The 277,650-nt window shown below is 39.7% G+C and overlaps 15 protein-coding genes, 3 long non-coding RNA genes, 4 other non-coding genes and 1 pseudogene across 46 annotated transcripts in view; 14 read left to right on the plus strand and 9 right to left on the minus strand.

Moving 5' to 3' along the window:
• apoltp (apolipoprotein lipid transfer particle homolog) overlaps positions 1–3,957 on the plus strand; it is a 58,032-nt gene extending 54,075 nt beyond the window's left edge. The window contains exons 69-74 of the mRNA XM_081598222.1: positions 213–412; positions 1,163–1,331; positions 2,448–2,557; positions 2,688–2,801; positions 3,544–3,670; positions 3,761–3,957. Of these exons, the coding sequence (XP_081454348.1) occupies positions 213–412; positions 1,163–1,331; positions 2,448–2,557; positions 2,688–2,801; positions 3,544–3,670; positions 3,761–3,771 (731 nt within the window). The 3' untranslated portion in view covers positions 3,772–3,957. The remainder of the gene's footprint in view (positions 1–212; positions 413–1,162; positions 1,332–2,447; positions 2,558–2,687; positions 2,802–3,543; positions 3,671–3,760) is intronic.
• Positions 3,958–12,384: 8,427 nt separating this feature from the next.
• Positions 12,385–22,503, minus strand: asip2b (agouti signaling protein, nonagouti homolog (mouse) 2b). 6 transcript variants are annotated; one of them, XM_081598146.1, is made up of 8 exons: positions 22,395–22,496; positions 21,712–21,797; positions 21,595–21,631; positions 19,129–19,322; positions 18,903–19,022; positions 14,754–14,824; positions 13,786–13,966; positions 12,605–12,732 (listed from the first exon to the last, which is right to left on the minus strand). In XM_081598146.1, exons 5-7 carry the CDS (start codon positions 19,009–19,011, stop codon positions 13,799–13,801), a joined length of 348 nt encoding a protein of 115 aa, XP_081454272.1. In that variant the 5' UTR covers positions 19,012–19,022; positions 19,129–19,322; positions 21,595–21,631; positions 21,712–21,797; positions 22,395–22,496; the 3' UTR covers positions 12,605–12,732; positions 13,786–13,798. The 6 variants fall into 6 exon arrangements, with proteins under 6 accessions (XP_081454270.1, XP_081454268.1, XP_081454269.1 ...); XM_081598145.1 differs by having other exon boundaries at positions 12,699–12,801; XM_081598144.1 differs by lacking the exon at positions 14,754–14,824 and having other exon boundaries at positions 12,385–12,732; positions 22,395–22,503.
• A 12,121-nt stretch (positions 22,504–34,624) lies between these two features.
• Positions 34,625–37,931, minus strand: LOC103479197 (sorting nexin-16-like; annotated as a pseudogene).
• A 1,519-nt stretch (positions 37,932–39,450) lies between these two features.
• Positions 39,451–56,351, plus strand: ripk2 (receptor-interacting serine-threonine kinase 2). 2 transcript variants are annotated; one of them, XM_008433304.3, is made up of 11 exons: positions 39,451–40,222; positions 41,666–41,819; positions 43,106–43,261; positions 43,361–43,518; positions 44,761–44,810; positions 44,903–45,064; positions 46,420–46,505; positions 47,911–48,018; positions 49,319–49,418; positions 49,898–50,083; positions 51,650–56,351. In XM_008433304.3, exons 1-11 carry the CDS (start codon positions 40,026–40,028, stop codon positions 52,036–52,038), a joined length of 1,746 nt encoding a protein of 581 aa, XP_008431526.2. In that variant the 5' UTR covers positions 39,451–40,025; the 3' UTR covers positions 52,039–56,351. The 2 variants fall into 2 exon arrangements, with proteins under 2 accessions (XP_008431526.2, XP_008431525.2); XM_008433303.3 differs by having other exon boundaries at positions 39,453–40,222; positions 51,647–56,351.
• Positions 56,352–57,590: 1,239 nt separating this feature from the next.
• On the plus strand, positions 57,591–68,284 carry LOC103479077 (Y+L amino acid transporter 2). Of its 2 annotated transcripts, none has more exons than XM_008433302.3 (10): positions 57,591–57,743; positions 57,890–58,477; positions 61,992–62,117; positions 62,198–62,342; positions 63,830–63,953; positions 64,611–64,714; positions 64,811–64,907; positions 65,005–65,154; positions 65,813–65,996; positions 67,143–68,284. In XM_008433302.3, the coding sequence occupies exons 2-10, from the start codon at positions 57,958–57,960 to the stop codon at positions 67,235–67,237; spliced, it is 1,545 nt and encodes a 514-aa protein (XP_008431524.2). In that variant the 5' UTR covers positions 57,591–57,743; positions 57,890–57,957; the 3' UTR covers positions 67,238–68,284. The 2 variants fall into 2 exon arrangements, with proteins under 2 accessions (XP_008431524.2, XP_008431523.2); XM_008433301.3 differs by having other exon boundaries at positions 57,945–58,477.
• A 220-nt stretch (positions 68,285–68,504) lies between these two features.
• LOC145547872 (uncharacterized) lies at positions 68,505–73,570 on the minus strand. 2 transcript variants are annotated; one of them, XM_081597740.1, is made up of 6 exons: positions 73,272–73,570; positions 71,793–71,960; positions 71,502–71,610; positions 70,869–70,979; positions 69,509–69,596; positions 68,505–69,418 (listed from the first exon to the last, which is right to left on the minus strand). In XM_081597740.1, the coding sequence occupies exons 1-6, from the start codon at positions 73,274–73,276 to the stop codon at positions 69,327–69,329; spliced, it is 573 nt and encodes a 190-aa protein (XP_081453866.1). In that variant the 5' UTR covers positions 73,277–73,570; the 3' UTR covers positions 68,505–69,326. The 2 variants fall into 2 exon arrangements, with proteins under 2 accessions (XP_081453866.1, XP_081453867.1); XM_081597741.1 differs by having other exon boundaries at positions 69,518–69,596; positions 73,272–73,566.
• Positions 73,571–76,197: 2,627 nt separating this feature from the next.
• On the minus strand, positions 76,198–88,479 carry ccdc39 (coiled-coil domain 39 molecular ruler complex subunit). The gene is made up of 20 exons (XM_008433298.3): positions 88,261–88,479; positions 87,008–87,127; positions 85,594–85,740; positions 85,354–85,512; positions 85,184–85,276; positions 84,223–84,351; positions 83,938–84,129; positions 83,749–83,852; positions 83,538–83,670; positions 83,077–83,271; positions 82,804–82,968; positions 82,576–82,713; positions 81,248–81,456; positions 80,297–80,414; positions 80,061–80,220; positions 79,852–79,958; positions 78,595–78,735; positions 77,359–77,538; positions 77,186–77,274; positions 76,198–76,558 (listed from the first exon to the last, which is right to left on the minus strand). The coding sequence occupies exons 1-20, from the start codon at positions 88,384–88,386 to the stop codon at positions 76,378–76,380; spliced, it is 2,886 nt and encodes a 961-aa protein (XP_008431520.2). The 5' UTR covers positions 88,387–88,479; the 3' UTR covers positions 76,198–76,377.
• Positions 88,480–89,570: 1,091 nt separating this feature from the next.
• Positions 89,571–96,222, minus strand: dcun1d1 (DCN1, defective in cullin neddylation 1, domain containing 1 (S. cerevisiae)). Of its 2 annotated transcripts, none has more exons than XM_017309807.2 (8): positions 96,085–96,222; positions 95,487–95,583; positions 94,128–94,341; positions 93,154–93,322; positions 92,291–92,421; positions 92,131–92,213; positions 90,225–90,321; positions 89,571–90,118 (listed from the first exon to the last, which is right to left on the minus strand). In XM_017309807.2, exons 2-8 carry the CDS (start codon positions 95,487–95,489, stop codon positions 90,042–90,044), a joined length of 774 nt encoding a protein of 257 aa, XP_017165296.1. In that variant the 5' UTR covers positions 95,490–95,583; positions 96,085–96,222; the 3' UTR covers positions 89,571–90,041. The 2 variants fall into 2 exon arrangements, with proteins under 2 accessions (XP_017165296.1, XP_008431519.1); XM_008433297.2 differs by lacking the exon at positions 96,085–96,222 and adding an exon at positions 95,673–95,770.
• On the plus strand, positions 96,191–97,083 carry setd9 (SET domain containing 9). The gene has a single exon (XM_008433295.3). It carries the CDS (start codon positions 96,191–96,193, stop codon positions 97,025–97,027), a length of 837 nt encoding a protein of 278 aa, XP_008431517.1. The 3' UTR covers positions 97,028–97,083.
• A 3,879-nt stretch (positions 97,084–100,962) lies between these two features.
• Positions 100,963–110,218, plus strand: eif4a2 (eukaryotic translation initiation factor 4A2). The gene is made up of 11 exons (XM_008433294.2): positions 100,963–101,083; positions 105,064–105,121; positions 105,226–105,358; positions 105,574–105,713; positions 106,107–106,275; positions 106,355–106,464; positions 107,397–107,540; positions 108,400–108,537; positions 108,610–108,699; positions 108,995–109,074; positions 109,398–110,218. Exons 1-11 carry the CDS (start codon positions 101,055–101,057, stop codon positions 109,540–109,542), a joined length of 1,236 nt encoding a protein of 411 aa, XP_008431516.1. The 5' UTR covers positions 100,963–101,054; the 3' UTR covers positions 109,543–110,218.
• LOC145548175 (small nucleolar RNA SNORD2) lies at positions 105,401–105,477 on the plus strand. Its single transcript, XR_014084467.1, has one exon. It is a non-coding gene; the product is annotated as a small nucleolar RNA SNORD2 (small nucleolar RNA).
• On the plus strand, positions 105,952–106,027 carry LOC145548174 (small nucleolar RNA SNORD2). The gene has a single exon (XR_014084466.1). It is a non-coding gene; the product is annotated as a small nucleolar RNA SNORD2 (small nucleolar RNA).
• Positions 107,172–107,351, plus strand: LOC145548173 (small nucleolar RNA SNORA81). The gene has a single exon (XR_014084465.1). It is a non-coding gene; the product is annotated as a small nucleolar RNA SNORA81 (small nucleolar RNA).
• Positions 107,580–107,764, plus strand: LOC145548172 (small nucleolar RNA SNORA81). Its single transcript, XR_014084464.1, has one exon. It is a non-coding gene; the product is annotated as a small nucleolar RNA SNORA81 (small nucleolar RNA).
• Positions 110,219–121,953: 11,735 nt separating the features above from the next.
• On the minus strand, positions 121,954–132,495 carry b3gnt5b (UDP-GlcNAc:betaGal beta-1,3-N-acetylglucosaminyltransferase 5b). 9 transcript variants are annotated; one of them, XM_081598024.1, is made up of 6 exons: positions 132,365–132,495; positions 132,231–132,284; positions 132,087–132,124; positions 130,052–130,200; positions 123,486–123,657; positions 121,954–123,412 (listed from the first exon to the last, which is right to left on the minus strand). In XM_081598024.1, the coding sequence occupies exons 5-6, from the start codon at positions 123,594–123,596 to the stop codon at positions 122,216–122,218; spliced, it is 1,308 nt and encodes a 435-aa protein (XP_081454150.1). In that variant the 5' UTR covers positions 123,597–123,657; positions 130,052–130,200; positions 132,087–132,124; positions 132,231–132,284; positions 132,365–132,495; the 3' UTR covers positions 121,954–122,215. The 9 variants fall into 9 exon arrangements, with proteins under 9 accessions (XP_081454150.1, XP_008431502.1, XP_008431504.1 ...); XM_008433280.3 differs by having other exon boundaries at positions 132,082–132,124; XM_008433282.2 differs by having other exon boundaries at positions 132,231–132,367.
• Positions 132,496–134,839: 2,344 nt separating this feature from the next.
• tbl1xr1b (TBL1X/Y related 1b) lies at positions 134,840–156,295 on the minus strand. 2 transcript variants are annotated; one of them, XM_008433288.3, is made up of 16 exons: positions 156,102–156,295; positions 153,817–153,873; positions 151,486–151,589; positions 151,201–151,346; positions 150,855–151,077; positions 149,484–149,616; positions 147,832–147,973; positions 145,849–145,912; positions 145,666–145,763; positions 143,677–143,737; positions 143,300–143,421; positions 142,263–142,337; positions 142,042–142,169; positions 139,357–139,522; positions 139,162–139,263; positions 134,840–137,290 (listed from the first exon to the last, which is right to left on the minus strand). In XM_008433288.3, the coding sequence occupies exons 3-16, from the start codon at positions 151,541–151,543 to the stop codon at positions 137,264–137,266; spliced, it is 1,545 nt and encodes a 514-aa protein (XP_008431510.1). In that variant the 5' UTR covers positions 151,544–151,589; positions 153,817–153,873; positions 156,102–156,295; the 3' UTR covers positions 134,840–137,263. The 2 variants fall into 2 exon arrangements, with proteins under 2 accessions (XP_008431510.1, XP_008431511.1); XM_008433289.3 differs by having other exon boundaries at positions 156,098–156,295.
• kcnmb2a (potassium large conductance calcium-activated channel, subfamily M, beta member 2a) lies at positions 137,068–177,205 on the plus strand. 5 transcript variants are annotated; one of them, XM_081598025.1, is made up of 7 exons: positions 139,456–139,565; positions 144,926–145,025; positions 145,403–145,450; positions 169,262–169,387; positions 170,104–170,274; positions 172,142–172,337; positions 176,088–177,205. In XM_081598025.1, exons 3-7 carry the CDS (start codon positions 145,428–145,430, stop codon positions 176,370–176,372), a joined length of 801 nt encoding a protein of 266 aa, XP_081454151.1. In that variant the 5' UTR covers positions 139,456–139,565; positions 144,926–145,025; positions 145,403–145,427; the 3' UTR covers positions 176,373–177,205. The 5 variants fall into 5 exon arrangements, 3 of the variants coding, with proteins under 3 accessions (XP_081454151.1, XP_081454153.1, XP_081454152.1); XR_014084193.1 differs by lacking the exons at positions 169,262–169,387; positions 170,104–170,274; positions 172,142–172,337; positions 176,088–177,205 and adding exons at positions 137,068–137,197; positions 145,563–145,823 and having other exon boundaries at positions 139,355–139,565; XM_081598027.1 differs by lacking the exons at positions 139,456–139,565; positions 144,926–145,025; positions 145,403–145,450 and adding an exon at positions 163,427–164,068.
• Positions 151,965–153,940, plus strand: LOC103479068 (uncharacterized). The gene is made up of 2 exons (XR_535890.2): positions 151,965–152,054; positions 153,794–153,940. It is a non-coding gene; the product is annotated as an uncharacterized LOC103479068 (long non-coding RNA).
• Positions 177,206–182,388: 5,183 nt separating the features above from the next.
• Positions 182,389–201,707, plus strand: LOC103479066 (phosphatidylinositol 4,5-bisphosphate 3-kinase catalytic subunit alpha isoform). The gene is made up of 21 exons (XM_008433278.3): positions 182,389–182,710; positions 185,175–185,579; positions 185,661–185,870; positions 186,855–187,105; positions 187,194–187,439; positions 187,639–187,724; positions 188,044–188,149; positions 189,430–189,582; positions 190,425–190,559; positions 190,670–190,794; positions 191,750–191,831; positions 191,928–192,092; positions 192,193–192,296; positions 193,307–193,478; positions 195,733–195,839; positions 196,648–196,769; positions 197,054–197,132; positions 197,296–197,466; positions 198,349–198,466; positions 198,556–198,707; positions 198,969–201,707. Exons 2-21 carry the CDS (start codon positions 185,228–185,230, stop codon positions 199,237–199,239), a joined length of 3,207 nt encoding a protein of 1,068 aa, XP_008431500.1. The 5' UTR covers positions 182,389–182,710; positions 185,175–185,227; the 3' UTR covers positions 199,240–201,707.
• Positions 201,708–203,914: 2,207 nt separating this feature from the next.
• Positions 203,915–208,684, minus strand: kcnmb3 (potassium calcium-activated channel subfamily M regulatory beta subunit 3). Its single transcript, XM_008433275.3, has 4 exons — positions 208,377–208,684; positions 207,075–207,269; positions 206,026–206,197; positions 203,915–205,807 (listed from the first exon to the last, which is right to left on the minus strand). The coding sequence occupies exons 1-4, from the start codon at positions 208,460–208,462 to the stop codon at positions 205,439–205,441; spliced, it is 822 nt and encodes a 273-aa protein (XP_008431497.2). The 5' UTR covers positions 208,463–208,684; the 3' UTR covers positions 203,915–205,438.
• Positions 207,894–225,346, plus strand: mfsd8l2 (major facilitator superfamily domain containing 8-like 2). Of its 2 annotated transcripts, XM_008433277.3 has the most exons (14): positions 207,894–208,499; positions 208,608–208,685; positions 212,157–212,220; positions 212,299–212,395; positions 213,641–213,826; positions 214,048–214,110; positions 214,998–215,117; positions 215,330–215,409; positions 215,772–216,033; positions 218,638–218,711; positions 221,339–221,552; positions 223,276–223,398; positions 223,584–223,714; positions 225,135–225,346. In XM_008433277.3, exons 4-14 carry the CDS (start codon positions 212,320–212,322, stop codon positions 225,213–225,215), a joined length of 1,410 nt encoding a protein of 469 aa, XP_008431499.2. In that variant the 5' UTR covers positions 207,894–208,499; positions 208,608–208,685; positions 212,157–212,220; positions 212,299–212,319; the 3' UTR covers positions 225,216–225,346. The 2 variants fall into 2 exon arrangements, with proteins under 2 accessions (XP_008431499.2, XP_081454224.1); XM_081598098.1 differs by lacking the exons at positions 207,894–208,499; positions 208,608–208,685 and having other exon boundaries at positions 211,923–212,220.
• Positions 223,710–238,327, minus strand: LOC103479063 (uncharacterized). 2 transcript variants are annotated; one of them, XR_535889.3, is made up of 4 exons: positions 235,909–238,327; positions 229,619–229,694; positions 227,311–227,410; positions 226,927–227,217 (listed from the first exon to the last, which is right to left on the minus strand). It is a non-coding gene; the product is annotated as an uncharacterized LOC103479063 (long non-coding RNA). The 2 variants fall into 2 exon arrangements; XR_001777464.2 differs by lacking the exons at positions 226,927–227,217; positions 227,311–227,410 and adding an exon at positions 223,710–223,794.
• A 19,585-nt stretch (positions 238,328–257,912) lies between these two features.
• On the plus strand, positions 257,913–258,756 carry LOC145548010 (uncharacterized). The gene is made up of 2 exons (XR_014084294.1): positions 257,913–258,249; positions 258,355–258,756. It is a non-coding gene; the product is annotated as an uncharacterized LOC145548010 (long non-coding RNA).
• The last annotated feature ends 18,894 nt before the right edge of the window (positions 258,757–277,650 follow it).

A 277,650-nucleotide genomic window follows, 5' to 3' on the forward strand; every position in this document is an offset into this window, starting at 1 on the left:
ACAAAGCCCTAAGACATGTCATTCTGAAAGGAGATGAAAATAGACAGAACTGAACAGACTAAAATCTCATTATCTAAGAATGAATTTGAGCAAAAAATAAAATAAAAAAATGTAATGAGCACGTTTTGTTATAGAGCTATCTTAACCTGCTGAATGAAACATCATAGGTCGCCTGTAATGTGTTTGCTTCTCCCCTCCCTGTGTTCCTAAAGACCAAGCGCTGCTGGTGGCTGATCAGTTTGTGGTGACGTTTGACGGGCTTCTGTATGAACTTCCTGTTTCCTGTCCGCTGCTCCTCGCCCAGGACGGCCGCACCGAGCCGTCCTTCACGCTGCTGCTGGGTGCTGACGCTCAGAGCTCCCTGCTGATACACATGGACAACAGCAGCGTCCACATTCAGCGCACCGGCCAGGTTGGTGCACTGCCTGAGAAAAGTATTCATCCTCTCGAATGTCTTGCCAGTCGTCAGTCGTCATCAACAAATTTTTGTTTTATTTTCACAAAACATCACAAAAAAATTTTTTTGTCGAGTGTCGATTTCTGCAAAAATAACAACAGTTATTTAAAAATGATTCAACATGAAATAAGCGATTGTATAAATATTCGCCCCCTTTCAGTCAGTATTTAGTAAAACACACCTTTGCATGCAATCATAGATTTGACTAGGCCACTCCATGGTTGTTGACTTGCTGGAAAATAAAAGCTGTAGTTCATTTTGCTTCCCCAAAGCATGATGCTGCCACCACCATGCTCCATAGTAGGGATGGTGCGTTTGTGTTCCAAACATAATCTTGTCTGACGGCCTTACAGCTCCATTTTGGTCTCATCAGATCCACTTCACGGAGTCTCAGTCATTATGAGACTATTAGCACCGATTGACCAGACCTCTGTTAAATTAGGTCAGTCATTTTAAAATGAGATGAATATTTATGCAGTCACTTATTTTATGCTAAATATTTTTTAAAATATTTTACATAAACTATTTTTCATTTCGACATTAAAGATTGTTTTTCTGTTTTGTCAAAAAAAAAAGCCAAATTTTGTTGATGGTGATTGATTTGCAAAAGCAAAAACAGCATAGAACACCCAAAGGGGTGAATCCTTTTTATAGGCATTGTAAGTGAATGATGATGCAGACGGTTACAGAGACTCTGTGTCTCAGGTGAAAACTGACTGTAAGAACGCCGTCCCACATGGACCCCTCAGCGGCCGTGGGCTGAGTGTGAAAAAAGGCTCAAACAAAGTACAGGTGTCCAATCAGGAGGGACAGTCGGTGTCATGTGACCTGCAGCTGGAGCTGTGCAGCTTCTCCCTGGATGGATGGTTACATGGTAGGAGCCGAAACCTGATTTTTACATTTATTGTTTTAAAAAAAAGTCGAGTTTTTACTCACAGTTTGACATTAAAACAAATTAAATTTTCTCTTTACATCAGTTATTATTACTGACATTATTTAACACCAGGACAAGGAGAAAATCTCATGACCAAAGACACAGAACCGGTCTTCTTTCTGGACAGTGTGACCTCATGCTCATGAGCATCAGGAAATTAAAACCCAACCCAGATATGAAGGAGACTAAAAGAGGTTATCGTTTTTCTTCATGACCTCTTGGCTGATTTCTTTAGATTTTCTTCCCATGATGGTTCACATGAATGTGTTTGAGGTGTTAAAATCCACCTGAGCCTCCGCTTAGGTGGATTTATCAATTAACCTATCAGAAGCCTATAAATCCATGACATCATTATCCTGGTTTTCATAAATTGTATTAAGAAAGTTAAAAAAAATGTATTAGTGTATGAAAACTTCTACATAAAGAAACAGAAAAACATGTCCTCTATTCTGACATTTAGCAAATAGATATAATATAAATAATCCTAAAAGACTGCGTCTGGTTTAATGTCAGACAGTAACAGTCAGACTGTTTTTTTACAGGGTATCATTGTGCTCATAAGTTTACATACACTGGTGGAATTTCTGATTTTTTCTTCTTTTCGTTCAATTTTTTATCAAATATGCCTGAGAACACAAAAAATATTTTCACTCATGCTCTGTGGTTAGCTGAAGCCATTTATTGGCAAACAAAAATCATAATAACCTTGATTAAAAGCAAAAATCACCAGGGTATGTAAACTTTTGAGAAGGGTGATTTTGAGAGTTTTTGTCTAAATGTTTTTTTTAGCTTATTCATTTTTATGATTTATCTTATTTTATTTTATTTATTTGTGATTTACAAAGAGTAAACCTATTTGTTTGACAAAAATGTCTCAATTAAACCGCTGAGCATGAGTGGAAATAGTTTTTGCGTTATCAGTCATATTCTCTGAAAAACGTCCAAAACCTCAGAAATTCCACCGGCGTACATAAACTTATGAGCCGTACGTAAACATGTGATTTCCACGGTAAACGTAAAGGAAAGTTTTCTGCTTCGACTCGTTTCCCTGCTCAGGCGCATCCACCGGTCTGCTGGGGACCAACGATAACGACGCAGGCAATGATTTCTCTTTGCGTGACGGATCTCAGGCGAAGACTCTGGAGGAGTTTTTCCACAGTTGGGAGGTCGGATCAGAGCCATTTACATTTTTTTCTCCTCCATAAATGTTTAAATGTCATAAATGTTTGCTTTAGTGGAGTGGAGCTTATCTGAGCGTGTTTGTCTTTCACTGGCCCCATCTGTCTGCGTCTGCAGCTGGACCCAAAGTGCAGTAAATCCACAGAAGTTTCCACGGCAGCGGCGAGCCCAGCGAGCTGCACTTCCTTCTTCTCTTCCGCAGATTCGCCTCTCAGTTCCTGTTTCAGGGTGGTAAGTGAAGAGGAAAATACTTCTGGTATTCCTCAGCCGCTTTTTAGCTTGTTGGAGATAAAGAAATTCAAGCTGATTAAAAAAAACAAAACAAAACAAAAAAACACTGTGTGAGGAGATTTGTCTGGCAGAACATCTCAAGAAGATTTTTCCAAAATTGGATTGAATTCCATGGCAAGAAACAGCAGATAAATTATCCAAAAAAATTTGTTTTTCTCTTTTTCAGGTGAGATTTTGTTGAGGTATTCTTTGCGCGACCATAAGATCCGAACAGGAGCAGAATTTTTATAATGTAACTATAAACCCAATGGCAAAACATTAGCATAAAAAAAGCCTTTGCATGACTGCATGAGAAGCTCTGTTAAAGTAAATGTAAATCCCTGGAAAAATTTTCATTTTTAGTTGGATTGTTTACAAATAAAAATGTGAAACCTTTAGCTTGAATTTGTATATAGCATTTTGAATAATATTCATTCAGATGTGCAAAACTGGTTGAGAAGACTTGCAGCCGTGATTGCAGTAAAAAGTGTCAAGATCTAAAAAGTGCGGTGTGCATTTATATTTAAAGAACTTTTTTTTTTTAAATTGTCATTTATCAATTCACACTTTATGTGAGTATATTGCAAAAAACAAACTGAAGTTTTGTGATCAAATGTAAAAAACAAAAAGAAGTGCTGCTAACCTGATGCCGGTTAAATTGCGAGTGTTTAGGAACCAGAATAACAGCTAGCTGTGTGTTCAGGTGGATCCAGCCCAGTTCCTGTCTGTGTGTGGGCGGAGCTCCTCCAAAGCGCCCTGCAGGTTGGCGGCGGCGTTTGTTCACCTCTGCCAGCAGAATTACATTCCAGTGGAGATTCCCGGCCAGTGTAGTAAGAACAGCAGCATGAAAGTAACCCAGAAGTCCATTTCAGCTTAGATTTAAAATGAATTAAGCTCTTCTTTTTTCTCTTTTGTTTCAGTGAAGGTCTGAAGGACGATCAGCAGTTAACCTCTGCTAACTTCTGTTCAGAATGAATATATTTACATACCACTGTCTTCACTCTGTATTCATTTAAATAACATATTTTAATGTGTTGTTATATTTGCTAATGTACTTTAAGAAAGATTCTAGAATATTTTCAACAACTTGAAATAAAATCCTTCTGTCTTTTGTGAATCAGTATGGTTTGGTTCATCGTGATGCAGTAAATAATTTGCTTAAAGAAAACTGGAGGCTAATGTGTGGAATATTTTTTTTCTTGTTTTTTTTAATTTTTTTTTTACTTCTTCCATTTGCATTTCTGCCTGGAGCCGCTGGGATTGTTCTGCTTTGGGTAAATTAACAAAAAAGTGGCTTTAGCATTTAACTTGTGGGATGACTGGCCAGGTTCTTCTTGTCATGTTGAAGTTTCTACTGAAATGCATAAAACCACTGAGCCAACAGGTGTGATTAGGGAATTAATAATTTACTGCGATGTCTGAATTATTGTGAAGTCTGAGGAAAGTCAATCTTCTGATTTAGAAGAGTTTCATAATCCTCATCTGTGTTTCATAAATGCGGCTGCATGACTGGCTGAATTTGATGTTAAAGTTTGTCCTAAATCATCCCAGAAAACCAGTTGCTAAGAGTTTTGTAAAATAAATTGTTGTGAGAATCTTTTCTTTCCATAAGTGACATTTTGACCCTTTCACCATATCATACTTTTGGACATTTCATTAAATATTCAGATTCAAAACTGAGGTTGAATCTGTTTATATGTAAATTCATACCAGCAAAGGTGAAGATTCATACCTGCTCTGAGAAAAGATTCTACACTTCATATAGAGAAATGTTCCCCGATTTCAAAACTTTAGCAGAAGTGTTGCAGCAGAGTACAGATTTAGCCTCATGAGAAGTCAGCTGTCCAACACAAAAGAAAAGGCACAATTCAGGTCCAAGTGGAAGTTCTGAGAGGTATATTGTGTTTAATTTAATTTTATTAAGTTATAGATAATTCCAGAGAAAACCCCACACTCTCCTTTCCTTCAACACAGTCTCCTGTGGATCACGTCCTTTTTCTCCTGGTCCTCACACACAGACACTGCTCAGAGGAAGACCAACCGGGCTACTTCCTGAAGTTCTACTTCCTGAGGTTCAGCCTCCTGTGTTGGTCCATCACTGTGTGGTTTTGCTCCTCCACAAAACACAACAGGTAGTTCTACAGAAAAGGTCATCCGGACTGACCTTCCCTCCATCCAGGACCTGTACAGGTCTGTGGTCTGGAACAGGGCAGCTAATGGGCACAAGCTGTTTGCCTTCATGTCGTTACTACGGAGTTATTTTCAGTACCTGTTGGTCCATATGGGGTGCTGAGGGGCTGCTCTCAGATGTGGAGGGGGAAAAAAAATCTAAAGATAATATATATAAAAAAAATATATCAATGTAATTTTCCCTAATAGTGTGCAGCAAAAGGTCATTTTAATTATTTATGCAACATTTCCAGCAACTGACTGTCATTCAACTGAATTTTCCCCAACAGACTCAGTTTCTCATAAGGGGAGCTTAATAAAAAATATTTGGCCAATCACCATTGTTGAATTTAATGGCTTTGGGGTGCTGGAAGTATCAGGCCTGCTTCTGAAAATGCCAGAAGTTTTGGGTTGCTGTAGTGACGGTTCATGATGGCGACGACGAGACCTGAAGGGAATCTTAGACAGAATTCTCCATCTTGAATGACACAAGATTTTCCCAAATGTCTGATGAGCTACAGCTTCTGTTGCTCAGCATGTTTATTAGCTTTAGCAAACGTATTGCTAATCAGTCATATAATCAGTTATGATTATCAGCTAGGGTTAGGGTTGCTGTGGTTTATGTCGCTCTGGTTAGCATAATGCTAATGCTGCTCTGGGTAAATGTTGCTAAGGTTTTTTGTTTTTATTTTTTAGTGATGAAGCTCCTGTTGCCTTTTTGCTTCTGTTAAAGTGTTAATGTTTGAAGAATGTTATATTATTGTGAAATTGTCGTCATTTTCCGAACATTCATTTGAATGTTTCCAAGAATTTTTCTCACTAGGCAGCCGCCGCTATTTGAAAGGAACACAGAGACGGTTTGTTCCCCCAGGCGGTCTCTCTGAACACAATGAACATCTTAAAGCCAGAGCAGTCAGCTACTCTGCTGTGAAACAAAATAAGCATATTTGCACTATTTTAACTAGAAACATTGAGTGTACATATAAATATATTGCTTTCATTTTTCAAAATATTTTTGGGTTTTTTTTTTTCTTACCCTGGCAACCTCATGCCGCGTAAGAGGAAGACAATGGCTGACTGGATGGGTAACATTATGCTGGTAAAGCCATGCACAGAACGATGAGGGTGTGTTGATGCTGCTAAAGAGAGATTTGAGTCTAAGTCGTTCATGATCTGTATCTTGTGACTTACAGTGAGCCAGTGATGGAAACTTTTTAAATGCATAACTCAAATGAGATATGTGGGAGTAGAAAACCGATCAGATAACAGCCTGAATGGAGTTCATCCGAGGCTGAGCGGCGCCCACAGCTGCCTTTTCAGAAAGCAGATGGTTATATTTATTATTATTTCGTTTTCTCTCTTAGCAAAGTGTGAATAAATTAAAGGGGGAACATGTTCACAACACACCGTCACAAAGCAGAGGGCCGTGCTATGAAAGAGTTCTTTTCACTTCAGTTCAAAAATACTTTACTTATAGAAACATGAAATTTAAGTCATATCATTCAAGGTTCTTCCAAGTGCTGTTGTAGATGCTGATGCTGTGATCAGGTAGGCTCTCTAGTGGTCTATATTGCAGCGCATCTGAAGTAGCCTCTGACTGAAGATACTCTTATGAGACAGGTTTGCTACATTTTAGCAAGGGAGTAAATCCCATCTCATTACTGGGAGGGACAATAGACAGAAAAATTTGTAAGAGCAATTTTTTTTGGGGAGGGGGGCTGCAGGAGGGGTTGGCAAAGTTACATTGACATGTAACGTAAAATGTGGTTTAAAAAGTTTTTAAATCACCTTCAAGCTGCAGGACCAAAAATGACTAGTAATACACATCAAACATGTTTTTCTCAGTAAACAAAGTGTTGAGAAGTAAAACTAAAACTCTACGAGTTTTGTTCAGACTCACTGAGCTAATCTCTGCTTTCAAATAATTTAAGGTTCTAAATAAAAACAAGGTGTAATGAGTAACTCATAAACATTAATTTATTGTAATGGCTCCCAAGCTGTGCAGCTTCTCCCTGGATGGATGGTTACATGGTAGGAGCCGAAACCTGATTTTTACATTTATTGTTTTAAAAAAGTCGAGTTGATCGCAAATTATGTGTTTTTATTCCATCTCTGTGTCTTTAAATCCAAAGTGGCTCCATATAAACGAATGGACTCTTCTTTTTGCTTGCTAGGACCCTTCACAGTGCTGGACCTTTACAATTTTGGCCAGTTCATATTTGATTTTTTTTCCTCTAAATTTGTCTGATGCCAGACATAAAATATATTTTTTTAAATTACAAGAAAGTTTGGCCACTTGAAAAAGAAAAGATGGGTGGAAGTTTTCTGTATGGTCTAAAGCTAGGTAATTTCAGACACCTGATGCGTCTTTCAGATCATAGTTTGGCAATAAACACAACCACTTCTGATCATTATGGATTACTTTGTCATTTTACATCATAAAGGTAATCATAAAGTAGAGATCACAGGTTGTGTGTTTTCACACCATGCTTTTGGGAATGCAGAAACAACTCACAAATGTACGAGTTGTATTTGGCAGTTCCTAATTTTTTTTAACAGGTTTATTTAGAGGGGTGTAAGGTTCCTCTATTTCAAGCTGGAACTTTAGGCTTCATTACATATTAAAATAGATTTGATTGACAATCACTTAAAAAAAAAAATTGTCATTTTACATCATAATAATTAGGACATTGTTGGAGAACCTAAGCCTGCCAAGTCTCACTACTTTCTCCCTGGCATGTCTGCTGTGTTCCTCTCCATGAGGTTTCATGATGTTATGTAACTTCACAGAACAGCTGGACTTCCACTGAGAGTAAATTACACACAGGTGACGTTCACATCACACTTTTCATGTAATTATTTGTCAAAGAAAAACCTTTCAGAACCACGAATAGTTTTCCTTCATCATCACAATTCTACACCACACTGTGTCTTTCCAAAAATAGAAGTGAATGTACTCTTCTTGTTCGTGTTAAAGATAAAATTAACAAAACAAAACAAAAAAACACCCACAGGGTCACATTCAGAAGTTTTAATGTGGTCTTATTTTTTTAGCTGCTCTTGTTTTCTCAATTACAGAAGAAATTTCTGCGAAACACATTTCAGCTCTTCTCCTTGATAAATGAGTTCCAGGTGAAGAAACTGGATAAATAAAGTGATTCCTGTCAGCAGCCTTCTGCTGCTACTTCTGAAACGCAGACACGGGTTCTTACTCAAGAGCCTCAAAAAGCCAATAACAGCATATATAATACATTGTAAAAATAAAATGAAATAGAATTCTGATGCTGCAGCGCGTCATATTAAACCAGTGTAAATGAGTTGGCTGCGGTTGGAATACCAGCCTTTATCCTTCAAATCAGATCCTCCAGGAAGCTTCAGTCTGTGGTTCCACTCACACTGTAATGATGCCAACAGCTGTTTCAACATAGCTGACAGATTTTTAACTTTATTTTTGTTCCTTTTGCATTGCTTAATATTACAACCACAAAATTTTATGCATTTTTTGGGGTGGAATTTTATATGAAAGGGTAATATAGTAGTATGTGCACAGGGTTTTGAATATTTGCTTAAATATAAAACTTTAAAATTATTAACCATAGATTTCAAGTTGGATTAAATTCAGCCATTTGCAATAAAATTAAATGGAACTGAATGCCTGTACAAGTTAATACAGAAACAAAGAAAATTTTTTTAATTTAAGTCTATATTGGCACAATTAGCAGCGTTTGCAAATCAAAAACTATTTTTGTTACTAAATTATTAAATAAGAGCTCAACAACGAAGATATTTTTGTTCTTTTTAATCTGTTATTCAATCATCAGATTGGTGCAAAAGTGCTGTTACTCTGCTCTCAAGTGTTTCAGAAACCCCTGATCATTCATATTTAAAAAAAAAACTTAGAAATATGGGCTGGAACATTAGCAGCACAGACGCTAAGGATTAGCATTAGCGTCTGTGCTGCTAATGTTTTGCATTGAAATGCTATTTTAGGCTTGAATAGCTTTACTGATAGGCTAACTCCTTTTAGCACAACTTGACAACAACAGTAGTGTTTTCCAGCGTTCCATCGCATTGTTTTTAAAGCAAATATTAACCCTCAGTGGACCAAGAGAAACGTCTTCATTATCCATCGCTTGTGCGTCAAATTATCGGGTGTACCAGAAACGCCTGAATATAAAGGTTCCTGTTAAAATTTGTGTAATAATTTAACTAAATTAACGTGCTAATTTTTTTTATAAACAAAAATGCTAATTTATTTTACTATGAAGTCTTCTGTTTCACCTGCTCGGCAATAAATACAAATTTATTGCAGATGAACATAAGTAGAAAGAAACAAATTATTGTAGATCTAAAAAAAACAATTTACGGTTTTTGCCTTAATGTAAAAATGTGTGCAATTGACTAACATTTTAGGATGATTATTTTCTGTTTTGTTAGTCTGTTTCCACCAACAAAAATGAAAATGGTCTTAAAAAACAAACAAAAAAAGTTAATCCATGTTTTTGTCTTTGAGATGACCGTTCTGGTGGAGGAGTCGGCCCACGTTTTGTTTGAATCCCATAAGAGTATGGTGCTGGACCATGCTGGGTTTGTTATGCGTGTGGCTCTCTGTGTTTTGTTGGTCATGTGATGAGGAGAATCCTGGGAAAAATTTGTGAAGCAGTGATGTGACTGTTTGGTTTTGTGGAGATGTCGGCTCTCTTTGGTTGATGCCCTTTTGGTGTTGCTGGCTGTGAGCGGCAGTAACTTTGAGTATGGTGCTTGGACCATGCTAAGGGTCATCGTGTTGTGGGTGTCGCTCTCCATAATTTGTTAGTCACTTGCTTGGTTACCTGACTTGTGGAGCAACGCTTTGTGGTAGTGGACCACTTGTTGCTGTGACCTTTTGTGTTGGGTAACATCAGTTCAGATCTGGTTGGATTACTGGTTATTGCTTTAGCGAGTGGTAACTGGGTGAATCCATTTTGATTTGGCTGTGAACCTGTGGTGGGTCACTTGTCAGGTCTGTGTTCGTAAGTGGGGTCTCTCCTCGTAGGGTACGTTAAACGTGTTGACGCATTAAGGACATGTCCTGTTTTAGCTGCCTACCAGTCTCTTTAACCAGTGACCAGCCTTGATGGATATTGCAACTTATGGCTGTGGGACATGAAGGCTGGTGTGACGTTGGTCATCATGAACACCTCTTGGGTAATGTAGTACCAGCCGAAACATTTTTAAATTCATATTCGTTTCTTTTTTGAATTTTTAAAAGGTTCCCCTTTGGGGCCCTTTTCTTAAGGGTGGGGGTGTTACGGCCCTGGGCCTTAAGGGCTGGGCTGCAGGTGTTGCTTTTGTCTGTCCTTGTGCTCCTCCCCTTTACAGGTGCTGCTGATCAAGTCGATTGGGAGTGCAGAGTACTTAAACCTGGCTGTCTCCATCTTCTTGGTCGCTTTCAGCGTCCACTCTGCCGCTTATGGTGTTCTGTTGCCAGGCCTCGGCTCCCCTCCTTTTTGCACATTTGCGTTTGTCTTTGTTTTGGCACTTCAACACTTCCATATGCACTCATACAACAGATCCAAGCATTTGCATCACACCACTTATACTGATATCCACAATCCATTGTTGTTTTTGTTAATAAATATTAATTTTTCTACACTTTAACCCCTGCATGGTCTCCCGTTTTGTTATGACCTTGAGCCAGTCGTAACACTACACAATTTGAAAATGAAAGAACAAACATTTGTTCTTCCTAACATTTCATCATTGAAAATCCCATCTTTCTCAATAATTCTCCAAGAAGCCCCAAACGTGTCGTCGTAAAATCGTTCAGGTTAACCTCAGTGAGAGCTTTGGAGTTGCTCCGTCTTAAAAGAAATTCCTAAACTTTCCTGATACTTGTTCACACAGCGAGAGTTCAACTGAGTCCAGCAGCAGCACAAAGGAAATGTGTTTCTTGCTGGAGAAGACTGACGATACGTCTGTCATTTCACGGCTACCCTGCTGACAGATTTAAGTCAGACTTTATCGCCAATCTTTCTTTTCATGCTCTGCCCTGAAACTTGAACACGTCTTGTGTAGGGAGCTGGACTGCTTCTCTGTGACCTTCAAACCTTTTCATGTTTGTGAGTGAGAAAGGAACTTGGGAAACACACTAGATTGTGTTCCATTAAATGATCTCACTGGTGTTGTCAGCCATCCTTCCTTCACTTTGCTTTCAGTCAGATTCAGTCAGTATTTTCCTTCTTTAAAACATCCTGTATTCATTTTAGATAATCAAACAAAATATCAGACAAAGGTAACCTGACTAAATGCAAAAGGCTGTTTTCTCAGCAGTCTTAAATTCTTGCAGAATACGTTTGACTGAGCCACAATGGAGGGTTTTGGAGCATTAAAGGCATGCTTAAGCTAGCACTAACACAATTTCAGTTGGAAGTAATTTGAACTTTGACTAGCTCTCTCCAAACGCTTTAGTCTATTTTTAATAAGGATAAACTTGCTGATGAGCTTCCTGTTGTGGTCTCGTTGCGTAATCCACATGTGCTTCATCTCAAGGTCACAAACAGATCGTTGAATGTTCTCCTTCAGGATTTTCTGCTAAAGAGCAGCAGGTTGTGAAGCAGCAAAGCATTGAAAAACACAAAGTTAACATGTTTTAAGGCTGATGTAATACGTTTTACATACAGAGCCGGTTTTATGGGATGTACACATTTTGAAAGGTTTGGAGATCATGGTGATGATATTTGCCAAATGCAAGACAGGCGTCTGTTGGGTTTTGTTGTGGCCTCCAGAGCTTTACATGTTCTGGAGTTTTTTTTTGGTTTATGACTGTTTTAACAATTACTTGACTTATGATTAATTGTTGATGAATGGTTTCTTGAATTCAAATTAGATCCTCTCTAACAAATAGTATTAAATGTTCATTAGAATTAAAAGTTTATTGATCTTTGAGAATGTGCTCTTGCATTATTATGCCATTATCATTGTATTACTTGAAAATTGTCTCAATTTTATAGTTTATCGCAGTAACTTCTGGGACAAATTATTGTCAAACAAGATTTATTAGTGACAGGCTTACTCCTTACAATTCACATTACCAGCACTCATTCAGCAAAGCTGCATGGTAAAGCAGCACCAACTTCTGAACCAAAAACTACTGATGCGCTACGAAAGTAAGGAGGTGCTAAAACAACAATAAAGTTTTATGCTTTTCATCTTTTATTGTACTATTAAAGTTTCATGTTTTGTTATATTTTAATAATATGTCTAAGTTTAATGTGAGAAAACAATTTCCATGTTTTTTGTCAGTATTTAATACGGCTGACATTAAATGATGTTAAAATTGTTTAATTTCAGCATAAAATGAATTCAATCTGGAGAGACTCAAACGGAGAAAGAAAGCGATTAAAGGAGTTTAATGACAAAATGAACATGAAAATAAACAAAGTCTTTGGCGTTCAGGTCCCGGTCGGGGACGTCGAGCTGGACTTCGATAAGCTCGATGAACATTCCTGGTGCAGCATAGGAATGTAGACCCCCGGGGCCTGTACTGGTGGCGGCAGTCGGAGGAGGATGAGGCCTGAGAGCCGGGAGCAGAAGGTGGAGATGGGGCGGAGGTGGGTCAATCGCAGCTGGTGAGCAGAGGAGGCCAGGGGTGAAGGTCCTTTTGAACTGGAGCCCAAGCGAAGATTGGCTGGAGCGAGGATTGGACCGGCGCTGATAGGTCCAGGTTGCAGAGAGGGAGGCGCTGATTGATGAGGCAGGTGTGACTAGAGTCTTCCAGACTGAACTTTTGTCAAGACTCCATAACTTTAGCCTGTTATGGAAAAACTGTCAACCCTGCCTGCTAGAATACTACATGTGGTATTTTGTAATGTTATCTTTGACATAAAAATATATTGGATGATCTGAAACATTCGAGTGTGACAAAAAAAAGGAAATCTGAAACTTATTTTCCCAACAGTGTAAATTGTGGGGTTTTTTTTCTTTTAGGCGTTTTTTAGTTAAATTTTTTTTTTTACATTTCAGCTCAAAACAAACCCCATAACATCATCAGTTTACTGCATATTTATTAGATAGCAAAAATATAAAGTCATTTGAACTCATAAAACCACACACAAATATTTAAGTGCAAGCAATAAAGGAATAATAATGTACATAAAATTTGTTTTTCCACACCACGTCTGCTGTGAGTCTTAAAGAAAAGATACTTAAGTCGTACAGTAAATATCGGGATCTCCACATGAGTGACGGTAGAGAATATGCAAATATTCAAAAGCAGCAATGCCTAAAAATCAGTCACAGTTAACATGTTATTGTCTAGAAACATGAAAAATGACACAAGTCAAGCTTTCCATTGGCTACACCCTCTGATAGGAACACCATCCCTGCTTTTAAGGCGATCTTAGCGCAGCAGTGATGCATTAAAGTGTCTCGTCTCTGTAAGGCGACACACTGATGTAAGCTAACATACGGCTTTATTGTTGTGTAATGAGGCAGAATTGTTTCATAAACTTATTCTATTCTGACTTTTACAGAAAAATGGCAAGAATCAGTGTTTATACAGGCAACGTTGTACACTTTTAGCGAGATATAGCAGGCTCATGTGTTGCGTCTTTATCTGAATATTAATGCTGCGTGTGATGACAACTTAGCTTTACTTTTATGATATATCTCCTTAGAAGCATTCCGTTATTTTCACTATCTTATTCACAGCTATTGCGTTTTGACGTTGGATGATGTTTCAGGTCACATTGAAGCAGAATTAGAGAAAACTCCCCAAGTGTGTGCTGAGGCGTACCGGCGGGTCACCACTAGGTCCTCTTCAGGCAGAGCGGATTCATCCTCCAGCAGTGACAGATGGTGTTGAAGAGCCGGCAGCGGCAGGAGGCGCACGGGTCGCAGCAAGGCAAGTGTGAGGAGCAGTTCTCCATCAGGCGGCCGCAGCGCCGCGCCGGGGTCAAGATGTGGGACTTGTGTCTCTGAAACGACAGTGACAACATGGCACGTTGGAAAAGAGACAGGACCTCAGGTCTGTGCACAAATAATAAACCAGGGAGAAAGTCTGGTGTCGACTCAGCTGTATGTTGGGACAGGTGTGTGAAGGGTAAGCATGTCGCAATAAGAAATTAATCAATTAATCGTGATCAATTAAAATGAGCTCAACAATCTCCATTTTGATGATTAATATTTTTGAAGGGCAGTTTTGTTTACGGGGATAATCCTTGTAGTTATGCTTCCAGTTGTAATAGGTTTTTGTTTTTGGTTGTGTTTTATTTTGGTTGTGTTCAAGGGTGAAGTGTTCTTTGGAAAAATGCAAGTTTATTGATGTTCTAGAGGGCAAACTGGCATTATTACACCATTCTCAATATTATCACCTTCATAAAATTTATCACTTTTGGAAAAAATCTTTTTTTGGCAAAAGTGATTATTTTTGTAACGTTTTTGAAAAGAGAAAATATAACGTATGCCATTATTTTAGAAATGTGACGATATACTATAATATTATTGCCTATAATAATAATTAGTGGGACTATTTATCGTCCAACATAATTTTTTACCGGGACAGGATTAGTGGAAGGATTTATAGGGAAAAAGATAATTGATAGGAGTTGATCAATTTCTTGTTCAGTGAGAGAAAGCAAAACCATTGTTAGCTTACAAGAAGGCGTACAGTATTTACTGTACTGTGTTAACAATAAATACTGTCAGCATACTATGTATATGCCCCAAGAAAATTGCTTTAATAAAAAAAGATTAAAAACTTACAATGTGAGTCTGATCTGCTGGAGAAATCTTATGCCTCGCAAATATTCGTCTTGTTTTAGTTTGTCCCCAAACTAGGAAGAGAGATAACAGATGAAAAATGGTTCATTGGCAAGAAACATTTTTTCATTGCTTTTAAACATTATTTCAATGCTACAGTTAAAAAAATAACACTAGAATGGAGTTTCTGTGGATCTGTTGCAGGTGGTTGTCTTTAGAGATGCACTGATCTATATTAACATCTGTATCGGTCTCCATATAGGAAAATATATAAACCATATCTGGTGCACTTTCTGAACCATTTGAAAAAAGGTTTATTTTTACATGTTTGACCAAGGTAGTCAACCTATTATTTTTGTCAGTTTTCTTATTATTTATTGTACTTTGGCTGTTCTACTCCCAGTTTCACTGTTTTTATATGTTTGTGAAACTATTGGTGTTTTTAAGTGATACAGAGTTATCAAATAAATTTGTGATTCAGTAAGTGCAAGATCTTAAAAAAAAAAGAAGAAATGCTGTAAGTCAGTTTGGCACTGGTTTTCTGTATTGGATCCGTATTGGCCAATGCTAAACCTGAGATATGGGTATTGGTATTGGAAGTGAAAAAAGGGGATTGGTGTATTCCTAGTCGTCTTCCAGTCAAATGTGCCTATAAATCCGCCACAGGTAGAATAAGCAGTTAAAAGGCTTCCTGGCGTCTAACTGTGGGCGAGGTCATTCAGCTTTAAAATCAAAACACTTATAGTCAGGATATTTAGAAGGAGTATAACACTATAAATATTCAGTCCCCTAAACATCCAGTACCATCCTGTCACTTCCGTACGCACATGTACCGAACGAATAAATAATTATTTCATACCAGAACATGCAGAGTGTTTATGTGCAGGAAAAGGTGTGCAATGCAACTTTGTGTAGCTCATTAAAAAGTGACTCCAAAGCATAACAGAGGAATTATCACTTAGCTAAGCTAGCTGGAAATGTTAGTGTCTCATGGAGTTATGGTGGAGGAAAAAAGGTGGACCAAGACCTCCGATATGTGACCAAAACCAAAAAGTCGGTTGTTTTTTTTGTTGGTTTTTTAAAATCATCGATAAAACTACATACAATAGCTCACTCTACTCTGAACTTAATAATTCCCTAAAACAGCTAAAACTGCATGTAAAAATTCAGATACTTTAGCTGATCTCCAATCAGCCCAAACTCTCGTACATCCAGAGGAATCTACGTTGATGAAAAGAGATATTCCCAACAGCGATGCTGTATTCAATAATATGGTTATATTGTTTTATAGTCAATCCAGTTTTTACTGCTTTATTCACTGAAAAAAAATCCAACCAGATCTCAAGTCAGTTCTAAACTTTCCACATTTTTAAGTCTTAGAACATAAATAAAATCATTTTAATTTCAGAAACAAAAAAAATTATTTTCTCCTTTTTTTAATGTCTGGACAGCAGTAAACAAAGTACTCTAACATACATTGTTCTCAATTTAACCTAGCCAAAACTCAACTTTAAAACCAGGATACTGTCATGATCCCGGGTACTTTGGGCTTTGGTTTTCCAAAGTCTATCTGCCCATTATCTTGTAGTTTATTTATGTCCAGTAGGTTTTACCCTATTCTGAATATTTCCCAGTGTTCTTTGTTGTTAGGATAGTGTTATCCCTTTGTGCTCAGTTTCCTAGTTTATTCTTCTGTTCTGTTTGTCATTTCCACCTCAGCCTCAGTAGAAACTCTTTGGTTATCGCTGTCCTTTGCTGGAGAATAGTTTTCTTTTATGGTTTCATAATTATAGACCTCCACTTCACCTCTGGTTCTGCCTACATTTGTGTCCGACTTGAAACCAACCATGACAGATGCATACCAAACTGTAATTTTTTTTTTTTATTTACTGTTACGCCCGTGATATTAGCCTTTCATAACAGAAGGAGAATAATGACAGAGAACAAAAACAACCCCCCAGGCCAAGTTGTACCTAATCATTGGGAAGAACAGGGTTTCATTTAAACTGGCCAATCACCAACTAGCAGGGCGTCGAGGGGTCAGCGAATTGCCAGATAATTGGTGGTTGAAAGCAACAGAGAACTTGGCACGTTACATCTGTTTTGAGCGATGGAATTTATAGCTAAAGTAGATGAACATTTATCTCCGAGGCAGCCAAAAAACACTCGCCATAATGAGTTGAAGATGTGAAAATCGGTGCAAGTGGAGTCCTCTAGGGAGAACAACTACTCAGTCATTAGGCAGGACTTCTTTACCCCCTCTGTTTAAGAATATGCTCCTTTGATCTCCAGAGGAAAATACGTTAGCAGATGTTTTGGTTATTATCTCCTAAAGAGAGTTGTCAAGGTTTAATTTAATTATACTTTGAGCATGAGAGGTTGGACCGGTATCCACAGACTAATGGCGTAGTATTGTTTAAATATGAACAGACACACTGTGCTGCTTAGGCGCAAATCAATGTAGTCACCCTCACAATGTTTTGATCATAACTGAAGGGACCTTCAACATCGAAAGTATTCAAACTCCTTGAGCTTTCTCATACTGTCATGTTAGGACTGCAAAAATCTGAATCTCCAGTTGGGATAAACTGTGAAACGTGTTGTGCATTGACATTCAACTATCTTTACTCTGATACCCTTAACTTCCTTCCAGAGTCGCTGAATTAGTAAATAGGCTTCACCTGTGTGAAATTCAGTCTCAGTGAGTCTGCATGGTATTGGTCTAGATTGTAGTACATTAATAACACAGTCAGATCTGTGATCAGATAAAGTTATGGAAAAGTTTTGTTAATAGCATTGCGTGCGTGAGTGTCGTGGATGATTTAACACCCACACTTTTCATACTGAGTTAATATCTTTGTTCGCCTAGGCTAAATTTGGACAAAACAAAAGTTCAAAACAAAAGGAACATTTAAGAAACATTTCTGGGACGATGACTGAAGCAGATGCTTAGAGTGCTGTACTTGGTGCTAAATAAGTTATTATTCAAAATTTTATTTACCGGCAGTGTTAAGTTTAGCAGTTTGCTATGAAAAGTATTATTCTGTTTTACTCACTTTTATAGCAAAATATCAACAACAATAACTTCTTAAATATTCATAAATGTATTATTTTTATTAGAAAAAAATGAGACCATAAGTTATCTGCATTATGTACAGAGTGAATAAATAGAAAAAAATAAACAGAATTTTTTATCAAAGTGGTTGAAATTATCAACAGTTTTTGCTCCAAAACATTTGTAATTTATTATTTTTCACACACAAATATATATATATATATATATATATATATATATATATATATATATATATATAAAAGGAGATGTGAAAAAATATATATATTTAAACATTTTGGATTTCACAACATGCATTTGAGTCCAAAAATAAAAAGTTACATTATGTTGGTGTGATGTGTTTTTTAAGTAAATGAAAACAAACAAGAGGAGTCTTCAGAATAATGTCTTAAGTGTCAGAAACCATGGCTTTTATGACCAAAGTCATAGAGTTCAAAGGCAATGCAACCAAAGAATAATGTATGTAAACTTTTGATTTTAAAGACTTAAACCTGACATGTTTCTCTCATTACTGCAGCAAATAGAAATTGTTTTCAGTAATTCTGATTGACCTCAAACAAGACAAGTTTGGTCTGATTTAACTATAGACATTAAAGTGAACATGTCTTTTAATTTCCTGCGAACCTTTTGTTTCAATTTTCTTAAAATTAAAGTATTTTTGAACCAATAAAAATGTCTTAATATTTGATTTATAAACGAATATTGCTCTATCAGACACATTATTTAGCTAAAAGTAAAATAAAATTGTCAAAAAGTGTAAATGAAGTACATCTACAGTTTGATTGATAAAACCCAGAATACCTCATGCATAAACATGTGAGCTTTTAAATGTTTGTCATTAAGCAGGTGTAGTCAATTAAGTCTAAGCCACATACAGAGAGAAATGAGCTAATTTCTCAGACTTTTCTAAGTTTGCCAGATGTGAGATATATGATAAGACGGACTAAAGAAATACCTAGCTTTATGTAGGATCTATCCATAATTTCCGCAGACCATGTATCCCTCAGGCACACAATTATTACGGATAATAAACAGCAGAAAACAAAGCCAGCTGCAATTTGTTTGCTAAACGTTCATACCTGTAACATTCTCGGTCTTCCTCGCGTCTTTTTTCGTGTCCTCTGCCCACGAGAGCGGAAAGAAAAGCAGCAGCAAGCACAACAAGTGTCTGCCAGTGGTCCTTCTCATGGTGCTGGAACCTGTTGAAGATATTAAAATCACCCTCACACTCTGAAAATGTGTCTCTGTGTGTCAGCGGCTGTTGAAAAAAGTGAAGGGTGAAAATGAAAACGTCGTTTCGCTTACTTTGTTGCTCTCCCTTATCTTCGGTTTTGAAGGCTCGGCTCTGTGTGCGACTCTGACGAGGTCTTAAGCTTCTACCTAGGCCCAGCGCGAGCGACGAAAAGGCGGAGCGGAGCGCGCCGCCCCCGCGTCACGGTCTCGAGACGCGACGGGAGGTGATGCTGTGGGTGCTGCTCTCCATGTTTAACACGAACATCCTATTAACATTATATGACGGAGGCAGGTTGTAAAACGGAAGAAAAACAGAGGTGAGTTTTGGGTTTTATTTAACCAATTCGTTATTTAGGTACTACTACATCTAAAAAGTGAATGCAGCGTAAATATGCAGTATTTCTTTTCAGTTATCTCAAAAAGTGAAACTCGTATGTCGTAAAGAATCATAACGCATAAAGTGACATATTCCAAGCCTTTATTTCTTGTAATTTTTGACGATTGTGGGTTTTCAGACAACGGAAACCCAAATTTCAGCATCTCTGAAATTTTGAATACTATGAAAATGTCATTGTCAACTCCTAATCCTAATCAGCTACTTAACTCAAAACACCTGCAAAGGTTTCCTGAGACAATGGGAGAAAGAAAGAAAAGGACATTGGCTTTTTATCAAATCTAAAAGAAGACTGGAGAAATTGAGAAGTACAGGGAGATGAGGAGAGAAGATAATTATTTCTCTTATTAGATTTGGGCACACTGGGCTAAATAGTACCATTTTTATTTTAGAAAAACATTGCAGTGGTAAGTGTGAATACTGTGGAGTCGATGAAACAACAGCATTTTATGTTAGTCAGTGAAAATAACGAGGAAGAAAGACAATTAATTCAAAATTTAAATAGAATCAATTTCTGATCTAGTTAAAGTTAAACTAGATCTAGAAATAACTCAAAGTAAAATTTATCAGATAATTCTTTATTGTAAATCAACACTGTTACATCATGGAATTTAATTCTTGAGTGGATTAATTCTGGTTCACACTAAGTCGGTGGCAGTAATGCACCAATTTCATTGTTTGCCAACTGCCACAAGACATCACAGAAAAAGATTTCCTGAGCCTTGGGTCTTTCACTTGCTGGGTTTCCATTGACCAAACAATTACAAAATTTGACATTTCGAAAATACATTTGCTTAATGGAAACATGCCAATTTTGGATGAGCTGTTTTTTTTGACAGCATAAAAATTGGTTTATTTCACAAAACTGTAATGGAAACTCATTTCACATCACAAGGCACATCATCAACAACCAGATGTTACCACTAGCGCAAACCACAAAGAAGATGACAGGAAGTAGTTGGAGGATGAGGGTGCAGCATGTTTTAATGACTTAGCTTGTTAAACTTATTCATTTGTGGTTTTAGTTATGCTTCTTATTAATGGAAACACTGCAGTTGCAAAATTGTGTTTTTGACATTAGCAGAATATTGACAAAGTTTTGCGCACATTTGTAATTGAAATCTATCTACTCTGGGTCAATAGACTACAATGGTGAGGAAGACTGCTAACTGGATGTCCAGAAGAAAGTCATCAACACCCACAACAGGGGTAAGTCACAACAGGTCATTGCTGAAGAAGCTGGTTGATCACAGAGTTCTCTATCCAAGCATATTAACAGAAAACTGAGTTGAAACCAGCCTCAGGGAGAACCACAGCCTTGAAAGGATTGTCAAGCAAAATCCATTCCAGACTTTGGGAGATCTCCGCAAGGACTGGACTGAGGCTACAAATGTTGAATTTCCTGTATCTATTCATCGGTGGTTTAATTGCTAGCATTCCCAGTCACATCCCAAACAAACTACGAGCTAAATATTGCAAACTCAATGGACTGTGGAAGCAGTTTGCATGCTGAGGCACAGCATTTCATACACAGTTGGCCACTAAAGTGATTAGAACACATGAATCCAATGATACGGGGTGGTGAGCAAATAATTTCAGTGTGGCGTGTGCACTTCTAATGGGGCATGTAAATCTAACCGGATGTCAGTAGCAACCCAAGAAATCAGAGCAATTTAGTTCATGAAATGTGTGTAAAGAAAAGGAATGACACAGGGAGTAAGTGTTGAAAACAAGAGCTGTTTTCCAAAGGTAGCCAGAAAAGCTAAGATCTGTCAAAATTTTAAGACCAATTCTAACTGCTATCAGTGCATAAATAACATCAGCCAGTTTTAGTCCTGATTGATGTCCAAGGCATCACACAAGAGGCATGTCAGGATGGCTAAAAGCAATGACTATCTATCAAGAACTTTGCAACTTCATTGCTGCATAGCACTGATAATGGACATTTTTATTGTTTTTGGAATGTTACAGGGGCACCACCTAGGTGCTTCTTTACAGATTTATGACACAGAAGTCAAAACAGAATACACTGGTACTTCACAAAATCAGAAGGCTTGCAAGAGGGCCACGTACAGAGAGCTTCAGAAAGAACTGGAATTAGCAGGTAAATTTTTTCACTGAAAACAATTATCAGTTCACTCAACTGCAGTGTCTTCTATGCAGTCATTACACAGGGCTCCACTGTCGAAGAAAAGCATATTGAAATTTGTTTAAAGTTTGCTGCAGAACACGGGGTTAAATTTGAACTCAAACACACTGACCGAGTTTGGAGGAGGAACAGCAGTGCAACAACAGGGGCTTTGGAAGTGAGAACATCATGGTGTGGGGCTGTTATGGCAATGACAGACTTTATAATACAGGGAAAGATGAATGACATTGTTAATAATAATCTGAATGTAACAACTGAAAAATAAAATCTCAATTGGGTTTAGAGACCGAAAATAAAGCTGCTAGAATGAATCGGGCAAGTTCTAATTTTTTGTAAAATCCAAAAAACGTTGGGCTAAATTGTTTAAGAATACAATTTGTAGTTTCTGCAAGTATAACTCATGTTCAGTACTTGTCATTTCATTTTATTGCACACAACCTGTTTTATGGAGTAATTGCTTTTTTTTCCATTTGTAAGTGTTGATTACTTTAATTGTTAATGTCATCTGCTGAATGTGCGCTAGCATAACACAGATGGAAATCAGTGGACAAATATATAGCTTGACGATGATCCATTCTTCTATTCAGAATACTTTGGAAATGATTACATAGGAAACACAGATGTTTTAACATCTGTCATGTGTTACATGTAACCATGTGTTTCACATGAGCCCACCTATACCGTCAGCTGTAACATTTCACTGTGGCGTCTTTCAGAGATGTTGTACTAAAACAGTAAGACGATGAAACATACATTACATGTTCATTTGTAACAAAGATGTAAAGTGTTGCTTACCAAAAATCACTGCGATATCTAAAAAAACCAAAGTGTATTTGCTCTGGTCCAGTTTATTATGTGCAGTGTGGCATAGAGAACTGATAAAGTTTGTCACGACTTGCAGTTCATGTAGAATTCATCTCAGGTGCTTAAATCTGTTTCTATGGTTACCTGCTATGGTTACCTACAGTTTGCATCCCCCAATCAAAGGTTGTGGCCTTTCTCATAAATTCACTGTGGGCTTTTAAAGCCTGCACAAAAAAGAAGACTAAAATAAATTGACTGATTAAAATGTTTTGGTCTTTGCAGAAAAAGGAGACACTGGGGAGAACAAGCTGATTATCTCCAGACCTGTGGCCTATTTTCTCTCCATGTGTTAAAAATTACACAAATTGAAAAGCATGACGGGAAAAAGATTTATTAGTGGTAGACTTGCTTGGATAAAACTGAGTGATTGTTAGCAATTTTGCCAGCAGTTTTCTACTATAACAAATGAAGATGTTTTCTTCCATCTAGGCTTGGTGTCAGGCAAGAACTAAGGCAAATCTTTATAAATGTGTTGGAAAAGATGCTGTTCAAAAGGGTATGCTTAAAACTTGAAGTCTGACTATGCTCTTAAATTAAGACAAGTGTTTAAACTGTAGGGTTTATTCATGAGTGTTAAATGAACATATTCTATGAACACGCCCAGTGACCCATCTCAAGCAATCATTGGTCGCAGTAGAGTAAGACTTAGGCAAACTATGCAATTTTTTGTTTGCGATGCTAGAACAGGAAAGATCTTTTCTCAGAATCAACTAGTAGACTTACAGATTATATCTAATGGTTGTCATAGAGACTTTAATGACTGAAAAATATCCTTGAGCCAGAGGTTTTTGAGCCATATAGTGATGATGTGCTTTTGATCATTGTCGTGTTAAAAAGAACCAAATCTGCTTGGTGTTAAGGTCAGCCATATCCAGACATTCTCCTTCTGCACAAGGCAAAATGATGGTTCCATCAGTCATGACAAGTTATCCAGGTCCTGGAGAAGGAAAGCATTTCCAGACCATTACACCATCACCGCCATCCATGATTGTCTGTTGGATGATTCCTTTTCTAAAAACACTGAGTTAACTTTACGCCAGCTGTAACAAGAGTCATGGGAATCATAAAGACAGTCTATTCTGGACAGGTTAGTCATTGATCCATGCTTCATCTCTGGCCTCCCAAAGCTTTAGAAAGTTTTTTGTAACGTTTTCCAAACTGATAGACATCAGTCACTTTATTGGTTTCTAATTTGTTCGCTGATTTCACATGTTTGGTATCAATGTCTTATAAAGATAAAAAGATCTAGAAATCACAGACTAGACCAACTTCTCTGTCTGCTGTCTGGTGTTTTCTCACCAGCCTTTACCAAGAGAAAGGCCTCTGTTTGATATGCACTGCTCAGCGGTAAAGTTCAGCTCCTTCAAAGCAGCGGGAAGCCCTAGTGGCATCCAGAAAGTCTTGGTGGATAAGAATTTCCAGAGCATACAATCCAGAAATGCTGTCTGTTTTAGCTTAGCGTCAAATGCCAGGTGGAGTGTTGTTACTGAAACTTGTGAACTGGAACACAGACACAGCTTCACCCTGGGGCAAGAGCACTGTATTCTCAAAACAAAGTCAGGCTTAAAAAAAAAAAATGGCGATGTTGCAAAAGCTATGTTGTACAACCTTACAGACACACTTGCTTGTAATACCTGCCACTTGTCTTTTGCAAGTTGGCACCGAGAGACAGAGAAATCAGCCACAAGCATTCAACAGGAAAGAAGGGATTGCTTTCTTAAACCACACCGAGGTTGAATGAGTGATTGGGCTGCCCCGGGAGGCTCAGAGTTGGAAGTCTTTCTCTGACAGTTTGTGGTAAAGTGATGTATTGCACTTTTACTTGGAAATGTTTCTGAGGGCCCTGGGATCCACTGACAACCTGTCCAGAGTGCACCTTGCTTTTTCCCCAATCACTGCTGGAGATAGGCACCAGCCTGATGTGACCATGTAAGGATAAGAGGTGCAGGCAAAAGATGGATGCCTCAATGCTTCCATGAGCAGAAAAAGAAAGATAAGTCCAAAGGACTTTAGGAAGGTACTGGACTCCAAAGGGTGATAGGGGAATCTGTGTCAAAACTGAATTAGAATTCCATTTTTCACTATCGGGGAGTATTTGTCAAATTACACCAACCAATCCAAATCTGAAAAAGAAGTGTATTTCACTTCTGTTAAAACAAATGTCTCTGTAAATTGGCAAATGATGAAAAATACCTTACAAACAGTTTATGTGACGCACCACGGCAAAAGTGGGAACAAGTTCGTAGAGCACAAATGGAGCAAAAGTAGAAATCATCAATTTCTGAGAAAATAGAGAATTTTGTTTTATTTTAAAATATGCTAGTTAAAGATGTAAAGAAACCACTAAAATACTAAGCTTTGTGTTTAAATTCAGCTTGTTTTTTGAGTAATTTCAGCCCACAGCACGTTGCTGTGTCTGGGAGGATAAACACTGATTAGCATACGGTCTTTGATTGGCTGCTCACACATCTGTTGTTGTTGGTTTGCTTCATAAAACTTTGCTGTTTAAGCAGATACTTCCTGTTTGGATTTCAACACCAGAAACAATGGGTTATGGATGTTGCAGTATGTCGCTATGGCATTACTTCTTTTTCCCACGCTGACTCTGATCCAACTCCAGTTATTAAAAACTCCAGAACAGGATGAAGCGGAAAAGTACGACGATAGCGGCTACATTACTTTAGATAACATTCTAAGTTTCCAATTGAAGCTAGCTGAATATGAGGAAGACGAAAAATGTTTTGGACTGGTGGGCAGAGGAGCTGGGAAGCAACATATCATAATCTGTTGCCACAACAACATTCGAAGACGGAGATAGTGAAATGGAGAAAATCCATAATTTTGACTATAAATGCTGCAGGAGAAGAAAACCAAGTTCTCCACTTAGAACACTGCCATGTGGCTGCAAACTTTCTCCAGAGTGTGGATGGATTCTTTTGCAGCAGAAAGAAAGTGGCAAGACATGAGACTAATTGGACATATTGAAGCTAACAGGTAACCATGACGACATCTAAAAAAAAGACAGATGAAAAGAAAACTTAGCATGGATTAAACTGAAGACTGAAGAGGAGTTGTACAATCACATATAAGTGGTCTGCACAAGGCCTGCAGGATCCTGGGATGGAAATTATCTGGACCTGCAGTTCAAGCTCTTCACCTGACTTCCAGAGACACACAGGATGGAGATGCAGGTCAAAGAGAGCAGCATATCCTGGTTTAGTTGAAAAAAAAAATCACAAAATGATGCAAACTGTAAAGTGTAACGATCAGGATCCAAAATCCATCCATCCATTCTTCTCAGATGTTTTTTCCTTTTACGACGGGTGTTCAGATCTTCAACCTTCCCTCACCTCAGACGCTGTGAGCGCTCCCTTTCTTTTCTCTTTGTGTGCAGCTTAAATTCATTTCCAAATTAGTAATAAAGACTGCTAATACACAGAAAACCTTATGTTGTAGCTGTTCAGAATGAGCTTTATCTTCATCCCGCATCTAAAGCCCACACTGTCTGGCTCTCGTCGACTCCTTCGGATAGCTGATGCTCCATCTTGGTGATGGATTCTTCAGGACTGACAGTCCTGGTGCTGGAATCATGCAGAGTTCTCTTCAAAGTCTGCGTTCAGTCTTACAAGACTAAGCCCTTAGATTTATTAGGAAAGAGACTTGTTTCTTTGTCAGTTGCTTATAACTTTCTGCCGCTTTTAAGAATAATCAGCAGGAAGTATGTCCTACAGAGCTGAGAGAAAGTATTTGCTCCCTTGCAGATTTCTTTTTTTTTTTTTGTTTGCCGTCTTTATCACACATATGTTTTAGATCATCAATCTGATTTCAATATCAGGCAGCGATAATCTGAATAAATACAAAACAAACCAAAAAAACGGTATTGTTGGGGAACAAAACCTTTCCAAACCAAGTTTGCCTGTGTCTAAGTATAACTGGCCTCCTGGTTATACCCAAAAGTTTTTGGGTGGATGAGTTCAAATCACACACAGGCCCGTTTACATCTAAAACTGTAGAAGAAATAAATCACTTAAACAGAACCTGTGTGACAACATAAAGTAGGTGAAAAACATAACAAGGCACACATCATGCACTGATCTAAAGAAATTGAAAAACATGAGGAATAAAATGATCATCAATCTGGAAAGAACTAGAAAATCATTTTTGATGGCTTTGGGAGTCCAGAAAACCACAGTGAAAAGTATTATCCACAAATGGAGAAACCATGAGACAGCGGTGAACCTTCTCAGGAAAGGCCTCTCCACCAAAGTTATTGCAAAAGCACATCGATGTCTCATCCAGGAGGTCACAAAAGAACCTGGACGAACAGCTAAAACACTGCAGGCCTCACATACCTCTGTCAAGTTCATGACTTAAAGGGGCAGTATGTGTTTTCAGGCACAAAACACAATTTCATAGAACAATCAAGAAACTATGTTAACATCAGTTGTTATAAAAATGCTGTATATATCAAATATGACTTAAAAGAAATTCAACTTTTTAATTTAACACCTTGAAATTGATTCTCTGTCTCTTTAAAAGCTCCTGCTCCTTTTGAAACTCCGGCTTCAGGAAGTCATCACAACATGGCTTCTCTATTAACCCTTTAACAACAGTTTTACCAGGGTTTTATTAAGAAGGAGCTCAATGAAACACTGGTAAAGAGCCCAGCAGGTTTTTGCTAATTGCTGCTGACTAGTCTGAAGGAGCAGCAACAGGAAGTCGCTCTGTGAGGCAGAAGCTTGGAAACTGCAGCTCTGGGGAGGAGCTGCGCCTTGAAGGCGGTGCTAGGTCCAACCATGCAAACCATGCAATCACAGCTGAGTGATTGCATGGAGATTAAAAAATTTCTCAAACACTGGAACAGTCCATGAAAAAATCAAGGCCACACTCGAGGAATGGCATTATGACACGATGTAAAACTCAGAGAAGTCTATTTTACATAATACTGCCCCATTAATAAAACATAAAATGTCATCCATGGGAGATCGCCAAGGCCAAAACTACAGCTGATAGAAAAGAACATCAAGTTCTAGTCAAAATCCAGACTTAAATTGAGATGTTTTAATCAGGATTTGTTATGCTCAAAGTGTGGCTGAATTCAGTCAATTCTCCATAGAGAAGTGTGCACAGTGATGTAAGAGTGGGTAGATTTCTTGTGAAGAAAACTGTGAGGAGTTTGTATATGCATTATGCTTCTCTTTTCCTTTTTTTTTTGACAGAAAAAATGCGGTGAAGTTTTGGACGCCATCATCTTGTACTAATTTCATGGTCTCACCGCTCTGATTCACAGGAACCCATGAGCGAGATCGTCCACTTTTTCTGGGTCTGGTTTTAACCGAGTCCAGAACCTGCTCCGCGTTATTTCTGGATGTTGATTTAATAAAACAATACCGGAAACGATAAGCTGATAATCTTTACCTCTACTGTACCTTTCAAAACCTTGATATTGCTTACATTTAAAGCTAAAGCTACCCAGAATTGATTTGACATGCATGACATTTTTTCAAAGTTTGATGTAAACCACCTGGACTGTTCCAGTGTGTTCCTGAATATGAGACATGAAGCAGGCCCCACTTAGAAGGCCCTTAAAAGGCCGGCATGGGTGAAATGTGTACAGAGTTTCCTGATTTACACTGGGAATTCAGCAACAAGCTTGAAAGAAAAGAGGAGTCATCACGAAGCCAAGCATGAGCAGTTAATTCATTGTTTAAGGAAGGAAATCTTAGTCTTAGTGGTTTTGACTAGTGGTGCACCGACTGCAGTTTTCTGGCCGATCACAAATGTTTAAAATCCGACCTGTCAATTATGATTTTTTTCTGATATAATATTTTTTCTCTTTTGAAAGATTGCTAAATATAGCCACAAAGATGCTAAGTTGGCAGCATATCTATCTCAGACACAAGTTTCGACCGATCACTGGTTAAGGAAATCGGGGCTGATTTATCGGTTCAGCCCTAGATTTGACTTTATGATTGGGTTGGTAGTCAGAGCATAGTCTGACAGTCTAAAGTAAATGTTTGTGTAAGAGTCCCATAAAACACCCAGAATTATATTTTTACAAAGGCGAGTCGGAACATGAAAAATCCAGAAGATTTTCCATGTTAAAAATCTTAAAGACAACTCACTTCAGTTCAGTTTGAGTCCATGTTCGGTACAATCTACTCCAAATAACAGAAAGCAGCTCACATTTTACTGCCACATACATCCAGTCCTGCAATGCCTGGTTGCCAGATTTTAAAATAGTTCTCTGATTTTCAAAACTTGGCGATTAAAAAAAATCTTGTTTTTCACTGACATACATGAGTTCAGAGTAATCAAACATGGCCGACTGGGGAGAAACAATGGTGATAGCTGGGGACTATATTTAAGAAAGAAAAAACAATAAGTCTCCAACGTCCACCGGACTTTTTTAGGCACCATGACAGTTGTCAAATTTTATTACTTTTTTTTTACTTTACATCATATTATCATGTTATTCCCTCATCAAAAACATACCTGGAATGCTGTTTTGATTCTTTCATGCATGTTTGAAAAATATTTTAATCTCCATGGCAACCATTCAGCTGTGTAAAACACCTGGTTGCACCTAGAGCCGCATTTGAGGTTAAAGCTCCTCCTCAGAGCTGCAGTCCCAAGCTTCTGCAGCCTTCCCCCACTCAGCTCCTTCAGACTAGCCAGCAGCAATTAGCAAACACCTGGTAGAACTGCTCGTCAGCTGAGCTCATTACACGAGCTACCTCTCAGTGAAGTGCTGGTAAAAATGTCGTTAAAGTGTTAATAGAGGAGCCATGTTGTGATGACTTCCTGAAGGCGGAGTTTCAGAAAGAATTAAGGCGTTAAACTACAAAGTAAAATTTTTTTAAAGTCATGTTTTACAGCAGGATGTCCATGAAAAATACATAATACTGACCCTTTAACACAGCGCTCAACTGCAAAGGAGAGTTAACCGAGAGTCTGCTGACCACTCTGCTGACAAGTCTTGATACTTCCTGGTTCCTTGTTTGAAGTTAGCATTAGCTAAATGCTCTTTAATGACTCCCATTTTGTTCTAACACCGAATATCCATCCCTGCAGCCTGGATAAGGTATCTGTCTGTTTGTGGCTCCCACTTCTGATCCTCCACTGGAAGTCAGCCACTTATTGGTCTGCGAGAAGAGCCTCCACTTGCCTTCAGGGGGACCGACTAAAGCAAAAACACAAGTCGACCTTAATGCTCTGGCTCCAGTCTGAGAGTGAAAAATGTCCAGCTTCCACACAGCTGTGAAAGAGTAGCTTCTTTCCACATCAAACATCTCGCCCTGCAAACAGCAGGACTCGCTGAGAGGGAGGAGAAAGCATGCTTGCCATCACATTGACCATCGAAGTTTTACAGCCCATGAGGCCTGCTGTCGCCCAGCAGATTCTGAGCACATAAAAAAAAACCACAAACAAAACCAATACAAGATAACTAATGAAGTCAAAGTGCAGTCCTGACACTCTTCCTCTGGCTAGGGAACAAACATAGATCAAGAGAAATTACTTAATAGTAAACAAGCTAAACACAAACACATGTATTTTGTGTATGGAACCGAAACATGCTGGCTCAAAGCCATAACCCCGTTGAGTAACATCCACCCAGGCCTGGATCGGTCCAGTCCGAACCTGGACTTGGTTTGCAAACACAATAACCCAGATTGGTCTGTTTTCATCCCAGGAGTATTTAGGATGCCTGTAAACCTTTGAGTGTATCCTGCGTCGGTGTGTGTGGTGCCTCTGATTCAGTAAAGGAAACCCGCTCTCAGCTGGTACTTTACCAAACACCAACACCAGGTCTCTCCTTGCTTGACTGTTGGGTTAATTTGTTGATTGGTTTGTTTTTTGAGGAATTTTTCCTTTTGCTATCCCACTCATGGTTGGTTATGCTGGAATTCAGATTTATATGAACAACTGATTTATAGTTGGGCTACTTCCTAAAGCATAAAGCTGCTCTTTAATCGTCTTGTATGTATAATGTGTATAATGTTTTGTTTTTAATCCGCAAAGTTTTACTATGTTTTAATTATATGTTATGTTAATTATGTTTCTCTACAGACGAGGTCACAGTCTAATGGTTTAAACTTTTTTTCCTTAGCACAAGCTAAGGGAAAAGAAATAAAAAGCTTAGCCAACTTTCCAGAGCCACCTAGCAAGACAAAATCAACAGCAGCCGCAGCTATAATTTTCAGTTTGTAGCCTGGATGCTTCAATTGTGGGCAAAATGTTCTTGTTTTCACAAGACGAGATGAAGAGCAGATGCTCTCCGGCGGTCCTGACCCACAAGAGCGGTTATACCAGCAACACCAAAAAGGCTGCAGCTCAACACATTTCACACAACAAGATAGCATTAGCCACTGATCTGCAAACACTTGAATCCACAGAGTCACTGAACTCATTTGATGTAGGGTCTCCTTGGGTTAACCCATTAGTCTCAGTAGGCACACTAGTAAATACTAGTTGCTTTCTTTTTTTTTTTTTTTAAAGGGGGCGGTATTGTGGATTTTTTTTGTCACATAGTGGTGACTTTATACCACAGTCAAGTAACTGTGCTACCTTCAGTTGGTAAAGAAATGCTGTACATATCAAAAATAACTTAAAAGAAATTTGACGTTTTGAAATTGGGTCTCTGTCTCTTTAAGAAACATCTGCTCCTTCTGACACTCCGTCTTCAGCATGTCATCACAACAATGTTTGTCCATCATGCCTTTTGCAAAAAAAAAAAAGAAAACTTGTCAAAAAATGACTGAGGCTATTATTTTAGGAAGGTGATAATATATGATCATTTATGGGTCTTCAAATCTTCCACACACACAGTACTGTACAACCACTGTCAGACACAAACAATTAAAAGCTAAAAGTGGAAAATTTAAGATGCAACACAAAGTATCTATCCAGGTCTTTGCTTTTGATTTCACTTAACACATTTTTTTAATCATAAGGAGCCAAAACATCCACTGGCTTTTACTAAAATGCAGACTTGGGCATGCCCATTTAATGAACCTGACAAAATAAACAACAGTTATCAGAAACCTGCTGCTGTTGATGACAAAACACACACAAAAACAATCTAGAAAAAGAGATGGATATGTTTTGCAAGACACTTTTTGTTTCAAATCTACAATGATTCCTGTGTCACTGAAATCTGACTAAAGAAATCTGACTGCTTTGCTTATTTCATTAAAGTATTGTGTGTTAGCTTGTTATTCATTTAGCAGGAAAACAGAAAATAAACGTTTTTTTTTTTTCAATCATAATAATAAAACAAAATACTAAAAGTTTTGCTTGTTAAATGAATAAATAGTTAAGTTACCAATAAGTCTAGTTTCATAAAGCGATCATCCAACCCGATAGACACAACAAGGTTCAGTAACTAAATAAGCTGTTTTCTGCTGGCAGAGAGGGCAAAACCAAAATATTCAGCTCTGCTGCCCAACTCACAATTGCATTTTTCTGATACATGTGCATTATATTTATTATTATTTATTACAGCAGAGTTATCCAGGACATGTTCCTGGTTTACTGACATCTGCTTTGGTTTGTTCTGGTGGTCCTCGAAATTCTTCCCTACTGGATTTCAACTCTGTGAAGTTTCTGAAACTCCACATACTTGGAAAATTTTTAGGCTGTTTGTGCTCATTATTGAAAATCGCAAGTAGTGGATTTTGAACTTTCTCTGAATGCTGCCGTAAGCTAAAAAAAAATTAATAAAAACATTCCTCCAGCTATAAGCCACTTAGAAGACCTCCCCTTGCTTCGCCTTACATTTCTTAAGACACAAAGTAGTAGATTAGTTCAGAGTTGTGTTCTTTCTCCTCCAAATTGAAATATTTTTAAGAACTAATTGATTTTTATCAGTTCAGCAGCTGTTCAGAAGAATATGATTCATTGTGTTATCAGTATTGGAGGAAAACCTTGAAGAAGCTTTGGAAAAATAGTTGATCAAGCCATATTTACAATCCTCTTCTTGGAAATAAAGATATAATTTTTTGTCAAATGTGATATACTTCTGAAAATGGGATCACCGCAGTTAGATTATGGCAGACTCAGAAATCTAAATTAAAAATCACAAGTCCTCACTTGGCCGTCGCAGCAATAAATGTTAAGAATTCATAAATGCCAAAATTTTCTTTTGGAGTAAACGGCAAATGGGAACACAACAAAAACAGGAATGCGCAGCTGAAAAGGTGCACGAGAGGGTCCCAGATGAAGCAGATTTATTGAGTGAAACAAAAGCACATCTATCCATCTTTTATGTCTGGATCAGGATTCAGGATTGCAGGGGGCTGGAGCCAATCCCAGCTTGGTTTTTAGCAAAGAAAGAAAGAAAAAAAAACCCAGTTGAAAGTAGGCTAGTGGGACAAAACAATTCCCAGTGCTGGCACGTCTTTTTTATAGACACAACGTGTTTTCACGCTGAGCAAGTGGAGATGAAAGTTAAAGGGGAGATAAACAGAATGAGAAAAACGACAAACTTACTGATATTCGACAGGATCTGATCAAAAGAGTTTCTGTTTCTACAACTGGACATGAGAAATAGGGGGAAGTTAAAAAATTATATTAGACATTGATGGTTTTGGTAAGCACAAACCCCAGCCCCTAATATGTAGATTAATTTCACAAAATGATGTTTACAAATTTTTATTTTTATAAATTATGATGATTTTCTGTTTACAACTAATGAAAAGACAATATTTAAGATTTCAATATTACATCGAACTAATAAAATATGTATATATTACTATGCAAAAATGAGGGCTTAGTTAAAAGCAGCTTTAACATTTGCTTAAAAGTTATTTTCAAAAGATAATCCACATTGGTGAACATATTCTAATTTATTGATTTTAGGTTCGGCTCAAATCCTGAAGTCAATCTTTTCACCTGTTATTTTAGATTCCCATACATGAGTCCATTCTTAGCAGTTGTTTTTAATGTCATGAATGGCAGCTAAAAGTCTTCTCAGAGGTTTATTTTGTATTTTGATATTTTCCGAGTAAAGAGGCATAAAAAGGCCAGTCAGTCCTGCAACAGGACTAGAATGAATCAGCTCTCCTTTCAGATATAAATGTGCTAATTTTATATTGTTTCGAAAGTGCAAAAAAATTTCAAAAACTTCTGTTTGTTGTCCTCTTTAGGCTTTTAAGAATCACCAATATGCCTCTGGATTCAGTAGCTTCACTCTTTAATTTACAGCACCACCTTGTGGTCACTTCCTACTTTACTTCCTCTCCTACTGATGTGCATGCAACACAGTTACTCCTAGAGGCACAATCGAATTCCGAAACAAAAATGTATTAACAACAACCTACACAAAATTGATAAACTGTATAATTGCACCTCTCGTCGTGGCAACATACATGGAGTAGCTCTGTTACGATGATTCTGATTTGTTCCTTTTGAAGACCTTTAGTTCATCTTTATTTGATCGAGGTCCAGCACTTTCAGACGAATATTCCTGGACCTGGAGCTAACCCCCAGCTGTTAGCATGTCATGACAGTCATGACACTTTCTTCAGTCAGAGGCTTATTCAAATTCAATGCAAGACTGACTGCTACTGGAAATCCATCCTATCCTCAGCATTACTATTCATAACAACGCTTGAAAATACTTTATAACAGCATTTAGCTTCAATTTGGGATAAACAAAGCATTTTTTAACTGAATTAATTTAAATAAAATTTTAATTGATTAGAATAATTGGAAAAGCTTTTTTGAATTTTTTTTGTTTTACCCTAAGCACTGTTTTTTGTTATTTTCTTTCGGAACTGTGCATTTCTGTAGGGAAATCTACATAAAATCATTTTTTCATGTCATCCACTCTGAAATCTAAGTCTTTTAAAATCTATGAAGGTGATAAAAATTGTGAAGTTTTCATCTTTGAAGAGTTTACCTACTGCAAGTAATATATTTACTGTTCACAATCTTTGCACAGATCCCCACTTCTAAAAAAAATCTCTTAAAGATAAAGCAGTTAAATCACACATTACTGCTGCACTCTGACTTTATTATTCATCAGTGGTACAGAAAATGGAAAAACAAACATTTAAGCTTCACCATATCAAGAGCGCTCAAAAAAAGACTATCTAAATACATTTTCTTATATAAATAGTTCTTTTTTTTTCTTACAGCTGATTCAGGATAAAAAGCTTCTAGTTCCAGTTTGTGTCTTGATTTAATTCTTCCCTGGTTCGTTTGTCATTCTGAGAATTCCCAAATCCCAAATTCTGCGTCTGTTCATTCACGTGTGTCTTCCTTTTTGTGTGGATGAAATTCCAAAGCCCTAGAGAAAAATGGGAAAACAAAGACTTTTCCGTGCATATGTGAGATTTTTCTGATTTTCTCAAAGTTACAAAGTCGACTGTTTTTACCTGCCTTTCCTCCACAGCAGGGCGATGTAGTTCTCTTTATCCTCTAAAGATTTGGTTAACGAGTCGACTTCTCTCTGTTTTTCCAGGAGTTCTCTGAGGAGACGATGATTCTTTTGCTCCAGGGTTTCACATAATGCCTGCTCAGCAGACAAACAGTGTTTGAACTGAATCAGAAAGTCAGTATTCAGCCCGTCTGAAAAAGCTAAACTCACCCTGCTTTCCTCTGTACTGTAAAATGGACTCAAAGGGTCGTCCACAGACAGAAAATATCTCACAGGTTCGCTGAGAAACCAGAGATCTCTTTAGTAGCGGAACATAGACGACTCAGGGTGCCGTCTGCAGGAAGGGATTGTACCTTGTGCTGATATGTTTGTGCAACATCAGACTCTCCAGAAAAGTCTGCAGTCCCAAACGCCTCTTCTCCAGAAAACTTCCATCATAGTTGTCTTTGAATCGCCGTTTAGGAGGCAGCACTTGATAGAAACCGGGGAACAGCTCTCTAAGCTGCAACAATGACACAGATAAAATGAAAAAATATATATTTGGTTACCATGGCGCTAGATTACAGAGAGTCAACATAACTTTTTAACAATGATTTCATTCATAAAGCAGCCTAAATGAGCTAAATTTGTGAAAAGGTAGTTGTAGTTCTTCTTATATCATAAATTAACTGTCATTAAATTAAAAACAATTCTGAGTATAATTGTAGGCACAACTATGCATGATTACAGAACCAGTCCATCAACACAAAGTAGGCTCAAAGGTTTCAGAAGGCAGAACACGGCTGAAGAAATTCAAGATTTAAAGGGTCTGCACTATGTTTTTTTTTTTCCCCCAGTCACGTAGTAAAGTTTTATAGCGCAATCAAGTTACTTTGAGTTGTTGTAAAAATGTTGTATATATAGAATATATACAGTTGTAATTTGACTTCGGAACTTAACATCTTGAAATTGGGTCTCTGTCTCTTTAATAAAACTCCTGCTCTTTCTGAAACTCCGCCTTCAGGAAGTCATCACAACATGGCTCCTCTATTAGGCCTTTATCAACATTGCACTGAGAAGTTGCTCCTAAAGAGCCCAGCAGATGCGTAATTCCACCGGGTGTTTGCTAATTGATGCTGGCTAGTCTGAAGGAGCTGAGTGGGGGAGTCGCAGAGGAGGGCTGCTCTGTGAGGCCGGAGCTCTGAGGCTTGGAAACTGCAGCTCTGAAGAGGAGCTTTGTCCTCCATGGCGGAGCTGGGTCCACCCAGGCGTTTTACACAGCTGAATGGTTACCATGGAGATTAAAGGATTTCTCAAACATGTATAAAAGAAACAAAACAACACTCTAGTATGTTTTTGGTGAGGGAATAACATAATAACATGAGGTAAAGTTTTAAAAGTTTAACTTCTTATAAAGTTTCCTTATAAGAATCTTATAAACCTACAAAACAGATGCAGCTTTGTGAAGTTATTGTTGAGCGATCAATATAAAGATAAAGTATCCTGGACATACATCTTGTTCTTGATGCCCCTGAGTAGGTGAAAAAGAAACAAAGAAAATACATATGCATCCACTTATTCACAAATATATACAGTAACATAAGAACAAGACATTGTCTGAGTCAAGTTCTTGTTTTATGTAATAAAACCTTATTTAGAATGCAGTTAGCTTGAAAAGGAGTGGAAAGAAGACAGACTTAGTTACTCCCACTCCCTTTAAAAATAATCTAAAAATCTGCAATACATAATGAAATAATATTAAATTATTGTTAATTCTACACATGTAGTGTACACGGTTATTACTTTTTAGCATTCTTTGGAACTGCTGTGGCTATCAACTTCTGTTTTTTGGTTTTTATTTGTGTGTTTTGGGCTTTTCTGTGATGTTTCTCTTTTTAGTAATGTCTGTAGTTTTTATCCTAATGCTTGTGGTGTGAACACCAGAAATAATAGTTTCTACTATGGTACGGACAAATGGGGGATCCTTAAAAAAGCTGACCAAAACTAAACCATTAATTCATTTTTAAAAATCTGATCAGTTTTCTCTTAATCTAAATATGATGTCACTCCCAATCTACCATCACAAATACTAAAATAAAAAAAAGACAAAGCTGGCATCTGAATCATTTTCTAAACTTTTGGCTGGGAATGTTCCTGTAAAACTGTTGGTCATGCGACTAAACTTTGCAATAAACCCTCAAAAGAATTACCATAAAAACAAAAATCCGAAAATGAAAAGAGCAAGCAAGTGTCATTACAGATTTCTTGATTTTCATTCAGGATACGGTAGGGCTGGACGATATGGCTGACAAACGTATCACCATATCAGCATTTCATATATCGATAATTATTGATTAGTTGTTTTTTTAATATCTGAAATACTGGCACCACATTTTCTGTTTTATCCACAGTTTTCACTCCATGTCATTGTTGTTGTTTTTTTTGTTTGTTTTTTTTAGCTGTTATGAGTCACAGTGATAAAACCTGAAACTGTTGCTGTGACTAATTTGGTTGTTGCTACGTAACCAAAGAAAGAGTGATTTTGGTTGATGTCACCAATCTTATAGCTGTCCGTAAGAAGTTGAGCAGCTAAAGCTTTTCCTCTGCCTACGTCCCCCAGAATGCCGTGGGAATCTGGATGGGAATTCAGTGAATATTCTATATTTTGAATTTCGTCTTCGAAATAATGGCCTAGATCATTTTTTGACAAAGTGATTCTTTTTCTGCCTTAATCATCTTTTGAGGAAAAAATGACTTAAGCCATTATTTTAGGATGAACACAATATTGAATATTGTATCAGACGTATTACCTATTGATATTCATCATATATCTGCTGTGATATTTACTGTTTTGATTTATTGTCTTTATCTGGGACCAGACTTCCTACCGTGAACTTTTCCCTCTCCTTCAGAATCTCATAGCCCAGCAGAGTTGCACTGATAGGTTTCTCTTCTTTCTCGGTGTTCCCTGGCCTGTCACTCTGCTCTCCTCTGGGTCTGCTGCAGGTCTCATCTACGGTGAACAGAGACGCTCCTCTGTTCAAACTGGAGCTGTTCACTATGAACCAGTTGACAGATAAATGGACTGGAACAAACGGGTCAGCCATCCGACGTTTTTTTTTTTTAAGTGAACACCTGCTGACCCACACGAAACAAGTTCATTCATAGCCACAATGAGAAATAAATACAAGAACATCATCCTGACGGATTCTGGTAAGTTTACTTACTTCAAGTTAGAGTCGCTTTAATCCCAGTTTCATTCCTCGTCCGAACTGTGGGATAGTCTCGCTGTCTCATCAAAAACAACAGGCCACTTTATGTGGCTGGATGTTGAGTAAGCAGTAGTTATAGTGCAGCAAGGAATTTATTGACCTTATGGGTTACACGCGTTTACGATTACAAAGGGTCAATGCACATACAGTCTAGCACCAGACAGGAGGGACTTCCTGTTTCTATTAAATGCCAATTCAAACCAATTAACTGGATGCTTCAGAGAAACTTCTCAGCCATGTCATATAAACGAAAGGTTACAACTAGCCTTGATATTTTAAATGGATTAAATCCTGGATTGTTAGGTTGTTAAATAATGGATATATTTTTTATCTTTAAATCATTTCTAGGACACAAAGGAGCATTAGCGAAGAAAAAATATTATGATAATAAAATCATAATATTCGGAGAAAACTGTAGTGTCACTAGAGTGCTAGAGTGTTACAAGTCATAATTGTACTAGAATAAAATTTAAATAAAACAAGAATAAAAGTTAGAATATTGCCAGAATAAATTTCCAATGTTAGGAGAATGAAGTTGTCATTTTATGAGAACATCATAAAAAATATTATTAAAAAAATGATAATGAAGAATGTTGAGCATGTTGTGAATTTGTATTCACAAAGATGCTCAATTTGTAGGTAATATTTTGTGTATTACCTTTACACAAAATGAAATACTTCAGCTTTTAACCACATCAGTATCAAATTATTATGAGTTGCTGGACCCTTTTCATCACCATCAAGCTTTGTCTGTTAGAATTAGGATTTTGTTTGAAAATTACATGATGGCCCCAATTTTTTATTATTATTATTTTTTATTATACCAAATCCAAATTGTCTTCCTCCATCTTCATCATACTTCAGCAAGCTTTTATGTTTTCCTCTGTTTACAATCTCCAAAATATCCAAAAGCAGACCATATCTCAAATCATAGACTTTGTTGATATGGCATTGCATTTCTTATCCTATTATGGCTGATGCCAAATGGCACTGCTGGAACACCTCTCCCGATCTTTTTTTTTTTTTAATGTTTGTTTATTTAATGTCATAACTTTTTATTTGTTGAAGAGAGATGTTTAAAAATAATTTATTTGTTTATTAATTTATTTCTGTTGTATCTCAAAATTAGTATAAGACCTGAAAAACCAAGAAAACGGTGACATTTTCTCTGAACTCACGGTAAACAAGCAGTCACATGGCTGAATGCAAGTTCAGTTTGACACCTTTGAGGAAAACCCCGATTTCGGGGAATTCCCGCACATCTGAAACCCCCCGATAATCATCAGCTTGTGCAAATGGAGGAACATCTTGCTTCAAGTGAAATTGAAACAATAAAATGAACTGAGCAACTAACATAAATATTGTAATATTGTCTTTATTAAAAGAACGCACACACGTCCTATTAGAAATTATGGGCTTACACAAACTCATAAATTTTGCTTCCATCCAATAACATGAACTACGTGTCCACATGTTTTATTTTAACTGTTGAGATATCTTTAATCCTACAGACTTGAACATATCACACAGACCCGGAAGTGAGTAGTCATTGGCAGCACAGAAAGTGGCTCTCTTAAATAATCGCGCAGCGGCGTCTTTCTTGCCGTCCTGCGTTAACTCCCCCCTCCGCTGAGTCGCCAGGGCGGCACTACATCAATAAATCGAGAATTGAACGTGTACGTGCTCAGTTATGATGTTCTCTTAATCGGTAAAAAAATAGAAAAAAGAAAAAAAAACATCGTTGAACAGCGTCGCTGGCTCCTCTCTTTCAGCCTCTAGTTAGCTTAGCTCGCTAACATTCGCGACGTTTCGGCAGACGAGTAAATGGGATAGCTGTTCCTCGTTGCGTTTTACCGCAAGAGGCAGTTCTGCTGTCTGTCCGAGGCTGAGCCTGTCCAGTCTGCATATACCTCCCTGTTAGAGAGCGTTATGGAGCCGCACGGGGCCGCGGGCTGCGTCAACATCGGGACCTTAACGAGCACTCTGCCGGTGATCCCCTACCAGAAGCTGACGGACCTGTACTACCTGAGCAGAGGGGGCTTCGGCACCGTCTTCAAGGCGCAGCACTCCGACTGGAGAACCACCGTGGCCATCAAGTGCCTGAAGCTCGACTCGGTCGGAGAAAGGTACCAGTGTCAATATTGCTTTCAGTGCAGTAAGTTTGTTTGGAGATAACGTCCTAACTGAAGTTAAATTGGAGGCCAAATTCGGTTTCCGCTGGACTTTCACATTGTAAAAATGATGTTAGCAAAGTTCTTAGTTAGCTGCAAATTATATCAGAACTTATTAAGGTGGCGGACAAAATAAGAACAACCAGAAAGTAAAGCGTCCCACTTCATGATCCTGCCACCACTATGCTGCATGTGGTTCTTTCAGGTTTGCATTGAATAGAGAATCACAAACTATTAAAAATCAGAATTCCTTCCATATTTTCACTTTTATGAGACTACTAAAGAAAATATGGTGAAATTATTTAATGATTTGCCACCATCCCGCCAGTGGTTGTTGCTTTCAGGGGTTTTCCACCAGACTGTCGCTTTAAAGTTGGGCAAGCCAAACATGCAGATGGCCACGCTTTAGCGTTTGAGATCATATGGGCATGTTTACTCATGTCAGCATGGTGCCAATTAGACTCGTGCACGTGGGAAACTTTGCTGGATAAGCTGCAGTTTCTATTTGACACGATCTGCCTAAATCAGCAACTTAAAGAACTGCTGTGCAACAACCTGGGGTATGTGCTTCCTTTTCAGCATCACTATGGTCCTAACACATTCAGAGGAAGCTGTGCCAAAACAAAGCAAACAAAATGCATAATCACAATATTGATGATTACATAAAAATTGAGTGCTCATCATTTAATAATTTTTTTTATTATTATTTGTTATTAGTATTATTATAAATGCTCCTAAATCAAGTGATATTAAATGTTTTAAGGCTGGGTTTTGATAACGTGTGTGAAAAATAATAAAGAACCAGCTAATAATTTAAAATATTGATATTGTAACAATGCAGGGTTAGCAGTTTTATTCATGGAATAATTGCTGTGAGTTTCTGCAACAGAATGACTCTAAAAGTACCAGCAACATGTTCTTAGGTTTGTTTTTCTTGTCATTAGGTTGAAAACTGTTTTTAATCTAGATTTCCACAAAACATATAATCTCATAAAAGAAAATGTATCCATCCTCTCTTTGCAAAAGTTTTCCACATTGTAAACTCCAAAAATAGTTTCTCTTTAAGATTGACAAGAAATTTAATGTAATAGATGTTAGTCGTATTTCTAAGTTACATTTTTTCAAAGTAATTTCACATTTGCGGCTCTAAACAAGTGGTATTTAGCTGGACTGAAGGCAAAGCTGGATATTTCTAAGGTAAGGTAAAGAAATACCTTTACTTTAATGGAGGGTAAAGGTATTTATATACCTAGATAGACAGAAGTTTAGCAAAAAAAATAAATAAAATGTCGATTGGCTGCATAAATTTCTTTATCTCACTGTTGGGTATGTGTCCTTAGCGTTTTGGCTGGAAGGGCAGAGGGGCAGAGGTCACCTGCGTCTTTCGCTGTGTTTCAGAGAGAGGAAGTGCTTGCTGAAGGAGGCCGAGGTGCTCCACAAAGCCAGGTTTAACCACATCATCCAGATTTTTGGCATCTGCAACGAGCCTGAGTTCTTCTGCATAGTGACGGAGTTCATGAGCAACGGCTCTCTGGACCAGCTGCTGCACGAGGTAACCGCCCGGCAACCTGCTGAGCTCTGACTCTGGTTCTGGTTTGGATGGTGAAGGAGGGAACCTGGTAGCAGAACCTGGTGGGTTAGAATCGGCTGTGTTGGAGCAGCGATGTGTTTAAGCCACGCAGGACATCGGTCCTTCACTGCTGTACCCTAAGACTTTTTGAACTGCTAGAGTCGTAATAACCTAAACAATACCCAAGTATTTGAAAATTATGAAATTATAGTATTTTTCTCGGGCAGTGAGGACAACATGGAGCTTCTGGTCAAGAGACGTATTAAAATTAGCATCATCAGTTGGTATCAGTTTATACCCAGCTATATATTGGACTACATATTAACAGGCTTGTCACAATAACAATTTTTTCTGGAGAATAAATTGTCCCAGAAGTTGTTGCGATTAACAATAGATAAACAATGTTTTTGTTGTGTTATTCAAATAATGTAATGGTAATGACATAGTAATGCAGTAACACATTCTCAAAAAGATCAATAAACTTTAAATCACTATGATCATTTAACCCTGGAACTCAGACGTTTTAAATATCCAAAATAAGCAACAAAAAACAACAGAAACAACAAATGAAATGAATTATGAGGTCTCTGTAAACAAAATAGTCCTTCAAAAAATGTCTATTTGAGACCAAAACACCAAACTGAAGAGTTTTATCATCCAGTTTTTTAGTAGAAAAAGAGATAATCAATAAATCAAGCAAATAGAAATTATTGAGCTTGTTTTGACTTATTATGTGATTAACTGATTTACTGTGACAGGCCTACCTGTTAATGTTCTGTAATTATCCCTATTCTTTAGTGAACATGGCACCAGAACGGTTTCCAGCCACGACGACTCTCATTTTCTGAACTGTTCTGCTTCTCCTATCACTATGGCAACCTGCCATATGAAAGTACCACATGTCCCGCACCGCAGAAGTTCAGCTTTTCTAGTTAGCTTAACAGTTCCTATTTTTTGTAACTGTGTTGTTCATACTCTTTGTTCTCCTGCTCCAACTAATAAACCTCTTTATCTGTCATCTGTCATTAACTCAGCCTTTTTTCTTCTTCTTTTTTGCCTTGGCTTGCCAGTAAGTGAAACTGAAAATAAAAGTGAAACACTGAAGCCTCCAGTCTTTGGTGAAACTCTGAAACGGTCCAGAGATCAGGAGCTGAACTGAGTCTGGGGAAATTCCCACATGAGCTAATCCACATTAAATTCTCTCTCACGTTGTGTTTGGGCTCTTGCATCACATTTCATCAGCTAAAGTGAATCCTTTCCACCCACAGAAGGAGCTGTTCCCGGTCCTGGCCTGGCCTCTGCGCCTGAGGACTCTGTACGAGATCGCCCTGGGGGTCAACTTCCTCCACAACATGACCCCTCCTCTGTTACATCACGACCTGAAGACGCAGAACATTCTGCTGGATGGAGAATTTCATGTGAAGGTTTGCTGCAGAGACGTGTCAGAGAGGGTCGCTGGTAGAAGTGTTGTGCAGCGGGTTAGCTCTGAAACGCTCGGCGCTCTTTGCTCTTCCTCTCTCCAGATCGCAGACTTTGGTCTGTCCAAGTGGCGGCAGCTGTCTGTGAGTAAAGGCTCCGGGTCCAAGCCCACCGAGATGGAGGGCACCGTGATCTACATGCCCCCTGAGGAGTACGATCCATCCAAGACCCGGCGGGCCGACGTGAAGCACGACATGTACAGGTGAGGCTTCAGAGCTGGAGCTACGGTCGCCTCGGTCGGGTTGATGATTCTGTCTTAGCCTGGATAGAAATTTATAGTGTTCACACACTTAGATCTTAGCATTTGTAGTTTTTACAGGCATGTTGTTATTTATACCCACCAGTGCCGAATGCCAAATCAAAGGAAAAAATAATGCCGAAAAACCGTTGAAGAACATCTCAAACACACTCGCAGTCTTCTTTTTTCTTGCTCTTCTCAATCAGGTCAGGTTTTTATACTAATCTGATTTAGAGAAATCTGATCTTTTGACTAAATTGATGATATTTTTGTGGCATTATCAGTTCATTTCCATTAATATTTCTCATCCAAAAAAGGCTTTAGGAGAAAAAAAAAGTTTTCTAACAGAGTGTATTAATTAAATGTTACAAACTTGGATTTCTGTAAATTGAATAGCAAACACTGATAAGGATAAGTACATGTGAATTGAACATCACGTCTTCATTGTGTAAAATTCTCCGTCTCTTTTCTGTCCTGATGGAATCTCTCCTCCTGCTCATCACTCATTGATCCCAGATTCTCCAGATGTGAGAACAAGTCCTGCATTTTGATGCTCATGTTGCTCCATAGTTCAGAAAGTTGATCTGATGGAGCAAAACCAATGTGATTTTTGGATTCAGCTCATCAAAATGACCCTAAAACAGTTGGAAAAAGCCCTGGCAATATTTTAACTGTTGACCAGTGTAATATTCTAATACTTTGTTTTGATCTGACACACAAGAACAACAGACAATACAAGGTGATTGTGACCCAAACAGCAACAGATAAAGATCTACCAACTCTTGCAGGGCGCGGTAGATATCAGAACGACAGCCTCTGCCTGCACATGAGGGCAGCTCAGATTTTTGCCATAGTTATGGAAGGTGGATCCCCCGCCTGTCAGAGTGAAACGCTGAGCGGAGCTGATCTGTCATGTGAGGTCAAGAACACAGAAGTGACGAGGGAGGATTTGGTAACACTATCAGCCACAGAGTTTATGAGGGAGGAAATAATTGCTGTGAAAACGAACAAAGTTCACTTTCCTCTGCGGGGGGTTTCCTGCTGCTTTTGAGCAAGAGAATTCGATTGCTGCAACAAAGCGGGCCAGTGAGTCGTCATGCTTCCCTAAACTTGCTCCAAAGTAGAGAACAGAAAAACAGCTGAGAGCAGAGATGTGACTCCTGGTTTCCCTAACCGGTTTCTCTCTGTGACCTTTCCCCCCCGCAGCTACGCTATCATCATGTGGGAGGTCCTGTCTAGGCAGATTCCATACGAAGGTAAGTCATTATTCCGCGTGCTGCCATGGCAACCGCATGTGTGACTCCCCCGGCGGTGAGCTGAACGTGTGGCTGCGTCTCTGTGCTGTCAGAGGTGACCAACCCCATGCAGATCATGTTCGGCGTGCTGCGCGGGAAGCGACCCGACACCAGCCAGGACAGCCTGGCCGCCGACATCCCCAGCAGAGACACGCTCATCAGCCTGATGACCAGCGGCTGGACCTCCAACCCCGACGAACGGCCCTCCTTCCTCAGTAAGCCGACGCGAAGAGAATCACATTTTCCACATCGCAGAGTCACATCCGCTCATCTCGCTGAGTAGCAGGAGTCATGTGACAGTTTGTCATGACTAAGCATAAATTAAGTCCTCGCCTCCTGTTGCATGCCGTCACACCTAGTCTGAATAAGAACTTTTGGTGACACTTTATTTGACAGAGTGTGCAAAAGACTGACATGACACTCATAAACATGACAGCATCTATCATGAACATGAAGGAGTCTTTATCAATGTCTGTGACTGATGTTATGAAGTGTCATTCGGTAAATAATGACACTTTTAATACAAAATTGCTTTAAAAGTCCATTAGAAGTGCCAACTTTGTATTATTTTGTTAATAATGACACTTTAATGCAAAGTTGGCACTTTTAATGAACTTTCAGTGTTATGCACACCCCGTCAAATAAAGTGTTACCAATTTTGTTGTTGTTGTTGTCTATGGATTTTGACATGTCAGGTTCCAAAGACACACAAATCAGCCCAGTTCAAGCCATCAGTCTGAAACATCAGCTTCTAACCAATCTCTATTCCAACAGAAATCAGACGAAACAAAACAGAAAACAACAAAAAAAATGCTGCACTTATATTTACGCTAACCTGATGTTAATTGCCTCCAAGGAATTGAAGTAGTTGAGAAAATGTTGCCACATTTTTAAAATACTTGTCAGCATTTCCTCTGAACATAAACTAGATATTTTTTCTAGACTTATAAAGCCCATCATTTTGTAAGCCTGGTGGGTTGCCAAGCTTTATTGTGCCCCTAATCGGGCTAGATGGAAAAAATAAAATAAAATCTTTGGACACTTTAATAAGGATGAAGCAACTGATATTTATTTTAACTGTATTTTTTTAATACTTTATGGTTGGTGTTTAGGTATTAATAATAATATCTTCCAATGATTTTTCAGTCATACTTTCAATTTTTTTTCCTTAACTTTAAACAATTTTTACTCAAAAACATGGAGGGCCGCCTGCTGGCCACTCTGGCACATCTACCTCCGGCTTTCTGGGTCAAACCCGGTTTGACGTCCTTCAGTCAGAGTGACGGGTCAATAATGAAGCGAAGGCAATGACACCTGACCAAGGTTTATAGTGGTAAATTTTGCTGGACGATAAATTGTCCCAGAAGTGATAAATGATAATATTGTTTTGAGAGCTTTTTCTAGTAATATGCTATCAGAATAATACTGCAAGTACATCCTCTCAAAGACCAATAAACCTTGATTTCTAACAAACGTTAACACTGGAACATGTAGATATTTCTAAATATCGGAACTAAATAAAGGAAAATGCACTCCTTGGCGCCGACTGATGCGTCCATTTCATTTTCAGCGTGTTTGATCGAGCTGGAGCCGATGGTGAGACGGTTTGACGAAATCGACTTCCTGGAGGCTGTGCTGCAGATCAAGAAGTCAAAGGTCAGTCTCTGTTCATGGGGCTTTTAAACGGCGCAGCTCATTAAAAAACCCCATGTCTGCAAATGAGTCTGAGCTCATTTGCAGCTCAGACTGTTTGAGTCTAAGCTTATCTGGTTTGTTTTGTTTAATGCGGCATAAAAATCTAGTCTCAGCATGTTGTTATTTATACCCACCAGTGCCGAATGCCAAATCAAAGGAAAAAATAATGCCGAAAAACCGTTGAAGAACAACTCAAACACACTCGCAGTCTTCTTTTTTCTTGCTCTTCTCAATCAGGTCAGGTTTTTATACTAATCTGATTTAGAGATTAGTATCTCTAAATCAGAGATACTAATCTCTGATTTAGAGATACTGACCAACCTAATGTCCAACCTAATGGTTTGGACAAACCATTAGGTTCAGTCCAAACCTAATGGTTTGGACTGAAGCTGCAGTGGAAGTTCATGAAGGAAGTACCTGTGATGTTTGTCATGTTACCAGTGATGGGACTTTGAAATGCTTTCATGTTATCACTTCATTTACATCTATTGGAAAGACAGAGTGCAAATGCAAAAATCATTTTTATTTTACATTTGATGAAATTTACAGAAATACAATTTAACAGAAGAAAGACTTTTATGTATTTTTTTTTCATAAAATGAGATGTTTAGAGAGTAGGTTTAATTATTCAGCAAAATACTTCAAATCAGAGACGGTGGCGTTTCAGTCTGTTGGTGTGTCACATAAAATCCATATAAAATATACTATCTATAAATTTGGTTGTAATGTGATGAACTGTTAAAGGGAACAAATACTTCAGACACTTTCAGTAACTTTCTGTAACGCTGTTCATAGTAAATGGCACGCACATTATTAGTCATTATTAGTCGGAGGGATGAAGCCATTTTTCCAGTTGAACTTCATCATCTCACCACCTGATGCTGATTCCTGACCCAGGTGAACAGAGAGACACTGAATATTGCAAACTGTGTAATCTGGGACAGTTTGAGCTGTTACGTGACGCCAGGCAGAGGCTGAGAGACGAGAAATCCCCTCTCAACACATCCTTCTCCTTTTCTAGTTTCTGTGTGTTTGTGTGCGTGTGTTTGTGTGTGTGTGTGTAAACACACCAGTGAGAGGGCCAGGTCTGGTTGGACAGCTGGAGGAGGAAGCAGAGGTCGCCACGCTCTTAAAAATAGAAATGGGTTGATGTGTGGCGGTTTGAAAGGTGTTGATCTAAAACCTTTTTTTATTTTTTTTAGGTCTGGGGTTAAAACAAATAGCTTTGTTTAAGTGACAGGAAACTCGTCTGCTTTCTAATTTCGGTTTCCTCCTTCGTCTACACTGTTCTCCCTTTGCTCTGGTGGATTCATTGACTGAGGTCTGCAGTGTGTGACATCACTGTGTGCTTCCTGTTCCCTCACAGCTGAGTCGGAGTTCAGCCTGCTGCTCAGCTCAGCCTCCGATGTGTAAGAAGAGCAACGAGGCCGGGTCTCTGAACGACCTGAAGGAGCCCGTCACCCCATGGCCTTTGGTTAGTATCCACCTGCCCTCCACCTGCCGTCCACCCGCATGGAACACAGGAAACCTGTCTGACAGAAAGGATGTGATGTAATATTAAAAAAAGAAACATTTATCTGTTGGACCATATTTTTCATTCCATATGACAACCTTCATTATTGTAAACTCTTCTCACCCTTTGACCTTAAGACCATAACTAACGTTAAAATGTTCACTAAGGATTGGCTAAAGAGAAACCAGAACTTTGCTCATTTTGAAATATTTTAAATTGTTTTAAGTTGTTTGGAAGGCTTTGTTTATGTCTATGTTTTTGATCATGTTGTTGTATTTACTATTATTCTTCACTTTTTATTTAACAGCTAAATGTCCTCCTAAGGACAAGTGTTTTCTCAAATATTCAGTGTTTATAGAAAAATCTTTTTTTTCTGTCCTTACATAATAAGCAGTAAACCAGATAGATGAATAATTCCTGTGAATAGCAGAAAGCCTGTATCCAGGTCCGTCTCACTCTAACAGACAGAAGCAGTGCTGCTGTAATCCAGTCAGACATTAGTTGCTTCATTTGCAGCTCAGACTGTTTGAGTCGGAAGCTTATCTGGTTTGTCTTGTTTAATGCTGCGTAAAAATCCGTGTTGTTGCCGTGAGCTGTGTGTGCAGGTCACACTGCGGTCAGGACAGTTTAGACAGCCGACTTCTTCTTCTTCTTCTTCTTATCAACTCAAAGCTGCTGGTCTCGTCTCTGGTGAATGTAGCTCAGACCAGAATCACTTCAGAAGAGAGTCCTGCTGAGGTTCACACCAACGAGTTAATGTGTTGTAATGTTTTAATCCATCTCTGCTTCTTCGGTGCAACTTGTTACATTATTGAATTTCATCTTGATGCCTCTTCCTTCACTCAAGAAATTAAAATTCCACTCAAACTTTAAAGCAGCAGTATATTTTCCATATTTGTTGAAACTGCCACCATGTTGTGACAGTTTGGTATGAAACAGATAATCTGTGAAAACTTCCAGTTCCTCTGCCTTGTCCCAGTGCTGATTAGAAAGAACCAAACAGAGCCAGGAGGCGGGTCTTAGTGCTGTCAATTACTCTCTGTCACGCTGTAGCTAGCACAGCCTGTCATACATGCTATGGCTAACTAGCATAGAGACTGATGATGGCGGATAAGCTGTTTTTCCTGTAACGTTGTTTCTCCACTACAGCACATTTAGCAGCGGGTACATGAGGTGATTGACAATGGTAAGACCCTCCTAAAGTGACCCTTGGTTTATGGTGGATTAAAACCCTTTTCTTTCTGCTGCTCTGTCTGAACAGGAAGCCTCCCAGGCCTGCTGCTCTGGCTTACACTCCCCCCAGGACGAAAACGTCTCTCTACCCGGCAATCTCATCAGCACCAGTCCGGCTTCCTCTAAACGTAACAGCCACACGTTAACAGAAAGCTTTGGCCCAGGTCTTTAAGTGATTAGACCCGACACAAAGTTATAACATTATGCATTTTCTGATAAGCAGAGCATGGATTTCACCATCTGAAAGGCTACAGATTGTTCATGTGTTAGGAGGATGGCGCAGTCAAAGTCCAGACATGAGTCTGAACCTGAACCGATGCTCACATATTCCCTCCGTGCAACATGACTACAAAAAATGGGCAGAAATAGCAGTCTGGTACTGGTAGAAACGCACCTGAATATAAACGCATGCCACACTTTTCAGATCTTTATCTTTACAAATGATAAACCGTGTATCATTTTCCATCCGTTTTACAATTACCCACTTCTTTGTGTCGGTCTATCACATGAACACGTTTCTGTCTGAGCTGAATGTGGACGTGCGGGTTCTGGTTCTGGGTGAGTTCTGACTCTTGTTCTGACTCTTGTTCTGCTTTCGCCGATGCAGCGAGCCTTCCCTCCTCCTTCATCGCTCCTAACCTGGACCATCCGCAGTCTCTGAAAGATCCTTGTGAGAGCAACATTCCCAATGGCTTCCAGAGCGCCAAACCCATGAACGACTTGAACATTCCCATCAGGCCCGCCATGCCCACCACGGAGGCTGACGCAGCCATGCAGAACCTCAGCATAAACGGTATCAGCAGTCTGTGTGTGTGTGCGTGTGTGTGCCCGAGAAAGCTCTGAGGCATGCTCAGACGGTCTTCCATTTATAGTTTATTTCACTCATTGCCAGGTTTTGCTTTCTGTTTACATGCTCAGAGTTAGAGATGCCCTGATTGACGTTTTCTGGACGATCTTTAAAAAGCCTGACCTGCCACTGCAGATTTTTTTTGTCTTTTTTTTTCTGAAAAGTTGTTAAATATATCAATCAATCAATCAAATTTTATTTGTATAGCACATTTCAGCAGCAAGGCATTTCAAAGTGCTTCACATAATTAAAATTAAAATAAAAACAGCATGTGACATAGAATAAACAATGAGGAAGAGAAATAGATTTTAAGAAAGCATTAAAAAGGAAACGGTGAGAAAGAGAAATTAAAAAGTAAGGATAAAAACATAAATAAAATATAGCGACAAAGTAGATTGATACAGGTTGTCTGCATGTTCTTAGAAAGTCTTAGTCTTTCATCCTTTTATCTAAAACATAGGCCTTAAAATGTCTTAAATTTCTAAAGAAAAATCAAATCAAAGTTGCCGTGAAATATGAAAATAACAGGTTGTACCTGTCACAATAACAAATTTCGCTGGGTGATAAATTGTCCCAGAAGTTATCGCAATAACTGATAATATTGTTGTCCTCATAATAAGGCGAGATCAAAGATCAGTAAACTTTAAATTCTAATGAACATTTAACACTGGAGCTGGAAGACATTTTAAATATCCAAAATAAATAAACAAAACAAACGACAAATAAAATGAATTATGAAGTTTCAGGAAACAAAATATTCCATACCAACTTTATTTATAAAGCACTTTAAAACCACTACAGCTGATGCAAAGTGCTGTACATTAAAACACAACATAACAATAAAAAAAGACAAGTCTTAACAGCTTAAAAACAAACAAACAAACATACAATTTAAAAACTAGATCCAGCTGGAGTTGAAAGCCAAGTAAAATAGATGAGTTTTAAGACGAGCTTTAAAAGTTTCAGCAGACTGAAGACTTTATCATCCAGTTTTTGGTAGAAAGAGAGAAACGAAAAATCATGCAAATGGAAATGACTGAGCTCATTTTAATTTGTCATTATCATTTATGTATTTAATCTTGCATATTTGTGTATTTTTTTTCTTGCTTAATGAGTGAAAATTTGATGACATAATCGATATTTTCATAAAACGATTAATCAAATTGATTCAGTTTACCCAACTTTTGTTTTTGAAGATTAAATTTGAGACAAAACATAAAATTCTCTTTTCTGTCGTATAGGTCAAATCTTGTTCATAATTGTCTTAAAAAGTCTTAAATTAGAGTTGGTGGCCAACCTGGTCAGGTGGTCAGATTTTCAGACCTTTGCGGGCGTAGATGAGATTCGTTTCCCCTGTAAGTATTGGCCGATGTCCCAGACGGGATCAAATCCTGGCCGGTTTATCGGTGCAGCCCTAGTCGGATTAGCAGCAGGGCAGAAATGGGTCAAATAACTGTTTAGTTCACCTGATTTCACCATAAAATCTCTCTCCTTCCTCCTTCTGTGTAGCAGCAGAGCACTCTCCCCCCCTGCACCAGTCCCCTCCCTCCCGGGGCCCCGTCGCCCACTGGATCGCCACGCGGCGAGAGGACATCGTCCTGCAGATGACGGAGGCCTGTCTGAACCAGAGCCTGGACGCGCTGCTCGCCCGCTCCATGCTGATGCGCGAGGATTACGAACTGGTGGTCAACCAGCCCACACGCACCGCCAAGGTCCGCCAGCTGCTCGACACCTGCCACAAGCACGACGAGGACTTCTGCCGGATCGTCGTGCGCAAGCTGGTGGAGAACAACCAGGGAGGGCTGAAGCCGTACCCGCCCGAGATCGGCTCGCCCGTCTCGGCCGCCGTGCCCGGCGTGCCGCCCTTCTCCACGTCCTACAGCAACTACAGGAACTTTTAGCAGTAGCAGCAGCAGGCAAGGGGGAAAGCAAACGGAAACTCTTCAGGTTGACGGCACGACACTACAGTTCACACTCCATGGCTCCGGTCTCAACATATTCACCTCACTTCCTGACCTGGGAATGTCTGAAGGGAAGAACTGGTTCAGCAGGATCAGTTACTGGTACCAACCCAACGAGATGTTTTCATGAAACCAAAAGGCTGTAAGACAGCATCAGTGATTTCATTCAAAATAGTTTTGATTAGAGATGATTCAGCTGGATTTAAAGGTAGAGACACACCGATCCACTTTTTTCACTTCTGGTACCGATATCTGGGGTTTAGCATTTGCCGATTTGATGCAGAAAAACAGCCGAATTGACTTAAAACGGAAAAATTACACTGAATTACAACTTAACTCAGTATGCAGATGCAGAGTTAATTTGATAACTCTGCATCAGTACAGCTCACTTAAATACACAAATCGCTTTACAAGGTTTGGTCAAACATGTGATAACAATTTTTATTTGTTTAGTCAGTGCAATTAGGAGTAAAACAGTCAATGTAAAATAAATAATAAAGAAACTGAAACTGACAAAAACAATAAGTTGATTGCCTTAGTCAAACAACAAATCTTCCTTTAAATGGTTCAGAAAGTGACATCAGGAAATCTAAAAATGATGTAAAAAATTAATAAAGCATGATGTCACTCAGAACACAAATAAATAGAGTTAGACTGAATAGATTTGTCTCTATAGATCGGACACATTGTCACAGATACACGATTTAGAAATTTCTTCAATATTGGGAGCAATATATTGGATCGGTGCGTCTGTAATTCCAGGGTTTAATTAACAGCAGTACCAAATGCCGTTTGGGTCTAACTGGTGTGTGTTCAGAGTGTGTACAGACCTCCTTGTTGGTTCTTATTTAATTAGATCGAAGTAGCAGTCGTATCTGAAGGTAGTATTTATTTCTCTGGATTGTTCTTTGAGGCTTCAGTCCAGTTAGTGTTCGTCCCTCAGTCTCTCTCTGTGTGGGTTCAGTCTGGAATACAGAGGCTAACCATGTAGACATGTTATAAGTTCAGATTCATCTTCAGTCATATTAAGAGGAGGTGCGTGTGTGTGTGTGTGTGTGCGTGTGTGAGATGGATGTTAAAAGTGGGCCAAGATGATCAGCCATTACCACAGATCTATATTACTGGATTGGACAATGCCTATTAGCAGCTATAGCTAGAAGCTAAAGCTATTTTACAGAAATTTAACCAACTTTGGTGAAGTTTTCGCTAAAGTGGGTTGCAGCGCACGATGGCAAAGGGAAAACGATGCCTAAAAACCACTGGTATCATGCTTTTTTCACACATACCTGTTGCCGTGGCAACCAGCCAACAACAGCTCCACTAGCTGACAGAGCAGAGATTACTTTCAAGTGAATGAGAATCTACACTCTAACAGAATGTGCAAATATTAAACCCACCCAACAAACAGTTACAGTTTTATGTTTTCAGGCTTTATGTTTAGTTTGCGATTAATAAGTGATCATGAGAAATGGCTCATTTAAACTCCTGCTCTGCTGATAATCAGTCAGACACTGGGTGTGTGGGTCGCCTTATTTTGACATTTACTGAACCAAAACACTGAATTCCACAGCACATCTACATGTTAATGTTTTCAAAGTCAAGCTGCTCCCACTTTATCAAAAAAATTTTTAATTTAAACTTGTTACCGACCTGCTAACTAGATCTTGTTATCTGGTTGTCATTGTATTGACAATTAATAGAAAAACATTGCGGCTTTTTTTCAGATTCTTTGATTGATTTAGTAATTTTCCCGACTCAGTGCTTAGCAACAGCGCTTGTGTGTCGCTTGACGTCCAGTCCACTAATATATATGATCAATGGTCTTTTTTTCCTGGGGTTTTTTTTTTTTTTGGCCTCGCCTCACTCAGTATTCCTATAATTTTGTAGCTTTGCACCTTCCTGAACTCCTCCAGAATTAATTTTCTAAAAACTCCTGTTTTGAGAGCATTAATTATTCCAAAAGGCTCATGTGAAGAATGTCTTCCTCTCTCTCCAAGTAGCAAAAGCTAACCAAACTTCACTGTACAGGAAGTCCGTCTAATGCTGAACGTTTGCTCTACTGCAGCAGCTCCAAACGGCTGCAGCCTTTGTTAATACAACAGATTTCCCTCTATTGGAAAGTGATTAGTAGCAATCAGCAGGAAGTTGATGCTGTTCAGTATCAACTTCCTCTTTACATGGAAAGCTGCAGCGCTTCTGCTAAAATATGGAATTCCTTTTCATAGACTCTTTATTTTTATATCAGGGTAAAATATCAATAAAATATAATTTTTTTAGACAAATTTTCGAATATGAGTAAAGCTTTTACACAGCAACAAAATATCTTATTATAGTAGAAAAGTCCAACCTTTAATTTGAACACATGATGGGAAATAAACATTACCATCCACAACTTTGAAGATACATGGATGAAATAAGTTACCGCATTTAATTTCCTCTTGGTATAAACAATGTTTTTTTTTTATTTATTTATTTGAATTGAATATTGAAACAAAAAAAAAAACTTGGATCACAATTTAGAAGATCTTAGAGGCCTAAAAGAGATGCATTGATTTTAAAGGGATTGTTATAGGAACCAGTAAAGTAACTTTGTTGTAAATTATTTTCTTAAAATTAAGAAATTAAAGGTTGGATTTTAAAAAGAAAATCAGTTAGAATTTATATTATGTAATTTATTTGAAAGTCTATTCTTAAACAAATGTTCCTGCTGCTGCAGCTTATTTTAAATGCATAAAGGGAGGAGCAAAACTGGATAATTCCCCATGATTTATTACGACTATGATGATGTCACCAAACTTTTTTTTTTCCTATTAATCTGTTGCTTAAAGTCTAGAACCGTCACTGACCACTTCATCATATCGTATCAGTTGCTCATCTATTAAACCATGAACAATATTCATATGTTCTGTTATTGAAACAATTGAACCTGCAAAAGTAATAATGACCTCAATCATGCCATCAGGTTTCTATCAGTTTCTCATTATCATATAATGACTCATTCAGTCACACTGTGTGTGTTGGAGAGAGAAATCGCTGTAAAACATGGCTACTTGGTTGACATTTAATGCTGATATTGTAACAATCTTATATAATTGGTGTGGTTAGTGTTTGCTACTGTAAGCAGCAGTCTGTGTGTATTCCCTGGAGAATTCACTGTAATCTGTTCACTTCGTGTTTTATCCTTGTCTGACAGTAGCAAATGACACACGAGCTTCAAACGATGTTTTATTTTTAATCAGCTCACTGAAGGAAAAAAAAAACAAAACGATAAATTTCGAGTCTTCCTATAGCTTCCCCACTGAAGTGTTGTCATCACGGCAACCTGGTAGCGCTCAAGTGGGGAACATGATCAGTTGTTTCCCAGCAGCTGGTCCGCGGTTCGCCCTGGTAGAGCTGAATTTGTTTTAACTAGACCAGATTTCCCACTGCAAAATATAATTTTTCAGTCCATTCAAAAAAAACAAAAAAAAAACTATAGCTTAATGCTATGAAGTTAAACAATAATTTGCACTTTTCAAATATGATGTGATGTTTGGCCATTTTTACATTAATCAAGGGCCTTACTGTCGTGATTGTGGCCTTCGTTTTCTCCAATAGGTGCTTCAATTCCAGTTACTGCTCGAAGAATTTTCAACTTTCTTCCACACATGCTGTCATGACGGAATAAATATCGTCTGGGGAAAAAATACACATAATGTCTTCTTACTTTGATGCCAAGACTTGGTTATTACCCAGACTTAATCTCAAAACATAAAAAAAAAAATTATAAGGTGTCCCGCACTTAAAAAGCAGTGTCACCCCCAAATCATTATTACAATGCCAAGATAAGGACCAGGAGAGGTCCATATGCTTCCATACGGTGGACATGTGTTGCCTTGTCTTTGAAAACTGTGCCTCATATTCTGCTTGTGGTCTCGACTCCAATAAAAGTGAACAACGTGGAAAAGCTCTTCACACACATATCAAGCAAAGTCGAGGAATAAAATGTGACAAAAATTTGATAACTCGTATATGTTGTTCTATATTTTATACTGTATGTGATAACTGCATTATTTTAAGTATTTGTGAAGTGTGTGTTTTTGTGAAAAGGGAGCAGGGTTGTCTTTTTTGCAGAGCTGACCTAAACTAGTTCATGTCCGTGGTCGTCGGTCAGAAAATGTTTAGGTTGACGTGTAGCTGCAATTACAACTGAGACATTTTTCAAATGCAATATCATTTACTGAATTCAAATAAATATTCTGTTTTTATCTCTGCCTGCTGTTATGCTTGATTTATTTATTTATTTCTAATTTTTTCATCTAAAAGTTGCAGGGCGTTAGCTGCTGAGTTTGGAGACTGCTGATGTAGATGTTAAATAAGGGGGATTGAATCTTGGGGAACCTCGCTGTTTATTTTGAAAATAAACTTTCTGAATGGAAACACTCCAATTTTGATCAGAAGTTTGGGCGTTCTTTTGGTCATATCAACATTGGTTTATTTTGCAAAACTGCAATGGAGACACTTTTTCCGCATCATAGACGTCACATCATCCAACAACCAGATGTTGAAGAAGACGACAGCTGGAGTTGGATGGTGTGGTGTGTTTTTTAATAACTCATTGTGTAGACAAACTTAATCATGTGATTTTAGTCGTGCTTCTTATTTAACAGAAACGGCAATTGCAAAATTATGTTTTTTTTTACATTAAAAAAAAAACAAATTATTGACAAAGTTTTGTGCACCTTTGTAATGGACACGCAGCTACAATCAACGGCGTCAAATCCTGCGCTGAGGTCCAACAGAACCAGCACCGCGGTTCTTTCACAATCTGCATTTACATGGATGTCACATAAATGAGTACTTTGTCAGGGCAGTCTCAGTACAGAGGTGACCACGGAAAAACTGGACTGAAAGCCTCCAGTGGTTAACTGTCCAAACTGTTTTTCCAATCATTTTGCTGCTGAATGGAAAGTTGGAGATCGGACTCCAGTTCTACACTAGTGACTTATCAAGAACATAAAGATCTCCTCACATTGCTCTTATTTTATCAGAAACTGTAGAGTACTCACTATTTAGAAATGGAATTAGATACTTAGCAACCCTGAACAGGAGCACTTAGTTTACATATTTTAGAACAACAGATTAGTTTTCTTTCCTCTTTTTTTTTCTTTCCTTTGGTTTGTTATTTTCTTTGTATTTCCTTTTAACTCATGTAAAGCACTTTGAATTGCCTTGTTGCTGAAAATGTGCTATAAAAATAAAATGACCTTTACCTTTACCTGGCCTTTAGCATGTCACCTTTGTGTTCAGGTCTGTGTTTAAAGCCATCCTTTATCATAGCACCTCTCTTACCAACAAGTTGGCCAACCTCTGGTCATTGTCTGGACTGTATTTGGGCTCGGAGGCGGCTCGGTTCGCCCTGAAAGGCTTCCTGAAGGCAGGAGCTGCTTGTCTCTGAAAATAGCACACTGGAGGCATGGGGGGGGGTGAACATGTGCTTTGGCCAGTGCTTGGAAAACACAGGTTGTGTTTGTGCAGGCTTGCAGACATTGCAACATCGTCCGACTGTCGCTGCCTCTCAGTTCTGATCTAATCAGTGTCCAACTGGAGACTTGGAGAGGTCACACTGACCCAGGACAGGAAAAGACTCATATCTCATAAACAAGGTGAGCTGACCTGCTAGTCTAAATGTTTGTAGTTGTTACATGTTCACTCTGTATTTCTACCTTAATGACGTGTTTTATAACTTGTCCGTAAGTTGCTGGCATTGGCCTCACGTTGTTATTCTGCAATTTTGTTGTTTGGGAAAAAGCTTCCACCAGTACATTGGGTTCTATCCAATTGTTGCTCCTTTACCTCAACATCAGGACTGAAGCTCAGATGGGGGATTTAAGGCAGACCATAGGGGTCATGTCGCAGACGATATGCCCGAGTTCCCCAGCTGCGTCCGAGGAAGACCTGAAGACTCCAAATGGCGGGCAGCGGGAGAAGATGCAGATGAAGAGGGAGATTTCCCTCATCAACGGGATCTGCCTCATAGTGGGCAACATGATAGGCTCCGGGATCTTTGTCTCGCCCAAGGGGGTTCTGATGTACAGCGGCTCCTTTGGGCTGTCCCTGCTGATCTGGGCCCTTGGCGGCATGTTCTCGGTGTTTGGAGCCCTTTGCTACGCCGAGCTTGGCACCACCATCCCCAAATCCGGAGCCAGCTACGCCTACATCCTGGAGTCGTTCGGCGGCTTCCTGGCTTTCATTCGTCTGTGGACGTCCATCCTGCTGATCGAGCCGGCCAGCCAGGCGGCGATATCGCTGACATTCGCTTTCTACCTGGTGGAGGCTCTCTACCCGACCTGCCAGCCGCCGTACGACGCAGTGCGCCTCCTCGCTGCAGTCTGCCTCTGTAAGGTTGTGTGTGACTTTGAAAGTACCGCTCATCTGTCAGCTGCTCCCTGAGCTAATTCTTCTATTGCTCTTCTGCATGGCATGATGGTCTGTTTTGAGTAGGTGCACAAAACTTTGTGATGCTCAAAAACATCACAAAGTTGAAGTTTAGTTCACTGCCTGGTTTTTATTTCCATAAATTAGATTTATTGTGTAATATTTGGGAGGGCAAGGGGCAAGTGGGGATTAGGTTTGGAGCAGAAGGGGGACTTGCCCAGTGCGCCATTTATGCATGGACCAAAGATAAAATTACAATGTATAAAGAGTAAAAAAAAACAACATAAAAATACATTTCAGCGAAGATGCCTGTTGAAAAATCAACCATACTATTCTTAAAAATGTATATAAAAGCTTCTACAGTTATTACAGCATTCAAAACTAACTTTTTGCATGTTTCCACTGGTGTTTTTTGACAGTTATTCTCTCATGACGAGCTACAACTCAGTCAGGCTGGAAGCAGTGTTGTAACAGTTTTGGCTTTTCTATATAGTTGAGTTTTATTTTGTTGTGACTTTTTGTTTGTCTAATTCTGTTAGATTTGATACGTTTTTATAGTGTTTGCTAGTTTTTATTAGTCATTATTTATTAAATACTATTTAGTTTCAGTTTATTTTTTATTAGTCATAGTGGCAGTCAGTTTTTTCATACTCTGGTTTAATTTTTAGGTGTAAAATTCAAAAGGTCAAAGTATTATACTGTGATCATGTATACATTTATTGGGTAATGAATACTATTAAAAAATATATTCATTTATTGTTGAACAACCAGCTGACTCCGGTCAGCCTAAAAGTATTAATTTTACTTTTAGTCAGAAGAAACATGTTGGTGTAACAGGGTTGACCGTCATGGTGTTCAGGTGGATTCTGTGTCCCAGAGACAAACGTGTTTTGATGGGAGATGTGAGGATCAATGGCAGAACAAACTGTCATAAGACACAATATGGAGTCATAGTGAGATGAGATGTAAAGCAGTTACACTTCAGAGAGGAAGAACTTTATGCTCACTAACATAAATGCTCAGCTTAAATATACGATTCTTGTTGCTTCATAATCCTGGGTCAAAGGGCGTCTTGAGTTGAGTTTCCTTCCAGTAATTGTTGCACTGGTTTCAATTTGCTGGATGTAAAACGATACACGCGAGCTTTCCAGTGTTCACCGTTTCTAATTTTGCTTTCAGCTTCGTTGAAGTCAAAGTTGCTGCTTCATCAAGCAGACTCAGTAGTACATGTTGCAGAATGCCACACTGTGTCTAACTGCCTGGTTTTGTGCTTTGAAGACCCCAGAAAGCAGAAGCAGTATTTAGGCTACAGGGCAACAGCGTCATGAGCCGCTCTACCAGGAAAAAGGTTTCTGTTTTTGTAACCCCATACTCGCTGCGACCCGCTGCAGACTCACATTCTCAGGCTTCTGACAGCCGGGCCTGAGTGGGGATACCATCACCTTAGATGGCCTCCCACCCCATGTTATTTAGTAACTACTGGAGGATTTACTTTACGTTGCCCTCCTCTTCTCTTCTACCAACTTCTATCTGTTCTGTTCTCCTCATTTTTTTTTTCTTTTGCTTTCCTGCTTAGATCAGGTTCTAGATAATGTTGCAATAGAGATACCAGTGACACAAATCCACAGCTAATGTACGGCTCTGGAAAAAATAAAGAGACCGTTGCACTGAACCTCACTGAAAACCTCCTGGTTATTCCACCAAATAATGATTTCTGATCCCTTCCTGAGTTAAAACATTAGCATTGTTGTTTCTAAATGAATATTAACTTGTTTTCTTTGAGGTCTGAAAGCAAGTGCATCTTTGTCGTTATTTTAACCATTTCTCCATCCATCTTCTTTACACCCTTGTCCCTGAGTGGGGTCGGGAGGGTTGCTGGTGCCCATCTCCAGCTAACGTTCCGGGCGAGAGGCAGGGTCACCCTGGACAGGTCACCAGTCTGCCGCAGGGCAACACAGAGACACACAGGACAAACAACCATGCACACACACACTCACCTAGGGAGAATTTGGAGAGGCCAATTAACCTGACAGTCATGTTTTTGGACTGTGGGAGGAAACCGGAGTACCGGGAGAAAACCCACGCATGCACAGGGAGAACATGCAAACTCCATGCAGAAAGACCGGGGCCAGAAATTTAACCCAGAACCTTCTTGCTGCAAGGCAACAGCTCTACCAACCGCACCACTGTGCAGCCTTAACCATTCCTCATTTTCTGCAAATAAATAATACATTTTTGCTTGGAATTTTGGAGACATGTTGTCAGTAGGTCATAGAATGAAAGAATAATGTTCGTCTTACTCAAACATATTGTCTGCCACCCTAACATGAAAATAGCATGTCAGAGTATATTAGCTCTGACATGCTATTACTTTTTTGTCTTGTTTCAAAGGATTACTTAAATATGTTGCTTTAAATAAATAATGCATGCTTTCATCTGATAATCCTCTCTTTGCCAAGGGAGACAAGACCTAGATATCAGTTTGCTTAGCATAAGCTAGTAGCTAAGCTAAGCAAATGTTTGGCTGGCAACCATGGAAAATGACTCCGGTCAGCATGTTGAATTTTCAAACTGACCTCAACTGACTGCAGGCCAACCTATTTTTTTAACTGAATAAGCTAACATTAAAATGATTTGATCTCTAAGGGGCACTCATAGGCTATGCACACAGCAGGCAAATAAGACCCAAACTGTTTTTGTCCAGATGCGACCCATATCCGACTGTTCCACAGCAGTCTGAACGGCCCAATGTCAGATCTTTTCATACCCTAATAAATCCAAATCGCGCCACTTACATATGTACTAAATAGAATACATATCAGATGGTTTTAAAAGCGGTCATGTAGAATTAGAGCGTAGAGCGGTCATGTCAAATTGTCCGACTTTTACGTCATTGAAGTAACAGAGGAAGCCGGGCAAAGTAAGTCTGGACACAAACAATGGCTGAAGCAAATCGTGATCATTATGAAAATGAATTATGAAAGAAGTTTGTGTCACTGAAGTGCATCTCATCATTATCCTGGTTCTGACTGCGCACCCAAACTTCACCGCAGAAGTTGCAGTCAATGCTCCAAAAAAGCCCATTTCTGTTAGATGTGCTTTAATAGTATTAGCTCCCTTCATCTTGCTCTGATCTTGTGACTATACTGTCGGCTCCCATTGCTGAATAAACTTTAAAATCGTCCATTATTACTTCCATTAGCAGTGCGCCACTGTGTGCGGGTCGCTTCGGGGTCTTGAACCGTTCACACAGAGATCTAGTGGCGGTTGCATTTAGTTCGTGGCATGAATGAGCACGCAAAAAATCGGAATAGATCAAGACCTGCTGTGTGAACGTAGCCTTAGACCATAGGCTGGTTACAGAACAGTTCATTTTCATCCCCCCTACAGGCAATTATTTGGTATGGAAACCAAAGTGATGTAAGTTTAACATCTTGGCTATGAGCGTGACCTATTGTGTTCTTTTGTTTCTCCAGGTATATTGATCTTCATAAACTGTGCTTATGTGAAGTGGGGGACTCTGGTCCAGGACATCTTCACATATGCAAAGCTCATGGCCCTCTTCCTCATAATTATTGTTGGACTCCTGAAAATAGCGACAGGTAAGTAAAAACCAAAAGTAGGAAAGCATCAGAGAAAGGGAAAAAAATCACCTACTTTAATCTTTGGCTTTTTTCTGTAGGAGACATAAATAGTTTTGAGAGTCCGTTCGAGGGGTCCTCAACCGATTCTGGAGCCATAGCTTTGGCTCTCTACTCAGCTCTGTTCTCCTACTCGGGTTGGGACACGCTCAACTTCGTCACAGAGGAAATTAAGAATCCCGAGAGGTAAACTGAGCATGCCCAGGATCGGTCGGGAACAGCTCATGTTTGTCGTCATTTTGCTTCAACTCAAACTGAAATCCCTGGGATACAATGCTGCATAAGGGAACAGTGACTTTTTACACTTTTACAAGAAACGGTTGCTAAGTTAGTTGGGCTTCTCAGAACATCAACATTAGTGTGAGACAAAGTCACACTGATAAAGGCTGTTGGCTGCGTCTATATGCGAAATCATCAGCAATTTCCTTCTAAGTTCAGAGAGATTGGTAGTAATCTCTTGGACTCAGAAAGAGGTATTCACAGTGTACAATAGCAGCAACGCTACAACTCTACAGTGGCCAACTGCTGTTCAGTGCTAATAATAGTCATCTTGCAACCTGAGGCCCCGTTTTCAAAGGTGTTCAAAGAAACTGTAACACTTGCATGTCTCCAGTGATCAGAGTCTCTCACTCCGGGACTTAATGAATCAAAGTCTCAGAGTGAAAGTTCTCATTAAAGCATACATGTGGAGAACACACGGCTGCAGGGTTTGTTTTACTCATGAACAGACAGAAAACTATGAAAAAGGCGTGTAGCGTTGTGCTGTGAGTGCTACTTAACCTGTACAGTTTAGCACAATGCTACATGAGCATTGGAGATATGTCACTGTTTTCTCAATGAGGTGCAAGCTTATGGTCAAAAGCACATACGCCTTTCAACGACGTACTAAAATCACACCGCCATCTACTGCCCTGGCATGACAGCTGCTGCAAGTGTTTTGGCGGTTTTGTCTAATTGTGGAACTTTTCTCCAATCAATATCCAAAAATTCCAGTAGTTCCATACAGCGGAATCAGTTTGATGCTTGATTCCAGTTCCTCCTGTCACATGTCGATGCGCCACAGGGCAAAGCACTTAACCCCAATCTTTTTATTGAAGAATGTGTGCCTTTTTGTGTGTCAGATCGGTTGAATGAGGCTCTAGAGTAAAGTGGTTGGTATGACTATAAAAGTGCTGTGTAAAATCTATTTACCATCCAATAAGCCTTTCGAGGTCTCCTAATTTGCCTGGAAGGCAACCCTGACGTTTAGCTGATGGAGGTAAGAGCGTCTTTTGTGTCACAACGCAGATCATTTGGTCGAGCAAACGGCGCAAAAACACAAGTGGTTTCTTGTGAAAGTGTAGATGGTTGATTTCCAGCGGTGTAACGTTGATATGAACGTTACCAGTTTGAGTCGCTTTGAATTGCAGGAGTCCACAAAATCTGGGGATGTCTTCACTTTTTAACAGCCACTGCAATTTCAAATCTTTCCACAACAGACGGCAAAATTATCACTCATCGTAGGTCAACAAAACCTAACCAGACTACACAAGCTATTCCTCTAATAAGTCATGCATCACTATTAAACATATATAGCTCCGTAGAAGCTGAGACCTAGAAAGCTGCGACTAAGTCCAAGTTGTGTCAGTGTTGCAATTCTTTTCTGTACGTCAGTTCTTGTGGCTCTGTTGCAGGAATCTCCCCCTGGCCATCGCCATCTCCATGCCCATCGTGACCATCATCTACCTGTTGACCAACGCCGCATACTATGTAGTTCTAGACATGCCGTCCCTGCTGGCCAGCGACGCTGTTGCTGTGGTAAGAAGCAAACAGTCACCCGAGAGACAAGTCTCACTGATACTAAATATAAAGCTGCTCTAGTGAGGGATGAATGCGGTGGGGCAACCAGGACATTTTTATAGAGGAGCCCAGGCTGTGAGTCTTACTGACATTTTGGCTGGACGGTTTACGTTTCATTGTTTTTCTGCATGACTCAGAACTCTAACATTATAGGGTTTATGTTAGAGTTCTCAGGGTCTCAGGATGCCGGTAATCACAGAGGGTGAATAAAATTTGCTCCTGTTAAGGTTGTGAACATTAACAAAGGCCATAAAGAAAACGGAGTCAGAGCTGATTATGAAAGTTTAGGTTAACTTTTAGAGTTGCACAGCCCTATTTTTCTCTGGAATATGATCCCAAATTGTGCAAGGAAAATGTCAGCCTGGTAGAAGGCTACTGTAAGTCTTTTTTACTGAAATTAGTTTAGCTAATGGGGGTAATACTAGCTAGTAAGTAGTAGGGTGTTCTAACTGTTTTCTTAATTGAAAAACACTAAATGGTATATCTGTTGTTTAATTAGTAAAAGTAGAATCTTTTTTTGAAAGAACTGAAATATTCTAGGCTTATCCTACTGGGAAAAATGGTACAATGTGTATTATTGGAGTATCAGTTTTCCCTCCTTCATTGCCCCCACAGACGTTTGGAAATGCAGTGCTCGGTCCGTTCAACTGGATCGTCCCAATATCGGTGGCCATGTCCTGCTACGGAGGACTCAACGCTTCCGTCATTGCTGCTTCACGGTACTCAGAAAGCATGGAGAAGGTGCTCACATTGAGTTCATGCGGTCAAAAGAACCAGTAGTATGCTCTGCTAATCTTTCCGTTTGTGGAACGCAGGCTGTTCTTTGTCGGGGCTAGAGAGGGCCACCTCCCGGACAGCTTGAGCCTTATCCACCTGAACCGCTATACGCCCGTACCGGCGCTGCTGTTCAATGTGAGGAGCACACCACCATGTTGCAACCAAACAAATGAACGCCTGATCAAAATGCTGAAAAAAAAGACATCTGAATCTTTTTTAACTGTGGCTTCAGGGGGTCATGGGTCTAATTTTCCTGTGTGTGGAGGATGTGTTCCTGCTCATCAACTACTTCAGCTTCAGTTACTGGCTTTATGTCGGTCTGTCTGTGGCCGGCCTCATCTACCTGCGCATCAAACAGCCAGACAGACACAGACCAGTCAAGGTACACCATACTTGATTGGATCTTACTGATCTTTACTTATGAAGTACATGAACATTAATCTTCTTACCTTGTACAAAGTGTTGCTGCAAATCCATAAATAATAGTTTGCAATCGATCGAATTGATGGTTGCAATCCATTGTTGTCTTCTGTTCTCAACAAAAGATTTACGATAAAATGAGTTTAGTTTGCATTCTTGTCTGTTTGTATAGCCGACACAAACATTTAATGATTTTACAGTGAAGCCAACTAAATAAAAGACATATTAGACTTTTGCCTGTTTTTTGACAAGCGTTACAGGAATTCACGCGCACATAGGTTGTTTTGTTGTTTTGACGTCCGTCATGTCAGAGTGGCTGCTTTCCTTAAGAGAGTGACGTCACATACAATGGGTCAGTACTAACTGTTGAGATGTGAGGCTATTTGATGCTATGCTGAAATCATGCTATCAACACGACAACGATCAAATACAGCTTCAGATATTCAACAGAATGAAAGAAAAGCTGCAGTGGTGTGGTCAATGTAAAAAGGATCAGAAATCCTCCACAGTGATGTGACAGATTGACAAAGTTCTACAGGATACAAATACTGGGAAGGTGTTGCAGGAGGTGATTCTACGAGCTGTTGGTCAGTTCATCTTCTGTGTTCCTGTCTCTGCAGCTCAGCTTGTTCTTCCCCATCGTTTACTGCATGTGCAGCCTGTTCCTGGTCATTGTCCCTCTGTACGGAGACACCATCAATTCTCTCATAGGGATCGGCATAGCTCTGTCAGGTGTGCCGGTTTACTATGTCACCATTTACCTGCCTGAGGAGAGAAAGCCCCGATTCATACGCAAACTCAACAGTAAGCTTTATATTTCCTTTTGCATGCAAGCTTAGAAAAAAGAACAGTAAGGATGTTTGTGCTTGCCTGAATATTTCTTTGTTTATCAATGTTTCTTGCCAGTTAGAAGTATTCTGTTGGAAAGTGTTCTGTCCTCCTTTGGATGGTGACACTTCTGCAAAGAAAATGCATTTCTGGACTGAGCAGCAAAGTTTAACTTGTGACCACTGACTTGATTGGTGGTAAGACACCAGACGACGTAGTGGCAATTTGCTCATTAAACAAACAGCGAACTCTGCAGTGTGCAGAAAGAACCCGAAACGGCGTAACTTCCTCATGCTGGTCACCAGCTGGGTCACACTTTTGTGGGACGGCAACCAGCGTTTGTTACAAGTCAGTTGATGGGGTTGTGTTCGACACTTTGGCATCAACAGTTTGTCCAAGTTAGCCTGGCCATTACATTTCTACACACTTCCATTCGATTTTCTGAGATTCCTTTTATTTCTCCAGTAGAATTTCAACCTGGCCAATAAGCAAACAGAAGGAAGAGTTGTGAAGGTTGACGGCGAGTTTCTGCACTATTTTTTGAATTGTAGTTTGCCTCTGATTATAGCTTGACAATGGCAGCATTGTGAACGAAGCCATTCAGTCCGTGTTAGCCACGCTTCCAAATGTCGTGCAATTAAAGATTAATCTTTAATTAAGACATTTTGTTGCTGTTAAAGATGCAGGTCAGCTCAACACTTCTCTCTTCGCAGTGGCTTGTGGTTGTTTACAGCGCCTGCGACTTCCAGTAAGCTTCATATTGCAGTAGTTGCATTATATATGCATTACTGCCGAATGTTAGTGATTGGGTAAAATTGGATCTAGTCGTTTCAAACAGAGTCACACCTCCAGGAAGGAATCGCTTCTCGGTGGCCGAGAGCCCAGACCTTCTGGACGAAGCAAAGTGTAGAACAGGGGGCTGATTTTTACCAATAGTGTGTTTATCACCATCAAACATTGTTGCAATAAAGAAATAACAGACTGCACTTTTCTTTTGCTAACAAAGAAATGACATTTTTTAACAGTTTGCATATTGGTTACACATTTACCAGACATTACGGCAGATTATTCATGCCGTAAATGCTTCTGACATTTCCTTCACTTTCTGTGTCTCTCTCCAAGCCTCTGTCACCAAATACACACAGATGTTGCTCTACTGCTGCCTGACTGAGTTCGACACAGAAACAGGAACGGCGGAAAATGGCAAAACACAGTGAGACGCACGCGGACGACTCCGTTCATCCGGCTGCTTCCTGGGCCCTGTGTGGACCGCGTGACGGTGTTTGTGGGAATTCAGGCCTGCATTTACAAAAAAAAAGGGCCTAAAATCTTAAAAGACTCGCTGAGAAGGAGCGACTCGAACGTGATATTTTTTTTTTCTTTTTCAACTTCTGTATGTTCCGAGGATATCTTCTGTGAGGATTACAAGGTAACATTTGAAACAAATGTGTAGCTAAAGCACACGTGTTGAAACGCTTCGTACAGAAAGGGACAGAATTCAGTCATCTCTGTCTGACAGAAACACATCAGATAGTTTAATTTTCAGGTACGATTTTACAACCTATTTACTCATTAAAGAATCGTTATTATTAATCAAAATCAGCTCTAAACAAATGGAATTTGCAGTTTTCTGGAGGTTTGTTCCAGATATATGGAGCATAGAAGCTGAATGCTGCTTCTCTGTGTTTGGTTCTGGGGATGCAGAGCAGAACAAAATTAAATCACGTTATATACGTTTAATTTGATCAGTACGTGTTATGATATGTATTGCCATATTTTTTTAAGGAAAAAATAACTTCCAAGAGAAATAAACACATATGTAATGGACACAACGGTTTGCCAGCTGGCATGAAATGGAAGAAGAAAAACGTGAAATAGCGAAGAACTGACCTGTTAAGCCATAGACATAATTTTATGTCTATGTGTTAAGCTACTCCAAATGAGCACCGGAAGCACCTGCGGCTACTTTCACATTTCCGCCCAGCAGAGGGCGCTGGTTACGCTGAAAAGCCCGGTCCTCACACAATTAAATCATTATGTTTTGTGTGTGTTGTACAGCTATTACTATAGGTCTAATTTATAGGTTCAAAATGTGTTTAAGATATTATCAACAGAATGAAATAAAGCACCTTACCATCTCAATATGTATCTATTTTCAGTTGCCAAATTTCTTCCAAAACAACAGTGTGTGACTTTAGCTGTATGCTACCTCCAAAAACCTGTAACATTTTGTCATTAAAAGGAAGAAGCATTTTCTATTTTCAGACGGGTGTATCTTGTCTTGAGTGGACTGTGTCTGCTTTGCGAGTCAAACTATATTCAGAATATTGTTGCACAGTATGTGTGGGTAGAAATTAATGGCTGACCTGACTTGCTTGTTCTGTGATGTATTGTCTGTATACGGATGGTAAAAATGGCCAAAAATAATAAGAAAAAGAATCAAAAGAAACAAATCTTTCAATACAATACTTTATTCACTAAAGATTTACTGTATGTTTTTAATTCCTTGATTTGCAAATGTAATCATTCTGCTTAGATGTGTTTTATTGGGATTTTATATAAGACAAACATAAACTAGAACATCATTGTGAAGTTTAAAGAAAGGATTCATAATTCTTTACATATAAAAATCTTATATATCTATATAAAGCATGCAGCCATCTCAATCAGGCAGAAATTCAGTTCTGTAAAACAGACATTTTTTTAATAAAAAGCCAAAAGAATATATAATATTTTACACAAGCCGTGAGAGACAAAACATATGGATGTATGTGTTCTGATCAGATCGAAACATGGTGGTGGCAGCATCATGCTGTTATTCAACATGTGTAAGGAAGCTGGTCTGAGTTAATGAGTGAAAGAAGATGCAGTAATTGAAGTTAAATACTGAAAAAAAAACCTGTCAGATGCTGCAAAAGACTTGAGACTGGATCAGAGACCGATGCTAAAAGGTGATTCTTTTAGCACCGGAAGCATCTGCAGCTACATTCAACCATAAACCTTCAGCCAGAGCGACAATGGCTATTTGTTAAAACGGACCAGTCAAAGTGCAGATATAAATTGCACTTAGACTTCCAAAATTGATGTCCATGAAATCTCTCCATCTAGCCTGACTTTGCTTGAACTGTTGTGAGAATAAGAACAGGCAGAGTATTAGTCTTGATGTGCGCAAAGAGAAGTACACCAAACATGTGGCAGTTGCAACTGCAGTGAAAGTTCTGCAAAATATAGACCTGAATAACCAAGACACTTCTAGAAAAAGAAAATTGTACAAAAAAAAAAAAATCTTAGCCATCTCTTCCTGTCTTAAGAGAAGCTGCAGACGGCTGAGTCAAAACCCGGACAGATCCACTTGTTGCTGAATTGTTTGTATCCTTCGGCGTCGGTCAGCTTGCTTCCTGAAACAGAGAAGAAACCCAGTATCTTACCACCGGATTCCTCAGCAGGAGTGAACACGAGCAAACAGATTTCTGTCTGAGGAGACGTGCTTCTGTCACCGTTGATGAGGTTCTGCAGACTGCAGAAGTTGGTGCCGTTGTCGGCTGGGTCTTTGGAGCCTTCGGCCGTCGCCTCGCCCTGTTGAGCAGAAAACATCGGGAGCAGCTGATTGAGGAATCTCAGGAAGACCGTTGAACTATTTCCTCTGATTTACTGCATCAGACACGGCTTCAGCCTGTGTCAAAGCTGACCCTGACCACACCAAATACTGTTTGGTGTGACTGGAACTGCAGCATCAGTTTTAACGTCCCATTTCAGTCGACTTTGGGAGCAAAGTTAGACGGGCCTGAATGCGGGTAGTTCTGCATTTTAGAAGCAGGGTTTTGTTTAAAAGGCTCCAAGAAGTTGATATCTTACCTGCAGCAGATAACATCCGCCCATTTTTATTCAGAATAAGGTCAGAGGAACCGAGACCAACAGACTCCTCTCATGTTAAAAGTGGAGCAAAGACTTTAACGCATTCATTTTGATTATTTAATTACAGTTTTTAATGTTTTTGTTTCCTTTTATGGCAATTAATCACATTTTCGCTCCAGTCAGAACCTCATTTCCAAAAATCTGACAAGCAACATCCACCAAGCCAAGGTCATTACAGCTAACTATGTCATGAAGCGGTGATTGTGAGGTGGTTAGGAGAAACGCTGAGACCCAGGTTATGGTGATGATGATGATGATGATGATGAGTTTAATGATGAAGGCTCAAAAACAGTCCAACACAGGCAGAGATATTAGCACACAGCTAAATACCGGTAGCAGCTGATACACAGGACTAGAAACGAGAGCTAACGCTATCCAGGACTTCGCAGTTCTACTGGAGAGCATAGACGTCAAACAACAACTAACGTAAGACGGACATGCAAACGACAAGGACCCGACAACAGACAAAGACAACAGGTGGGACTAAATACGCTGTGAGGCTAATCACAGAAACGAGACACAGCTGGGAACAATCAACTGGGAAGACAGAGACTCACAGGGGAACAGACTAACAGAAAAATCTCAAAGTAAATACACAGAAAACACAGATAACAACAAACTAAATAAAAACTGGAACAGCTGATGCTTTTAAATGAGCTTAACTTTAACCAGAAACACCTCAAATATATTTCTTCATAAGAAAAAAACTATAGTAAATCTTATACACTTCTGAGTTAACACAATGACATTGTTAGTTAATTGAATGCATACGACAAGGAAAATGTATTTTGTTGAGAAACGGGGACGTTTCTGCAAGATTGTTCCTGCTCCCTTTTCGCTCGAACGTGTTTGCCAATTAACGATGAAAATCGCTAAATCGAGCAAATAAACCGGTCGATTTATCAGCCTTGAAAGTTTCCCCGCCGCGCTTACCGTCACTCTGCAGATGGTGGACTGCTCCAGAAGAAACTGGAGGACGTTCAGCGTCTTGGTTCTGGGAGACGTGTGAGTGGCCTTGATCAGATACGGAGCTGAGGACACAAGCTGACAGCAGAGGCTGCAGTCAGTCAGCCAGATGTGAAAATGTTTACACATCTGGAGTCACAGCCAAAGAGGCCTTCACATGTTGTGGTGAGCCTGTCAGTGTGATTTTTTCCTTTTTTTTCCCTCCATGGCCTAAAATAATTTGCTCATTTCATTTCTTATCATATCATCTGAAATCAAGAACATGTCATTAGCACACTGACCGCTTCAAAAGTCAGGTCAAGTCATTGTATTTTACCCATAAATAAAATCCAGTGCGGCTTTCAAAGGTCGAATAATTTAGTAAATTATCCACCTATTTCTAGCTAAGAATTAATCCAGAGACGATGCTGGAATTGAACTCACAACCTTCAGATTGTGAGTTTTTTGTCTAATTAGTCTGACTAATCAGAAGCCGTTGATTTCAAGAGTCAGATCATTATTTTGATCGTAACAAACAACGTGGATCTCCTTACTTAAAGGAAAGAAAACTCTGCTTGGTGCGTTCTGATGGAACAATGTGCTAAATGAGAATGTTCTGACCTCGTAGGAACATTTCTCCCCTTCATCCAGACAGCTTCCCTTCACCTGCCAGGTCTGGATCTGGTTCACCAGCCTGCCGCTAACGTTCCCGCAGTCGATGCCAAACAACCTGCCGAGCAGAGAACAGTGATCAGAAAACGCAATAACGGCATTAAATCGATCAGATCTTCATTTCTGGAAGGAGACAGAAAGGAGAAGCAATGCTGCAAACAACTCTGAATGAATCCTTCACAGCGAGGACGGAGGCCATAAAACATTTCCACCCGAATCTAGAAAAAGAGTCAACCTCACCATTTGATTTTACATTGCGCGGTGCTGCCAGACAGAGAGGCAGTCACTGCCGCCGCAACCAGAGCCGAGGTGAAAAAGAAGAAGAGGAGTCTGGAGTCCATGGTGAGGTTCTGTCTCCGAGTCCTCAGGTCAGACGGACCTGGAGGCAGCTGGGTCACAGGAAACAAGCTGGAAACGAGAGGCAGAACCCGGACGAGTTAAAGGGATTTCTACAGGCGTGGAAAAAAAAACACGTGGGAAAGCTGAACGTCCCTGGTGACCTTGGCTGCAACCAATTCACAACCTAATGTGGAACTGAGCAGAAGAAAAAGGTCAAAAGGGGAGCTAATGCTGTTAGCCCAGAGGTCAGGTGCTGGTGGAACAACGGAAAGCACAAGGAAAAAACTTAGATTTTTCGGATATATTTATAAAAGAAAGTGGAATATGTCAAATGTTATGTTATTGCATCAAATATTAGGAGTGTATGCAGCAAAAATAAATGTTGGTGTCTTTGGTTGAAATGCGCCATGTTTGCCTAAACACAGCATGTCAGCACAAAACACCTCATACCAACTGTTTAAGCTGTAGTATGTAACTTTTATTTTAAAAAATATATGTTTTACGTATCTGTTAAAACTGTCACTATATTGTGACGTCGTTGCTCAGTCACAATCTTCAAATCTTTTCATCCTTCAACACTTTTTCGTCCAAGTTTGTCCTGGATTTAGCTTCACCCAGCTTAGCACCAACTCTGACCTACTGATTCCCCGGGGCATGATGCTGCCACTGCCGTGTTTCCACATTGGAGATGGTGTGAACTCCCTTTATCAATCAAGTGACTTCTGAAGGCAACTGGCTGCACTGGATTCTGTTTAAGGGCTGAATTCAAATGCCAAAGACCTTTTAAAGTTTGTTGTTGTTATGTGACCAAGTGGTAAAAATACTTGAAAAATCTCATATTTTAGAGTAAAACCATGGAGGAACATTACTTCAGAAGGAGAAACACGTCTTAAAGCTTCAAACTGAGTTTTTCTGACTCTTTTCTCAGTCATCATTCCTGTAGTGCAACTTTGATCTCGTGGAATTATGTATGGGCTATGTTTGTTTTTTTTTTCTTGTAGGAAACAAACTAGTCAGTGTACATGTTCACATATAGTCATCACGCTGCTGAAATGCGAAGATGTTGAGCTTTTCTTTTTTTTTTTTTTTTTTTGGAACGCAGTTGTCTAACTAATCTCATGAACTCGAATCCTGGTTGGAAATCAGTTATCACCCCCACAATAATCCTTGATTCACAGTTGCAGGAGTGAATTCTGTGCGACGCTGTGGGAACAAGTCAGCTGATGCCAAAGAGCCTGAACTTCTGGAGAGAGAAAAACGCTTTCTGGTCACTTGCTACTAGACTGAGAAAAATTTTCAAAGCCAAATACACACACACACACACACACACACACACACACACACACACACACAGAAAAAAAGGCGGCGGGTTGTAAACACCTCATGAACTTTGCTTCATTGTGTGACGTCCTCACTTCGTCTTCAACTCATACACCCACAAGGTGGGACATCTCCGTGTTTTCTAAGAAGTAACTCCACTTCATACGACACAGTTTTGAACTACTGAGAGACAAAAACAGAAGCAGACCTTGGTCAATGTCTAACGGTGAACCAGAACTAGAAGACAATCATTTCTAAATACTAACGCAGGAGTCATGCAGCCACACAGCCTGACTCCCAGTGAACTCTTCCTGGACCTTGAGGAGTTCCTGCCGCGGCAGTCAAACGATCCCCACTGGGAGACACAAAGGGAAACTGACACCGCATGAACACTGACAATCTGGGACATTCATTTTTTATTGTTGAGTGTCGGCTGCTCCTTCTGGACTCCCGAGAGCACCGCTTTTAAATCTATGAAATGTTTCACATTTTGTCACACAGTAACCACAAACTTCTGTGTATTTTACCAGAATTGTATTCCACCATTTTGGAAATTGGAAAGCAAAGTATGAACACTTTACTGCTTTTTTTTGGTGTTTTTTTTTCCCCACCAACAACAAAAAAGTGAGCATTTGTCATCCTTCCCATTTAATGTGAAATTCCTAAATAAAAAGTTCTCTGTCCAGCTTCATTTAAGTATACTATAAACGCAGCTGTTCTAAAAACAAAATCCTAACACGGATTTTTGCCTAATTTAGTGCAAATATCTCTGTACAACTGAAATAAGATAAAACTAACTTATAAGCAACATATAGGAGCTTGTTTTTGGTCAATAACTTCTTAATATTGATGAAAAAGTACCAGGTCCACTGGCAGATAATTTCACTTATAACATTGGGGAAAATGTCTTCTTATAAGTGAAAACATCTGTCAGTGGAACTAGCACTTCTTTAAATATTCAATGTGAAAGGAATTATTTTCTTAAAACAAGCTGTCAAAGTAAAAACCCAGTTGAGAATCCCCACCCCAAGAACACTTGCAGTATTGACTCTGAGAGGCTGACTTCAAAAAGCAACCCACACTTTTCAGATTTTAATTAGGAAAAAAAGAAACAACTTGAAAACCATGTGTCATTTTCCTTCTGCTCTACAGCCAGGCACTGCTTTGTGACATAGATCTGGGCTGAATGAGGAACTATGTGACACATTTTCCAGATCTCTATCAACAGTTCTTTGTTTTTGCAAGATTCAGTTGGTGGTATGACAAGAAAGTACAGAGTTAAACTTTTGTTTAATTTCCCATCATCAAGTTTACATCTAAAACATGACAGACTTACTTACTTAATTATGAGTGAATAAATCTTAATAGGTCCATTAGACAGAATGCTTCTTATTTAAATTTTTTTTTTTAATTCATGAAAACGAGCGATCCCAGCTAACGGTGCAGTTTCAGACTTTGGTGACGTTCTTCAGAGTCAGATTGAGATCAGCATGTGGTTGAAGTCCCTGCAGGAGTCCCTGAAGCTGGAACACACGGTGCATGAGAGTTCTTGGATTTAAACCACACCTGATTGTGTGTGTTTTTTTATTTGATTTTATTTTTATAAAGACGATTAATAGTTTACCGTCTTTACGACTTGTACGAGCATGGTTTTATTCAGCTCCTGGTGGGATTCGATGGTCGCCTGAAAGAATACCAGCACTGCAACAGAAACACAACAAGCAGGTTTTAAGAGAAGGCTTCCTGTTTGTGTTGGATTCATAATAAAATCACGCTCACCACTGTCTGCTGAGTTTGCAGAAGGAAGGACCGGTGCTGACCCAGTAGGAGCATCTGTCGCATCCAGGGTTGGAGAAACGGACAGTCAGAAGACATAGACATCCACTTCAGTTTGGTAAACTGCTATGTAATATCACATTTCCACTGATTGCAAACAGGTGTGCTCACCTGTCTGTGCGGCACCTGAGGCCAAACAGCCGATTAACAGGAGCAAAAGCAACATGCTGAGGTCTGAATCCAGCCAAAAGGAAACGGATCCTTCTGGTGCTGCTGAGCGTCTGGCTAGGATTTGGTCTATTCAAGGAAACTGCGCCTTTACAACAAGGTGTGTCTCATAAGTAACAAAGAAGAACTTCCATGAAGCTTCATCACAAGTGTGATGTGTTTTACAGAATTATGTAAAGGAAATGAGAGTTGTATTTAACACCAACTGTTAAAGGGGCAGTATTATGTAAAATCCACTTTTCTGAGCTTTACATGTTGTCATTCCTTCGTCAAAAAAAAAAAAACCTGGACTGTTGCTTTGATTCTTTCTTTCATGTTTGAGAAGTACTTTGATCTCCCGTGGCAACCATTCAGCTATGAAAAATGCCTAGGTGGACCTAGCTCTGCCTTCGAGATGAAGCTCCTCCTCAGAGATGCAGTTTCCAAGTATTTTAGCTGCTGCCTCACAGAGCGGCCATCCCCAACTCAGCTCCTTCAGACTAGCCAGAAGCAATTAGCTGGTGGAACTGCGTATCTGCTGAGCTCATTGTACAAGCTACTTCTCAGTGCAGCACTGAGACCAAACCAATAAGTGGGCGGGATTAGGGCTGCTTCGAGTCTTAATCATGGAAGAGTGAGAATAACTTTAATAAGTTCTTATAATTTGTTTCCTACAAACTTTTGTTCAGCTACTTCGGCATCTATATCTCTAGTTTGGTCTCAAATATCTCTTACTAAGTTCACAAGAGAGCTCACTGCAGTCCTGCGCGGCCACAAATTTCAGACAAGATCAACATTAGCCCCGTCCACCAGCTAACACCGGCTAATGCTCTCTTGTGAACCTATTAAAGATATGTCAGGTCAAACTATAGACAAAGAAGCTGGAGTTAATCAGAAAGAGTTTATACTAAACGAATTGCAGTGAATAAATGATGTCACTGAAGTTATTTATGCACTTTCTAGCCTTTAGCACCTTAAAATAAAAACATGAAGAAAAAAAAAATTCATCTTTTTACTTTTATTGGTGCATCTTCGTGTTCAATAGATAATCACAACTCAGAAAACCACAGCAACCTAAACTGGGCAAAACACATTACATATTTATGAACAATGCACAAAACTTCACATCCGTAAGGAATGAAAAATCAATGTAAAATCAACATTTTTGATTTTACAAAATCAGCTACGGCTTCTTCGTCTTTTTGCTGGAGTAGCTGTCACTGCTGCTTGAAGAGCTGGGACTTGTAGGAGAAGTGAGAGAAGGATAGACACCACTCAGATCCAGGTTCAGGTTCACCGTTTTTACCCAGGGAGAGACAGACAAAGATTTTGAATGGCTGCGGCTAGATGACGACTCAGAAGACCTGGAAAGCATCAGGAAGACACAGAGTTGTCAGAGCCACTCATCAAAGACATGAATATCAAAATGATTGAGAGCTTTAATCATTTACTTGAAGGGTGTTGGTTTTTTTTTTTTTTTTTGCCATGGTGGGCAGATAAAAGATTGAAAATACTTAAGTTTTAATTTCTTGTGGATTTAATATTTGGTTGTGCAGTGGTAAGCAGAATCAGGGCATATAAATGTTTCAGAAAATCAAATTTAAGACTGTTTGTAGCCACATTGAGTGGAAATTAAGACTGAAAAAAACTATAAAATTGGGAGTGGTTGTATTACCATCAAGAATAACAAAAATTGTGAAATTTTCTGGGTCTGTTTGTAGATTTCTGCAGTTTCTTTTTTGCCCAGGTCATATCTGGATTGGCAACAAAAGTGAGGTTTTCTCATATTGCGGATAAGAAATAATCTAAAATCTAACACCAACTTGTGTGCCTAATTCTTGTTCTTCAAATTCAAGTTGCTTGTTGCATGACGTACACTATTAAAGACGCCAATTTTCCTAAATAGGGCAACAGTTCTCCCATCCGAAAGCAAACTTAACGTCTATTTATGTCAGACATTTACAACACAAACCACAGATGTAAAGTTTGACCTGAAAGTCAGGGAGCTTTTAGCACCGCTCATCTTGAGGCTACCCTGGGTGCTGAGTTTGGTGGCTGGAGGTGGAAGCTGCAGATTGGCCTGAGAGGAACAGAAGAGAGGAGCAGTAAACTTTAACAGTCCTATCATACTAGATTCCTGAATCATGCTAAATAACGCCAAAACCTTCTGAAAGCTTTCCTCCAGAATAGGTCTGAGCTCAGGATCCTCCTGCATGGCCTTATTCAACATATTGTTGATAGATTTGTCGAACTGCTTTAACTCTTTCAGTTTGATGTCTTGCTCCTCAAGAGTTTCACTGCTGGTTCTTTGTGCTGAGCGAATCTCTCTGGTCAGTTTGATGAACTAAAAAAAACAAACAGTTGGACAAACACAAACAATAATATAAGATAAACCTCAGAAATGTGACTCATGAAAACATTTTAAAATCTAACCAAGACTTTAGAAGGATAAATTCAGGTCAAAGTTCAAATAAAATTTTAATATGGAGTTGTGCTGCGACAGACTGGTGACCTGTCCAGGGTGACCCCGCCCCTCGCCCGGAACGTTAGCTGGAGATAGATACCAGCAACCCTTGATTTTAGAGGACACCCTCTAAAATCATAGATAGATCTAAAATCATAGATAGATAGATAGATAGATAGATAGATAGATAGATAGATAGATAGATAGATAGATAGATAGATAGATAGATAGATAGATAAATAGATAGATAGATAGATAGATAGATAGATAGATAGATAGATAGATAGATAGATAGATAGATAGATAGATAGATAGATAGATAGATAGATAGATAGATAGATAGATAGATAGATAGATAGATAGATAGATAGATAGATAGATAGATAGATAGATAGATAGATAGATAGATAGATAGATAGATAGATAGATAGATAGATAGATAGATAGATAGATAGATAGATAGATAGATAGATAGATAGATAGATAGATAGATAGATAGATAGATAGATAGATAGATAGATAGATAGATAGATAGATAGATAGATAAATAGATAGATAGATAGATAGATAGATAGATAGATAGATAGATAGATAGATAGATAGATAGATAGATAGATAGATAGATAGATAGATAGATAGATAGATAGATAGATAGATAGATAGATAGATAGATAGATAGATAGATAGATAGATAGATAGATAGATAGATAGATAGATAGATAGATAGATAGATAGATAGATAGATAGATAGATAGATAGATAGATAGATAGATAGATAGATAGATAGATAGATAGATAGATAGATAGATAGATAGATATTTTCTTTAAAATGCCAAATTGTTTTGGAAACCTGTATCTTATTCTGTTCCAACTGTAACTGCCTGTACAGATAGATGTAAAAAGTGTTTATCAAAGTGTCACAACTTCTTCTCCGACCTGATTCTTGACTCTGCCAAGTCTCTCCTGCACAGAAGCTGCTTCTTTGTTCAGATTACCAATAAGACCATGCATGTGATGTATCTTTTCCTTCTCCACCTTCTCTTCTAGCACGAGGCTCTCCCAGGTGTTGTTCATGTCCTGCAAATGGAGGCCGGTACAAAGACACACACATAAACAGACGCGCGCGCACAAAAGGCACAAAGGTTTTCACCCAGACAGAGATTCACACCAGATGGGTGTGACATGAGTCCCAGAGCTGGGTTATTGTAGTCATGATAGTCTCAGCTGGATTTTGAATTACAGTAACAATTATTTCCACATGCAGGAAATGAGAACCACGAATAAGAATAACATGGATAACAGCACCTCTATTCCACAATTTAGAATATGACGCTGTTTGTCAGATTAAAAGTTTCTTTTGAAGACAACCTCTGAGCAGCTATCAAACACTTCTCCTTAAAGACACATTTCTATTTTTAAAAATAGGTTTGTTTTGGTCTCATGTAATATTCTAATTTTAATTGTTGTGTTTTTATTAGCTGTAAGCAGAAAATTATCATCAAAAAGAGAAATAGAGGTGCTAAAACATCAGTATTTGTCTAATTAGTTTATATGACTAGATAAATGTGATGCATAGGCAACATCCGCAAATAGCAACGATGGACAAGTGGGGGGGAAATTTTTGCTTCAAAAATAAATCTGGAAAACAACGACTGTTGTGTTCAAGTTGTGCTAAAACGAATTAGCCAATCAGCAAAGCTATTCAAGCCTAGAATAGCATCTCAATGCTAAACAATCAGCGTCCACAGTTCAAACTTCTAAAATATATATTTTTAAATAAGTCACATGAATGATCAGGGCTTCCTGAAACACTTGAAAGTTGAATGGATTCCATCCTTCAAAAAATGTTGTTATTGTTGAGCTCAAATGTCTGTTTATTCAATATTTTAGCAGCAAAAATGCATTTTGAATTGAAAATAAAATGGTTTTTGATGAAAATGTGATTAATTAATTACAGACCTGCAATTAACTCCATTAAAAATTTGATTAGTGGGTTATCACTGATCAGGCTAATATAGATTATTGTTTCTCCACCCCAACCCCCTTTTTTTTTGTTGATAAATCGCACATTGTAATAAGCAATATTTAGCTGTTGTTCAGTTTATGTTAACATTTCTGATCACCAGTTTCTGACATTCACTTGCTTTTCGCCTAAACCGTATAGAGAATCAGCCGACTTGTTTTTCACAGAACCTGAATTTTCTGGTGGAGCTCTTGAATTTGCTTCTTCTTAGACTTCAGCATTTTCTCGGCGGACTTCAGCTCTTCCTCCAGCTGCTCCTTTTCCTGGTACTCTTCACCTTTAACAAACATAATCAGTGTTGGTTTTGACCAAAACATAAGGCAACTTTCACAAGCACAAGAGCTGCGTTTCCGCTTCCAGAATTTCCCGCCAGACGTACTGAATTTCTTAATTTTCCTGAGGCTGCTGCTGTAATCAGAGCATCGACCAGAGAACAACTGGATGGTGTTCTTCAGAGCCTCGGTTTCAAGCTCCATCCTGTGCATGTGCGCCCTCATTTCTTCTGACTTCCGTCTGAGTTCCTCCTTGTCCAGCGAGGCCTGGTGGAGAAAACACACAGCAAATTCAAGACGTTTTTGGTGTGCAGGGAAGACAACAGTGTGAAAGGCGTCTCACCTTAGTGATGTAGTAAATCTGGGACTTCTCGCCCTCAGAGCCCGCCAGTGAACTTTCCATGATCTCAAAGCGGTTCTTCACCGTTTCGACTTTGGATAATTCTTCATTTAATTCCATGCTGGAATAAGAGGACAAATTAACCTAACATGTCATTTATGCAAACTTTTAATTTAATTTAAAAACATGATTAAAATAACACATTCGAGCATCATTTCTATATACAGCAGCGATGAGTGATATGGTCTTAAAATTTCACTGTTATATTTTGTGGCATTGTGGTGATAAGGAAAATGATGACAATAAAAAAGACTATTTATTATTTATTCTTTAGGTAACTGCCTGGCACTGCATTTATATAGCACTCAGCTTCTATGTGCCTCAAATCTGGAACAAACTTACAGAAAACTGCAAAACAGCCGAAACACTGAGTTCCTTTAAATCAAGAAACGTGTTTAGAGTTACTTTTGACCCATAATAAATGTTACATTAACCAACATATTTTATGTTTATTGATGATTGTTAACAATGGCAGTTGACAAAATGTAATTTTGATGAATGTTTTGATGATGTTTTTATATTTTCAAGATTATGAGCTGCCTTATTGCTGAAATGTGATACACAAATACACTCGATTGACTGATTTATCGAGTTATAGCGCTATTCCCATTTTTAAAGTGTGATTTATATCACTAAGCTGCTCACTGTGACTGCATTTAATCATATTTTCAAATTGAATGATATTTATTGATGCTCTCGTGAACAATGGAGAAATTGGAAAAAAAAAATTTCGATCATACTGTCAGTTTTGTTCTTTTTCAATAACTGAAATTTATCAGGACAACGTTAAATCAAATTCTTATCACGCTTAGACCTTTTTTCACGATAAATGATAAACAATAAATGATAAACGATACGATAAATGTAGAGTATATAGTGCACAGGTTTTCTTACCTCAGTTTCAGCCTGTCCTGCTCGGTAATCTTGAGCTGATGTCTGAGCATTTCGGAGTAAACGTGAATCTCTTCCTCCCGCTCTTTCATGGCTTTCTCCAGCTCTAACTTTCTCATCTCCCATGACATCATGCTGTCCGCATCTTTATAGATGATATCTCTGATGCGCTTCACCTCTGCCTTCAAAAGGTTGTTGTTCACTAAGCCATCCTGATGGAAAATACACAAATAACTTATGATTCATGATCATTTTCTTCCCCCAATAGTAGCCACACTATACACCTTTTTTTCACTAAGAAAAGAAGCCAGGTCGCTTTTCCAGACTGCAAACATTCCTGCAATCCTGTCTTTAGTTCAAAACAAAAACATAATAATTAAATTCCTTTTATGATCCTACATGAGCAGATGTAATGATCCTAGTAAAGTACAATTCATGTATGGATTAAATTCAATATGACTCAATATTATCATGCTTTAGACTCATCTAAGACATTTACTGTTCATTGTGCTCTCATAACTTCACCCATTTTTACGCAAAAATGAAGACACACACCACACAAAGGTATTTAGATTTCCTTCATGTTAAAATGACAAATTGTAACACATCTTTTGAGATTTGATGTGACAGATTAACACAAAGCAGAACATAATTGTAAAGTTGAAGAAATTGATTGTTTGACACATTTAAGTAATTTAAATTAATTAAACATCTTCCAGAGCAGATGTTTGGCATAAAGTAGTTTCTCTCAATAGTTGTGCTTTCTTTTCATTTTAATTTAATAGTAAGTAGGACTATATCCAGTACTTTTTTTTTTTTACCAAAGCATGATTAGAGCAAATTAATTCTTCTATTAAATTTTGTATTTGGTTAACATGTTTTTGTTGAAAAAATGTTCTCACTTTTGTTTCTTGGAATAAGCTTTCTAGATCCAATAAACTGAAAAGAAAAACTAACTTAAAAACTTAAGAATCTGCCCGCCTTTTATTAAGACAAAAGAAATTCCGTCTTTTGTTTCTTTAAAATATTGCTTGCTTAATTTATTGCTGAGCAGATTAAAAAAGGCACAACAAAATGATTTAGCATAAGTTAGAAAAACAATATGGCCAGTGAATACTTTCAACTTTGGGATTGTGGACCAAAATGTTTGGACGCTACTGGTGTAATTTAACTTCACACAGAAAGGTAAGGAAAATACTGTAAGAACTTCTGGTTCTTTCTGTATTTGTTTAAGCCAGCCAAAAACTATTCCTGAGTTAGTTTCCCCTGGCCCATTGTTCCCTCTTTAGATGCTTAACATTTAACGGTATCTGGAATGGCACGTCACTCACCTGCTTCTTCAGTTTGAGCTTCTTCAACTCCTTTTCTTTGTTGACACAAAGCACCAACAGGCAGTCAACCTGCTCAGTCAGGTCTTTCTTCTGAGTCTCTAACTTCTCCATCTCTTTCTTCGCACAGCGGATGTCGATCTGCCAGAGACACACTCGCCATATGTAAAATGTATTAACTCCACTGGAACTTTAAAGGCAAATCTTTGAAGAAGTGCTTTTCAGACAGACCTCACATTCACTGAGTGCAATCTTGAGTATTTTGGCCGTCTCCTTCTTGTCTTCCAGATTGGTGGTCAGCTCATTAACCTTCACCTCCAGTATCTCGCTTTCATCGGTGTGAATGGCGCCTGACAGCTGAGCTACTTTCCTCTGAAGCATCAGTATCTTTGCCTCCTACCCAGAACAGAGCAGAGAACGAAATCAAAACACAAAGTAGAAAAAGCCGAACAGTTTGAGTGCAGGGTGCTATATTTGTGTGTATGATTTTTTTTGTCAACATACCTGATTGTTGCTGATCATCTGCTGTCTGATGAGTGTGTTCTCCATCTTAGTGAGCTGGCTCAGCAAGTTAGTTATGGTGAACTTATTCTTGGACGTCAGGGCTAATAGATTCTTCTCTTTCGTTTTGGCACTTTGGAAATTTTGTTTCTGGCGGAACAGCTCCTCCATGAGGTCTTGCTGCTGAGCTTCCAGCATCTGTAGGAGGGAAGGAAGGAAGGAATTAGACTGACTGAGTGAATCTTTTTCATACAAAAAAAACAAATGTAGACTAAAAAAAGAAAAAAACATTTCAAATTAAAATATGTTTTGGATTAATGTGCTAATTTAGTTTCAGGTGAAAATAAAGTAAATGTCAATAAATATATCTGGACACACACAAGCTGAGAATAAAGATTTTTGTTTGTTTGTTTTAAGAAAGAAGCAGATAAGAGCAGCAAGTGGTCCGTGTCCCGGTGGCACACCTTCATGTCCTGTTCTGCCTCCAGCAGGATCTGCTCCATGTGAGCGGCTCTCTCCTCCTCACTCAGAGCGCTCTCTGTCATAAGCCTCAGCTTCTCCTGCAGAGCAGCATTGTAGCCCTCACTCTCTAGTAACCTACAACACAAACATGCAGTAACATGCAGTAACATGCGGGGTCTTAGATTCAGAGATGTTTCCTCATATCTCACTGACTTTTCGTTGTTGATGTTCTTGTCCATCTTCATCCTGGCGATTTGGGATGTAACAGACTTCATATCACCCCTGTGTTGATTCAGCGTGGTCTTGTAACTATCAAGCTGCAGGGTAAAGAAGTCTTTAAAAAAATTACAAGTCACGAATGACAAAAGCAAACATGAGCGGTGTGTGCTTTAAGAAACTGACCTCAACCTGCATCCTGGCCAGGTTTTCCTGGTGTTTCTTCAGTTCCTGCCGTAGGATGGACTTCTGCATCCTTGTCGTGGCGATGTTCCTCTGCAGCTCTCTGTTGTTGTTCCTCTCTGTGTCCAGCTTGTGCTTCATTTCTGCAACACAGGTGTTCTTTTCCCTGGTTGTCTGCCTGCCCTGAGCGATTTTCTGTAATGAAAAGAAAAAACAATAAGCTTTTGCTGCAAAAGTCCCGTTTGGTGTAGAAATACAGTTAAGTTAAGCCGGCTGTAGACGTCTTACAAGTGAGCATCGCTCCATGTCTGAGTCGAGTTGCTTTTTCTGCTTGATGGTGTTTTCACACAGGTGGAAGAGGTGCTGGATCTCAGCGCGAGCTTGCTGTATATTTTCTATGGTCTTATCCAACGCTAGCTGCATGGACAAAATGTTCAGAATAATAGAAAACTACAAAGAAGGCCTCCAAATTAGCAATGAAACTATTAATCGTTTAAATCGCGATGAATCGATTACTGAAATAATTGTCAAATAACTTAGTAATCAATTAATGGTTAACTGCAATATGCAGGCTCAAAAAAAAACGCCATTTGCTGAAAGAACACTACAAAAGCACAAAATCTTATCATGCATTTGTGGTCTGGTTCTTGGACAATTTTCTCAGTACACTTGAAATAAGACAAGAGTAACTTACAAGTAACTTTTCAGCAAGATATAGAATATTTGTTTAAGCAAATAATTCCTTAATATTGATGAAAAAGTACTAGCTCCAGTGGTATTATTTAGCTTATAACATGGGAAAATGTCATGTTATAATGAAACATAAGACATGTTATTTCTGGTATGCTTCACTTAATAAATTTATATATATATATATATTCCTGTTTAAAAAAGCAATTGAATTATTTGTTTATTTGCATCTTTTATTGCATGTTGCTATTAAAAGCTAAGGTGGTTAAATGAAAATATGCAGATTGACCTTTTTTTTTTAAATTGGCACGTTTCAAAAAATTTTACAATTTTTAAAACGATTAAGCAATAATCAATAGATTAATCAATTACAAAAACAATCATTAGTTGTACACCTACTCCGAATGCAGACTAATTTCCGCTATAGAAAAAAAGAAAAAAAACACAAGGACCACAAAGTAAATTGAATACTGAAACAAACGCCAGGTCAATATTTTCCATACCAAACTAATACATTCAGTAACATGCGCAGTGTGATTGCTGTGTGTTCTTACATTACCTGCGCAGACCTAGTCTCTGTTAGCTCTCTGTCAAGTGCTTTGCGGTTTTCTTTGACCTCCAGAGTCTTCTTCTCTATACTCAGAAAGAGTGACTAAATGAGACACACAGATGGCTGTTAGTTGAGGAGGCACACGGATGACGCCAAAGCTGCAAGTGTTGCTTAACAACCTTGATCTTATGCTCGTCCATTTGGGTGTATTTCATGATGACCATTAAGTCGTCATCCTTTTTAGCCGCCTCCACTAAGAGGTTCTCCATGGTCTGTTGGTCCAGGTCCATCTGAAGCCGCAGCTCCTCCAGAGTCTGTGTTGCCTTTAGCTGGCTTTTCTGAAGACACAGAAAGAAGAATCAGAGGTACATTTCGCTACTGTATTGGTTTCTCTTCTTCAAGTCATGCAGTGTTCAGACCTCTATCCTGTCCATCTTCTCGTATGAAGACTTTATCTCTTTGTTGGCCAGAGCTGTCAGCTGACCATAGCGCTCCTGCTCTCTCTCTGCCAGGGTTTTCAGATGCTTCGTCACCTCAAGCTCTTTTTCGTTTGCCTTCAACAGAGTCTGTACGCAGTCAAACAGACAATATGATAGCACAACTTGGCTTTCTAAAACACCATGCAATGGACAGACACTAACCCACAGTCAGACAGTGTCACTGTCTGACACTAATACTGAACTTTCTACCAAAGTTCAGTATTAGTGTCATGATAAATGATTTGTGTGGGTCACTTTTGACCCACACAAAGTGACACATATATCCTGTACAATTCAGCAGAAAAATACACCAAAGACTAGGACTTAACTGCTGTAAGATTTTAATGCATTAAAAATTGTAACATAATTATTTCCTTTCCTGCATTTCTGACGCATAAACATCAGCAATGGATGACAAAGCCGCTTCTTTTGACTCACGGGGGGTTAATTGTTGCTTCCAAAAGTGATTTGATGGGAGGCTGGAAAAAATAATGGTTGTGTTCAAATTGTGCTGAAAGAAGTTAGCCTATCAGCGAAACTATTCAAGCCGAACGTAGCATTTCAACTCTAAACATGTAGCAGCAGCGCAGACGTCCCCAATGCTAATGTCAGCGTCCACAGTCTACATTTCTACAGAAGATCCATCAATGATCAGCAGATCCTGAAACACTTGAAAGCTAAACGGGGAGGGCAGCACTTTACACCAATCTGATGGTTGAATAACCTGAATAACAGATTAAAGACAATAAATATCTTTGTTGTTGGAGCTCTTTTTAATTGAATTGATAATTGCCATGTATGCCCCTCCTAGGACACACCAACAGGTCCTTTGGTGTTGCTGGCAGCCTCTTTGACCAGTTGAGCCTCATCTTTTCATCAGTGTTGGAGAAAAGTTTGATTTTTGTTAAGTTTCTGTTTTCTTATATTTTCCACAACATTCGGCTCTGGTATTCAGTGTCATCCTGTATATCCAGGATAATTCTGACAGAAATGTTTCAGGATTTTCCTGATTGTAAATCGACTTGCAACTTCTGTGCAATCAGTGGTGTAAGCTATGGGAGGCTACGTCCTACTAGCATGGCTGGTCTCTACTTCAGTTTAATCAGAATAGAAATAACAACAGGTAGGAACTCAAGAAGACTAAAAGCTGAATCTGTAAGTTTACTTATGTGCAACTGGGTCAATGCATGAATTCATTCTAAAGTAAAATTGTACATAATGTAATAATAGAAACATTTCCATTATTTATGCTGTTTTAAATCACAATAACTTGATATTTCAACATTGGCATATACTTCTAAAAGCCAGTGTATGTGGTACATTTATAACATAAGGTTAGTTCCAACACACTCACCTCAGTGTTAACCAGCTGTAGTGTACTCCTCTGGAGGCTTTCATTAAGAAGATCCTGTCTATCTTTAATTTTCTTAATTTCATTCTCCTGTCGCAGAACCTCCATCTCAGCTTTATAAACCTGTTGTCGACAAAAAGGAATGTTAAAGGAATGGACATGGTCAACGACAATAAACAGGTAGACTGTAGACTTCAGTTGACGTTCAATTGGTATAGGGTCCAAACGGTGACAGAAAAACACATGCCATGCCATTACACCACCAGCAGCATACTGAACTGTTGATACAAGGATGATAGCACAACTTGGCTTTCTAAAACACCACCATCCATTGAGCTGTATCCATCCAGCTCAATGGATACAGTTTTCTAATGCTGAAACTCAAAATTAATATTTTTTGCTGAATTAAGTTCAGCCTGTTTTACTTTAGTATCTATTGGAACCAGAAAAGTATATTTTTCACCACCATCTCCTCACCTTACCTCCAGCACAAACCTGAGAGGAGTATTGAAGCTTTTATTTTGAAATGTTCAGTAGGCTTCATTTTAAAGGGCCTCGCTAATCCCGTGTGTAACATCGGTTGGGTTAAACCAGTCATACAAAAATAGCAATCACCTGCTGTGAAAAATGTGATGCTCTTATTTTGACAGTCCAATGTGGTTGTCAGTTAAGGGGTATCAAGTTTCATGAGTCATATAGTACTTACTTCCTTTGATCTTCTACCATCTTCTTGTCAAAAATCCACCCTAACTCACACTCTAACGGGGCGGCAGTTAGTGTCAGTTACACTCTGCGTTTCTGCAGTTGTAACCGATAAATATAACTGATAAATGTTTCAGACAGCTGTCCCTATGTATTGCTATGGCAGGCCCCAATTAGAGATCATGCTCCATTAAGTTAACAAAAGACAACAAGAAAATGCCTGAGTAACAACTTCCTAAAATAAGCAAAATATCCTTCAAATTAAACAATAAAGAAAACACATTCAATGTAAATTACATTGTTTGGCAATTTAAGAGTTTACTTCTACTTCTCAAATAACTGATAATCAGCTCTCAAACGTTTGGTGCTTTTAAACGCTATAACGTTTCACGCTGAAGACCTGTTTTGCTACAGTTCTACTTTTAATATTCATATTTAGCCACCGGACAGATATCTATACTTAGCTTAAACTTATAATACATTTGAGTAAAATATATGCTGCGCGTACAAAGGTAGCTCGAGGGAGTTTTGTTAACTGTCCGTGGCTGCCTTACCTCCTCCAGCAGAGCTCTGTTGGCATCGCTCAGTTCAGGAAGAGCAAAGGTATAATCCCAGCCAATTTCAGATAATATTTTGTCTAAATCAGGGTTATTAAACTGATTAAAATCAGAGTCAGCCATTTTTTCTGTCCTGCTTGACAGCAAAGACTTCCGAAACGTCCTGAAACAGGGAAGCAGTTTCTGTCCTTTACACTGTTAGTAGTCACCCGTGGCAACCGCACGCGCTTACATCACCACAAGAGGGCTGCGCGCGACCAGAAAGGAAGAGCTCAACGTCTTGCTGCGTTTCCTCTGTAGATCAAAAAGTGCCACAAAGTAATGTTTTAATACATAATAAAATTTGTACTTCAGTCTGTCACTAATTGTTTACAAATTAATACTTACATTAGGTCATATTGTTGAGGAAAAGTGACGTTAATTACAAATAATTAAATAATACAATTCTTAAGTCTGGTCTGTAAATATTAACCATAACTGAAAGTGATAGATTTTATAACAAGTCAAATTATATTAAAACAGACAATGGCTAAATAAGCGAGAGAAACTGCTTATTTCGTGTGACTTCAATAAGAAATATAACAGGCTATAATTCAAAAAAGGTGACACAATCACCTAAATGCATCCTTTACAAGTTAACAAAAATACACCTTTTTGGTAAATGCATAGATTAAACAGATTTTTTTTAAAAAGTGGCACAACTACCCCTCAGTTAAAAATGAAACTGGAAACTTAAATGAAGTATGTTCCAAAAATTGCAACAATGATCATAAATGACCATGTGTTCCATAATTAAAAATGAAAACAAGTAACATAAGTATTACACTGTTTGTAAATAGGAAACGTAATTTAACAAATACATATAAAATTGTATTATTACGGTACTGTAGTTTTATTGTGTGAAGCAGCACATGATGCACTGCAGCAGATATAAACTAAATCTGGCATTAATTCTATGCGATTTTCACATAACCTTGTCTTCATTAATGATTTTTTGAATAAGCCTTTAAATACCAGCAAATGAAAAATTATGAAATACATGCAACAATAAACATGATCATTTCAAATTCATTTGAGCTATTAAAAAAAAGTTCAACAATGTATCATGTTGGGCACTCCATAGTTTTCACATCAGAAGGGAATATTTTTTATTAAAGAATCGAAGATAATGTCTGTCCATAGGTATGCCACAAATGTGAGATTCAAAAATAAAATGTTTAAAAATTATGCATTTAAAACTGGAATATATATGATTTAAATTCATGCTGCTTCCACTAAGTTGACTTCTTAAAATGAGGATAAAAAAATGAGAGCAGATGGTCACTTTTATTTATCCCTTAACAATTATTTTTAAACAGTACCGTGTTTAAAAATTCCAGTGCTTTAAACTGGCTTGACATACAAATGCATCATAACACAAAAAAAACAAAAACAAATGTATATCAGTATTAAAAGACAATATCCCTTTATGAAGCCAAGAATTTACAATAGAATTTCTAAGTAAAGCCACATGTTCTTTAAAGACGACCGTAACCGGGAAACGGTGATGGTTCTCCAGCTGGCTTGAGCGCACATAAAACATCCTGAAGTCTTTAAACTCATCAACCACAAACAATAAAGGTGGGCCTTTATTTTTTCCTCTGCAGGTTACAAACACACTTATATAAAGTCTCTGATGTGAAAAAACATTTTAGTCCTGAGTGTTTGAAAGGCGTCATAATCCCTGCTTGGCGTGCTCAACAAGCCATCCAGCTGTGAACTCGTCCATCAGTTGAACCTCAAACTGCGGAGCTTTTAGTCCCGATGTGCGACCGTGCAAATTCTACAAAGTCATCTATGAGGACGGGCCAGGCTCCTGTTGGGGAAGAACAAGGCAGAACATGAAGGTGTGCCAAAAAAAAAAAAAAAAAAAAGGCTGAAGGATTTTCTATCCGGATCATTGAGTGAGCAGTTTCCCTGACCTTCTTCGTCATAATTCGACATGTCATCTGTGATCATTGTGCTGAAGTCTAATAAGAGATTCCAAGTGTCCTTAGGAATAGATTTCTTGTGGTGCTCCTGTAATCAAATGCACAATATTAGCAATTACAGAGAAAGCAAGTCCAAGCGATTTTTTTTTCCCATTTGGCTTTTCATTTTAACCCACTGCTTTAGAGAAACTTCACAGGTAGTTGCATGTATGCATATACTACTGAGAAACCAGAAACAGGCCTATCACAATAAATAAATCAATTAATTGCATGATGAATTAAAACCAACTCAATCATTTCAATTTGCACAAGTTATTTTTTCTTTTCTCTCTCTCTGTCTCTCAAGCTTGGATGACAAAAGTCTTCAGTTTGGTGCTTTGGTCTCAACTTCCCTTTTTTTGAAAGACAGTTGTGTTTACAGAGACTTATTTGTCATTTATGCCGTTTTATTTATTTTGGATATTTAAACTGTTTTCCAGTTCTACTGTTAAAAGTCCATTAAAATTTAAATTGTATTGATCTATGAGAATGTGTTTCTACATTTTTATGCCATCATCATTAAAATTCTTCTCAAAACAGCAGTATAAATGTTTATCACAATAACATCTGGGACAATTTATCGTCGAGCAAAATTTGTTATTGTGATAGAAGTAACAAGAAGTGGACAGCAAATAACAAAATATGATTTTTCTCCCCACTTTGTGAAAGATAACTTCAAGCTAATTAATGTTTAAACAAATACAGTTGATATTTAAATTTTTGATCAACATTAGATCAGACTAAACTTTCTGTTTAAGATGAGCAAGAACCAAGACATGTACTTCCTATTTGCTAAGCTACTTGAATACGTATTAAAATTTTCCTCAAATTCAGAAGTTTCTAAATATGTCCTCAGTATTTGCACTATTAAAAATAAAAATACTACATACATGTTACGTCGCTCACTCAAGAATTTTCAGCTCTGTCCACTGATTTTCTACGAGATTAAGATTACACTTTGATGGACACCCCAAAAATATTGGCGTTATGTTCTAGATCGGCCCCTGATACAGCAAAACATCCCTACAATGTGATGCTGCCACATCCATGTTTCAGTCTGACACAGTGTGCACAGGCTTGCAAAGTCAAGTAACTATTTTGTCTTCAGTTGTTTTTAAAATATATATATCAAATATAATTTAAAAGAATTTTGACTTTGATATTTAATACCTTGATATTGGGCCTCTGTCTCTTTGCTGAAACTCTGCCTTCAGGAACATGGCTCCTCTGTTAACCCTTCAGCAATGTTTTTAAAAGCAATTCACTGAAAAGCAGCTCCTATACTTAGCTCTGCAGTTCCACCAGGTGTTTGCTAATTGCTGCTGGCTAGTCTGAAGGAGCTGTGAGGCAGAAGCTGTAAACATGGAAACTGCAGCTCAGAGAAGGAGCTTTGTCTTGAGAGTGGGGCCATGTCCATCCAGACGTTTTTCACAGCTGAGTGGTTGCCATGGGAGATTAAAGGATTTCTCAAACAGGCATGAAAGAATTAAGGCAACATTCCAGTATGTTTTCAATGAGGGAATAACATTATAACATGATAAAAAGCTCAACAGAGTCAAATTAGCATTTACATTCTGTACAATGTCAGCACACATTAAGAACAAGCTAGGTAGATATGATTATTAAACCTTTGTTCCTAATGTATAGCCAGGCATGAACAATTGACATCAGAAATGTCTTAACTCTTTCCAGCTGACCTCATTTAGAGACAAGACTCTTCCTGTTTTGGCGAGTCCACTCCTGTCTGGGTTACTAGTGTGTGTGTGTGTGTGCGCGTGTGTGTGTGCGTGTGTGCGCGCATGTTTTTTTACTTTTTGAGAAAATTTCCACCTAGATGTATATCAGAATTTCAACTTACAAGTAAGAACTGGTTCCACAAATCCAAGAACTTGAATCTCCCAGTCAGGACTAAATTCCAGTATGCAATCGCCATATCTAGATCTGTGATGAAAACCAGCAGGAGGTCAGTAGAACCGTGGCGGAGAAAACAAACATGCTGGGACGCAGGTGATTCTTACCTAATCCCTTCTGACCAGGATTCTTGGCAAAATCAAATGTAAACTGGTAAAAGCCTTTAAATTTGCCCTGGTCCTTTAACTCCTGCTCCATCTTTGGCAGCTGAGATTTCAGCTTCTCTGTGCTGTCACACCTGTGAAAGAACAGAAAGGATTTGTTTCACCAACAGTTTCCATTACAAATGTGCGCAAACCTTTGTCAATATTCCACTAATGTCCGGGGTCAGGGGGAATACACAATTTCGCAATTGCGGTATTTAGATTAAATAAGAAATGCAGTTAAAATCACGTGAATAAGTTTGTTCATCCGATACGTTATTGAAAACCATGCCTCCCTGTCATCCTCCTGTCACTTCCTGTCGTCTTCTTCATCTATTTCGCCAGTAGCAACATCCAATTGTGTATCACGACACGTGTCATGTGATAAACATGATGCAAAAAAAATGTGTTTCTGTTGAAATACACTACTTTTAACTTAAGCCAGAAAACTCATTCCAACACAAAAATGTCAGTGTATTAAGCCTGGCGGGTCACCAGGCTTTACATGCGCTCCCAATAGGCTAGATGAAACATTTTTGGACACTTGTTTTCCTGCAACACATAATTGTCTAGTCAGATTTTCAAATTTCCTCTGAAAAATTTTTACTCAAAAACATGGAGGACCATTGGGGCCCCTACCACCACGCTTTCTGGTGAAACCCTGAAGTTTGTATCAAAAGACATGATTTTTTATTTTCTTTTTTTTTATTGGCATGCAAATGTATTGTCATAAATTTAAGATCAATGGAAACTCATGCTGTTGTTTGATGGACAAACACTTCACAAAAGGATTTTTCCCTCCCAATTAAATAACAAAATGTTCTCACCCCAGTTCGGTCATGCCATCCATGAACTCCTGTCTGGAAAATTCGCACTGTGTTGCTGCTCTGAACTTCCACGCTATGAGGAGGACACTGATACTGGCCGGATTCAGACCCAGGTCATCGCAGAACAGCTGGATCCCATCAACGCCTATTTTGTTGTGATCGTGAGGGTCTAAAAACAGGAGTGGAAAAATGTGGAATTACGTGATAGATGAGTAGAAGTACATGGTTCTTAATTTGACCATTGATGATAAAAGGATACAGCAGAGTTTAAGAGAAAAAAACTTGATCAACATCAGTGTTCACAGTTATTATAATACAGCATCTGAAAGGAATGCTCAATGCTTTCTGCCACTGCAAAAAAAATAAATAAATAAGACTAAGAATTGGTAAACTAGTTTTTAATAAATTCCATTCAGTTGAATTGCAAAAATTACTAGTTAGTACATTGTTGCACCTAAAATGAACTTGTTACACTGAAAAATGTTTTGAACACTGAACCAATTTCAATCAACAGGTATTATTTTATTTGCAATCGTTAAATAAAATATTTAATTTATTTGAAACTCTTCTTCAACCTAAACAGAGTCATTTCTGTTTAGATATTTTATATTTTTTCTTTGGAGATGGGGGGGTTGTTACCATGAGTTGTCCATCTTTAAGATTCCCCCCAGAAAACTTGCTAAGCCCGGTGGTTGGGTGCTAGGGCAGTCATTCATCCAGCAGCCCATTGTGTTTTTTTGAGTTAAAAAAATGTTTAAAGTTGACAGGAACTTTGAAAATATCACTTGCTAATTATCTATTATTGAAAGATGGGAATATTAATACCTGAACACCAACTATAAAGACTTAAAAAATGCAAACATTTTAGAAAGTCTTAAATAAATAAAAAATGCCTAGCCTGGTGGGGGCACAAGTAAAGCCTGGTGGCCCGCCAGACTTATAATACACTGGGGGAAACCCTGCATCTTGTTTACCTCTGTATCTGCTGAACAGCTGCTCCAGCCTCTTCTTGTCCAAGCTCCCCTTAGTATTTGAAACGTAGAGCTCTGGGTTCTGGAAAAACTTGTCCGTGGCAACGTCTAGCTTCCAGTCATTCTGAGTCAAGCAGGCCACCGCAGTCTTCTCATTGGATTGTGTAAAAATGATAAACTGACGAACTTTGTCCTTCTGGAAGGACTTCAGCTTGTTCTGCAGTGAAGAAAAACACAACACACAATAAAATAATGCAATTATTAATTATGTACAAATGTTTTTTTTAATGTAAGGTCTCCATATAGCACAAGAAACATGAAATTACTACATGTTATATTTTATGACCACACTTAAACGCGAAAAAGAAAAACAATAATTATCTACAATTTTAACATAAGTTTGCATTTTAAACAAATGAATATTACATTTAAATAACCAAAAATACATTTGACTTTTGACACATTCAAATGAATGAGACATGCACATGATTATTAAGTGTACTTACTTCCAATTTTAATTAAAACACACACTATAATTCTAAAAGTACCAGGTTACTTGCCTTCACACATACTTTAAGATTGTTCCATTCCTGATTCTAAGGATTAATTACTACAACACCTTCAATACGAATTAGGAGTTTGTTTACAGAAATATCTGACAGTTCTTTAATGGTAGCATGTGTAGGATTAGGTATTGAAATTCAACACAATGGCCTGGTTTGTAGTCTGCAATCTTATTCGTCTCACAGGTGCAATATAGTCTATAAAAAACTACTGTGGTACTTCTGGCATTTAGCTACATCAACAACAATAACTACACAAACAGCGAGCTAACTGGAAGGAGAACCACTAAGAAAATGCTATACTAAACTACTTATAATGTACTATATTATACCAGTCAACTTATCATTACTGTTAGTGAACAACAATCAGGACACGAGAATTCATGACTGGTATCGCAGTAGAATGAGGAGTTTCTAGAGCACAGGTGTCAAACTCCAGTCCTGGAGGGCCACTGCACTGCAACTTTTAGATGTGCCTCTGTTGCCCCACACCAGAATAGAATAATTAGGTCATTAGCAAGGCTTTGGATAACTTATCTACACAAGAAGGAGGTAATTAAGCCATTTCATTCCAGTGTTTTGTATCTGTGGCACATCTAAAAACTGCAGGACAGTGGCCCTTGAGGACTGGAGTTTGACACCCCTGCCCTACAGCAAGCTAACTAAACAGGGGGTTAGATACTTACGCTAACAAGACGAGCTACATTTGGTTTCGCTATTTTAAAGAGAGGTGCCTTATTGAACCCACTCAAACTACTACTATTCTAATTAGAAACCAAAAAAGACAGAACTTTCTTACCATGTTTGTCTCGAGCAGACTTTCTTCTCTCCCATCCAGCTAGCAACTGAGTTTTTACAAATTGAACTGTAAGCCTTTTTCCGGTTGCAAAGTTACGCTTCAAAATAAAAGTAAAACACACACAAACGGTCAGTCGTGTCAAATGTAAAACTATATTTATAAGTTGTATTAAACCGTTGGATATACCTGTTCAACCCAGACAATTAAACATCTTATATTAAACTTTGATTTTTAAAAAAAGCTAAACTGATACAAAACTTTTCGGAAGTGACGTAAGAGCGCAAGTGCGTTCAAGTTGTGCTCGGAATACCTAGTGTCGAGTTCCTAGTAAGGGAAGAGAGGTGTAGAGAGAGAAAGCGAAAGATAGAAATGTTTTTACAAAGTTCTTGCAAAATGGAATGCGTTCAAGCAGCCTTGTGTTCAACATGGCTGAACACAAGGCACAATGTTTATATACAATGTAGCGTATGTAAAATGTAGCAGCCCTTCTAATAATTCGCTTTTATTTCTACCAGTAGTTAGTATTACAAATTACCAACTACGTCGCAAACTATGGTTTCCGACCTGCTTTTATTGTTATTATTTTTAATTTTCCCACCTGTAGCTCGAATACGCCGTACCGGGTGTGACGTACTTCTCCGTTCCCTTTTGAGGCAACGTGAACACAGCACGCAAACTGCTTCCTTGTCCCGTTTTGTTCCTGGATGTTTACAGCGGCTTTCCGGCGGTTTCGGGAGAAATGGAGATCTTACAGACACCGCTTCGTGCCCTGGGTTGTGTTTAACCTGTCCAAGAATGAGAAGACCCTGCGGCGGGTGACGGAGCCCTCAGAAGACAAAGTGATCCCAGATGAGCAGGTCTCACAGAGCCTACTGGGGCTCTTCAGAGCCCTCCTCAGGAACAGCGGGGGGCTGCTCCTGGGAACCCACGCCAACTTCACGCCCCGGTTTCCACTTCACCAGGAGCAGAACGAAGGAGACGTTCTGTTTCAAACTCTGGGATTCTGCATCGAGAGGAGGCCCAGTTCTTTAGCCTTTGCAGGAACCGGGGTGTTTGTCACCAGAGGATTTGTACCCAAAGGAGCAACAGTTGCCATGTATCCTGGTACAATTTATCAGCCCTACGAGCCCATCCTCCTTCAGTCCATCAGAAACCCCTTCGTGTTCCGCTGTATTGACGGGCTCCTGGTGGATGGGAATGACAGAGGCATCTCCAGGATGGTGTTCAGGTCGTGCAGTGGCAGGGACAGATTGGGTCCATACCTGACAAGTGACGCCAGCTGGCTGACGGACAATCCGCTCAACCCACTGGCCGTGGGTCAGTACGTCAACAACTGCTCCGACGAAAGGCCCGCCAATGTCTGCTACCAGGAGTACGACGTCCCGGACAGCTTTCCGCTGGAGCTCCGCCAGTATCTGCCGAACGTCAACTACAGCCAGCACTGTACTCAGAGACCTCTGCGCTGTGTGGTCCTGGTGTCGCTCAGAGACATAAGACCAGGAGAGGAACTTTTCTCCAACTATTACACCATTGTGCGCTGAAAATATTCACATTTTTCTTACCAAAAATAAATAAAGAACAAAAATGAACACAATAAGCAGGCTTCTCGAGATTTTATTAATCCACTGCGATTTTTATTTGACCTAATACTCACGTGCATTGTGGTACACTGCAAAAAAACAAACAAAAAAACAACAAAAAACACACACTCACACAAAATATTACCAAGTAATTTTGGTTTAGTTTCTTGTGCAAATATAGTACACTTGAAATGAGACAAAACTAACATATAAGTAATGTTTAAGCATCAGGTGTTTGCTTAGAGACAATAATTCATTAATATTGATATAAATGTGCCAGGTTGTAAAAAGATTTCACTTATGACATGGGGAAAAATGTCTTGTTATAAGTTAAATAATAGCTAGTTAAGTTGGTTTTGCATTATTTCAAGTGCATTAAGATATTTGCACTAGAAACTAGACCGAAATTACTTGGTAAGATTTTGTTTGTAGTTAGCACAATGAACAATGAAAACAGGTGAGTTTATACTCTTATATTGAGGGAGGAATAGAGAGACATTGAATGCAGATGAGTTAATCGGGATTAGGAGAGCAAACAGGCAGACTATGGGAAGGTGAATTAGACAAAAAGAAATTACAAACCAAGGGGAAAAGACTAACAATGATCTGAGATAAATAAATCGAAATGCATATGGAACCAACCACAAGAAGAAGATTTGCATTAGTCCAGCATATCACCCCAAAAACAAATATAAGACATTGATAATATGGTTGTAATGGATCAAGAATAATACATACTGTTGAAAGGCTTTGTGTGTTTATAAATTAATTTTTTTCTGTGGTGCCTTTTAGTTCTCCCAAAATTACTTCCTGTCAAAGTATGCTGGATGGACGGTTCAGCTTGGGAGAAGACTTGGTCAGCTCATCCAGGGGAGGCTGTTGCTGTTCCTCTGGCCTTTGTGTGGGTTACTCAGTTTGGAGAAGTCTGTCACCACCAGGGCCTTTTATCACCTCCTCCGTTAAAGTCAGGCCCTGGCAGGGACAAACATTTGGCCTTGTTAGACAAGCATTGCTTGGAAAATAAAAAACATTTCCTGCGTTGGAGTTTTACTCTCAATAGAGTGACCCTGTATCCTCATCTGTCCTGATGGCCTTTATGTTGGTGCTTGTGTTGCATGTATTATTCTCCTGGTTTATGTCTACAGTAAAAATGTTAAGGACTGTAGACAGTGAAGAGAAAAAAAATTTCCTTATTTTTATACTGTTTTGTTTTTCTGTTTGAGAAAATGTAGATTGCTTTAGTGATTTGCAGTAAAACTAGATTCATATTAACCTGATATGAATTCAAGTTTTTCAAATGTTTAGACTCGGAGAAGCAACAATATACTGATATATTTATACCAGTAAATATATAGTGACAGGGATGATGTAGCCTAATTTGACACAGCTGTACCAGGTTGCCTCAGGGTCTGTTGAACATTTTCAAAAATTGTGGCAGATGAGCATCACAACTTAAAGACAACATTCATACAGATTTTCCCTCTATAAAATAATTTAGGCAATTGCTAGTACTGGAATATTGTAGAAATAATAATAATAATAATAATAATAATAATAATAATAATAATGTTCTTTAATCTCATGCTGCACTATGCAGATGTTCTATCTGCATTGATGAAGGTTTAGTCACTTCAGCATCCTAAATTCTGGATGTGGTTCCAAACAATAATAAGTCTGATTATTAATTAATCAGACTTATTTTCTGATTAATTAATAAACAATGCCGCGCATAGTGCAGCGTTTCTCAACGGGGGCGGTACCGGCCCCCGAGGCCAGAGGGCAGACCACCGGGACGCTCCGTCTTGCTTCCGGGTTTGCCTGGGTATTTTTCCGGCCAGCGAACCATTCCGCCACCCAGTGGTCGTTTTTCAGATCACTTTGTCTCCTGTACTGCTCAAAAATGCACAATATATATGAACAATTTTAGGATTTTATAAGGAAGTGCTGAGATATTCCGTTTTCCACTGAACTAACGTATTTGCCACTTCGGCACAAGCACAGTGAGAAACGATTAGAGGATAAAAGTACTCAGAGCAAAACTCAGATGACCCAGTTTTTACTAGCATGTAAACGCACCATCCACACACGATTCTGGGATCTTCCCCGAAGCGTGAAACGAGTCTCAAAAGTACTCGTGCACTCGTCACCTGATCTGTGTGTAAATGCAGTTTTGTGACTTTTGTGTACTTTTTCAACATTTATAGGCGTAGGGGAAGATTTATTTTATTTTTAAGGTTTACAAATCCAGTATTACACACGCACAGATATTTTTACGCACGAACAATTTTTAAATTAACCCTTTGAAAAACTGTTTTCTTTGACCTCCATGGGAACCGATTTGATTAAAAACGCAAGAAAGAAACACAAAAGGAGTGGCAGACACATTCTTCTCTTTTATTAAAACAGTTTCTTCACAGGTTCACAAGGAGAACATATACAAATACAAAGTTTTACCTAAATATTTAACTGAGACACAAAAGCATAGATAGATGATATTTGCATTGAAAATTGGTATTATGCTAAAATCTGATATTGGTCTGTTAATGTGAAGTCATGATTAAGTTACATTCACTGAAATGGCACAAGTTAAGTTACTCAATCACTTATGTTAATGAAAACTAAAAAATGTGCATATATTTTTTTTATGAAAAGAAAACTAGTTAGGTATTACAATGTTGATGTAAAAGCCTCACATTGACTCCATTGAACCCAATTTATTGTGGTTGTGGCTCGGCAGGTCAAACCTCGTCTAGAATAGAAGCCATTCTGACAACCTCATATGAAACAACATCAGTCATGATGTTTGGAAGCAATCCAGGAATCACCAGAGTGACTCTACTCTAAAATAAGTTTTATACTGACAGATACTGTCCAAGAAAGAAACGCCTGTTTTAAAATGTCACATCTTCAAAACTGAGTGCCAACAAGACAACGATCCCGAACACAAACCAGAAACTGGTTTAGCAAAGTTGTTGATGGCTACACAAACATCTGTGGTTTCTCTGCAACATGCTGCTGGACTTTGATTTAAATAGTGGAGAGGTGTGTATTTAAGTCTATATATAAAGTTTGTACCATGTTTTGATGAGAGAAAATCTAAAAGGTCAAAATGGTAATCACAACATTCTGGTTTTGTATGTTCTGTTTGCGTTCCAACATTTAAGATTAATCACTTAGTCACTAACGAGTGACTTCTAACTAGAAGTGCTTTTGTTAAGACTTTCTTCATTCTTCTGCATCAGAATACTGAAATTATAATTTAAGTTGTGCACAGACATCATTGTATGATGATGCTGGATGTGTTCCGACGGAGCAAGAAATATTAGAAAGTCTAAGTGCAAGATAGGATAGCGTGATTGTGGTTACATGATATTTAAACAGTGTGTAACTCTTCCTGAATAAAGGATCAGAGATTGCCAATACAGGTTTCTATGTACAAACAGGTTTTTTTTTGACAATGTCTGGTTTTAAAAATGTGATTTAAATTATTATAAGAACAAAAACCGTTGGGTAATTTAGGTATCGCAAAGTTGTGTTATTTCCGCACGTTGATTGTGTTTATTTAAATATCTATAAAATATGTAATGACAAAATGTTTATTTTGTTCTGAAAGTATTTCATTTCTCCAACTCTTTATCCCTAACAGAGAACTAGCTCTAAAATTATTGCACAACCTTGTCACGCCGAGTTTTGACCTGTTAGAGACGCTGTAGCAGTCGATGCACTACCTATTACTGCATTATCCTTCCGCTGAGAAATGTAGTCTGTACATTTTAAAATATATTATCACTTAATAAAATATTCATTTTGATATTATGTTATCATACAAAGTTAATGGTGGTAAATGCAATAATTCAGTTAACTGCCACTATTTTTCCAATAAAACTGGGCATAAGAAATGCCAGCGAAAATAGTCCAGCCGCATTAAAGGCAGTTGGCGTCGCCATCAGCGATCTTTTCAGTCGCATGCTGAAGTGGTGAACGGATCATGTCTAGCGATTCTGCTGATTACAACAGGTAAAGAGCTACATTTGGAGATTTTTCTGAGACATAGACTAATATTTAACTGTACCCGAACGGCCGGAAGTGTTCAGTAAGTTGCATGACAACGTATTAGTTTATATCGAGTCAGTTAGGCCCAACTGCTTTCGAAGTGATTTGTTTGCTAGCGTAGCAGTTAGCCGCAGTGAAATACCACTGCTATAAATTAACGTTATGATGCATTATTTGCATTAGTCGTTAAGGTTTTTAATTAACGTTAGCTTCTGTTAACACTCGTCTTTCCTTACATAGAAGTTTTTATTTCTTTATTAAAGTGGCGGGTGCTTGCCACAGGAACCGCTGGCCCAGGGTGCTTTTCGGCCTAGTTCTAGGTAGAAGCCACCATTGCCCGTACAGGCCCAATTATCCGACATATTGGCCATCAGCGATACAGGCGCACACACGGAACTCCATGTTGAAATACGCGGAACACACCCGAATTGGGGCTTGTGGCTCTTGTTCTCCCGGGGTTAAACGAACCCTTCTGAGGTTATATAACCAAAAACTTTTCGGGCAGGTAGTAGACGGCCGGCTCGTGGAATTTGACACGTGCGCCCACTGAGGCTCCGGGCTATGGTAATGAGATACTCTGGGCGTGACCCGGACCGCTCCGGGCACACTCACTACACGTGTAATATGGTTTTTTCACTTAACCCTCCTGTTATGTTCGTTTCTGAGGTACAGCAATAATGTTCGTGGGTCAATTTGACCCGGAGAGTGTTTAGTCATGCTATAGTGTCAGAAACCAAAAACATTCCTCCAAAACTTTTTTTGTATCAGATTATTAACTCCAATACTAACCATTTCCATCAATATTTGTGCAATGATGTTTTTTATTTCTCACAAATAAAGGATCAATAACGACAATTTACTCATTTGGACATAAAAAAAATGTGATTTACATTTTTTATGCCCACTGAAAAAACACAAAATTACACCAACTATCCTTGAAAGTGATTTTTTTGTAATTTTTTAAATATAACATTTAGATTTTTTTTTGAAGGGGTGATCTTTATAATTGAACTTGAGACACTATTCTGCTCTGGGTCAAATTGACCCGCTGATTAAAATCAAGACAAATGAGTCCTGAAGATGATCCTCCAGCTGGATTTCCAGTTTAAACCTGCATGTTCAAAACATAACTGGGTTTTTCATCACATGTTGTCCAGATTTTTATGTCATATTTAGCTGGTGTGGAAGGCATATATTCTGTAAATGAGCAGCGGCCTCTGAATGCCAGGGGTGATCTTTATGAATGCCACAAGACTTTCATCCACTGACATTAGGGCCTGTGTTATATAACAGGGGAAGTTACAACACACATGTTCTACACTGTTCAATTAGCTGCTAGTTTGTCTTGCCCATCGATTGTCAAATCATTAGTCTGGAGAAAAGTCTCCAGAAACATTATGGCCCGAAATATTACCCTACCTGTCTCTGCATCCCTTAGACTGGCTGTTGATTCATCCTTTGACTTATAAACTCTGGTCAGAATGAGGACCCTCCACACCCCCCAAATATGCATGTAAATGCATCTGGTCCAACTCATTCCTGTTCTCTCCAAAAACTCGCCTTCCTTTTAGAGTTGTCATTTCAAGAATGATTTTCTGTATTGCACGAGTAGCTCAAAGTCTGACTTGATGTCTGTGATGTGAGTTTCTGCCATCCTAGTCGGCCCTGGAATGATCAACAAGAAGTTCCAGAGCTTCCAGGGTTGTCGTCATCTTTTTATTGCCCTGCGGCTCATTTCCTGATCTCTGACGGTGACGACATTACATCTACCTTCATTGTGTAATGTGGTTAGGACTCCCTTGCAGAGAGTATTTATGTTCCCCCAATACTTCTACTGAGTGTCCACTCAGTATGGGTGGAGTTTGCCCAGGGGAACAGAAAAGGTTCCTGTCAAAAGTTGTATGAACACCTGCTTTCTGGCAGCTTCCTAGTGAAGTAAAGAGAATAGTGAAAGAGTGGGTTTGTGTGCATGTTTAGGTGTGTGTGCATTCATGTGTGGTGAAATATGTCTCATATGTGCAAGGAAATGGAATTGGACTTTTTTGTAACCTTTTTACCCTTGAACTTCTTTATATCAGTGTTTTTCAACCTTTTTTGAGCCAAGGTACATTGTTTTAATTGAAAAAATCACGAGGCACACCACCAACCAAAAATGTAAACAAAGATACTCTGTAGCCGCCTATATTACATATATAGTAATTTTTATCAAAGTGTCTTGAATAGGAATCAAATGACACAAAAATTATTTTTATCATATTTTACATTTATTTAAAATTGCACTTAACATGTCCACTTCAAAAATACACCTGAACAGTGCCACAACACTGTCGTGTGTGATGCATGAATGCAGTAACATTCATGCATCACTAATTCTCTTGCTTTAATGTAAAATGCTCTGTACCTACTGCCATCTAATGATAATAAAATTACATGATTACACCGCTAGTCACTACTACAGCAGAGACACTCAAAGATGGCATTATTTGCAGATAATTTCATTCGTTTTCAAAAAATCTTTTAAGACCAATTACTGTATTTTCCGGTCTATGAGCGCACCATACTATAAACCGCACCTTCAAATTTTTTTTTATTCCCCCTTCCCGTAAACTTGCATATATCAGCCGCACCGGGCTACAGGCCGCTGGTATCTCTGCCGCTCTGTTTCCCATAAGGACCCAGCAGAGGGCTGCTTCCTAATAACTGCTGGATATATAAAGGACGCAGTTCTCAGTCTCCAAATCCGGTTTTGTTCACGCCGAGTTTATGTGCAGCGGCTCTATTTCCCTCCTGTACTGCCAGATTGATACTCCTCAACTTAGAAGCTGCATCATATGAGTTTGAAAACATTTATCCGCAGCCATGCTAGCATGTGCTTGTTCTAAATGAAAATTTGCTCTTTCTTTGATTTCCAATTTTGACTTCCAATGATTCACTTCCTGCTAAAGAGCCCCCTGGTGGTTGAAGAAAAATACACAGAAAAACTGCATGTTCACAGTGTAGGAAAAAAGTAGCAGCTTATAGTCCGGAAAATATGGTAGGTGAAATTGGATCATTTCCACGGCACACCTGACGATCACTCATGGCACAGTGGTTGAAATACGCTGCTTTATACATTAATTGATGGGATTAATTTTCAGTTGGGTTCAAAGTACAACACATTTTTGTCACTTTTATTTTAGAACAAATATTAAATTAAAATTGATGGAATTGTAATCTTTATAGGCAAAAAACCCTGATCAGTTCATTTCCATTAAAAAAATAAGATATTTACTTTATACATATTTTTAAGTGCAGAATTTAAAGTGTACTTGTGGGGGGAAAATATTACTAATTCCCCTCTGCTTTTTCTATACTTAAGGTAACCTGATGCATCCTACCCCTTTAAACAAAAAGATCCAAAGTTGAGGGCCAAAGGGTGAGATGAGATGTTAATACAGATAAAAATGAGGGGTTCCTATAGGAATTTTTTTTTTGGGGGGGGGGGCGAGGGAGCCTTCAGAACATGTCTGAAACCTTACACATAATGGCCAACATATCAATCACGTTACTGTTGTTCAAAATAATGGCCTAAATCTTTCTTTATTATACCTAAATCATCTTTTGGCAAAAAAGACTTAGGCCATTATTTTAAGAATGTGACCATCTTAAAGTTAGGGTCGTTTTTACATACTTGGACTAAAAATGCCTTCATCTCAACTTTCCTTAGGTACGTTTCTGTTCCTCTACTTCGAACTGTCATCTAGTTATACTTCACTCTCGACAGTGGCGCACAGGAGCCGGCTGTGTTGGTTTTGCTTTATATTTTAGCATATTCTAAAACAAACTTAATCCTGAAGGTGCGCCATGATCAATCGCATGTAGGAGAAACTGAAAATTGGATAAGGCTGCTTACCTGAGCGACGTACAAGCAAGACATTTATCAGATTTGTTTTCTTCCCAAACAGCTCAAGAGACAGAGACCATGGGGGGCCAGAAGGAATGGAGCCTGATGGTGTCATCGAGGTGAATCCAAAACACAATTTTTTCACTCCACTGCTAATGTAGGGACACGTAATGATTTCAGACATTCTCAATTATAATTTTTTCTTTCTTTCTTGCCAATCCAGAGCAACTGGAATGAGATTACAGACAATTTTGATGATATGAACCTGAAGGAGTCTCTTCTCAGGGGAATATACGCTTATGGTTTTGAAAAGCCGTCTGCCATTCAACAGAGGGCCATCATCCCGTGCATCAAAGGTACAGGCATCGAGCTGAACTCGGGGGCAGCGCCTTGTGATTGAGTGAAGTGATGTTTAACCATCTTTCGGGACTTACCCAACAAATGGGGATACTTTTTATTACCTTACTGATCACTCAATATCGTCCGATTTAACGCTGACTTTCTGTAGTTGTGCCTCTGTTGTGTGAGGATGCTCTATGAAGGGATATTAAATGTGTTTCCTCACCGTTAGGCTACGATGTCATTGCCCAAGCCCAGTCAGGAACTGGCAAGACAGCCACGTTTGCCATCTCTATCTTGCAGCAGCTGGACATTGAGCAGAAGGAGACTCAGGCTCTGGTGTTGGCTCCCACCAGAGAGCTGGCTCAGCAGGTATGCTGTTCCTGAGGTCATGTGACCTCAACAGTGTCTCAGACCTAGGCAGCATACTGAGGACACTGTTCAGATGCGAAGGTACCATCTTTTATGGATTTGTCACAAATTTCTGAACCTTTTTTTGTTTTGTTTTGTTTTTTAAGAAAATCTTTGTGTGGCTTGGTGTAGTCTCTGTCCATGGCTGCATCGGCCTGAAAGATCATTTTGCTGAGTTTCTTTGTGTCTGTGGAGAGCTGAGTGATGTGATGGTATACCATCTTTCGGGACTGACTCTTGAGATGGAGAGTTCCTTTCTGACTTACTGATCACTGAGTCGATGTTTTGAACTCGTCTGGACTGCCGGTCTGCACTCGGCCGTCCTGAACCCGTGCTCGTCTCTCTCCTCCGCAGATCCAGAAGGTCATTCTGGCTCTGGGTGACTACATGGGGGCGACCTGCCACGCCTGCATCGGAGGCACCAACCTCCGCAGTGAAATTCAGAAACTCCAGGCCGAGGCCCCTCACATAGTGGTGGGTACGCCGGGCCGCGTGTACGACATGCTCAACAGGAGGCATCTGTGTAAGCAACGCAGCCTGTAGCATTGTGGATTTTTAACCTCTAATTGGCACATTTGAACAGTTTTTATTTTATCTTTCAGCTCCAAAATGGATCAAGATGTTTGTTCTGGATGAAGCTGATGAGATGTTGAGTCGAGGGTTTAAGGATCAGATCTATGAGATCTTCCAGAAGCTCAGCACAAACATTCAAGTATATAACTCCAGATTTTACTCTGTCTGTCCATAACCTGTCCATGTTTGTTTCTCCTTTATCCACCTGTCCTTTCATTCACTTCATATTCAGGTTTAACTAGAGCTGGGTGATGAGGCTTAAAAATGAAATTATTTTTTTGCTCTTTGTTTTCTAAAAAAATAAAATAAAATTACAAATTACCACATTTTCAAAAAGTGACCTTCATTTCAAACATCCCTTTGAGTTGTATGATGGAGTATTGGGGTCTGGTTTCAAAAATTTGTTTAATTATGAGAATATAGCCACAATATTAAGATAAAAATGTTCCATCTTTCTATGAGAAAAGTGTTTACTGAGGGGGGAAAAAGGCTTAGTTTGCACTTTTTGCCCCCACCAAAATGGATTCAGCTTGCACAATTGTTTCAAAGTCAACCACTGCTAAATTCATGATGATGATGATGATGATGTCCACATTTTCCTAAAACTAAAATCTTGGAACAAAGCAAAAATTTGATACATTGATAAAAATCAGTTTATCGCCCAGCTCTGGCTTTAACCCTCCTCATCTTTCTCAGTTTTTATTTATTTATTTAAGAGTTTATATTTAAAAATCATCTGTGTTGCAATTGCCATAAATTCAGTTTTACTGTTTACATTTGGTCAAATTTTACCAGAAAGTGTAAATTTGCAGTGAAATCAGGAAGCATTCCTGACTTCACTGACCATCCTTCTGCATCTACAGAAGTCTGCTGTAATTGTGTGACCCAGTTGATCTGTTTGACACAATAATGCCAGCAGAGTTTCACGCAGAAGGAGATCATCGTGCACCAAACCGCAAACGAGACACAGCCGAACCTCTTTCTTAATGTTCATTGGCTGCTGTCTCGAGGTGAAGTGCTACAGCCAATCGTCTGCGTCGCCTCCACTCTTAACACTTCCTCCCTCTCCAGGTGGTCCTGCTCTCCGCCACCATGCCCGCTGACGTGTTGGAGGTGACCAAGAAGTTTATGCGCGACCCCGTCCGCATCTTGGTGAAGAAGGAGGAGCTCACTCTGGAGGGCATCAAGCAGTTCTACATTAACGTGGAGAGAGAGGTTGGTTTGCACGTCTGCCCTCCGTTCCATCCAGTCCACCTCTTCTCTCTAAAGCACCCTGCTCAAACCGCGCGAGTCGACCCGGCCGGGTTCGACTCCTGTGGCCGTGTAAGCATGGGTACACCAGGGAAGGAAACTAAAGTTCACGGGGTCACACACGAGGCTGGGAGGGACCGCTTTCTTAATGTCCACTCTCCTCAGTCTCAAGATCCTGTGTTACACATCCTGTGTGTGTGTTTTAATTAGAACTGGACAGTAAATCAGTCACACATATGGTGATGCACTTGGGCTGGACAATAGGACTGAAAAACTCAAGTCGGTATCAATAATTATTGATTAGTTTTTGGTTTTTAAGTGTATGAAATGCTGCCCAACTTGTAACCTGCATTTTCCACAGTTTTTACTCCACACTGTTTATTGCTGAAAGCTGAAACTGCTGCTGCGCAAGTTGGCATACAGGTTGTTGCTAGGTAACCAAAGAGTGAGTTAGTTGATGCCACCTACCCAGCTTATCCGTCTGTGAGAGGTTGAGTGGCTAGAGCCTTTCTTCTGCCTACATTTTCCAAAATACTTCTCATTCTGAATCGGAGGCAACTAACTTCTTTTTTGTTACCTAGCAACAACCTGTTTTTCCCACCTTGCCTCATAACTGCTTAAATATAAACAGGAAATATCACGGCACCAGTTTGGCATTATTTCAGATATTTAGAACAAAAAACTAAAAAATAATTATCTACTGACTGATGTGAAACACTTGGTGTTTTGCCGCCATGTGGTCCAGGCCTAGTTTAAACCCAGTGTTGCTGCAGCGTCGGGCTGTGACCCGTCGGTAACGTTGGTCCATTCTGTCTGTCTGTAGGAGTGGAAGCTGGACACTCTGTGTGATCTGTATGAGACTCTGACCATCACCCAGGCGGTCATCTTCCTCAACACCAGGAGAAAAGTCGACTGGCTGACTGAGAAGATGCACGCTAGGGACTTCACAGTATCTGCTCTGGTATGGCGTCCAGTTAGCCCGTTAGCATGTTAGCTTGGTTTTTCCTCAGCTAAGCGACTGTTTAATTCACAGCATGGAGACATGGACCAGAAGGAGCGAGATGTAATTATGAGAGAGTTTCGTTCTGGGTCCAGCAGAGTGTTGATTACCACTGATCTTCTGGTTAGTATCAAATGATAAACTTTTTTTTTATTATTATATATATATATATATATATCTATGTATATATATATTTTTTTAAAACTATTATTCTGAAAGCAACCCAAATGCTTTAAAATGCTGCAGAAGTCTAAAAATGGCCAAGCAGGTGGAACGTTGGGGAGATTGAGGCTCGTTCTCCACAGTGGGTTCTGCTGACGTGGGAACCTGCTACTTAAACACGGGCGACATTCTGAAACGTGAACTTTGTTGATCTGTGGGATTTGGTGCTGGTTTCACATGAGTGTGTTCTTTCTAGGCTCGTGGGATCGACGTTCAGCAGGTTTCCCTGGTCATCAACTATGACCTTCCTACAAATCGTGAGAATTACATTCACAGGTGAGTTGAAGCAGTTCAAGTTCTCCTCTCAACATGATTTTATTTGTCAAGATTGCCTTTTCAACAAGGTCCATGAAAATGTTGTTTGCACTTTATATATTGACTATATATGCTAAAACCTTCTTTTTGCAGCAACTTCAACTTTTCTTGTAATTCCAAACAATAATGCTTAAAAATATGCAACTTTTCTGAAAAATAAGGGCCACAAAATCAGTAATTTTAGGCTGAAATAATCACAAAATACCCTCTCCACATCTTGGCGGGTCTGTTGTTGAACCGCGTAGCTGTGCTGTGGACTAACACGGCTCCTCGTCATTCCACAGAATCGGTCGCGGCGGCCGTTTCGGCAGAAAAGGAGTTGCCATCAACTTCGTCACCGAGGAGGACAAGAGGATTCTTCGAGACATCGAGACGTTTTACAACACCACTGTGGAGGAGATGCCCATGAATGTGGCCGACCTGATTTGAGCCCTGAGATCTATCTTCTTTTTTTTTTTCTTTTTTTACGCAGTGATAGCGATCGTCCACTTGCATTGTGCTTATATTATTCGAGGGAGAAAAAAAAGCAACTTCTCAATGCTAAACCTTGGATCAGATTTTTGGTGTGCGTTAAAAGCGAGGTGACTCATATGGTGTTCCCTCCTGGACAGTTGTAAGTTCTGACCTCGTCGGCCGGCTGGTTGGAGCTACAGAGCCATGGGGCGTGTAAACATTAGGGTCCTTATCAGGTATTTCTTTTCATGTTTAAATAAGATGCGTGTATTCGATGTTCTCCACCGTTTAGTAACCTACTTGTGGACTAAAAGGTATAAGTGCTGTATAAAGTCTGCAAATTATGTTATGCTAACATATGTGCGATGTCTTGTGGGCCTGATTAATAGAGGCACTTGTCATGTTATACTGTAGATTCACTTGCTTTTTTTAGTTTCTTTTGTGAATGTGTTTAATTTAAATGTACCATATATATTTTTTTTAATCCCACATGCTATATCAGAGTTCCTTACAGGTTGGCCATATTTTGCTGCCGTGGTTTTACCCTTAACAGAGTATATTGCCATTTCCACTCCCCACTGACTCCTTCTTTTCTCCCCTCCTCTCCTGAAGTGTATGAATGTCTTAATAAACAGAAATTGCTGTAAGTAAATATATTGTGCTGTCGTTGGCCTCTAGATCGGTGAATGTGTGAGGGTCATAGATCAGTTTTGTTTTTATAAGATTAATACTTTCTAGTTTAGAAACTTGACTGGATGGTGTAGAGCTCCCTCTACAGGCAACCAGGGGTAAATCAGCTGTATTGTCTGTAGAATCTAAATGTGGGTAATTTTTGCTGTAATTTGTTAAGGCAAAAATATCTTATGAAAGTAAACCCCAATTAAAAATTGCATTAATCTATATTTACTTTTGTCATAAGTTTGCAGAAAGTTTACATTCTTTAGTGGTAATTGTGGCATGGTTAATGGATTTAAAATCCTACAAACTGCAGTCATGAATGGGAGTAAATATGATTTAGTAAGTGTGTTGTGATTTCCATGCTAATATTTTGGATTGGAATTATACAAGTCAACTTTACCTACTTTTACCTGACTTCTGTAGTCAACTAAATTTTCTACATATGGGCAAAGGTTTCAAAAATGGTTTTGAAGATGAACAGATCTTTTGGGTTGTGTTTATAGAGTATTCACATTATACTCTATAAACACAAGAGTATAATATACTCTATTATAAAACTGGTGTTAAGTAGTAACGTCATCTGGGCCGAGAACAAAATTCCAATTTGCTTTAATGGCCAGGCAGTGGGAAATGGCGCCCTCCTGTGGTGCACACAGTAGATGCACTAAAATATTCCTGGAGAGTGAAGACGGTATCTCATTTGGACATACTGTACAAGTTACGACTCCATGCACAACTAAAGGGCTGATTCAGTATTTTTAAAATCCACTAAGCCTTTTTCTTTTACAACCTCTTGACTACATTACCCACAATTCCATTGAACCATCTATAGCACAGCATTCGATTTGGACGTTGTGCGCCCTCTGCAGTCTGACTCGGTCAGTGAAAAGGCTGCAGGTAGAAAGCTTGACGCTCTTTAGGGATCAAGGGAACAAAACCTTGAAGTTTTAAATGTTCATTCGAATAAATATCTGAACAATTAAATGTTATGCTTTGGTAGTTAGTATTTCATTATTGTTATTCAGAAGCTTCAGCGTCATCCAAAGCTCCTGAAAAAGAAAATGTTTTAGATGTCATTTGCTTAAAAGATGTTTGACACATAAATATAAATCCATCTATATTGACCAATTTGTTTCTGATCATTTATTTTAATAATTCAGTTAAAAAAGGTGAGTTATATAGATTCATTATTTTCAAGTCTTAATTTATGGCAACTGTGACGCAGTTATCCCTGCTGTATTCACACCTTTTTCTACCAAACATTTTTCTTCCACCCACCTTTCTAATGATATACTTGAATACTCTGTAAAAAAAAAAAAAATCCTGCTTTTTTAATGATCTTTTGCTTCTTACCCTCCTTTTCTAAGACAGTGTGTGACTAAGTTGGTAAGTTGGTTTCACTCAAATTTCCGAGTATTTCAATCAGTCTTGCTTTCAGAGAGCCAAACGACGGGAGAATGTTAAACAGCTGAGCTGTTCTAAATGAGTCCACTGATAATGTTGTTTTTGTGTTTCATCGTTTCCCATAGGAGAGCAACCATTTAGAAAGAAGAAAGATACAGGATGTGGTGAGAAAAGTCTTAATAGCCTGGCAGCAATTAGACCAGTTTTTTATGCATCAACACAGCATGCGTGACATTTAAAGGGGCAGGAGCCTATCATTTTTAAAGGGGCAAAGTATCAACAAGCACATTTTGATAATTGACCTTAAGGAGTCAATATGATGTAAAATCAACTTTTTTGCTTTAGCTTTGCATCATGTTACGTTATTCTCTCATCAAAAACATACCAGGAGTGTTCCTTTGATTCTTTCATGCATGTTTGAGAAATCCTTTAATCTCTCCATGGAAACCATTCAGCTGTGGAAAACATCCGGGTGGACCCAGCTTCGCCTCTGAGGACGAACAGAGCCCCCCTCTCCAGTGACTCCCCCACTCCGATCCGTCAGACTAGCCAGCAGCAATTAGTAAACACCTGGTGGAGCTGTTGAGCTCATTAAAGGAGCAACTTCTCAGTGCAACTCTGGTAAAAACATTGCTTAAGGGTTAATAGAGGAGCCATGTTGTGACGACTTCCTGAAGGCGGAGTCTCAAAAAGAGAAAAGAGTTTCTTAAAGAGACAGAGGCCCAATTTCAAGAAGCTTAATTAGGAAGTCAAATTTCTTTTAAGTTATATTTGAGCATTTTTTATAATAACTGAAGATAACTTACTTAATTGTGCTATAAAATGATTCTGTGTGGCTGGAAGGCACATAATATTGCCCCTTTCAGACCTTTTTCAATCAAAACTCATTGAAGTACGTGTTAAGAGGAATATTAAGGCCCTTCCTCTACAAAGGGAAACATAGGCTCTATCTCCTCAGTGCGTTTTTCAGTAGTCTGGAATCTGGTGGTTTATTTTCACTTTGTCTTTCACTTCTGCTCAGTCAGAGGACCGGCTCATGCAGTTCTGGTTCTGTGCAACAGCAGACCGGAATGTGTCTGCTTGAGGTTTTATGTGATGGGGTCTTTGTGTTGAAGCAACATATTTGAAGCAATGCAGATGGAAATCAATAAGGTGGATTTGATAGGCGTCGCTTGACACATTGTGATTGTAAAAGGGAAGGGAAAATGATTCCTTTCTTTCGTTCAATACTACTGACTGAAGGAAAGGCATCGTTGCAAATTTTTGCCCATTCTTTGCAGCTGAAACTCAAGCTTAGTCGGACAACTTTCACAAAAACACTTTAAAAAAAACAACAACAAAAAAACTGATGCTCATCTGGTGTTATTACCTTTAAAGAGATGCTTCTAATTTCCTATCAGAAACAAACTTCCTGAATGAGTCATGTTTAGCCGAAATGTGTCAGAGGAAGGACTCATTTTGACACCGTCATTATCCACACTGAGAAGAGTTCTGTATAAAGGGGGGAATGTAGACATGTTTACAAGATGTAAATATTACAGTGAATATGAAAATGCACTCAACGACAAAATCCTCCAACTATGACACACTGTGAGCTAATGTTGGAAGTTCAGGTTGATTCTTATATTTCTGCAACAAACAGACTGACCAGAGCAGGTTATTGCATGCAGTTTGCGAAGAGGAAGTTCCACATCATGCAAAAGGTTTATGAAAAAGTGAAGATATTTCATAACCAGTTAATAAATACAACGAGGAAGGGGAAAAAAATGGGGAAGTTCTGAAAAAATATGAAAGAGCAAAAACAGCTTCTGACAGATCCACAAATTCAGGACAGAAAGACTCAGTTTTACCAAATTAAAAGAGGTTTATGCCAATAAGAAGTTGTCTGTCCAAAACCTGGAGAAATAACAAATAAATAAATACTAACCAGAGCAGTAAAAGCAGAAAATTAACTTCCTTTCCAAAATGGTTTATGGTCATAAAACAAAAGCCTCCTGGCAATACATTTATGTATCGGCAGAAAATATAGAGGTGTGGGGCGGGGGAGGGAGGTCCTCAGGGAACAAGTTTATGTAATTTGACTTTCTCCACCGTTCCAGTCAAAAGTTTACATACACTGTCAGTTGTTTCTGGCTTTTCTACTGTTCCATTCAAACCATCATTTTAACATCAAAAACTTCACTGATGACACAATAAAAAAAGCATTAAATAAGATTAAATTCAAAATTCATATCAACCAATAATCTTCAAAGATTCGTCATGGATGGTGATGCTGTGGGCAAGAAGGATCTCCACTAGCAGTCAGTCTTCCAACAAATCTGAAGAAACTTTTGACTCAATTTTATAGAATGCTGCCCCTTTGCTCCCGGACGAGCCCCCATGTTACGGCCCTGGGGCTCACGCGCTGGGTTGCAGGTGGTTGTGGTATCTGCACTTGTGCTCCTCTTCACAGGTGTGGTTGATCTGTTCATTCGGAGCACACCTTCGGGACCCTGCACCAATCATAACAAAAATAATGCAACCTTCCACAGCTCTTTATTTTTAAAAAACAAACTGACTTTTTAATTTTTTTTATTTTTAGGCAATGTAAAAATATCTATTGTCTCCACACTTGATGTTTAGTTTTCATGATAAAATAAAAAAAAGAAAAATGGCAGTTTGTGTTCTTTTCTTCTCCTTCGTTTCAGAAGCATTAAACTGGAGAGCATTTGAATTATTGATTTTGACCAACACAGTACATTTCACACACCGCAGGCAGTGAGCTCTGATTCATTATTAACCATTATGTCTTCATTTTGCTATTAAGATAATTGTGTTGAAAGGAACTGGTGTAGCAATCATTGCTATGTGAAAGCTGCATTAAAGGCACATTACCGCATCGACTTGGTGGAAAAAAACAACTTTTTAGGCGATGTACTTTACCCAAGTGGTTTGATATAATAAAATATGAAGCTATGATTTCATCCCTAACTTGGCTTCCTCACCTCATTCACTGAAGACAGAAAGCCTGCAGAAATGAAGGAGGTATGAATAACAGGTGCATGGAAGGATGGCGAAGCAGGGGCAACTTATTTCAATGTTGAATATATATATATATATAAATAGTTAAAAAATGTCCATCCTCGTTTTTAAGCCACTTCACTTATAAAGCAACAGTCAGGGGACTCAGTAAAACCCAGGCAGATGGTCAAGTCCCGACTCCTGGACTCTTCTCTTTGTGCGAGCGCTGCTTGGAAACCGGATCAGCCGACTGCTGTACAGCTAATCCAGCCGGTGTCTGATTACATGATGAAGACCAAAGGAGAGAGCAGGCAACAAAATGGCATTTTTTTAAAGGGACTGTATTAGGTAAAAAAAGAAAAAGACTTATTTTTTTCTCACATTGTCATTCCCACCTCAAAAACTTAATTCATACATGTTTGCAAAATCCTTTAATCTGAGCGCCAACCAGGCACTCAGTCCAAACTTCCACCTCACAGAGCAGCCCTCCACTACAAATATCCCACTTGGCTCCTTCAGACTAGCCAACAGCAATTAGCAAACATCTGGTCAAACCGAGCATCTGCTCAGCTCATTATAGGAGCTACTTCTCAGTCCAATGCTCCAACAAATATTTGTAAACTCCTAATAGAGGAATGTTGATGTGATGACATCCTGAGGGTGGTGTGTCGGAAAGAGCAGGCGATTTTTAAAGAGACAGAGGCCCAATTTCAAGGCGTTAAATTACGAACCATTTTGATCATTGAAGATGACACAATTACTTTATTATGCCATAAAATGATACATGGTGGCTAGAAGGCACACTATAATGTTTCTTCAAAAACGGAAGGTGAACACACACAGAAGTGTTAATGATACACACAATACTGATAAACCAAAGTGTTGTGTTTTAGACACACATAAGACCTGTAAGCCTAATATAAAATAGATTCTGGTGCACAAAGACCAGATGTCAGCAAAAAAAAAACTGATTAACTGGCATATTTTAAAATAGACCAAGTGAAGTTTTCATGACTAAGTAAGTTTTAACATTTCTTAAGTGTCTCAATCTTACACAATCTGCATTTGCATAAACTGTAAATCGTAAAAACAATCCAATTCATTTAATTCGTAAAGCATGTTAAAAAAAACTAAAGTGATATAAAGTAGGGACAAATAAAACAGACACAACAATAATAATAATAATAATAATAATAATAATAATAATAATAATAATAATAATAATAATAATAATAATATAGCAGAATAATGTGTACTAAAAGGACCATAGTAGCATAAAATAGAAAACAACAAACCAACTCAAAAGCCACTGAAAACATAATATTTTGTCTTATTTCTGACACATCTTGTAGATAAATCAAGAACAATAATGAATAAAAGTTACAATCCTGAAAATCTGGACTAGATTATTTATACAATTACCTTCAGGTCCATTTTAAACCCAGAAGCAAACCAGAGACCAAAACAAGACGTGAAATGACCTTTGATTTTTGACTGAGTGTGAATTTGATCCTGGCTGTAACCTTAACAAAAGCAGTTCATAACTTATAAGTAAATAATTCATTTATATTATGAAATTATTATAAAATAGTAGATGGGGCAGGGGGAGAGTATTTGCAGAGTGGGGAGAGTATTTTTTACTGTTTTCAGGATTTAATTAAAAAAAAAAAAACTCCATTTGGACAATAGTGCAGGGTAACACAATGACAACAAAAGCAGTCAGACCGCAGAGCGTGATATATTGAAAAGAGAGACTGGAAATGACAAACGAACCAGAGGATGTGAATGGATGCAGCTGGAGAAGGAAGCAAGCAGAGGCAAATTAGGAAGTGGTTAGTAGCTGAGACGGTTAGCAGGATGGCTGCTGTGTAGAAGTAAAAAAACAAACAGAAACCAAGAAACTGAAAGGGGGAAAAGAAAACGGAACAACAAACAGAAAGAAATACTAATCTGGCGACGCAAATCCAAAACACAAACCATGAAGATAACTGAATCGACATAATCAATAAACTTAAATGGAAAAATATGACAAACAATCAAAGGAGAAAATAACAGAAACTAACAGCCAAAAAAAACCCAAAGCAGAGCTGGTTCTCAAATGATCAATCAGTCAGAACCAACGGTGTCCCACAGGGCTCAACAGTTGGTCCAGCCCTTTTCGTACAGCAAGTTCCGTTGTAGATTTATGTATTCATCTTTATGCCGACGACACAATCTTCTGCTCTGTTGAACCCTCTATTAAAAGTTTCTCAAAAACATCTGCTTAGTTTTAGTGGAATCCAACAGGCCTTTTCCAGATTGCATCTTCAGTTCAATATATACATGATGCTGTTTGTGAAGTTACACAGTAAATAATTTAAAAAATTGGTTTATTTAGCCTGTCAAGAGAAAAAAAAGCCAGATTTTCAACAGGTTTTTTCTACATTTAGAAATCTAAAGTTCCAAACTAAGTATTTAATATACAAACTAACAGCGTAACACTTTTTATTTTTCTAAAACCAGATTTTATAAAAATCCAGGAAGAAAATATAACTAATCAGGTAACCTGAGTAATCAAGTAGGTCTAAAACTGATCAGATAAAGATGATAAAGATGTGTCTATTTCTCATAAGCCTGACTGTCTCATCAAATGTGTCTACGATTGTTGGAGATCGTGGCACTAATATTAAGTTTGTAAATAATAACTAATTACAGTTATTGTAATTAGTTAGTACAATAACTAATTAGTGGCGTGGGGGTAGATTTGCAAAAAAAAAAAAAAAAAAGGAAGGAAAAAGGGCAAGGTACAAAACAGAGAGGAAAATTATTCAAACCCAAATAGGTTGTTTATCCTCTGAGTAATTAAGATATGTGAAATAAATCTCTTCTTCTAATAATTTGACTTTCACACTGTCCTGACTCCCAGATAGCAAAGGCAAGAGGCTTCTCATCACTGCAGAGGTAAGACAGTCATTTAAAACCACTTATCCTGGGAGTCATGGGACAGAAGTCAAGTGATACTCCCAGAATAATTTCACCTGTACTGATTTGGAGGATTTAAAAGGCCATCTTTAAAGACACAGGCTGATCGTCGACCCAGATTGCGGCCGTCACTGATGCCTAAGAACCAAAAAAATCTTTAAAGACCATTTCTCATCCTATTCCACAGATTGGCTCATTAGGACTTCCCAAGGAAAACCCAAGACACTGAAAGTTTTAAAGACACAGTATGTAGCTTTTATATATAAAAATCTGTTGTTGTTTTTTTTGTTTTGTTTTTTTACCTATTTGTTAGTACTGTCAACATGTCATGACAGTATAGTACAGTGATTCTTAACCTGGGTTCGATCAAACCCCAGGGGTTCGGCGGAGTCTCTGCCGCGGAGGTAAAGACACACTTGTGTAAAGTCGTGATGACGCCCCGCTTTGCCGTCACTTGCTGCAGAGGATCACGTTACATTGCTTAGCCAATCAGAGCTGCGGAGGAGCACTCAGTCGCATCTTTTCGGGGTTGCTACTGCCTCTAGTGGCGTGGGGGTGGTAACACAACTAATATAATTACATTACTAAATCAGAATACCGCAGTCTTTTTTATTTATTATACATTTTTTATTCTCTTAAGAATATAGAGCTAATTAAATGATCTAAACAAGACCTTAAAGTGATTCCAGTTTCTCTCGATGGCCAACCTGTTGAAACTGTGGCAAATTTTAAATACCTTGGGTCGTTTCTGGACAGTCAGCTCAACTTTGCTGAAAACACTGACTATATTTTGAAGGACTGTTCTCAGAAACTCTACCTTTTAAGAAGTCTTAGTGATCATGACCCAACTAGACTCTAGTTGGGTCACCCCTATGTCTTGAATTTGGGGGGGAAAAAAATCATATTTTATTTATCACTGCAGAAGGGTTCAGTGAATGCGCATATGAAACTGGTGGGTTCGGTACCTCAAAAAAGGTTACGAACCACTGGTATAGTATGAGATAATTTGTGAATCCACTACCTTCTCCCTGCGAATATGCACCGCTCCCAGTCAAAAACAGCCAATCAGAGCCAGGAGGAGGGTCTTAGTGCTGTCAGTAACGCTTGTGTACACGCTGCTCAATGTGTTAATGACAGAGAAATAACTTAATGTTCCAGGAAAACCGTTTATCCGCCAGCACTGGTGGCTATGCTAACTAGGCTTAGCATGCATGGCAGGCTGCGTTGTGGATGTCCTGTTTCCTTTTCTTCTTTTCTCATTTCTAGGGTTAATTTGAAACCCGGAGACAGAGCAGTAGCTTCAAATCCAAATACTTGTAACTTCTTTTGGGGGTATTACGTAAAGTCTGCTTTTTTTTTAGCTTTACATCAAGTTATAATGTTATTCACGCATCAAAGTGTCGGAAAGAGCAGGAGATTATTAAAGAGACAGAGTTTCAATTTCAAGGCGTTAAATTATGAAGTCACATTTCTTTTAAGTTATATCTGATATATGTAAAAAAAAATAAATAAAAAATAACAACTGGGGTAACATAGTTATTTGACTGTGCTGTAAAATGACACTGCCCTGGAAAACACATAATACAGAGTTTGATCCGTTTTATATGCATCAGTATTGTAAATCATGCAATGAAACTTCAGCCTAAATTCATGATAAGGATCTATGAGGAAAAGAAATAAAAAATAAATTGGGGGAAAACCAGTTAGGAACTCTGAACTGACGAGCTGGACGTGGTGACTCAGTGTCTCTCATAGCTGAGGCCGAACCTGGAGGTTAGCATGTTTATGAGACATGACTGTCCACGCGGTACCAGCCTCAGCTTCTGCTGCGAGCTGTGTGAGAGGTCACCACAGATCACACATGCTGGCAGCCGACTAAAAATACACCAACTGTATGCAACATTCATCACCTGTAAAGAGATGCGGTTTAGTTTTAAATGTAAAACTCCCTTTTTAAGCACAAGGTCAATTCTTTCCCAGCTAACCCCTGCGTGGAAAAATGGCGGGGTGAAGACCTACTTTTTTTTTTTTTAAACCGCATACCAGAGGGCTACAGAGGTAAGCAGCAAAGGTTGCAGCAAAGTGTGAACTGTTTGTGTTTTTGCACACTGCAGACACTGTAGGTGAACACAGTTGGAAAAAGGAAACCTTCACGTTCAAAGACTGGCTGTCTGCGGTTTAGAGCCTGGTGAAGCCAGCTCATATTTAGATATATGATTGGCTTTAATGCTCACATTTACATAATTCATACCATTATGTAAACTAATATAGAAAAATGTACATCATATATATCTGTTGCTTTCCGAAGCAACAGATCGGTTGCTTTGAAAACGCTTATCTGGGCTACCTCTGGTTCTCCAGTGGTAAGAACTGAGGAGAGAAAGAGAAAACTAGGAAATGACGCATATCTGTTTCTACATCTGCAAAAAGAGATAAAACAATAAAAGATAAACAAAGAACTAATGGTCTGAGCACATTTTTACCTATGATATGCAATAACAAGAATAATTCTCGTGTAATAATTAACACGAGAAGTATTTACTGGCCCAAAGAAAAGCAGAAAATTTGACATCACATTGTTTCTATGTCTTCTAAATATGCCTGCAGTCCACCAAACGGGAGCATCATGTTTCATGAGCATAAAAGTGGGACTTTATGACAAGCCGTCTAGTAATCTTACCAAGTGGAAGCAAATAGTAAAGAGAATTGGCCCAAGCACTGAGCCTTGAGATACTCCATGGGAAACCCTTAGTTCACCTGACGATGCAGCAATGCACGTTTTGTCTACCAGGCCACTACATGAGTGGCCTGGTAGACAAAACCAGGCCACTCATGTCGAACCATCGGTTCTCGGTTGTGATTAGACATAACTGAAACTGTAGTTTAGAACTACAGCGTCTTCTAAACCATCGATACCGCCAGCAAGTTACTTGTGAAAGGATTGACTGCTGGCTATCTTTATTGCAGATTTGGTAAAAAATAAATAAATTAAAAAAAAGAAATCTTATTTTACAGCAGGAGCACAATTTTAAACTGAAAAAAAATATGAAGAATCCAACTTTTGAGTCCCTCCAAAGTCCTGGAAAAAAAAATCCTAAAATCTAAATTATTGTCACCACTGAGAAACACTTTAGAATAAATGCAACTTTAGTTAATTCAAAAATACATTATTTATTCAAAAGATTAATTTAAACGCAACACATCCATCCCAATCGCTGTGGATGGTGATGCTGCAGGCATGAAGGATTTCTGACTGACTTTTTTTTCTGTCCTCCCATCATAAGAGTAAGCAATGAGTTTTGCTAACTAGACACCAAGCTGGAAGTGATGAGACCAAGACTGAGCTTTTGAGAAACAAAAGAGGAAGATGTCTGATGTTAACTGCGGTGGCGGATCTGAATACTATTTGCATGGCATCACTAACCCTTTCACATAACAGGACATTTTGTATTAGGGGGGAAAAAATGGGCCGTCCCTGGCTCTCACAGCGGAATAAAGATTTCAAACATGGAAAAATCAACACAAAGTTTTCACTACTTGAATACTGAAGTATTTAAACTACAGAATAGATTTTTCACTACAGAATTAAACCAGTGCAAAAGATAGTTTAGAATTGATGCTTTTTACACATCTTCTCAGTGCAGTACGATTCAGCCGGCTTTTGACAAGTAATTCATTTTGATTCTCTCACTCCTCTGACAGAATAATAATAAACCTGACTGAATCGAAAATAAAACGTCGGTTATGCGCTTCTTTCTTTTTGGACAGATTTGAATTGTGGTATAAATAATTTTACTGGTCACCTGTTCCCATGAACTCACTGATGCCTTTCACAGCCAACAAAGAAGCCCTGTTTCAAAGCATGCAACGCGTCTGCAGTCGTCCAGGAACAAACGTATACAAATTCTTAGAACTCGTAAAAGGAAGCCCTTTTTTAACAACCTCAACCAAATGAGTAAACAGAGAAGCAACATTGATAAGTTTTAAGTTTCACCATTGATGTAATAATGATAAGGCAAATCGAAAAGACTTCCAGTTTCTGCGTTGCCAAAATAGAAATGGTTGGATGTCAACGACTTTCCAGTAGCAACGGGTTGAATTATTGCCGTCAGAAAATCACATCTTTGTTGCACCAACAGTTTACCTCTTAACCAGCACCTTTATGAATTTTCCCCTCTACTATGCAATGAAAATGTGTTTCTTGCTTCATACCTTTAAATACTAATCATGTATTTTTGCAAAATTGTTATTTGTGGAAAGCTCCAAAACACAAAATTGAAAAACTGCCGAAATAAAAACCTCATTCGCACGAGGCTTAGGTTTAAAATTAGCACAACACAGACACATATTTGCAGAACTTTAATTTCACATTCTGTGGTCGGCCCACAACACCTACACTTTAAAAACAACCACGACAAAAAAAATCATAGACAAGTTGGAGGTCTCACTCTAGCAGTAATAAAACAACCCGTTCTTTCTGGCTTTGTCTGCAGCAGTAAACCACGGTGAGGGTAGAGGTCCTAGGGAAAGGACTGAGGTACTTCTAGAAATGAACCCATCGGTCATCACTGTCGGTGTTATAGTGGACTCTCGCTTCCTCTTTGCACTATAAAAATGCTGCTTTGCAAGGATAGGTGTCAATAAACTGGGGTTTACAGAGGAGATACATTCTCACTACAGTACAGTACAGCTTCCCAAGCAGTCCTGAGGTGCTCTGCTGGACCTTTGGGTGCGTCGCCACCCGCCATAGCTCATAAATATCCTTCACATGGCCGTGAGAGGTCATCATCTGGCTGTAGATACACGGGTGGTACGGTGTCTTTCCCTCTCCCGCGAAATAAACGTGCTGCTGTGGCGACACGTTGACGGCGTTGGCGCAGATGCCCATGAACACATCGTCGATGTAGAGGGAGGCGTTCAGGGTCAGCGTGGCCTGGTAGATTTTATGGGCCACATCGCCAGAGACGACGTAGCCGGCCCCAGCCGTGTAGTCGGGGTAAGCTGACCACTGGTACATCGCATAGGGAACGTAGTACTTGCTGTTTTTGCTGCGGACGGGCGGCGCTCCGATGTGCACTCTCCCCGTCCAGAAGTCGGTGACGTTCCTGCTGCTCAGCTCCTGCAGGTACCTCACCAAGTTGGGCATGTGGACAAAGACGTCGTCGTCTGTGGTCATGAAGAAGCGGGCGTGGGCGCAGCGGCTGTGCATCCAGTGGAACTGCATGATGAGTTTGAGGGTCAGGTTGTGGAAGGAGTCCTTGAAGTTCTTCTGGATCAAGTCGCCGTAGAGAGTGTCCTCGTGGACAAGCTTCCTCCGGAAGCCGCTGTCGCTCTTTTTGCTCCAAAAAGGCTCGGTCGTTTTCCTCTTAACGGTTCCCAAGGCGAACAGAACCTTGACCGTCATGCCCAGGGTATTTTGGATGTACCTCGCGTTGCCCCAGGTGGATCTGATGGCGTTTCGACGCTCAAAATTCTCTGGGAAGGATTTTACAAAGACAAGGAGGAGGACGTCCTCGTCTGCGCACTTTTTGGGGTGGTCCAACAGGTAGGGGAAATCACTGAAGCTTCTGGCCTGCTCGCGAGGAATGGTGAGGCTCCTATTAACGTAGTAGAAGCTGTTGAGGTAGCGGAAGGAGTAGGACTTGACGTGGCTGACGACGACTGAGTCCAGCTGCTCCCAGCAGATCATTACCACCGATAGCAGCAGGCAGCTTGTCATCAGCTGCACCAAATGGCATTTTCGAATGCGCTTCAATTTCACGAACATCCTGGAAGTTAGCCAGCAGTTGAAGGTAGGCCCCATCTGGTGGGAGAGGGTGTGTGTTTAGAGGCGGCGAGGTAAAGAAGTCTGAGAGTGTTGCTACAGTTTCTTAGACCAGCAGTTGACGGGTCTTCCATCCTAATCTTCGCTCATTCAGCCGAAGGTAGGGGTAGTGTTGGAAGTCAAAGGTTCTGCGTGGAAACGTCCTCCATCTTGGTACAATCATTTTCACACACACACCTGTCAATCACCTGGTGTATCATCTTCCTTCCATGAAGCACGTAGTTCTGTAAAAAGAGAACACAGGTATTGTTGTGATTAACTCTCATTTCCAATGGCCTTTTGTTAAAAATGAAGAAGTGGAATGGGCATTGAAAACGCAAAATGGAAATTAGAGCCTGACGGTATACAAATGTGGGTCACTTAGGCCAGGACTAGCTCTAAAAGGTTTAGTGTTTCAAATAAACAGTTGTTCTTGTGTTGTAGTTTAGCACCAAGTTCTCTTATGATAAATCCCCTATTGAAAGTATTTATAACTCTCCAGATTTCTTATGTTACAACCAGAAACAATCTATTTTATGTAGCCCAAGACAGACTAATGCTGCATGGCTTTAGATAAGCGGTCATTACATCTAGAACTCTTGTACTGGCCTAACACAGATTAGTGTATCCTGTAGTAGGGCTGGGCAATAGCTCAATAACTATAGCTATGGCAACAGACAGGTGATCAGTTGCTGCAACAGTAAGCTGCTGCAGCAACTTACTGTCTATATTCTGATCGAATATTCTGATAGAATATATGTCTATCAGAATATATGTCTGATAGAATGGTCAATAATTTCACTGAACTCCAATCCACAAGTGTATTTTAGAGGGTGTAGGCAGACAAAAGCTACCCTTACCTTGGGCTCAACCTCTCAAAGGCCGCTAAGCAAGGTTACCTAGCAACAACTTAACATGCGCAGCAGTAGTTTCAAGTTTAGCCACTGTGCTTCATAGCTTCTTAGAAATAAACAATGGTGAGGAGTGAAAACGGGATAAAACAGGAATGATCACCAGTTTGGCAGTATTTCAGGCAATATAAACAAAAACCTAATCAATATTTATCAATATCAACCGACATGTCAATATTTATCAATATCAACCGACATGAAACGCTTATATCACGACACATTTTTCAGCCATGTAGTCCGATCCTACCCTGTACAGTATGCTAATTCTATGGACACGTTTCATTCCACATCTGGAAATTTCACGCAAGCATACAATGCTGGAAGGCAAAAAATAATCTAATTCTTTTATTTGTCATCTGTAGCGGTGTTGCCGGAGTAATAATCGAAAAGAAACTTGGATATGTAGGTATTATTAATTTAGTGCACCAGAAAAAAAAAACAAAACATAGAACAAGTCAAAACCACTTGTATTCTTCTTTTTTTCTGGCTTTCTGTGTCGGCTACGCTACACACAGACCCGCTGCCGCAGCAACATACTGACAACAACTTCACTAATGTATCAGGGTTCAACACCAAAAAACAAGGAAACATTTCAAACACAAAGAACAGAACGGTCAGTCCATTACAGTTTTACGTTTTCAGGCTTTATGCTTATTCTTGCGACCCTAGAAATGAATACCATCATTAGCGCAGCAGTGTTGATTAGCTGATTTAAACATCTAATCTACTGCTCACCTATCAGAGTTTATATGTGGGTTGCCTTTTTTTTAACTGAACTGAACCAAAACACGCTGCATTCTACAGCACAGCTATATGCTAAGGCTGCCAAAGTCAAGCTAGCATGACTGACCCATTTCTTCCTCCCTCAACAAGGTTCATGGATCTTGTTATCTAGCAGAAGAAGAAGAAGAAGAAGCAGAAGAAGAAGAAGAAGAAGAAGATGAAGAAGAAGCAGCAGCAGCAGAAGAAGAAAGCGCCCATTTTCATTTAGCACATGCCAGTTTCAGACAGTAAGGAGATTTTTCTCTTTAAACTCATACGCCCTCATAATCAGTTCTGTTAAATCTAAACTTGGCAGCTTTTTCTTTTTCAACCATAATAAATGTGATATTCAATTGACCTGTTATGACTCAAATTTTGAGTGTCCGCCCCCCTCTGCTGCGTGCTGCTGCATCGTTGTGGAAAACCTAGAGCGGCAGAGATAGGCTTATACGTGTATGTTTACTGTTTTTTTTTTTTTCAATTTGGGGGGAGCGGCTTATAGTCTGGAAAATACGGTATTAATTATTTTATATATCAAGCACACATTTACATTAGAAGTTGTGAAAAATCCAAGAATTAGTGAAACTCCTTTTTGATTTTTTTCATACATGACGGATATCAAAGATATTGATGGTTTTAATAATGGTAAAAAAAAAACAACAACAAAAAAACATAACATTTGAGATTTTTGTTTAGCAGAATAGATGAGGGGGAAAAAGACAGAAATGAAACATTATTTGTACTCAGTTTTCTCTTTTTTTATTCTCCATATCCAGCTCTGTAAAATTGCCAAAATGACAAGACGATATTGAAACCATAAATTTTATTTCACTTTCTTGACACACTATGCTGTGTTTGGTCTTTCATATAAAATTCCAATAAAATACCTTGAAGATTGTGGTTGCAACGTGATAAAATTTGAACAAAACCAAAGGTTAGGATTGCTGTTTCCCTGCAGTGTGTGTTCACTTTCTTAGGACGTTATAGTCAGTCTCATATGAAATATAAATGAATGAATCATCGCATGATGATTCATGACTTTTAAGAGACAAAAACACTACTCATCTAAGCGAGGCTACTCCAGTGAAAGCAGTGGTGTAAAGTGAACCTGCAAACAAGCAGGGTTTCCAAGTCTGACTTATATATATATATATATATATATATATATATTAGAGGTGTGCCGATTGATCGGCCACCGATCATAATCGGCCGATTTCCGTGAAAAAGTGTATGATCGGTGATCGCCGATCACGGTCTCTTGTTGCCGATCACACAAACCGATCACCTGCATCTCATTTCCCAGCCTGCCTGTGCAGCTGGTCTCCTCTTTCCTTCACACTGCGCAAACGCGCAGCAACAAATCCTAAGCGATGTGAAACTATAACGCACTGAGTGAATCGGGAAGTTTGCTTGTTGCGGCAGAAAATTGAAGCACGTCAAAATGCATCAACACGACGAATCTAATACGACATAAAAACAATGCCATACTTGACGGAGTTTGGCTACATCGAGGCTCACTGCAGTAAAAAAGACATATGGAGGATCAGATAGCAGGTAAAGCAGCGCACAGCTACAAACACTCACCCGGATTAACATGACGGTCAGAAAGCTAAACAAATAACCCGCAAATTTATTTAACTCTTCGAGCTGCGATGTAAGACGCTGGTCCTGCTCTCACTGTTGAACCGCTGCTCCGCGCTACAGGTAGTAATATTTGACAGGCGGAGCGCCGCTTCTGCTCCACCTGGTAGTGACTCTCACACCGAACCTCTGCTTAAAGCTGCAGCATCTAACTTAAAAAATAAATCTTATAAAATCGTATTAAAACTTTCACTGTCCTAACATGAGACAGATAATCTCAGAAAAAATAATCGATCTCCTCTGCCTCCTCCCTGTTCTGCATAATTACTCCGCTCAGTCAGAAACAGCCAATCAGAACTAGCAGTAATCAGCTAGCCGCCATGCTATCAGGAAATTTTGATTCAGTAACTCAGGATTGTTTATTGTAATGGATCCTGTATTTGCCTTTGAATGTTAAGTTTTATTCTTGAATTTTTTGGCAATGTTAAGAGGTTTTATTTGAACTCTTTGCATTATTTAGCCTCTTCAGAGCCTTCTTATGTTTTTAGTCTGTTAAAGATAGTATTACCGATAGTACAATTTGCACAATGCCTATTTTGTTTTTTTCTTGAAAAAAAGTTATTAAAAACAAGTTTTTTTCTAAATTAAGGTGAGTTCATGGTTACTTTTTCCACATAATGTAACTGGTAGTGTTTATGATTAAAAAAAAAAGGATTATGTGATTGTATCGGTGATCAGCCCTCATGGGTTGAGGGTTGATGGGTGATCGGAATCGGAATCGCTGATGGGTGATTCCGATCATGGGTGATCGGAATCGGAAGGAAAAAACCTGATTGGCACATCTCTAATATGCAGATCAGGTATATTAGAGATACCTGATCGGTTCATGAAAAAAGGAACCATGAACTCACCTTTATATATATATTATATATATTATATATAAAATAATCTTGTGTCCCATGCATCGACTACATTCATAGATGTGTGACAATTCACAACATTTTTGGTTGTCCTTTATTAAATTCTGACCAGAACCAGATTCCAGTGGGACAGCAAAGGACTTGACTTTTCAAACACAATGTGACTTGAGTTTTTCGTGGCGATATGTCCTTTTAAATCATGACGTTTCAGTTTTACAATACATAGTGACACTTGATGATGGCATGTTAAGATTCTAGAGATTTAAAAACAAATGAACCAAGATAAGTGAAATAACACTGTATTTTATTAAAAGCTTTGTGGTTTTCTGCCATGCACTGACGTCTATTTCAAAATAATTTTCCTCCGTAACCTTTCTAAAATCCCGCCAACTGTTGTGAAAGCAGCCGAAATATTAACGACCCGCCTACAGTTGTTTCGCCCTGGTTCAAACTTGTTCAAAAAGCAGCTCCAATTTTATCTGGCAACACTGAACTCTGCGGTAGAAAAAACACCTGCGTGAGTGTTTACCCGCGGAAACTGAGCTGCGACGTGCGCTGAAAAGTCTAAACGTAGTCGGGGAAGGGACACGGGGAGGGGGGTTGAAGAGATGTAGCGCTGAAAGATGAAAGATAAAAGCTAACGCAGCAGATGTGGCGATGTGAGCCTGGTCATAATGGGGGGGCTTACGGCGCGAGCCAGGCGAAAAGCGCTGAGGGTCACGGAAAACTTTCGGACACAATGGGAGCGCGTGAAAGCAGCACAATGCCGGATGAAGAGAGCCTGCTTCCGCCTCGAGAGCGGGGATCACACCCAGGGCATAGGACTCCCACTGCGACCCGACAGCTTTTGAAACATCACTGCCTGCTCTGGACCTAATGAGGTCACCGACTATGAACGGCTCCGTGTGCTGGGAGGGTGATGAAGAGATTCTTTTCACACACTCACGACACTCACTACGCACTATTTTCATCCGTGGGCTAAACGAAGACTCACTGTCATTAACCCTTGTGTTTAGAAATGGGATCCAACCGACTCCACACACGTAAAACTTGTATCATTTGCCTCAATCCTCGCACGCAAAAGGGTTAACTGCTTGCAAAAATCTTAGCATTGTTCATACTGTGTCATATGTTTATTTTAATACATCTGCTCATATGCCTGTGGTCCTTTTACGCAAGCAGAGAAATACAGGAAACAACTCGGGCTGCAAATAGCGATTATTACAGTAATTGATTTTTCTGACAATCCTATGAAAAATAGGTGAATTTCACAGATTTTTTATGTAACCATTTAAAGTTATGTATACAATATTAGAAATACATAATACATAACTTACTTTTTTTAAGATAACTAAAAATAAGTTTAAAATAAATATAGATTATTTCATAGATTAGTCTGACAACTAAGAGAAAAATTGGCACAGTCTGCAGTTTTCCTTTAAGCAATTAACGTTATTTTATACAAGATTAAAAGTACATAAAATATACTAATAAATAAATAATAATAAAAAAAATAAAAATGTTATTACCTGCAGGACTGCAACTAATGATTATTTCAGCAATGCATTAATCTGGTGATTAATCGATTAATCATATAGAAAAACTGACATCAAGCAGATTTTTCATTTAACAAAATCTGTTATTAATATTATTTTACACAACATTAAAATGCAAATAATTCAATTCATTCTTTAAATGACTGAATAACTATTTTATTGTTTAAAATGCAACAACATGTCACTGATCGCTGTATGCTCAGTGTATGCTTGAACATTTGAAGCAAAGAAAGGAAATGCAGCTAAGAAGTTACAAACAAGTGAAAAGTCCAGCCCTTTCTGCTTAACTTAACCATAACACAGTGTACAGGTCATCTGTTCCTTTTTTATTAATCTGTTAATAACTAGATTGCAAAAAGTGGTTAGTAGCATTTTTATTTTTTACAGAAGTTGAGGAGTTCTGGGTAGAACATTTTTACCGATCTTTTTGTTGTTGTTTTTTTTCATCTTAAATGCAAAATGTATATATTTTTCTAGAGTTGTGGCTCAACTACTGACAAATATGTTGTTCCTTCAGCCACTTTTCTTTTGAGTCCGTATGCTCCAGCTAACAATTAATCGATTGGTAAGTTAGCTGATTAATTCAGTTATCAATTCATCCAAATAACTGCTTTAGCCATGCAAGCAAAAAAACACCTTAAAAGAAAAACTACAGCAGTGACACATAAATACAACCGGAGCTCAGTGAGAGCAGGTGAAGAAAACTGGGCCTTTAAGACATATTTAGACGTAATTAGTCAGTCAGGCTCAGGGTGGTGAGCAGACAGTGCAGTCATTGATCCATCCAAACTGAAGTTTCCTGTTTTTAAAAATATTTCCTCCCCAATGACTTTCTCCGTGAGGACAGATGTAAGCAGGACGCGGGTGGGAAACAACCCACCCGCAGTAAGGACCACAGCCAGCACTCACCGGGTCGACGGAGTAAGTCCACGTTCCCCCTGCTCCGCTTTGAAAGACTTTCTCTTCTGCTTCAAGTGTAAGCGTTAGTCCCGAGGTGAGGAGGTGGGGCAGGCTTCAGCTCTCAGTCCACCCAATGTGGGAAGGATCACACTGCTTCTCTGCCAGAGAGAGAGTGTGAAAGTTCAGTCAGATGCCTGGTCTGAGACCGATAGCGTTGATTGTAAAGTTGCTGGTAATAAAAAAGAAAGAAGAAAGGAATAAAAAAAACAAAAACAGGGCCAGGTTCCCTGACTGTGCCGTTTCCACTCCCTCCCTTCCTTCACAGCAGCCCAGAGAGGTGGCTCTGAAGCAGGCAGAGGAACGGAGGATCCAGACCCAAAGAGAGTTTCAAACGGCCGTCGAACGAAGCCAATTGGAAAATTTGCAGCTACATCCCTGCGTGTCCTCCTGTCTTTGTCCCAATTTAATAATACAATACACCACATGCACACACAGTCATACAGGTTGTTCAGGTTGTTCTACAGGTTGTTCAGTTTCACACTTCCTTTTTTTTTTCTTTCCTTTTCACAACACCAACGGCTTCTTAACTCCTAAGCAGCATCTTTTCATCTCCGAAAAGAAACCCATAGATATTCAGCAGCGCAAAAGTATTCATATCCTTTGAATGTTTCCACGTTTTTGTACTATTTCAACCACAGAACGTCCCGTGAGATAGACCAACTCTACTCTTGTGAAGAGGAAGGAAAAGGATAATTTTCATTAAGAAAAACAAAAAACAACTAAATATATATCTTTTTAATCTTAAAAGTGTGCCTTGCATTTATATACAGCTCCCTTCACTTTGCTACCCCTAAATAAAATCGAGTGCATTTTAGTAGTGCACTAATTGCAGTTTTCTGGCCAACTGTCGATTCTAATTTTAGTTGATTTATTTATTAATTTCTTTGTCCGAAATGTTGCAAAATATAGTAAGAAAGTCGCTGAGTTGGCAACAGTGAGGTAACTATTATTACAGACAGGACCTAGTGGGTGGGGCCAACAGTCAAACCTCTCACAGCAGAGCAGAAGGGGACAGCGGCTGATTTTTAGACCTTTAGAGGTGGATAAGATCAGCTTCACATAAGTATTGGCCTATCGTCGATCTTCCAGAATAAAGAAAATCGGTGCACCTCTATTCAGATATAACTTAACTGTCCATCAGTGTTTTTCTTTAATCTCAATATAACTGCAGATCTTCTGTTTCTGACCTCAGAGGTTTGACAGAGGACATTAGAGAGCTAAACAGCATCATGGTGGACCAAGGAACATGTGAGGCAGGGCAGTGAGAATTTTAAAGCAGGGTTGTTTTAGAAAACACCCAAAGGCAATCTATTGATGGTGTAATTATTAGTTCTGCAATATGGGTTTTGAAAAAAGAATAAAAGGAAAGAGACAGCTGGAAGAAAGCAGATATTATTGGCTGACAAATATGATGTGTGGCAGAAAGCTAACACTGCACATCGCTTTAAAAACATCATCTCCTTTGCTAAAATAGTGGCTACAACGTCATGTGGGACACTTTTCGTCAGCAGGGACAAAGAAGTAGGTCAGAGCTGATAAGATGAAGCTAAATGCAGAACAACCCGGGGAAGAAAAAAATCCGTTAGCCGTAATTGCAGCCAAAGGTGGCTGGCCCAGGCTCAGCTTCCAACGGCCCTACACACACAGCCAGAGCTACATTGGAGCATATGTTTAAAGTGGCCCAGCCAAAGTCCAGAGATAAGTATAAGGTATGTGAAACAACTTGCTGTTTTAGAGAAGTTCTCCGCCCAGTCTGAGCTTGTATAGTGTAAGGTAAGATAAGGTAATTTTATTTATATAGCACATTTTCAGCAACAAGGCAATTCAAAGTGCTTGTACACCGTCTGTATAGTGGTGTGTGTTTAAATAAAATTGGTTTCGCCAGTCTTTCTCTAACCACCCTAGTTAACCAGTTCCTCTTTTGTTTGCGATGCTAACGTTACCGTTAGCCTAGAACTTAGCGAAACAGAGATACTTACATTACCTCGCCTGGAGCTGAGCCATGGCGTGTAATGGGTCTGCCTTAAAAAAAAGAAAGAAGGAAAGAAAAAAAATAATTCTCTTCACGAGTCAACAAAGGACACACCGCCCAAGTTTTTTTTAACGTGCTAAATTAATTTACGGTTACCTGTTTACCGTGGTTGTCTTTAATAACTTGTGGTTTTACTGTGTTTGAAAAACACTGTAAAAATGCAAAAACTTGTGTTTTTGAAGTGAGTAATTTTTGTAAATAAACAATAATTTAAAAACATTAGAATTGACCTTTTGCGCGTGACGTTACTCTCTTCGAAACGCGACCCGCTCCGTCAAAGCAGCCTGTGAGCTCCTGTAAGTTATATGTCAAGAAACGCGCATCTGGTAGCCCAATATCGCCTTTATTTGGTTGATTTCACAGTAAAAATGGCCACAGAGTGCTGCGCGGTCGACTGCACAAACAGACAGGGGTGGAAACCTAACTTGTATAACTTTTGGGATGGACAGCAGCCGTCAATCATGACTGGCAGCCCTCGGTGTAACCGCTGATTTGCAGCGAAACACTTTCTACAAGGTAAGAAGATTAACGTTCATATACTTTATAAATGTGATTAGAAAGATATCAAATATTGCATTATGGCGAACTACGTGTGTTACGTTCACAGACTAATTGGAACACGTAAAAGCCATGAATAAACTGGCGAAAACAACTTCAGTCGCTCAGTTGAATACTCTCGTCCATCATGGCGCCTCGAATGATTAAGTGACGTAATTGCAAAGTGTCAACAAAGAAAGCAGTCAAAAACAAACATGTCAGAGCAATGTTAGAGCAGCTTTGTTTTATAGATTTTAATGGAATCTCTAAAATTTCCAACAGTCACTTACTTAACGAGTGTTGGGTCTCACTATTAAGAGTTGGGTCTCTTAATAGTGAGATTAATATTAGACCAGAAAACATTAACATCGGCATAATATTGGAATAGATCAACTGTTTCTATTTTTAGATGACCAAAATAGACGTGAATCACAAACATGTTTGACTCGTTTGGACGGTTTTCCCCTTTGTTTTTGAATGTTTTGCAGCTGGGGAGATTTTTCTTCTTGCTTTATTTTTTATTTTTACTTTCATGCAATTTTGTATAATGCATAATCATGCCAACAAGATATTGTGTGGGCACAGCTAATCAGCATTTCAAAAACTCAACCTGAACTATAATCCCAAACCCTAAAGCAAGCACTGCTGATAGCTATGCTGATAACAATACTTTTTATTATTCAAGTTTGATATCAGATTTCTCTTACTTGTGTCACCATTTTTATGACGCATGTCCTGTCTTCTGATAAAACTAAAAATGACCTGATTGGCCCGAATAACCATTGTTGCATAAGGAACTTCCTTCTTTAAGCAACTGTGGGTGTGTGTGTGTGTGTGTGTGCGCGCGCGCGCGCGCCCGCCCGTGTGTGTGTAATGAGCAGAACTGTTTTTCTAAAGGGTGTATATGTGAAGGTATGGCCAAGAGTTAGGAAGGAGTTAAAGGCAAAGTCATAACCATGGCAGAAACCTCAACGTGGCCAAACCGTTGCAGGAATCCAGACTGCACCAGATGAGATGGCAGAAACAATGCGCCTGGCATTTTTGAGAAATGTGTGATCTTTTTTTCACAATAGCAATGACTGACTGTTGCATGCAGTGGTGACTGAATGCACATTTCCCTCCCATTTCAGATCGCTGCTGAACTCCTGCAGCTTGAGCAGGCTCGGCTCCTTCCGCTCTGCCTCTTGGTGGGCAGAGCGTAAAGCCGCATGTGGAACTGATCTCTAGGCCAATTGGGCAGCATGTGTGCTGCAGCGGTTTGATGGTAGATAGCGTTAGCAGGAAAATGGGTGCTTAGTGTGCAATGTTGTCCCTTTTTGCAGGGTTTGCTCACCCCAATTTGGTTGAGGGGTGAAGCGCAAGTGTTGTTGAGAGTTCCTCCTTCCTGTCGGTACCGACTGTTGTGGTGAAGAGTCAAGTCAAAAAGCGAAGCACTCAATTTACTGATCGATTTACGTTCCTACCCTCATCTGTGGTCATGAGCTTTGGGTCGTGACCGAAAAGACGAGATCAAGTATACAAGCGGCTGAAATGAGTTTTCTCCAAAGGGTGTCTGGGCTCTCACTTAGAGATAGAAGCTCAGTCATCCAGGAAGGACTCAGAGTAGAGCCTCTGCTCCTTCACGCCGAGAGAAGCCAGTTGAGGTGGTTGGGGCATCTGGTTAGGATGCCTCCCTGGTGAGGTGTTCCGGGCACGTCCCACCAGGAGGCCCAGGTTAAGACCCAGGAGGGACGTTGTTTCTTGGCTGGCCTGGAGAGAGGGAAGTCTGGGGCTCCCTAATTAGGCTGCCACCCCCTAGACCTGACTAAGCAGCAGATGATGATGGGGGGATGGTTTCTCCTTTGTGTTGGCCCCAGTGTCAGGTTAGTTGGTGCTGGGAGATATTTTATTAGAAACTTGGATGTTTAGTTATTCTCATACTTCAGGTTTCCCCCCTTTTCAATCAAAGATTCTTCTGCTTATTTTTTTAAATTAAAAAATTAATTGTACACACATAAAAAATAAATTAATAATAATAGTACAATGCAAGGGGGTTGTTTTGACACATCATGGGAGCGGGAAAGACACCCACCATGACAGGTTGATGGAGCTGATGTAAGTGAACCAAAGCAGCAGCTGTGTGTGAAGTCTGTTGTTCTGGTGTGGAGCAAAGTCACAAAACACACAGATATTATCAAAATAGATTTTATTCTAGACCTTAAGATCTGAGTGATATACCAACAGTCTGATCAGGAGGCTGCAGGCTGCAACCGTGACAAAGTACAACATAGGTCTGTGGAAAGACACCCCCAAAAAAAAAAATTCAGAAAATTGGTATTTACATGTTCTGTGTTATATTACACCAACAATTACATCTGTTTTTGTTTTTTTTTGTTTGTTTGTTTTTCTTTTTGTCGTTTTGAGTACGTGGCTACAAACAAATCAAAATTACAAAAGTACAAAACCTTCGAGGGCTTCCCGACATAGCAAACATGGGATCGGTGTTAGTACTGTTCCTGCCCACCCAAAACCAAACGGGGATAAAATACCATTTCATTGTCAGAGGGATCCAGTTCAGACACTGCTGGCTTCATCAAAGCAAATAAAGGTACGAGCATTTTTTGTGGCGGATATGTAACAGGTCGGCTGACGGGTCCTTTTTGATTGATGTGAGTTGAAGATGACCGATAAACCTGCTTCTAAAGATAAGTTTGTGATGGATTGAATCTTCCCTCATTTTAGGCTAAAGTGCAAAACAACTTCAAATGCCTACTGCTTTGGTCGCAGCTATGACGGTGCAATGGTATCTTATAAGATTCAACGAAGCAGCCTACGTCTGCATGTTCGCTTCATCGACAGCCGACTTGTCTTCAAAAGCAAAACCTAAACACCGCAAGCAAATCGGCGTCTGTCACCTGTGTGTTTGTGATAATACAGGGAAACGATTGTTGACTGCAGTGTGGTGCGTAGGTCGGGACGACCGGGTACGGAGGTTTTAGAAGAAAGTGAGGGAAAGAATGACTGTTACAACACCGTCTGGGTTTCACCAAGAGAGAAATGAAGCACAGCTACAGCTACCAGACGGTTGTGTCAGCGAAATTCATGTGTCTCACGGGTTTATCACTTTATCTCACATCTGACACAGATGCATGGCTCAGATGAACTCTTAGATGTTTTGAATAGTCAGTTTACGAGCCCGACTTCCTTAAATTTGCGTTGGCTAATGAGACTGATTTCATCTACCTCCAACTTAGCAGCTTTGTCGCTATATTTACCGATTTTTTTTTGGGAACAAATACAAATCGATCGGTATCGGCCAAAATCGGAATCAGCAGGTCAAACTTGTTAAATATCGGTGATCGGCCAGAAAACAACAATCGGTTCCCCCCTTAAACAGCTAGGATGGTTACCAAATACTGTAACTTGCAAAAGCAGTCATAACTCTTGAAGCTGTTTAACATTCTGTCATGGTAAAATCATGTAAGTGATTGGGTTTTATGTGATGGGCCAACATAAAGTGCAGTTTAATTGCGCAGTGGAAGAAAAATGGGGGGGGAAAATTTGCTGTGTGTATTTGTATTCAGCCTCATTTACTCTGATAAAAACTGCCTTTAAAATAACCAGTATTGGCAGGATAACAACCAACTGATTGACCTATGTGGAACAGATCAGGCTCACTTTCCTATCCCCATAGTTAAAATTTGTAGTGGCAGCATCATGGGATGGCAATGCATTTATAATTTTTTTTCTGTAGAAGCAGAGAAGGTGGTCAGAGGACGAATGGAGCTACACACCTTGGTGAAAAAGACTTGATATTGGGGTGGAGGTTCAACTCCACCAGTCAAATCCCAGACCAAAATCCATTTTGGAATCTGAGAAAAGACTTGATCATTGGTATTATTTATTCAACTTGGCTAAGCTAACACTGGTTTGCAATGATAACTAGTCCAGTTTTCCATATTTTTCACTATTTGTTTATTTGTGTAGGACTATCACACAAAGTCCCAATAAAATAGAAAGAGAGTTTGTGGTTCCGACTTAAAAATTGAAGAGATGTGAATACTTTTGCAAGGCTCTGCTCACTTTTAAAACCAGCGACAACTTAAAAACATCCCTTGGATTAAAAGAAGGAGTTGGCATATGTCACCAACAGGAAATGAGTGGATCTGTGAATGAAAAAAAAATAAGCTTCTCACGTCACAAGATAAACCCAGTGAGGTCCAAATTTAGCTCTGCGTGGGCTGCCAGATTCTGATGGGTATGTGTTATATTACACCAACAATTACATCTGTTTTGTTGATCATTTTTTATCTCTTTCAAAAGAGATAATTTTTGATCTCTTTTGAAAATCAAAAATGTGTACACTTCTGATTTAGCAAATACGGACATGAGAAGATGGAAGGATGCCGGAGTTTTGTTTCACCCACTGGGGGTCCTAGTGACGTTGGGGAGGCTCTTCCTACGTCTGTACGGCGCAGGCGTGATGAACTGTGGGACGTCCACGAAGAAGCCGACCCTGATGGGACAGACAGCAGTGTGGCGGACAGGCAGGGACAGTCTTTTTGGCTATGTACACATTCGTAGTCGGTCCACAGCTACAACACACACAAGTGTCATTTCCTCAGCTCTAGTACACAAACCTGTGAAACAGAAACCACAAAAGGTTAGACCGGGGTGTTTTTTTTCCTATACCCTTTTACACAATATTCAGCATCTGCAGGGTGGCAACTTTTCATCAGCTCACACTAGAAAATGCTTTGCTCTCCGTCTGCAGGCTTGCGCTGACACAAAAACATCTCCACCGCAGAGACTTTGGGACTCAGACCGTTGTCTTTGGGTGAAACTACGTGAACTAGTTTTTGAAACCACTGGCAGGCTTATCTTGGCCTGAATCAACTCAGCAGGTCTCCAACATCTGCAAGATTGTTTTTGTAGTTTGCTACTGAAAGAGAGGAAATGTCGATCGAGATGGGTTCTGATGCACAATGCGAGGATACTGAGTATTCAGATTAGGGCTGCAACTATTGATTATTTTAGTAATTGATTGCTGTGACGATTAATCAAATAGAAAAAAACTTCAGGGAGTGGCTCCATCTAGTTGAACTGAAAGATACTACAATATATATATATATGCATATATAGGCCTGTCACAATAACAAATTTTGCTGGACGATTAATTTCTAAAAAATTATTGCGATAAACGATATTGTTTCAATACCTTTTGACACTGATTTAATGGAAATGACTAATAATGCACATGATTTCCTGCCATAGATAGATACACTTTATTTTCAAAAGAACACATAACACTGGAACTGATAAACTAAAACAAAACAACCAAAAACAAAAATAAAATGGATTCTCAGTCTCCATTAACAGAAAACGTACTTGAATAAAAACTAAACAACATAAAACCAAAGTGGAAATAAATACTGCATTCAACCAAAAGAGTGCAGATTATGAAGTCCGTATACTATATTCCCCTTCGGTAATCACTAGATTTAAATAAAGAAGATGGGCACATCCCACTACCTAATGCAATAGTTCAGACTGCATCATTTTTTGCCCCTATTTCCACCTTGCGACAATCTTAAATCGTTGGCCGATCTAAGATTCTCGCTGGTGATTTTGTATCCGATCATCCTGCAGTGTGTGGTGTGTTACGGCCGCTCCGATCTAAATCAGGGGTTTTCCCCGACTGGGAGCTTAACCCCGAATGTGACAGGTAGCCAATCAGAAAGCTCCGGATTCACCTCCGTGCTTTCTGAGGGGAAATTACGGAGGGGAATCCCAACCAGCTGACACAGCGCAACCCGAAGTCCAGACATTGGAGATGATATGTGGAAACAACATTAATATTTATTCAACATTTCGTGCAAAGAATATAGAAATGACAAGAGGAGTTGGAGCCAAATTGCTACCGCAGTTGATAAACCTGGTAACTTTTCTACTGTTCTTCGTTAACGTGTCATAAATGGGTTATAATGATTTTCATTCAGTCAGGATTTTACGCTGACTCTAGCCACATGCATCACAGGTAGATTCTAGTAAAGCATTGATTAATGCCTGATTTTAAAATTAGTTAACTGGACTTGTATCCATTATTTTGCGCCCATGTGGCTGGACACCACACGGCACGACGAACCCAATCGAACCGTTATACCTAGGATTTCTGTCGGCTAATGTGGCTCTCAGGGTTTGAAAATGGGCCCAACAACTCGTGTAGTGTGCGCTGGACATTAGACTAAGGAAATGAGGAAGGGAGGGTCAGTGGAGAGTACCGGAGCTGAGCCTTTTTTCATTCAGTGTCATCAACAGAAAGAAAAAAGGCAGGAAGAGACGAAAATTAAAATGAGGTCGATAATTTATCGTGTGATTAATTGATTTATCGTTTATCGAGACAGGCCTATGCATATATATATATATTATATATTTCCATTTAACCCAGGTTTAGGGCTGTTTCATTTTGAGAATGCCCAGAATCCTAATCGTAGTAATAAAGAAAACTCACCGATCCGTCTGACGCGCTCGCTCCTACTCTGTCCCCTGTGGCGTTCCAGCACACCTCAAAGATCCCACCGGTCCCCCGGTAGCTGTGAACTAAAGCACCCGTCTGCAGACGCATAGAAAGTTTTCTTAGACCAGTGTGTATTTTTGACATGTTTCAGCTTCTATCTGAGTAAAGCACAGTTTTTTTTTTCCAGACCTGAGTATTCCAGATGTGGACACACTTGTCGAAGGAGCCGCTGGCCAGGTGCTTGCCGTCAGGACTGAAGGCTACGCTGTAGACGGGCTCCTGGTGGCGGGTCAGTGTGTGAATACACACCCCACGCTCCACGTCCCACAGGCGCACAGTTGAGTCGAACGACGCGCTTCAAGGGAAGGAAAACCGGACGCAGAGTCACAAATATGAAGGTATGTGCTGCAAAAAATATAAATAACTAATGACCAGAAACCGTAGCAACACCAAACGGTTATGGGTGCACCGATGGATCATGGTGTTGAATAGCATTTTTCAATAAAATAAGATTGGAAGATTGAAAGTAAATTTTGACCTTTCAAATTTGTAGAGGTTTAACACCTGACAGTGTCAGTTATAATAATTTTTAAAAATTGGCAGGTCAAGTTTTTGAAAGTTTAATGATTGGTCAGAAAACTAACTGGTGCACCTCTAGAAATCGTAAAATAAAACACTCATTAATTAATACTTGAGATGCACTGATTAAAAATTTTGCATCAATGTCATATTATACAGTGGCGTGCGGTCAGGGTAGGCAGGTGAGGCAGAGCCTCACCTGTCATCATGGAAAAATAGTAATAAAATCATTTATATTGCTATTTTCACCCTGTGGTTTGTACTATAAAGTACCTATTTTTTACTTAGCTTAACCAATTCTGATTATTTTTTCTTCAAAATCGCTGGATTTTCGCATTTTCAGATTCAAATGCTCAGAAGCGAAGCCGGTGAGGAAGCAGGGAGCTGAGCCTCAACTGGGATTGCGCAACCTCTCGCTAACTGCACTGGTTGCCATTCTATGGGAGCATGTTCGTCCTGTCTGTACGGCGGCAATAAAATGGCTAAAAAACATTTAATATATGGACTGATTTTCCATAATTTAGCTTATGTATATAATGTGCAGTGTTTTTTGTCACCAACTATGTGTGTATCATATTTTGTGTGTGGAGGAGCGAACAGAAACGGCAGAGAACAGACTCGAGGTGAGGCAGGCAGTTCTCTTGCCTCACCGCTGGGGGCGCTCATGATCTCAGATATTGTGACTCCACAACTGCAGAGTAAGACACTGAGCTAGCCATGGAGCTAGCCACACAGTAAATAAGTAAAGTACAGCGATATATTTGTTTTCTTCTCTCTTCCGACGTCAACATGAAAGACTACATTTCTACACTTAAACAGTTTTCTAAAGTGGATTTTCAGTTGAAGCAGGAGATGATAACTAAAGGAAGACCAACACGGGAGCTGAAAGTTTTACTTGGAGACAGTTTGACGATTCTTAAACGGAGTAGAAAAGACATGCCGAGGATAGACTTGGCTTTGGATGAACTGATATTTTTGTGCAGAATTAGCGGCGCATGGATTTAATTGATAAGTAAAGGAAAAACAACAATAAGATGTTTTTGTTTAGTTCTTTTAATGAAATGTGCCTTTTGTGGGCTACACTTTGTATGTTTAAATAATTCAGTAAAGTAGAAGCAGTAGCTAATCTACCACAGCAATTATTTATTAATAAAACATTAAGCGTAAAACGTACTACAACAACATACTCAATGTTCTGTTCTGTGCGCAAAATTCTTGAATGTTTTTTTGGTGTTAAATCCTAAAACATGAAGTGGCATTGTTGTCAGTTGCTATGGCAACGAGGCTGCGTGTAGCGTGGCGAATACCTCTTTCCCTTTGCTGCAGATCATAGCACGAAATTAATACCCACATTTCTAAGTTTCGCTGAGTTAACGCGGCTATGGATGACATGTAAAAGATTAGTCTTTTTGCCCCCCAGCGTTGTATGCATGCGCGAAATTTCCGTACGTCCAATAACATGCATAGTGTATAAGTCGTAAGCCAGTGCCTCACCAGCAATGAACCTCACCGCACGTCACTGATATTATATAAATATATATACATTTTTCTAGCCTTTCCACACAGTGATAGACCAACCACACTGCTAACGATCCTTCTGCTTCAGTTAAACATTCTGCAGTTTTGTGCTGCATCCCCATCAGAAGCCCAAACAGGGCTCCCCAAGGTTTAACACTTGGACCACTGTTGTTTCTTTTGTACATTAATGATATCAGGGAAGTTTCTAAGCTGCTACAATTTATTCTGTTGGCAGAAGATATTAATGCATTTTCGTTGGGAAAGACTTAAACCATCAATTACACACAATAGAAGAGTTAAAGAAGATTTTAAAAAGTGCTCGTTTGATATTTTAATTGACAATAAATCAAAGTAAATCAAAATATATGCACCTTTTTGTCATTTCTTTTATCCAATTTAACAACTGAACTTTTGATAAATGGTGATCAAACATGCATAGTGTAAATTCCTTGCAGTATTTATAGACAGACTTTTAAATCATGTTCCATTTTTCCAAAAATGAAGAAAATTTTAGTATTGAGTGATGTATTATCCTTATATTTTGAACTGTTGCAGAGATACACAAAATTTAGTTTATTCTTTAAAAAAGAAAAAAGTAGAAAATGTGATTAAAGTTATTAATAGAGAACCAACAAATACAGTTTTTATTCATTTAAATACATCAACGTTTTAGCTCTTGGCCAATTTTCTAACAGTAAAAATGATATTTGGCGTAACGAGAGCCTTATGGGGGCAGAAAAAAAAACAAGGAAAAAGTAATCGTCTCTGAACTCGTACCTGGCCAGCATGAGGTTTGCACTGGGATTGTTGGTCCCAGGGCCCGTGGGGCTCCATTTGATGGTGTAGATTTCTTTACTATGGGCCTGGAGGTCATGGACACACGAATCCTGCTTCATGCTCCAGATCTACAGCAGAAGGATCGGCGCCAGTGACTTGAATAAATCTCTGAATTCGACATGCGGTACATTAACAAACACGCTGGAATACAAACTGCTGACCTTGAGCGTCATGTCGTCTGAGCAGGAGGCCAGCAAGCTGCCCGTGGGATCCCACTTTATGGCATTCACTTCATTCTACATGAGCACGATTTAAATTAAAATAAAGAAAATGTGATAATTAGAGATGCTGGAGAAAAAAAGACACCAGCTATTTTAGAGCAAAAGCTTTCTTTGTCCACTGCAATGCTGCTTTTATTGTAGCTTAGCCAAACTTGTTCTTGATTTTTTTATATCTGGTAGGAATCAAGCCTGTGACACTAAGCTCAGCCTTCGTGTTTAATCACAGTTATATCATGACTTAAAGCTGCAGGATTTGACTTTTATAAAAAAAATTTTTAGATGGTTTTCCAGAGTTATTGAAACTGTCACTATATGTGGTGACAGTTTGGTATGAGATGAATAATCTGGAGAGAAAAAAAAGGGAGCTCCTCTGCCTTCTTCCAGTGCTAACTAGAAACAACCAATCAGAGCCAAGAGGAGGGGCTTAGTGCTGTCAATCACAATCTTGTGTGCCTCTTGCTCTCTGCTAAGCTGCAGCTGGCACAGCCTGTCATAAATGCTAAAGCTAGTTAGCATGGCAACCGATGACAGCGGATAAACAATTTTCCTGTAAGTAAGTTGTTTCTCCACCATCAGCTCATTTTAGCAGCGAGCACATGAGGGTGATTGACTGAACTAAGGCCTTCCTCCTGGCTCTGATTGGCTGTTTTTGACCAGGACTGGTGCATTTCTTCAAACAGCAACAGTAGCTGAAAGAGAAGGTGGAAGGAGAACGATATTTTCACAGATCATCTGCCTCATATTATACTGTCACAACATGGCAACAGTTTTAACAAATATGTAATAAACATATTTTGTATAAAAGTGACACTGAACCTTTAACAATGTGAGCGATTGTATTTTCACATACTGTTATCTCTATCTGACGTTAAGAGTTAGTTTGACATTCTGAAAGCTTTTGGTTTGAAATCTGAGGGTGAACATTCTTGAGCAGACATGGCGATTCCACCGTGTGTCTGAGGACTGTGACGTCATACCGAGTGTCCCTGGAAAGTCTTGACAGGTCTGTCCTGACCCAGCTTACACACGTGGATGCACATGTCTGTGCTGCAGGAGGCGAACGTGTTGTTGTTCTGCCAGTCCACGTCCAGAGCTGGTGCTATTGGCACATAAACACACAAACACATAGAAGTCATGATCTGGATATAAAACGTTGTTATTCTAACCTGCAGCGGTCAGATCTCAGTGACCTGTGAGATTATCTTAGCAACGACATCAAACACATCCGTCTGGCTGTAAAAACACCTGATGACGGAGAAACTCAAATTCTAACATGTAGGGTAACATCTGACTAAAAATGAGAGTATTACATGCAAAGTGGAGTGAAAATAAGTGGCTGGCTGGTGTCACTCACCTGAGTGGAAAGGAAACTGCTGCTTTGCTTCCCCTGTGTGTGCGTCCCAGATAATTGTTGTCTGTGGAGAGAGAGACGGAGACAGAGAGAGAGAGAGTTCCATTACCTTACTTCCCTATTTGAAAAGTGAAACAAAGACTTTATGAAAATTAAATGTATGTTTTCTGAATGAGACAACAGAAAAACTGCAGAGTGATATGAAAGATTTTCCTGATTTTCCAACAAGATCCAAAAATCTTGTTGGATACGTTAAAAGAGGTGCTAAGGGGGGGGTCGTCATTTTTTTGGGCATCGTACATGAAAAAGTGCAGAGGGACAAAACTGACAGACAAAAAAAAATGCACATAAGATTAGAAATTAAGAAAATACAAGGTGAAATAAGAGGATATATGCACATTGGAAATAGGGCTGGGTTTAAAAGAAATTCTTTGAGTGGCTTGATGTTGATTCATAAAACCCTTAAATTGACCTTTTAATACGTCTTCAGACTGGTGTTGCATTTTGTAAACAACAACATGAAACGTGTCTACAATCTGTGCAAGCAACAAATGGAAAATGTGATGTACAAGATTAGGAATCCTAACATCTAATAATATAGGAGAAGAATTAAAGAATCACCCCCCCCCCCCGAAAATTTCTTTTCGGGGGCGGGGGGGGGTTCAGAAAATTTTAAGGTACGGTTTAGTATGGTGCGCTCATAACCCGGAAAATACGGTAATTAAAAGATTTTTTGAAAACAAAATAATTATTTGCAAATAATGCCATCTTGGAGTGTCTCTGCTGTAGTAGTGACTAGCGGCGTAATCATATAATCTTATTATCACTAGATGGCAGTAGGTACAGAGCATTTTACATTAAAGCAAGAGAATTAGTGATGCATGAATGTTACTGCATTCATGCATCACACACGACAGTGTTGTGGCACTGTTCAGGTGTATTTTTGAAGTGGACATGTTAAGTGCAATTTTAAATAAATGTAAAATATGATAAAAATAATTTTTGTGTCATTTGATTCCTATTCAAGACACTTTGATAAAAATGAGTATCTTTGTTTACATTTTTGGTTGGTGGTGTGCCTCGTGATTTTTTCAATTAAAACAATGTACCTTGGCTCAAAAAAGGTTGAAAAACACTGGCCTAGAGTTACCAAAACTAAAACCATTCTACAAAATGAAACGCTGGTGAGACCAAAAAGCTAATAACTGGCTATTAACTCCACATTTTGAATCAATATTTTCTTTTTTGGTAGTATGAGCTGGCATTTCTGCAACCTGCATTTCCCTCTGGTGATACACTGGAAGACTGCTGGAGGACGGAGGTCCTTAAGAAACGACTAGGATCAGGAAACGGTAAGTTTTCTTTTTTTGTAAGTAACAGATTATTTGTTAGTTATTATAACATAATCCTGCACAACAGGAGTGTATTCTTTAAAATTAATTCTATACTTAACAATTAATACATATAATAAATAACATTACAACTAACTATCTGCTACATGGATTTAACAGTAAAATAAAAAAATTGCTTTTATGTTTCTAAGAACAGATCATGAGATCATGTTATGCATTTTTGTTTTAATTTGCATGAAATTACAATGAAACTGTTTTATTTCTGTTCATAAGAGTCTCTTACCAGCACTGCCTAATATAGAGTTAACATGCTGTTATGCTTTAGTACACTAGATGGCAGTGTTTACTCATCGATTGATGCATTTTTGACTCTTCAGAAACACTTGGAGCAACAAGAAGCTGATGTGTGATCCCATCCTCGATTCGTAAGAAATCTGGACAGAATGCTTTCCCTGTCTTTATATTTGTTATTCTTAATCGCACGTTTGTAAATGGAAGTGCAGCTATCTTCACTTTAAAACGGCTTTTCTGCTTCAGATTTAGAAAACAGAGCCAAGAACCCAAGAACAATCAATTTTAAGCTTGAAACCCAAAAATATGGCAAGCGGCCAAACCCCAGCTGAAAATCAATAAGCCTTACCTTATCTACTCCGGCGCTGAGGATGAAGTTGCCTTTTTTGTTCCACTTGAGTGCAAATATGGGCCCTTTGTGCTGACCCAAAGTACTGGCCAGGTTTCCTGAAGAGCACAACAATCAGACGACTCCGGGAAGGAGATAAACGAGGTGTGCTTTGTGCAGCTGTGGTGTGTGTGTGTTAGTTACCATCTTTCGTCCATATCCGGGCGAAGCCGTCGTATGAGCCGGTGGCCAGTAATGTGCCCTCACTCTGGAAGAGAGGTGCGATTCTTGTTAGCTTCAGGCAGCCATTTAAATGGGTTTCATCTTCATAATTAATGACTTTATTGTTTTCTCATGTGAGACTTTAAGAGGAAAACATCAGCTTTTATTTTATGCTGTGCGTGACCGTAGCAGTGGAATAATAAGTATTTGTTTTGTTGGAGGGGCTGCACAGTGGCGCAGTTGGTAGAGCTGTTGCCTTGCAGCAAGAAGGTTCTGGGTTCGATTCCCGGCCTGGGGTCTTTCTGCATGGAGTTTGCATGTTCTCCCTGTGCATGCGTGGGTTTTCTCCGGGTACTCCGGTTTCCTCCCACAGTCCAAAAACATGACTGTCAGGTTAATTGGCCTCTCCAAATTGCCCCTAGGTGTGAGTGTGTGTGTGCATGGTTGTTTGTCCTGTGTGTCTCTGTGTTGCCCTGCAACAGACTGGCGACCTGTCCAGGGTGACCCCGCCTCTCGCCCGAAACGATAGCTGGAGATAGGCACCAGCAACCCTCCCGACCCCACTGAGGGACAAGGGTGTTAAGAAAATGGATGGATGGATGGATGGATGTTTTGTTGGAAGAATGACATTATGTCAACAGGGATGCACCGATTGCAGTTTTGTGGCTGATCCCTGACCTGCTGATAACTGTAGGGAATTTCCACAACCTTTACAGATTAGATTGACACAACACTTTGTAAAAGTATTCACACCCCTCGACCAAAGAACTTTATTTTTCTGTTTTTATTGGGGGGGTTTTAATGATGGACTCAAACCAGTCCATAAAGATCAAGTCTTGTAGTAAAAACTGCCTTTAGTGTGACCTGAATTTTCTGTCTATCTTTTGCTGCAAATAGTGACATTTCTGCAATTTGTTCATCGCAAAGCGGCTCGAGCTTTTTTCATAATACCAACTTAGATCTGGACTTTGACTAGGCCATTCTTACACCCGACTATGCTCTGATCTGAACCATTCAGTTTTGCTGAAGGTTGTTGTTCTGCTGGAATGAGAGCCTCCACATTTCCTCCCAGGGTTGCTCTGTATTTAGCTCCGCCCATTTTCCCATCAGGTATGAGCAGCTTCTCCGTGCCCACAGTATGATGACCACCATATTTACAGTTTGGGATGGCGTGCTTGAACTGACATGCAGGGCTACTTTTCCATCACTCAAACTGTTGTTTTGGTCATTATCGTCTTCCACATGTTTGCTGTCTTCCCTACATGAATGGTGGTAAAAATCCAAACGGGAATAAATGAATAAATTCAACTTACAACTGCGCTCTAGTTTCTGTTGGTCTAGCAAATAAAGTTGAACCCAAATTTCAAAACTGAAATAAAGCTCTCATTGTAATATTCATACAAATATTCACCTCCTGCTCTTTTCCTCGGGGCTCCAGGGTTACATTAGTTTTCATTTTATCTCACTATTAGTCTTCAAGTGAGGCTCACTTTAAGACCAAATCAATAAGTACAAAAATACATTTGAGCATTACAAATGAATAAAAAATATATTTAAAAAAATAAAACAATTAAAAAGTATGAAAAAGAAAAAATATTTGCTTTTTTATGACTAAAAAATAATTAATAAATTAATTTAAAAAATACAAAATACGTGCATTTTAAAAATAAAGAATAAATACAGAAATTAAAAATAAATTAAAATGATGAAAAATAGATTAAAGAATAAGACAAAAATATTTATTTATTTGTTTAAAAATAAAAGCTAAAGTAATTAAAATAATAAATGAATAAAAACAAATAATAATAAAAAACCAAAAATATTTGTTATGCTACTTAAAAATTGAGAAGAAGAAAACGTTACTTTTCTCGTGGGAAAATAAAAAATGTTGTGACTAGATGGAAGGCCTTCGGCGATGACTGTCCAGATCTAGAAACATTTCTAGGTTAGACTCCACACACTCACATTCCAGTCCAGGGAGGTGACGTCCTTGTTGCTGGGGACGTCCTGGCCGCCCTCCCGTATGCAGTGCCTCAGAACCAGCTGGGTGGACCCCCCCGTGCTGTTCTCACTCAGGTTCCAGATCCGCGCCGTCGAGTCTCCTGACCTGGATCAGCAAAAAGGAAGGATGTTTTACAAAGCAAAAAAAAAAAAAAAAACTTAGTTTTTTTGGTTAATCAAGGCGGTTTTTCCCCCTGCGTATTTAGCCTTCTATGTGAATTGTCATCGTTTTTTCACCATATGTATACTTTTACAGGCCGTGCTTATTTAACAGTGTCTGTTTTTAATTCTGTTTTAATCTCTGTGGAGCCGTGATAACGAGCCCAGGGACATAAACGCAGAGTGGCAGAGAAAAGCACAGCTGATTCAAAACGGTGGGCGTTATGACTCAGAACAACACAACGGGTGACTCTGACTTCTTCATTAAACGGGAGTAAAGAGAAACAGCGTTTTCCTCCAGCGACGGGGTGTGTGATGAAAAGAAAACACGCAGAAAAACATGTAGACGGATCAGAGCCGCTGTAAACTGCAGCGTCGAAGACGAGGTGTGATTTCTGCTGCCAGATCTTTCACTGGGATCTCAACCTTGTGCATTAAAGTGTTGCTATGGTAGCAAAATAAAGCCCCATCAGATCAGGATAATTTCCATTAGCAGCAATATGCAGATATGTAGAAAAAGGATTAATTGTAAAGATCCTTATGTGTGTTTCAATGTAGAAAAAAGAAGATTAGTGGTCGACCGATATTTTGGACAGATTTGCAAATTCTTTTTTTTCTTGCATCGACAAGCGTACGCTTTCAACTACTTTTAATGTATTTTTAGCTGTCTAATTTAGCTCTACATGCCCTTTGATAGTCTCTTTGTCTCAGCATAAGTGGGAAGAAACGACAGTAAATGTTCTAGCCACTGTTGAAATGTTTTGTTTGCTTTGTTAATGTCTCTTTTTTGCTTAAATTGAGACTTGTGTAACATTTGTTACCATTGTTTCATTTTTATCATGTAAATGGAGGAAGAAAAGGCTAGAGATGCACTAATCTGACATTAATATGTGTATCAGTTTTGATATTGAAAAAGATTCAAGATTGGGATTCTGTGACATAAGGGCAGATCTATTCAGTCTAATTCTATGCTTTGTGCTATGAGCAATGTCGTGCTTTATTTATTCTATATTACACTTCGTTAATTGAACTGACTGAACAAATGAAAGTTATTTACACATGTCTGACCAAACTTGTGTCTTTACTGGTGCAAAGTTATCTAATTAATTTGTAATTCAGTATATTTACGTCTGTGTTTTTTAAAAAAATAAACATTTTAAGTCCATCCAGCTGTTTTTCTGTATCGGATCGGTATCGGGAGATACAGGAAGTGAAAAAAGCGGATCGATGCTTCCCTAGAAAAAGCAACATCGGTTTCAAGAGTCAGCTCAAAAAAATTGGCAGCACATAGTGGGGATTGGTTAGACTGACGCAAAAATAATTGCCATTGGTTGAAAAAAAAAACACCTGTATCAGTCAATTTCTACAGAACATGGATTAAGTTTTTCTGAGAAAATTGATTAAAAATGCCACGACCGCTCTGAAACACGTTCCACACACAAAAAGGCGGTGCTGACCCGGAAGCAAGCAGGTCGTTCACCGGGTTCCAGGCACAGATAAAAACCTCCGACTCGTGGCCTCGCAGGACCATGGCTTTGCTCTGGGGGATCTCCACATCCCGGTCCACCTCCATCATCTCTGAGTGGTTATCTACAGCAGAGGGAAGGGAACACAGCCAAACTAAGGATTCACTGGCTAAGGCACAAATAAACAGTCAGACCTGCACACATTCCAGGTTTTGAAGCTAAACTCTGGTGTTTCAGCTTTGAGCTACCGATACTAATTTTAGATTATTTCAATTTTACTTGAATAAAAAAATGACACACTTGTGTTCACGCATCTGGAAGAAAAAAAAACAAAACAAAGACAAAATATCAAAACTAAGGATGCAGTGGTGAGAAGCGGTGCTCTTCCTGTTGTTCACCACAATAACTTGTTTCCATGAAGTGACATGCAGGATGCCCATTCTGAGAGTGAGTATCACAAAGGGCTTTAATATGACTCCAGGATCTGCCAGAGTTGTCATGGTAACAACTTTTGTTTAGCACTTGTGAAATTGTCTTGGATCTATGACTTGATATTTTGTCTCAGGGGGGGAAAAAACCCATATGCAAGTATACAATTTTATTTATGAATTTAAAGGAGTGGTCTGTATTTTTGAGAGACAGCACCATCATATAACACAATCAAGTAACTATGTCACCTTGAGTTGATTTGAAAATGCTGTATATATCAAACATAATGTAAAAGAAATTAGATTTTACAATTTAATGCCTTGAAATTCTGCCTCTGTCTCTTTAAGAAGCTCTTGTTCATTCTGAAACTCTGCCTTCAGGAAGTCATCAAGACATTTTTATCAGTCTAAGAAGTAAATCCTATAATAACTCAGCAGAAAGGGGGAAAAAAACAATACGTGGTGCAGTTCCACCAGCATCTAATTGCTGCTGGCTAGTCTGAAGGAGCCAAGTAGGGGAGCTGCGGGGGAGGGAGCCTCTGACGCAGAAGCTTGGAAATTGCAGCTAAGAGGAGGAGCTACACCTCGAAAGCAGGGCTAAGGCCAGTCAGGCGTTTTGCACAGCTGAATGGTTGCCATGGAGATTAAAAGATGTAAGCATGCATGAAAGAATCAAAGCAACACTCCAGATGTGTTTTAATGAACGAATAACATTATAACATTATATAAAACTCAAAAAAGTTACTTAATACTGTTCCTTTAAGACAAGGTCTTAATTTTAGATACACAAATTTAAGACTTTATAAGGACACACAGACACCCTGAGTAGGAAAAAGCTTCCTCACTGATTTCTTAGTGCACTTTGATCTTGACTTATCCTAAATTCCCTACAAATCACACAAGGAGCTGCATGGTGTGCGTGGAGTTAGCTTACTGGCTAAGGCGTGTGATCCGTTTTCCTCTCCATTAGCAGGTCCTCCGTCCCCGTTCTTGGAACCTCCCTGTAGCCCCGTGCTGCTGCTGCTGCTGCCCGCCGCCGCCGCCTGCTGAGCCAGTTTGTCTCTGTAGGCCTGCTGCCGGGTCTGGACCACATCTGGCATGACGGCGTCAATCAGAGACAGTGACTCGATAGGCCGTCCATCAAACAGGGTCCCGTCCTGGACAGAGACAACAAGCTTCACACTCACACCGCAGTGCGTCGTCATCCGTAGAAGGACGGACGTTGGGAAAAGAAGCGAAACTACGATGGAGGTTTTTCTCCTAATTAATAGGAAGCGGACCTCATTGATGCTGACTTCGGCCTCCACATACTGCAGGCCCTTCTGGATGATGGAGATGAGGGCAGCAGGGGGCACCAGGGCTCCATTGATGTTCGACTGGCTGATGTGGCTCTCTATGCCAAAGGTGAATGCTGAGTGGGAGAAGCCTGGAGGATGGTGGGAAAAATCGGAAAGTAGAACGGAAGCTCATTAGCGTAGTGTCCGAAGGTTAGTTGTAGCAGCGGCTGTCAAATCATTTAAAATCAACTCCACAAGGTTTTCCGATGGCACAGAAAGCAGCTGTACCTGACTCTTGTAGGTATCTGTAAACCAGGAAGTTGACCTCATCGCTGCTGATGCTCATTTTTAGTCCTGCTGATTAAACCATCGGGTCAGCACAGGTCAGTAGCCTGTAAAACACGAACGGAAGCGAATGAAACAAACTGCAAAACTTTAGAAAAATCCCAACCCGGAATGATATTTTCTGTTTCCACCCTACTTTCACTAAAGGCACATGCCTCGTCGCTGAAGCCAGGCCCACCGGTTTCCACTCATTAACCTACATCTGGAAGTGATTCCTGCACGGCTTGTGTTTGTGCTCTATTCCTGTTCTGGCAGAACCTACGCTGTTTAAATGGAAATGTCGGAATAAACAAGGAGAGTGGAAAAAGGACAGAATGTCCACTGTTTGCATTCTGCCAGTCCGCTGAATGAGTCAACACGTCTTCTGCTGCGTCCCTAAAGGCTGACGTCCAACGCCAGCTAAACCTGGAGGCCTGGAATGGAGGAAAAGGCCTCCAGGAAGCGAGAAGCAGGCGGTCAGCGAGTCCAGCTGGCTACTGAGCCTCAACACACTACGACTCAGCAAATTTCAGGTTATTCGACACAACACAAGCTCTGGCAGAGATGGAACTCAGTGTTTGATCCTATACATTCACACCAGTCCAGTGCAGTCCGCTTTAATCCAACTCCAGTCCGTTTGCCTATAAAGTCCGGTTCATTTGGGGAGGTGTGAATTCGTAATTCGTAAAAAAGCAAACTCTGGTCCGGCTAAAAACCTCGACCTTGGTGCGGTTGTAGGGAACTCTGGTGTGGTTTATATTCATATGTGAACACCAAGCAGACCGGAGACCGCTTCAAAAGCAGGAAGTGGACTGTAACGCAAGGCATTCTGGGTAAATACAATCAAAGCAAACATGAGAGTCTAGCGTTGGAGGGAGAAATAGCTTGTGTTCTGTTGTTTTTTTTTTTTAACCAAAGGTAAAAGAGAAATCCTCCAACCACTAAAATCTGAAACTTCTCCATATTTGCTTGCATTTCGTGAAGAAGGAAGTTGTGTTCTGTGTCTTCTTCAAAGGTTTTCATGTCGTTTCCTTCAGTGGTTCTTGATACAGCGCCACCACAGGTGTGGAGGGGAACAGTTATTCAATTAGTTTGTGGTGTGGAAGAGAACCGCAGCACCTGAAAATTTTACAAATGCTGCAATTTTGTCCCCAATGGAACAGAGTTTCCTGAACTATCAGGTTTGAAAATAAAAATAAGATCTTGGCTTCTTAGTGCATTTTCACACCTGACAGTTCGGTAGACTCGGTTCCATTGGGGACCAAAATGGCAACATCTGGGGTTTTTTTCTGCTACTGTAATTCATTTTCACACCTCACTCTGTCAAATGAATAAAACGCTTTGAAAAAATAGTTCACCCCATCACCTGTGGGGGCGCCGCACCAATAACCACTGAAGAAGAATTGAACAAAACTTCCTTCTTCACAACATGAAAACAAACATGCAGTAGCGTCAGATTTTAGTGGTTGTAGAATTTTTCTTTTGTTTTTGGTAACAAACCACGAGCAATTGCTCCCGCTGGCACTAGACTCTCATTGTATTTACCCAGAATGCCTTGCCTTAAAGTCCGCTTCCTGCTTTTGGAGAGGTCTAAAGTCCGCTTGGGATTCACATATGAATTTGAGCCGCACTGAAGTTCACTTGAACCAAACCAAGACCTGTGTTTTTATGCAAACCGGAGTTTATGTTTTTGGTCCACACTCACATTCACACCTCTAGAGTTCGACTAAAGCAGACCAAACAGGGCTGGTGTGAATGCACCCTTAATGACCTGTAAAAGTATTCACATCCCTCTAACTTTTTCACATCTTGTCCAGCTGCAGCTAGAAACTTAAGTATTTTATATATGATTTAATGTGAAAAGACCAACACAAACTAGGAAATGACTGGCAGTAAATGATCCACAGTTTTCTACAGTCAGACATGTTTGCATTTAATCCACCTGACAGAATGGATGGATTCCGGAATCACAGTCTTCTGCAGTCAGAGCTGCAGGTTTTCGGCCAATTTTGCTACCAGTGGTACAGGTACATTGCACAAAGTGAATGAAATTATGAAACCTCCAATCAACAGACAGAAAACCAACCAATTTAAATTCAGAGTGGTCAAATATGGAGCCAGAATTATGCTGACTGATGGCTAAAGCATGCCGTCAATTACCTCAGTTGAGTTTCAAAGCCTTGAATTTTTGGATTCGGAAAACAAATGACACAAAATATCCCGACTGCATGTACAGAATCAATTCAGCGTTTCTTTTCTCAACTCCTAACAGGAATGTGGTCATCAATACAGTACCCATGTGATCAACAAGACGTCTTCAGTTGCACATGTTGGCCGCCTCGTCTCTGGACCCTGAAATAGAGAACAAAAACAGACCCTGAGTGTTCACCGTCAACTTCATAAACCTTCAAATACTCCATATTTGCACTCTGCAGTGTCACTTTGCTTCTTTTAAACTGGTGTTTTTCAGAAAATTGACGCAGCAAGACAACTTCTCAGGTTAGTAGGGCGACAGTACATTAGTAGAGCATAGCTATTTAAAAAATTATATTTGCGAAATATTCCCCTAAAACGTGGTTTGTCTGTTTTACGGTGACCTCGTCTCTAGAGGGCAGAAAGCTGAGATCCTGGGAAAAGATCATTTAGAAAACAAACCAAATCAGAAAAGAAGACAAAAGTTTCTTCTTACTTTTAACTGAGTTCTATAGTAACGAGGATTATCTGCACAGATTTTATTAGTTTTACTCAGACATTAGGCTGCTGTCCTTCATTGTGAGGAAAAGTGTAAAAACTGTTTTTGAATACTCGATAACTGTATTGATATTTGAAATATTACACCATTCCCTTCAAATGTTCTTCTTAATGTCCTGTTTTATCAGAGACGTTCTACAAAAATAACATTCAGCTCTTAGATCTTTGAGAAATAACCATTACCTTGTATACGCGCAGTGACATCCTGTACGATTGAAAAGTTCATTTATTTCAATAACTCCGTAACTAAGTAAAGTTTATACTGTATACATTAAATCGATGTTTTCAACCCTTCATTTCTGCTAACTATGAAGAGTTTCCGGTCATAATCATGAAAATGTGACATTTTAGACCAGAAAATTACGTCAGAAAAATTAAAAACATTTTTAACAGAAATTTGGGTTCACTTTAATACCAGCTTAAAGGTTATCTGAGCGTCACTGGAACACAGTTTCTAATCAATTGAATATGTTCTGCACCTGGAAATTAACCAAAGGATGAAAAAGCAAAGATGTCTTCTGCGACTAATAAAAACTAAAAACTATTCAACTAATAAAAACCACCAAACCCACTCTAATTAAAACGAATTAAAACAAACATAATTAGATTTAAAGTCACCACAAAAAAATAAAACTAAACTATGATGAAAAATCCTGCAGCTGAAGGTGTTCAGGAAGTCCAGATTGTTTGATAACCACATTCAGCTTGTTAGTGATGAAGATGATGATGGATGGTTTGTGGAACCAACCAGTCACAGGATTTACATCAATCACCAACAAGAGAAAGACGCCGAGGTGTAAACTGTAAATCTTGTTTGGCCTCCGGAGCTCGTTTGCCTTCAAAATCTTTACACCAGGGAAACACCCAGCACAGATTTTGCTCACATGGTGCTATGAATACCAGATCAGACTTCCTGTTGTCCGCCTCATCTCTAAAACCTCACAGCTGTGCGGTTGCGGAGCGTCTCGGTGACCACGAAGGGGAAACTGTCCAGTCAGCAGATTTCTACATCCTAATCTCGGCGATAATGTTACATTTCTGTGTCAAAAATACTTTTTCCACTTTTTGTTTGTTTGACATATTCAAAGTTTTAAAGAAATTATATATGGGGTTCTCATTAGCTTTAAAGTATAATTATCTAAATTAACATAAGTACATATGGATGAGTTTAGCTTTAAAAAAAAACTTTAAAAAAACAAAAACATTTAGATATGGTAATATTTCCATTCATAAAGACGCACATGTGCTTGTGCAAATGCTTATGCTTGTTAAAAACGGCTAGCAAAAGGAGCTAAACTAACTTCAGAGTGGACATCAGGCGGACCAGCCCAGTTCGAGGTGGAATGGGAGTATCACGGCCATTCTATAAATAAACAAACAACGTGGAATATCTGGAGCTGCCTGCTGTTCAAATAAACCACTGCAACTCAGTTGTTTCGGAAACTAAAGTAATCACAGCGGTAGTGTAAAGCCGTGTAACCTTAGCTCACTGGCTACCATGCGTGTGTAATCAGTTCGGCATGGCGCTGGTTGTACCCGTCAACACACATGCCAGTCAGTCAAGGCGGGGTACGGCTTACTTATTTTGATGCAGGCAATTGCGTCCCGTGCCTATTCTATTATAATAACTTCGCATTTGTGCTTGTTATTTTTATTGCGTTATTACTACTAATTACCGTCATTTGAATACCTCTCTAACATAAATTCCTGCCTTGAACCAAAAGGTCGTCAGGCTGCTACTCCCGTGGACTTGCCAACAAGCTAGCTGGCTAACTGGATAAACCTAGCATGCTATGCTAATGACAGTGTAGCTACAATGTCATACCTACTTGGGTTAAAACTTCCAACAGACGGTATCTTCCATTCACTTTGACGCTCAAGTCAGACCATGTTGTCGCTTTAATCCATTGCAGGGTTGCTCCCTCCACATAGATGAACTATGGTGAGGTTATAATATTAAAGCTAAAACCCGGCGGTAAGAGCCCAGCAACGGCTTCAGACACACAGCGGAGTGACCTGTCATGCTAAAATGGGCTGCTTGTAACTACTGTTATTTCAGAGCGTCAGACAGACACTAAAGCCTGTTTGAAAGATTATTACCCGTGGTGGCAGCAGGGAACAGTATATGTTTACAGTATCGTCGGTCAGTGTTAAGGATAACCTTAAGTACTTGATTTAAAGAGGACAAAACGATTTATTGCTATCTCTAGCCTAGTTTTAAAAAGGCCACCAAGCACCTGTGTGTGTTTAGCACAAGCTGAAAGCGTTAATTAAACATTAATTCATGGTACATTAAACACGTTCAAAGAAGGGAAAAAATGAAGCAGCGTTTCTTTAAAACGAACGAAGACAGAAGAAAATGAGGAGAACTAAAAGCCTGGCGTTCAGAAGTTTCCGTATTATGAATCAGTCATAACAGAGCCTTGTCGCCCATCCCCCACTACATCTCATTTTCTCTTGGCAAGTCACCACTAGCTGTGGATTAATGACACCCCACCCCCCCTCCTTTGCTCAGTCATTCAGACTAGGAAAGTCAACAACAAGCTTACATCATCATTGCAATTTGGATTTTACACTGATTTTCTTTCTCTTTTTTTCTGGCAGCTCTCAGTGCTCATAATCATATCCATTTCCCTAGCGGTGTATCTCATGGTGAAAGATATTTTCTCACATTCCTGTCTTCATAGGCTAAAGGATATGATCAAGCGAGAATTTTTTTCACTGACAAGTATCTAATTTGCTATACATTTTTTTTCTTCGTCTTGAAAAAAATTATATCCTTAAATTCAGTGGTGGGTACTGGTAACTAAGAAGTTAGTTACAAGACTAATATGAAAGCACTATTTATACTTCCTTTCACCAACCAATGCTAAAGCTCTACATAGCAATTTTTTTAGTGGAAGCTAATGAAAGCACTACCCAGCACATTATTTAGTGGAAGCTAAAGCTAAAGCACTAACTTCAATCAAGTTTATAACCCCTAAGTGTCCAATAATGTTCTTCAAAATTGTATATCAACTTCAACAGGGTCAAATGCCATGTCCAACTGCTGTGAAAATAGGTTTCACCCACTTTAAAATCGCATGACTATAAAGGTCTAACTACATATACTTCGCAGCCGATAAACAAAACTTCAATACAGAAGTAGGACTATATTAAAATTAAAGTTTACAAAACACCCTGTAAATTGGTGCTTTAGAATTTATTTGGAAAGAAATAATTTAGGGGAAGCTAAAGGCATTTTCGCACTGCAAGGAACGGTACGGAACGGAACGGTTTCGACCGTGTTTGCATTAGAACTTGCGACCGGTTCCACCCGGCCCCTGTGGTTCCAATCGGGCCGCCCAAGCGGTTCTGCTTAGAATCAGCAGCTGATTGGCCGCTGGTTGTTATGGAGTCACACGTTGATTTTCCGTTGACAGCTGGCTGCTACATCGAAACCATTGTTTAGTTTCAAAAATAATGACATCAGGTACAGCTTCGATGACGCCCTCGGTGTATATGCAAAACGCAACAGGGCTGGAACCGTTCCGTTTCGTACCGTTCCGTTCCGTTCCTTGCAGTGCGAAAACGGCTAAGTGTACTGCATTTTTTTTTAAAGTTAGCAATAGCATTAAACGCTAAACAAAAAAAAAAAATTGGCTGCACTATTAGCATAATAATGGAAGTGTGTGCTGCTTAATGCAGTAGTCTGAAACAGCGCTCACATGTGTTGATGCTGCTGCCGAACAGTACACAGATACAATCATTTGATGGAGAAACATGAAAATAAAGCGAAATCTACAAATGAACACACCGAAAAGAACTCTGGTCATCTCATTTATGCCTTCCGTGATGTCATCAGAGGACCTCAAAAGCTTGTCTTTGGAATGGCAAACTTTTTTTCTTGATTAAAAAGTCTTTAGTTAGCAAAACAGCAAAAGTCACATGTTCTACAGTTACCAATAAATATGTAGCTTAAGTTCTACTAACTTCATAGAAAAGCTAGGTGTGCAGCTTTAAATATATAACAAATAATTCCTGTAACGAAAAGAAGAACACAATTACAGCATTCTTTTCATGGTAAAAATGGTTTCATTCTGATTTCAGGATACCTTCGTTTAGGCAGCAGTCCAGCTGTAGTCCTTCTTTTTCAGCATGAGATGATGAAATATACTGAAATGCTGTTGTGGAGTCCTTGAAATTTGCAGAACAGTAGCAGAAACTGTCCTGCATAATCATTGTTGTACTGCTGTTTTATATGGCCACTAAACATGAGCTGTGATAGAAGCTCTTAATACAAATTACAGCAGCTACTCATTGGTTTTTGAAAAATCAAACACACACCTATACTCACACACACATTCTTGTGCTATTTTAGAAACGGATGACTTTGTATTGACTTTCATTCATTTTTATAACTGCATTATGCCTAACCAAGACTTTTTCCTTAATCTTGAACATGACTAACCCCAATCTTAACCAAAACTTAATTCACATCATACCTCTAAATCAAGCTAGTAAAGTGTGTTAAACTAGAGAAAGTCAAATGCCAAAATGCTTCCAAAACACAAAAACTATCCCTTTAATTTAGCATAGAACTTCCTGTTGTTCAGCGAGATTTTACAGAGTTTGCACTCATTGACTGGACATGAAACAAAGGAAGTGAATATTTGTTCTGATGACATTTTAATATTTATTTTGTTTCCGTACCGCTCTGGGCAGGACACCTTGTTGCCCCAGATAAAACACACCTGCCGATCTGAAGCAGGTCATTTGCAATACGTGTTTGCATTTCCACAGTCACTTACACTGTTTCACTAATTTTGAAACATTTCTGCCGTTATTGTGCATCTATTTTTCTGATATGCTTTGTTGTAAATAGTCTTCTGTTGTTTTTTATTCAATACACATGCTTGTAAATAAAAAAAAGAGAGAGAGAAAAAGCCATTTTGGTTCCCTTAGATTGGAGAATTCTGTTTTATTTCTGATATCCGCACCACATTTTTCATATTATAATCTTGTCTAACAATATTGTTATTATTTTTTATGGTTGTTGTTTTTAATCTTGGTTTTTTAAATATATTTTTCACACTTTCTGATCTTCGGTGTGACTATTCTATTCTATTCTATTCTATTCTATTCTATTCTATTCTATTCTATTCTATTCTATTCTATTCTATTCTATTCATTAAATCCAAGAATCCCCCAGTAATCAAATCAGCACTGATAAACATCAGAATATTTGTGTGGAAGTAGATGGCAGAAATGTAAAATTAATTAATTAACAATTCCCATTTGTAAAGTCTACCTTATTACACAAGTTAATGAATCATATCATCATACACAATCCCAGTACTATTCAATAACAGAGATCCTCAGGCTCTTTTCCTCCATCTTTTTAGTTTGTAACATTTGAAACTCCACTTTTTTAATCAATTGAATTGTAGCCAACTGCTCCTATAAAGCTTCGATTGTTAGAAGAAGAAAAAAAAGGCACAAATCTGTTTCATTTTGTCTTCATATTAAGGAGAAAGTTCCCCCACTTTCTGGCCGGTTCTCTAATAGCCGACAGGAATATGTGCTCTGTCACTCCCACTGCATGAGAGGCTTTTGGCAGCAGCAGTAGAAGAAGAAGAAATCTGGAGCGGATTCCTCATGCAGAGCGCCAGGCTTTATGCAACATATTATTCACTCTTCAGAGACAAATCTTGTGAGATGACTCGCCTCCTCTTTGTCACTATAAATCTCACTCATCCGTTTTCACCTCCTGTGCACTTGCATGGTGCAGATCCGTGTGCCACAGGAGGACAGATGGAAAGCATGAGAGGAAAAACCCAAACTATGAGGCCTGTTTGTGTCAGCAAAGTGCTCTCCCTATCCAAGAACCTGAACCAGCACAAAGTCCTTTTGTAAAATAAATAAGATATTGTGTTGCCTGTAAGCGACTTTTGCTTATACCCCTGGAACTTTTCAGCATTCGTCGTGACAACGCAATAAGCCAACAAGAAAGCCGCTGGGCGCTATGGGATATAGGTCCAGAAGCGTATTACAAGCTTCAGCGCCTTTCAGTCCAGCTCTGAGACGCCTGAAAGACATCATCCCAAAGGTTTTCACAGTGCAGACACAACCACAAGAACTCCCTCTAATTAGAACAGAAACTGTAAAATTGTGTGTGTGTGTGTGTGTGTGTGTGTGTGTGTGTGTGTGTGTGTGTGTGTGTGTGTGTGTGTGTGTGTGTGTGTGTGTGTGTGTGTGTGTGCACCGAATGCACCTGGGAAGACTCAATGTGCTGTTGAGCCAAATAGTTGCTGGAACTTTCTGTGGTTGTTTTAAGAACTGGAGAACTTACTGACTTTTTTTTTTTGCCTCATAGTAATTTGCATTGAACATAGAAATGCTGAGTGACTGCAAACAGAACCACGAGGTCAATATTCACTCCAAAAAAAAAAATCAGATTTTTCTTGTCACACGTCCACTATAAAGTTCAGTAGAGTTTATTGGGATTTTATGCTCAGATGACGACAAAGAAGCGCATAACTGCAATGGGACAAAAGGGACACATTATTCTTTCAAATAAAAATCTGGAAATATCAAAAACGTGGCTATATTAGACAAGACATTTATTAGCTGTTCGGGCCCCTGAGTCATTGCGCTGTAAAGGTGCCTGTCAATAAAATAACAGCTGTTGCAACTGTTTCGAATTACATATTCGTCACCTTTGCACATTTCCAACCTCATCCTACACCTGCTTATCCTGGTGGGCCGGGGCCTGGCAGAGGTCGCGTCAATGTGTGAGAGGTCAGCAGAGTCTCTGCAGGAAGCAGCAGTAGGGCTCTGCATATCTACATACTGACGAGTCGGCACATTCCGCTTTACAAAGTAGCTTAATCTGTTTGGGTTCATTGTTCAAAGTCTTATTTTTACCATGTTATTCATTCATTTGTTCATAAATATTGCATAATTCAACCTAAATATGGTAGCAAGATAGTATTTAGCTTCTAACTAAATATTTCGTTAGCTCCGACCGACATTGTTAGCAAGCTAATTTTCTTTAGTTTGGAACTAAATATCAAAGTGGAGTTGAGTTTTAAGTTAGCAAAGTAAATATTGAATTTGTAAATGAATTATTTAGAATTATTTAGTTAACCACATAAATATTTAGTCTCAAACTTTTGTTTGCGAGCAAAAATATTTAGCTCCAAACTAAATATTTAGTTAGGAAACGCAATATTTACTTCATGCTGTCCCCAACAAGATGCCGCCCTGGGTGGCTGCTCATGTTGCCCATATCAGAAACTGCCACTCCCTTTAATATCCTTCAGAGTTTTTGCTCTTGTGCTTAATTTTAGTCATGCCTTACATTTTGATTGAGTAAATTTTCCTCCAATCCAGCATAATTCAGTTCAGTTTAATTAAAAGATGGCTAGAATATTTGTGTGTGAGGTCAGAAAGCTGATCTGAAGGACATTACATGGTTCGGCCTGCCTTAGCAAAACCATTTGTGCTCTTTATGTCGACCAGTTGGTCTATTTCAGTCACGTCGCATCACATTTGTATCAATACCTGTTGGAGTAAAGCTTTATTTCAGTAGACGGATGCAGAAAAGAACCTGAAAGGGCTCATTCAAAGCTCGGGTTGTTTGTGTTTGATGTGTGTGAAACTGGAAAAGAGGCGAAGAAATGGGGCTGCAGCTCCACTCGCTGCTGGCTCAGCAGGAGCTATTTCAAGTTCCCGAGAAACAAAGCAGCAGCATCGCCTTTCATGCCCAGCGTACACGTTTCACCTCCAAACGGAAACACAGGCCGCACTGTGTGGTTATATTTAGGCTTCACCTCCAATAATGAACACAGGTTCCCGACCATCCGCCCACTTCAGTATCTCTCATCCTGTTGTTTTTTGTTTTGTTTTTTTGGCCCGAGGTTTAATTAAAGGGGAAAGCTTCCTGCATTTCTGTTTTGACAGAGTTTGATTTTTTGCTGCAGCTGCAGGGAGATGGACTTGTATAATCTTACAAACCAAATAGGATACGCACGGACTGCAGCCAAGATCGGCTGGGGTCAGCCAGGAATAATCCCTGTTCTGGTCAGACTGTTGAGGAAATGACTGCTTGCAGAAGGTTAGAGGACAAAAAAAAAACTGGAAGACTGAGAAGAAATAAACAAGCCCTTCATTATTCTGAAAGGTGGTTCGTCAAGCGAGCACACAGAGGTTGGGTTCATATTTATTCACTTAAATATCTGGTATAACACCAATACTTATTTATTGCTTGTTTGATTTCAATATATTTTTTATATACTTTATTAACTTGACTTAATTTATTAATTGTTTGGATTGATTTCTGTACATTTTGTTTGTTATCTTTCATGAAATGTTTTGATCAACTTTCATTTAATAACTTATTTATTTTATTTTATTGATTGGTTGATTGATTTCTATAAAAACATTTCATGATTGTCTCATGAAGTTTTTTTCAAGTTTGCTTTTGTTTGTTTATTTACTTATTAGTTAATTGATTTTCATTAAAGAGTAATTATTTTTTTATGACATTGTTATTAACTTATTTTATTAATATGATCTTTTGGTTGACCGATTTTATAAATTTTTTCATGATCTTTTATGAACTTTCTACTAACTTTTATTTACTTATGTATTTATTTTTGTTGATTGGTTCATTTTAATTTCTATTTAAAAAAAATCATGATTGTTTTTTAAGGTTTTTGTCAACTTTTTTATGTATTTATTAATTGATTGACTTCTATAAAAAAGCAATTATTTTTTTAATGCCATTTATATAAAATTAACTTTGTTTTATTGATTGGTTGAGTTCTATGCTGTTTTCCATGATCATTTCTGAAGTTAACTTGTATTTATTTATTTGATTGATTTATCCTTCAGTTCAGACGTCCTGATGCTGTTGTAAATTCCTAGTTTAAAACCAAATGCAGCAATAAAATAGTAATATTGGATAGTACAAAAATGGTTACTGTGGAGACTTAACACAGATTTGTGGACAGTTCTTGCTGATTTGGCAAGTGGCTCCGTTTGCTTGGGTGACAGGTGCTGCTCCAGGTCAGGTGAAATTTGATCTTCAGCATCCAAAGAAGAAGAGAAACACGTTTTTTTTGTTGCATACTTTGCAATATTTTGCGTCAAATATTGCTTGTTACTTTTAATTCTTCAGAACCTCTATTGCCTGCGTCAATGCAGAATGTAAATAGGGTTCTATCTGCAACATCTGCTGTGTGTTATGAATTGAATATAGTTTGTCAATAGAAAAGTTGCAACAAATTTTCAACAAAATAAATCATCCTGAAAAGGATCTTCACTGGAGCTAACCTGAAATAAAAGAAACAAACAAACAAATGGGAAAAAAAACCTTGTGCTGCACTGACACCTTGTGGCCAAATTTAGCCACATTCGTGAGTCCAAGTGTTTGACATTCAAGTTGTGCTTTTGTGACATTTGAAGACAGGGATATTTGAAATCTTAAAATTCTGGCTTTGAAGCTGTGCCCTCCCTGCCTACCTCCCTCATACAAATATAGAACTGGACGCAAACAGTCATGGCCACTTAATCAGAGTGATATAGAAAGACCGTCTGGTTTTGAGCAGGACTTGCATTGTGGAGAGAACTCACATGACGGTGCTAGGTATGGCAAGCATCCCGATGGCTTGGGGTAAGAGTTTAAACGAGTGGAGGCCAGCTGCTCTCCCTTGCCACCAAGACCTTGTTTTGAGAGCCACTGCTGACGCTTGTAGTCCAAAGACCGGATTATCTCAACAGTCCAGCAACAGGAGGTGGAATCGCTCTGACTGTACGTATTACCACCTTTATTTCATTTTGGCTGACACTAATCACTTGGCACAACTGGGGACTTATGCTTAGCTTTATGGGGATGTAGGAGGATATTAAAGCACATGGCTGGAGATGGTAATCACAAATAAGTCAAGCCATTTACTAGAAATCTTCAGCTACATTTTCCAAACTAGTGCACTAAATAATTCAGAACAGGCTATTCTAGAATTGAAACAAATCATTTTGAGACACAAACATTTGTCAGGAGTCCTTTAAAACACCAGTGTGTAACTCCCATTTCAAGCTAAATAAGCTAAATAAGAATTCTATATATTTGTTGAAACAGTCACTACGTTGTGACAGTATAAGACAGATGATCTCTGAAAAAAATCTAGCTGTTTTGCCTTCTCCCAGAGCTAACTAGGAACAACCAATCAGAGCCAGGAAGAGGGTCTTAGTGCTGTCAATCATGCCTTTCCTCACTTGCTCTCTACTGGCATCCCCTGTCGTAAATGGACCTTACCACAGGGGCCGCGTTTCATTGGCTAATGCCCATTTTACCTCACAGCGCAGCTACCACGTGCTTGACCGTCTCACAAACTCAAGCTACTGTAGTAAATACATGCTAATGTACATTGTGGACTAGCAGACCGACTGAAAGTTTTTGCGTCAGGACTCGAAAAAGAATGGTTCTCCACCGTCAGTGGGGTATCTGCACAGGCGATGTCAGGTATCCTGATCGTGTTTGTGGAACTAAAATTCACAGATTTCCAAAATTTGAAACAGAATGTCTTGCTTGGATCAAAGCTTGTGCACGACCGCATTTGCAGCTCAACCGTCATAGGATCAATAAGAACAACGTGTCTGCCGGTGTAAGTATTATTGCTTTGCTTTCTTTGTGATTAGTGAATGAAAAAAGAAAGTCAATGATAAACACATCCATTATGAAAACCTTTTAGCCAAGTACAGTATAATGGCAGTACCGATACAACTTCTCCACCGTGAAGCCTCTCTGTGACAGTCTTACGTTAGCTGAATAGATCAATATGCAATGTGTACCGTATCTGACATACATTAAAGATTTTATTTTACCTGAAAAGGCTTTTTACTAAACTGTAATCATGTTAGCCGCACTAGCACCGAGTACCATGTATAAGGCCTATGCACACTCAAACATTTGCCAACAACAGAAATCACTGGTTTTAAAAGTAACCCTCAAAACCATGAATGCCCGACTTACCCAGCCTTGCAAGAACAATAGGCGTCAGTGATCTTGTCCACAGCTATATTTATGCTATATTAACAGTCAGGGCAGAGGTGAAGGAGGTAAATTTTTTCAGATTATCTGTCTCATTACATGCAGTCACAACATTGTGATAGTTTTAACAAGTGGAAAACATATTTTTATAAAAGTTTCACACTGACCCTTTAAGCCACCATAGTTTAGCTGCAATGATAATTTTTTAAAGTTAGAATTTAGTTGATATTAGTATTTGCATTTAATTTTGGTTCAGTAAGATGAATTCTGTGTTTTTGAGTCAGTTCAGCTGCTGAAAGACAGAGTTTCTGAAACGGGCCGTAGACCTGGATGTGGTTTATCTGGGTTCGATTCCAGTCTTGGGTTCCTTGCAGCTACTGCTGGCTCTTTCCAGTCAAATTACTATTCAATACATGATACACGAGTCAAAGATTTGTACATGTTGGCTTTAGTATGTTGCTCAAATTAATTATTTAAATAGCCCAAATAATTTAGGTAGATCAACAGGGTAAGTTGTAGATTCCAGTTGTAGAATGTACAACTCATATGTTACTTAGAAATAGTACTGAAAACTAATATCTGTATGGTCAACATTTAATCAAAACCCACGTAATTGCATATCTTTAATATTCTTCAATCCAGATGGATATTCTCTAATATATATTTGAAACCTACAAGCTCCAACTGATCAACGCCATATGTTGATAATCTGGAGAAGTTGGTGGGGTTTCCACTAAAGTGTCTCAAATCTTTGACAGACTAGGACTACTTTGTGTCACTTGGTAATTATACATCTGGGCAAACACATTTTAATTCTGGTGTTCCTGAAGGTTCCATTCTCAGTCCTGTTTTATTTAACATCTTCATAATCTCCCAGCTCAGATTATAAAGTACGACAACATCCCTAAACATCTGTATGCTGATGATAGGCACGTTTGTATCTCTGTCTTTGCATAACCAACAGCTCACAGCTGTGTTTGAGTCAGTGTGTCCATGAAATCAGTGAGTAAATAGGTCAGAACTTCCTCCAGACTAAAGTAGCTAAGATATATGGGGGGGGGAATCTTTGTTTTAGGACCCAAAATTGCAAGTATAGAGGTCAGCCAGCACTTAATAGACTTGATGGACTTGGTGGTAACATCAATGTTACTTTGAACTCGGGTTTAAATTTGATCAAACATAAAATATGCTATTAAATCATCTTATGATAATCTTAAAAACGTGGCAAGAATAAATGGTTTATTTCCAAAATAATACATAAAAAAAAAATTGGTGCATGCTTTATTTCAAACATTAAAGGTTACTGGAATAGTAGAAAACTTTATAAATTTATACAAAAAAAAGGGTTTGGAAGCTTGGCTTTCTTCTCTCACAATTAAAGTTTGTTGCTAAAATTCTTGCTCTAGCACAGAACCACAAGTCCTACAACAGTTTCCAAATTGTATTTATTCACATACAACCCAAGTAAACAAGTCACTCTTACCCTTCCCTTTTGAACACTTGCACATTCAGCCCACGCTGCAATGGTTTGTGGGCCTTTTCTGCACAAGAAAGGCATCTTAATAATAAGACAGAGCATAAAACTGATTTGAACAAGCCTCTCTTTCTTTTGGCCATGCATGCAGATTCTTGCGGATTGTTGTGGAGAGTGGGTTTTGTAGCAAACATGTCTGATTTTGTTCAGATGTGAAATTGTTGCTAAGCGTGGTCTCTCAGCAACGTTTGGTCTCTTCTGCGAAATGTGGGGAAAAAAAGTGACATAACTGAAAATTAGTCATCTAAAAGATCCTTGTTCATTATTCTGCAGGATTTTATTCAGTAAAACAAAACAAAAATAAATAAATTAAGGCAACTTCTTAAAATCAAATTAGGATCTGCAAAAATGTCTTACTTTTCTGGATGAACTACATGAACAAACTGGTAAGCAATGCAATTAATATTATTCATATACTCATATATACATACAATTAACATTGAATGTACAGCAGTTAAGACTGAGTTCTTGCTAACAGTAACAATAAGACTGACAGAAAACAGTTCCAAGAACAAAGCTCTCTGCTGAACCAATGGAAGGGGCCTCGGCGCCCCCTACGGGTGTGTTCTCATATAAAAGACTGCACTTAATTGAAACCCATTGAAGTTCCTAAGGTTCACTGATGAAACCCCTCGTTGAGTCTGCGTAGAGACAAGAAGCCGGAGAACTTTCCACACACTCTCTGTTCTTTCCATCCAAATCCAACCCAATTTATTTATAAAGCGCATCTAAAAACAGAAGTTTGCCCAAAGTGTTGTACGAAAACAAGGCAAAAAAGAATAAAAGTTGAGAACATAACAACACTCACCCCCAGAAACAAAGACAATAAGAAGAACATCTCAACTCAGACTGGGGCCAACGCTATTGAAAAAAGATGTATTAAATTAAAAGAGACTTAAAGACAGGAAGCAAAGACGCCTGTCTAATATTCAAAGGCGATGAATTCCAAAGTTTGGGAACCACAACAGAATGAGCTTGTTCTCCTCTCAGTGGTCAGCTGAGGAGAACAGAGATAATGCTGGAGTACGACCAATTCAATTCAGTTCAGTCCGATATACTTAGATAACCAATTCACAACGAATGTCGTATCGAGACACTTTACAAAGAAAATCATTTCAATTCAGTCACACATGCATTCCTATCAATCCTAGTTGTCAAACAGTTCAGCATATTCGGTTAATTATTCTCAGTAGTTTAAACCGTTCCTGTATAAGTGAACCCAGCGGATCGCAGTGAGTCAGTGGCATATTGCCAACCGTAGATCACATTAGGTTGTTATGATCCACTTCTCTGGGGAGCGGTACAGTGGGCCTGAAGAGCAAACCACGACAACAAATCACTCAACTGTGATGATGCGGGGTTTGTGTGTTTATTATTTAATTTAGTCCCGGTTGTGTGGAGCCCCTGATTGGTTCAAGGTGTCTCTTGTTCCCATAATTATCCCCTCTGTATTTAACCTCACCTGTGTCTCCTGCTGCCCACTGGATCCTAACTTGTCGTTCCTTGTCATAGTTGCTAGCAATGGTCGTCAATGTATGTCTTCCTGAGTTAGCGATCTAGTCCAGTTCCTTACCTGCGTTAGGGTCAGCATAAGATGTACAAACCATTTTGGAGGCAATTGATCATATTCGTCACTGCCATTGTTATATCAGGCAAGAGATACAGAGCTCTGGTAGTAAAACATAACAGTCATAGACAAAGTTTTGTCACCAAGGCAGTCTCTATGACGATCACAATGAACACTTAACAGCCAGAAGGTTAGGATCTAGGAAAACAATAAAGGTAAAGCATAATGTGCTTATTTTTATATTCTAAACGTTCCTCTAAACTGCTGTACCCCCGACGAGCGTTTTCTCTGCCAATGTTGAATAATTGCTGCTATCAGTAAAGGGTTTCCACTGACTCTCATCACAAAACCCTTGGCTGACTCCCGTCTGCCTTCCACATATCAGCCAGTCCTTCATTTAAATCAAATTTATTGCTGTTTTTTATGGGACCAACGCCGGACGGATTGAGACAATATCCCCCGTTTTTAAAATGCCATCGCTGTGGACTCAATGACTATTTGTTGACAGCACAAATGTTGGGGATAAAGAAGGTCGGTTTTAAACCCGGACCTCATCAGCGTCAACACCTTCCATCTCTAGCTATTTTGTTTGCCCTTTGGAGAATTTCTTTGTGTTAGAAGTGAGATGTTTACCTGAAAAACACAGGAGTGCTTTCAGGGCTGGTAGAAAAAGCTTTATCCTCCACTGAATGAGCTTTCTGAATGAATAAATTGTGTTGCACAGGCAAAATCCCTCAAAGGTAAATTCTTATTTGACATTTTCTTGACTTAACTTACTCTGTAGCCCAGAACAGAGGTAATAAATGGGAGAATTCATTGCAAGAGCCGAACATAAAACCGTAATTTTTCATAGGAGTTTCCAGCAGTCTCACTGCTGCGTTGCTTCGGCAAGCGGAGGAGTTCCAAGGTCATCAGGAAAGATGTTTTTTGTGGCAGGGGCCAGAAATGCCGCAGCATCGGGAAGAGAAAATGAGAGGAGGTAGGTGCTGTTTTCAATATATTTACACTGAGAAATGCAAAAGTTCACACGTTGCTCAGAGACCTACACCTAAAGCTGCGGTACGTAACTTTTATTAAAACTGTGACCATGCCATTGACAGTTTGCTTTGAGACAGATAATCTGCGGGGAAAAAATAAATCCTCAATGAGCTGCTTTTGCTGTAGAAATACACCGGTCCCTGTCAAAAACAACCAATTACAGCCAGGAGGAGGGGCTTAGTGCTGTCAGTCATCCTCATGTTGTTCCTGCTAAATGTATGATGGTGAAGAAACAGCTTACCATTACAGGGAAACTATTTATCCGCTGTCATCAGTGGCTATGCTAACTAACCTTAGCATTTGTGGCAGACTATGTTGTGGTAAACCAACTGGAGCTTAGCAAAAAGCAAGGGAAAGTGGGTGAGTATGAGAGTGATTGAGAGCGCTAAGACCCTCCTCCTGGCTCTGATTGGCTGTTTGATTTCTGTAGTGTGTACTGGGAACACCCCAACACTGCGAGAAGCTTGACTTTTTTAACAGATCATCTGTCTTATCACGACAGAATTATAATTTTAACAAATATGTTAAAAAACATATACTTCTAGAAAAGTCATACACTGTAGCTTTAATGACCACATTTTTATTATTTTGTCTCTGTTTTTGTCTTTAAAAAAAAAACATTTTAAAAACTGATGCCTTTTGACTTTCTGCTCTTAGGTCAATTTACCAGAAGTTTCGTGAGGTGGATATTTTGGACAAGAAGAAAACGGTGACGGCTCTCAAACCCGGAGAAGACCGGGCCATTCTCCTTGGACTCGGGATGATCCTGTGTTCAATGATGATGTATTTTGTGTTGGGCATCACCGTTTTACGCTCGTGTGCAGACAGGTATTGGTCTGCTGGTTACTGTGTCACAGAGATGCACCTTGTAGGGCAGAAGTACCTAGAAATAAAAGAAAAACTTAGCAAAAATAGCAGATGGCAACGGTGTAAAGCGAAGAGAGATGAGCCGCGCCACATGAAATTGTGATTGACAACGTTGAGATCTGCCCTCTGGCTTTGACTGGTTGTTTCTAGTTAGTGGTAGGTGAAGGCAGAGGAGCTCAATTTTTTTCAGATTATCCGTCTCATGTTCATACTGTCACTACATAATGACAGTTTCAGAAAAAAAAAAAAAAATTTTTTTTTTATAAAAGTTACATACTGCAGCTTTAAATGATTCATTGTTTTGTGCTGAGACCCATCGCTTCCAGGCCGCCGTCTTAAACCACCTGGTTCTCTTCAATAGGACTGAGTTTAAAACCATAAGTGTCGAAGTCACGCACTATTTGACCGGCGGTGATGTCAAACCCACAGGGAATCTGACATGTTACTCATACGGAGCTTAAGCTTGTAAGGGTCAAAACAAGATGGAGTGTCTGAATTACAGCTTAAACCTAAATGGTTTTGATGAGCCAGATTTAATAAAGTCTCGATTCTGAGAGTCCAGTGAATTGTGCGTTTCTGGATTCCTGCGCCGTGTTTCCTATCACCCCTCTGTGACTGTGCTGGAAGCTAAATCACTAAATCACGAGGAAGTTTTGGCTTGTGTCACTTATCCAATCGGATTCCAACATCAAATGGTTTCTGCAGACTTTTGGAGAGTTCTCCGGAGAGCTTCAGCAACTTACTGGACTCATCCACTCTGCGTGATGAAGCATGAGAGTTTCCAGGCTGTTCTGAGAAACTCATGCACCGAGCTGCTGTGGCGAAACAGCAGTGGGCTGAGTGCTGTAGTGGACCAATGGAGAGTCTGGTAGCAACCAGGATCCCTTTAAGATGGGTGCAACCTCACCATGCATATACCAGCCTGAAAAATAAATTAATGTGAAACGCTTCGGCTGCTGCTGCTACGTGCTTTCTGTCCTGCCACTGCTAGGATTGTAAGTCAAAAGATCTGAACAAGCAGCTGAAACAAACAACAACCTCTATGCTCTGTCCCGATGCTCATAGAAATCAGCATGTGTAGGTGTACTGAGAAAAGTATATTGAGACAGAACTATGGGCCCAGTAAGTAAAGGCAGAGCAAAGTTGACCAGTAAAATATAAATAATAGCTCAAGCTAGTACAATATTTTTAACCTATAAATTGACCTGAAAACATCAAATTTTTTCACTAAAACAAAAAAACAAAATGCACTTTTAAGAAACCAATTTTTGCAATTTCTTAGCAAAAAGGTTGATTTGGGGTCTGTGCTAACTAGCCTTAGCATTCGTGGCAGGCTTTGTTGAAGTGAACCAGCTGTAGCAGTGAGCATGAGAGTTATTGACAACGATATGACCCTCCTCCTGGTTCTGATTGGTTGTTTCTGACAATATAAATTAAAAGAGATAATCTCTTTTATATGCTCTCATGACATAACGATAATTTTAGCAATTATGCAAAAACATATTTATTTATATTTTTTCTAATAAAAATTACATACAGGCATTTTACATCTAATAAATTATTTGTTTCATCCAGAAGTTGGGAGAAGAACAAATTCCTCCCTTAAAGGACGATCATCACTGGCTAAAGTTAACCTTGCCTTCCTCTTGTTTTTTTTCTTTGATACATCTTTAAAAAGCTACTATTTTCCACTGTAGGGAAGATACTAAAAACTCTAAATTTTTTAAAAGAACCTTGCTTGAAAATCTTTTTTTTCCTTTGCCCCTTTAGGCAAAGACTTACAAGTAAAACAACCTGAGACAACCGCCTTTATCTTTTGTCGATACAGTGTGTGGACAGAGGAAGGGACGTGTGCTGTCATCAACTCCACGGTCACCGGGGACGTGAACTGTTCTTACAGTTGCGGGTCAGACTGCTGGAGGGTGTCCAGGTTCCCCTGTCTGCAGGTGTATGTGAGCGTCAACAACACGGGTCGAATCGGCCGGCTGTCGCACAACGAAGAGACGCAGGATGCGAGCTCTGAAGTAAGTCAAGCGCCAGAGAAAACACAGTGACTGGCTGAGTCAATTCAAATGTTGGCAGGAGGCGTCGGCATGCTGGCCACAGCGACAGACTCACCCCAACCACTGATCAGAGAGGGTCTGTTGATTTAAGGGGCGCAACTATGTAACTTTCTGAGGTGAATGTGGGCTCATTGTAGGAGCACCGTAGGCCATTGTTTAGTTTTGGTGCCACTACAAGAGTAGTGACCCTATAGTCAGGGGTGAAAGTAAGGGGGTACGGTGGGGTACTGCGTACCCGTAAAAAATTTAGCGGGGGTACGCAGTACCTGCAAGAGATTGGAGCGGCTGTCTGCTGTAAAAAATCAATGGGTTCACTGTGCAGCCGTGAGTTCACCCACTAATCAGCCGTGACTGATTTGTTTTCAAGAACAATCTAAAACACGACTTAATCAGTTAATAAATAACTTTTTCCCATTTCATGTTGTTTCTGAACTGTTCGTGCTTTGTTTTTTTGGTCATAGTACCCCCAAGAATTTAAAACTACTTTCACCCCTGGCTGTATGTAAATGAGAACAATCAGATGCAGGTGATTGGCTTAGCAGGTTTTTGCTTTTACTTATGGCAATCTGTGTCATGCGACTAAGCTTTAATAATCACATGACATGTCATATAGATATATGATGTAGATATGTAGAACTAGATATTCAAATTTACATCACAGTATTTTTTGACTGTCTTGGTCCTCTGTAATAATTTGGCCTTTTCGTGTCAATTTTTGTAAAACTGAAAACTCATCAGATATAAACGTTCTCTCTCTGTAAGGGAGTGAATCATCATCAGCTCATATAAAGCTGGTAAAAGCTTATTTTATTTAAGGTGTTTCACTTTGACAAGCTTTACATAACAAGACGAAAAAGGAAAAGGACCTACATTCATATACTGCACGTGGTTGGCTCAGTTCGTCATTGATGACGTGATCCTAAGGTGGCACATTCAAAGCCTGAATCACATGTCACAGACTGACGTCGATGAACGACTGAACCAGTCTTTGAATGTAGGCTTTCTACGATCATTTGGTCACTAAACTTAGTTTCGTCTTGCAGAACGAACCAGTTAGACAAGTTCTTAGGACAGAAGAGGTTGTCATTCCTGTCTTTACTTCTCTCTCAGTCTATCCCTCTTAGCATAGACTGAACATGAGGGTTCGTTCACAAGTGTTCCCACACGAGGCAAAAAGAAAAGTTTTAGTGCCGGGGCTTTTTTTTATAAAACCCCATACCTTGCGCTTTGCAGCAAGAGGCGTAAGGTAGGAAACTGACGCTCTGCGGGGTGGAGGAGGAGGAGTTGCCCCTGCTGCAGTAGCGCCAGGCCCGGTGGCATTGGGGGGGCATTGCCCGCCCACAGAGTCAGCCATGCACGCCCTAGATGGGAAACTTTTTGTTTTTCTTTGAAAAACCTCAGAATGGCCAACTTTTTCTTTTTGCCATCTCTATTTGTCAGTCATACAAATCAACCAATCATGACAGAGCAACTGCAAATAAAGAGGGGCGTATCCCTTATGTCACTTACTCATATATATTCATGTTTATCTTCACGAACAGACCTGCTTTTGTTCGTGCAGCATGGCTATTCTGATTTATTTCATAACTAATCATATGAGGAAAAAAGGTAACAAACGAAAAAAATATATATATTTTTAATTTAAAACAAAGAAAGACTTTGTCTTAAAAAAAACCCCGAAAAACGTACTCCTTTCCGCATGTGGCGTAAGGTAGGAAACTGGCGCTCTGCGGGGTGGGGGAGGAGGAGTTGCCCCTGCTGCGGTGGCGCTGTAAGTCCTGGAGGGCAGACCTGTATGCAGGGGTGAAAGTAAGGGGTTACTTAGTAAGTAACCCCTTACTTTCACCCCTTACTTATGGCAAGTAAGGGGTGCCATAAGTACCCCTTACTTACCATAAGTACCCCCGCTAAATCTTTTAGAGGGGGTACCCGCTAAATCTTTTAGCGGGGGTACACTAAATCTTTTAACGTACCCCCGCTAAAAGATTTAGCGGGGGTACGCAGTACCTTCAAAAGATGGTAACGGCTGTATGCTGTAAAAAATCAATGGGTTCACTGTGCAGCCGTGAGTTCACCCACTAATCAGCCGTGACTGATTAGTTTTTCAAGAACAATCTAAAACACAACTTAATCAGTTAATAAATAACTTTTTTCCCATTTCATATTGTTTCTGAACTGTTCTTTGCTAGAGCAGCGGGGCGATATGTCGATCGTGGAAAGTTTTGAGTCGATCTCAGCATTAGGTGATAAACTGAACGCAGCCAGGACACTGAGACCAGCACGTCCTCCTCTGATTGGCTTATCAAAACGTTCGTAACTTTATTAAAGAACAACAACAAAAAAATTCAATAAAACGTGTTCAAATTGATTCAAATTTCATTAAGTATTTAACAAACAACCACCATAATTATGTGAAATTAAATTAATTGTCTAATATAAAAAAATAGTTTGGTGCTGTTGGGCTCAGAGTCTGAGAGGCTTTTCCTTTATCAAATAAATTTTTTTTGCCTCTTATTTAGTGGAAATATTGATGTTGATGAGACTTAATAATAACCTTTGTCAATCTTTATAGCTCCACTGTTGAAAATGAGGCTCTAACATTCACAAATGAAATCCAGTCCAACATCTGGTTTGAGGTGATTCCTCTGGAACCTGTTGGAGGAAAAATATCCCAACTTCAGAAGATGTGCTGTTAACTTAACAGAACTCTGTGGTTCCTCCTGTCATTATGAGAGTCAAGGTGAGGAGGCGCCATGTTAGGAAGATGAAATGGAAGCTGCAGGATCTTCAGAACAAATAGATCATGATGCTGGGCTACTGATTATCCCTCTATCTGGACACAGGATCAATATAACCAGTTTAAAAGCTAAAATTAATGGTTTTATGCCAAACATGGAAAAGTGGGATGCACTCCATGCCATGATGTTCAGAATTTAGGTCTCATGGCATCTCAAGGTGTCAACATTGCAGCCAGTGGGCTGAAGGAAATACAGCAAAATTTTGTAGCAATTCAAGAGCTACCCAGCTTTAATCGCTTCGCAAAACAATTATTCAGCACAGAAACTGTGGGTTTGGGTGTTTCCCTGCATTCACTCTTTTACTCCTGTGGGGTGCAGGTATGGGAGCTTGTCTAACGGAAGAAGGAGATACTGGTATATCTCACACTGTTGGTCAATATTGCATGTTTCATTGTTAGCATGTTCAGCCTCTACCTGTTCAATCACAGGAGGTTCACATTCTGAAGTCAACTGAGTCTCTGCTCGCTTCTGAACACTTTCACCAGTAGGACAGTTTTCTACACCTGAACAAGGAGTCAAGTCAAAAGAAACCTCTTCCATGACTATACCTCCATCATACTCATCAGATGAGTCAGTGTGCGATTCAGTAGTGTCTGTCTGTTTGGTTACAGTGTTTTCAATGTGTCTCTGGGTTGTGTCTGGCAAATTAACACACGACCTGATGTCAACTGACAATTTCAATGCGACCCAAAAAAAGACACCTCATCCTAGCGCCAAACTTTTTTATTGAAAAACAAGAGTTTTTTTTTCTAATTTGGCCAATAAATTAAACAAATTTATTCTTAAAATGTCAAATTGTGCAATTATATGGTGAATGGAAAAACAGCTACTAGCATCCACTGTTGCGTAAAACCTGGCTAACCAAATAAATGTTCTGCTCAGTGTAACCCGCCGTCCTCTGTTTGCCTTGCAGTGTGTCTACATCCCCCGGTGCCAGAAGGACAGCGCGGCCATGCGCGCCGTCATCGTCAACATCTCCCATCATCTGAAGACCAACCAGCACGTCTCCTGCTACTACGACCCCAGCGAGCAGCAGGACACGGTCCTGCTGACCCGACTCTACGACCACAGCACTGTCTTCCACACCCTGTTGTGGCCCTCGTGCACGCTCACGGTGGGGGCCCTCATCATCGTCATGGTGAAGCTCTCGCAGTACCTCTCCAGACTTTGCGAGGAGATAGGGAAGATCAAGAGGTGAATTAAGTGCGGCGGCTCTGAAGGTCACGAATGTTGGGTGATCGACATCTGACATGTGAAGAGGATTTTTTTATTATTATTTATTTTTAATTTATAGCAAACTTTGCTGTGACCTTTGGCAGACTTTCCTCCCTGGCAGAGACTCTGAAAACTTCCACTGAGCAGCAGCGAGGATGTAGTTTGTTTATAGAAGCGGACTGGATGTTCCTGGCCGGAAGCTGACAGACATGGAACTGGCTGTTCCTGACAAAACAGAGATCTTTCTTTTGCATGGTTTTAAAGCTTTATAAAGCATTGAGAGGAAAGTGTTTAAACCAAGCACTGCGTGAGACTTCAGAGAAAAAAAGAAAAAAAAGTCCTGGAGTGACCAGAGTTTTATCCAGCTGCCCTGAGAGTAGGATAACAATGCGCTGCCGCTCCCCCCACCTGTTTCTTTGCTCTGCCACTCACGCGTTGGAAGCTAAAGGAGTCCCACCCATCACTCATTCAGACAAGAGACAGACTGAGACTGGAGCTCTTTAAAGTGAAGATGTGTTGTTTTTCACTCAAGGTTATCCTCAGAATCTCATTTCAGGATATGCCAACTTGAATGCTCTGACATATAACAGAGTAAAATATTAAAATATCTTTGAGGAATTTTCTGATGGTTTATTGAAGTCTCATCAGCGCTTTCGCATCCAAGTAGGACACAAAGTAGATACGAGAAAACAACTTTAAATCACTGACCTGCGCTAACCTACTTCAATGGGACAGTGTGTATAAAACGCCTCGTTGTAGATGCTTTTTTTGGGTTTTGAATTGAACAAAACTAAAAGTATTTAAACAACTGCACAATATTGGATTTTTACATTCATTTTTCAGTGTTTGTCATCATTTCTGTTGCTTTTTCTTAATGTCTTTGTTACTCATTTCACTCATCCAGATGGATTAGGATTATGGATGCAACGATATGAAAATTGATACCAATTCCGATATTACTATTGATGTCATGGCCAATAACTGATATTTAACAATATTGTCTATATTACATACATATTTCAGTATCCTTTCGACACCTTGATGAAAATGACCACAACAATGACTTTCTCTGCTTTAGTGAAATTACCCACAAGCTCTAGCTGTGTTTCCATTGACCATATAATTGCTTTATTTGACATTTCAAAAATAGATTCACTTCATGGAAACATGCCAAATAAAAAAAAGTTGCTCATAAAAGATTCTGGCAATAGGATAAGGTTTATCAAACCTGAAAAGGTCATGTGGCACGAGTCACATGATCAACAGCTGGGGCAAACCACGAAGAAGAAGTGGTATGAGGAGGATGACGTAGCATTTTTTAAATAACTTATCACGTGAACAAACTTATTCATGTACAATTGTAATTGCATTTCTCATTTAATGGAAACGCTGCGATTTTGAAATGATGTTTTTTCAACATTAGCGGAATATTGACAAAGTTTTGCACATTTAGTAATGGAAATCCAGCAACTGTCACATGACCAAATACCATGTGATGTTTCGGTTTACTGTGGAACAAATAAGAGTATAAAGGAAGGTTGGTTCATTAAAACTGTGTGTTACCTGATTAACTTATAGTTTAAATCAAATACTTTCACCACAGCAATCTGAATATGTCCCTGTTGTAAGCAACTGAATTCTATCTCCATGAGTTTTGGAGCATATAAGAAGAGCATATATCTTCTTATATGCTTTGCTGCATATAAGAAGATATATTATACAACCATGTTGTATAATATTGTATAATATGATCATTGTAGATAAAGAAAAAAAATCTGCCAAAAAACTCAGACATTTTTAGCCAAATCACAAAGATTTGCAGAAAAAAAAGAGTTTGAAATAAAAAAAAAAATAAAGAAAAAGGAAATTTTGAGATTAATCTCAGACACTTTCTATAAATGAGGACATTTTTCAGTTTGAAAAGCCAAAAAAATTGTCCGGGAAAAAAATCTCACAAATTTTTGATGTTTTTCTAGCAAATGTTCAAATCTCCAATTTCTTAAATTTCCTTATTTCAAGAAAATTTTGTACATTTTTTTTGATGAAAATGTACTCTTATCTCTCTCTCTCTTTCTCTCTCTCTCTCTCTCTCTCTCTCTCTCTCTCTCTCTCTCTCTCTCTCTCTCTCTCTCTCTCTCTCTCTCTCTATCTACAGTGACCTTAATATGGCACTGTACTTCTATGCTCAAAAGAACTGCGTATACGTCACATAGTTTTAGTTTGTAGCTGTTGTGCAAGAAATATTTTTCATATTTTCACAAAAAAAAGAGAAAAAAAGATGTCTCTTATTCTCATTTGATGCTGGTGGTCTGCTCCAAGACATGGCTGAACATGTTTTAGCTTAAATCTTTAAGACAAACATCAGTCCCTCCCAAGAGCTTGGCCTTCCACTCCCACATTCAGACTGAAGGAAGCACTGAGGGCCACACTGAAAAAAAAAAGAAAAAAAAAGTTGCTTGACAGAACAGCAAACACTCACAGTCACAGAGTGTGTATGGTTGGGGTTTAGTTGTTATCAATGCAGGAACTGGAGAAACCAAAGCTGCAGTGATCAGTGAGATTTTTCTGCAGGAGAAAAGCAGCTAACTTGTAAGCAGGAGTAAAACTGATGTGACCTGGACTCTTTGTTGTGGATTTGCACACAGACTCTTGTGGATTGTTCTGCATAGCGTGGGACTGCAGCTTAATGTCTCTGCTTTCGTTCAGAAGTACAAGGGTGGTCCCTCAGCAACACTTTCTTTTTTTCCCCCTCTCTGCAGCTGGAAATGTGAGATAATAAGGAAATTACTCATCTAAGAGGAACTTTTTCATCTGCTTTAAAAAAAAAGAGATTCTTCTTGCAGCACTTCTTCAGCCAAAAGAAATAAAGGTAGTCTAGTTGTTCGGCTTCTGTGAGTCAAAACGGGGAACATGGATAACGGATGTCAATCCTCTGCTGGGTTACTTTTTAGAAAATGTGTGAGAAATTACAACATTTCACCTGTTTTTCTTAGTAAGATGAATGGAAAAAAATGCTGCACGTTCACAGTTGACAATAATCACCCTACTGTTGTCAACTCAGTGACTTTCTTGCTATATTTTGCAACATTTAAGACAAAAAAAGAAAATCAGTATTGGCCAAAATCTGAATCTTCGAGTCGAGGTTTTTTTTTTTAAAAAAAGATCTGAAGTCGGCGATCGGCCAGAAAACTGCAATCAGTGCACAGCTAGTTCAGACTGAGTTCCTGCTGAAGGAAAACATCGCCCCACACGAGAAAGCTATCTGCTGAAACAATGGAGCGGCTTCCAAAGCTGGAAGCCTGGAAAACAGGACATAAATAACAAAAGAAGTGAAAAACAAACGGTCAAAAATGGAAGTTGATACCTCTGAGTGAGCTGCGAGGAAGTGGGTTTTTTAACCAGAAAAGCCAAATAAACCATCATCAACAAGCTAAACAGAAGAAAACACGGTTCTGCTTGGTTGAACAAGATGACAGGAAGCGTAGTATCCATCCATCCATCCATCCATTGTTTTCTGCTTATCTAAAATCAAGTTCTGAGGCCAACGGGTCCAAAGAGGGAAACCCAGACATTTCTCCAGGCCAGAAAGGAAACAAGAGTTCCTCCAGCGTGATCTGGGTCTTCCCCCGATTACTAAAGCGTGTTCTGTTCAAGATTCTCTGCAAACGCTGATTTTTCAGATCCGACATAAAAGGGATTTTTAGATCTAGAGAACTTGCTGTGACCTTTAGCAGACTTCCCTCCCGGGCCGGGGCTCTGAAAACTTCCATGGAGAGGCAGCGAGGATGTAGCTTGTTTATAGAAGCCAACTGGATGTTCCTGGCCGGAAGCTGACAGACATGGAACTGGCTGCAAGCAGGGATTTTCCTCTGTGTGGCTTCAAAACGCAGTGAGGCGTCTGAGAGTAGCACTTTACACGTGTGTCTAATTATCATTTAACACAGTTCTTCTCTAGTCTCATACACTGTAAAAGCTATCAGATTATATGTATGTGTGAGATTTCAGAAATAATGTCCAAAGTTTTTTCCCGGCTGTTCCCCAACCAGACTGTCTCCCATGCAGCCAGTAGAAGTCATCTCCCAAAGTCACCACAACCCAACCCAAGTGTGCACCAAAAGTCACATCATTAGTCACTGACTAAACATCTTTCTTCCCTGAGTGACTCATTTAGTGATGTAGTTGTAAGAAGATGAAAAAAAAACATGACTTGAGAGTTTAAATATATTGTTAACGTTTACTCAAAAACCTGTTATATGAACAGGGAGGAACCACAGAAACATTAAAGGGGCTGTATTATGTGTTTTCCAGCCATATAATGCCATTTTACAACACAGTAACTATGTTAACTTTAGTTGTTATGAAAATGCTACATTAATCAAATATGATTTAAAACAAATTTGACTTTGTAAATTAACGCCTTGAAATTTGCCTCTGTCTCTGTCAGTTCCACCAGGCGTTTCCTTTGAGGATGAGCTGAGTCTTGAAGGCGGGGCTAGGTCCACCCAGGCATTTTTTTTCAGCTGAGTGGTTCCCATGGAGATTAAATAATTTCTCAAACATGCATAAAAGAATCAACACAAAACTCCAGGTATGCTTTAGATGAGGGAATAACATTATAACATGATGAAAAGCTCAATAAAGTCAATTTGAGATCATACTTCCCCTTTAAACCCTCACATGTTCCCTCACATGGTTCAGGGAGGAGTCAGTTTGCTTTGGGCCTTGCATAAGACTGTATGCAGCAACATATTTTTATGCTTTTCTCATTATTTGCTGACATTTATTTAAAGATATCGGTTGTGTTTCCTTTGTCAAAAAAAAAAAATACAAGCAAGGTTTTTGTTTTGTTTTAGAAGGGTTAATTTCCCCTGTCTCATCATCCCACGAGGATCATCTGCTCCAGCTGCAAAATTGTGATTTTCCACTCATGACCAAACTGAGTCTTTGTGCCGGTTCACATGTCTGAACGACAGAAGCTGGCTGCCATCTTTCCTGCAGTTGATGTCTCTGTGTTAGACAGAGAGGGGCTGATCTGATAACTAAACTAAAATGCTCTCAGTAGTAGGTCAGAACAAATCAAGAACAATAATCAGGCATCCTGAAAATGGAAGGTATCCATTTTCAATGCAAAAATTCAACGGCTTTGCATAGAATTTCCTCAACACGATAACACTAAAACGTACTAGTGATATTCATTAGATCTATTTTTCTTTCTTTAGATCAGAAATTCTACAGATCAAAACTTATTTAATTGGGTGAGATTGGCCTAATCAAAGTCCAAACCTAAATTCAAATGGGGTTCGTCGATCCCCATGCCTTTTGACAGAGATTGAGCTGTTTGGTAAAGAATAACAGGCAAAAGTTTCCATCTCTAGATGCACAAAACAGACATACATGAGTAGAAGATCATAAATGATTAAACTTTAGAGATTCATTAGTGTTCATGATTTTGGTTGGTTCAGAACATTAATTAAATTAATATTTTAATTTGGAAGAATTTAATTACTTTTTTAAACTTTAAAAAAATCTTTTTAGAATTAAAAAATAATAAGCATAGATGAGCATACTCTGTCAGACTGAATGATTGTGAGATTAAAGTTATGTTTTACAAATAAATGTCCACATATAGTCAGTAAATTATCTTTTACTAAGCAGTAAGCTCAAATATTTTGTTAGTCCTTTACTTTTTCTGTAAGCAAAAACATAACAACCAGTAAACGGAGTTGTTTGTTTGTTTGTTTGTTTAATTCACTTTCTTTCACAATCATCTAAAAAACCAGCATGGAATTTGTTCATCATGTCCCATTTTGTTTTTAAAGTCAATTCACGGTACACAAATTTGATCCTGACGGTGTTTACAAACATCATTCCAAATATATTTCAACACCTAGTGTTGAAATATTCACCACAACGATTAGGTGAAGGCTTTGTGGTACTGAATGGGTCGGCTCTTTTAGTACAGTTGAGCCAAACGATCCGGATCTCAAAAAAGGAGCCGAAATTCCCATCAATCCAGGCTAGCTGTGTGGAGATAGCGCGCTATGAAACAGAACAGTTTGTTTTCAGGACAGCACAATGACGAACAGTATGAAGTATGATGAATTAATATCGCTCCAACATGCTGCTAACATCACCGGCAGCTAGGTCCGGGGCTTTCTGCTCCACGGTTATCGTCTTCATGGACAGAGGATAACATTAATGCCACTGCGTGAGACTTCCCGAGTGGGCACGGATGGGATTAACTGGGCTAGCCGCAGCTAATGACGGTGCTGGCTGACTAGCTTCGCGGCTAACCGGTTTGCGTTTGCAGTCTTAACTCAGGTACTGTCACCTCGTTTCTCCTTTATTTTGTTCGCTTTCGCTGTCCACCCAAACGACTGTAAAGTCCCACACACCCAGCCAAGTTTTAGCTCGCGCACATTAAAAATATTAACGTTAGACTAAAATTAGCTCATGTATGAGGCGAGGTTGTCATATTGCCAATGACATTGATCTGCTTAGTGTGCTTGGCTAGTATGGTCATTTAGCTCCCCAAGAAACAACACCCAGCTAAAGTTGAAAAAGACAACAGCAGAAGTAGAGAAAGCGTTTCGTCCAGCTGCCGAAGCTTAAACCGCAGCAGTGTTAGCCTCTGGCCAGCATGCAGCTGGGCTTCGGGAGCTACTGAGTTTGTTTACATGCTGTTTGAAGTCCCTTAAACCCACTTTTCTGGGCACTTGTCGGAGCTTTTGCGTAAACACACATAAACATTGTGCGTTCTGTTTTATATATCCAAAAACATTTCTGTAGTTTGTTATCGGCAGGGTTCGGTCATCTACTCCCAGGTGCCAGCTAAATTAGGTGAAACAAAATCTAAATCACTCTTCTTGCTTGAATTAACAGAAGAAGCGCTTTATCGATATATATTAAGGCAGCTTTAAAGCATTTGATAAACCCGTTTGGGATATTTTATGGTACTCATAACTTCTTTATTTAATTTTAAAAAGCACATCAAATGGACAAGACTAACACAAATGTGCGATGTTATGTAAGCAGTATTTATTCTGAAGTTTTGTAAGTCTGTAAACAAAGTCACATGACCTCCTTCGACCACGATATTCATAGCTTTCAGGACAAAAATGAATACAGTGGATCTTTACCAGTTTTAGTTTGAGATTATAGCTATAATCGTCCAATATCCTCCATAGATTAACAGAATCCTGTATGTCACAGTTGGGATTAGAGATCCACCAATCACAAAGTTTGTCAGGGAGGTTTTCCAGTAGCAGTCGGTCTCGCAACAAATCTGAAAAGGCCTCTGACTGAAGACTGTTGCTGTATGACTGCCTCGTGACTGTCATGACATGCTAACAGCAAAGCAGAGATGATATTCCACAGTAACATGTCATGGATAACACCTGCAGTTGTTAGCAAGCTATGCTAGTCCACCTGGTTCACTTTTAAAGCTCCTCTTTGATGATTGATGAAAGGGAAGTTTTCAACTTCCTGCTTCTCTCTCTGCATCCATAAAGTTTCCTCTAGGATTTGGGGTCATAGTTCAGGTATTATTTGAGCTTTTCAGATGCTAATCAGCTGCTCCCAGTTGTAAAACCAATCTTTTGTTGCCCACGGTTACGCATCGTAGCAACTTTCCAAAAGTCAAAAAAAAAAAAGAAATTTAATAGCTGTCTGCGTTACACAGTTAAACAGGATCATCTTTATTCATGTCTTTATTCATGACATGAATAAAGAGGAGGATATTTTAGCATCTTAGCATGAATTAGGCACTTTTAGCCGTACTAAACCAAAACAACAACAGCTTTGTGTACCTTTAATGAAAGGTACTCATCTGAGCTTTGAGGTCTCCAATAAGCTGCTAACATTTCTAAACCCAACATTTTCTTTTCAGAAAGAACCGGGTCAAACAGAACATTCTACTGTAACACATCCACCTTCCTGTCTGTCTCCCTGTATAAGCCACTCGGTAATGAAAAACTGATTAAATTTTTTTGTAGCGACTAGCTTACAATGGATCAAGCTAGGCGAGTAGAACATCGATCCAGGTAAATCAGAATCGGTCACGACGAAATGGTGCATACACTGAAAATTAGTAACTGGACCCACTTGAAAGTTGATAATTTTAGTATTGGGACTCAATTAAAATTAGTCAACAGGTAATGGATTAATTGCAATTCTTTTTAATCAAACAAAATAAGAATAAGACTTGGGACTTTTGTATGTAAAAAAAAAAAAAAAAAGATTAGTTACGTAATTAATTAAAGTATTAAAATATTTTACATTCTAACATGAGATTTCTGTATCATTCTGTGCAGCACACTCACAATGGTTCAATGAAAGTAATGGGTAAAAAAAACCTGCTGTTTGATTCCTGCCTACATCTACAAGGTTTTTATTTACTTAAAATCAAGAAAATTTATGAAGAACTTTGAAAATCCTCTTTATAAGCCAGTCATAGAAAAACAGAGTGTCTTCAGTCAGAGGCTTCTTCATATTCACCGTAATACAGACCACTACAAGAGATCTTGAATTAATATGATAAATTAACAACATTAAATTTTAACTTTGGGATCAACAAAGTATTTTTGAATTTGAATTGAATTTCTCCAAACAGTACTCCTTTATTCCTCTATTTCAGAGTTTTTTTGGGGGACAATGTTAATATACTGGAGGTGAACATGTGTATTATCTGGGGGAAATGTTAGTATAATTTCTGCCGTGTTTAAAAGGTCAGCCATCGTTCTGTGATTTCTTACATAATTGTTTTATTTTTTTTCCTGCCTCTCAGTCAGCTGATAGCCCTCACCTGGAAATCGCCGGGCAGGATTCGCCGGGACCGCCATGCCTCCCAGGCCCTCTTCCGGAGAACTATGGGGGATGCACTTGATGCCCCCCAGCATCCTTGTGGACTGCCTGCTGCCAAACGGCATGATCCTCACGTTGGAGTGTCTCCGGGAGGCTACTCTCATTACGGTCAAGCACGAGCTCTTCAAGGAAGCCAGGAAGTACCCGCTCTACCATCTGCTGCAGGAGGAGAGCTCCTACATCTTCGTCAGCGTCACGCAGGAGGCCGAGCGCGAGGAGTTTTACGACGAGACCAGGAGGTTGTGCGATCTCAGGCTCTTCCAGGCTTTCCTCAAAGTCATCGAGCCAGTGGGCAACAGAGAGGAGAAAATCCTCAACAGAGAAATAGGTGGGCTTCCGTCTGCGCTGCCGGGATGTGAAGCATGTTGAGCATGTGTCTAATTGCGATCTGTTCTCCGTTTATCTGCAGGCTTCGCCATCGGAATGCCCATATGCGAGTTTGATTTGGTGAAGGACTCCGAAGTGCAGGACTTCAGAAGGAACATTTTAAATGTTTGCAAAGAAGCCGTGGACCTCAGAGACAACAACGGCTGCCACAGCAGAGCGCTGTACGTCTACCCCCCTAACGTGGAATCGTCCGCAGAGCTTCCCAGGCACATCTACAATAAACTAGATAAAGGTGAGACGCTCCACTGAGCGGTCACCTCATCCTGGAGAATTCAACACATCGGACACACTTTGCGTCCAGTGTCCTTTGTCGTTTCATTCTTTTTGTAAATCTTTGGCCTTTTAATGTCAGTTTTTATCCTCTGTGATTTTTCTTAAAGGGGCATTATTATGCTAAATCTTTTTTGAGGTTTATATGATGTTATGTTGTTATAAAAAAATGTTCCTGGAATGTTGCTTTGAATCATTCTCGCATGTTTGAGGAATCCTGGAATCTCCCATGGAAACCATTCAGGGTGCCTGAGCGCTGGTTCATAAAAAGCACCGCCTATTTACCCACAGCTCTGCCTTGGAAGCTGGTCTCACAGAACCAGTCTGAAATTTATGTTTCTAAAATTAAGGCCTTAAAATTTTGTAAATTCATTAAAAATGTAAGTTGGGCTTAAATACATCAATCACAGCTCTTACATTTTGCTATGGCAGGACTGCTTAATCTCGTATATCTTCACCGTCCTTAAAATGATGGCCTACATGATTTTTGCCAAAAGATATCTTAGGGGAATAAAAAATCACTTTTGGCAAAAAAAGTAAAAAGACTTAGAATGATGACTATATGTATTTTCTTTCTTGCTGGACTTTCCTGTCACACAAAAGTTTGTGTTAAACTCAAGACATCTTTATTGTGTTCAGCAGGTGGTTGGTTGATGCCACCGGTAACTAGCTGTTAACGTACCCTGGATAGCTAGCTTGGCCAATTTCAAGGCATCAGATGCAAAGTCAAATTTCTTTTAAGTCATATTTGATATGTGCATCATTTCCATAGTAACTGAAGGTAACATAGTTAGTTGATTGTGCTATTAAATGGCAGTATGTGTCTAGGAAGTAGATAAACCCTCATTGTTTTTAAAAAAGCTAAAATATAACAATTCAAAAAGAACACTGGAAATTCCTGTTTTACAGATCAGCTTCTGCTGCGTTTTTTTTTCCCATCCTTCAGGCCAGATTATTGTGGTAATCTGGGTCATCGTTTCGCCCAGCAACGACAAGCAGAAGTACACCCTGAAGATCAACCACGACTGCGTGCCCGAGCAGGTGATCGCCGAAGCCATCCGGAAGAAGACGCGCAGCATGCTGCTCACTCAGGAGCAGCTGAAGATGTGCGTCCAGGAGTACCAGGGGAAGTACATCCTCAAAGTCTGCGGCTGCGACGAGTACTTACTGGAGAAATACCCACTGAGTCAGTACAAGGTATTCCGCTCCGCGCTTTTCAGCACTCATTAACGGCTGAGTGGGAACTTTGAATTAGCTTCATTTCACCTCTCGCTGTGCTCTACAGTATATCCGCAGCTGCATCATGCTGGGAAGGATGCCCAACCTGATGCTGATGTCCAAAGAGAGCCTGTATTCCCAGCTGCCCATGGAGAACTTCACCATGCCGTCGTATGCCAGGCGGATCTCCACGGCGACGCCCTACATGAACGGCGAGACGGCCACCAAGTGTCTCTGGACAATCAACGGGACGCTGAGGATCAGGATCCTCTGCGCTACCTACGTTAATGTAAACATCAGAGACATAGACAAGGTAGAGCTGCTGATCTGTCTCTTTTAGCAAATAGAAAACATTTTTGGTAATCCCAACGCAGCTAAAATGATGGAAAGTTTCATGTCAGACAACGAGGAAACAAAATGAGCGTCTCTTTTTTATGTAGTGTATGTAAACTTCTGGTTTCAGCTGTTTTTGTTTATTACCTGCTTCAAATTTCTCTCGTTTCCTGCTGTAGATCTACGTCAGGACTGGGATCTACCATGGTGGGGAGCAGCTGTGCGACAACGTCAACACTCAGCGCGTCCCCTGCTCTAATCCCAGGTAAGGAGGCTAAACGAGAGCGCTTCATGTTCTGGGATTCTGCGCCGTGCTTCGACGTTAGCTGCGTTTCCATTACAAACGTGCACAAAACTTTGTTAATATTCAGCTAATGTCAATAAAACACAATGTCACAATTGTGGCGCTTTATTGAATAAAAAATTTTGTCTCTTGTGATTTAAATTTAAATCGCGTGTTTCAATGCATTTTTTAATGCGTTATCTTTCCTTTTCTGTGACGCTCTGCACTAAATTAATGATACCTACATCTCCAGGTCTCGTTTTGTTAACGGAGTTGCTCGTTCGTTTCCTTTTGATTTCAGGTGGAACGAGTGGCTGACCTATGACATGTACGTCACAGAAATTCCCAGAGCTGCTCGACTCTGCCTCTCCATCTGCTCTGTCAAAGGAAGGAAGGGAGCTAAAGAGGTCAGCCGAGAGACACAGAAACTTTGACCCTGGGGGTTTTCTTGGTCATGAATGATTTGATCGAAGAATTGTTATCAGTTGTTTTAGAATATGGATCTGGATGTGTGTGTGTCTGCTTGAGCCGCTGGCTGAATGTGGTCTAAATGAACTTAATCCGTTTACCAGTTAGCCATTTCATCGGGCCTTTATGCGATAGAGAAATTGTTTGTCAAGTGGAGGAAAAATAATCAATTTTTAATTTATTTTTTTATTTTTTATGAAGTAAAAATCTGAAAACATGGCATTCATTCAACTGCCAGAGTCAGTTCTTTGCTTATAGAAGTTAAAATCTAGACACGCAGCAAAAGGGGATTCAACAAAGAACTTTGCAAAAAAATCTGAAATTTGTCCTGAATCCACAGAGAATGTGTGTAAACATCAGCTTTCATGTACTGCCACAGATTTTGAACCACATTTAAATCTGTACTTTGACTAGGCCGTTCTAACACTGGAATATGCTTCGATCTGTTGTAGTGCTGGCTGCATGTGTAGTAGGGCTGCACAGATTCAGAGCGGCCATTAAACTGTTTCAGATGTTGTAGAGGTTGGGACGTTGTCTTCTGAGTGCCAGGTGACATTTTTCCTTCCACTAAACATTCTTCACAATTTTTTGTTGGCCCTTCCACATACAGTAAAACGTCAAGAAAATACAAGAAAGTTTGTGATTGGGATTTAATATAATGTTCAAGGAAAATAAATATTTTTTGCAAAGCTATCTGTATGTCTGAAGTGAACTTATACGAGCATATAAAAGGAATTTCAAAAGATAAAATATGGATTTATGTTCTGGGTAAAGCTCTTTAGGTGAAAACAAGAAGAGTCAAATTCATGAATCGATTTTCCATAATTTAAGGAGCTGCTCAGACGGACCTTTGTTTTTGGATGGGCTGTAGTTTTCCACAGTGGAATGAAAGGAGCTAAAGATACGCTGCCAGTTATCTGCAGCTCTCCATTTTTCCTCCACCATCTCACTGCAATAAATTACTGTCAGGATGTTCGAAAGCAACACATAACAGCCTTTCTGGCCTGCTTTTCATTCAGACACTCGTTTTGACAAAAGACTTTATACGTTTAACATCTGTTCCTCCTCAGAGCCGACCATCCCGCTCCAATCAGAAGTCAATAAAAGGAGAGGTGTTTTAATGTTTGAATGTTTAAACAGGGATTGTGCTCCGTAGCTCCAAGCCAGAGCCGTTTGGAAACATTTTCCTACTTATCTTCTCATGGCGTTTTTCCTGCAGGAGCATTGTCCCCTGGCCTGGGGCAACATCAACCTGTTTGACTACACACACACGCTGGTAGCGGGGAAGATGGCTCTCAACCTGTGGCCTGTCCCACATGGCCTGGAGGATCTGCTCAACCCCATCGGTGTCACAGGCTCCAACCCCAACAAGGTGAGCGCTCAGCGGTACGGTTCTTTGGCCTCTGGATACAGTTATAAGTCTGACCTTATCTGTGGCAGTTGTTTAGAAAGAAATGGAAATGATGTGCATAAATATGATCTTTTCATGTCTTTTACGACATGTGTCGGCTGCTTACATTTGAGCCTGATGACGGGATTTTTCAAAGCTGGCCTTAAAGGGGCAGTATTATGTAAAACTGACCTTTTTTAGCTTTACATCATGTTGTAATGTTATTCCCTGATCAAAAACATACCTGGAGTGTTGCTTTGATGTTTGTTTAATTGTTTAATCTCCCATAGCAACCATTCAGCTGTTCAAAACACCTGGGTGGACCTAGCCCCACCTTTGAGAAAGAAGCTCCTCCTCTGAGTTGCAGTTTCCAAGCTTCAGAGCTTCTGCATTGCAGATTCCTCCACTCAGCTCCTTCAGACTAGTCAGCAGCAATTAGCAAAACACTTGGTGGAACTGAGCACCTGCTCAGCTCTTTATACGAGCTACTTCTCAGCACAACACTGGTAAAAATGTAGTTAAAGGTTTAATAGAGGAGGCATGTTGAGATGACTTCCTGAAGGAGAAAGAGCAGGGGCTTCTTAAAGAGACAGTTGCCCAATTTCAAGGCATTGAATTAGGAAGTCAAGTTTCTTTTAAGTTATATTTCATACAGCATTTTTATAACAACTTAAGGAAACATAATTACTTGATTGTGCTATAAAATGATACGATGTGGCTGGAAAACACATAATGCTGACCTTTAATGAGTGACCCGTTGACGCAGACACCTGTCTGACTGTACTGAACTCCCTGACTGAGCTCCTTCCCCCTCCCTCACACAGGAAACCCCTTGCTTGGAGCTGGAGTTTGACCACTTCAGCTGCCCAGTCAAGTTCCCCGACATGAGCATGATCGAGGATCACGCCAACTGGAACATTTCCCGGGAGCTCGGCTTTAATTACTCACACCCCGGCCTGGTAAGATAATAACGTCAGGAGAAGCTGGCAAACGCAGGACCGTACTGTAGATTCAGCGTGTTGGTGAAGGAGTTTGGGGTATTAAAGTGTTTGACATCTGGTTTCCACAGAGCAACAGACTGGCACGGGACAAACCCCTGACTGAGAGCGATAATGAGCAGCTGCGCCAAGTGTGTAACCGGGACCCTCTGTCTGAGATCACTGAGCAGGAGAAGGACTTTCTGTGGAGTCACAGGTACATCTATCTGTCTGTGCTCTACGTTGATGTGTTAGAAATCGTCTGGTAACCAGTTTTCATCGGTCACCAGTGGTCTTTGGTGTGGAAGTCCGCAGCTGTTTTCAGTTCAGTTCTAAAGGTGTTTTTCAGTGAAACATGGCAGAACGCCAGATTGAGGGAGTTGGACCTCAGGCTTTAGGTTCTGTTGGAAAAACCCGCTCTGTTCGTCATGCAGCTTCTTTCAGGGATGCACCGCTTTGAACATTTGTGCTGATATCGACAACTGATATGAACATATTTATGGCCAATGCCTGATGTTTACCAATATCACATTTATATGTTATCTTTTTCTACATGGTGCTTGTTATGTTTCCTTTTAGTTTGGTTTTATATTAGTACTTCCACCCCATGTTCTTGTGAAGTTACCTGCTGCTGTCGACTTTCAGTCACTGCGTTTTCATTGACATTATAATTTGATATTTTTGCCAATAAATGTGCTTAACAGGAACACTGCAATTTTGAAAAAACTTTTGCCGTTAAAAAGTTTTGTCGCTAGAAGGAGGTGGTATTGAAATTTTTTTTTTCCTCAAAACTGCAATGAAAACACTTTTCACATTGCACAAATCATATGACCAGATGTTGCCACTGGCGCAAAACAGGAAGAAACCAGCAACAGGAAGTGGTTAGACGATCGTGGCAGGCCGTGTTTTATAATGACATATTGCGTGAACCAATTTATTCACTCGAGTTTAGTTGCCTTTTTTATTCAATAGAATTAGACAGTTTAATTTTTAACTTGTGTGTGAAAAAAAAAAATTACTTACAGTTCTAATAACTGACTAAAATCTGAATCTTACAACTTGGAAATTAACCACAAAATCTCTGCTCTGTGTTTTTCTTCTTTTTTTTTTAAGTGTTGAAAATACTTCAAGTTGCCCATGTGGGACTAACCTCAAACCTTCTTTTATTCCAGACATTACTGCATCAACATCCCAGATATCCTTCCCAAGATCCTCCTGGCTGTGAAGTGGAACTCCAGAGACGAGGTCGCGCAGGTGAGTGGATATCCTCACACGCGGACAGACCCGACCGGCTGGAGACGTTTCAGACAGGCTAAGTTTAAACCCTTTTTATTTCTTTGTAAATTCCAGATGTATTGCCTTCTCAAAGACTGGCCTGCCATTAAGCCAGAACAAGCCATGGAGTTGCTGGACTGCAACTTCCCCGACCCCATGATCCGAGAGTTCGCCGTGAAGTGCCTTGAGAAATACTTAACCGACGACAAACTGTCGCAGTACCTCATCCAGCTGGTCCAGGTGAGTCGGGCGGAGGAGAACCGGGTCCCTGCCGCGTCGCCGTCACCAGGAGCCGAGGAGCAGGATGCTGAAGTTGTTTTTCCACGCTGTCTGTGTCCAGGTTCTGAAGTACGAGCAGTACCTGGACAACCCGCTCGCACGCTTCCTGCTGAAAAAGGCTTTGACCAATCAGAGGATAGGACACTTCTTTTTCTGGCACTTAAAGTGAGTTCATTTCTGCCTGGAAGTATGCGAACAATTAATCGCACGATAAATAAAAAACAAGCTTGGTAATTTCCGAAGGGCAGTTTTGTTTACAGAGTCTTTATTACGTTTATGTTTTTTTAACCTTCACGCTTTTTATTTTCTCTTTATTTGGTGTTTTTGGTTGTTGTGTTTTATATTTTGGACATTTTAAATGTCTTCCAGGTCCAGTTTTGGAGTGATCTGTGCAAACTTAAACTTTTTTAGTTTTTGAGATAGTAAACTGGCATTGTTATGCCGTTATCAATAAGTTGAAAATGGTCTCAAAACGACATTATTATCGTTTGTCCAGACCCATACTTATGTTTCCGAATTTTGATATATAGATTTCATAAAACTTTTGTTTATTGTTGAGCAGGTAAAACAAAAAAATAGCAAATAACTCATTTTTGCATTCTTTATTTAATCAATTTTGTATTGTTAACCATATCATTTACAGTTTGTTGAGATAAATTTCTTGTTATTGTTGCCATGATAAATTCCTATTAAAAACTGTCCGTACTGTCGGATTTATTTGTACTACTTTCTCCAGTATAGTATTAATAAATATTGATAAACTTAAAAACATAACTTAATGCAGTTACTGTGTGCAGTTTAATGTGACTGGCGTCCACAAAGTGGAAAGTTTTCCAAGGGCAGTATTTGTATTTGTGGGGCTACGATTGCTGTGACACATAGCTGCAGCCATACCATTTCATTAAAAAGATGTAAGAAATTGTTCTTATTGTCATTTTTATCATTATCACAATCATACCACAAAATATCATAATGAAACTTTCCGTCCATATCGTCCCCCTGTAGTTGAAATTTGCTAGTTTTCAAGTCTGGTGCTAAAAATTTTGGCAAAATTTGGTTTTTTGAATGTCACCTAGCAATGTTCAGCATCATTTCCACGCTGAACATGATAGCATCATCTCCCAACCTCCTAAAACTTCTTCTTTTTTTTTTCTTTTTTTCTTGTGTGTGCGAAGATCAGAGATGCACAACAAGACAGTGAGCCAGCGCTTTGGCCTCCTGCTGGAGTCGTACTGCCGGGCATGCGGCATGTATCTGAAGCACCTGAGCCGGCAGGTGGAGGCCATGGAGAAGCTCATCAATCTCACCGACCTGCTCAAGCAGGAGAAAAAAGACGAGGCGCAGAAGGTAACCCGACAGCTGGCAGCTGCTTCCCTTTCATCCTCGCGGGGTGTGGGTTCAACCTCCGCAACATCTGGACCGCCCCGGAGACAGAGATGCCACGAGAGTTTTAGGTCTCCGCTAACTGGAGGGTAGACGCTTCTTGAATGGGAACAGTAAATATTATTAGATTTGTCCAGGCTTCGGCATATTGAATATTCATTGAGTATTGAACATTGAATATTCTTAGCCTCACTCCACTCTAGGCTAGGCGGGGGTAATACCAGGTTTTCACACTGTTCACACAAAAATATAAAACAAGAATGTATGACATGATTAAATTTTTGAACTGCATGATGTTATAAAAAAAAATCATGCAATAATATTGGCAAATATTGCGATATCAAGTGCATTATATGTCGGTTTGATCATATTTTGTGGTACTATTGCAGTAACGATAAAAGTGACAGTACAAACTTTTAACTACTTCTTTTTTTTATACTGGCTGTGACTGCATGCCACAGTAATTATAGACCCACAAACACAAATGCAGTGCTTGAAAAACATTCCCATTTATTATGAGCTTCTTTAGGACACCGATCACATATAGAGGGGTGATTTGTATTGCTAAATTGGACTTAATCATATTTTCAAATTCATTGTTATTCATTAATACTCTTATCAAATAAACAGAGGAGAAAATACTGAAACCTACAATTCAGACAGTTTTGGTTGTTTTTTCATCGTTAATTTTAACTTATTTTGACGGCGATAAATCTAAATTCTTATAATAAGACATTTATCACGATAAATGATTCACAATACAGTAAATGCCCACCTCTTCATGAGACTCTGTCCTACTGGTTTAATATTGCCTTAGCATAAAAAAAATAAAACTTCAGAAATTGTAAAATATATTGGCCAGCAAATACTTCTCTCCAAACAATTCTTTGCAATATGATATCGAAGTGACAATATATTTGCAGTATATTGTCCAGTCTTAATCTAATTGTTTTAATTTCAAATGGATAACATAATTCCACTGCTAAAATAATATACCATATTTTTCGGACTATAAGTCCAGTTACTCACAAAATGCGGCATGAATTGAAAAAACATCCACAAGATGCACCGGAGCATAAATCGCATGTATTTAGAGATTGTTAAACTTGAGCGGGGCTTCGTCCATGTTGATGATCTGAGCTGATGACACGTCGAGTTCAGTTGCTTTTCGACAGACTCACAATAAAACCACCAAGTCACCCAGTATACTGTATTTGTGTAGTTTCTTGTTCAGATGTCTTAGCACACTTAGAATAAGACAAACTAACTTACAAGTAATTTTTCAGCAAGATATACTAGCATATTTTAGCTAATAATGCTTTAATATTGATTTTTTTTTTTTAAGTGCTTGGTCCACTGATTATTATTTCATTCATAACATGAAAAAAGAAGCATCTTGTTATAAATGAAATAATCTCCCAGTGGAACTCGTACTTTCATTATTTACTTTTATTTTTTACTTAAAACGAGCTACTATATTTTGCTGAAAAATTACTTTCAAGTTAGTTGTTTTTTATTCAAGTGTGCAAAGAAATTTTCACTAGAAACTAGACGGAGAAAAAAAAACTTGGTAAGATTTAGTGTTTTTACAGTGTGTGGGCTTTGGCTTGGACGTCTTGATATACACATTTATGGCTGTAGGAAATGCGCTTTTAGTATATCGCACAGCTCTAGTCGCAGCCTTTAAATGCGCATGAGAGAAGTCGCATGAAAAGCTGCTGTTGCAGCGTTTAGGCTTACCTCCACTTTTGCTCACATCTTCTTGTGAAAGTCAGCTTCTGTAACGAGGATGTCCGTGTCTGTGACACCGTTCTGCTTTCTGTGCTTACTTGTGTCCAAACTCCGAGCTGCGGCTGCCAAAGCGGATTGTCTTGATTGTGTCCCAGCCAAGTGGAGCTGTGAATCAGGAGAGGATGTGTGCAAAGCTTCTCTTTTATTCGTGAAATAAATCTGAACGCAGATCAGTTGCCAAACTCAGATTTTTTTCTTCATAAAACTGTCAACTGTAGTTACATTTTTTATTATTTGTAGCTCATAATCTTACAATCAACACTATGGCTGTAATCCTCACATATGACCACCAGGGGGTGCATTCTCATACGAAAAAAAAAAAAAATAAAATCAATGTGTTGTAGATGGTAAATGTTGCAGATGAGTTTGAGCTGTAGCGTTTACTTCAGTTATGGAAGTGACTGATATATCTTTCATCTCCTAAAAGGTCCAAATGAAGTTTCTGGTTGAGCAGATGAAGAGGCCTGACTACATGGATGCACTACAAAGCTTTACCTCTCCGCTCAACCCGGCACATCAGCTGGGAAACCTCCGGTACGCCCTCTGACCTCTCACAGCGAAACAACATACCGGTCTGCAGTCTAGGGCTGAAACGATTAATTGGATTAATGGAGGTTAATTGGATTAATCGTGATTAATCCAATTAACCTCTGATCAACTGATCTGATTAATCGGATCAGTCGTGATTAATTGGATCAATCATGATTAATCAAATTAATTGTGATTAATGTTTTTTAAATTATTTCTGATTAATTGATTTATTGTGATTAATTGGCTCAGTTGTAATTAATCAGTTTACTCAAAACATCAACATTTCGCACTCGAGATAAAAAATTTCTGTAAAGTAAAAATATTCTACTTAGTACCCCTCAAGTTCCAGTTTTAGCTTCGCGTGGTTCAAATTCTGTAAAAAAAAAAAAAAAAAAAAAAAGGAAAAATTAAAAACATGTTGGATGTAATTTTTTAGCAGCAGTTCCACCTTACTTGACATGATCAAGCGTTCACTAAAAGAATGCTATGTGATTGCATGTTGGGCAATAAAATGTTTTTATTTAAAAAAGAAATGTAGACATTTGTGTCTTTTTAATGTATTTCTAATATTGTATAAAATAAGGTTAAGTGGTCAAATGAAAAATCTGCAGAATGAGCTAATTTTTCATCTGATTAATCAATTTCTAAAGTAATTATTGTTTATGTGATTTGGGGACAAAATGAACCAACTCTTGGAGGATGCAGACGTACAGTAAGTTCTACAACTGCAGGACTCATGAGGAGAGACTGAATAGTTCTGAAAAGCTGACTGTTTTTTTCTTGGTTTTTCACTGAAAAATGTTTCTTTCAGCCTGGAGGAATGTCGGATGATGTCATCGGCAAAGCGACCTCTCTGGCTGAACTGGGAAAACCCGGACATGATGTCCGAACTTCTGTTCCAGAACAACGAAATCATCTTCAAAAATGGAGACGGTGAGTCCTGCCTCTCTTGCTCTCTCTCACTCGGTGCAGCATCCAGTTAAATCCTGCAGGGTGTGTCACAGCGCACGCACACACACACACACACACACACACACACACACACACACACACACATATCCATCTCCCCTGCTCTTTTAGAAGCGTGTCTGATTCACACTCGGCTGCGGCTCGTGTGAGATCGGCCTGACTTTAACAGCTCCGCTCCCACAAAGAGCGGCGCAGAGCTGCTGATCAAAGCGGCTAATATTCAGTTGTTCACCTCGGTGCTTCCGCAGATCTGAGGCAGGACATGCTGACGCTGCAGATCATTAGGATAATGGAGAACATCTGGCAGAACCAGGGCCTTGATCTCAGGTAGGCCGCTCACTTCCTCGTGACAGCGGGAGACGCAGGCGCACGCTTTCAGTCCCGTTTTTTTTTTTTCTAATTTTTTCTACATGCTGGCAGATTCGTCAGCCCCTCCCATTCTGTGAACAAGCCTGTCATCTCTGTCTGCGTTTCCGTGTTTTTCTCTCAGGATGCTGCCGTACGGCTGCCTGTCTATCGGCGACTGCGTGGGGTTGATCGAAGTGGTGCGGAACTCTCACACCATCATGCAGATCCAGTGCAAAGGAGGCCTGAAGGGGGCGCTGCAGTTCAACAGCCACGCTCTGCACCAGTGGCTCAAGGATAAGAACAAGGGGGAAATGTGAGCAGCGGGAAAACTTGATATGTTGAAAGTATTCGCACCCTTTGAATCGTTTTTAATTTTTGTTTTCACACAAACTTATTGGGTTTTATCAGACGGAGCAACAAGAAGTGGTTCACACTGTGAAGGAAAGCCACACTTTCTATCTGACTGAGCAAGATTTAGCACAGATTCTTAATTGGATTTAGGTCTGAGCTTTGACTAGGCCGTTTTAACACATGAATATGTGTTGATTTGACTTGTAGCTCTGGCCTGTGTGTTGCCCTGCTGTAAGTTGAACCTCTGCCCGTTAGTTCCAGCTGAAGACAAAGACATCCCCGCAGCATGATGCTGCCACCACCATGTTTTGGACCCAACTTGGTCAGCTGAGCAGTCACTTCCATTTTATCGATTGATGAGATTTTCTGTTTAATTTTTTGGAAAGTATGAAAAACAATTGCAACAATTGAAATAAAAAGCAAGTTTTAAAAAATATTTTCCGATATTTTAAGAAATAGTCACAGCTTTGTTCTCATAATATTGGGACTTTTGTCGCATGGCTTTTTTTCTCACATTATCACGACTTTATTCTCTTAATATTGTGATGTCAATCTCGTACGACTTTTTCTTACAATCTTATTAATTTTTTCTCTTAATTTTTTTTCTTAGCTTAATAGTTGTAGAATGTTTATGCGACACAACCTTGATTTGATTTCATCTTATTTTGAAAACCACATTATTCTTTTACTTTCAGAGTGATGCTTTGCTTACCTAAAATTCTACTGTGGAAAAAAATTTAATTTGGTGTGAATACTTTTGCAAGTCATTTTTCAGCACAAAGACACCAACAGTTTGAATTGAAAGATTATTTTGGTGTATTTATTTATTTTTTCCCTATGTTAGGTACGACCAGGCCATCGATCTGTTCACGCGGTCATGCGCCGGCTACTGCGTCGCCACCTTCATCCTCGGCATTGGAGACAGACACAACAGCAACATCATGGTGAAAGACGACGGACAGGTGGGAAAACCTCTTTTTGTTCTCAGTTGCACCTAAAATCTCCCTGTTTTTTTTTTTTTTAATCAAACGTTTCTGCTGTGCGTCCGCAGCTGTTCCACATAGACTTCGGCCATTTCCTCGACCACAAAAAGAAGAAGTTCGGGTACAAGAGAGAGCGGGTCCCGTTTGTTCTCACGCAGGACTTCTTGATCGTCATCAGCAAAGGAACGCAGGAGTGTACAAAAACCAGAGAGTTTGAAAGGTGAGACTGCTGGAGTGGATCGAATGGGAACGGTCCGGGACATGGGGGAATTTATCGGCAGCTCTGGGAAAGATGAAAAACACAATTAGCCTTTCTTCCAGCAGCAGAATATCAAACTGAAACAATAAGGAAAAGTTCAGCTTTTAATTTTGAGAACGTTTATCTCCTGGAGACAAAAACAATGATCTTTTATTGTCCGATTAACTAATTGTTTTATTGCTTATTGTGACCCCTGCCCACCCCGCTCACCAACCCTCTCAGGTTCCAGGAGATGTGCTACAAGGCCTACCTGGCCATCCGGCAGCACGCCAACCTCTTCATCAACCTGTTCTCCATGATGCTGGGCTCGGGCATGCCAGAGCTGCAGTCGTTCGACGACATCGCCTACATCAGGAAGACCCTGGCCCTGGACAAGTCCGAGCAGGAGGCGCTCGACTACTTCATGAAGCAGATGAACGACGCCCATCACGGCGGCTGGACCACCAAGATGGACTGGATCTTCCACACCATCCGCCAGCACGCCATGAACTGAGAGGACTCCGTTTCCTTCACAAAACCACGTGAAGGTTTGGTTATAGCCGCTGAGCTAGACAACAAAAACAAAGATGCTTAAAAAAAAAAAAAAGCCTGCATTGAAGACAAAACGCCTAAAAACGTCTATTAATCCAAGTCAAGATATTCTTTCCCCTTAATGATGACTTTGAGAAGCAACGGTGATGATTCTCATACAAACAGAATGAGTGGAGAGAACCTGAACGGCGCTGATCTATATATATATATATATATATATATATATATATATATATATATATATATATATATATATATATGTATATATACATATATGTATATGTACACATACAGACACAAAAGAATATTTTCTTACTTTTTATTCCTTCCCGTACATCTCCAACCATCAGCCGGAGCTTTCCCTGAAGACGACCTGACTGAAGCGTTTTCTACTGCCTTGTTTTGATGAAGGTGACCCCGACCCCAAAAAGGACAGAAAGCCTCCTGGTTTACGACGCGGCGGGACCGTCAGCAACACTCAACAATCTGTGGTCTGAAAAATTTCACGTTTTCCGCAGCAGCACACTACGAGACTGAACCCGGAAGTCGTCTGCGACGCGTTCGTGAGCGCGCCGCGTGACTGAGTTTTCTACAGCACTATATCTCTTTGCTTATATGCATTTGGTGCACATATTTCTTTATAACAGAATTTTCTACTGAGCCAAAGTACCATACATATATACACACATATAAATATATAGGTATACTGTATATATATGTGTGTGTTCAAAACCCCACAACAGAGCAGTCTTATTTTAAACAGCCTAAAAAACCGAGTCACTACTATTCCATGTTTTGTGTGTACACATAGCACTGATCTTTGCAGTATTTGTTTTGTCTGTCAGTATTACCGTTGCACCCACCCAGCAGAGCAAGAGGAAACCCCCCACATCACCTAGCTCCACTCAGTTTTTTTTTTTGTGAAGTGTTGAAACACAGGAGGGAAAAAAAAAAGTGTGTGTAATGTTCCTTTAGCTTGATGTTCTGTTCCACTATGCAAGTTGTGGCTCTAACATGTACTGTATACTAGAAAACGAATGAAAGCTCCCTAAGGATACTCAGAACCGTGACGGTGAAGGACGGACAGACGGCTCGCCTCTGGGGGGGGAAGCAGAAGAAGCGAAACCGTTTCCCCGGAACACTAAAGTCTACTGCTTCTTCCTCCCAGCAGAACGAACTGTGTGGATGAAACGCTTTGGAACCCCGCCCCTTTTTGTTTCTCTCTTCCTCTTAGCCGAAGCCTTGTGTGTCATTATGCCTCATTCTGTTTCTTCATCTTCCGATTTAGAAAGAAAGGTGACATTCTCTGAATCTTTCAAGTAGGCATGGGTGGAATTAGGTGCTGCTCCTAAAGTTACAGAAATGTTAAAACGTTAAAGCTGCAGCATGTTTTAAAAACATGTCGCAACAGTGTAATATGAGACAGATATCTGAAATAAAAATCAAGCTCCTCTATCTACTCCAGGTGGTACTACTGCAGGAATGCAGATGACCAATCAGAGCTAGGAGGAGGGCCTTGGCGCTGTCAATCAACCTCGTGTAGGCTAGCTGTACTAATGGCGGGAAAAACAATTTCTGGCTACAGAAAACTATTCACCGTCACCGGTGGCCATGCTAACTAGCTGTAGCGTAGCAGCGAGCAAGGGGAAAGGGTATGAGCAGCGCGTACATGAGTCAATTGACATCACTAAGATCCTCCTCCTGACTCTGGTTGGTTGTTTCTGACCAGGTTATTTCTGCAGATGACAGTACGACCACAGTTTTATTCCACATTATTGTCATACTGTCAGGACATAAAAACATTTTTAAGAAAAATGTTTAATAAAAGTCTGATAAGGCCGTTTTAAAGTCCTTTGAATGACTTTAAAAGTAGGACCATGTTTACTCGGAAAACCACATTTTTGCCTGAGTGCTCTATCCAATCATTACCATGGCGACCTGACACCAGCCCATGACTTACTTGCAAACCTTTCATTTCCTTTCCTTTCCCCTGGTGGATCAGTCGATCTCCACGCGTTTAGGAAGCTCCTCGTCTCCAACATGAAGTCCTCTTGGCCTTTTCTGCTGCTCAGGAAGCCAAACCCCATCATGGCGAAGCACGATCCCGAAGCCCCTCCCCCTCTTAACGACTATCTCCTGTCATCTCCACATTGTCACGCATGAACTCCTCAGACATAAACACCTCCCTCTCCTTTCTCGTCTGACGTCGTTTACTTGAATTTCATGTACAGAAACGATCTCGTTACTCGTGTGAGGTACAGTCCGAATGAAGGTAACAAGACGCTATTACATGTGCAAATGCTTTCCTTGAATAACTACAGAGGTAATATATATTTTTGTATTTTTGAAATGTAGACAAACTCATGTATGTAATCGCTAAATGAAAAGAAACAAAAAAAAAAAAAAAAGGCAGCGGTGCGTTACCTAACCCAGTCTCCTACCAAGTCCAGCTGCCTTCTTCCATTAGTGGTGAGGACGGAGTGACTGAAGGACAAGTTCTCATGTACCATCCTCGTCTCCCGCCCCCCTGAAGTGGAACTCTGTAAGCACAAAATGATTTTTGAAGAACCTTACGTTGCATGTTTTAAAGCAGACCAGTTTTTGGGTTTCTTCTATACTCACTCGTCTAGAACCCGTAGAGCTTCTTCGGATTACTTGTTTCATGCATCCTCATATGACCATGTCTGTTAAGAAACTATACATTCATTTATTGTGCTGTTGAATTAAAAAAAAACAAAAAAAAACCCATGTTTCCATGATTAGATTTTGCTCTGAAATTCAATTTACACGTTTTAAGCGTGTGTAGAATCGACAAGAATTTACAAAATGGTTTCACTACAACACAGCTTAGAACTCAGCTACAGTTGAAAGCAGAAGTTTATATGCACCAAATAAAAATACTTTTTTTTGTCACTGAAGTGATATCAGACCAAATTTCTCCTGTTTTGCATCGGTGAGAATCACAAAACATTTATTTTAATAAATGTCGCAATAATGAGAAAAAGAATATGTCAGATACTTTTACATACATTTCCTCATCTTTTGGGAAATTTATCTGCCATAATTCAAGAGCACACGTTTTTTGTCTGAAAGCAGGATTTCATGTCTTTTGTTCTCAAAACATGAGCACAAAAGTTTTGAGTTTTGTGCTCAAAACATTTTTTTAGTCATTGTGCTTTCTCAAACCTCATGCTCAAAATTAGTCTCTGCTCGCAGGGAGGTTTGCATGCGGAGATTTGATCTAAGCACAGACAAATTTTGAGCGTGAGGAGAAAGGTTTGAGAGAGCACAGTCAATATTTGAAAGAGAGCAGAAGTTTTGAGCACAAGCATTACAGGTTTTGAGAAAAAAGTCAAAGAAAAACTGTTTTCATTTTGCTTTAAAAATGAAAATGTAAGCGCAAGTATTAAAAGACTTGAAAACAAAAGACAAAACCCTGCCTTCAAACTCAAAATGTGTGCTCTCAAATTATAGCAGAAAATTTCCCCCATACTCATTTGAATGTGTCAGAAGTTTCCTCTGGCCTTTCCCTCCTTGTTTAAAGAGGCAGGAATCATTCTGGATGTAATCTTTACATTTCAAAGACATTAAGTCTTCCATTAAATTTTTTCAGTATATTTGTTGGTTTAATAGATAAATATCTGACATTCTCTCATTGTGGCATCAAGCAAATACAAATAATTTTGGTAATTCTAACTGACCTGAAGCAAGAGAGGTTTGGTGCGATTTACTGCAGATCAACTTTTAAACATTTAAAACGATCTCCAGTGGACTTCGCCTCAGGACTTTTGCAGTAAAACGTCTAGAAAATTCGTTTGTGTAGTTGAAGGCTGAGCTGATAAAATTTTTTATTTATTTTTTTTTAATGAAAAGTGCAGAATTGATGCCGTTTATCTTTGCAGTGACTCAAAAATGTTCCTTGATGTTCTGAGTGACGGTCTCCCGCTCTTGCCTCATTGTTTGGAGTTGATCCCGGTTTGTTTCTCCACCATGTTTTTCTTTTTTAAAGCTAATCATCAGTCGTGTTAAAATATTCCAAGTGAGCCACTTCTTCTTCCGTGTGACGTTCTGCTTCAACATGCTGGTTGCTCCCGGATTGCTGGAAGAAGTTGCTCCCGGAGGACGTTTTCATCCAGCTCTTTATTCATGGCAGTGTTCTTGGACCGAGCTTGAAGGAGGCACGCAGCCTTGGATGAGAAGCAACCCTACACATTGTACCAGGATTCTTCAGCGTTGGCACAGCACACGACTCATGGGATTGCTCTTTTTTTTTCTCCTCCTTCTTCTTCTACTTGCTGATTTTCTGTCTGTACTCGGATGTTTTTCTGGGGGCGGAAGTAGCTTCTTGTCGCATCATTCTCTCCAAGTGAGTGTGAGTAGCAGATCCACTCACCCGTTCCTGGTACAAGTGTCGGGCGAGCTCTTCCACGGAGCCAACGTGATTCTTGCGGCCTCCTCAGGAGGAGACACTCCTATCGTCCTGAAGTGTTCGTTACCGCCACTGAACCACATCTGCTCCTCTTTGGTCGCAGTCATTCAGCTTATCCGATTGGGGGCTTCAGATGGACTCATGAGATGCTCGTTATTGGATAAAGTTATTTCATGCCAAGACAGAAAAACAGTAAAAAAAAAAAAACAACAACAAATGTATGAGTTATTTCTGTCTGAGATTAACTAATACTAACGGTGTGTGATACTGGAAATCTCTTTTTGATCCGATAATGAGTGAACACAAGGCTAGTATCGCTGATACCGATATGTTTTATTTTTAAATATCATTGAATAATTAGGTGATTTGACTTCAGTTAATTAATTATGATTGTGAAAAAAATACAGGACAAACATTTTAAACAAGTGTTTTTTAAAATTAACTAACAATAGAAAACAATGTACACTGCAAAAACACAAAATCTTGCCATGTATTTTTGGTCTAGTTTTTGGTGCGAATATCTTGAACTAAGACAAAGCTAACTTGTTTTAAGTTAAAAATTCCTTAATATTGATGAAAAAGTACTAGTTCCACTAGTAAATTATTTCACTTATAAAATGGGAAAAATGCTTTGTTATAAGTGAAATAATCATCCAACTGAATTAGTACTTTTTCATCAATGTGAAGGAATTTGAAGCTTAAAACAAGCCCCCAGATCTTTTTTGAAAAGTTACTTGTAAGTTAGTTTTGTCTTATTTCAAGATATTTCTAGGATATTTGTCCTAGAAATTAGGCCAAAATTACTTGATAAGATTGTGTTTTTACAGTGTATTAGTATAGAAATAACATACTTACCTAGATTCTACTACACACAATTGTTTATTAGGCTAACTGAGTCTGTAACTGTAACCTAAATGGAAATACTATTTTCTCTTCCTTTTATGTTCACCCATATTTATATGTCTAGGTTGAGGTGTACAAGTATATTTTTGTGATTCAGTATTTTTGTGATATTCTGGCTTTTTCCAGCAGCCAGAATATCTAATAGTAGTTTAATCTATCTGCTAAAATTACACCTATGATCACAGTTTGGACTGTGAAAACCATTTATCATAGATATTCCTGATTTTTGTTGAAAAGCCTCTGCCAGAGAAGTGTCTCCAACTGTTTAAATTCAGGCATACACCCCAACATGGACTCTGAGAAAATTTGAGTACCTTGCTGGACATATGGAAGAGAAATTGCAAACAAAAGTATTGATCATTTCACATGGACTATCTTTGTGTTGAAACTAAAGGAGTAGCACAGATAAATCTTAAGGTAACAAATAGGCAGTTGATGAACAACAAGCAGCATTACTGTAAAGCAGCAGGCTCCAGGCTAGCGTAACATATTCACTGTGTTAATATGTTAGGCTGTGCCACACCTGGTACTTTATACACAACAGAACAACATTTAGGCATCATTGGTAAAGCATAGACTTGACAGATCTTTTTTTTCTATTACTTTACCACCATTGGCTCAGACTGAAGTGAGATTAAATAATCACCATAAGGTTTTGATTTTATCAGATTAGGCCTGACCTGGTCAATAACCAACTCCTCAGGTGTAACGGGATTTAGAAATCCCGTTACACTCTTTTGATGTTTTGACCAGTCAAGTGGTACTCTCAACCTTTTTTTTCTGATCACAAAGACCCCTCAAATCCGACCGGTGTGTGTTCCACCATATGTCACAAGATAGATTGCGTGCTTGACCTCCGGAGGAGTCTGTACATTTTGCCCCGAGTATCTCTCAAAGTCCGCCTTCCTCCTCTGGAATAACTTCTCACATCAGTGGACAGACGGGCCAAGCACTGTGTCAGCTTTACAAGTCCCACCAATAAAGATCCGCCACCCAGCATCAGACAGGGCCACAGCAGTCCGAACAGCACTCTCTGCAGGGTGTACTTCCTGTTCAGAATGATGTGTTTGGGGTGTCCCTTTTGGTCACTGAAACACGCTGAGCTGTTCTTCAGCTGGTTGTCCACCCACTTTTCCACTTTCTGCACTTCGTCCTGAAGCCCTTTTCTGTCCAGTTGGCACTTGGGGAGATAGAAACACTGGAACAGAAGAAAAACAATCCAAGTCGCTTGTTGCTTCAGGATCTGCTAAAACGGATGCGTTATCAATTCATGGACTTCAAGTCTTTCATTTTGCATCTATCCCATCTGGACTAAGCGCGACCATCTTTGACCATTATGATCTCAGTAAGCTTTAGTGCAGAGTCACACATAACATCAAGAGACTCAGGAAATTTTGAGTCATTTAAAGCATGTACCTCGTTCGGAAGGAAGACCGAATCCTCATCAAACTGGAGAAAGGCTGACTCGTTGGAACCGGTGACGCTGACGGTCACAGTAAGGCAGGGCACTGTGCTCACCCCTCTGCAGTCCACCCACTCTTCCAGGATATCAGTCTGAGTCAGGACACAGCTGGCCTGCTCCCAGCAACTGGAGAACAGTCACCAGGGACATTTTAGAGAAGAATGACCAAAACCCTCTGGCATTGTAAACTATCACCAGTATGACAATATTTATAGTATGTCAGATAGAATATTGGCATGAGAGGAATCAACTGACTAAGCTCAAGCAAACCTTGCATAGAGACACAACACTCTTGAGAAGAAGAGAAGCGTTTGCAGATGTGGTGTAGCAGTTCCTTGACAAACTGAATGGAGTGAAACAATGGACTCACTGCCTTTTAGCCATTTGTGGTCTCTAAGACTAGTAATCTGTTACTTGAGCTCATTTTGTTGGCAGTTCTGTGGAATTTCCCACTGAAGTACCATTTGGACTAAACTTTTTGCTGGACGGGATGACCTACCATCAGATAACATGTATCTCAGCCAAAGACTCTCCTATAACTATGGACTAACGGATTTCAATAGCTTCTCAATCTTACAGACTTTAAAGGGGTTACAAAAGATTTTGAGTTAGGGTAGCATCTTATTCAACATGGTCTCACAACTTTTTTTTCTCTTAATCACTTTAGTTTGTGTTTTAAAGGACTATATAGCGCTACATCTGCCATGGGAGGTTCAGTTGTTGGCACTTCTGCATTACAACAACAATGTCCATGGTTTAAATCTTAGATGGAGGTCTTTTTATTTGGAGTTTGCTTGTTCTTCCTTCTTTCCCTGTGGTCTGCCAAAGAATATAGTAAACGAGTAGATACATGGTACCTATTGTAGAACCCTTTTCTTACTCCAGCAGAAGAGCAGAGTAAAGACACATTCCAGAGTTGCTGACCCCACTGGCGAGCAGTGCGTGCTAAATAAGATGTAATATCTCAGCCTCACTGACAGCTTGGATGTGTACACCAGCGTACCTGTCGATGTAAGGCTTAACCGTGGTAATGCCGACCACAAAGAACATGAGCACAGAGAAAGCCATCATGGTGAAGCCCAACAAGATGGCTCGTTCTTCTCCAACACTAGACGTAGGCATCTGACTCCGGGCCCCCTCGGCTTCCCCTCTTTGGCTCCTCTCCTGCTCCTGTGTCGCCGATGTGTGCTGGATCTCCCTGTGTCTCACACATGCACACACACACACACACGGACACAAATCAGGTTTAAGCAACACGGCTTAATGCCACTCAACCTCAGATTTTATGGTGTGTATTGATTGACGCTGTGAAAGATGTTTGCTTCAGATTCTTTGAAGCAAACAAAGAATCTGAGGATGTTTAACCCACTTGAGGGTTAAACACCAAAATCATCTGCCAATTTAGGACTTTAGAACTCTAACATTTTTATTTTTGTAAATGTATATGAAAGCTTTAAAATATATGAATTTATTACAGTAGCACAATCTTGCACAAAAAAAAACGTTTGAACACAAAACAGACAACAGAACAAATCAATGGATTTCACAGGATTGGTCCCGCCCACTGGGTTTGATGGCTGGGTTTGTTTCACAGGATCCATGAAATTAATGAATATACAGTGAAAGTATTATTAGATTCTTGAATAAAGGCTTTCTTTAAAAATACACTTTATGATTTAAATTCATTATCTAAAAACGTAGCTTTAATTATTTTATGGGACATCTGATTATTTAATTGCAATTTCATAATTTCATGATATATTTAATAATCTAATGACATAATTTAGTGCTAAATTGAAAAATCTGTGTTTTTCTTTAATTTTGTCATTTTTATTTATATCTATCTTTTGTCAGTAGGCAGGAAACTGCAAATATAAGCAAATGTACACATCTTCTTTTAGAAGAACGTTTTTCCTCTACTTTCAAACCTAAAATTAGGAATAAAACTGTGGTAGACATGTCCCCCCAAAAAACATAAGTTATCTTTCTCTAAAAGGTCATGTAACACTCAAGGCTCTGAAGCGGTTTTATTTAACCGCACCGAGGGCAACAGAACGCCTCTTTGGACTGTAAAGGTTGCCACAGACATCCAAGTGTAGATGTGGAATAAATAAGTCACAGTGTTAAGCAGTTTCCAAACTTGAGCCGTCCGTTTTACTATTTCCTCGCTGTCCCCAATGTCCGCCAGCAGAGTTTATTTGGTGAAGCTCTGCTTGCATTTCCAAGTGTTTTCCAGCCGTAATGAACTCCCAGCTGCGTTTCCTCCAGCCCTCGCCGCCCGGCCCAGTCCATCATTTGCTCTTACCGTGTCTGCCGCCTGCGAGCACCATGCAGGTTGATGTTAATGGGGATGCTAAACGACCTCCGGGGAGAAGCCGTGTTCAAGAACATGCCCGGTTCTATCTGAGTCGCCTCCCTTGGCCCGCCGGTACCTGTATCCTCCTAACAAGCCTGTATTTTTTTCTCTCCCTCTCTCTCTGTATCTGAAAGTCAAATGTCCTTCCTGCGCCCTAAAAGATCATCTCATGTCTTCCAGCAGGCAGCGAGGGGGATTAATGCACCGGGTTCCAGTTTATTCACCAGGGAACTTCCTGTTGTTTACCAAAGCTCAAAGGTGAGTGCAAAATCTTCCACCCTCATGTGTGTTTCTATAGAAACTGGTGCAGGTAAGGCAGGTAGGATGTTAATAGGCTCTCACTTGGCCTGTGACACTCAGCTGGAGCTGTTTGTCATGAAAAGGCTGAGCTTGCTTTTTGCTTTATGGACAAATTCAAAGCTTTCAAACAGGATAAAAAGTAAAAAAAAAAAAAAAACTCACCTGAGCATGTGAGTCCTCATTTTAATCCCTCTGATCTGCTGAGGCGTCTCAGATTATCTGGCTCCAGTGCAGGAAGCCGAACATGTTTATATGTGTTATTCAAACAATCAGACTTCCTTATATTATTTATGAATTGCTGGAAAGCAGATGGAGGCATTAACCTGTTGACAGTTGAGTTTAATAAAAGCCGCCCGAGGCTCCGAGCTGCCCGGAAACACAGCAGCCATGTCTCACCCGCTTCACTCACTATTGAATTCAGTTAAGCTTTTTCCTTTATAAACTGTATTATGTAGATAGCCGGAGGCGCGCCTCATTACTTTGTGTTTTGTTTCCTATAAATTTTAAAGTAGATTTGATCAATAGTCCGGCAGGCTTTCTGAAGGTCACCAAAACTTTTCTTTTTGCAAGTTTTCCAACAGTTTCTGTTTATATCTACCTGAGCTAAATAAAAAACATGTTTCTTAATGTGAAAGCAATGATTATTATTATCATTAATAATAATAATGATAAAACCCCCCACCCCCGGCTTGACACGGATTCTTAAAAGATTAGTGGCGGCCCCAGAAAATGTTAGGTATGCACAGCTTATTTTTTAAAAAATATCTACATTTATATTAACTTTTTAATCTTATTTGTAATTTTATACATTTGTTTATTTACTGGGTGTTACATTTATGTGGATTACATTTTTCAAGATCTTCTCTTTAACTTACATTTTGTAACTTTCCAACCACAAGCTTTTGAGTGCTTTATGAGATACACATACTGTAATGACGTAGAAGGACAATAATCGATTATTACTATTATTATTATTATTATTAAGTAGACACTTTGACTAATGGCAGCCAGGGCTGTAGCTCCGCCCACATTCATCACACACTGCGCTTGAGGCACCAAGTGGCCCCTGAGGGAACCAAAAGAATCAGGCTCAGTCACTATAATTAATCATAAACTAAAAATGTGTGAAACATGTTAACAGATATAAGAAATGCATAACAAATCTTCACCGTGATCTTTATTTGTAAAGAATTTTGAAAACATGTATTATTTACCTTCCTCTGCTGGTCGATCTCATAAAATCTCACTAACACACGTCAAGGTTTGTAGCTGTGCTGTGACAAAAGTTGGAAAAGTTCCAGGCGTACGACTAGCTGTGGAAGACACTGCAGGTGTTTTCTTCACCTTAATAATTAATAGTTGGATGTCTCAGAAATCTTAAAACACACTTCTTTCTGCAATGAGCGGTTCTGAACGGAGCCGATGTTCAAAGAGAGACTCTCAGAACGCCTGAAGAACCGCTGCTAACAGAAAGTCTGGCCGCTTTGAAGCAAAATACAAAGACTGCCTATAAAGGTAAGAAGCAGGGAAATCAACCACAAACTAAAAGCTCCAGATGGTTTAAAAACAGGCCAACCAGTTTTGAAGATGCAAATATTTATGACCAACCTGGTGTTGGATGCCAAAGTAGAAGAGTTCTGGTCATAGAAGGAGCAATATTGAGAATCCTTTTCTACTTTTTGAGAAGTCTGAACTTGAAGTATTTGGGATAATTGCCTGTAAAACTTTCAGACTTGCTGCAGACATTTTGAGTTTCCTTCCACAATCGTACAAGTTTGCTAGAATTTTGGTCCTTTCCTACTGGTGGAACTGAGTCAGATTTGATATCTGACTCGCTCACACACACTGTTCAGCTCTGCGCATCAATTTTCTGTCAGACTGAGATCAGAAATTCATGATGGCCGCTCCAGAACATTGACTGTGCTGTTCTTAACACACTGTGCAGCTGATGTGGTGCTATTCTCAGTCATTCTCCTTTTGAAAAACCCATTTAGACCCAAGATTTACCCTAAATGATGCTATTTTTTAAGTCCACCAGTCAATTTAATTGCAAACTGGTCGTTATGACCAAACAATAATGTGGTCTGAATGTGGTTTAATCAGATCACAAGATATAATCTCTACAAAGTGTAATTAACCCCCTTGTGAAACCATAACCCCACACCCAGTCAAATTTTGAAAAATTGCACCAGAGTGGGCGGAGTCAGGATGCTTTGGGGGCGTGGCCAAGTCAGGCACAGGGGGCTGAGTGTGTGTGTGGTCAGGATGTGGGAAAGCACTATTGCCAGCTTAATGATTTTGTTGCTATTGTTAGCGATCTTTCAGATCCTTCTGGTGACTTTATTTTTAAAGAAGTGGCTAGCAACAAATCTAGCACCATTTTTGCATGTTTTAGAGAGAGTTATGGTGATGTGTGAAAGAGGGTTTTAGGCCAGATTGAAACTAATTTACACAAAAATACCAACATTTGTACAGAAACTAAAAGATAGCAACCTTAAGAACTAATTTAGGCAGCTTATTGGGAAAAAAGTTTGGATTTAGTTTACTGTCCAAGCTTTTTTCTCCTAGGGTGTATTGCCAACTGTAAACTGGCTTTTTGTTGTTTTTTTTTGAAGTGATGGACAGCTCTGTGTGATCTTAAGTCATTTTACGTTAAGAATGAGATGCTCCGTGCCCCCCTGACTTGTTGGGCGCCACAAGGATCAGTTCTGCATCTTCACAAGATTGTTAGCATTTGTTCTGGCCTGAATGTGAACATTAACGTGCCATTTTTAGGCATCGGGAAATTGTACCTGAGGCTGAACCAGACTTGTGGAGTTCTCTTTCAAATGTTTTTGTCACAAATGTCATGCTGTCACACAAGAAGAAATGTGTTTTAGGTGTTGTCATGTTGTAAGAACACTTTGGAATTTGAAGAAAGTGACTGACTTGAGAGAGGAAACATTTGTCTGGCCTATGTCAAAAAATTGAAAAAACAAGAAAAAAAGTTTTTGTGGCCTTTTCTATAATATATGTAAACACCTTGTTTCAACCGTATATGTTTATTTGGACTTTTTTGTTGAATTGGCACTAAACTCCTTTTTCTGTAATAAAAAAAAAAGCTTTGCACATATAATATATGCTGCGCCCACTTCCTTACAGGATGGCAGTAGAATCTGATGCTTTTGATGTAACTGAAGAAAACAAGATTAAAAATGTATTAAGCGCCGGGTTCTCTGCCTCACCTGGCAACCTGAGACCTTGCCTTGACCGTGAGGCTCACAGCTTGGTTCTGCACTTGTAATGGGATTCGAGCAGAATTTCATCTTTACCGTAAATGCCTAATGGAGTTGTACAGCTGCAATTATTTCAAGTCGGGGTGAACTGTTTCTGTGCTGATGTGATATCTTCACACGGCTCTAAGTCCTTGCTTCTGTTGTCTGTCTTTAGGAAGCCGTGCTGTGATCTTGTACAATGGTGTGACTTATTCCTCCAATTATCCGGGCCAGTGGCTGTAAGTGGACTCACGGTGTGTCTTGTTATCTTGTGGCACCGCTGAACGACATTTCATGACAACATGTACTCGGTTCAGGGCGGAAAGTAAGTCAGCACAATGGAGAATCACCAGAAGAGGACTCTAACTTTCCTTACCATTGGATTGATATTCATGCTGAGCGGGATAGAGTACGGTAAGTTTTTCAAATAATCCTGTTGAACATTCTCCTGGTAGAGCACATCACGGATAACATGGCTTCTGTTTGAATGTCCGATGTGCAGTGCTGTGTTAACAACCCTCCACCAACCATCACTCTGCAACCACAAACTGAAGGGTTTCATTAGGATTCTATGTGACGGACCAACACAACGTAGTGCATCACTAGTTGCGGTTCCATTACAAATGTGGGCAAAACTAAAAAAAAAAAAAAAAAGTGTTGAAAAACACAATTTCACAATTGCAGTAAGAAAAGCGATTATTATAACACGTGAATAAGCTTGTTCACACAATAAGTCATTTGCTAACACTCCGCGTCATCGTCCTCCTACCACTTCCTGTGTTCTTATTCGTCTTTTCCGTCAGTAGTAACGGAATTGTTGATCACGACTTACGTGATGTGAAAAAAACGTTTCCATTGAATCGTTGCGAAATCGATACGGCCGAAAAATCACCTCATTCTTGGGCCAAAACATTTTATTGAAAAATAAGTCTGTTTTGAAACCAAATTTATTTTCGTTATAGCAATTTGCGGACCAGCGATTGCTCCAAAAGCAGGAAGCGGATTGCAGCACAGGGCATTCTGGGTAAATACGACCAAAACAAACGCCAGAGTCTAGCGCTAGCGGGAGAAATGACACGTGTCGGGTTTTTTTCTTTCTTTCTTTCTTTCTTTATTTATTTATTTATTTATTTATTTATTTATAGAGCTGCCCCAACCACTGAAATCTGATGCGATTCCATTTTTGTTTAAATTTTGTGAAAAATAAAGTTGTGCTTAGTGTGTTCTTCAGAGGGTTTCATGTTGTCTCCTTCAGCAGTTATTGGTGCAGCGCCACCATAAGTGAGGAGGTGACCAGGTTGGTTGGTTTGACATAGTGAAGTCTGAAAAATGACCTCGAAGCTGAAAATGTAACAAAAGTTGCAATTTTGATCCAGAATGGAACCGATTCTAAAGGACTATCAGGTCTACAGAGTCTAACCCAGGGTTGTGCGATAAATACATTAGAACATGCTTTTCAAAGCTTATTTAGGTTTTTTTTTTTTAAAGAACATGTACTTTTTTTTCTTCCATTTTACCTTCCCTGCACCACTTTTTGGTGATTTGTCACATAAAATCCCAACAAACAATGTAAAAAAAGGTCAAGCAGTATCTGTATTTTTGCACCAATTTCATCTGTAAGAACTCTTCTCTTTCCCTGTTCCTCTGCTGCGGTCCCAGCCGTCATTCTACCCACAATCTGGAGGTATCTGCAGATTCTGGAGGCTCCACCTTACTTCCTGGGTCTGGGCCTGTCTGCCTTCAGCCTGAGCGCGCTGCTAACGGGTCCTCTTTTTGGAGTCTGGTCTGATCGAAGCAAAACTACCAAATCCATCATCCTGTTCTCCAACCTCTTTGAAATCGCTGGTGAGAGTTTTACTTTTCGCTGAATGCTGCGTTATGAGATCTTGACATGTCATCTCCCTTCAACAGGAGGTTATGTGATACTTAAAATCAAAAAATCTGGTTCTATAATATCAGCAAAGACTCAAGTTAAACATATATCCAGAGTTATACTTTCTAAGTGAAGCCTTCGCTGTCATTGCAGAGCCTGAATACTAGCGTTGTTCTTTTTCATTTGTCCCCAGGTAACTTCATGTATTTTATGGGCTATTCAAAGTGGCTGTTATTATGCAGTCGGCTTGTAGCAGGTAACACACTCACTAATACACACAAACACTCACATTGGCATGCGTGTGAGTCATGGATTACTCACCATTAAGGACATGGTTGAACTGTGACTGGTGTTTTGGTTTGAGCTGTTGGCACTTTGAGTCTTCAGAGGCAGTTTGGTGTGAAGTTTGCAGGTTGTTAAAACATTTTTTCCGTTACATCTGGTCTCCTCCATGAGTCCAACTACATCCGCCTTAGGAGGAGAGGGGTTGGAGACCGTAGCTGCCTCTTACCTTTTTGGGTGCTGGAATTAGATCCAGTACTTCTGAAAACCTGAACAAATCAATGCGGTCACAATAAACACATTATTCACTCTCTATTTTTGTAAAAATCAAGTTTGAGTTTGTTAAACTTTTCTATTGGTAGCATTTGATTAAAAAAAAGTACATTCTCTTTATTATGCCGTAATGTTAGTCCTTCATCAAAAGTGTTGCCTTGATTCTTTAATGCATGTTTGAGAAATCCTCAAATCTCCCGTGGCAACCATCTAGCTGTCCAAAAACGCCTGGGTGGAACCTAGCCTTCAAGGGCAAAGCTCCAGTTTCCAAGCTTTTGCCTTACAGAGCACAAGGCCTCCATGACTCCCCCATCAGCTCCTTCAGACTAGCCAGCAGCAATTAGCAAACACCTGGTAAAACTGTGCATCTACTGAGCTCATTATAGGAACTACTTCTCAGTGCGACACTTGTAAAAACGTTAAAGGGTTAATAAAGGAGCCATGTTGTGATAACTTCCTGAAGGCGGAGTTTCAGAAAGAACTGAGGTTTTAAAGCGATAGAGGCAAAATTTTAAGGCATTAAACTACTAAGTCAAATTTCTTATATATATTGCTGAGGTGAACAGAAATATACTGTTTTCCTTTCAGGTGTGGGTGCAGGAGCAGGCTCCTCCATCTTTGGCTTCCTAACCCGGAGCACTCTGCCAGAGGAGCGCGCTGGTATCTTCGCCGCCATCATGGCCTGTCGTCAGGCCGGCCTTCTCGTCGGTCAGTTCCTTTCCTCCCTCTCCCACCTCTCCGCACCCTGCTCTGTATTCCGGTGAAACATCAGACACCGGGAAGGATCTTTTGGCTTTGATGTGTGGTGTGATCTGCGATAAGAAGAGGCCATTCAATAAAATCACCTAGGTGTACGGCTTGTGTCTTGTGCACATCCTCCGTTTGTCTCATCTTTAAAGCTCTTCCTCCCGTCTCTCCAGGGCCGGCGTTCAACTTGTTCCTGCGGCTGTGTGATTTCAAACTGGGGCCCTTTGTTGTGAACAAGTACACGTCTCCTGGGGTAACTGCATCCACACAATCAGTAATCTGAGGTTCTCCGAAAGGCTCGTGAATACAGAAACGAGCCGTAGAAATAGTCGCTCTGCATTCTGAACTCTTATGGATCCCACCGCCCCCCACTCCCTACTTTGTTCTCTCAACAATAGAAATAAAACAATATGCGGCAAAGCAGGCTTGTAACAACCCGTGTCTGTCTGTTTCCATTCCACCATGCCTTAATGAAACACCTGTTGCACCAATTCAGCCAAGATGAAATGTAGAGGCCCCTCCCTCAACGCTTGCTTCAATTTTCCACATAATTTGAAGCTGATTTCACGTCGTGATGTTTCAGACATCTAGGATTCAGATGTGTGTCTTTTTCAGATCTTCATGTGTCTGCTGTGGACGCTGCTTCAGTTCGTCGTCCTGGCTGGGTACTGGGACGTACCGCCCATAAGCTCGCAGGGGGGAGTCGTCGTGTTGGAGATGAAACAAGAGAAGGAAGAGGAGGCGCCCCTGATGGGGTCAGACGAGGAGGAGGCGCGTACCTACAGAGCCGTCGACTCCGACCAATCGGAGGCTTCGCCCGTGTCACAGAGAGCCCACGAAACCTCAAACCCCTTTAAAAACTTCAGCGTCAGCAACGGTGAGCGAATGGCTGACTGTCAACTTTCCTCCAGGCTATCGGAGCTTCGTGTAGGAAGAGGTGTCACAGCCGATGCACAAGTTCTGAATCTGCTTTATTGATTTTCTTGCAGTCACACAAACATGCACACAGAGTTACATTGACTTTCTCTGCTCAGAAGGATTTTGCTCAGTGTAACAAATCAGATTCTCTTGTATTGACAGGACTTCTGTGTGTATGTGTTTGTATAAACAGAAAATACATATAAATGATGTTAGGCGTCCTACTGCATTAGCCTCATAGTAATGATACATACAAGACGAGGGGTGATTGGTTGTCATCATTGATTATCTTTTGCTGCACTTTGAACGGTTGTTGGTGTGTGTGTGTGTGTGTGTGTGTGTGTGTGTGTGTGTGTGTGTGTGTGTGTGTGTGTGTGTGTGTGTGTGTGTGTGTGTATGTGTGTGTGTGTGTGTGTGTGTGTGTGTGTGTGTGTGTGTGTGTGTGTGTGTGTGTGTGTACTGCTATATGCCACACACAGAGGACCAGTTTCACAATATTTACCAACAAAAGCAGGTCATTTGTGGAAAGTGAGGACCTGTTTTCTCTGTCTTCACTTTTTTTCGTTTAAGTTTCATGTTGTGACTTCACCGCTTCCAAGGACCTAAATGCATCTTCCATTACTGGCTGTTACACGTGTGCTTTAAGAATTGAGGAGGGATATTTTTACCTGCCACATGATTCATTCCTTGTTTTCTGCTTGCCTTTCACTAAATCTGGCAACGCTGATCAGTGGACGCTGACTGGACACATTTGGGAACAGCATACTTGCATACTGCAAGAACAGGAAGCAATGGTAGAACTAACTACCTAACTAACTAAGTAGGATGTGGTTGACTTTTACTAGTTGGAAACGATTGCCCCAATATTCAGGTTTTCTCTAGACCCGGGGTCTGTAATCCAAGGAGCCATTTTTACTGTCCTCATATATGTGTAATCTCCCTTACGGACTGAATGGGTGACTACTCTAGAAGACAGCTCATCATCAGTCTGAATGTTTGGAGAGAGGTTTAGGTTCATGGTTGTCGGTCAGGCCCTCTAATGCTGATGAAAGTCGGTACGGTGTCCCAGTAAGGATAGTTGTAAATGACTGTGTGTGTGTGTGTGTGCGTGCGTGCGTGCGTGTGTGTGTGTGTGTGTGTGTGTGCGCGCGTGTCAAACCCTTTTATCGATCTTCTCACTCTTTGAAGTTGAGGCAAAGAGAAGGCTTGCAGACCTCCTTGTTTATTGACTGGCCTGCTGTGGTTGACTCGTGGATGAAATGGAGACAGAATTGGTAAAGTGGCCAGAGTTCCCATCGATTCCTGTTTGTTCTGAGGAGAATCTGCCACACTAGAAACCCCGCTCTGTTCAGCTGTTACAGTGTGTCTGGTATTCGCTCCCTTGAATTATTGATTCTCCTGGACTTTTTTTTTGTTTTCTTCTATAGCTGTGGAGAACCTTTGAATATGTGGCAGAGCATACGTTTTCTTTCATTAAGTCCCGTCACTGTCAGGGGCCAAGGAGAAGAAAAATAGTTAAAAATAAAATCACTGTGATTTTTATTTTATTTTTTTTTTACCCTTTGGCTTTTGAACTGCTCTGGTGTCTTTTAATAGTTTGCTTGTAGCCTTTACAGTTTCATTTGCTTAGAACTGGATCAACCTCCCTGTGCATTTACAGAAAACTGCAGAATTTTTGTTATTTTCTGAGAACATCCTCAACACTTATTGATCCAGTGAGAAACGTTGCAATGATTATTAAAAAACTGTGTGAAAAAGTTTGAATTTATTGTAGATGCTCTCTAATACACATTGGGATCATTATAACATATAAATACTTACATAAACACACATCTGGCTAATGAAGATCCATTCATCCAGTTTTATTTGTTGTTCATCTTATCTTATCTTATCTTATCTTATCTTATCTTATCTTATCTTATCTTATCTTATCTTATCTTATCTATCTGTGAATGGAAGGAAAAAATTTGGATGTCTGACAGTGGAAGCTTCTGACCTTTCGACATGTGAAATGTGTAGGATCCATTCAATCCTCCAAGTAACTTATCGAGAAAATCTGTAGTCAACATTTGAACCTATTCTGACTCGTATTTGCACAAAACAGCAGCTGCTTTAAGACAGTATACATACACACACACTGTAAAAGAGCGATTTACAAAAGCTGAACTCCAGTAAACAACAGAGGAGGGAACAAAGACATCTGAACCAGAGCGGACCACTCGCTGTAATGTGGAGGCTTTTCTCCAGCCATCTGGTGAGAACATCCAAATTTAGCTACGAGCCCAGCTCGTTTTCCAACCCCTCTCCGTCCATACGGGAGCTTCTGTTCCAGGAAAAGATGGGACCGAGACATGGAATTGACTAAGATCTATTTCTCGCTCGTTCTCACAAGAGGAAAAACTCCAATTCACACTTGTCTTAACGCAGAAGAAGCTTGGGCGAGGCTCTCCAGTTTTCTCTCCGCACCAAACTTTATCTCCGCATCGCGTGCCAGTCGAGAGTTTTTTTCAGTCGAACTTGTTTGCTGATTTTCTCGTTGATTCTTCTGTCTTCCATATTACAGAGTTCCTGAGAGAAGAAGTGGTTGTTCTCCTTACGGCTCAGTTCATCACTCTATTCAACCAGACAGCGCTGGAGGTGAGGAGCAACCATTTCGATCTATCAGCCAAAGCTTGCAAACATTCTGCTCTTTTTTTTTTACTCTGGGCTAGAGCAGCAGCAAATCCCTCCGTGGAAAAACTCAAGACACCTAAACAATTTTGTTTTTATAGATTCTTGATGAAATAAACACAAAGTAAAAATCAAGTAAACTTTTCTCAATGTTAGGGTGAATTGGGGTGAACGGTGCTAAAAAGTGTTTTTGCTCCTTTACAGATATATTCTGTTGTGGATTTTTGTTCATCTTGTACCTAAATGATCACAAAAAGCAGTTTTACAGTTTTTCTTTTTGGTGCATTTCTCAGAACAGAAAAGAAATTCTCAAAACTACTTGTTCAATACTAAAAAAAAAAGCAGTTTCTCATTTCTGTGAGCAAAGAGGCAAATGTACGCGATTCTGTACAATCCTCTGCTTTTCAATTTCTTATGTCATGTTGATCAAAATGTATTATAGGGGTCTCTGTTGAATAGACTTGATGTCCAAAGTAAATTCATCGTATAAGTCTGAACATGCAAAATGCTTGAACAGGTTGTCGTAATATGTCAATCACATTTTAATTCATTTTCATTTAACTTTTTATTTTTCTCAATCTGTCCTGAATTGGTAAATTATTGCTTGGTGAATTTAGGTTTTCGTCAACATAGGCAAACGTGTTAGATCAACAAATGATCAACCGGTTTTCTGAAAAACCTCAAAGGTAAATTTTTTGAACCATCAGTTGGCAAGTATGTAGTGTATATAGCCAGAGAAAAACACCATGTTACATTTATGACAACCAGGACTTGGATGGGGTCAGCACCAAGAGAGAAGAGGAGTTGGAAGGTAAAAGAGAAGAAGAGGCTGAGCACATCTGGAAGTTTCCATCAATCCGTCATCACATTATGGTTTTGTGATCCACAACGAGACGCTAATGGAGTTCCTCTCACCCTACTACTCCTCATTCCTTAACTCCATACAGGAGTTTTTCTCATCATGGAGATGGAAAGTATAAGAAGCTCATCAACAAATTAGTCTCTTGCCATTGATCTCTCATAATTATAACAGTTCTTGTCATCAAAACGTTAGTCATCGTTTACAACAGATCATCCCTCCAGAGTACACTGTTATATAGACAACACGACTAATCAGTTTGACTGTAAGTAAATATGCGTTCATTGACACAGATATTTACTTTTGAGAGATGAACTGTGGCTTTTGCAGGCAATCCGTGGTGTTTTGCTGTTTATATGAATAGTTTTGAGAAACGCATTTACTCTGTTTTGCAAATGTCTAAAACGATTCGAGAAATTCACCAAAGCGACTGAGAAAAACTGTAAAATTTGTTTGGTGACTTGAGACCCTTAAAATTGTTTGAGAAAAAACAAACGGAAAAAAAAAAAAATCTGTGAGCGGGGAAGCAGTCAACAGCACAGCATGCACCACATGCTTCCTGTGTAATTGTCTTTAATTAGCTCAAGGTACCCAAAGTCATTTGTATCCTTTTGGATTCGCATCGATTTCTTACAGAGATCGTGTGCTGATGACGGGACGCTCATACTGCTGGGTAAAGTCCTCCGGAGCACATCCTAAAGATTTTCAATAGAGTTCAGGTCGCGGCTCTACGGAGGCCAATCCATGTGTGAAAATGATACCTTCATGACGCCTGAATCAGTCTCTCCCAGTCTCAGCCCCAGTGGGCCCAGCACTCCCATTGTCAAACATCCTGCTTCCCTTTGGAAAAGTAGAAATCCGACTAAGTGAAACCTGAAAGTCAGCTGACTTTAATATCGACACCAAACATTCGAGTCTAAAGCTGACCATTTACAGTAGCTCCAGATCATTATATTGCCCACTCGCTATGATAAACCCATCATTTCTTCTTTTAATGTGCGTATCACTCTGAAACTCATTACACCACACGACCTTATTCCATTGACCAGGGTTCTGTCTTTACTGCCCACATAATGAAACCATTTTTTTATTTGTCTCTCAGATTAGTGACTCTCAGGAGGCCAAACAGTTATTTAGTCACAGTACACTGAGTTCTCTACACACGACGCGTTGAACTCCACGCTGGACTTCCTTTGATTATATTTAACTAGACCTTTAAATGGTTTCCAAACACACGTACTCCACTCGAGTTTCCTGTCAGCCAGGTTTTTCCCTCAAAGTTTCTGGTTCTATATCTTAATTTTAGAATTTCATTAGAGACTATACTTAACCCAATTTTATTTACAGATTTTTTTTGTTTGCTTGTAGCACCTTATGAAACTGAGTGACATGGTTTATTTTAAGGATAGAAAAAGACTTGTGGCCACAACTTAATATTTTATGGCCACAGCTTGTAATCATTAAGTCGTTCCCATGAAATAAATAAATAGTCCCCATTAGATATTAAGCTGTGCCCACGAATCAAACAAGTCGTTTCCACTTGTTATGAAGTCGTGGCCACGAGATATTAAGACGTGGGCATGAATTTATTTTTTTTCCTCCCATTTCACCAGACGCTTTCTCTGTACAATGACGTTTTGTAATCTTGTTATAACCAATTTCCCTTTTACCTCAAATTCTATCAAATCTAACCTGTCTGTCTGTCTTTAACCCCCACCCCTCCCCCGCCCTCCAGACCATGGTGACCCCTCTGACTCAGCGCTACTTCAGCTTCGGCGAGCTGGGCAACAGCCTGATGTACAGCCTGTGTGGGGTGGAGGTCATCGTGGGGTTCTTCTTCGTGCGCTGGCTGAGCAGCAAGGTTGCGGACCGCGTGGTGCTGGCCGTGGGCCTGGTCATCTGCTGCACCGCCTGTATCTGGTGCCTCGTTTTCCTCTGCAAGCCCCGAGGTGCTGACCTGCCCGTGAAAACACGCAGACACACCCGACGAGCACGCATGTAGACTCGAGGCTCAGAGCCAAGTCGTCTTTGTCTGACCGGTGTGTTGGTGTGCAGGAGCGTACAGCGCAGTGGAACTGGGTCACCCGGCAGATGAAATGAATGAGCTCTTTAAATGATATCATTCAGGCTCTGGTGGGCCAGCAGGAGCTCACGCAGGCAGGCCGGATCCTGTGTGCTCATGTTGGCCTGCGTCTGTTGCAGCTCGTCACGTTTATCGCTCTGATTAACAGTGACAGGTGCTGGAACCGGGTGCAGCCTGGGTACATTTAACAGGATTGTAGTAATCTAATTAAATGGAGGGCGGGGGGGGGCTATTTGTTAGAGCGTAGCCTACATTTGTTCTGTATTTGTTTCAGTTCCACTTAAACAAACAATAGCATCAAACTTATGACAGACAGATACCTGAGCAAAACAAAAAAAAAAAAAAGCATTTCCAGACTCGGTCCTCTGAGGGAGCGGCTTAATTTGCAGAACTGCCTTTTCATCGTAAGATTATAGACGTTCAAGTCCAACAGGAACATCCAACCGTTCGAGTGGGCACAGATTCCCACAAACATGTGCATGATGCAAGGCAGCACAGAGCAGAAATGGACTGGCTGCCAGCTTGGCAGAGGTTTTATTTTGCAGACAAGAGCTTTCTGTGGAGGAGCCAGCCCGTTTATGGAGGAGAACCTAGAAACCAGTGGAGGGAGAGGGGGAAACCGAGATTCACCAGCTGCGTTTCCACCACAAATGTGCCCAGATCTTTGTCTGTATTCCGCCAACGTCCACAAAACACAGCTTTGCAATTGCAGTGTTAACATTAAATAAGAAGTCAAGATAAAATCACATGTGAACAAACTTGTTCACGCGTTACGTCATGAAAAAACATTTCAGTGACAGATGTAAACAGTTACTTGAGATATATCCATAATTTAGCCGCGGCGCTGGCCCTCATCATCCATCAGCTATCAGAGGAAACGTCGGCGTCTTGTTCAGGCGTTGGCGTGACAAGCCCTGCCTATTTAGGGACTTATGTGAGCCGATTTTACAGAAGAGCTATGGATTCAAAACGTTTCAATGAAAAACTCGTGACACGGTGTGATTTATGTGATGCAAGAAAAAGTGTTGTAGTTTCCATTGTAGTTTCGCAGAATGCAACATGGCTGGAAACGCTCATTAGCCATAAAATTACGCAAATTGAAATAACGAAAATAAATTTGCTTCATGGAAATACACCAATTTTAAAAAAAAACAATTTTTCAATAAAAATATCTTGTATTAGTGCATTTTGTAAAACTCAAATGGAAGCATTGACGCGAGTGTGTCACGAGTCACATGATCAACAGCCGGATGTGACTATTGCCAAAAATGACGAAGAAAATGACAGGAAGTGGAAGGAGGATGATGGCGCGGCAAGTTTTTAATGGCTTATCTGTGTGACTTTAAATGCGTTTCTTATTTAATAAAACACCACAATTGCGATTGTGTTTTTTCAACATTAGCGGGATATAGACAGCGCTTTGCTTTGTGCGCATTTGTAATGGAAACGCAACCAGTTGCTCTGCTCAGTCTGTTGACACTGAGCTGAAAAGCCAAAACAAGCAAATCTGTTCTATAAAAACCTGAAAGAAATGTGTACAGAACTTATATCCATCGATTTTATTTCTCCATATTTGCCGTGCCTTCCAGGTGGATTTGAGTGGCAGCTTTCAGCCTTCATAGTGGGGGTTTTCCTGCAGCTGCTGGGGCTTCCATTCGTGGCTGTGTCTCAGGTGTCGCTCTTCTCCAAAGTCACTGCTGAGAAAACTCAAGGTGTGCTCATGTTATGTTGTCAAGATGCGCAAACAACAGATCGTTGCTGTGCACATAGGATTGTAAAAAATATAAAAAAAATAAAACTAAAAAAAACTTGCAAATATGGTATGTCAAAGCCATATTTTAATATTGGCCCACAAGTGAAATAAAAATGAAATATTTTTGTTTTGCTTCTCTAAAAGGGTTCAGCCAAGGGGTCCGGCGCTCCGTCGGAGGCCTGGCTACCATCTTGGGTCCTTTGTGGGCTGGAGGATTGACCAATAACTTGTACATAATGCTGGGCATGATGCTGGCTCTGCTCGCCATGATCACAGTAAGTAGAGCCGGAGCTTTTCACTGACTGGTGAAAACGTCCTTAAAGGGTCAGAAGAAGAGCGATGTTGTGCTGACTTCCTGTAGACAGAGTTTCAGAAAGAACGGGAGTTTTTAAAGAGCCAGAGTCCCAATTTTAAGGCGTTAACTTAAAAAGTCAAATTTGTTTTACAGCATTTTCATAACAGTAACTTGATTGTGCTATAAAGTGGCACTATGTGTCTGGAAAATGCGTAATTCCTCATCTTTCAGGTTTTGGCTTTTGCATTTTGTTGACCCTTATGGGCCTCTGTATGTAAAGATACACCTGGTCATCAAGCCTGAAGCACATAACCACATTTTCAGGACTCAAACCAAAAGCTAACCTCACTTTAGCAGACAAAGTGAAATACTGACAAAAACTGGAGTGTTTTTCATTATACAGGCTTCATTTGACTAGAAATATCATAGAGGTTTAATGTTATGAGAGCTCCTAGCCCAAGATCTCATTACACCTTTAGTAAAACAAGCTACTTCCCACTGTTAGCTCCCCACTGTAGATGCACCCATTAGAATGTCTCAGCAGTGACTGTGGCTTGTTTTGTGCACAGTGCAGATAAGGTGGAGTTCAACCTCTACATAAAACGTTTGGTATTAAAATGTATTCATTATCACCTTCATTTCTCCAGTTAAGACCAGATTTGTTCATACCCCTTGTAGATTTAGCTTTAAACCAGTGTTGACCAACTTCAAACCTCAAGAGCTGCTGTCCTTCAACTTTTCGTCTCTTTCATAACACATTTTAGTCAAATGATTGAGGTCCTTCATGAACAAGTCATTCAGTTCTATAGAGACCTGCCAACGACCCATTCATTTGATTTCGGTGACGTGGAGAAGAGATGCTTCTAAAAGACGCAGGACAGTAGGACTTCAGCTGCTGTATGGTGATGAAAAGGAAAGAAATTAATGTTAAAATCTAATCCTGTCAAGGCGTGCGTTTGCATAATCTTAGTCTTAACTTCAGATTACGGCTTCTAAACGGTGAATTATGACGTCAGGTGTTCTTAGATTATGGCCTGTAAGAAACCAGGTTTCTCTTGGGGAAACCTGGTTTTTGTGGTCACCACTTTGTCTGCTTCTCCTCCAGACCTTAAATCCTTCTGTTTTTTCAGTGTTTAAACTTAAACATCCCATTTTTATTGGGCCTTTAACCGGCCTGCTGTGATTAATAGCTAATTGCCTCGATCAATAGCACTTTGTCTACGTGGGGATAATGGTGCGACCCAATGAGTTAAAAAGCAGTTACTGCTAGGTTTTTTTTTTTTCTCTCTCTCTTCATTTTAAAGGAAAATCCTTTGCTCAGCATGTCATTAATAGCCCACGCGTTTTTTACTCAAAGGCCTCTGTTCTCCATAGCCACATGCCGCTGTATGTGTCTGCAGGTTATGACAGTCCTGTCCTACGAGCGGCTGGTCGAGCCGAGGGTGGTGCAGTGTGCCCAGAGCGCTGACAGCGGAGGGTAGAGGGGAGAGGAGCGGGCCGAGACGGACCGGGGGCACGAGGGGGACGCCCTTCACTTCAGAGAGAATAAATCCAAGTTTCCTGAAGAGGAAAGCGTATGAGTGCAGAATAAAGATGATCAAAAAGCTTTGCACACCGTCTCCACCATCATCAGCCTGCATTAGGATGAACCGCATTATTCATATTACTACCAGATAATTAATTACATTTTACACAAGGGGGCACCATTGCTCTCACGTTGAGTACTTACAGGTATAATTGTAGATGAAAGCTATTATTTTTAAGGAGAACTATTTATACTCCCATGTATAAGTGGGAAAAAAAAGCTGTTTTTTTTTTTTTTTTGTCTTTTCCTTTCTGTGTATCAGAAATGTGGTTTATTCTTCCCCCTGTGAAGAGGAAAGCTCTCTCTGAAAATGAAACGGCTGACACAATGAGTGCAGAAAGTGGAGTTGTCAACATCTTAGCGGCTTCGTGTCAAGAAACCTGACAGGAGAAGAGGGTCAAAGACGGTGATTCTTCACAGATTTATTGGTACCTTTCTTTTTTTTTTTTTTTCCTAAAAAGAGGGAAAAAAGCGACACACACACACATGCACACGCACACAAAAAGACTTGGATGTAATGACACCATGTTGTTATCTGGATTCCTTCCTGTTCGGCTTGCACAAATGAGACACTCATGAAGTTAAGAAAAAAACAATACAATAAAAAATACTTGCTAAATTGCCAATTCTATCCTTTTAACTAAAGGGAGCAAATTAAATGTTAATAACATACATTCATAATTTACAGTTTGACAAGGTGTGAGTAGTGTACAGTCAGCTGTTCTTGCCTGTGTTCTCCTCTAGGATGTGCTGTGTGCTACACATCAGCAGACGAGGGAGGAATGCTGTAAGCAACATCAAGGCATTGTCGATTCTCTTTGTAGAAGCGAGTGTTGGTTCGGCCAGCCTCAGTGTTTTTGCATAATTGCAGATAAGGCTCAGTAACCTTTCCAGTTTTTCTCGCTCAGCATGTGATATTTGCCTTCTTTTTTTTTTTCTTCTTTTTTTTTCTTTTTGCCCGAAATGGAAATTCTAATCTCTGGGACTCAAGGACATAATATATATAAGTACTTTTATGCCCTGATCAGCGTATTGAGGTGCTTGACATTTTAAGGGAGATAACAGAAGTGCACAGATTCGGGTCAGGCTGGAATTTGACTCACTTTGAACAGTAGCTCTGTCTTCCAGGACGCGTCTCTCCTTTCCACTAACGAAAACAGACAGTTTACGGTGAACCTGCATTTTAATCTGCGGGGATTTATTTTTCATTTGGGTATTTATGGATATAAATTTAAAAAAGCACAGCTAGATAGCATTTAGAAAAAAAATAAACAAAACTGCTTTATTCACTCCGCTCTGACAGGAGCTTAAGGTGCTTAACAAACCTGCTGAGTAACTCCCATCACTGCTGTCTTTTTATTCGCTGTTCTACCATCGTTTTGTGAGAATTTAAAAGCTACGTTCCACGTTGAACGAAGATAAACGAAGAAGTCGGAGGGCCTTTGTGGCGTCACGTGAACCGAACCAGCCGGCTCAGCAGCCGCGGCGGTGAAAATGTTTTAAAGATACACAGAGCAACCATTTGATGTAGGGGCAACCAATTATTTCTGTTAGCCAAGGACAGGCGTGCGTCGCTATGGAGATGGGACTTTGCAAAGGGTGGGGGTAGTGGGGCGGGGGGAGTCAGTCGGCGAAGCCAGGGAGAGTGGACGCAGTGGATGTTTTGGTGGAGCAGAGCGTGGAACCTGTTACTGCCACTGCGATGAAGCAGATACGGAGCAGTAATTACAGTTTTCCTTCTCTGTTGGAAGGAACGTTTCTTCTTTCAGTTCAACATTCCATTAGGAAGACGATAAATAAAAGGCTCCGTACAGCGTACCGGGTTTTCAACCTTTCTTCTTTTATTTTTTTTTTTTTTAGAAATGATGACAATGTTCTGATGAATGAAGGTCTGCACGCTGGAAAGAATGGGTCAGATAATTACTAAAAGAGGAAGCTTGGATTGTCTCAAATAGTTTCTGTAAAGAAGTTATGAATCATTACTATCTTACCGTCAGTAGATAAGGGTTTTATATACAGTTTGGATTAAAGAAAAGAAAATGCGCAGCCTCGGCCAGCCGGTGATTTGTCAGAGCCACAAATTTCTTCCATCTGAAAAAAGTTGAAACAGATTAGTAAACACTATATTACTGTAGTCTACACAGGCCTGCAGCTGGCCACACAGCACGGAACCTACTGCAAAATTGAACAGATAAAGTGTTTCTAGTGAGATACAAAAAAAGAAAATCAATAAAATAGCATCCATTGTATAATATCTTTATTTTTTACCCTACAATATCTGCTTTGCTGCACAATTTGTGTTTCACCTACGTATTCTGTACTGTGAAGTATCACTGTCTTTGTTGGACGGATGTTCCGGTCCAGTCCAAGGTTTCATCTCAGGTTTCCAATCAAGGCCTTTTAAATTATTTTTGTCTGAACATCTCATTAAACTTTTGATCCCTTTTTTTTATGTACTGTCAGTGATTTTGTCAGAATCAACCGCTGCAAGCTATATACTGTATTATATTTTTTAGGTCAATTTTGAAAAATCTAAGTGTATTTTCAGGTTCGCAGCTTTTATTGACTGCACACATCACTTTGTTAGTTCAATGAATCTATTTTTTTTTTCCGAAGCAATTACATGTTTTCAGTTTTTACAGTGAAGGTTGAAGAAGCTCCTGGTCTATTTGTGTCTTGGTATTTTCTGACCAGAGAGCATCTGAAACGCTACATGAACAAAACAAGTTTATGAAGCTTATAGGAATATGAGCCTCTATATTAGAAGCTCAAAGTATGCAAAGTTGCTTTGCATACTTTGCAAAGCAGAGTATGAACAAGTCAAAATGAAACATTGTGTAAGTCTCTAATATAGAAGCAAAACATGATTTTCACAGGACACATTTCACTGTGATGAGGAATATTGAGTCTGGTCAAAAGGTTACAGAACACTGAGACCTGACTGAGTTCAATGGTTGTATCACCTCAGTAAATACTAATTTGTTCATGTGTAACTGTACTGATGTCCATTTGAGACATCAGTACAGTTACACAGTTACACATGCATTGTTTTTCTAAAGAAGCAAAAAAAAAAAAAAAAAAACAGGAAGAAAAATCCTATCAGTCACCATTTTATGGTTGAAGAAACATGTTTTATATTGCATTCAATTTTTACGCAAAAGCATAAAAAAAAAACAAGGAAAATGGTCACAAAGCAAGCAAACGTCATATTCTGAGTGGAGAACTTGAAGATTTCTCAACAATCTTCATCAGGCCCTTACTAGATCACAATGCAGTGATAGTGTTAGTTTTAAGCTAGTTTTCAACACTTTAGTCAGTTTGTATCACATTAAATCTGTCACATGTTGTACCAAACAACCTCTCTTGGTAAAAAGATTTGTTTAGTTTTGGAATTTACAAAACATACTAAAGAAATACCCTACTGTTAGCATGTGTCGGTCGCTAACAGTAGTTAGCTTGTCACCGAGTCCAGCTGTTAGCATATCCTCCTCTCAGTTAGAACATGCTTAAATCGGGCTTCAGAGCTAACCAAGTAGCCACTGGTACTTCCTGTTTGTTCACTTACGTCTGCTTCAGTTTCTAAGGGAGTTCTTGAAATACAAGCTCATCATTTTGAGTGCTTCTGTTGATTAGCGCTACTTACCAGAAAATTAGCTTTGTTTGATATCAAGCTTTCCTCTGAGTAAGATTAAAAGGAAACCCAAGAACAGCCGCGTGTATTTGTGAACTATTAGACAACATTATTAGCACTTGTTTGATTGAACAAGTGCTAATAATTTTGGGTTTCTGAGTTACCTGATGATGAAACCATAGAGTAGTCATGTATTGTTAATGCAATTCTGTAAATATGACTGCACCCATTTCATATTTTAATAATACTCAGTGGAATTGAGTATTCTATCTGATAATTCCTTAATTTATCAAGTAATCAATATACCTGCATCACACCTTGTGGTTTTTTTTTTCCAATAAGAACTATGCCTGCTCTGATACTAGAAGACCAGATTCTGAAGTTCTTTTTTCTCAGATTGTCCTTTCACTGAAAATTGTGAACAAGTGGGGAAAAAAAAAACACGACCTCTCCACTTAATGTTCAGGTATATGTAATAGGTGAGGTGACGCATCGACTCAGACGTATTTGCGTCAAGTATTCTTTTGAATCGATTCATTCAAGGATTAATTTCAGCCCTCGTGTAAAGATTACATCCGCTGTTGTTGGACGTACCGACTCCTCGTTAATCATTCATGTCCGTTCATTCTGTTTTTTTCAAAGACTTCCTGTCTTCATTTAGAGCCTACCTCATACCGGTCTTCACTTCCTGCCAGTGGATCCTCAAGTCACACACCAAAGTTTCAAGGTTATGAGTCCAGCACCCTATAGAAAAAAAAACAGAGTATGTTGGATATTCTAGAGAAAGTTCCTAAGAAGCAAAATTCTTTGAATGTCATGCAGAGTGACAAAAACACGAAAGGCACAATCGACGGCCATCGGCTTTGAAAGCTGAAATTTAGATTTGGTGCATCTTTGACACATCGCTGCTAGACAGCATTGGGTAATTACATACCACGCATTCGAAATGCATCTGGAATTTACAGGAAACTACTAAATGTTTCCCGGTGGCTAAAAGCATCTGCTTTTTATGGTAATGTGAAACCACGACAATGAGCGCACCTAAATGTGTACGCCCGCCTGCAATTTCACAGCGTTTCTATACCTGAAAGAACCCGCGCCGGCTGACATGAAATGCGAGGTGGGGTCATGTTGGTATTCAGCGCATGCATTTAAAAATTAGATCTCCTAATTTATGCAGCAGACCAAACCGCTTGTATCAAGGGATACATTTAGAGGCTGTTATTTTGGCATTGACGCGCTTTAAAGCTAAATTGGCGATGTCATCTGACAAAAGATAACAGGTCTGCGCTTCTGAAGGGAAAACCAGCGTCCGACTGGAGCCAATATGTAACAATTATGCTAGCAGCAGCCGAGTGGGTCTCCTCTTCCTGATGGGGATTAGCTGGACTGAGGCTGCTTGTTAATAGGTTGGAGATGATAGATGAGTTATTAGTTGTGAAGGAAGGGGGATGAAATAGTGCAGCGCAGCTATATTCATTCCATGGTTCTCCTTTTTCCCCCCTTCTTTAACTGTCATCTATATTTTCTGTAGAAAGGTTTGTCCTACCAAATAATTTATTAAGAGCTTTAATTCTCCAGGCAGATATATATATATATATATATATATATATATATATATATATATATATATATATATATATATATATATATATATATATATTCTCAGGAAACTACTAAATATATATATATATATTCTCCAGAGAAGACTGTTCATCAAAAGATTTTTCAAAACGTCTCAGCCCTTGGTGTTGCACGAAATAGGTCAACGATTTACAGTTTTACCCACATTTGCTGACTTGGGAATGCGACCTGTGGATGATTTTGTCAGGGTGTGGCTCATGTCCAGTTTTATTTGAGGGGGGAGTTAAGGTGGGGGGGCTCTTTGCAGACAGAGAAATGGGTGTTTCTAAAAGAGCAAACAGTGATTGAGTAGTTGCAGCAGCGGAAATCATTCAGGAACTTTCAGAAATCATCAAATCTTACTTTTAATGTAATTGCAAGGCATCAATGTTTAGCTCTCACAACTTATAAACAGATCTGAAAAATCGATACCGTGAAATAAGAAAACAGTGTGATTTCTGTTGATGCTCTTATTTTGAAATGTAACCGGACGTTCTCTGTTAAGATGGGCTGAAGGAGAGTTGGGGAAATGCCACAAATGTCGGACTGGCTAAGACAAATATGCCTGCCGTTATTATATCGAAGTGCTTAAGGTGTAGCTAACCCTCCACGTCTTCTGATACTTTGGGTTAAAGCAGCGAGATTGTGAAACTAAACGCATAAATGAAAGTTTGATATGCCAGAGAAGTAGGGTAGCGATATTTAAAAAGAAAAAAATGGAGGCGTCGCGTTCTCGCGCTCAGAGGAGACGACTCGACGTAGCAGTCCCAAGTTTGAGTCCCGTCCTTGGTTCTCTTGCTGTATGTCTTCCCCTTTTCTCTCGGCCACATTAGTGTAACAAAACAAACAAAAAAATAATAATTAAGAAAGAAAAAGGAAAATGACAGACATTAATTTCGCCCAATCAGCTGTCTCTTGAGAAACACCTTCCTTGGGAAAGGCCTACTGTGACTGCAGACATTACCTACTTGAGTTCTCTGTCTCTAGGCGAGAGATTAACACTCAAGCAGGAATATATATATTTTTTTTTCTCTCCAACTAATTATGCAAAAGTTTTGCTTTATCTAATTCACAGTTTTGCCTTTGTTCAGGCATAATTAGATGAGAGTTTGGATCCACACCTTGAAGCAATATCGAGATGGGCGACTAATGAGCTGACAGGGGAGCGGGAGCAGAGAGGGGACAGTATCGATGAGTGCAAATCACCATTTTTCGCACGTTCCCTTCCTCATAAGTGGCTCCGGAATCAGAAAAACCAGGACTAGCTGGCGGCGGGGAAATTATTTGATTTATTGCACGTGACAGTCGCATTTGAGGAGAGCATCTGCAGGCCCCCCGATCACCGTCCCTTCTGGATTCCGTGCGGCTTGGCGTCGCCTCAGATGCGCTGAATCAATTGCGTCCACCCACACTAAGCTTCCACCCCCAAACTAATATGTAGGTGAAATTAATGCCTGTGGGACATGCGCATGTTCTGAGTTGAAGCTCGCTGATTGGAGCCGCTTGTAATAGCAATGGAAATGTATGCAGATAATCATCGGGCTCATTTGGGTGTGTGGCTTGCTTATGAACCTGCTGTTGCTTTGTGAAGACGGGCCTGATTCTCGTGAAGCGGGAGGAGAACCATGAGAGCCCGAGCGCTGACGGTCAAATTTGCTCATCAACCCGTTTCGTTCCAGTGCGAGGTAAAAAATTAGCAGATATTTCACGGTCTGGCCCTTTGAAGGTGGCGTTGCTCGGCAGAGAACTGAGGAATGGCAGCAGAAAGATGATTAGGAGAGGAGAGGGGTGGGAAGGACTGGATGAGACAGCTAAGCAGTCTGGAAATGGATGGAAGTTGACGGGTTGGAGGGTTTTTCAGGGCTGGAGAAGAGTGGAAATTAAGATGGAGCACAAAAATATTTATTTTTCCATGTTTAAAGGGGCAGTATTATGTAAAATCAACATTTTTTAGCTTTACATCATGTTATATTGCCACATCAAAAACATACCTGGAGTGTTGCCTTTATTCTTTCATGCATGTTTGAGAAATCCTTGAATCTCCTTTGGCAAACATTCAGCTGTACAAAACGCCTGGTTGGGGCTAGCTCCGCCTTCGAGGCTCAGCTCCTCCTCACAGCTGCAGTTTCTAAGCTTCACAGCTTCCGCCTCACAGAGAGACTCCCCCACTCATCTCCTTCAGACTAGCCAGCAGCAATTAGCAAACACCTGATGAAACTGTTCATCTACTCAGCTATTTCTCAATGCAACGCTGGTAAAAACATTATTAAGGGGTTAATAGAGGAGCCATGCTGTGATGACTTCCTGAAGACGGAGTTTCAGAAAGAGCCAGCGTTTTTAAAGAGACAGAGAACCAATTTCAAGGTGCTGCTGTCCAAAGTCAAATTTCTTTTAAGTCATTTTTTGATATTTGTAGCATTTTTATGACAGATGAAGGTAACATGGTTACTTGATTGTGCTATAAAAGGATTGTTGTCTGGAAAATACACATAACTCCCTCTTGAACGTGTATTCTACTGTTTTCTTCCATCCATCCATCTGACCCATTCTTTTATTTTTCATTTGTCTGTCCATTGATCAATAATCTTTAACTATTCCTTCCTTTTTGTTTTGTTTTTTTCTGTCCTGCTATAAAATCATGTTGAACTTTTGGATTTTCGCTTGAAATCTTGGTAAAAAGACAAAAGCAAAAAAAACGTCCTGAGACCTCCAGATATTCGTGTCCGGCGCAGCCTGGAGACACACGAAGGAACCCCGACTGGAGAAAACCAGGCAAACGCCCAATTCTGCTGGTTGTTGTCGGACGGCGTTGAGGTCAAGGTTTATCTGTGCGCAGGGCTGCGGGAGCACACTGAGCTCATTAACGGCGTGTGTGGAGAATATTATCCAATGATGAGAACTTCATAGGAGGTCAGCCGAGGATCAATATTAAATCCTATCTCATTTATAATCCTGCTGGGCAGAGAGGCTCCGCGGGGCTTTGGCTGCTTGAAGGAAGACGCCGTCTGTCAATTTACCTTTAATACCAATATGAATAAATGGAATGACACACAAATGCTTTGAGATGAGATTTTTTTGTTGTTGTCTGTTTGCAATGCAGTTCAGAGCAATTTTTTATTTTTATTTTTTTCCCCCGGTGTCAGCAAATGCACTAAAAATACTCAGATGACGGCTGACGAGGCCTGACCGCAAAGCACTGCCACACGCACACGGAGGAATGTGATCAAGGGGAGTATTGACATGGAAGCAATATGAAATTATTTGTTTGAAATCAATTCATCAAATGTCCGTTGGATCTCCTGGCAGATTACTGCGGCGTCCTCGGCTATTTTAAGGAGCTTTGTCTGCTCTTATCTGCCATCGTTACCCTCGTTCACACACCATCCTCAGATCAAGCGCTTACAAAAGTATTCATACCCCCAAGAACGCATTTACATTTGCTCATGTTCTTTGTGGATTTTATGTGCACAACTAGATGGCAAATAAAAGGTATTTTTCAAAGGTTTTTGCGAATAAAAACCAGAAAAATGTGGCGTGCGTTTGCGTTTAGCCCCCCTTTGTTTTCTTACGCCTGAATAAAACGCAGCGCAGTCGACTACCTGCAAAAAACAAAGTCTTCTCGTAAACAGCCCGTGAGTTTAATTTCGTTCCAGTATAGGTCCAGCTCTTCTGCGACGGCCTCAGGAGTTCTGTAGAACTTTAGAGAACAAACGGCATCGTGGAGGCCAAGGAGCACAGCGAGCGGACAGGTCTGGGAGAACGCTGTTCAGGCAGGGTTTGGTTATTAAACCACATCTCAAGCTTTGGATATTTACAGAGCTCTACATTTTCTTGTGTATGTGCAAATAGTTACAATTAGAATGAATTGTATTTTAATTGAACTAAAAAGCTGGTTTCTTATTGTAATTCAGACGTCATACAAAAGAAAGGATCGTCTTAAAGATTTACCATATTTTCCACACTATAAGGCACACCTAAAAACCTTCAATTTCCTCAAAAGCCGACAGTGCGCCTTATAATCCGGTGCGCCTTATATATGGACCAATATTGAGCCACAACAGGTCTAGCAACTACGGTAAGCAGCCACCGACTTCATTTTCGGCATAGTAGAAGAAGCGCGTGGTGCATGCTGGGATAGTTGTCAGACCGCTGGTTTGTAATCTATTAATAAAGTTTGACTGACCTATCTACCTACCGACCGCCTAGAATCAGGTCGTCTGCATTTAGCACCACGTTCTCCACGAACATGCTGGGCGCGAACGGAGAAGGGTGACCATCCACGCCCCGGCCCAGTCGCGAAAGGCTCTCCTCACCGACCGGAGTCGGACTGTTTTGTTGACATTCCCTTTAGTTCAGCTCCATCTAGTGGATGCATAACGTCACTGCAGCTTCTACTGTGGCGTCTATTCTATGCGCCTTATAATCCGGTGCGCCTTATAGTGCGGAAAATACGGTATATATCATGAAAATATTGTGTGTCAAAAATTATGTATCCTCTTCGCAGTAAACAGTGTAAAAACCTTTATTGAAGCATTTTTTAGTACTACAACTAAACCCTTATGATCTTTTTTTATTGGTATTTTGGACCATTAAACTTTTCCTCCAAGTCCTGTGATTTGATTTCGTTTGGGCTATTTTGCTAATAAACATTTGGGAAAAAATGTCAGGCTGGTAGAAATCGCAAAAAATTTTTTTTACAAACTATTGACCATGGGGAGATGAATACAAATGCACACCACACTTTATAGATTTTGATTTGTAAAAGTATGTTGAGAACTGTTTATTTTCCATTGACGTCAAAACTATTCTCCACTCATGTCGCAAAAAAAGTTCTGCTACTGTCAACTCCAGTTTATTTGTGCCACACTTTTCAGCAACAAGACTGTTCAAAGTGCTGTACACCATAAAAACATCACACAGTCATCAATTATGAAAAAAGCAATAAACATTACATCTTGTCAAATGCCCATCATCGAATTACTCAAGCAAATATACATGATAAACAGGTGGGAGTTTTAGCCTTGATTCAAAGGAACTCAGTGTTTCAGCTGTTTTGCAGTTTTCTAGAAGTTTGTTCCAGCTAAATCCTGCCTCTCCATGCCTGGTAAGGTGTTGTTAATTTTAACTTAAGGGATTACACTTTTTATAAGCATCTGCTACAAAACCCAACAAGAAACGCTTCAGGACGTCAATTCCCTGACGCAGCTGCAAAACAAACAAACAAAAAAACAACCCGTCCCAAACCCTTTATTTATTATTTTCATGCTCTCCCAAATCTTGGAATTTAACCTTTCCTGAGCCAATTAGGCCGTGAGAGTCATTTGAAGTAGCTCACCGAAAGGCCGCCCGCTGCCAGCCCATCGAACAGCGAAGGAAGACCGTAGGGGTCCAGGTTCCCAGAGGCTGCATGTGTAATCCAGTCTAAGACGCATGCAAATCCCATCGGTGGGCCGCACACAATGGCCAGTCTGTGTGGAGGAGGGAGGAAGGAAGCAGAGAGATGGTGAAAGCTGGAAGTGCTGTGATGGCTCTTAGTAGAACAAGACAAAATAAAGTTCCCAGACTGGTGAGAAACTATTTAAAGGGGCAGTGTTATGTTTAAAAAAAAAAGACTTTTTTTGAGTTTCACATCGTGTTATAATGTTATTCCCTCACCAAAAACATACCTGGAGTGTTGCTTTGACTCATTAGTGCATGTTTGAGAAATCTTTGAATCTCCCGTGGCAACCATTCAGCTGTGCAAAACGCCTGGGTGGACCAAGCTCCACCTTCAAGGACAAAGCTCCTCCTCAGAGCTGCAGTTTCCAAGCTTCTGCGCTTCAAAACAGATTCTCCGTCCTCCGTGACTCCCCCACTCAATTCCTACAGACTAGCCAGCAGCCGTTAGCAAACACCTGGTGGATGTGCACGTCTGCTCAGCTCATTATGTGTGCCACTTCTGAGTGCAACACTGGTAAAAACGTTCTTAAAGGGTAAATAGAGGTGAGATGTTGTGATGACTTCCTGAAGGCGAAGTTTCAGAACGAGCAGGAGCTTGTTAAAGAGACAGAAGTCCAATTTCAAGACGTTAAATTATGAAGTCAATTTTCTTTTAAGTAATATATTGATATTTGTAGCATTTTTGTAACAACTGAAGGTAATGATGATTGGCTACATATGCCTGGAAAATACATGATACTGCACCTTTAAACATCAGCATAGGTAATCTAATAAATGAGGAAGAAGAAAAAAGCAGTGTTACCCGTATTCTACTAATTTCTTCTCTGAGTGCACTTCTTCATCTTTGGCATATGAAAACAAAAGTAAGCAACCTGCGATCCCGTGGGAAATTAAAAATCTTCGTCCGATCCCAGTCAATTAAATGAAACGCACTTTTTTTTTTTCTTGTACTTATCCGGCCCCAGAAATCTATTTTTGACGACGTTCACTTCAAATATGCCCTTCAGAAAAGCTTGAAATCAGAGCTCTGAGGTGAGAGATGCATGGATTACTCTCTCTTTTCTTTCCCAGACGCAAAGAAACAGAAAAGTTTCTTTCCGTCTGTCTCGATCTTATAGATTCCTGGGATTATGGTGAACGGCGAGGAGGAGGAGGCTCTGCTCCTCGTGTGAAACATTGGATTAGGTCGCCGTGGCGCCTTTTGTCTCTCCTCCTCCAATGGCGTCTTTCTTAATCGTCTTTATAAGTTTTGTTTGAAGAATCTTTCCGCATCCCTTGAACCTTATTACATTTCGACAACTTCATACGTGTGTGTCTTTATTCCCCCGAGCCGGCACCCCTGGTCCATTGAGGGCAGACCACAGCCCAGCGGGGGGCCTTCACTCCAATTTGCCGTCGTTTGTCACCATTTGTTGGACCTGACAAACAAAACGTTGGGCCCGGCTCGCCTCCCGTTTGGCCAAGGCACACACGGGATCAGCTGTTCCGATCCCTTTTAGCAGGATCCCCTTCTTCCTTTCCCCCTGTTAATAATCCTGCTGCTCATACTGGCAGGGGCGAACACGCGCTTAAAATAGCATCCCGTCTAATTACCTCATTCCATCTGACATTAATATTGTAGCATGTTGCTGCTGCATTATTGAGGGTGTGTTTGTTTTGGTGTGTGAGATGTTAATTAAAAGATACAGTGGGAGCTGCTGCTGGATGACAGGTTCTTTATATCCCAGAGTCAGGGGGCTTTCATCCCGTCTCCCTGTCTATTGTTCTTCCAGGCAGTCATTTTTTATTTTTTTATTTTTTGCTGCTTCTGAGTCTAAAACATCTCTATTACATCCCCCTTTGATTTCAAGGTAACTGTGTAATGCACTTTAAAGCCTATTTTTATGATAAACTGTAGCTGGAAAGACCTCCATTTGCAGGGCTGAGCCGCGGAATAAAGCCGAGATGTTAAAGGCTGATACGGCTGAAGGACGGTAAACCTCCTGCTCGGGAAGATGGCTGGGACTGATGTGGTTCTCGGTGGGTTTAGCGGGAAACTGAAACATGTTAAATGGCCCCTCAATGCCATAAAAACACAGGAAGGTCAGGGAGGGTAAGGACTCGCCTCCGGATGGTTCGCAAACGGACAAGCTGTAAACTGGAGGTGATTTCTGATGTGTGAATCTGCAAAAAAAAAAGATCATGTGTAGTTAATGTCCTACAGTACCTGTGGTCTCTACATTCAGATTTGGCAGTCCCACAGTACGAACGAACAGCTAGTCCACGATGCGAACATTGGCTGACTTTCCATCGAACATAAAATTGGACAAATTGAAATTACAAATATAAATTTACTTAATGGAAACACGGCGATTTCGAAAAAACTTATTTATTGATTGAAACATTTTTTTTCTGCAGTGAATTTTACAAAACTGCAGTGGAAACAATTTTTTCGCGTCATGCCAGTTTGTATGCCACAGCGAAGCGTATGAAAACGTAGGCACTGACTGCATTTCCATTCCAAACGTACACAAAGTTTTGTTATTCTGCTAACATAAAACACCCCGCAGTTTTGCATTTGTGTTGTTTTCATTAAATAAGAAATGAAATAAAAATCACACTTGGATAAACCTGTTTACGCGATAAATCACAGTTTGGACAAAAACAAGAACAAACCGTCGTCCTCTTACCACTTCCTGTCATCTTCTTTATGGTTTTTACCAGTAGTAACATCCAGTTATAGATCCCATTACTCGTGTGATGCGAAAAAAGTGTTTTTATTGAAGATTTGCCAAACACACTAATTTCGCACAACTGGTAGATTTTTGCTGAAAAACTACCTAATCATAGCGCAAAATACTTTTTTCGAAAAATGAGGCATTTTCATAGCTTCAAGTTGTGCAATTTTATGGTTAATGGAAACGCAGCTACTGGCCTCCTTGGACAATACGCAGCTGGCTCCACCAGCATCACAGCATCACAAAGTTCAAAAGTTGAGTTTGTAATTTGAAAGCGTTGAATCCACAGCTCCTCTGCAAAATCACAAACTACAATTTTCCCCAATACGCCGCATCTGTAAGCGCCTCCCTGGTATGAAGCGCTCGTTGCTGCGACGCCTGAATAAAATATCGACATCTGATGGTTTAGCTATTAGCTTTAGCCTCCAAGACCAACAGATCAATGAAGATCCCATAAAGGTTTTCTACTGCAGATGAGATATAGACAGAAACTCACTTGAAAAGGACAGGAAGGAATGAATCCAATCATTCATTCAGTGTTCGTTCCTCCTGTCTCTGTGTTTTATCTCTGCGATAAGGTAGCAGGTGACCGTGCCATTAGGCTGAGTTAGCCGGCTGCTTCTCTGGTCAATCAGGCCACGGTGACAAACAAGTTGGCAAAGAATTAGACACAAGGCTCCTTGGCACGGCAGCTCAGACTGCCTCCTTTCAGCCCCAATGAGGGACAAAGAACAGATGTCTGGTTTAAAGCAACAGAGTTCCTCTTGGGTTGCAAATTTGCTCTCGTTTGAAGCTAGCCGCGAGACAGATCTCATTTTCTGCCCCTGTACCAAATACATGCATACCTTTATTCACTTCTTGAAGACTCTCATTACGTGAAATGAAGAGTGTCAGATACGGAGGAAGTTATTAGGAGAGAGCAGCAAGCCCATCATAATTGGAAATATTTGTGCTGAGATGAGCTTTATATCACCGACGCTGGTTTAGGATCTGACCTCTTGGCTGCTGCGTTTGTGACCCAGAGGGCATTACAGTCCGCACTCATGATTTATTGAAAACACACGGGTGAAATAACGATTTTGTCACAAAGTTCAAATGTTGATGTAGTTGGGAAATACTATTTATGTAGCAATAGCTTAATGATATCTAAGCCATAGAGCTCCAAAGCTGATCGATAAGCTGAACTCTTGTACATATGTAATAGAAATACTGCAAGAAAGATTGACTAAGCGACATAGAAGATACAATCAGCAGCTGAAAGTAGTTATCGGTGACTGTTTATGATCTGCAGTTCTGTTTCGTCTCAGATTTTTCTAAATGTAGCAACAAGAAAATCTCTAATCAAATCAAATCATTACAGATTTGTCCTTGATAGAGAGGTAATGGAAACTGATAAGTGATAAGGGAGAGCTTACTTTATCTCCTTTATTTTCTCATAAATCCCTCACTTTCCATACGATTACAAAAGAAACATAAATTTTTCCTCCTTTCTGCATTATGGTCCTCAGAAAAAAAGTAGGTCAGACCTTGAAGAAAAACATTGATCATTATTGGCCAACATAAACCAGACAGTCATAGCTCTACGCTGCTTTCTGTATATTTAATCTTAAACAATAAATATGATTTCTATCTACTACCCACAACAGCTAACATGGCAATCAAAAAATACATCAGAATTATAAAGAAAACAATAGCTACGTTTTCATTGAGGGTAAAATTGTGCAATTTGACATCCTGAAAATAAATTTGATTAATGCGAATTTCGAAAAAACGCTCATTTTTTCATTAAAAAGTTTAGGTGCTGGTTTTTCGGCCGTATTGAAATTGGTTTATTTGGCAAAACTGCAATGGAAACCGGATGCTGGCAAAAACCACGAAGATGACGACAGGAAGTAGCGGGAGTACGATGACTCAGGATGTTTTTAATGACTTGTCTGAACAAACTTACATGTGATTTTAATTGCGTTACTTATTTAATGGAAACACCGCAATTGCGAATTTGTGTTTTTTCGTCATTGGGGGAATTTTGACAAAGTTTTCATTAATAGAAACACAGCTATTTGAGTTGAATATTCATAAATTCAGTCATATAGCAAAGATTTTAAAAATATATTTTACTTGGATAAAATATATGATAGTTTTAGTAGAAAACTATATCTAAGCTAAATATAGTTAGCAAAAAAAGGAGTTTAGCTAAAGCATTAGCGTTTCTGTCGTGTTAGCAACGCTTCAGATGAACGTATTCCTAAGTCTCCTGTTTAGTCTGATAATTAACAACTAAAACTATAATCCTTACAGACAGAGCACAGACTGAACTTTGACTTCAGTTAATAAATACTCAGACGTTCACGTTTTGCTAAACACGCTACATTCTGTTGCTGCCAAGCGCCTTTTTAATTCTCAAAGTAACTCCTATTTCTCCTTTTGTTTTTAAGTAGCCTGTTTCTCTCGGCACGACAGGAGGGTTTTAGTGCAAAAAAAATAAACTTGGAGAGTAACTACTAAAACAGAAAGACAGAGCGGATCCAATTAGTACAAACTATCAAATTTATTTGTTGTGTAATGGTGTTTTTGTTATTTTTGGAGCTGATTGTACCTGCTGCAGTAGCCATAAAGACATAGCAACAATAGGAGCTCCGCAGCAATAAGTTGCATTTTCATTACTTGTCAGCGCTGTGTGCGTGTGTGCCTGCGTGTGCGTGTGTGTGTGTGTGTGTGTGTGTGTGTGTGTGTGTGTGTGTGTGTGTGTGTGTGTGTGTGTAATAAAATTGTCTAGAGCAAATCATGGATACCAGTGAGCAGATGTTCCACTGCGGAGCTGTTGGACGGGTTAAGATCATCAGTATCTTTCTGCTGAAACTGTGGCTTGTGAAGTCAAACATTAACTCATCCTCCTTTTCTTTTCTTTTTTTTTTTACTTCTGCAAAGTTGTATTTGTGCTTTTCAAAGTGAGGCCCGCAGCCCACTGGGAGGCCACCAGGGGGCGCGAGGGACGCCTCAGAAAGTTGGGAGGGAAGAAGAGGAGAAAAAACAAAAAGAGTAAAAAAAAAAATGTTCATCCTGTCGGCTAGTGTGTGTTATCCAGAAAGCTTTGGGCACAATATCGCAACACCAGCACTGTGAGTGAAACAATGACTGGGGCAGCCTACTTTATAAAGTACCAGGGGACCATTCGCTTGTTATTAGACATACACGTTTGTAGAATACGGAACAAGTCGCGTCTCTTACATTTACACTACGCTACATTTAACAGCCAATTACAGGACGGTTCCATATTTTAGCGGCAACCCTACGTCCAACTACAATTAAAAGGTATGTTTTTAACATTTATCCTAAAAGGGAGGAAAAAAAAAACATTCTAGACCAGTGTTTCTCAACCTTTTTCGGCCCAGCGCCCCTCTAGCCCTTATCCAGGTCCCTCACCGCCCCCCACCAAAAAATTTGTAGGCCACTTTGCACTGACAATTATTTTATTATTAATGTTACTATCATTATTGTAGATGTTTTGAATCGGCGCACCGATTATGTTTTCCCGTACACGTCAGCGCGCCTTACGCTCCTTCACCTCGTGCACATAACGAGGTAAATGTAGCGAGTTTTGCCTAAGCATATCGGCGTCTGGAGGAGGAGGGGGGGTGGGGGGGGAGCGTATGTTTCTACGCTCCTTCGTGGGGGGGGAGGCGGTACCGCCCACGTTGAGAACCGCTATTCTAGAAGGTGAGGTGTCTTTATTTTGTCTGTGGGTTTGTAAAGGTCGTGTTTCTCGACCAGAAGCTAACTCTGTTTGGAAACTCCAGACAGACAACAATATCTGAATGATAAAGTATTATTACAGAAGGCTCTTTATAAATAACTCCAAATTAAGTTCCTTATTAGTTTGTATATCTTTTTAGCCTATACTTCGTTTTGTTTGTATACTGAACAAAAATCGCCCCATGTCAAATATACGAGTTTTATGAACATTTGGGTTTCTCAATATATAGAGAAACTCAAAATATATTTTCAGTAATTACTGATCTTCATATCGGCATTGATAACATTGTGGTATGGCCATTTGTAGCAGACTGACAGTCCTTTGAACATGATAGGGGTCAGGTTGAGGAATTTGAACTTCTCCTATGTGGTTACGGACAGTCTGAGGTGTGAGGGTCTGATGTGCAGACCAATTGTCTCATCAGCTGTGTGTGTTTCTGGTCTTAGCCGGAATCGCAGATGGACGAGCAGGATGTGGCGATCTTGTGCTGGAGTGGTCACACATGGCCAACGAGGATGAGGTCGAATTGCAGTAGTGCCAGTCTGAACTCTTAAACGGCCTGTGGTCCGATAATGGACATTGAGCCCTGCAGGTACTGCTCTGGTGGACATCAGTTTAATTTAAAAGCCACATGCATTTAGACATGGCTGCATAAAGTTTTTTTTATTTTATTTTATTTTATTTTTTTACATCTGCTGTTTTTACAGTATTTCTTAATCTAACTGCTAAGCAAACTGTTGGATGCTAAGCAGTTAGCATAGCTCAGCATGTAGCTGCTAAGCTAATCTTACTGTTGACATCAATAATTTTATAGATTATTGTGCAACACAGTGGTGCCAATAAGCTAAATTGTGCAACAATGATAAATAAAATTAAAATAAACTTGAACCATAACAAAGCCTCAAAAGGCTGCAACCATTTACTGTGGTCAGAGCTTTTTGTTTGGTTTTCATGTTGTTTGATGGATGACAACATAATTCTCCCACTGGGACTAATAAAGTCGCATGACTTTAAAAGACTAACTGCAGCTGAACCTTTAACTAAATCCTAAAGAATTCACCGAACAATAAAGGAAGAGAGCCAGTTTGCATTTTGCCAAAAACAAAGAGGGAGAAAGAAAGGAGAGCATGATGTGAAGTTTTCTTGTGAAGTTCTGCACTTTGTGTTGGTGTGTTGAGTTTTTCCCTGTGTTGCAGTGTGAAAGCCTGCAAGTTAACCATGACCCAACTTAACCATGTCCCTGCTACAAATTCAAAAATCTACAGGATGAGCTAGCTATGGTGCTCAGATATAAGCTAATATTAGCAATTCTTGCTAATAGCAGTAAATTTCTCTATTTCTTATTTTAAAAAAATTAAAAACAAACAGGCTATACAGTTCTGTGTGTCAAAGTTTGTGTCCCATTTAATTAGCTTCTGCTCAATTTGCTTCCATCAGAAGCGTAAATATTCAAGTTTTCTTACTGGGCTGCACACACAGGACCCATCTTTGTTAATTTCCCCATCTGTCTGTCCATCCATGGTGAACTTTCATATTAATATTTGTCTAATTTCAGTCTAGAAACTCCTGAAATTTGCATATGAAAACCCCCTGAAAGAGGGTTTAGTCGTAAATTTTGAAAGATTTTCATTCTCAATAAAAGGCTGTGGCTCAGAGGCAACTCGGACGCCAAAATACTGCAGTGGGTTTGTTGACTAGCACACAGACTATCACATGTCTGTTGATATGATAGCATGATAAGATTATGGTATTTGTCATTGAATTACACTAATGCAACGTGTTCTTGCCAACAAAAGTGCGGGGGAAAAATGATAAGTTGAAAAAAAAAAAAAAAGATTTTATGCTTTGGAGACATGTAATCATTGATTGTCATATAAAACACTTCAAAGCTGAATTAAATCAGATGCTTCTGCCTTGGTTTCATAAGCCTCCACCATTTCCTAATCAAATCGCTTTCATCAAGAGCTCATCTAGTTGTTGGAAACTATGTTAATGTGTTAAAATGAGCAGAGGATTCACCGGTGTAGCTGCAATCAGCGCTGACTTTCATTACAGTCTGATGGAAAATAAAGGGAGAAAAGAAAAGGAGAGAAAAAAAAACAACACTGGTGAATTATGCGTCAGAGACAGAACAAAAAAAATGTTCTCTCTAATTAAATCAAGCGTGCCCTTCACTTTACTACGCTTCCATATCTTGTTTTGATCTGCTTGTGGCTGCTGGTAACCTGCACAGGACGTCTGAAAAATAGTCCCAGGATTAGATTACGCTCTGCTCCTTTCTGTTTTCATCTGTCTCCCTGAATGGAAATGACTCGATATGGTTTGTTTCAAGCAGACAGCAGTCAGACTCATCTTAGACCTCAGACTGGTGGCTGCGGCAACACACTTCAAATAAAAGCTTAAGCAGCGCATTTTAACGAGGCTTAAAAAAAAAAGAAAAGAAAAACATGTTAATTAATCCTCGCCTCAGTCTGTTGTGTTTCCAGAAAGGAAATGTACAATCTCATTCAGGTGTGCTCGGCGTCGCATTGTGAATGATTAAATAAGAGAAGGGGGTGACTTATACAGCAAATTTCTGTCATGTTCAGCCCGGTGAGCGTACCCCCAGTGTCTGTAGTCAAACACTTTCATGCAGAAAAATCTTTGAAAAATTGTCATTTCAAGGATAATTAAAATGATTCCCCCCCCCCCTCCTCCAGTTTTTGTTTCTTGTCGTGGGAGAAAAAGAAAATCTTGTTGGTTTTTGACCCAGATGTTTGCAATTTGCTGCTTTTCTCTCGCATTAGTTAGAAGATGTGCAATGCTGAAAAGAAAAAGGCTTGAAATGCTGGAACGTTCAGCAGCTGCCTGCGACGCAGAACATCCCTGGTTTAAGCTGCGACACCAATCAGTCATCAATTACTACAAGTGCTTTAGAAACAAAGGCAACTTCTTTTTTCCTATTTTTATGTTATAGCAACAAACTAATGTGTCTTAAAAGAGATTTGTGTCAACACAAAGAAGCAAATGATTGTGAAGTGGAAGGAAAATGGTCTTTAATACTTTTTACTAGCATACAATCAAAATTTTTCATTGTTTAGTGAGGCTTATATAACTTAATATTAGTTTTTTTTCCCCTCTTCATGATGTGTTTTTTTTGACTGATGGGTTAAAAGTTCATTCATACTGACGGACATGAACCGAGGAGTAAACATTAGTTTCCAGCCGGGAAGGAAGCTAATGCAGGCTGGCAGCTACAGACGTCCAGAGCCGGAGGAACCAGTTTGCATTGGTTTCCTGCAGACGTTTCTGCTGGAACAGGCAGGAGGTTCATGTCCACACCTGGTAGTTGTCAGGAAATGAATAAGAATGACTTTCAAAGCAGGTCAGGTTAACGCAACCGCCTCTCTAAAACCCCAGGTTTACACCGCATGCGCCTCTGCTCCTCTCCGCAGGTGAAGTGCTCAGCAGTGCTGAGTTGTTCCTGACCAGCCCTGTTCAGAGAGAGAGTGGACACTGAGAAAATGCCAGCAGACAGTTTCCAGGACTTTGTTGAAAAGCAGGTGACTGGACACAACATGTCACGGGATCATACCATTAACACAGACGAGGTCTGCTTTACATTTGACAATTTCTAAGAAAATGCAACTCCAGTCCAACATATGTGTTTTTTTTCCTCTAGATGATGCATTTTGTGACCATACACTAGAGAATTAAAGTCCAGAAAATACAGTAACCTAAAAAAAATGTATTCACACTCCCGGAGTAAATTCTTTTGTAGAAGCAAAGCAACCATGTATAAAACTGTGGTGACTTTTTGTAGAGCAGAGGTTCCCAAACTGTGGGGCGCACCCCCCAAGGGGAGCGCCGTGCCCCCCCTAAAAAACCCTCCTTATGCGCTGGGTTTTTACCTTAGAATGGCCAACTCTCTGTTATTCCTCTGTCAATTTGTACAGTAGGGGCTTCTGCATTTCCCATATTTGTGTCCTCTGTCACTTTTATCAGCAGTTAAAACTGTTTAATCCGTTAACATGTCGTAACCTGTTTTCCCGAGACGCCTTTAAACGCAACATGAGCACTACGACCCTCGCGCTGGGTTTACACCTGTGCACCAGGAGAAAATGTTTGGGAACCACTGGGTCATTGTGTAGTCAGTCTCCTACCCGTATAGTCTTTTGCAAAAGAAAAAGGCGTTTTTTTTTTGTATCATCTGATCATTACACATTCTTCCACATGTTTGGTGTTTCTCCTACCTGGCTTATGGCAAACTAGAAACAGGAGTGGTTACTGATGTTTTTTTTCAACAATGGTCAGATTAGGTGAACAATAATGTGTTGGTAGACTTGCAATTGTGACATATCATTTCCATTTTCAAAGATGATAGATTGAACACACACTCCAGAGGATGATTAACCTTTGGGATATTGTCTTAAATCCTGCTTTAATGTTCTCCACAACATTCCTCCCGACCTGTCTGCTGTGTGCCTTGGTCTCCATGACACTGTTTGCTCTGGAAACCCGCAAGGCCTTCACAGAACAGCTGGATTTAAGGTGTCTGAGTGCTATTGCGAGGCAGTGAATGTGCAAAAATGGCCTGAGATCACCCACGGACGTACTTTCATTGCTTTGCAGCGACTCGTCTTAGAAATGAGAAACACAGCATGAAACTGTAAGTGTAGAGATGTGAAATCTTCCCTCGCTGCCTGCAATCAAATCTGTACTGTAAGAAGAAAGAAAATCAGCACACGTCATATCAGAGCATTCTGACAATGATCCAAAGTTTTCATGCCAAGAAAAACATCAGCGGGCATTCGTCATTGTTTTAATGTCAGATGGGTCAATCGCTCCAAGCCACACGGCCTCATCGATCCAGATCAGGAAAGCCTAGATGCTTTTCAAACCCATCCGGCTTGTCAACAAAGAAGAACCTTTGTTGTTCTCCTTAGTATCAGTAAAACTAACCCTGTTGAAACACCTTATCATTCACTTTCATCATCCAGTCTTGTTTAGAAAGAGTCTTTGACTTTAGAAAGAGTCTCTTGACAACAGCTTGACAAGACAATATTTACCCACTATGCTTAGCGAAAGTTCTTCCAATCTGTCAGATCGTGAGAACACCTGTTGTCCACTGCCCTCTTCAGGTGATCCCAAAGGTTTTCTGACAGATTTACTTCTGGACTCTGGGTAAGTCTAAAACTTTAATTTCCTCTTCGATCATAAGGTATGACACGTAGAAGACAGGCATTTCAAAGCAGTTTCTTTAGTGTAGCTGTCGACTTTTTGGTGACCTCTGCCTCCCGCTTTATGTGATGGTGGGATGTTTTCTCTCTCAGACGCGGGCCATGCAATCACAGAGACAAGGCAAAAAGCCTCTGTCACAAACCACTCCTAGCAGTACTCAGGTGCCTTCTCGCTGTCTGTGTGTTTTCTCCAAAGGGGATTGAAGTCAACCCTCTGCTGATACGACTCTGAGCAACCAGGCAAGATAGTCAGAGCCTTGTCATGGCCAGCTCCTGAAAGAGTTGGGTATTTTTGCAGCTTAAGGTTGTGATGCATCGATGACAGAAGGCCTTTGTGGCGAGGTATCCAGGGGATTTAAGGCAAAAACTTGCCATTAACTCACATAGGATGGGTTATAATGATGTGTGTCAAGACGGGACAGATCACTGAACCACAGGAAGTTGTATGAGTAGTAATGATACTAGAAAATATCTCTGGTGGTAACATTGCATTTTACTTTTTAGAGCTATAGATGTTCCAAATGCATTTTATGTGTAATGGTTAGTTTATGTAATTTTAAGTTTCCTTTGGTTCTGTGAGCCTGCCTCAATTTTTTAAATGTCACGTACTTGGAGGATACATCTGGCTAAGTTGGTGTTAAAGAGGGTTCATCTTTGACACCTCACGACCAACCTGCTTTGTGAAAGAGGCTAAACAGTCTTTTTAAAGCAGTGCTGTGGCACACAATGGTCTGAACTCCATCTGTTATTACTAGTGAAGATAAGTATTTTTCTGTTTTTGCATTCATTATTTTAAACAAGATAAATCCCTAGGTTTTAGCGATTTACAAGGGATAATTAATCAAACTTACCTGTTATTTACCATTACGTTAGCTGTTAGGAAAAATGTGTTGCCGGGATGTTAACTTTTTTTCAACAAGGACAATACACTTGTGGTCATATTGGGTGAACCTTAAAGCTTTTAGCCAAAGGTTAAACTTTTCAAGATGGCACTTAAACAGACTGATAGTGAGGAGGAAATAAGATGGGGGGTGAAAACAAAAGAGATCTCTTTTCCTTTGAAAACAGAAACCGAGCCTCTGTGATGAGATGTGAAATCTCAGCAAGTCTGCAGATGCAAATTAGGGTTGAAGCTAAGTATCTTCTGTTGAGTTCTTGTGATATTAGGTTTTGAAATGGAAAAGTTCATCAAGTCTTGATTAGGGTGCACTGATTTATCGACCAGCTGATTCTTTTATATTTAGGCGGTCGGTGATCGGTCGATACTTGCATGCGAAGCTGATCTTTTCTACCTCAGCATAGGTATAAAAATGAACCACTGTCCTCTTCTGCTCTCTGGTGACAGAGGTTTGACTGATAGACCGGCCCACCAGGTCATGTCTGCATGTTTGCTGTGAGCAATAGTCACCCCAATGTTGTCAGCTCAGCGACTTTCTTCCTATTTTCTTTTTCTTTACTTGGTTGTACATGCTACTAATTAAAGGCTACTGCAATCAGACTTAAAAAGAATGGAATTAGGCTGTTCAGACTACGTTGGAAAAATTAGATTTGAGTCTCATTTGCCTGATGTGTGAATGTAGCATAAATAAGCAGTTTGTAGACCAAAGACTATAGAAGATTAAGGATTCAGAAAATGGGAAATAGTGAGTTACAAAGCTAGCAGTGCTTTATTTAATTTAGCACTTTTGCCAAGTGATGCAAATTCAATTCAGTTGTGGTTAAAATAAAGAATGTGGTCAACAACAGATTAACAAGGCCACAGGAAGCGGTCGCTCGGTTAAATTCAACCAGAATATTTCACTGTTTGCTCTTATTTATGATTCATTGAATTTTATTTTAAAATATTAGCACCAACTTAATAATCCTGCATTAAACCAAAGACAGATGAAAACATCATGGTGAACAAAGAGAATAATTCTCGTTTCCTTCTGAGGCATCGGATCATCTGGTGCTGTTGTAGTTTAAACCTTTTTTTAAATCCAAAGTTAATTTCATTTAAGATGCATGTGCAACCACTGAAACAAGCTGACACAATTCATTCTTATTGCTTTTAGCAGAGAACATTGAGGGCAAAAAGTACTTATGTTTCCACTTTTTTTTTTCCTTTTTCGCAAACGCTTCATATTTATGTGAGGAGTCAGTATTTATGGTGTTGGCCCTTTTGTTTAATATCTTCTACAATCTTTCTGCTATAAATCAGCCACTGGAGCACAGCTTGACTCATCGTGATCTGTTCATGTAAAAATGTTAGTTTCTGTTTATCTAACCGCCTCTTCAGAACTGCAAACAGGTTCTCAAGGTGTTAAGATGTGGGACGTTTTCCTGTCTTAGCTATAAAATGTCAGTCTTCTGCTGTCTAAGCCTCTTTGTTTTCTCTTTGTTCTTGTAACACGGTGCTCCATGCTGCTGGAAAATGGCTCAGGCCATCTCCGGATTGGGCCTGGAATGTTGGAAGGAGTTCCTCTGAGAGGACGTTTTGGTCCCAGTCTTTATTTAGTTCAGTCTTCTGGGGCAGCATTGACCAACTCACTTGAATGAGAAGCAGACCCTCATATTCAGCACATCGTATTAGGTGGATTTATGGTGGGAACACCATGGGACTCATGGTGGCTCTCACCAACAAACTTTTCTTTCTCAGTCTTCTGATCATCTTTGTACTTCCTGGAGGACTGCAGTCATTCTTTGAAGTGTTATCTTGGATAGAAATTGCTTTTTTCCCCGGCTTTTATGGTTACAAGACTCTTTATTAAAAATCTTAACCTGACTGCCTGCAGATGTTCACACATCCACAAAGTTAATCAGACGCTGGTGGCGACACAGCTCACCTCAGGGGGTGACTGCTCTCCTTTAGTGCTTGCTAGTCAACATCAAGCTCCTTTTTACAGCTGTATTAAAAGTAGTGTATTTCACTTTTTTCACCTTTAATGTTTAATGGAAACACTGCAATTGCATTTTTATTTTCATTAGTAGAATGTCAACCGAGTTTTGCACACATTTGTAATAGAAAAGCAGCTACCATCTGCTACAGACATACAACCACAAAAGTCTCCTTTATGGATCACTGTGTTATTTGTCTTTCAAATTGATAACTGAGATCACAGGTAATGTGTACTGTCAGAACATGCAGCTGAGATTGTGGAACCAAAGGGGCGGAGCTTAAATCTTACTGTCTTTCTCTGGATTAGGATTTCCCCTGATATCAATAAAAGCAAAAATAATTGCATCTGTTTTAGCTCTTCTGTGTATTTCTCCTGCTTGCTCTTTGGTAAGCTACGACATAGCCTGCTATGAGTACTTAGGCTGGTTAGCATAGCCATTGATAAATAGTTTTCCTGTACTGGTAAGTTGTTTTTACAGTTTTAGCACATTGAGCTGTTTACAGAAAGTTGATTGACAGTGCTACGACCCTAATCCTGGCTTTGATTGGTTGTTTTTGACCGGGAGCGACGCAATTTTTGCAGACCGCAGTATAAGACACACAAAGAAGACGTGTCTTATGCTGTCACAACATGGGAATACTTTAAAAAAATCTATAATAAACATATTTTTGCAAAAGTTACATACTGCAGCTTTAATATGCCAACGTTAATCTTAAATTTAATGTTGAGATGTTGGTTAGGAAGGCATGAAGAATGTGCATATTTAAAAGATGACTTTTGATGAACCAGACTGTTTTCACTGTGATTGGACCTTTCATAAATATCGTTCTCCATGATCCAGAAAGTTATCAGGGCCAGAGTTCTGTGCAGTTGGCTGCGTGATTTTTCTCCGGTGGCAAACATTGTCGAACACTGAACACTGATTTCCAGCTCATCTGAACCTCCTTTACAGCAATCAGTCCGTTAATTAGATTGATAAAGTGATTTCAGATGGACTCTATCGCAGCCTCACCTGTGCTGATGACTGTACTGAAATGCCGCAGCATTAACACACCGAAAATGGGTTTTTGTTATCCAGTAAATCTTTGCAGATAGCAAAGCTCTTTGCAGCGAGCTGGCACACATCAGATCACGTTTCCCGATAGTCTTGGCAGTGTGACTTATCGCCACAAAAAGTTCAGCCTCAAAATTTGCGAAACACAACACAACTCCTTTGGCCATAACTGCATTTGTTTTTCATCTTTTTTTATTTTGTTTTGCACATAAATGTTTTCAGATGTCATTATTATTATTATTATTATTATTACTACCAGACAAAGATAATTGAAGCAAAGCATTGTAGATAAAAATCAAGAACAAAGTCATGAACATTTATCTGTCTGGGAAACGTTCCCAGTGGGAGCCGTTATCCACAGGAGGTTAGCTGCGTTTCCATCTACCTTAAAATTGCGCTATTTGGAATTATGACAATAAATTCACCAAATGGAAACATGCCAATCAGTTGTTTTTGTTTTTTTTTTGATAAAATGTTTTTGCGCTAGGATGAGGTGATTTTTTTTTTCTTTTTCCCCAGCTGTACTGAAACGAGTGTATTTCAATGGAAACACTTTTTTTTGCATCACACGAGTCATGTGATCAACAACCGTGAGTAAAGAAGGCAGGAAGTGGTAGGCGGACGACGACATGGTGTGAATTTAACTGTATTTCTTATTTAATGGAAAAACCACAATTGTGTTTTTTTTTCAACATTAACAGAATTATCAAAAATAGTTTTACACACATTTGTAATGGAAATGCAGCGAAATGACCCAAAGCCCAACAGCTAGCCCACCGTTGAATGGCTCAAAAAGAGAGAGGGTATTGAGGTGACCTAGTCAAAGCCTGAAGCTGAACGTGTTTGAGATGTTTTGTTGTATTCATGTCCTGCTTTCTCGCCCCCAGCCAAATGGTGACGCTGCAGACGGCCGTCGGCTTCCAGCCTCTGTGATGTTAGAGAGTCAGTACTGAGGAACCTTCTGAGATACATCTATCTATGATTTGCTGCTAGGGGTGGAAGATATGGACATAAAGTTTTATCGCGATAATTTGTGGCACTATTGTGATAAAGATAAAAGTCACGTTAAAACTATTACTTTTTTTGTTAGGTAACTGTATGGCTGTGACTGCATGACACAGCAGTTACAGCCCCACAAATACAAACAGTGCTCTGGAAAAATATTTTAATAATGCACTTCTTTAGGACACAAATCGTATAAAGAAGTGTGATTTGTATCACGAAAACTAAAGCTGCATTTGGTCATTTTCAAATTTATTGACATTTATTGGAACCTTTTATTGAACAAAAAGTGGAGGAAGAATAGTAAAAATAACAAACCCGAGAATATGGACGGTTTAAACATCATTAATTGGAATTTATTTTATTTAACGACAAATAAAAGTTTTAGTGATAAAGAATTTATTACAATAATTAACAAATTATCAAATCAAATCAAATTTTATTTGTATAGCACATTTCAGCAGCAAGACATTTCAAAGTGCTTCACATCATTAAACACAAAAACAGAGACATGCAACATTGAATAAACAATCAAAAACATTACATTTCCTGCCGAGTCGAAGTTCTGCCCTTTGAATCGGCAGAGGGGGAAAAAAAAAAGATGTAATGAATGCCCCCCCCCCACCTCCCCCGTGTGCGACTGGATCTTAAACCCCCATTTCAGAAAGAGAGGTACAAATATTTATGCCTCCAAATATCCAAACTGAATTCAAAAATACATTATTGGTCCCAAAGGGAAATTAAATGTTGTAACTCGTATAATGTAATTCCTGTAAATAAGTAAACGTGGCGCTTTGCAGAGATTTTTCATAAAAACAGTGAAGAACCACACGGCAGCTAATTTGTAATTATCAGTCTGGTTATCAGGCCATCAGATTGGGACCCAAATGACCAGATTTAAAATTAAAAAAAAAAAATTGTTTTTAATATTTAATATTATTTCATGCTCAAAATAACACTCCAGAGTGAATAAAGTAAAAACAATTGTTCAAATATGATTTGAATTACGCTTCGGGGGAAATGACTTTTTTACACAGAGCCAGGGAAGCTTTTACCCATAATAAATAAAATCATTACTTACCTGCATTTTTCATTTAATCAGGTTAACTGTATGGTCATTTAATGAATTTTCATGATTTAAACTGTAATCGTGACATGTGCCCGGTCTTGCCGCCCTGCATGCAGACCCCCAAGGACAAAACCAGCATGTTCAGACTTTAACTGGACCCAGATAGTACCGGCGACTTCTTGACATCGGACTCCAGACTAAGGCCAGACGCTGGCAGTCATTACCACATGGCTTTGTTTATTTTCTGGCAAATAAAACGCACGTTAAGATGATGTTGAATTTAGCCATTATTCAATCTGTTTTACAAGCTGATTATAAAAGTCCCCATAAATAATTCGTCCTAAACAGCTGATTTAGTTTAAATGAGACAGGTTTGATGGCACATTATTAATGGGAGCGCCCTCCACCGAGAGGGAAATAGATTATTAACCATGAGCATGTTATGCATCATAATGTTTTCTAACTTATTATGCGGTTTCAGAAGCCTGATCGCATTAGTCATTTTCTTCCAATGTGTTTGTGTGTGTGTGTGTGTGTGTGTGTGTGTGCGCGCGTGTATGTGTGTGTGTCTGCGCAAAATGAAGAGGAAGATTAAAAGATGTGTCTTTGGAGACTTTAGAAATCCTATGGAGACCATATTATTAACTTTTTCTTGACCCGCAGTCTGTGGTGCAATAATGCTTTTGTTTGTCGGTTTTTTATTAAAACTGATAAACCACTCAGAGTGTCTGAAAGTGTTGGGCTGGCTACATGAAGCCTGATCCGGCCAGACGGATGGATGGAAGATAAAGCCAGGGTATTCCTGATCTTTTTTTGTTGCACAAATATTCACATCCCTCGGAAATTTTCTCTTACATTTTGTAAAATGTAAGAGTCGTATTGGGATTCTTAATGCGACCGGTCGAATCAAATTGGTGCAAAACGACGCATCATTTACAAATGAAATATCTGAGTAGTGTGGCGTGCATTTGTATTCAGCCTATCGGACTCAGTACTTTTGATATCTAGAGACTGAAATTTACCCCATTAATTTTTTAGTAAAAATGGTTGAACCTACAATTTCAAACATTCTCACGGATTGGACACTTTTCAGATTTTAATTTGTGATATTCCTGCTCTCTCATATAAAATCCCATTGAAATAAACCAAGAGTTTGTCACTTTAGCATGGCTAAACCTGAAGAAGGGTGTGAATACTTTTGCGAGGCTTTGTTTGACAGCATCTACTTGAACACTAAACGATCTGTCAGTCAGTAAGCTAGCCGCAGCACGATTAAGCCCAGTCACTACATGACTGTAATCACACGGCTGCTGAAACCTGCGGAGCGGACAGAATTCCTCAACCTCTGACGGCTTAAAAGCACAACCACACAACATGTATTTTATCATTTATTGCTTTTCCTCCTGGCTGCTCGCTTTTATTTTTATTTTTTTTGTTGTTGTTTGGAAACGGGGTGGAGAGGATATTTACATTTTCATTAGCATACTAAAAAGCTTATTTGCATGTTTTAGTAAAGTCAGCGCTCAAGTTTGCTGAATTTGTTCATTTAGCTGCAGCAGCTTAATCAGGCTGGAAGAGCTCCTGAAATCACATTTACAGTTTGTTTCCTGTTCAGCAAGCAGCATGGAAAAATAATACGACCCGGCAAAACGGGAGCGGCCGGCTGGGAGTAAAACACAAGTTGTGAAATTTTTATTTTATTTTTATTTATTTATTTTTACTATTATTAGGACTGTCAACATTTAATGCATGCAATTAATCTGAAAATTTTTGCACGTCAATATTACATAACACAGATTAATCCTAAATTTCACAGGAAATGAATGTAGAGGAACGTTTCTAAATGAACATTTAAAACAAAATGACTTCCTTTAAAACTTTCCTGAATATAAAAGCCTGGAAAATCGAGAATCTGAAAACATGTTGGGTTTGAGACGATAAAACATACTTTGAAATCCATGCACACAGTGGCAGTTTTTGATAGGGACTTTATGGGCAATTGCCCAGGGCTGCATCAGAAAGGAGTGGGGTGCCCAAGAAGTGGAAAATAAAATCTTATCCATAAGTTGATCCCTGGATAAGCTTGCTGCTGCTTGTATGCATGAGTACTGGAGGACTTTTCCTTGAGTTGCTGCTGAGCACTGGGAGACTACCAGTACCAAAAAAATAACCAAAAACAAAAAAAAAAACCTAATTGGATCATTTCTTGTATTTTAATTGGTTGGACTTCAGCAGAAGGCGGGACTTATCCACACCTCCATTCCTGCATGAACAACTGCATTCAAGCTTAAAACGTGAGGCATAATGATTCATGATTAATCACAGAACAAAAGTGTGTTTGATCTGATTACATGTTTTAATCAATTGACAACACATTATATGTGTATATAAAATCTAGATTTTTTATTTTTTGCAGAACCTCTGTAACGTTGCGTGACACGGTGTTGCTAACTGAAGTCCCTCTCTCTCTCTCTCTCTCTCTCTCTCTCTCTCTCTCTCTCTCTCTCTCTCTCTCTCTCTCTCGACTTTTCATTATCCTTACAAATCTCCCGGCGTGCTAACAAGCCGCTCCGCTCAGTAAGTGAACAGACGGAGCTCAGGGAGGGGGGGAGGATCAGAGAGACTCCAAGCTCTTGGGTTGGTGTGTGTTCAGAGATTCACATTTTTTATTATTATTATTATTTTTTTTTTTCACATACAGCTGGGGCTCAATTAGTGTCCATTTTTGCTAATTAAGTACACTCTGTCTGAATCAGTGGTGCAAAGACTCACGTTGTTTGTCAAATCATACGCTGTATCCGGCTTGCTGCCCCTGAGGCAGGCTGGAGGCCCTTTCTACACTACAGCGCTCCCCGTCTTCCTTCCCTTTCTCCCTCTCCCCTCTCCTCTCCTCTCCTCTCCTTGATGTGTTCAGAGATGAAGAGAGGAAATAAAGAATTCCCTCTGGTTCTTCTGTTGCGAGCGAATATTTTTCTCTCCCCCAGTCCTGTTTATACTAAACCCCGCTTCCAAAGAGCGCGACTTTAACAAATGAGGAGCCGGAGCGCGTGTCGATATTAGTCCCCCTCCGTCCCCTCTTACGTGAGCCTGTTCCCTTTCAGCCGGACCTTTGATCCTGTGTGTGACACTCGTTACCGTGGCGGCGTGCTAAAGTGCGGCCAAAGGCATGGCGGAGGAGTTTTCGTGCATATTTCCCTAACAATGTGCGGCGGAGGAAAGCTCGGCGGAGCAGATAAATCCTTAAGTATTTGAAGAAGAGACCCGCAGTCACAGACATTTACAGTGTGAAAATACCCTCCACTGGTGTCTGAAGTTAACACTTTGTAGTATGATATGTGTTAAATTGCTCTCCCAGAGAGAATCGGCTCCGACGCTGTCAATCTCCGCACTCCATCTGCGTACAACAGCATTAATTTCTGGGACGTAACCGCGGTAGGGGTCAGACTTCTCCAGAATGATCTGTCAACCCCTTCATCCCATGTCGCACTCTTATCAATGCCGTACACTTCCCCTCGCTCCACTGTTGCCATGGCTACGGTTTGGCAGGGATGAGCAGTATAAAAAAAAAACCAAAAAAAAAAAAAAACTCTGGAGTTTTAGAGAAGACTCCTCTCCACACTTACCTTTGTTACACGGCTCTAATCCTTCTCTTTTTGATCTTCTTTTGATGGAGACATTAAACTTGAAGGAATTCAGCGTGTACCTCACACACACACACACACACACACACACACACACACACACACACGAAAAAGCCCGCATGCGGGCCGTTTGACCGGCCGAGGCGACGATTCTCTGTGGACAGATGCTCCGGTCCGGCTCGGCTGCTTTCTTCGAGCTAACAGATAGCAACCTCATTATCTGCAGTCCACAGATAGGGAATCTCTAGCAGTCAGGAAGCACGGCTTTCTTCTACTCCAGGCTTTGAAGCTCCGAAAGGGGAGAAAGACACAAAGAAATTCACAAACCCTGCGAAAAACAGGCGCGTTTCATGCCAAATTAAGACGGCAGAAAATGAAAGCTTCGCAAAATAAATGCTAGATTTGAAAAAAAGAAAAAAAGTCTGTAGTCGAAGTTGCCTCAGAAAAACTTCAGGTCTCTGAAGGCAAACAAGAGTTTACCTAACATTGCTGATAATATGAGGAGCTGCAGCTCTGAGAGTTTCTAAATCTAACTTGAGGATATTGTTAAAAACTGCTCATATATGTGTAGCCAGGTGGTAAATTTTGGTTAAATAATTGTACTGTTTCAAAGTGTTGGTTTTCTTGTATCTTACGGTAGCAATGCTATTAAGTGATTTTGTTTCAGTTATGCAATTTTATTTCCTATGTGTATGTTTTTCACATTTAAATATGATCAGGTAGTTGGTCTCAAGTGCTGCACATTTTGACCACCAGAGAGCAGTGTTTCAAGGTGATTACTGTTTCCCAAGACGGGGCAGGAAATACATTTTGTTCTCTTCCGGTGTTGCTATGCTATGTGATGAACTTGGACGGGAACTGTATGTGATTTATCTGCAGGTGATAGTTTCAGCAGAAAATCGGTAAATGTATACATCACTTGTTGAAATATGTCAGTATGTTCTCATTTATGTGATAAGCAGTCAGTATTTTAATAAGATGGTGTATTTCTGAAACGAATGGTTCAGGGAGCCTGTCTGTGCGGTGCAGGGCGGCCATTTACTGCACGTGGAATTAAGATGTCCGATCATCGGTGTTCTCCAGCATTAAGAGTGAACTGAGACATTACTGTCGAATGTAAGTGTTGATAAAATAAGTCATATCACAACTCCATGCGCTCTAAATCAGTGTGGTGTAATACAGCTCTCTGTATTTTGTTTGTGCAGCCAGAGGCCACTGCCGTATTTTTATTTCTTTTCTTTTACATATTGTATTTTCTTTTGAGATCTGCCACATTTCACATTTCATGAATATTTACCAAATGTTTTGGTGCATCTATGTTCTGATTTTTGAACAACAGTAAGGAACAAGACAGCTTTGTTCAGTCTGTTCCAACTGATAATAAAATATACTGCACATTAAGAACCCCAGTTATTGTGTCCTGTGAGGCTAAGTATTTCCCGGGCTACACAATTTTGGTACCAGGAGTGGGGTGTGCAAAAAAAAAAAAAAAAAAAGAATTTAATTTGTTTAACCTACTACTACACCGTGGCATTTTATGTACAATTAACTAAGAAATACGGCAGTGGTGAAGACTACGGCGATCAACCATCACAGGAGAGGACGTGTGGAGGTGCTGGTTTCACAGCGTGACTGGTGCTGCTTTGGAACGAAACTCATCTGGATGAGGTCCAGCCACCCGGATTTAAGGGTGTTTCGAACCACAGACTTTTCCCTATAGTATCCTTGTTTTTTTAGAACTTTGTTGAATCTTCTGTTGGACTAACTTCTGGACTGAATCAAACATACTGGTTACATTATGTCAACCGTTCAAAGTGCTGAAGACAGTCTCAGCGGTAGTGATTCATCCAATCAGAGTCCATTAGAAGCAGCAGGACCAAGCAGGGTTCCGGCTGATGAGATACAAACTCAACTTCAAGAACTCGCTAGGTTGCGAGATGATCTTGTCAGGCTAAATGATGAAACTAGGGCTCAAAGAGACCACACTAGTCGGGCCCCCACTCGTTCATACATTTATGTCCCACGTGAACGCCAGGTCCAATTCTTTTGTGGGGAGTGGGAGAAGGATGGGAGATCTGTTGAAGAATTTATTGAAGAGGTTGAGAGGGTCATAAGGACCAGAGAACAGACAACTGAGGAACAGTGTGATTTCATACTGTCATTGCTACGGGGACCAGCACTAGAGGAAGTCAGGTTGTGTATGGGGGGTAGATCAGTGGAACCTAGTGATATTTTCTCTTTTCTGCGAAATGCTTTTGGAGAAAGACGCAGTGTTGCACAACTTTTGCAGTTGTTTTACAATCGTAAACAGGCAGATGGAGAAGACCTCCGTGACTACTCCCATGCACTATCCCAGATACTGAGTTCTGTAGTAAAACAGTCCACAAATGCTGTGCCTGATGAGAAAACAGTTCTCCGGGATCAATTTATTGAAGGTTTAAGGCATGTCCCCCTGAGACGTGAACTAAGAAGAATGGTGAGAGAGAGACCAGACTCTAGTTTACTAGATGTGAGAAATGAAGCCCTCCTCTGGGAAATGGAGGATAACAGATCCTATTCTGCTAAAGGAGTAAGGAACAACATGGTTCAGTCAGGGGCATTCGAAACCCAGTGTTCTCTGACTAAAACAACACACCATGACCCCCCTTCAGCTTTAGATGAAGTACAGCGGGCTGTTTCTCACCAGGGGGAGCAATTAGCTGAGTTAGGGAAAGCATTGACTGCCCTATCAACTGCTGTGAGTGAACTGTGTAAACGTACGAATCTGACTTCACCAGAACCCAAACAGAGAGTTAAACCACAGCCTGCATTTACACATGATGGTCAGCCTATCTGTTTTAAATGTCAAGGGGTTGGACATATTGCCAGGAAATGTCCACAAAGCAAAGTTGTTTCGATGGGTGCTGCTTCCCCTGGGGGACAGGGAAACTAGAACCCTCGGTTGTCAGGAGCCAAACAATCCGGGGGGAAACAACTGGCTCAACAACAGAAGCCTTGGACAGAGATAAAGTTTTAGAGAGGGCAGTTGGCGAATGTAAGACAGTTGAAATAAAACTACAGGGTGTGGAAGTTTCATGTCTTCTTGACACTGGCAGTCAAGTAAGTACCATTTCAGAGGGGTTTTTCAACAAGCACTGGTCAGCAAAAGACAGCATCATTCATCCTACTTTTGAATGGTTAAAAATCACAGCCGCTAATGGACTAGAAATACCTTACATAGGTTATGTCGAGCTTGAAGTTGAGGCTATGGGTCTGACCATTCCGGAAAGAGGATTTCTTGTAGTTAAAGATTCAGCACAGTCATCCTCTGTGTCTTGTCTTCTTGGAATGAATGTGATAAAAAAGTGCCAGGAACTAGTACAGGGCAAATTTGAAGCCACAATGCATGGGAAACTTGACTGTAACTGGAGGGAGGCTTTTCATCGAGTGCAGACAGTGAGGTTATCAGACAGGCCCTCATTTGTCAGGATTGCTGGGAAAGAGGCAGTTCATGTGCCAGCCTCATCTGTAGCTACTGTTACAGCAAAGGGACTTAGAACTGTCGGTGAAAGAGGTCCGTTAATGCTACTGGAACCTGGCCATTCCCCTTTACCTGGAGGTTTGGTAGTGGTGCCAACCTTGGTGACATCTGAGAGACATGTTTTTCCTGTCCAGGTCGTGAATTTGTCTGATGAGGACATCTGGTTGAAACCTAGGACTAGACTTGGACTTTTGACTGGAGTTGACTCTGTAAACAGTGATCAGTTGTGTAAAGTTCAGTTTCAGAGAATCTCAGCAGATACAGATGAAGTCAGCATTAGCAGACAACTTGAACCACCAACAGATGTCCAGTCTATCCTCGATAAGTTAAAGGTTAGTGGAACTCCAGAACAAGAAGCACAGCTAGCTCTGCTGTTGGGGAAATACTCATTTGTGTTTACAGCAGAAGATGAAGACTTAGGTTACACAGACAAAGTACAACATGAAATACACCTCACAGATGACACACCTGTGTCCCAGCCTTACCGACGGATTCCCCCCACACAATATAATGAAGTGAGGGAACACATTGGCAAGTTGTTAAGGAAGGGGGTTATCAAGGAGAGCTCCAGTCCATACGCTTCTCCAATTGTGTTAGTTAGAAAAGTTGATGGTAGTCTGAGGTTATGTGTTGACTACAGGAAGCTCAACTCCAAAACCAGGCGCGATGCTTTCCCGCTCCCAAGAATAGATGAAAGCTTTGATGCACTGAGAGGGGCCAAATATTTCTCCACAATAGATTTGGCAAGTGGGTATCACCAGGTGGCCATGCACGAACGCGATAGACCTAAAACGGCATTCACCACCCCGTTTGGTCTATATGAGTATGTAAGGATGCCATTTGGTGTGTGCAATGGGCCAGCAACATTTCAGCGACTTATGCAGGCTACAATGAGTGACCTCACCTTTCAGATATTACTGGTGTATCTTGATGATATTTTAGTTTTTTCTGAAACATTTGAGGAACATCTTGAGAGACTTGAAACTGTATTGAGACGATTAGCTGAGACAGGCCTCAAGGTGAAACTTGAAAAGTGTGCCTTCCTTCAAGACACCGTGAAGTTCCTAGGGCATCAAGTGTCAGCTAAAGGAGTTGGGACAGATCCATCCAAGGTGTCGGCTGTTAAAGACTGGAAGGTCCCATCCACAGTCAAGGAACTCCAGTCATTCCTAGGGTTCTGTAGTTATTACCGGAGGTTTATCCAAGGTTTCTCACAGACTGCAGGGCCACTACATGACTTAGTGAACAAATGTTTAAATGCAAAGAAAACTGGGTGGGCAGGCCACCATTACAAAGCGATGTGGACTCAGGAGTGTAGCTCAGCTTTTGAGAGGTTAAAGAAAAAACTTACTTCCGCTCCTATTCTGGGTTTCGCTGATTTCACACAGCCTTTTATACTAGAAACAGATGCTAGTCAGCATGGTCTAGGGGCTATTTTATATCAGCAACAGGATGATGCTAAACGGGTCATCGCCTATGCCAGTCGCCGGTTACGCCAGGCTGAAAGGAATGACCGTAACTACAGCAGCATGAAGCTAGAACTGCTAGCTTTAAAGTGGGCTGTTGCTGAGAAATTCAGGGGATATTTACTTGGTTCGAAGTTTGTTGTGCTTACTGACAACAATCCGCTTTGCCATCTTAAAACTGCTAAGTTGGGCGCAATAGAGCAGAGATGGGTCGCACAGTTGTCAGTCTTCGATTTTGAAGTAAAGTATCGACCTGGGAGCAGTAATGCAGCTGCAGATGCCCTCTCACGGCAGGAGTTTGCAGGGGAGCCTGAAACCGATCCGGATTCAGATTTGGATGGATGTATTGCTGTTTGTAACCTAATAAGACGAGGGACTGCTCTGGAGCCAGATCTGGTGGTTAAAGGGCTTGAATGCTATGAAGTGAGACAGATACGGGCAGTAGAGTCAGGTTCGGAAGCAGTGGCAGGGCAAGGTAACACTCCTACACTCCCAGCCTACACCAAGGAGGAATTATTAGCATTTCAGAGCAGTGACCCCACTATCACAGGTTTCAGAGCTTTTGGGATCGTGGGAGGAAACCTAGCCCCAAGGAAAGGACAACTCTATCCAGCCTGGTGAAACGACTCCTAAAACAGTGGAGCTTTATTCAGAAGAAGGAAGGTTTGTTGTACAGGGTTGTCCCAGAAGCACCCTCTGGGTTAATCTGGCAGTTACTTTTACCTGTTTGTCTCAAAGACCAGGTACTGGAGAGTGTCCATAACAAAATGGGACACCAAGGGATTGAGCGCACTGTGAACCTGCTCAGAGGGAGGTGTTTTTGGGTAGGTTTATATGAAGATGTGGAGAACTGGGTTAAAAACTGTGAAAGATGTGTCTTGTCTAAGATGCCACAACCCAAGATTCATGCCCCAGTACAAGCTTTTCTAGCATCCAGACCGCTAGAGGTCGTTGCTGTGGACTTTACAGTCCTTGAGCCAGCATCAGATGGGCGAGAAAATGTGTTGATTGTGACCGATGTGTTCACAAAGTTCACACAAGCCTTTCCTACTAAGGACCAGAAAGCTGACACCACAGCTAAGGTTTTGCTTAGAGAATGGTTCATGAAGTATGGCGTGCCAGAAAGACTCCATTCAGATCAAGGGAGGAATTTTGAAAGTGAGGTCATAGCAGAACTTTGCAAGTTGTATGGTGTAAAAAAGAGCAGGACAACTCCGTACCGACCGCAAGGAAATGCTCAGTGTGAAAGATATAATAGGACACTTCATGATTTGCTGAGGACGCTTCCACCTGAAAAGAAGAGAAGGTGGACAGAATATCTACCTGAGCTTGTCTACGCTTATAATGTCACCCCTCATTCAACAACTGGGTATTCTCCCTATTATCTTTTGTTTGGTGTTGAGCCCCGCCTTCCAGTTGATGCACTGTTGGGCCGAGAGTGTGTGTCAGAAAGCAGCCAGAACTGGCTCTCTATTCATCAAGACAGACTCAAAGAGGCCCACAAACGAGCAAGGGAGTACTCTGAGCAAAAAGCAGCAGAACGGATTTCTTTTCAAAACAAAAAGGTCTATTGTACACCAGTCAACATTGGGCAATTGGTGTTTCTTCGCCATAGATCTTTGGGGAGGCGCAAAATCCAGGATGCTTGGGGTCCCACTATTTACAAGGTAGTGGAGATTAAAGACACCACACACACTGTTGAACCGTTGGAAGGAGGTCCTACAAAGAAGGTTCATAGGTCAGAATTACGACCCTGTTCAGCCCAAGTTCCTACACTCAGGACTGAAACAGCTATTAAGATCAATGATCAGCCAGTGGAGAGGGAAGAGTTGGTGGCAACTGAACCAGATTTTGTGGTTGTAGAGGAATGGAATATGTCCGAGATGGACAATCTTCCAGTGTCAACAGCACATGCAGATGGTATTGTGCCAGATGGGCCTGATGCAAGTTTTCCTGACGTGACTGCTAGAGACACAGACTTTGGGACTATTCCTGATTTTGGATTCACTAACTTCCCTGGTGCTGACTGCATCAGGTCAGAGACCAATCTGAGTAATGATGTGGAGTGTAACAAAGGTTCAACGGCCATTCCTGCGATTAGGAAAAGCAAGCGAAGTACAGCCGGGTCACACTCAAACCCATTTCACTTGCCCAAATCAGCTTGCAACGCTGTAGCAGTTAGCACAGATGTGGTGTCTCAGGTTTTAACAAGTCTTGGTACAGCACTGTTTGAAAAAGTGTTGCAGGAAGCTTTTCGTTTAGTTGAGGTTTAGTAGTCACCGGGGTCGTTGACTAGTTGCAGGGGAGGATGTAGCCAGGTGGTAAATTTTGGTTAAATAATTGTACTGTTTCAAAGTGTTGGTTTTCTTGTATCTTACGGTAGCAATGCTATTAAGTGATTTTGTTTCAGTTATGCAATTTTATTTCCTATGTGTATGTTTTTCACATTTAAATATGATCAGGTAGTTGGTCTCAAGTGCTGCACATTTTGACCACCAGAGAGCAGTGTTTCAAGGTGATTACTGTTTCCCAAGACGGGGCAGGAAATACATTTTGTTCTCTTCCGGTGTTGCTATGCTATGTGATGAACTTGGACGGGAACTGTATGTGATTTATCTGCAGGTGATAGTTTCAGCAGAAAATCGGTAAATGTATACATCACTTGTTGAAATATGTCAGTATGTTCTCATTTATGTGATAAGCAGTCAGTATTTTAATAAGATGGTGTATTTCTGAAACGAATGGTTCAGGGAGCCTGTCTGTGCGGTGCAGGGCGGCCATTTACTGCACGTGGAATTAAGATGTCCGATCATCGGTGTTCTCCAGCATTAAGAGTGAACTGAGACATTACTGTCGAATGTAAGTGTTGATAAAATAAGTCATATCACAACTCCATGCGCTCTAAATCAGTGTGGTGTAATACAGCTCTCTGTATTTTGTTTGTGCAGCCAGAGGCCACTGCCGTATTTTTATTTCTTTTCTTTTACATATTGTATTTTCTTTTGAGATCTGCCACATTTCACATTTCATGAATATTTACCAAATTTACCAAATGTTTTGGTAAATATTCATGAAATGTGAAATGTGGCAGATCTCAAAAGAAAATACAATATGTAAAAGAAAAGAAATAAAAATACGGCAGTGGCCTCTGGCTGCACAAACAAAATACAGAGAGCTGTATTACACCACACTGATTAGAGCGCATGGAGTAGTGATATGACTTATTTTATCAACACTTACATTCGACAGTAATGTCTCAGTTCACTCTTAATGCTGGAGAACACCGATGATCGGACATCTTAATTCCACGTGCAGTAAATGGCCGCCCTGCACCGCACAGACAGGCTCCCTGAACCATTCGTTTCAGAAATACACCATCTTATTAAAATACTGACTGCTTATCACATAAATGAGAACATACTGACATATTTCAACAAGTGATGTATACATTTACCGATTTTCTGCTGAAACTATCACCTGCAGATAAATCACATACAGTTCCCGTCCAAGTTCATCACATAGCATAGCAACACCGGAAGAGAACAAAATGTATTTCCTGCCCCGTCTTGGGAAACAGTAATCACCTTGAAACACTGCTCTCTGGTGGTCAAAATGTGCAGCACTTGAGACCAACTACCTGATCATATTTAAATGTGAAAAACATACACATAGGAAATAAAATTGCATAACTGAAACAAAATCACTTAATAGCATTGCTACCGTAAGATACAAGAAAACCAACACTTTGAAACAGTACAATTATTTAACCAAAATTTACCACCTGGCTACATATGTAAACATTAACTGCATGACTGTGTGCCAGTGATTAGAAATCAACCAGTAGTTTTATATGTTATGTTTTATTTCATTGTTTTATTGTATATCTAATTTTGTAATCTGTCAAGGGACTGCAGATGCGAATTAGCTTTCATGCTAACTCACAGCTCATCAAATGGTGAAGTTTATGTACATTCTCCCTTCCTGAACAAAGTTTACCACTACTACTACTAATTAGTGCAAATCTAAAGTACTGTGCATCCTGGGAGGGAGTAACTTTACATTCTTGAGGTCAGGAACCAAAGCACCAGACATTTAAAGTCGATCCTGATCAAACTGCTCCTGTAGTCGTTTGACATTTGTTGAGAGAGAACAATGGAAAAACCTGCTGTAATAATCACAGGGTCTCTGAACGCCTCTGGATTTCCGCTGCGGAGACATTTAACTCGGAGCCTCTTTCACACGGTATTTAAAGTATATATAGGGCATTCACACTGACCATGTAAGTCTGGAAGACTCGCTCATGCTGAATGTTTTGCCCTTTTTCGCAAAGCAGGCACAAATATCCTGAGTTTTAATGAAATATGTGGGATGTCCTCTGGTAGCCGTAGTGTTGTCTTCTTCCTACGGCTTCAAGTTAGCAAGCAAACAGACACATTACACTTCATAAACCATTCAGCAGGAGGAGACATTACTGAGTGTTTAAGTACAAGAGCTTGAGTGAACAGCAACAAAAACAGATTGAAATAAAGAAACATATTAGTGGTCATTTTATCTTTTATGTTCATATTTCACCAAACTGCAGCTGGTGCTGATCCCTGTTGTAAGTACAGTCTTAGTAGGACTCAAGTTTTCAGAAAAGTGCTCATAACTTTTTAAGGCTTTTCAAATTTCTCATGTTTCAACCACAAACATTAGCTTAGTTTGTCAAGATTTTGTATGATAGACCAGCAGGAAGTTGGAGGAAAACTGTAAAGTGGAAGAAAAATAATACATTCTCAATTTTACTGAATAATCTGAACATTGATGCCTACATTTGTGTTTACTCTGGTTATCTTTGTCTGATATCAAATTTTGATTGATCTGGAGCACTTAGGTGTAACAAAAAACAAAACTGTAATCCATCAAATGCTTTTTCCTCTTCATTGTATGGGAGCATGTCATTGCTGGTGGAGGTAGATAGGGAGGAACCAGTCGTCCTGGGTTTGATTCCCGACCTTGTGACCTTTGCTGCATCTCTCCTCCCCTCTTCTTTCTTCTCCCGTTTTCTGTTTGACTGGTGTTCATGAAGGCTACTGGTGCCAAAATGAAAAATATTGATAATGAAGCAATATTACACTTATGTCAAAAACAAAACAAAATGTAATTATGGTGTTCCTGTTAAATAAGAAACACAATGAAAACCAGTCATTAACACACTGCAGCATCATACTCCTACTTCTTCCTGTTGTCTTCTTTGTGGTTTCCTCCAGTAGTATCATCCGGCTGTTGATCACATGACTTGGGATGCAAAAAGTGTTTCCATTGCAGTTTTGCAAAATATACACATTTCGATACGGCTGAAAAAATATCTCATCTTAGTTTTTAATCTTCTTTTTTAAATTGGCATGTTCCATTAAGTAAATTGTTTGTTGTAATTCCAGTTTCCAGTTTTAATGGCTCATTAAACCATAACTGATTTAATGAGCCATTCGCAGTTTCACTGTACCGGCCGTGTGTACTTAGACATGCATTGCTTAATCTTTGAGACAAGCACCATTCAAAGACAATGGTGCTTGTCTTTGAGACAAGCACCATTCACCAACTGTATGGTGAATGGAGCAACAGTTTGTGTTTTGGATTTATTTCTTTCTGTTTACACTAAGTTCTAGTTTCATTTCCCCTTTTTTATTTTCTTTGTTTATTTTCACCTCTGTCGTCTTCCTCCCCTTCCAAGCTATTAATCATTCCCTATTTTCCCAACCTGCTCCTTTCCTCTGCTGCATCCACTTACCTGTAATTAGCTCTTCTGGTTCCTTTTTCCACTTCCATCGCTCCCTCAGTATTTAAGCCCTTCAGGTTCTAGCAGGTTCCTCCATTATATTTCCAACATTTCCCTTTTGCCCTTTTGTTGTTTTCTCTGCTTGTCTCCTGGTCTTTGTCCTACTGTAAGTCTTTTTTCATTTACTTAACTCATTAAAGAGTCTTTGGTCGTGTCTAGGGTCTTCCACTCTTACTCACCATGACACAAAGTCTGACAAATATCCTGCAAATCCATGAGCTGGAAATGTTAAAGTTGGGTTTTCTTCAGAGGTTATGAGTTAAAAGTGGTATTAATAGATCGATGGGCCCATAAAATTAACTTAAAAGACTTTGAATGTTTGGGATAACGTAAAGTACAAACGATATGCACACATATTGTGAAAACAGCTTAGGCTTAAAGCTTTTTAAATCTCTGGTAAGTCTCTCTCTGCTGCATTCATCTCAAGTGAACACATCAATCTCAAACACAGTTTAAGCCTCAACAAAACTGTTAGCTAGCTCGGTGACTCCCATTCATTATGCAATCGATCAATATGTTCCCATTATTGGAGACAACATAAAGCAGTTATCCTCCCCTGGTGGCCTCTGGGCCGAATTCAGCCCAAGGGAGCCGCCGCAAAGCGCAGCTTCTTTTAGAAATGACCCACAATCTCATACAGGAAGGAATCACTAAACAGCAGATGGAAAACGGCTGAGTTTATAAAAGATATAATGTCTAATGTAGCTCAGAAAGGGTCAGAGCTAGCACTACTTTAGCCAATCACAGGAGTTAAGTCAGCAGGGAGGAAAATATCTGTTTGTGGACGTTTGGAAGAATCTGTGCTTGAAATGTGACTCACTAAGAAAAGTTAGATCAGCAGCAGTCGGCTAAGCTAATGTGCTCTGTTGATAACTGTTTAAATAGTTACTGAATTTGTTAATTGTTCTGTAAAGATGCAACAAAATGTTGTTGTTTTTTTAAGAATAAATATATTTCAGTTATTTGTTTCATGCATCCCAGTTGTCTTGCTCCAAATATTGATCTTGGCTATTTTGATATTTCGCATTTCAGATTCTCAGATTCTCCTATTTTGTTATTTAGACTTTCCTTTTTCGTATTAAACATTTATGGTTATTCACAATCATAATTTAACAATAAAAACAGAAAACACAGCAAAAGACACCTTTGGAAAAATAAGAGGAGGCCAAAAGCATCTGTGAAAGCAGAAACTTTCTAAAAATAAAACAGGCTGACCAGACGACATATTCCACCTGTAAGGTGAAGTCATCTGGAATGACCAGCACATCCAACTTGACTGTAATTAAGACGGCTCAGAAACCTCTGCTTTTAAATAAAACGAGCACTAAATGACCAAAAGCTGTCTTTGACATGCATCTTTGAAAGTACAATACAATATGTCCACGAGTCACATGATCAACAACCGGATGTTACTACTTACAGAAAAAGATGACAGGAAGTAACAGAAGGGATGGCACCTCATGTTTTTAGTAACTTGTCACGTGAACAAACTTATCCCATGTGTGACCTTAATTGTGTTAAGTAATGGAATCACAATTGCAAAATTGTGCTTTTTCCAGCATTAGCGGAACATCAATGAACAAGATTTACACACATTTGTAGAGGAAGCAGCTACTGAGGGAAATGGAGATAAGTCGAAGGGGATGAATACTTATGCAATCAGTTATTTATGTTTAGTATATTAATTTAATTGTCATTATTTGTAGAAATCACTTTGTAACAATTTTTGGTCAAAAAAGCCAAATTTTGTTGATCTCAATTAACTTGGAAAAGTAATAACAAGGCTAAAACATCCCAGGAGGGACTCCCTGTTGTGTCGCCACCGTTAGCATCAATAACGCTGAAAAGCATTACGTGTGCCAGAGTTGTGTTTTTGGTGGCCCTGTAAATTTTGACAGGGAACCTACAACAGAGCTCTTCCCTGGAGGGAAAGTCATCATTAATACACCTGGGGATTTCCTGCGTTGGTGAGTCGAAATGTACACAATAAAAAATTTATTGGACATCCTGCTGCCAGGACTGAGTGTCACACTGCCTTCCTGCTGCTGAGGGATTCGCTCGCAAGTAAGCGAACACCAACGGCTAGGCTCAAACAAAACCAACAAGAGAGTCGAAAACATTTTCACCTTTCTTGCCACACTCACAGGAGTTTCCAACACCTCACTGGCTGAACAAATGGGCTCCGTTATGTGCAATATGTACCTGAAACATCTTTCTTCATTCATAAAAATGCAAACTGATTAAAGTAGCAGGAGGGCTGTTTTGCGCAGAAACAAAACGCATTCTTTTTTCATGTACAGTTCTTCACTATTTTTCATTTTATTCCCCTCATAGTGAACTTTTGACTCACACTTGCATGTTATTGCTAGAAAGATTTACATTGGGGTCGCCATGGTGAAGGAGCTGCCAGCCATCAGTCAGTAGGTCACTGGTTTTAACCCCAGCTGGGGCTCACTGAAACACCTGAAAGTTGTTATGCAAGTCCCCTGCTGCTGGCTCTTTACTGCCATTTTTTTTCCACATAGATAAAACTCAGAGAAATGCTATTCTCTATGTGCCATAAAAATATAATATATTTTGATGCTGTTTACTTTAAAATTTAATGGGAAATAGCAGCTTTTGAAATAAAGCAGATTATATCAAATTTAAAGTATTAAGTGTGGGAGCAAATGCATGATCTCCAAGCAATAGTCTTCCCATCGTTAGAGGTGATAACCTGGGTTATAACCTAGTCAAGTGGAGAGTAAACCAAATCTTTGGTGTCTTAAATTGAATTGTTAAAAAGTGAATAGTTAAAACATAGGTTACCTGTGGTTAATTTTGTCCTTAATTTATCAGTGAAAATTGAAAGTCTTTTTTTGCACAATATATTGTCCTTTTTGCCACTGAAATAGATTGTCAGTGTTTCATCTTTTAAGCAGATATCTCAGAACTTTAGTGTCTGCACTCCAATAAATTCCATGATTGGAGCAACTTTCAAAAATTAAAGAAGCTCAGTACACTAACGTTATTATCGACGTTCATCAACTTAGTAGAAACCCTAGTTCAAGATCAATGTGCCTGATTTTAAAACGGTTGACCTCTCGTGTGTATTATACTGTTCAGTCAGTATGAAAATAGTTCAATTTTTATTTTTATTCATTTCTTTTCTCTGTTTGCACAATGTGTTAATGTTTTCTGAACAAGTCGTTGAAAATAAGAATTTATTCTCAACCAATGTACCTGGTTAAATAAAAGTTAAATACATTTTAAAAATGTAAAAAAAAAAAAAAAATTCTATTTCAGTCAGGGTGTTCTCCAAACCTGGCGGGCCACCAAGCTTTACTTGCTGCCCACCAGGCTAAATGTTGTTTGTACACCAGTAACAGATAGCACAGACACGTTGGTGTCTGGTGAAATGGTTGGAAGCACAATGGTAACATAGTGTAGTCAGTAAATGAACACATAGGGAGGATGAGGTCAGGCGTCTTTATTTTACTGACCAGAACTCTTTGATCACTTCCTGTCTACATGCTAACGACTTCAGTGAATTAAGTGTCAAGTCATGGATACAGAATCAGAAATGTTGTACACTTTAATGAGGATGAAGGTGCAAAAAAAGTGTAGATTTCAAATGTAATTGTATTTATTTTTTATGTTTGCCCTTTAAGACTATAGTTGGTGTCTAGGTATTGTAAATAATGTCTTCCGATAGCACATAATTAATTAGTGATATTTTTAAATCTCCTGTCAACTTTAAACATGTTTTAACTCGGAAGCACAGAGCTGCTGGATGACTGTCGTAGCTTCTCTACCACCAGGATTAGCAGGTTTTCTGACTGATGCATTACTGCTGGTCTGTTACATAAAATTCCAATAAATTGAATGTGAAAAAGGTATGAAGCATTTTGCGAGGTTCTCTTCAGTCTGTTTAGAGTCTGATAGAAGGTGTATTATCCAGTTCTTACTTCAGAGTTATTTCCTGTTTTACTGAATTTCACTATGAATCTGCTTTATACGTTCTGCCTTTTCAGCTCTCTGATTGACCAAACACATTAGAGACCAGCCTGTCAGGATGTAGGATCCTATGCTCTCTTTGCTCACTGCCAGATTGTTCCTGCGGATCCCATCGGCTTGTTTGTCTTGTTTTGTTTTTTTTAGTTCATCTTGTACTCTTTACCTTATTTGAACTTCAGAACCTTCCGTGAGTAAATCTTGTCTTGGAAGTGGCTTTGTTTTCTGTTCGGGTAGTGAAAGTTTATTTTTGGGTCCCTACCTTCCTGCCTCCGGCCTCCGAAACACTGCAGTGGCAGTGTCAAGATAAACATTTAGGTCTTTATGTGTGTCCTCAGAGACAGGGTAAGGAAGTGATGAGAGGAAGTGTGTGTCTGCACACCATAAATATTTCCTCACTTTCACTCCTTTCTTTCACCCTTATGCCCTGTAGGCCTGTTTGAGACGCATCAATAAAACTGACGGATGGCTGTAAAAAAAGTATTTGCCCTCTTAGAGATTTCTCGTGGTTTGACTTTGTTGTCATATTTGGATGCTTTAGATCATCAAACAATACTTAAAGGAGCAGTATTATGTATTTTCCACGACATTTTATAGCAGTCAAGTAACTATGTTGACTTCAGTTGTTATAAAAATGCTCTATATATCAAATATGAAATTTGACTTCAAAATTTAACGCCTTGAAATTGGGTGTCTTTCTCTTTAAGAAACCCCTGCTCTTTCTGAAACTTCGCCTTCAGGAAGTCTTCAAAACATGGCTCCTCTCTTAACCCTTTAATAACATTTTTACCAGCATTGCACTGAGAAGTAGCTCCTATAATGAACTCAACAGATGCTCAGTTCTGCTAATTGTAGCTGGCTAGTCTGAAGGAGCAGATTAGGGCAGTTGCAGGGGAGGGCTGCTCTGTGACGCAGAAGCTTGGAAACTGTAGCGCCAAAGAGGAGCTGCACCTTGAAGGTCCACCCAGGCGTTTTGTCAGATGTTGATGGTGCGTATGGCTATCAACGGAAAGTAGAGGTTGCAAGCTAGCATGGACCACACATCTCAGAAAACAGAGATTTTTCAGGAGAGAGGTGGGATTGTTCTGTCATGTCCGCTGGTGTTGATGATGTTACAGGCCGTCCAGAGACATAGAGAAAGAAATGCAACTCTAACGCACGCCAACAGCAGAAACAGCTTTTCAGTCATGCAAGGTAAATCTTTGCCATGTGAGAGCAAATGTGTTTCCATCCCGTCTTAACCACGTCAACTCTTTTTCGGAAAAGCTGAAAACCACCTGAGACAAAAGTAAAATCTGTTTGAATGTAACCATTTCAAGGCAGACTAATTAAAAAAACTAACTTAAACGTGGATGGTTACTGAAGTTTGAGTCCCAAAACCTCAAGAATATCTTTGTAATACTTACCAGACTGATAGAAATCAGTGACTTTGTTCCCACTTATTGTTAAATTTTTACTGATCAGGTCAAGTATTTTGAGTTTTTAACCTACGTCATGTTGTTAGTAGAGTTCTATTTAAGTGATTTCTTGAGTCTAGAGATTGCGCAGTAAGGACTCAGTAGCTGTGTTTCAGTTACAAATTTAGTTGATATCCCGCTAATGTCAAAAAAATTCAACTTTGCAGTTGCGGTGTTTCCATTAAACACAAAATACATTTAAAACCACATGAACATATTTGTAAGTTGTTTAAAAACATGCCAGGCCATCATCCTCCAACCACTTCCTGTCATCTTCTTGGTCTTTCTTGCCAGTGGTAACATCAAGTTTTTGATAAGGACTCATACGATGGGACAAAAAGGGTTTCCATTGAGGTTAACTTTTTTTTGCAATTTCGATAAGTGCAATTTTAGGGTCAATGGAATCATAGCTACGGTGACTGGTAGAGTTTAGATAAAATAGATAAATATTTTGTATATTTCAAAAGGGGGCAATAACTTTTTCACTCTAAGCCAGGTTGGGTTGGGAGGTTATTTTCCTCATAAGAAATGAAATCAAAATTTCAAAACTTTTCCTATGTCTTTGCTGATGGAGTTTGATCACCTGAACCTTAAGTGAGGGGAAAACACTTCCTCACAGAACTGTAATTGCATTTAAAGCCAAAGCATTCCAGTTTTTTGCTGCCATCAGAGCCTCTTTTTTTTCTCTCCCCTGAACTGACGAGGCAAGCGCACTCGACTGACTGATCTAAATCACAGCAACGCATTAGAGCCAGATCCATTTTAACAAATTCCCTTCTACCTGTCGCATTAACCATAATGACTGGCAGTTAATATTGAGGGGCACGATGTACCTGGACACAGACGGCAGACATGCAGCAAAGCTTTTAATAAGATTTGCTTTTGAATGCTTCATCATGCTTTGACATGCTTTGTGTGGCTACTTGTCAGCCGTGGATGCAAGAAGTCGCCTCGCTGTGAGTGTGCGGGAGTTTATATGGGCTGCATGATGAATAGCTAGTGTCAGGTGTTACCATGGGGATGATTACTTGAAAGCAGCCAAGGCAGTATAAGCATTTGGGATTTCTAGCCAAGCCATCAAATGCTTGGCAGGCCATTTATTTTGAATATACAGGTAGTTTCGGGCGATGAGAATCAGCCTTTGTAAGCGTGTGTATGTGTGTGTGTGTGTGTGTGGGTGTGTGAGTCGGTGCAACATAGACAAAAGAAAATCACAGCGAATTTCTGTCAAACAGCCATTTCACATTTAATTACAAAGCAGCGGTGACACACATCGGCGTCGCCATCAGCTTCCGTAGAACTCCGGTAAAAAGGACCAGACAGATCTTGGCTCCAACGGCGAGGAAGCTTTTTATTGTTTTGTTTTCCGTGTCTATCCTCATTTTCTCGTCGAACGCGTAGAAGGAGGGGTCCCCCCCGCCGAAGCGGAGCCAGTCGGCCTTCTCGGTCACGGCCTTGTTGCCGATGCATCCCACAGGCCATAACAAAAGCGCTGCCAAAAGCAACCTCTCCGAACTTTGACTGGCAGCTCGGTGGAGCGATGTGCGCCGATGCTCGCTCTGCGGAGATTTTTCGTTAAGATAGGAGTTTTCCACGTAGGATCCGCCGATCCCTTTGGTCTTTTTGCCTTTTCTTTTCTTCACCAATTTGGGACATCTGCTTTAAAACCACAGCACACCCCCGCAAGGTTTACTGAAAAGTCTTTCTCTTCCTGCCTCTCTCCAACCGTGCCCTTTCCCCCCCTCCATTGGGGAGGATTTGCGATTCAAACCGGGTTGAGGGACCTAAACCCCTCTATCTCATCGGCAAACATACAAACGCATAATCTGCTCTTTCTTTCCGCTCCATTCTCATGCATGCTAATGATCTCTGTTGGCCCCTCTTTTCACACAGCGCCAGAGCTTTGAAACCCACCCTGGCAGTCAGATGTGGTCTTTCACAAGCCGCATCACGCTACATTTTCATCCATTCTAGTGTACAAAGGACAGTGTTCCCTCTGATGTTTCACCTCCTGGCAGATCGGCGGTGTCGTCACGGCCTCCTCGTCAAACATGAACAACGCAGCTGTGAAATCTCCCAGCTTCACCTTGTCAGAGCCCGACTATTATCAGAAGGACGCTCTGGGAAAATCGAGGTGGCAACTAAAGTGTCCTGTCACTGCATGGAAACTAAAAACAGCCAGACTGTGTTGAATGAGGCTAGCGAAGCCTCTAAAGCTCGGTATATACCACGGCAGATACATCTGTGTCATCCAAACAAAGAAAACACTGTGGAGTGCTGAAGTGTTTATGAGATTGATTAGAGAGAACCTCAGTTTCAAGATAGGATAGTTTTTTTGTTTTTTTTTTTACATTCTACATCTTCCTCACAATAAATTTTTAGAGAATTGTATGCGTTTGTCCATAGAAGGGCGTCTGAAGCTGCGTTGCCATTAACCATAGAATTGTACAAATTTAAACTACAAAAATATTTCAAAACTGGCGCATTTAAAGAAATGCGGCAGTTTCGATAAAACTCGTGTTTTTTGATAAAGGCTGTATCCACATTATCATAATCAATGTATTTTGCAAAACTGCAATGGAAACACATTTTTTGCACGTGATCAACAACCAAGATGCCTCTACTGGTGGAAATGCTGAAGAAGACAACAGGAAGCAGTAGGGGGATGATGGTTTCTTTTTGTTTTGTTTTTTTTGGACAGTGTGCAGGTGGCTCTCACATCTTTGCACACTTCATAAAATGTTGTGTCATTCTAACATGTTGAACCCATTGCTTCTGTAAAATCACTCAGTACAATTTCACCAAAATGCCGCAGACATAGAGAAGACAGTTTGGCACCGATGTCTCCTCTGATTGGCTGTAGATGATAAGCATTAGCGCCATGACTGAATTGTGATTCTAATCTCATGTAACCATTTACCTCTGTTGCTGCAATGATTTGTAATGACTTATTGCATAAACAAGCTTATTCACATGCAATTTTAGCTTAATTTCTTATTTAATGGAAACATCAACATTTTGATTGTTTGTCTTGCATTAGTGATGTATTAGCAAAGATTTGCGCACATTTGTACCGGAAATGCAGCTAATGTGAAGTAAAAGAAAAAGAATGCATGATTTTAGTATGCATTCTTAATAGTCTTTAATCATCACATCATCATTCCTCTAACCCTTTGCACTGAAAAGTAGCTCGTACAATGAGCTTAGTTCCACCAGGTGTTGCTAATTGCTGCTGGCTAGTCTGAAGGAGCTGAATGGGAGAGGGCTGCTCCGTAATGTAGAAGCTCAGAAGCTTGGAAACCGTTACATACTGCAGCTTCAAGTTTGAGAATTTTTGGCAAGACATCAAAGATATTGTTTACTACCATCTGATTGATCTAGAACTGTTTTGCAAACGTTTGTAAGCATTTTTAGTCTCTGGGTATGGATTTAGTCAATAATTCTACAAGACATTGACTGAAGAGTGGAGAATATAAACTAATTCTGCACTTTAGATTTTATCCTTAAAAAAAAACGGGTTAAATCCCAACACAATACATTAAAGGTTTAAGGATGTGATGTGATAAAACATGACAGAGTTTACGTATAGAGGGAGTGTGAATACTTTTGGAAGCTGCCGTTACCAGGACGACGGCTGACGTTGCTGTTCTGCTGTCGGAGCTCATGCTGACAGAACAAGCTCTGGTCCGATAAGACTTGTCCAATTTTTGTGTGTGGATTTAGGCCAGCGCTGGATCATGTGTGGTGACCTAAAAAGGGCAAAGATAAAGGCTTGGCCCGACTCCGTGCGTCGTGTGATGCCAGGTTAGCGTGCCAGTTCTGGCCTGTCGCTGAGCCCGCACTTCCTTTGGCCTGCTTGACCCAGACACAAGCGTCACGGCTACCTTGACGAGTGAGACTCTATGTTGCCACTAATTAAATTTTTTAAATAGCTTTCTAGAGAAACCTGAGGGTTATTTATAATGTGATTCACATTTGATGCGCTCTTCATTGCGAGAAAAGGAGGGGAGGGGGAAGAGAGACATGCTTTAGCAACGTTTTGCTGCCAT

This window comes from Poecilia reticulata, chromosome 17 (genome assembly GCF_904066995.2).
Source record: "Poecilia reticulata chromosome 17, P_reticulata-male-v2, whole genome shotgun sequence".
NCBI classification, from domain to species: Eukaryota; Metazoa; Chordata; class Actinopteri; order Cyprinodontiformes; family Poeciliidae; genus Poecilia; species Poecilia reticulata.

What these genes read in the sequence shown, in the direction of transcription:
- LOC103479066 (XM_008433278.3), top strand. Translation starts at nt 185,228, where the DNA reads ATGCCTCCCAGGCCCTCTTCCGGAGAACTATGGGGGATGCACTTGATG. An exon ending in ACATCAGAGACATAGACAAG is followed by an intron (nt 187,440 to 187,638) that starts GTAGAGCTGCTG and finishes TTCCTGCTGTAG; the next exon opens with ATCTACGTCAGGACTGGGAT. An exon ending in TTCTTTTTCTGGCACTTAAA is followed by an intron (nt 192,297 to 193,306) that starts GTGAGTTCATTT and finishes GTGTGTGCGAAG; the next exon opens with ATCAGAGATGCACAACAAGA.
- ripk2 (XM_008433303.3), top strand. Translation starts at nt 40,026, where the DNA reads ATGGAGCCGCACGGGGCCGCGGGCTGCGTCAACATCGGGACCTTAACG. An exon ending in CTCGACTCGGTCGGAGAAAG is followed by an intron (nt 40,223 to 41,665) that starts GTACCAGTGTCA and finishes GCTGTGTTTCAG; the next exon opens with AGAGAGGAAGTGCTTGCTGA. An exon ending in CAGTCCGGCTTCCTCTAAAC is followed by an intron (nt 49,419 to 49,897) that starts GTAACAGCCACA and finishes TCGCCGATGCAG; the next exon opens with CGAGCCTTCCCTCCTCCTTC.
- setd9 (XM_008433295.3), top strand. Translation starts at nt 96,191, where the DNA reads ATGTTTACAGCGGCTTTCCGGCGGTTTCGGGAGAAATGGAGATCTTAC.
- kcnmb3 (XM_008433275.3), bottom strand. Translation starts at nt 208,462, where the DNA reads ATGTTCTTGAACACGGCTTCTCCCCGGAGGTCGTTTAGCATCCCCATT. An exon ending in GCTCGCAGGCGGCAGACACG is followed by an intron (nt 207,270 to 208,376) that starts GTAAGAGCAAAT and finishes TGTGAGACACAG; the next exon opens with GGAGATCCAGCACACATCGG. An exon ending in GTTAAGCCTTACATCGACAG is followed by an intron (nt 206,198 to 207,074) that starts GTACGCTGGTGT and finishes ACTGTTCTCCAG; the next exon opens with TTGCTGGGAGCAGGCCAGCT.
- asip2b (XM_081598142.1), bottom strand. Translation starts at nt 19,011, where the DNA reads ATGAGAAGGACCACTGGCAGACACTTGTTGTGCTTGCTGCTGCTTTTC. An exon ending in GAAGACCGAGAATGTTACAG is followed by an intron (nt 13,967 to 18,902) that starts GTATGAACGTTT and finishes CTGTCGTTTCAG; the next exon opens with AGACACAAGTCCCACATCTT. An exon ending in GACCTAGTGGTGACCCGCCG is followed by an intron (nt 12,802 to 13,785) that starts GTACGCCTCAGC and finishes TTTCCATAACAG; the next exon opens with GCTAAAGTTATGGAGTCTTG.
- ccdc39 (XM_008433298.3), bottom strand. Translation starts at nt 88,386, where the DNA reads ATGGCTGACTCTGATTTTAATCAGTTTAATAACCCTGATTTAGACAAA. An exon ending in AGAAGATGGACAGGATAGAG is followed by an intron (nt 85,513 to 85,593) that starts GTCTGAACACTG and finishes CTGTGTCTTCAG; the next exon opens with AAAAGCCAGCTAAAGGCAAC. An exon ending in AGATTTACTACATCACTAAG is followed by an intron (nt 80,221 to 80,296) that starts GTGAGACGCCTT and finishes TTTCTCCACCAG; the next exon opens with GCCTCGCTGGACAAGGAGGA.
- LOC103479077 (XM_008433302.3), top strand. Translation starts at nt 57,958, where the DNA reads ATGGGGGATTTAAGGCAGACCATAGGGGTCATGTCGCAGACGATATGC. An exon ending in CCAGCGACGCTGTTGCTGTG is followed by an intron (nt 63,954 to 64,610) that starts GTAAGAAGCAAA and finishes TTGCCCCCACAG; the next exon opens with ACGTTTGGAAATGCAGTGCT. An exon ending in TCCGTCATTGCTGCTTCACG is followed by an intron (nt 64,715 to 64,810) that starts GTACTCAGAAAG and finishes TGTGGAACGCAG; the next exon opens with GCTGTTCTTTGTCGGGGCTA.
- eif4a2 (XM_008433294.2), top strand. Translation starts at nt 101,055, where the DNA reads ATGTCTAGCGATTCTGCTGATTACAACAG. An exon ending in CATCATCCCGTGCATCAAAG is followed by an intron (nt 105,359 to 105,573) that starts GTACAGGCATCG and finishes CCTCACCGTTAG; the next exon opens with GCTACGATGTCATTGCCCAA. An exon ending in TGATTACCACTGATCTTCTG is followed by an intron (nt 108,700 to 108,994) that starts GTTAGTATCAAA and finishes TGTTCTTTCTAG; the next exon opens with GCTCGTGGGATCGACGTTCA.
- dcun1d1 (XM_017309807.2), bottom strand. An exon ending in GCTGTTCAGCAGATACAGAG is followed by an intron (nt 93,323 to 94,127) that starts GTAAACAAGATG and finishes TCCTGTTTTTAG; the next exon opens with ACCCTCACGATCACAACAAA. An exon ending in TCCTGGTCAGAAGGGATTAG is followed by an intron (nt 92,214 to 92,290) that starts GTAAGAATCACC and finishes TTTTCATCACAG; the next exon opens with ATCTAGATATGGCGATTGCA.
- tbl1xr1b (XM_008433288.3), bottom strand. Translation starts at nt 151,543, where the DNA reads ATGAGCATCAGCAGCGATGAGGTCAACTTCCTGGTTTACAGATACCTA. An exon ending in CAGATACCTACAAGAGTCAG is followed by an intron (nt 151,347 to 151,485) that starts GTACAGCTGCTT and finishes ACCATCCTCCAG; the next exon opens with GCTTCTCCCACTCAGCATTC. An exon ending in CCGAAGTCAGCATCAATGAG is followed by an intron (nt 151,078 to 151,200) that starts GTCCGCTTCCTA and finishes GTCTCTGTCCAG; the next exon opens with GACGGGACCCTGTTTGATGG.
- b3gnt5b (XM_081598024.1), bottom strand. Translation starts at nt 123,596, where the DNA reads ATGATTGTACCAAGATGGAGGACGTTTCCACGCAGAACCTTTGACTTC. An exon ending in GGAAGACCCGTCAACTGCTG is followed by an intron (nt 123,413 to 123,485) that starts GTCTAAGAAACT and finishes CTCTCCCACCAG; the next exon opens with ATGGGGCCTACCTTCAACTG.
- mfsd8l2 (XM_008433277.3), top strand. Translation starts at nt 212,320, where the DNA reads ATGGAGAATCACCAGAAGAGGACTCTAACTTTCCTTACCATTGGATTG. An exon ending in CAACCTCTTTGAAATCGCTG is followed by an intron (nt 213,827 to 214,047) that starts GTGAGAGTTTTA and finishes ATTTGTCCCCAG; the next exon opens with GTAACTTCATGTATTTTATG. An exon ending in CACTGCTGAGAAAACTCAAG is followed by an intron (nt 223,399 to 223,583) that starts GTGTGCTCATGT and finishes CTTCTCTAAAAG; the next exon opens with GGTTCAGCCAAGGGGTCCGG.
- LOC145547872 (XM_081597740.1), bottom strand. An exon ending in GGGAGAAATGTTCCTACGAG is followed by an intron (nt 70,980 to 71,501) that starts GTCAGAACATTC and finishes CTCTGCTGTCAG; the next exon opens with CTTGTGTCCTCAGCTCCGTA. An exon ending in CCACCATCTGCAGAGTGACG is followed by an intron (nt 69,597 to 70,868) that starts GTAAGCGCGGCG and finishes TCTGCTCAACAG; the next exon opens with GGCGAGGCGACGGCCGAAGG.
- kcnmb2a (XM_081598025.1), top strand. Translation starts at nt 145,428, where the DNA reads ATGTGTGATCCCATCCTCGATTC. An exon ending in TGTGATCCCATCCTCGATTC is followed by an intron (nt 145,451 to 169,261) that starts GTAAGAAATCTG and finishes AATTTTTCATAG; the next exon opens with GAGTTTCCAGCAGTCTCACT. An exon ending in CGCAGGATGCGAGCTCTGAA is followed by an intron (nt 172,338 to 176,087) that starts GTAAGTCAAGCG and finishes TTTGCCTTGCAG; the next exon opens with TGTGTCTACATCCCCCGGTG.